The sequence below is a fragment of the Equus przewalskii genome, chromosome 31 (assembly GCF_037783145.1).
Source record: "Equus przewalskii isolate Varuska chromosome 31, EquPr2, whole genome shotgun sequence".
NCBI lineage: Eukaryota > Metazoa > Chordata > Mammalia > Perissodactyla > Equidae > Equus > Equus przewalskii.
Window position 1 is genome coordinate 23,093,975 of NC_091861.1, and position 288,358 is coordinate 23,382,332.

Sequence of the window (288,358 nt, forward strand, 5' to 3'; positions counted from 1 at the left end):
GAGCTCAGAAATAACCCCATATAAGCATATAGACAGTCACCTGATCTTCAGCAAGGGTGTCAAGAATACAAAATGGAGAAAGGACAATCTTTTTAACAAAAGTGTTGGGACTAGATATCCACATTGAAAAGACTGAAATTGGACCTCTATCTTATATCGTATACAAAGATCAATTCAAAATAGATTAAGGACTTAAATGAAAGTTCTAAAACTGTAAAACTCCTAGAAGAAAACATAAAGAAGAATATTCTTCACATTCGTTTTGAAAATGGCTTCTTGCACAGGCATCAAACAGGCAACGAAAGCTAAAATAGACAAATAGGACTACATTAAACTAAAAAGCTTCTGCACAGCACAGCAGACAACAATCCAAATAGTGAAAAGCAATCTATGTAGTGGGAGAAAATCTTCACAAACCATTTATTTGAGAAGAAATTCATGTCAGAAATATATAAGAGATTCCTATAACTCAACAGCAAAAAGCAAAAAAAAACAGCAAAAGCAAATAACCAGAGTAAAAATGGGCAAAGGACTTGAACAGACAAATGGTTAACAAGTATATGAAAAGGTACTCAAATTCTGGAGATTGCTTTACAAGGTAGTAGCTATAGTTAAGGACATTGTGTTGCATCCTCAAAAATTTGTTGACGAGTAGATCTCATGTTAAGTGTTCTTACTACACACACAAAATAAATAATGAAAAGGACACAAAGAAACTTTTGGAGGTGATGAATACATGTATTACCTTGATTGCGGTGATGGTATCATGGGTGTATACCCATGTCCAAACACGTCAAATTGTGTACATTAACTGTGCCGTTTTTTATATATCAATTAAACCTCAATAAGCCTGTCAAAAAAGGGAAAGTATAATTGGTGAACAAGGTGAGCATTTGCCTTATCACTGCTTGTGTCTTTACCAAAAAGTTAAACTCTACAAATTCCACAAATACTCATGAAGCGTCCTAATTGAAGCTCTACTTTTAAAAAAAATGCAAATTGTTTTGCCCTCAGAGATCAAAGGCAACTGTCTTTGCATTTCCAATGTTAGGTAAGGATTTTATTACGTATAGACTTCCATTTTTTTCCTTGTTCATCTGCCTAGTTTAGTGACTATATCATTCAGAAATAAAACCGTGCCCATAATTTTCTCCTGAAAAAATTTCAATGTTTGAAGAAGAACTTTCTTAGGGATTTTTCTTTCTCTTCCTTCACCCTCTTGCCTATATAACAGCAAACACACATATGCGCGCACACACACACAGATACACTCACACACATACACTTCAAATCATTATTCCCTTTGGGAATAAATATCCCTAGATAAAAAAGGAGTCACATACTTTTTCTCGTCTCCATTATTTTCACTCCCACTGCCATAATGGGCAAAAAAAAACCACATGTCTTGATTATGCTGATCTGTAGTTCTGCCCTTTATCTTTCTTCCCTTCTATGTATATAAAATATTCATAAAAAATGTCATGGACTCATTGATTGATTATAAGATTGGAAGGATATAAACAACAAAGAAAAATGTCCAAGAGAAAGCAAGGTACTAGAACAAGAAAAATAAGAGGACTCAAAACTAAAAGATAATGTGAAATGGCAATGAAGAAAGAAGCTGGCTTTCATAGTTGGGCCGGGTAAGCACGTAACTGTACAGATGACAGGATCGTCCATCTCACACTGTTTCACTGTGTCATTTCTATTCTTCATAAAGACAAAATTCTTGGCCCTACTCTACTAAGCCTAAATTGTCAGAGATGTCATGGAAGTTAGATATAACTGTGAATCTGTTCTTTTTCCCATGCCCAGGGGAACAAAGTTCCTAATAAGATGAGATTCTGATGTCATTTTCTTTTGATTATACCTCAAAAAAAGATCAGATTTTGAAGATGCTCACTTCAATGGACTGAGCTAGAAATGAGATGCTGTGAAGTCCGTAGGGAAATGACCTTTGATAACTTCTCTAAAATGACTTTGAACACAAAGTTGCCTAAAACTCAAAAGAGGAATGAAGGGTTCATGTTGTTATTTAATTGCAAAATCACATTCTTAGCGGATTATACACAATTAGTGGTTTATAATATAAAAGAAAGTGATATTTTTAAGTTCAAGAATTCCATTTCAGGCAAGCAAAACCTAGATAGGGGCTGCAACACAATGATAGAGTATTTCAGAATTTTCCTTACTTTTAATGTAGAATCATCAATTAATTTTACTAATACTTATAAAAAAGGAGAAGAATATAATGCTTTTTTTAGTAATATGGTCAATCATTCTAAAGATATTAAATATTCCATTTTTTACTAATTAACATTTCAAAGGATACATTTACATATCCAATTTTTACATGTCAGATTCTAATTGTGGCTGTGCCTCTTAAAACAAAAATTAATCATACATAATAGTTTCTAATGTTATCTTTTATTGAATAACTCTGATATATTTTTATTCTAATGAGAAGGTAAAAATATTTATTTGGAAAATTGATTTAATATACATCATTTACAAATAGACATGAATTAGAGCCAGACAGCTTTTAATACAAATAATAAATAAAACTAAAGACATGGCAAAAATACATAATGTAATTTTAACATTGAGGCACACATCTTGCTGTGATAATTTTAAGAAATTATTTAGATTATGACTTTAAAGCTTGTTGGTCTTTTAGGCTTTTATGGATAGCTTTGGAACTACCTGCAATATACTTTAATTTATCCCAAAGTCATCAAAGGAGGAAAAAAGGCAATACATGAGATGCATATGAGAAATCGATTCACAAAAAAACCCCAAGACTATTCCCTCTAATATGTTTCTCTCTTTGCCCCATATGAGTCTATGACAAAAAAAAAAAAATTACAAACACTTTTATTTTATCTTTAACCTGTAAGGCAGACTGAAATATTTACAATTTTGTTGTATTATATACAAATTAGATAGAGAGAGATAAAGAAATATACCACTCAATATTCTTTAAACGATCCTAAAGTTCATATGGAACCACAAAACTCCCAGAATAGCCAAAGAGATCTTGAGAAAGAAGAACAAAGGTGGAGGCATCACACATCCTGATTGCAAAATAAATTACAAAGTAGTTAAAACAATAAGGTAATGACATAAAGACAGATATACAGACCAATAGAAAATAATAGAAAGACAAGAAATAAACTCACACATATATAGTCAACTGATCTTTGCAAGGGTGCCATGAATAAATAATGGGAAAGGACAGTCTCTTCAATGAATAGTGTTGGAAAACTTGGATATTCACATGCAAAAGAATGAAATTGGACCCCTATGCTACACCTTACACAAAGATCATCTCAAAAGAGATTAAGAACTTCAACATAAGTTCGCTGTAAAACTCCAGAAGAAAACATAGCAGAAAAGGTTCTTGACATTGGTCTTGGCAATGGTTTCTTGGATATGATGCCAAAAGCACAGGAAACAAACAAAAACTAAAGCAGACAAGTGGGACTACATTAAATTAAAAAGCTTCTGCACAGCAAAGGAAACAATCAAAAGAGTGAAGAGTCAATCAATGGAATGGGAGAAAATATTTGCAAAGCATTTATCTGATAAAGGGTTAATATAAAAAATATATAAGAAACTTCTACACCTCAACAGCAAAAACAAAAGAATACTCAATTAAAACGTGCACGAAGTTGAACAGGCATTTCTCCAAAAAAGATATACAAAATCCCAACAGGTCTATGAAAAAGTTCTGGACATCACTAACCATCAAGGTAATGCAAATCAAAACCACCCTGAGATATCATCTTACATCTGTTAGTGTGGCTACTATCAAAAAGTTAAAAAAATAACAAGTGTTGGCAAGCATGTAGAGAAATTGGAACTCTTGTACACTGTTTGGGAACATAAAATGGTGCAGCCACTTTGGAATACCATATGGAGATTCCTCAAAAAATTAAAAACAGAACCAGCGAATGATCCAACAACTCCACTTCTGGGTATATATCCAAAATAATTGAAATGAGGATCTCGAAGAGATATCCGCAATCCGTATTCACTGAAGCATTATTTACAATAGCTAAGATATGGAAACAACCCAAATGTCCATTGAGAGATGAATGGATAAAGAAAATGTGGTGTATACCTATATATATATATATTTAAATATATATATATATACACAATGGAATATTATTCAGCCTTAAAAAAAGAAATGAAATGCTGCCATTTGCAAAAACATAGATGAACCTGGAGGACATTATGGTAAGTGAAATAAGCTCGTCTCAGAAGGACAAATACTGTATCTTTCCACTTATAGATACCTAACATAGTCAAACTCATAGAAGCAGAAAATAGAATGATAGTTACCAGGACCTGGACTATGGGAAAAAGAGGAAGTTATTGTTCAATGGGTATAAAGATTCAGTTATGCAAGATGAATAATTTCTAGAGATCTCCTGTATAACATGTTGCCTATAGTAAACAATACAGTATTATGCACTCCAAAATTTGCTAGGAGCGTAGATCTCATCTTAAGTCTTCTTATCATAAAGACAAACAAAAAACAAAAATCACACAAGGTAACTTCGGAGAGTGTTGGATATGCCTTTTCTCTCTCTTGTTGTGACAGACTTTCGTGTTTGTCTAAACTCATCAAATTGTATGCATTAAGTATGTGCAGTTCTTTTTATATCAAACTTCAAAAAGCTGTTAAAAATTAAAAAGTTGTGTATTTAAAAATCACAAAATGTATAGAATATACTATATTGAATTTTAAGTCAGACTAATTTACATGAAAGTTTACTATCCATTTCAACACGCTGGGGCCATTTTAACACAATCATAATGGTGAGTAAGGGTTTGAATGTCAATTTCACTAGTTCCTATCTGCAAGTAACTGAAACTCTCAGGGCTTCAGTTTTGTTATCTGTCAAATGTGTGATTGATAATACTTTAGTCAGAAGAACGCCATTAAAGAGAAATAAGATACAAATATGCAAGAGATACTCAAGAACTCAGGACCTTCTCCTAGCCTATAAATACTGTCCAATGAACGTTAACTATTATTTTATTCTTTTTTTTTTAAATGAGGAAGATTGGCCATGAGCTAACATGCATGCCAATGTCCCTCTATTTTCTATGTGGGACCCTGCCAAAGCATGGCTTGATGAGCAGTGTGTAGGTCCATGCCTGGGATCCGAACTCAAGAACCCCAGGCTGCCAAAGTGGAGCATGCAAACCCAACCACTACACTACCAAGCTGGCTCCTATCTTATTCTTTGAAAAAGCATTTATCTACCCTGTCCTACTTATTCACCTTTGATTCTCAGCACTCAGATGAATCCTGGCAAACATTAAATATTCAATAATTATTTATGGACACACGAAAAATAACTTGAGTTATATAAAGCATCTTTTATATATATTTCTGAAAAATAGCATTTCTAAATTATAATTTGTATCTCGTGGAAAGAAGGAAAATTGTAACCTAAAGTAATTTCTCGTTTTGAAAGCACTCAAATAAAATAGGCAATATTTCATACTAAAGGAAGAAAAACCTTACTGAATTTGGTAGCTTGAAACATGATGTCATTGTTTTGGTTATAGAGTCATCATTCTGGAGCATGTTTTTGAAGTCAAGTAACTTCTGAATATTTATATTTATTACATCATTCAATCCTCTGCTTGTTCAAATCAACTTGATAAGATAGGTACCATTATATACTTATTTTACCCAAAGGGAAATTAATAAGGTTAAGATATTCTCCCAAGGTCACTCAGCTGATATATGTCATGTTGAATCTTTAATGTTTGGGTGTTGCATGAGTATGTATGTGAGCGTGTGTGTATGCATGTGTGTGTATAGAACGATTGTAGTTTGTATGTGTATACTGGAATTTAATAACCTTAGACAATTGAAAATGTAGATTATTTTAAGCTTCCAATTTAAACTCGCAAATCATATTTTATTTCCCTTGTGATTTAATTAATATTCAACAGAACAAGTTAAAACACTAAATTCCCCTAAACAATAATTTTCTATTTACAAATTTAGCTAATTAAATTACCATAACATTTTATTTTAAATTTCTGCAGTTAACACTATATTCTTAAACACTTTCAATTCCTCATGGGATACTCTTAAGATTTATCAAGCAAGCTACTTCTAAGCATTTAAAGAAATCTTATAAATGTGAGTCAAAATAATAAACATAGTAAATTAAGTTCTCTTACACGTTGCAGTGTCATTTACAAAACAACAAATTTAATTAGTCTATGCAACCTGGGCTCACATACTTAGTCCTTAATTGCCTCTTTCAAATTGAAATCATGCCTAATATTCTGGGTTCTCTCATATTTCATATTCTCTTAAAGATTAATCTTCAATAATAAACACAATAAATACACTAAAATAAAGCAACTTCTTTCTAGCCTGGAAACACCTTAATACCGTGGGTTGAAATATTTCATCGTCTATTTCTGAAACGTATTTATTTCTAAAATGTCTGGAGTTATAAAGTCGTCCACCGACCTCATGAGATAGTTTTGCCATTTCTAGTGTTCTGAGCTTACTGGGTCAAAAAATACATAGGCAAAATACAGATCAGGCATATATTACAGATTGAAAACTGGGACCAGTGCACCACAGACTGTCACACTAATTTACCTGAAAAACTATGAAACTATCCAGTTTATTATGGTCACTCTCTGTTCTGTCTGTCACATCAACAAAGAACTTGGAGCAAACATCTTTGACTTAGGATTTAGTTTCACAACCTGGTGCACCATATAGCTTCTGAATAATTTTTAAATTTCAAATTAGTTGATTGTTTTCATAACTCTTTCCAATTTAACACCTAATTTGGATACATGGAACTCTGCACATCACTCCGTGCTGACCCACGTCCACACCCACGAGTACGTACACACACCCATGTAGGTACGCATGCACATAAAATGCAATTAACATATTTTCTGCATGATTAAGTTAACCACCTTCTGCAGTCACTTACTAGGTTGTAATAGTTGTAATAATCTCTTTTTCATTTGAGAATTTTATCTGTTCTATATTGTGTCATTTGTCTCATTGGCAGTGAGTTTATATTTATAAAATTTCGATACATAGAGGTACACAAGAAGCAGAGTAGCAAATAACAAGATTAGTAAAATATTTAGGAAATGGCTATTACCTATTGAAATCACTATGTTGAAATGATCTGGGTCAACACTGTGTGTATGACTGTATAAAATTAATCAATGTAGTGACAGGTGATCTTTGTTTCACAGCATGCTGTTACATATTGCTGTCGTTTACACTAATTCTCCTCATAATCCATAGATTGCCTTGTATCTGTTTCCTTCAGGAAGATTTTTCCAGTCCAAATGTGGCATATATATCCCTCTGGTATCTTTTCTGTTAATCCTATTTTAACGACCCATACTCTGCATTGATCCAGTCTTCTTGGCTAGCTCTGCTAATATTCTACAGGCTACTTGAAGACACTTAGCGACTGGCCACTACTGCATTGTAGAAACCAGTATGAAGACTGAAATATAATAAACGAGAAAATTAAATGTAATTGTTACACAAAGTGTACTTGCATACTTCACGTGATTTAAACAATTATCAAACACTTTATATCTGAACCCGTAGAAATGTACCTATAGTAGGAAACAGGTAACTTTTGCTAATAAATGAGGTTTTTGAATACACATATTAGCCCCTCCTGATCCCAGTAATTATATGGATCCTAACAATAAATTAGCTAATACCTATTCATATTTCAGATCAATGTAATAACATGCTAATTATCTACCTGAAAATACTGATACCACAGTCTTTGGAATGTGCTACAGGAAGCCTTGCCAAAGTTAATGGTGGGAACATGGATAGTGTTATAAAAATAGATTCCCACATCTGTAATTTTCCTGTGGTCTCTTTACTAAAACTGACCTGCCTGAGAATTGAGCTATATATGTCTACAGGTTCTCCCTTCCCACACCCTCCTCTCTAAAATCTACTTAAAAGAGCAATACATCCTCTTGCTGTCCTGAATTTTATTCTGATGTATTACTTCTGGCTGTAAAAGTACCTGGGATGCAAAAGAAAGTGTCAATTAGAATTATTGGCTCTTGTGGGAGCTTCTTTTATGATTTATTATATCATAAAACATTTTTGCTTTTTTTATACACATTTCTGTTGAGTTAATGAGGCTTTAGAAGCAGAGGATTTGGGTGCTTGTTGACATATTTTAAATTCAAATATGTTGTAGATAAGTTGGTAAAAGTGATTTTTCCTTTTCCATCTTTCAACAATTATGTCAAATAATGCATGGTTTCTCAGGAAGAGACTTCTAAAAACAAATCAAAGAAAATATCAAAAGATGAAAATGATTAACCAGTGTTTAAAAATAAGTAATGTTTTTAAACTTTCTCACTACTCATCATTAGCATGAGCAAGTATCTGGAAAGGAAAGTTCTGGGGGAAAAAAAGCTAAATTTGTTTAGGATGCTAAATCTCTTAAATGTCACTGGAACACTTCCCAAGACAGACAAAATTTTCAGGATACATTGAATGAAAAAGAAATGTGGTTTCTTTCAGATAAATTGCTAATAATTCAATGAAATATGTAACATAATTTTATAAAAATAATTTCATGAACTATTTGTTCCAATGATGGTCAATTTCTCATTTTATTTATTTTTTCTTATATGTTGTATTTTCTACTTACTATAGTAGCTGTTAGTTCATTTGATTCTAGCAGTGTATAAATTAAATACAAAGGAAATGATAGTGAAAATTAAAAAACTAAATGGGTTTATTCTCATTTTATTCATATTCTTGTTTATTTATTACTTAGATCTCAAAGTAAGACTTCTGCATACCTATACATACATATAACTTGGAAATAATATCCTCTTTTCTATCATACATCTCATTTCATGAATTACTTATAATTTTAACGCATATTAGACTACTTTATTGCAGCTTAGATAATGAGGAACTATTGTATCACCTATTTTATACTTTACTATAAACATGGAAAATTAATTATATTACCTGTAAATGGTGTTGGTCATGACTTTACTGATTTTAGTAATCTACCTTAAAACTTGTATTTCATAATTTATATATATTTTGTTTTAAAAATATTTCTTAGGTGTACATTAATAAGTTATTTGAATTGAAAAATGAAAATAAACATTTTCTAGAGGACTAATCTAAATTGACTGATCAATTTGACAATGAAGTCTGATTTTGCTAAATAGTCAAGTCAGAGAAAACTTCAGTAAATTAGAAAATAGATATAAAATTTAATTTTAAAGTATTGACAAGAGCCATTTAAAACATATGAGAGAAAAACGCTTTTCACTTGAAAACTGTAATAGCATATGAGTAATATTATATTTTTTATTTTCCCAAAATTGTTAGTAACCCCAATAAAATAAAGACTCTACACGAAAGTGGAATACGTATAACTACTAGTCATATGGTATGACTTGCTAAAGCTTTCGGTAAAATTTCAAGAAATTGAAAAAGTAGATGCATCTAACGATAGAGAAACAAATTCTGTTTCATATCAGATGGTTTCTGTTCCTTAGATTTCAACAAAATCGATAAAGGACTTAACCTAGTAAGTGACAGATCATTAATTATATTTTGTGATGATGGATTATTATTTAAGTTTTGGCTTATAACATGAAATGAGTTCAAACAATTGTGTTCTAAAGACGTATTAAAACTCCTTCCATTTCCATCTGCTACTTTACGTGAGCAAGATTTCTCAGAAGTTGCACTTATGAAAATAAACACTAGCTCTAAGAAAAGCAGTAATCCTCAGGGATATAAGAACTATTTGAAACAAGCAAAATAAAATAGCTTCATTCATCTCAAAAAAATGTTTCCAATGGAATTTTAATTTTTGACTTTTAAATTGCTCTTCAGTGTATTCACTTGATTAATTGCATATTAAAAGAGTTGCAATGAAAATTTTTTTTTAAATAATTAGAGTGTTTGGAGTCACAATATTTTCGTTGGTGAGAAATATGACACAGTGATCAATAAAAGATTTGCAAGCTAGAAGTAGAAAATATTAAGATAAAAATTAAAGTAATAAATGGTAATACAGTTTCAGAGAAATAACAATCATGTAAAATCTCTGGCTATTAAAGAAGACTTGTTTTTGTATATCTTAAATAAATTATGTGGGTATCAAATTGTTAGGTTATTTTGATTCCCTGGAACAGTAATATGATGATTCTATTTTAAAAGGTCAACATCTGAATACTACACTGGAAATTACTCCTTCGTATCAATAAAAATTTATGATGAAAGACTTTACATGTCAACTCAAAGTATAAGGGAGTGTCTAGTTTTTAAAAGTTAACTTTAAGGGATTTAGAGGCAAAAAAAACCGTTTAAAAGTCTCTGGTCTCACAACTACCACTTCAGCTTCTTCATTTAGAAAACCACAGATGCAGAGCTGCAGGCCCGTGTTGCAGCAGGGACAATTAAATGTCACCACGAAGACAGCTAGACTAGATTGAGAAGTGGGGGTCACGTGGTAGATTTTTAAAGGTTACGACAGGCACATATGAGACCTAGTGCTTCAAGAATAAATATTAATGATTCATTTGATTTATCCAGTATAGAAAGAGTCTTCTGTAAATTTTCTAGATCATCAATGAAGAAATAGCAATCAAGAAAAACAATGAATCTTTATGTTTAGGACTCCCTTGGAGCATTGCTTCAACTGAAACACTTTTTTGAGCAAATGTTTACTGAGTTCCTATTAGATGGCCAAACACTGGATAGGCACTAGAAATGCAAATAGAAAAAATAAAAGATGCCTTTTTTTTTTCTGAGGAAGATTGGCCCTGAGCTAACATCCATGCCCATCTTCCTCTACTTTATATATGGGCCACCTGCCACAGTATGGCTCCATAAGTAGTGCATAGGTCCATGCCCAGGATCTGAACCAACGAATCCCAGGCTGCCAAAGTGGGGTGTGTTAACTTAACTTCTATGCCACCAGGCCAGCCCCAAGGATGACTTCTTTTATAAAATATCCTTTCTGGGGAAAAATACTTGTGCATGGGGATAAAGGATTGGGGACAGATTGTAAATCATGTAAATATAAACATGTAACCATAGTTGGCCTAATTTAAACATGGATTTGCATTCAAAGAAAAGTCAATCTAAAATCCAAGAATAATTGAAATAATGTCATATTTTTCTGATTACCAGTAGAAAAGAGTCAACAGGAAAAGAGAGTTTCTGCCTCCCATATCTCATGCTGTTGCACAATGATGCAGGACATCAACTCTAACAATCTGTAATTAGGTAATAATTATGACACCAGATAATCCACAGGGGTGGAAGCTAAGACTTGGTTTTTACTTCTCACCCACTTGCTGTTTAATAACCTTGAAGAACTCATGAGTTGGTGAACTGGGAGTTCAGAAGATGCAAATCAGAGTTGGTAACACTTGAGCTGAGTCCAAAGAACGAATAGATGAAAGAAAGGGTTGAATTTAAGTATTTCCAAGTAAAAAGAAAAGCTGACAAAGGAAAGTAGCTGTATAACACTGTGGAGCATGCCAAGTCAATGTTAGTGATGATCAAGTGAAAGGTTGTAGAAGGAAATGCAGCTCAAAAGGCACCAAGATATCCAGGTGTCAGTTCTCTTTTATACCCAGCTGAACTCTCTAGGGTTTATATTGCTGCCAATGGAAAGATTCCAGTGAAATAGAAAAAAAAGGCAGGGGTTGGATACTTTTCAATTGTGAGAAAGGTTTATGTAGTTGATTTGGCCATATGGATGTGAGGGGAGGAAGACTTCAGACAACTAATTGTAGCTGGTGTAGCTCCTATGTAGGATTTTGACTCTATTCACTTAGCTCCATATTCACTGTCATAACCCTTGTCCATTCCATTATTAGCTCTCACTAGGACTGCCACAGTATACTGCTACTTGGTTTTTACCTTCTAATCTTTCCCATCTTTCCTTTTTCTCAGTCCTCACCAATAAAATGCCACATAGTAGTCAGTATTGTGATTGTTGTTGTTTTAATTTAAATTAGGTCATACCAGTCCATTGATAAAAACTTTCAAATGTTCTCAATTAACTTTTCCTACAAGTTATATGCCAATCTTTTAACATAGTCTGTAGGTAGAATGATCATATAATTCCTTGTGTAAGTTTTTGAGGGTGAAAGTGGGGACTATTAATAATTACACCAAAGCAATAGTTATGACCTCATTTGGGGCATGCTGGAATGAAGGACTACCCTCTCTGCAATGTCCAAGCAATCTGTCTCCTGCCTATCTAGCCAACCTCATCACGTTTCAGTCTCCAACCTGTTCTGTCCAATTCATCTGCGATGGTCTCCTCACTGTTCACTATAAGTATTTGTATTTGTTCAATGCAAATGGTGCTATAATTGCTCTTCCTTTTGCTCTTCACCATCCTATCCAAAGTTGCTCCTGCTTTCCAAGTTACTGTCTACCATATTATATTATTGTTTTTACATATTATTTTTTACTCTCTTACTTTTGTTTTTGAAACTGTTTACTTTTACATTATTTGTCTTCTTTCACAAAAATGAGGCTATTTAAAAGAATATACTTTGTCTGACTTATTCCTTACTCTATCCCTAGAACCTAGACCAATATCTGGCACATTTAAGGCATTTAAAAGTTGTTAAGTACATGAATGACTCAATGCATGCAACATTTCAGAAACCATTTCAGTAGAATAGCCAAGATCTTATCAGATATTGAAACAGCAATTGGTATTAGGGATCAAAATATGAAATAAATATAGGAAATATTGCAATAGTAAAAGAAAGAGGATTTTAGATTGATACACTGTGGGTAGCACATTGCTTTTAAAACATCCTACTGACATTTTTGGGGAAATAATCCTTTGTTTACTATTATCTAGTGTATTGTAGGATTTTAGTGTATCTAGCTTTTGTCTACTAAAATCCAACAACACTTCTGTCTTTGTGACAACACAATGTGTTCTCCCATTTTTTTAAATACTCCTTAGAGAGGTGGTAAAGGTTGAAAATGATTGATTAAAAAAAAGAAGCTTAATGACCTTCAGATTTATGGCATGAAGATGGGTGGAAGCTAGTGAAAACCTAAGAGAAGAGCATTGGAAGAGGATGGATAGATCTTCCATGAGATTGTAAATAATTAAAAATAATTAAGGTTTTATATGTGCCTGAAATGTACAAGCAGTGGTTATTTTAAGTAGGTCCTTGACTAAGCTAGAAATATAGATTTGAATATTGGCCCTGTTGCAACATGTGTGAGCAGATGACCTTCTCCAGTGAAGAACAGGGACAGGAAAAGGGCAGTGGGCTGAAGATAGCACTCCAAGGGTTTCCTACACCCATGAAGCAAGGCAGAGAAATTCACAGAAAAGTCTGAAAAGGAACAGTCAAACTTGGGGAGAAATCTATGGGATTAATCACTGGGAAACCAAGCTTCCTTTTGCCAGTAAAAAGTCATTTCAGTGCTTTCAGAATTAGTTTTGAATTACAAAATAATGAAAACAAGACTTATCTGATCTTTGATCCTTTCTTCTATGAATCTGAATATTGAATTATGACTTAATAACTTAGTGTCATATGACTGTCTCTGTTAAAGAATGAAGTAGGTAAAATCATGTTTGAATAAATTCAAGTTAGATGATTTGATTTCCTAAATGGAAATTCAGTGTGTAATGTTTAAAGAATACCAAAAATATAAGCTTATAAGGATGTAATATACAATGTCTTCAGAAGATTGTTATCTGGAAGTATTCACTGTAACGTAATTCGTGGGTTATAATTTAAAAATCTATTTCAGTACTGATCATTTTATTTCTATAAAAGTTTCTTGAAATAATTTATCACTACAGAATATTTGTGTCCATACTTATTACGCTTCTGAAATGGAAATATGACTCATTGATGGTAGCATTTTATTTTGAAGAAAGAAAAAGAGCCTTTAATATGGAACAGGCTGAAACATTGGACATAAGGCAATGCGGGACAGTGATCCTGGCAAGTGGCGGAATGAACCAGTTGAAACCTATGTTTTCCCCAGCCTACTGCTTGGAGACAGTTTTGAGGCCCCAGCAGAGGAAGAGAGTACTCTGGTGGAGCAGGCATCTCCTTGAGTTGAGGAGAGGACTTTGGGAGAAAGGAGAGAGCGAGGCAGCTTGAGTTGGCAGGGCAGACAACCAGAGAGAGGAGAGCCACACTGAGCAACAGCTTGAAAATCTGCAAAGGGTCCTCCAGGAGTTATTACCCTCAACACCTTTTCCACCATTAAGTTGTCAGAGGTAGTCAGGCTGTGGTGGAGGGTTAAATAACAAAGGCTTTACTGCTTACAGACAGGATGAAGTAAAGTAGATCCTGCATCTTACTGAGCTGAAACTGAATACAGTGCTGTAATAAGACTTAGAATCATCCTTTTAAGGGACAAGATTACCCATAAAGCCTAAATCAGGACTAACTACACAAAAAGGGTTTAGTTGACCCGGCTATAATGTAAACTATTGTGAAAGGAAAGGTTACGTAAATAATTACAGAAATATTTTATGCAGAGCGATGCTAAAATAAAATCAATGTGGCTGTTTTCAACAGGAAGCCCGCTCATCATTACTGGGTGAAGCATGACTCCTCCAAGTAGGAAATATTCATTGGAGGACAAATTTTAACTCAATTAGCTGAGTGGTTGTTTTATGACCAGATCGATAAATTCAAATCTCCCATTCAAATCAATTAAAATATAATTCGGGTGCTGGTGAATATATGCATTTCTGATGCATTTGCTTCATTTAAAGGAGCACGCAATTCTGGAAAGATCAAGGAATAAATAAAATATCTTTGTTGTCTTGGAAAGAAGTGACATATATATGATTTAATCAAACCTAAGAAATAAATTAAAGATTCTGAAGCTGATAGAAGCATAAAGTTCTGTATCTGTTCAGAAACTCCAAGCCAGTCGCGCCCATCCCCTCTCCCCATCTGAATTTAATGCTGGGAGGGCACTTTGGAAGAATATCTAAGTGGGATCTCATCAGGAAGCACTTCAAAGTGCTTTTGAATGTTCAAATATAAATGTACTTTGATGACCTTCCTTTTATCGAGCCCACTGTTAAAATGCTTTCCTAATACTTCCTTCTCCCCAAAGCCTGGGCTGCTTAATCACATGATCTCTTTGCATAACCTTTGATCCTACAAGGTGATTACAACCAAATCTGAAAAGAAGATACAAGGCATTGAAGCAAATTTGACCTTGGGAAAATTATAAACTAAATAAAAATTGTCTTCAAATGCCCCCTCCTCTGAATATCACTTTCAGTTTTTATTTATCAATTTTCCTACTCATGGTATCTCTTACTTCTTTGTGTCTTTTGCAACCCTATTATAGCTGTCTACACAGATTGTCTGATGTAGAAAATGTGAAATTGGTAAGAGCACAGAACTTTTAGATCATCCATACTCGAATTCCTACTTCACCATATTAGTGGGGCTACTGTGAACTAGTTTCTCTCTGAACTTCAACTCACTTATGTGCAAAGTTGGAAAAAGATCTGTGATGCCACATAGAATTTAGATGGAATGAACTGAGAAAGCACATAGATCGTTTCTTTATATAAAATATGCTATAGGGGCCAGCCCAGTGGCACAGCATTTAAGTTAGCACGTTCCGCTTCTGCCGTCCAGGGTTCGCAGGTTTGGATCCTGGGTGCGGACAAGGCACCACTTGGCACTCCATACTGTGGCAGGTGTCCCACATAGAAAGTAGAGGAAGACGGGCACGGATGTTAGCTCAGGGCCAGTCTTCCGCAGCAAAAAGAGGAGGATTGGCAGGAGTTAGCTCAGAGCTGATCTTCCTCAAAAAAAAAAGCTATAAATTCATATATTATTACATTTAAGGTCTTGAAATTTTTTCACTGAAGTCATTAATGGTTTCTTTAAATAACCGCTTTTTGCTTTGTTTTGTTTTATATTTTGTGAATAATCCAGTTTGGAAAACATGTAGGCTAACTTGACTTAAAAGTATTCAGTTTATGGGGACTGGCCCAGTGTCATAGTGGTTAGGTTCACTGCTCCAGTTCGGCAACTCAGGGTTCACGGCTTCGGATCCCAGATGTAGACCTAGCACTGCTCATCAAGCCATGCTGTGGCAGTGTCCCACATAAAATCCATTCATCAAGCCACATTGTGGTGGCGTCCCACATGAAATAGAGGAAGATTGACACAAATGTTAGCTCAGTGACAATCTTACTCAAGCAAAAAGAAAAAGATTAGCAAAAGATGTCAGCTCAGGGCCAATCATCCTTACCAAAAAAAAAAAAAAAAAAAAAATCAGTTTATGTTAAATTAACTTGACCTACTGCACACCAGAAGGACCAGTTAGGTAACATATTACAATTAGAAAATGAGCAAACTTAGAGTTAAAGGGATAACTAAGGCAGAATTATTTCAAGAATTGTCAGCCGACTCCCTGTGGAGTCTTTTTCATGGGAAATTTTCTCAAAATATTCCTCCTTTCTGTTCCTAGTGGAAAATGAAGTACAATCTCAATGATTTTTGTGTTTGCAGATAACTAAGGTGTACTTCCTAGGAACCAAATGAGTAACTAAACCAAAATTTGGTATTTGTAAATTAATATTGATTTATCCATAATTTCCGGGTAATGTCTATTCAGTATTCTAATAAATAGTATCCGTTCCAAATATTGGCTGGCTAAGCTACAGAGCTCCGACTGTGGAAAGCACAAGTTCCACTGTGGGTACCCTTTTTGGGAAGAGCGATTTGTCATTGTTATTCGTGGTGTTAGTTATAAAATGGTTATGGCATTCAATTGTGGAGAGTTTTGCTTTCCATGTACTAGTTGCTGTTAGTTTTGTTTAATTATCATTCCTATACTTTGTTGTAGATTTTTGGCTAGCCCTACATGTCATGTGACATTTGTAGCAGATTGTTTGACTTATAATTTCCTAATTAACAAGATCAAAAAGATTCTTTTAATATGAATAAACGAGTAGGACACACACAAAAATCTTAATCCTTGAGCTATTTTCCAATGGAAATATGGATAAATCATATAGGTGAGCCAAAGGGAACACCCAAACTGAGTAGGGTTAAACTGAACATTTCAGAAAAAAAATGCAGTTCTCAAATTTACAACACATAAAAGAAGGAATATATCTGTTAAGATTCTTTGGTGGCAGGAACTGGAAACAAGTGGATAATTTAAAGGAAAAAGAAATTTACTAAAGGATATAATGTATCCTTTCATAGAACTGAAAGTGCATATAATTGAAACAAATACTTAACAGCTGGACAGAGCCATGCCAGGAACCCAGGCATCTGCCACTGTTGACACACTTCTGGGTACAGCCTAAGGAATGACTTAGCTATAGCCATTTTGTTATGTTGTGTCTAATAACTTCAAGTCTATTTAGCTAGATTTCATCTCCAGTAGATATTAGAAGTATTAATTCTTAGAGAAATTACATTATCTATCAGTGAATTACAAGTATGCATTGTATGCATACCACTCTATCAGTCTTTTTGATCTTCCTAGTACTGTATTGTTTTTGGATAGAAATCTATTTCATTATTTAAAACAAAGTCTTTAAATATAGCCTGGTGTTATGGCTAAACTCCAGAGTTTCTAAAATTAGATCAAAATGCAAAGCTTCTTGAAAGCATAACTTAAAGTCTTAATGCCTCCTATTTTCAAATGGCGCACTCTAATTTTATTTTAAGTTTTTTTCTGGAGATAGTTCATTTTATGCTGTATATGAGGATGAAGGAGACGGCTTGATATATATTATCTCTAGATTGTGAATCATTTTTAGAAGGAAAAAGAATAGTTTATTTTCTACATTTTAGAAGAGCATATTAGAAAAAAAATATGGCAATGGCCTCTTTGGGGGAAAGTTATTTTCTTTCAGAGAGCACTGTAAAGGCCCCAGGCAAGTGCTTTAATTAACACCGATTCCATCTATCATTTGAGTTGCCCCAAACTCAATTATCCACTTGAATAGTTCCAAACTTCCAGAATAAATCTTTGAACAAGACGGCGGAATTATCACAAGTGAGAAAAGCAGAGTCATGGCTTAGCCCCCTCAACAGGGTTATCTACTTTGTTATCACAGCTTTTGTGTAAACAATAAATGCATTTTTCTTTACATAAGTGTATGATATTATGGTTATAATCCTGAAATATATTTTGCTATACAGATTATTAGCTCACATTTATGTGGATGCTTTCCATTTTGAATAAACCTTATTTGGAATAATTCTTATTTAAGGACTAATTCTCATTTAAGAATTTATCTGTTAGACAAGAATGACATTAATCACTTTACAATAAATAATTTCCGTTAATAGCCGTGGATTTCATTAGAAATTTTGTCGTAATATAAAGAGTACAAATATTGCTAATTGATGAATTATGCATAACGCTGTAATTTATGGTGATTAAGAGAAAAGCTTAGATGTTAGAGCTTCATTTTGATCCCACTTTTAATACCTCTAAAATGGACACCTTGCTTAAACAATCCAAGTTTGGTTTCTTAAAAAAAAAGTTTAGCTGAAAGGGTTAAACAGACTTATGTCAATAAAAGGCTTAACATAGCACCTTGTACATAGTAAATATTTAAGGATTTGGGGATATATTTATGGTAGGCCATAATTAATAAAAATTTATTTCTAACTATCTAATCATGCAAAAATGATTGAAGGCATTTTTTTCTCATTTCATCAACATACCAGTATTTTCCTAAATTCCTTTTTCATTGAACACACATCTTGCTTTATAGTCGAGTTCACTTTCACATCGACACACAAAAGGTTAAATTGATCCATTTTATATGTACTTAACTGTTTGAAAGATAACATATAATGTAAGTATCTTGTAAGTGTCAAAATTCCTAATTCTGAAACAGAGATGGGAATTGATGATCCCCTAATTTCAATCGGTTTGGGTTTTCACATTCTAGATTATTTTAGGTGAAATATAACCATGTTAATTTACTTTTGTACTAAAGTAAATCTACGTTTTAAAATAAAAATATAAAACAAAAATGTTGTTGTGTGGAACAACACAAATCTGTCTCTAGCCAATGAGATGCTCAAATATGAAGGATTGTTTGTTATCGTTTGACGTCCTTAGAGACTTTGAAGACAGATGGGTCTTCTCACCTACTTCAGGCAGCAGAGGAGAGAACAGAAGGAGCACTTTTGTTTGGTTTATTTTGGTTGTTAGCCCTTCCCTCCGTCTTCTCATCCTCCCACACTTCCCTCCTTCCCACCTCCCTCCATTACTTCAGGCCTTCCCACATGCCATCTTTTCTTAATGTCATGGGGTTAATTTCTGAGGAGTCATTTGGCCTCTGTGATTCTCTCTTATCCATAAGTCAGAGTTATTAAAACAAAAACCAATCCAACATCAGATGTATAAACAGGAAGATGCAATCCCAATCAGCAGGCACCATGTTAAAAGCAGAAGCCATGTAAGATTTTAGAATTGTATACATTTGTCTTCCAAGTGTTGAAAAACTGTGGAAGGAGTAACAAGTTTCTGTAATTAGTGCATCATTCCTGAATAGTCAATGATTAAACAAATGATAAAATGTTAAATAGCATCAGACAACCAGCATAATATAGAGGAAAGGATAGGTAGAGAGCAGAGAAGCAGGAAATCAACAAAGAGGATATAGAAAGAACAGATCCCAATATCCAAAATCTGTCAAATGGTTGCAACAAATATCTAGTGAGAAGGGGGCTAGCCTGGGGTGCAGTGTGTACATTATTTGTATTATGTCATGGTTAAGAGTGGGAATGTTATTTTTAAACTCAACATGCATTCTCTGTATTTTTGGCAATAGTACGCCAATTTTCCTCTGAAGGATTGCTCACTGTCTCACTTTATATCCATATACTTGGGATGATGGGCTTCATCTCTGATTTTAGAGTTAATCAATTCAACTCAGGCTGGCCCAAGCTGACAATCACATCTTACTGACAATGACAACAGATAGGAGATGGTCATCGGCCTCTATCTTAGCAAGCAAAGGGAGTGTTTTTATGTGATTGTTCAGAAGGAGACACAGAGACATGTTCTGTATCTTGTGCTGGGTACCATCAAAATAAGGTTGATGTGAAACTGGAGTTTGCTGGGAGCCTGAAACCGAAGGCAATGAAAAACAGATCCTAGGATGGAAAGAAAGCCAAGCCATGTAACGTTTGAGCTTCAGAATCAAGTACAAGACCTAGTACAAGAACTCCTCTGATTTTTCATTTAATTAAGTCAATATATTCCCTTATATACTTCAAAGACTTTGAGATGTCTGTTCAAAGCAAAAGAGTACTCAATGGCACATAGATGTGCAGTTGTAAACATACATGTGCGTGTGTTTGCACACACACACACATAATAAATTTGGGGATATTTTCCCAATGTAATGATTTTTTCCAAATAATATTAAACATTAAATTATTTCATAATCTAATGAAAGTTATTAAACAAAAAATATCAGAAAGCTACTTATTAAAAAAATGAAGAGCTTTCTATCTTCAGCGTGGGTGTTTTAAAGATCTCAGAGATCTATAAATACCTATGGAATATGGAAAAGAAATGCTTAGGAATTCTAAAATAATTCTGACTGTTGCACACTACTTTTCTGATGATAATAAATAACAACGTGTCTCATTCATTATCCTACCTGCCCAAGACACCACTCATTTACACTTAGATTTTCACCTTTAGTCTTTAAAAATAGCCCTAATTATTTGAGATAATCAATTACCCTACGTTTTTCTTTGCTGGTTGAATGTTAATAGTCACAGTATTGGTTTATGCAAAGTATAACAGGTGAAATGAGTATTAAATTTTGCCATTAAAGTCAGCAACAGGCACAAAAAAGTTCTCTATTTCAAAATATAATATGAACGCACAGAGAAGACTGGCACTGTTCATCTTGCTCAGATCATTTGTACTATCAAGAAGAACTTGACACAGAATGATTATAAAAGATACCTCATACCTGCATTATACTTTGGGCAAGAAAATATAAATCGTCTTGTCCCCCACTGATTTCTCTTTTATGATAATTCCCCCAAATCCTCCGCTGGACCCTGTATGAAGCTCCTGCTGGAGATTTCCATATAAATGGTAGAGCAGTTATGCTGTTTAACTCCATTTCAAAATTTAATTCATTTCATTAAAAGGAATACTTAAAATAGTTACCTTCATTTAAAGAAACATTAGGGGCCAACCCCGTGGCCGAGTGGTTAAGTTTGTCCACTCCACCTAGCCAGCCTAAGGTTTCGCTGGTTTGAATCCTGGGTGCAGACCTAGTGCTGCCCATCAAGCCATGCTGAGGTGACGTCCCACACAGCAGAGCCGGAATGACCTACAACCGCAATATACAACTGTGCACTCAGGGTCTTTGGGGAGAAGAAGAAAAAACGAAGATGGGCAACAGATGATAGCTCAGGTGCGAATCTTTAAAAGAAATTAAAAATATTACTCCAAACATATATAACGAAGGGACACAATTTTACAAAAAGCAATCTTATACTTTTTTCCAGAACAAGATACCATTGTCATAAAGACTCGAAAATATATAAGATGATCAGAAAATTATGTCCGTATGGCAAGATGGTTGGTGACTCATGGCCCATAATATCACTCATTTTGCAGGCCTAAGCAGCTAGCGAAATGTGCAAATATAATTAGCCACACGCCTCATCTGCGAAAGGGTGTCTTTAAAACGAATCTGGTTCATGGAGAATACCAGGTTCATTAACTCTTTGGGGCCATTAGGGTGCCATTTAAAAGGCATTTGTTCTCTGTGACATAATTTTCCAAATCATACTCTAGTGGCTTGTCTTGGGTATTCATTTACTCTCAGACACCTAGAGATAGACAGGAAAAAAAAAGAAGAAAAGAAGGAAGGAAGGAAAGATCTTAACACACATGTTATACCTCTTTCTGCAATAAAACATGTTCTCAGTTTACTATTTCCAGTTTTCTCTAATAAATCTATATTACTTTTTGTTTAGAAACATGTACAAATTATTTGTAAATACACTAATAAATAACTGTAAAATATTTTGGATTGTTTTCCCAGTCACCATAATTAAGGTAAAGCAGATAGTATATCTTTTGGAATATAGATTTCAAATATCTATAAAGGATTATTTTGTATCTGTCTACCTATCATCTATCTATTTATCCATCTACCTATCTATTGCTTATCATCTGTCTATCTATCTATCTATCTATCTATCTATCTGGTGTATGTATCTATTTATATGAGAAACAAAATCAATTCACAAGGATCTTTGTATTTTTCAATGTTAGCTAAAATTCAGATATTGAGCCTATGTATATTATGGAGAAGATATGTACCTCAAATATATAGAAAAATTTCATTGCAGTTATACAGCTCTTTGTCAGAGATTTCTGAATTCTTAGCTATTTAAAGGTAAAGATAACTTAAAAAATATTATATTCACTTGTCATTAATACTGATTTTTCTGATTATAAAAAATAAAGTACAGCCATTTCAAAAATTGGGAGAAAACACAAATTGTATTTTGAAAAACATATTTGTGTATTTTTCATGTAGGCAAAAAAGAATTTTATTATTTTTGTTTACTTATAAAGTGGAAATCTTAATGGGTTTTGGTATATATATATACTTATTTATTTTCAAATTGTCTATGCTTTTATTTTTACAACCATAAACCTGATATTCCAGCTAAAATTATTATTACTTTTTTTCTATTGAAAAACATAAATGGGACATAGGCCAAAGTTCCTAACAAGTACTCTCTAAATATTGTCTGGATAAATGTCTAGGCAGTAAAAATAAGGCAAATCAATTGTTAATTCACATTATGTACTATTTTAAAATTACCTAGCTGGTTTTTTTTCTGCTTTTTCCCCCAAATCTCGCCAGTATATAGTTGTATATTTTAGTTGTGGTCCTTCTAGTTGTAAACCTAGCTATTTTTAAATGATTAGCTTCTAAAATTTCCTTGTATAGTTTCAAATTCCATAAAACTGTTTGAACTTATATAAAACAAATCTACACTGTGATAGCGTATTTTGAAAGGAATATTATCATCTTTTCGTTGATGATATAAGCAGACATGAAATAAATGATAGTATAGTTAGTGAATGCTTAGCTTTTTGAATATTGTTTCTAGAGGATTCTTTTTTGCCTCCATTTTTTTAAACTGAGATAATTAACATATAACAATCGTGTAAGTTTAAGGTCTACAATACGTTGATTTGATATAATTTGATACATTTTGATGCAATATGATTCTGACCGTAGAAGTAGCGAGCACGTCTATCACCTCACATAATTATCATTTCTTTTATGTAGTGAGAACATTTAAGTCTACTCTCTCAGCAGTTTTGAAGTATATAATACAGTATTACGGACTATAATCACTGTGCTGTGCCTTAGGTCTCTGGAGTACTCATCTTCTAACGGCATGTTTGTACCTTTTGAACAACATCTCCCCGATTGCTCTATCCCTCAGCCCCTGGTAACCACCATTCTACTTTCTGTTTCCATGAATTTGGCTTTTTTAGATTCCAATATAATTGAGATCATACACTATTTGATTTTCTCTATCTGACTTATCTCACTTAGCATATTGCTCTCAAGGCCCATCAATGTCCTTGCAAGTGGTAGGATTTTCTTCATTCTCACGGCTGAGTAATACTCCGTTGTGTATTTCTATCCTTTGTGATCCCAATGCCACTTAATTATACTCCTTGATATAGGAACTACACAAAAATATTTAGGTGTAATGGGTGTGTGTGTGTGTTTGTGTGCTGGAGAGGGTCAATGTCCCACTTGCCGTTAATTTCTGCCACTTTTGCTGTTTTGTTTTGTTTTTAGGAATTGTTTTTGTGATTTTGTTATACAGACTCAGGAATGGTGTCACCTAATACATATGGATGGCAGGCTATGAGGCACCGATTTCATTTGAAATGTTAATTATATCATCACACTTTAAGCCTACTGATCATTTTATTGCTGTTTTAAAATTTCCTTATTTTAAAAAAAATCTAGCTTTCTGCTTTCTGATCTAAATAATGCTTAAATAACATTTTTTTAATGATATGCCACCTTGAAGCAATACTAAATATGCAAGCTTAAATATCCCATCTTTCAACAATACTGAATATGCAGCTTTAATTTTTTGGCAGTTCACGTTTTTATCTTTAATTCCGTCCTTTTAATTGTAAAAAGAAAAACTGATATGCAAATACAGTTCTAAAGAGAGAGTTTGTATTTTTGAAACTCATAAACTCTTTCTTTTTAATTACTCTCATGACTACAATACTGACTATACACACACACACACACACACACACACACACACACACACAAACTTATATAATCAATTTCTAAGACAGCATCAATTTACTATGGGGATAGCTTCATGTAAGTTTTATTTTACTTACTAAACATTTTCATAGTGGTGACATACAACAAACAGAATATAAACTATGTTCAAAACTTATCTGCTCTGTTGTACAATACTCTGTTAAAGATTCAAAGAAATATTTTCTTTACATGAACATCCCAACAAGACACCTCAAGAAGTATGTGAGGGGATGTGTGTGTGTGTGCTTGTGTGTGTGTGTACATGTGTGAGTGTGTGTGTGGTGGCAGGGTGGCAGAAAGGAAGAGAGAAAGCCCTGTGTTAAAATGGAATTTTGAATATTGTTTTCTTATATACGATTTACTGTGGCATGTAATGAAAATTATTCTCTTTACATCAATAGGGTTGATACATTTTAAGATATTAAGCAATGTAGGTTAGAAGAGGTGGTGGTTTTTCCCTGTGGCAGATTTGATCAGTGTATTAAATCCACCGCTAAGTTGCTTACAGGGCTTAGTTTAAATCTAAGTGTAGAGAGTTAGCTAGTTGAAAATAATTTTTTTGTTTTTTTTTTTGTCTTTTGGGGTTTTTGAGGAAGATTAGCCCTGAGCTAACATCTGTGCCCATCATCTGTGCGCATCTTCCGTCCCCATCTTCCTCTACTTTATATGTGGGACACCCACCACAGCATGGCTTGCCAAGCAGTGCCATGTCCACACCCGGGATCCGAACCAGCAAACCCTCCGCCTCTGAAGTTGAACATGTGAAATTAACCCCTGCACCACCAGGCTGGCTCCTGAAAATATTTTTAATAACACAAAAGCAGATTCATCCATTATAGCTCACTTCTATGTGTTTCCTTCTCATTTTTTGTCCTGTAGCATCTGGGCAAATAAATCAGCTTCTTTCTTTCCTTCCTTGTTTCTTCCTTTCTTAATTATAATTTTTGAAATTAATCCCTTATTTTTAAGATCATAACAACATTTTAGCTCCGATTCTGACTATGTCCTCAGTTTCTACTGATTTTTAGATTAAAGAATGTTAAAGCTTACGGGGAAATTAGAATTTATTTAGTGCTAGTGCCATTTCTATAAATTTTTATAAATATGGAAGAAATCTCATTGTGGTACCTGAACAAGCTAATCGCAGGCTAGGAAGGAGGTCGCTGGTCTCCTCATTCTGTCCTCATTTTATTTTATTGTATATTATTTGTTTAAACACACTCATCTCCTGTTGACAATATCATTCTTTATATTCTTGACAATTTAAATTACTACTATGGTCAATAGATATAAATTAGTACAGATGATGGCACCTGCTGAAACAGTAAAAAAAGAGAGTAAATCACAAAACATAAATGATATAAGATTGTCTTAAAATATTTTAAATTATAAAATATTCTCAAAGCAAGACACTTACAATTCTGAAGTTGCACAAATATGAAAATTTTGTAAAAAACAGGTTAGGCGTGCTTTGTTCTTCAGTATTTGCCCTATATCATTCTGTGTCTTGGTAACTTATTAATGAAATATATATATTTGTATATATGTATTTGTATATATATACACATAGCCCTTCCTATATACATATATATATGTATATATATATATATACCCCTTCAAAGGAAAATTGCCTCAGTGAACACAAATTGATGACATCCTCCCATTTCTCAAAATCAGCCAATCAAAAAAGAATACACCCCAATGAGCACACTTCTGCAAATAATGTCAGTGTGCTTCTACCCATGAAAGTCCACCACTTACTGATCTTCTTACTTACCAAAAACACTGTGAAAATCAGCAGCTTGCACTAGTAGAAATATTGTGATGGGGCTGCATATAACTATAGATACAGTAAGTATGTGATTTATTATATAAATTCAGCTTTATCTTTTCGTATCAGATTCTGAGCTGTGGTCTCATCATCCTTTGACAATTCTGGAAGTGGTACTGAGATTACACAAAGACTCCCAAGTTTAGATACTTGAAAGTACTCATCAGACTCCACACGATATACTCACAGAAGACTTTTATGTAAGGCAGAGGATATGGGGGCGCAAGATAAAGAGAGTCCAGAAAAGCACTGGGGTCCTAGAAAGAGCCCGTGAGCAAGCTCCCCAGGGTCCTCAGTAACATATAGACTGTCCTCTTTTCAAATTGAACCCCCAAGATCTATCTGTGGAATCTTAGTTTTAAGGAGAGATCAAGGCAGAATTTTCCAGCAAAGTTTTTACACCTCTTTGGTCATGTAACCAAGCCAGGCTGTATCGCCAGCTATGTCATTTGCAAACCACCAATAAAGAAATTGAGCCTGTGGATTATTTGTGGAACTTTGACTTTAAGCAACACATCATGGATCCCACTACCCTTACCTTGGGCGAGAGTGAGAAAAAGCCCCACAAAACGGACATCTAGAAATACCCAGAGTTCTTCCAGGCCAGATATAAATCAATTCTATCCTCTATACATTGTATGAATGACCCATGGTTGGATGAAAGCTTTCTCATCCCAAGATTTGCATTCACTAAGTTTCTTGAGCCTAAATTCTATCTTTACTTCCACTTTGCCACTGGCTGATTTGGATTCAGCAATGATCTGAGCTTTAGTAGATTAATTTAGCTCTTGCTGAGTTTGGTTTGCTTAGTATAGTACTTTTAACAAAATATGTCTTTGTATCGAGTCTTTAGACCTATGTTATTGTGTAAGATAGTTAGGCATAGATGTTTGTATAAAGTGATTAGACCTTTTGGTTTTAAGGTGCACCATATGGTAAATAATTTGACTTGGGTCTTAGAATAAGGTAATCAGGTCCAGGTTTTTGTACTAAGTAATTTGGTTTTGGTTTGAAGGTATAATATTTAGGAAATAATTAGACTTGAGTCTTCATAATAAGGTCAGTAGACATTTTGTTTTGGAAGTATAAAATTTAGTAAATATCATGACATTAACTTGCTTATTCTCTTGCTACGTATTTTGCTATTGCTATTGCTTATCTGTATGACTGGTTGGCAAATTTATTGTAATGGGATAAATAATAAATATTTTAGGTTTCATTGGCTACATAGATCACTATTGCATATTCTTCTTTTGTAGTGTTTACAAACACTTATAAATGTAAAAATCTTCATTAGCTCAGGGACCATTTTAAAGGCCATATGACCTATTGGTCTCATTATAACCTATTAGGCCATAGGTTGATGACTACTGTATGTATGAAGACATTTTTCCTGTGTTTTTGTTTTGTTCTTGGTTGTCTTGTTTAATTTGAATTCATGAAGGACTGTTCCATAGGGAGAATCAGGGGGCATAAGACCAAAGAATCTCCAATCCAGCCTCTGTGAGCTACTTGTTGGAGATCTGTCAGACTGATGACCAATTTGGAAGACCACAATAAACCAAATTATCGTGGGTCCCACAACACCTTTCTGAGCACACTTGCTGTATCGTTAATTTGTAAAATCAGGAAATTCTCATCACAAGCAAATTCCCATAGGAAATAGTCAATTTTTGGCCAAGACTGTCAGAACTACATTCATCTATATGTCACATACATTTTTAAGTTATCAATTTGGTCATAATTTTCCCCTTTGCTGAGTTAATCTTGTTCATCTCACCAAAGTCTAGGGTTTGATAGAGAACATCATCACCCTAATTCTATAATCCACTTCTCCCAAGCTATCATTACTACAACAAATTTAAAAAATGATACAAAGCTATGGGATACATTACTCTTGTCAATAATAATACATTTTTGTAAGCAAAGAATAAATTAAGAAAAATACCCTTGCACTAGAAGAATTATCAAAATGTAAGAATCTATCTGCCACAAAAAGAACCAGAGAAAGTACTTGTACAGCTCCAGTAAAATTGACTACAACTTTTGTGAGACTCCTGGATTCTTCTTTCATAGGAATGAATTAAACTCTTCATGTCAATCTAAGACCAAGGCAAATCATTTTGTGGGGCTATAAGTTAGACAATTCCAAAAAGTATTAACTCCTTCAAATACTCAGTGGAATATGTTTCCTTACAAAATTCCAAAGGGATGGAACACTTTCTGGTGAAATAAATAGTAACTATTGAAACAGACAATGAAAGATGTTAATTCTGTCAGCAAGAGTTGGAGAATTTGAGATAGTCATCAACAATTTGTCACTCACTGTGGCTGATGTATTAAATAATAATATGCTAACACTAGCTGCACAATGATCCAGTCTAGCATCCTTATTTCAGTATAGATAAGAAAATAGACATATAATTGGGGAAGTTGGCTATATACAAACTATCCAATATATAATAGCTTGTGCATCATTGGAACATGACTTCTGTTAGAGGAAAATTATGCCACATGCATCAATTGGATGCATGCATCCTTTTTTTCATAGATAGTGATTTATTGTTTTACAGCAATTACTTTTTGTCAATACAGAATATGAGTTTGAATTTCAAGGATATGTGTAATGGTATTTACTCAAATTTCTTATCCAGATATTCTAAATTCACTCAATATTTTTATCAAGGATTGAAGTCCTAAATGCGTCAATTCTTGATCATTGTATCTAATAACAGAAGGTTCATTAATATGATTATTATCTATTTCTGTATATAAACCTAACTTTAGTACTTACTTTGAAAATATAGACTATATAAAATAATTTAAAATTTTTTTCATTGGGGAAGATTAGCCCTGAGCTAACATCCATGCTTATCTTCCTCTACTGTATATGTGGGATGCCTACCAGCATGGCTTAATAAGCAGTGCAAAAGTCCGCACCTAGGATCTGAATTGGCAAACCCCAGGCCACTGAAGCAGAGAGTGAAAACTTAACAGCTATGCCACTGGGCCGGCCCCATGCTATTCTTTTTAATGGTGAGATAGTTATCTTTTCCTTGCATGAAAGAAATAACATATATATAAAACTCTAACTTTAAATTTAAAACTTAAGTAGACCACAATGTGATCTTAATCTTAGAATTTGTGACATCATTTTAGGGTTTAACTTTTATAACTTAAATATTCTTATAAATTTATGTTGGTTTTAGAATTTTAGTTTAGGCACTTTATAATTATTTGGAACATTAAGTTTTTAACGTCTATGTATAAGTTTTAATTGTTATGCTGAGTAGCATTATATTTTTATTATTTCAAAATTGGAATTAGAGTATGTAAAATGATTGTAAATGAGAACTCTTGCTTAAAGAATATTCCATTAAGTTTTTCACTCTAGAGGAAGTAAATGTATGTAAGGATGACTTATAAACTTTCCTTTATGATTTCTCATTTCAAGTAGAATTGATGATGTCCTAATACCAAGAACTTTAAACTCATGCACACATGTTTTTAAAGGGATAAAGAAATATCCATATTGTTACAAAAAATCAAACTGGAAATGTGCACTGATATTTTCTGAAATATGCATCATTTAATACAATACAGGACTCTACCTTTATAAGAGTTTATGGGGGGCCAGCCTGATGATGTAGTAATTAAATCCACACGTTCTGCTTTGGTGTCCCTGGGTGTTCAGGTTCAGATCCCAGGCACAGACTTATACACCACTCATCAGCCATGCTGTGGCAGCGACCCACATACAAAATAGAGGAAGACTGGCACAGATGTTAGTTCAGGGACAATCTTCCTCACCAAATAAAAGTGGTTATGGGACAAGAATTTCAGAATGGTGATGTGAGGAGGTCAGTGGACCTTCTCCCCAGTGAAACAGTCATTTAACTGGTGATATTAAACAACAAAATACCAGCCATTTAAAGTCTGTGGAAACTTTCCTAAGGGCACATAGTATATGGGGAAATATTTATCCAGGAGAATCTACTAACTCTCAGTCAGAATAATGAGAGCCTGTGGCATGGGAGCCATGATCTGCTTCCCACCTCAACTCCCAGCTCGATGTGATGGAAGCTCTGCTCTAGGAGGGTATGCCAAGAAGATGGGTTCCCACTCACCACGGTCCCCAGGTTAGGGCTACATTCCCATCCCAGGAGAAGCAGGTCATCTGCATTCTCACTCTCCCTTAGCTCTTGAGTTTTTGAAGCCAAAATCCAGGCAGATGTGGTGGAGACCACTAGGCTTCCCTTTCACAGCACAAGCACATATAGGAAATCTGAGTCAATTTATAACAATTATGAAGACTGAATTAGTAATTATAATAAGCTTTTATTAAAAAAAGCCCAGGTCCAGAAGCCTTCATAGGTAAGTTCTACTGTTTAAAAGAGAATTCATAGCAATCATTCACATACCTCTCTAACACACAGAATACGTAGGAATACTCCCCAGCTCATTCTTTGAGGCCAATATTACCCCAGGACAAAAATCAGCTGACACAAGATAAGAGGACTATAGACCAATATCTCTTATGAATATGGACACAGTAACATCCTCAGTAACATACTAGCAAATGTAGTCTATCAACATGTAAAAAGGATTATACATCATGACTGAGTAGAATTTATACCGGACATGCAAGATTGTTTAAACATCAGAAAATCAATTCATGTAATATATTGATAGAATACAGTATAAAAAACACATGATTGATCATCTGTCTATAGATGTAGAAATAGCATTTGACAAAGTCCAACCTGCTCTCATGAAAAGAAAAATAAAACACTCAAAAATACTAGAAGTAGAGGAAACATCCTCAACCTGATAGACGGCATCCAAGAAAACCCCCAGCTAGAATCATCATTAATGGTGAATGATGTCTCTCTCTTAAGATCAGGAACAATGCATAGATGCCTACTCTTACCACATTCATTCAGCATTCATTGGAGGATCTTTCTAGAACAAACAGCTGAGAAAAACATATAAGGCAAATTCAGAAGAAAAAAGCTATCTCTATTCACAGAAGACATGATCTTCTATATACAAAATTCTAAGGAATACACTAAAAAACTATCAGGACTGGTAGACCAGTTCAGCGAAGTTATTGGATAAAAATCAATAAAATCAACTATATTTCTATAAGTTAGCAATGAATACTCCATAAATGAAATTTAAATAACTCACAATATCACAAAGAGTGAAATACTAAGATGAAACAACACATGAAGTATAAAAGTTGTACACTGAGAACCAAAAAGAATTGTTAAAAAAATTAAAGAAGATCAAAAAAAACGAAAAGGAAAGACATGTATCAGAAGGCAATATTGTGAGGATGACATTACTCTTCAAAATGATTTACAGATTCAACTCATCCTCTATCAAATCTCAGTTGGCTTTTTTTTTTCCAGAAATGCATGACACCACGAAGAATAGAAAATAATTTTAAAAAGGAAACACGAAGTTGGAGGAATCACACTTTCTGATTTCAAAATATACTACATAGCCACAATAATCAAGACAAGGCAGACTTTGTATAACTATAGACATGTAGCTCAATGGAAAAACATGAGAGTCCATAAGTAACACCTTATACTTGAGGTCAATTAACTTTTTATAGAGGTGCCAACACAATCCAACTGGGAAAGAACAGTCTTTTCAAAAAATGATGCTGGTACTATTGCATTTCCATGTGCAAAGAGTGAAAATGGACCTCTACCCCAAACCATACTCAAGAATTAAATCAAAATGGATCATAGAACTATTTGCAAAAGCTAAAACCATAAGACCCTTAGAAGAAAACCTAGGAGTAAGTCTTTGTCATCTTGGATCTTGGGTTAGGCAATGGTTCTTTAGATATAACACCAATAGTGCAAGCAACAACAAAAAATATATATATTGGAATACACACTTAAAAATGTTTGTGCTGCAAATAACATCAATAACATAAGAAGAGATCCCACAGAATGAAAGAAAAGAGTGTGCAATTCATATGTACAATAAGAGATTGTTATCCAGAATATATAAATGACATTTACAACTCAGTAATAGAAAGACAAATAACAAATTACAAAATGGTAAAGTGCATAATTAAACATTTCTCAAAATAAGATATATAAATGACTAATAACTGCAAGAAAATATGGTCAGCATCATTAGTCATTAGGGAAATGGAAATCAAAACAATAATGGGATACCACTTCATATCCACCAGGATGGTTACAGTAAAAAGGACAGACAATAACAAGTGTTGGTTAGAATGTGGAGTATTTATAACCCTCATATATCGCTGGTGGCGATGTAAAATGGTGCCGTCATTTGTAGAACAATTTGGTAGTTTCTTAAACGGTTAAATATAGATTTACCACATGACTCAGCAACTCCCAACTTAAAGATATAACCAAGAGAAATGAACACCAATACCTATTCAAGACTTGAACAAATGTCCATAAAAGCATTGTTTATATTAGGAAAACAAGTGGAAACTCCAAATACCTATCAAATGATGAATGGATAAATTATGCTATGTCCACACAATGAAATGTTATGAATTACTGATACATGCTACAGCATGGATGAACTTTGAAAAGATTGTGAAGGAAACTAGTCATAAAAGAACACATAGTGTATGATTCTATGTACATGACTTGTCTAGAATAGGCAAATCTACAGAGATGGAACGTAGATCGGTGGTTATCAGCTGGAACATACTGTTTATATACAGTTTCTTTTGCCTTTGGTTTTACCCACTCCACTCATTTCCACAGCTACATAGATTAGCATCTTTTTCCTCCACACCTTCTGTGAGATTGTTTCATACATTATAATATGTTTACATTGCTTTATCATATTCTACACTCAATCCTGGAACCTCCTAACCTCCTAAATGGGTTTTTAAAAAACTGCAGATATTAAGGCTTATTCTTTGTCCTGTAAAATTCTACAGATTTTGATGAATGCTTAATATCGTGTACTCACGTTTCAGTGTCATACAAAATAGCTTCACCTCCATAAAAAAAATCCTCTGTGATTCACTTATTCAAACCTTTACACTTGCTCTCCAGAATCTCTGACAACTGGTCTATCTACGGACTCTCCATAGCTTTGTTTGTATGTATTTTGTATTACCTCTCAAATACTAGAGAAAGTAAATATTCTCTAAATTTTCTGCTTTGACATTTACTGGCAAATGTATCAATCAGCCCCAAAATGTTCATTCCATAGATACTTTAATATCATATATAATTAATAGTATTGCTAATAATTTTAATCATTTATACTAAATTAACACATTCCTTGGGAGATAGAAAAATATCCAAATAAATACAAAAAGAAACATCATTTAAATTGTGTTTTTAAACCTTGCTCCAGGCTCAGAAGTGTTTATCTGAATTCTTATAAATGCTTAATGGAGAAATTATCAGCAGCCTTTATTCAAATCTTCTAGAGAGTAGCATGAGGGAATAATTTGCAACTAACCTTAGGAAGCCAACATAATATTGATACCAAACCTTGACAAGGACTTAACAAGAATAGAAATGAAAAATATGTTTTCTGAAAAATTATGTCTCATGGACAATCTTGTCAATTAGTATTTATTCCTTTAATGCACTAGTAATTTTGCTTCAAAAATTAATTCAACTAATTCATGACATTAACAAAAAAGAAAGAGAAAATATCAACATCATACGAGAAGAAACAAGAACTTGACAAGATTCAATGTGTTCCTAAAAATTAAAAATTCTTTAGAAAACAAGTCATAGATGTTAACTACCCTAATTTGATAAATTATGGAATGTAGTGATAAACCTAATAATTATGATGAATCATTGAAAGTGTCTCCTGAGATGAGGAATGAGACCCGGACTCCTGTTATCGCTAATTATATTTAACACTGATTAGAATTCTTAGTTCATGTAAAGAGACAAGAAATATTAAGAGCAAAGAACTGGAATGGAAAAAGTAGAAGTGTTATTATTTGCAGACAATATGATTAGCGTACATAGAAAATCAAAAAATAATCTACAATACTCGTTCAGTATTAATAAGTAAACTTAGTAAGGTCACTGGATACAATGCCAATAATGAAAATTAGCCATAATTGTACAAAAGAAAAAATTGGAAAATAAATTTAAATGGATTCTGATTATAACTGCATCAAATCCCAGATAATATATAGGAATAAATACAACAAAAATGTGCAAACACTTTATTCAAAAAGCTATAAAACATCATTTGACTTTATTAAAGAAAATCTAAATGGATGCTCAGCTTGAAGATTCAATATTTTGAGGATGATAATTTTCCCCATATTCCTCAACACAATCTCGAACAAAATTCTACCAGCGTGTTCTGTGGTTATGTGGTAAGAGTGTGTATCCATGAGCAAAATTATTCTAATCTATATGAAAATGTAAAGAGTAAAAAATTTTAAAGGGATTCTTGAGAAAGACAAACAGAGCTAGAGGAGGTATATTATCATTTACCAAGATTATAATAAAACTATAGGAATTCTAGTATGATATGAACACTAGTGTAGACATATAGATCACTTGAACCAAACCCAGAAACAGACTCACCCGTATCAGATCACTTGATTTATGAAAATTTGGATACCATATCGGGAAAGTAGGGTCTTTTAATAAATTGTAGTAGCTAAATTTTCATGCACCAGAAAATATAGATCCGGACTTTCTATCTGACTCATATTCAAAATGTATTCCAAATTGATTATATATATATTTTGAAATACATACATATATGGCAAAATAGTGATGCTTTCAGAAGTAATCATTGGAAACTATTTTTACAAACAGGTAGGCATTTAAAAAAATCAAAATACATAAAAATTGTTTACTATAAATAAAAATGTTTATAAATTAGACCACATTAAAATTAAGAACTTTTATTATCCAGAGATACCATTAAGTAAGCAAGCCAGAGAGTTGAAGCAGGTATTTGGAACTCTCATACCTCACATGGTGCTCCGATACAGAAGATGTAGCACACTCTTACTTACCAATATGGCAGGCAACCCAATAGCAAAATGTCTTCAAAAATGAGGATATCCAAAAGGTATATGTATGTATATTTATATGTATTTTTTCTATTTTATTAGTTATCAGGCAAAGGAAAAATGAAAATTGATTACACCCATCCAAAGAGCTAAGTGAAAAGAATGACAACCAAGTAGTGATGAAGATATTGAGCAAACGTACCTCTTGCCACTGCTGTAGTGCATACAGACTGGTTATACACTGTTTGGAAAATTCTTTAGCAGTATTAACTGAAGTTCAATATACCTACAGCCTACCACTCAGAAATTACTCTATTTCTCTATCTATTTCTAACTGAGGTGAGTGCATATGTTCACTGATTCTAGATATATATCTAACAGAAATGTGTATATATAATCACCACACGTCATATTCAAGAATGCTCATAGCAGCACTATTCATAATAGCCTAAAACAGCAAAACACCAATTCTTATCAACAGTAGAAGGGATAAATAAAACTGCTGTGTATGTAGACTATTGTACATCAGATATAATTGAAAACCAGAAACTGTAACTACATATAACAATATGAATGAATCTAACAAATAATGTGGAACCAAAGAACGCAAACCCGAAATAATCCAAAATTATTACTCCATTTATAAAAACTTTGAATGCAGAGAAAACTAATCTTTGTCATAGAATTTAGGGTAGTGTATTACTCTAGGGGTATACTGACAAGAAATGGAGGATACTTGTCAGATATTGGGGGGTGCTGTCCATTTATCTGTGAGCTAATTAATGGACATGATAATTTTGTGAAAATTCATTAAGCCCAACACTTATGTTTTATTCCTGTCTCTGTATACATGTTATATTTCAATAAAAATGGTTTCTTAAACATGAAATTTAAGCTCTTTGTCAGTGACTACAAATAGCCTGGTAAATCAAAACCAAAATACAAAATGGACTTTATGTAGACAGAGCCTAAAGGGATAATATTTTATGGGTGCATATTTTAAATTGGCGATTCAAAAAAGACATGAGATGAATCTTTGTAGCTAATAATAAATCCCTAATTACTCCTGCCTTTGCCAATAATTTTAGAAATAAAATAAACTCTCTTTTGCAGACTAAATGGACAAAACTTCTCTATTCTTTCTTTTTTTTTTTTTTTTTCGTTTTGAGGAAGATTAGCCCTGAGCTAACATCTGCTGCCAATACTCTCCTTTTGGCTGATGAAGACTGGCCCTGAGCTAACACCCATGCCCATCTTCCTCTACTTTATACATGGGTCGCCTGCCACAGCATGGCTTGAGCAGCGGTGCCTAGGTCCATGCCAGGTATCCTAACCGGTGAACCCCAGGCCGCCAAAACAGAGCACGTGAACTTAACCACCGAGCCACCAGGCCAGCCCCTATTATTTCTTAAACAGGAAAAACATGGAGTAAGTGATTTGGGAATGATTAGTACTATATTTTTGGTCATAAAATAAGCTAAAAGTAATTTTCCCATAATTCTTAGTTTCCAGAACATATAAAAGCTTTGAAAGAAGTTGCATGCATAGATTATATAATATTCGATGTTTTTAAAAAAATCTAATTACACAATACTTAGACCCCCACATTGTCTATGGATTATGGTTTTTTTCTGCTTACAATTACCTATCATTATTGCATAATTCTTTGGGAAATTTAACATCAAATGGTTTATTAATTTATCAATATTTTATGTACACTTTCTCCTTATAAAATTATTTAAATTTTATTTTATTTAGAATTGTATTTTAATATTAGGTTTCAAAATAATGTAGAAATTCAGCATAAGGGAAAAAACATAAAATTGCACATGTAAATAAAGTCATTAATATAATTAATCATGCCATTTTTTCATCATTACCAGTTGTGATCTTTCAATTTATATGGAGACTTTTTTAATATCCCTAGATTTGTAACATCAACTTGAAATTTCATCTTTTTTTTTGGTAGTTGACTTTGGTGACTTGTAACTTGGTAATCTCCTACCAATTCCAGACTAGTATTAATCAGCATTAATTTACTTCTTTTTCTAACCTAAAATATGACATATGATCTCCTACGGGGGTGAGATAAGTTTCTTCTTCAGCGTTTGAAATCATCCCTTCTTTGATCTTATGAAGAAAGACTAACAATGGTCTTTAATGTTATATCACTTTGATCCTGATAACGTTTTATGTGGAGCTCCACTTCGAAGATGCAATGAGAATGATTTATAGACTCCAATTTATAATTTATACTACACATCCTTTAAGTGTGAGTGTAAATAATCTATGCAATTGTGGAGATAAGTTTGTTTTCTGGTGCTGCAAGGAACATTCTAGTATCATTAAAAATGACCCATGTATATGGAACTTTATATTATTCTACGTCTAAATCCTTTTTTCTTCATTTTTCAAAATTGCATTTGAAATATTAGGTATTGAGTCCACTGTTAGTTCTGTCTGAACAAAACAGACAAGTATTTCAAATCGTAGCATTGGAACACATCAAACTATTGAAGATTGATGATTTAAACCATTTTGCTTGTTCTATGTGGGGATTTTTTCACAATGGTTTCTGCCTCTTATCACTTGCAGCTATATTTCCTAGAGTTCTACAAAATATCATGTGGTGCCAACGAAGAGAAAACTGAAAAATTTAATTTATGTCTGCCAGGAATGTTATTGTCAGAATCAGTGAAAAGAATATCAGGAATAAAAAAGATGGGAGAAGAGAAATTACTATGACCTACCCATGCTTAAAGAAAATAAAAAGCAAAATATCTCTCCGGTTGAAATAAGGAAGAGAACCTTTGACTCAGAGTGTGTTCAACAAGAAAATAAAGTCCTCACCCCACCACTGAGTAGTTCAATCCACATAGTATTCACCCACTTTCTCACTCCATAATTCAACAGCCATTAACAGCCGTTACTTCTTTTTTTTTCTAGCTTTGTTGAGATATAATTGACATATAACATTGTGTAAGTTTAAGTTGTATAACGTTATGATTTGATATACATATTATGAAACAATTACCACAATAAGGTTAGTTAACATGTTCATCACCTTATACAGTTCTTTTTTTTTGGGGGGGGGGTGCTTAAGATCTACTGCCAGCGATTTTTAAGTATACAATACAATTGTTAACTATGGTCACCATGCTGTACATTAAATCCCCAGAACTTATCATCTTATAGCTAGAAGTTTGTACCCAACATCTCTCTATTTTCCCCACTTTCCAACTCCTGGCAACCACCAATCTACTCTTTCTATGATTTTAACATTTTTAGATTCAACATACAAGTGATATCATACAGTATGTGTTTCTTCCTGTCTATCTCACTTAGCCAGAGGCCCTCAAAGACTCATCTACATTACCACAAATGGCAGGATTTCCTTCTTTTTATGGCCATGTAATATTCCATTGTACATATGTACCACATCTTCTTCATCCACTCATCTGTCAATGGACACTGAGGTTGTGTCCATGTGTTGTACAGTCATTACTCCTAAGAAAACAAAATGATGAACATCATTGGGAAAACTGATGATCCAAGTTATATTCTAGTAAGTGTAGTCTTCTCATGGAAGTAATGCAAATAGGGACAGATAGGGGAATAACTTAGTAGAAGACTATGAAAGATAATACTATTTCACATTACAGATTGAGTATATCATGAAAAACCCAGAACCCAGTGCTGAGACACTTGATGAAAGTGCTACCAACAATAACTTGGAAGACATTAGTAATTAGCTTACAGTCTGGGGAGAAGAGGTCAAAGATGAAGTTTTTGATTGCACTTGGTTGCTTTTTGATGCATCTGTCAAAATATTATAAGAAATAAGTGAGTTCAGGAAAATAACAGCTGGTTTAAAGCCGTGAATGACAAGGAATATGATCTAACTCAGTGATCATAATATCAGAGGAGATCGCTCTTTCTTAATTCTAAGTGGTAAAATATAAAATTGACTGAGGCTAATTAAAAGTCAGCTTCGTGGCAAATATTTTATTGAGGTTATATCCATATGCTCATTGATAAAACCTCTGATTAAGATTTCTTAGAATATCAGAACACTTAAAATGAGTCAATAATATACATAGTTCAATTGGGCCAAAGGACTCAAAAAAGAGAATGGAAGTGGCCCACTTACTGAAGTCTGATTTGTAAATCAGGAGAGACAGGCTTGGGGAGCAGGAAAATAAATATAGCAAGTGTGGGAATTGCACGCAAAAATGAATGTGGCTATGGCTTATAATAATATTGAGATGATAGGAAGAAAACAAGAAAATAAGAAATAGTATTTCAAAAGCAGTAGTGTAAAAGTATAGAATGAGTTATATTACCAAAAAATCCACAGTTCTGGACTAAAAGAGATTTTGACTCTCAAAGTATTAAATCTACTTTGCGGGCTTCTATTGGTTATGCTGGGAAGTTGGTGGAGAATGATGCTTATAACCCCAGAGAGGATGTATTAACCCATGCCTGCTTCAGAACTGGCCAAAATATCATGCAAAGGTACTATCCCTCCCACCAGGCATATGGAGCTCAGGCAGCTGCAGAGCACAGAGAAAAATAGATAAGGGAGTTCTTCTCGAGACTTACAGTGAGGAATCAATTGTTTTGATTGTCTTGTCTTCAACCTGTTGGTGAAAGAGGCATTTCCACTCTAGAGTTATGGAAATGGCCAAATACATGACACATAACACTGGACAGATGAGCTCCACAGCAGTTAATTAGCCACATATACTCACGGCCGCGGGGAGGGGGACACCATGCCATGTAGGGTCCTATGGATTTTGAATTTAGGAACAAAGGGAGAAAGCAGGGCCTCTGGGAGGTAGGTTTTGTCGTAAGAAGAGGATGAGTTGCTTCCTGGTTCCCACAGGAAGATATGAAGGGTGTGTTTGAAGAATTTTGCAGGCTGGCAGGGAACTGAAGCTTGCCCACAGAAATAAGTAGGCACTGTATCTGGCGAGGCATTTGGCTATAGGATCTTATTCACAGGAAAAGGGAAGGGGAGATTGTAGTTAGGCCGCAGGCCCTCCAAGCTTCTGATGTCATGGCAGCACATAATATTGAATCTTAATTTCAGGCTTTGCACCATGTTAATCAAGGGGCATTCTATACACAACTCCTCCGAGACCCTCTTCCATCCCCAGAAAGAAACTGGCCTACTTGCTGTTACTATAGAAAGTTTGTATTTTCTAGAATGTTTCAATAAATGAAATGATACAATATGTTCTCCCTTTATCTGCCTTTTTCACTCAGTATAATTATTGAATTCAACATAATTATGCTGAGATTCATGGCTGATTTATATGGTGTCTGTTTAAATTTTTAACACAAACTGATTTTCAGTATTTGCTACATTTCACACTCAGACCAATAGCTTATAAGATTTCTAGTTGTACTATATCATTCACGACTTTTGGTATGGTGAATCATTTTCATTTTTGACATTTTAATGGGTCTGATGATGTCTAAAAGTGGTTTTCATTTGCTATTCCCTAATTATTAAGGATTGTTTTTTTCTCCTCATCATAGATCATGTTTTCCTGTATCTTTGCACGACTCCAAACAGTGTGTCTAACACTAGACACTGTGAATTTTACCTTCCTCAGTGATGGGTAATTTTTTATTTGTACAATATTCTTGAACATTGTTCCAGGATGTCATTAAATCTTGAAAATTTTTCTTTCTGATCTTGCTTTAATACTGTGTTAAGCAGGAACAGAAGAGCATTGAGTTAGGGTTAATTTCTCCCTACTCCTGAGGCAAGGCTTTCTGAATATTCTACCCGATGCCCCATGAAGGATGAGATTTTCCAATATTGTTGATGATATCAGACAAGTTTTCTGGCACTTTGTGAGCCCCACAAGTTGCTTTCCTTTAATTCACTCAGTGGTTCTTTCCACATCCTTGAGTAGTTTCCTCCCAAGCAGGCACTGGTCACTGCTCAGCTGAATTCTTGAAGGGACTCCAGGAAGACATCTGACGCTCTCCTGTGCAGGAATCTTCTATCTGATATTCTTTCCTGCAAATTCTGGCCACCATACTCAGCCTGGATTCCTATCTCTATCTCCTCTAGGAAGGGAAACTGTCTAGCTCTGTTTGAGTTCCAGATGCCTGATCCTCAAACCACAGCTTGGAAATGTCCACAGGCAGTAAACTGGGGGAAATAATAGGATTTACTTTGTTTTTTTCTCATTTCTCAGCAATCACGGTTCTTCATTGTTTGATATCCAGCATTTGGAGAGCCATTGTTTCATGCATTTTCTCACTGTTTTAGTTGTTTGAGACAGAACTGTAAGTCTTGCCCTATTACTGCATCTTGGCCACAGGTATATGTCGTGGTTATTTTATTAATTTTTTGTGTGTGTGAGGAAGATTGGCCCTGAGCCAATATTGCTGCCAAGCCTCTTTTTTTATTTTTTTTGCTTGAGGAAGTTTGTCATTGAGCTAACATCTGTGCCAATCCTGCTCTATTTTATGTGGGATGCCACCACAGTGTGGCTTGATGAGTGGTGCTAGGTCCACGCCAGGGATCTGAACTTGCGAACCCTAGTCGCTGAAGTGAAGCACGGGAACTTAACCACTACACCACCAGTCCGGGCCTCTGTCATGGTTATTTTTTAATTACAATATAAACCAGCCTCTCCTGGCTACTATATGAAAGGTTATATTAGTATCATTATGCTTGAAAATTAGATATAGGACAGAGGTTAAAGTCATACAGAAACCACTAAGTTTTGGCTTTAATTTCACACTCCTACAGCTAGGATCAAGAGGCCAGGACCCTACTTCTGTCACCCAGATTTAGGAAACAGTTTCTGCCTCCCTTAACAGTCCAGCCACAGTCATTACCTTCTTGGAACAAGAGGTTGGTAATTAGACACTAAGACAAAGAATCCAGCTTCTGCTAACACTCATTTTTGTCAAGGCAACCTTATCTGCCATGGTATTCCGGAAAAATGGATCTGCCTAACTTCCAACTTATAAATGTAATACCTACTTTACATTCACAACTCTAGCTTTAAGGCTGTCTAAAACATGTGATATTTAGCCTTTCCAACCTTTGAAATCCGAGGTAAAAGAAAGGTTGTGGGTGTCAATCAACATATCCATCACACTCCTTGTCTTTGGCTACTCAGATCCATTCCTAGCCTTCTGTGCATAATAAATGTCCATCAGTACTATAAGGTGAAGTCAAAGAGGACGACACCCAGGACACCATCAGTCAAGGTGTCCATCTCAAAGTGATATCCATTCTCTGCTTGTTTGGTTACAATTCTGTGGATAAAAATTCATGTCAACTATCAAAAATGGATATATAAAGCATTAAGGAAAAGAAGAGCAAAGCCTATATCCATAATAAGGCACAGAAGAAAATATTCCTAGTCACCATACTAGGGGAAAGTCATAAGGAAATGTAAATATAACTACATCTGCATGTAGTTATAGATATAAATACTGTATCTATAGATGTAAATACTATAGATATAAATATAGATGTATTTGAAAGAAAGGGAGAACATACTTAGTTCCTAAAGTCTGCATTTCAGTTCACAGGGCTGTAGTTGATCTTTATAATATTCTTCTTTCACCACACATTCCATGTTGCCTTTTCCTTTAGCCAGCATCTCAGCACCCAAAATTTATAACTCAGTACTTTGAGCTATCAGTGTTTCTGCTTTTTTATTTATCACAGGTTACGAAGGAGTTGAGAAATTAACCTGAGGATCCCATGTTTTCAAAACACACCCCTCTCTATCTCTTTCTTGATATTTAGGATTAGGCATATCACACAGTATAGTAAACATCTTCTTGTCTTGTTGATTCAGTGGCATTGGGGTCCAAAATACCATAGTGATTACATGGAAACAGTGTTTTGTTGTCTGGGCGACTTACATCTCTAAACCAAAAGAGTACAAATTTCTGGCGATGAAAACAAATATTTGATAGTGGATCATTACGAATACCACTTACAAATCTTGAACACCAGAACACAGTATCAAATATTGCCTAGGGAAGGCACATTCATACCCAGCATAATCACTTATTCCAGTACATACAAATAAATGCTTGCCTCTGCCACGTCCTATAGGACAATATGCTTATACCTTGTAGCAATGTCATTACTAAATCTTCAAAAGGTCACTTCAACTTTACAGGGAACAGTTTATTCTAGCTGAGAAAACCATGTTAAGACAAACAAATTCCCGAGACATGAGCCACTCCATCATCAATATTAATTTTGCTGTTGTTATTATTGTAAAATGAATTGTTTATTCAAGGGCAATATTGTGTGTGACATAATAGTGAACAAGATATTCAGTAAATCCACAATTGATTTTGCTAAGAGAAGCACTGTGGCCAAGGGGACACATCCCTATCCAGCCTAATTTTCATGCAAGTGAAAAGAAAGTGTTGTCTATTTTGAAAAGAAGGGAGTCAAACATAATCACACTTCTACTGGGTGATTTCCCACGCCTCCAGGGAAATGGTGTTAAAACAGGAAATAACAGTGATCTCTGCATTTGGGACACTATGTCCCGTCAATGACAGTGATCAATTTAGCCTCAGTGAGGTGAAGTCCATGCTGTTTGATCCAGAGATGATCTCCATCCCAGCTGCCTTGTGAGCCTATTGATCAGATTTTATGGTACTTAGTGAAAGAAGCTGACTGGGATGGGTGAACTTGACCTTTTGATTATTGAGCATCTCTTCTGCAGTAAACACTTTTTTGTGAGCATTGACATAGGAAACAAACATTCTCTCACTTGATCCTGATTCTGAAATGTCTATACACATCATTTCTCTCCAGATCCTCTTATGAAGAACCCATCAGCCATTTTTCTTTTCCTGAAGAAAATTAGTCCTGAGCTAACATCTGTTGCCAATCTTCCTCTTTTTTTTTTGCTTGAGGAAGATTAGCCCTGAGCTAACATCTGTGTCAATCTTCCTCTACTTTATATGTGGTCACTGGGTCACTGTCACAACATGGCTGATGAGTGGTGTAGGTCCATGCCCGGGATCTAAACTTGTGCACCTGGGCCACCAAAGTGGAGTGTGCTGAATTTAACCACCAGGCCATGGGGCCAGCCCCCCACTAGCCAATTTTGTGTGTGTGTGTGTGTGAGGAAGATTGGTCCTGACCTAATATTGGTTGCCAATCTTCCTCTTTTTTATATGGGATGCCGCCACAGTGTGGCTTGACAGTGGTGCTGGATCTGCGCCTGGGATCCGAACCTGCGAACCCCAGGCTGCAGAAGAAGAAATGTGCAAACTTAACCACTAGATCACCAGGACGGCCCCCTACCAGGCGTTTTTTTAATCACCCTTACCTTCTTGCCATGTGGCGAGCCATTGCCCATAAATCATTGCAGATTTGTCCCTTTGGTACTTCTTTCTTTAGGAAAAACATACTTGGAGATATACTGCACAAAGTCATGTCCACTTGAGGGATTGATCTTCTCCACTAGCTCTTAGGTCCATCCTTGAGTGTGTAGGTAAAATGGAGTAGCATTTCACTTCTAGCAGGAGCCAGTCAATGAGCCAAAACAAACTGTAAATCAAGCTTACATTTGATTTCCTGAGTCGACTGCTCACTATAATCTCTCCATGGGTCCATAGCTGTGTAGAAAATATTAGCGGCTTGAGGACATATCGTCACTCCTTCCCCATTTATACCATTGCTCCTGTTAAAGGGATCCTGCTGCTCAAGGACAGGAAGCTGAGGCTATTTTTCACAAGAAGAATGATTCTTAGCACGGCTTTGTTCCATAAACTAGAGGTCCATGATGTGCTTCTCTGATTGAAGATTTCTGCAGGCTCCAACTAGAATCCTGATCCAACAGAGAAACATGAATCCTCCTCCAGATCTGCCGGGTCAGCAGCAGCATTCACACGACAGCATGAACAACAGCCAGGACAGCAGCGAAACTTTCTCTTATTCTGCATTACTTAGTTCATGGGTTAGAGCCAACTAGTTGGCCAAACATTGTTCGTGACCTCTAAAATTTAAATAGATCCAGTAAGCATCATGTCCGCTATTAGCTAAGAAAAACAATTGTTGTCATAAATAAACCCAAAATCTCAAAGAGAAAAAAAAGCCAGAATTAGAGAAGAAACGAACACTGTTAATAATCACAACTTATACGATTGCATACCTAAAAATATCTAATCAACTAAATTAATCATTATTAGAATTAGAAAGAGGTAACAGGATAGCTGGATATACATTAGTACGCCTATATACGTTTTATTTTAAAAAGTAACGAATAGTTTTTATTTCCTAATTGATTCTGAAATTTATATGGAAATGCAATGGTCTAACCATAGTCGAAATACTGCTGAAGAAGAAGAAGATTTACTGCCAGATATTAAGACTTACAGAAAAATGTATGGTATTACTGCAGGTGTTGACGACATGACAAATGGAGTGGAAAGACCTACGTGTATGCAGAGCTTGATATGGACATTGTGGCCTAACAGCCAGTGAGAGAAGGACAGATTTTTTAACAATTGGTGCTAGGAAATCTGGCTATTCATACAAGGAAAAAAAATGAAATTTGACCTGTCGATCACATGATTAAAAGGGACTCAATGCCAGGTAGATTGAAGACCTAAATGTGACGTCAAAAATCTAAAGCCTTTAGAAGATAATATAAGAGATTATCTTTATGACCTTGAGGAAGACAATGATTTCTAAGACAAAACGCAAAAGAAATAACCCAAGGAAAACATTGACATATTCTCTACACATTAGGAACTCACAAAATTTGTGGAAAGGTGAGCTGAAGAATATAGCGACTGTATAGAATAAAGAAAGAAATTTACAAAGCAATGAGATTTTTAAAAGGCAAGTGAATAGACAGGAAATTTATAAAAGATGAACTCCAATAGGCCAATAAATATGTGAGAAGGCATTCAGTCTCTTCAGTAATGAGGCAAAAGCAAATCAAAGCCACACTGTGACGCCACTGCATCACAGATTGGTTGGCCAACATTAATCTGCCAGTAACAGAGATGGCAAGGACGTGGATCTATGAGAAGACTCGTATTCTGCTGGACGTCATGCAAATCAGACAAAAATTTTGCAGAACAGGTTGGCATATTCTGCTAAGCTTCACTATATGCATATCGCACAGTTGATCAATTCTGCTTCCAGCTGTAGACCCCAGAAAAAGGAGGGCAAATCTAACCCGGAAAACATGCATTGGAATATTCATAGCATCCTCATTTAGAATTGCTAGAAATTGGACACAACCCAAATGTTCACCAACAGTAGAATAAATGAATAAATTGTGGCATAATCACAACAAAACATACAGAGCAATAAAAATTGATGAACCACAGCTATAGGTCATTCGGAAGAATCACGAACACATAAAGAAAGAGGAAAAAAACCCATAAAGCAAATAAACAACAAGGAAAAACACATACAAGACAGAAAGAAGGCTGAGAGATGTTGACAGATAAATATAGATCTTGTGAACTCCTAAGGAGTTTTGCCCTTTGTCACTTTTTATCTGTCAGGTTATTGAATGTAAGAAGTCATAAGGACTGCATCATTATAATCTGAAGACAGTAGGACTTAGAGATTGTTATCCAAACTGAAATCTAATGAGCAGGTTTATTTCTGCTGCATAAACCTTCCCAGCAATGAAGGGACAAAACATTTTATCAAGCCAAGTAAATAATAAATTTTTATTAAGCGTATAAGGAAAAGTGGGAGAAAATGAGCCTACACTGTCATGTCACTGTGAGAGGATGCTTAGTTTTAATATTTCTGCTACGGAGGATATGATTGAAAGCAAACGTTTTTACCTTTTCATTCTCATCATTTTTGTTTCTCTCAAATCCGGAAAGGCTCACACTCAGAGACATTTCCAAGATAAACGAGCTACTAAATGAATAATGCTTTGTGGCATTATTACAAATGCTGATGTCATGTCTTCCCTCAGCCCATTTTTAGCAGAATAAAGTCGCCTGAAGCTCCTGCTGAACAGACAGAAGTCGATGTGGTTTTAACTCATAAATCCATTTTCTGTGGCGCGGGTGAATAAAGTCAGGGTGAGTGGCCGAGAGAAGAGTACTTAATCCACAGGCCAGCCTGAAATTTACGGGGAGGCCTGCTGAGAAAAGCTAACCTGAGCCTAACAACCTCCTTTCTTGGGGAATATCCATAGCAAGAAGGACTTAAGGCACTGTGAGAAAACATCGGAGAGAGCTAAAGGCATGGCCGGCTCTAACGCGGATGTTAATCTTTCTGACTTTTTAGGTTCTTGGTGATGCTTTTCTAATGTTATCTGTATCACTTTTAACCCCGTGCTGTGAGAAATACACCTCAGCCTGATGTATGCTTTTGGCTTTGTGCTTCCACTTCATGGAGATCTTATCTTCTAGCATTCTAAAGAAGATTCAAAATGGTTCACTGAAATTTCTATAATTTTCAGACTTTCTCAGTTTTCTTCTCTTCCTCTATTCTATTATACATTGTTTATCATAAGTCCATGATTTCTTTATCTTGCTGGAGCAACTTGTCTCACAAACGTGGTACCCTTTAATTGGTCGTATCACTTTTTTGCTTTGGGGACCTGCAACTCAATAGTGAGATATTTAGTCATTGGTGAGGAACAAAAGTTTAAAGAAACATATGGAAATATTTCAAAGCCTCAGCACTCTTGGGGGTAATATGAAATATTAATTTATGACTAAATCAAAATAAGAGATGTAGGAATTTTGAGTAAAGTGAAGCTAGGGTGTGGACAATACATATGCAGAAGAGAATGAGGTGGCAGTGTTCATTGTAAAAGTCTAGGTATAACGTCAGAGGAGGAGTGAGGGTGCGTGGGATGCCTGCTTTTCAAAAATTCTGGGGAAAATTTCAACTTCCTTCCAGTTTCTTTGAAGCCTGTTTGTATGCTATCTATGGTTTTCCATGATGTCCAGCCATAGTGATATAATCTCATGTCTCTTATTCTGTACATTAATGATAAGTAAAATTTCTTTTCTTTCTTTCCTCTTTTTGGAGATTATTCTTTCAAATCTTATGTACTCCCAAGAAATTCTTAGATGCACTCCAAAGAAGGATGCTGCCTTGGTAGTGAATAGCCTTTTGAAGGATGGACTGCAAAAATCCTGTTACAGCTTCTTACAGTGACATCTTTTTCGTATTTTTGCAGGGCAAGTTTCACCCTGAGCTAATATCTGTTCATAATCTTCTTCTTTATTTTTCCGCCCCAAATCCCCAGGGTGTGGTTGTATATCCTACCTGTAAGTCCTTCTAGTTCTTCTATGTGAGCCACCACCACAGCATGGCAACTGACAGACAGGTGGTGTGGTTTCACGACCAGGAAATGAACTTGGGTCACTGAAACAGTGAGAGCACCGAACTTTAACCACTTGGCCATTTGGGCTGGCTCTCCAGTAACATCTTAACCTAAATACTGAAAAAGTAATGGCAATACAATACAATAGAATGTGGAGAAAGTATTAAATTTTATAAAAATTGCAATTTAATCTTGGTTGAGAATTGCCTCATTCTTTTTCATCAATAAAATGGACTTTGTTTTGCTCCTTAGGTAAAATTTATTTTGTGTCTCTTAGGTCTTTTACAGCATCAAGCAGTGAGTATACGAAATCCTGAATAAAAGCTTTTAAATTCAACTATTTTGCCCCATCTTTACCATAAATTAAAGCTAATTCCTCTTCTTCAAATATATTTCTGTTTCTAATACCATATTTTTATTTTTAAATTAGGGATCTCATATTATTTTTGAACATTTTAACTCCCCAGTAATTAATTTTTCCCTTCTAAATGAAAAAAAAAATGGAATAGACTTCCAAATTTTAACTATAGTGTAGAAAGCTGGACAGAATGTCACTCTCATCCTATTTAAAAAAATGAGATAATCTACAAAATTATAGCTTTTCTTGAACTCATCAGACATCTAAGATTGTAGGGATAAAAATTAGCATGAAATATAAGAAACAGGAATTTCCAAGAAGATCTGTGATACAATTCTCTTAACACATACAAGAGAATGAGAAGAATGTGCTAAAGTGTTTAACAAAGTGCTAAAGTCTGATGGTAGGCTAGGAGCAGAGCCAAGACCCTCGGAAATTCAGACCCCAGGAGAGTTCACACCTACTTAAAGTTCTTCTCTATAGATCTCCAGCTTGCACAATCAAGAAAGATTGGGGGTGAGGCGGGAGAAATGAGAAAACCATCGGTATTGTAGGCTTGGAAAAGAGCAGAGATTGTCAATGTGGGAAAGACACCAAGCCCCATCCAATCTTTCTCCTTTTCAGAACAAAAGACTTGCATCACTGAAGAAATAGCAACAAACGACTTTGCCCCCAGGGCACACATGAAGACCTGCTTCAGAAAGGTTTCCTAACACTGGGGAGGGCAGGCCATTTTAGATAGCCCCATGCCGATAATCCAGAGTCACAGACCTGTCTCAGAAGGAAGATGGCCTTCGATATCCCTCACCCCCCACCAGCAGGTTAGCAAGCCCTGAGTAACATGAATTGTCATCTATCACTGGGAGGAGAGCAGGGAAATTCCAGAAGAGAGGCCCTCTTCAAGAGGAGAACGAGAAAACCCATGGCTTATGGTAGATGAGGAACCTTAAGTAAAACTCCCCAGCACACCAGCCCTTACCCTCAGCATTAGTTATACCTAGAGGAACTTGCAGCTATTGGGCCATTGACGGTAACCATGACAATAAAACCCAAACCCAGCTTACGCCCTGACTGGATTCACCCAATACCTACACTCAAGTCTAGCAGAAGAGAAACAACCATCTCCAGACATAACTAATATTTATTTCAGATCCAAGTGTCTTATACATCATTACTCATCAAGGAAATATGAACTAAAACTAGAATATAATTCTAATATACAGCCACTAATACAAGAAACAGTGAAAAGAAAGTTTGAGAATAACAATGACAATGATGCAAAGCAAAACAGCTTTGTCAGAAGCTGGTAGGAATGTAAATTGACATAATCAGCTTACAGAGTTATTTGAAAGAATCTACTAAAGCTGAACTACGACTCAGCAATTATATGGTCTAGAGAATTATGTACATACTTATACCAAAAGACGTATATGAGAATGTTCATAGCAGTATTATTAATAAAAATGCAAACTCAAAACAAAAATATCTTTCTATAGTATGACAGATAAATGTATTATCGTCATACAATAAGTACTAAACACCAATAAGAAGGGATGAATGACAGCTACATGCATCTTCAAGGATGAGTTTCACAAACATAATATTATCTGAAAGAAGTCAATGACAAAAGTATATACAGTAATATCTCATTCATATTAATATCAAAAGAAGATAAAATTAGTTCTTGATGACGGAAGGCAAGCTAGTATTTTGTCCTGGATGAAGATTATTGGCTGTGATGGGACATTATAGTTTATGGGTCGCTGTTAATATTCTGTATTTTGTTCTGTGTTTCAGTTACATGAGTTTATTAAACTTTGACAGTTCGTCCAGCTGTATTCTTATGAATTGTGAATATTATATATATATAAACAAAGTATTTAATTCATTAAAGAGATCTGACCATTCTTCCCTACAAGAAAACAGAATAAAGGAATTCTGAAAATATCCAGGTGTAGGAAGATCAGGGTAGGGTGGAGTGAGGGACACCGGGGGACCTGTGTCCTGGCAAGCAGGAGAACTTCGTCATTGACATTGTTAAAAGTGTCACTTCATCACGACAAGTGAAAGCAGACTGAATTTTAACCAGCGCATTATCATTGTTAAGTCTCTACAAACAACGCGCTTATTGCCTATTCCCAGGACAAACCATTCCTATGGCCCTCCCCCTTAATATACCACCTCTTTGAACAAAAAGCAAGCAGGAATCACAATTTCAAAGTCAGACAAAATGCTATGCTAAGCAATAAGCTAATAATTCATATTGAGATGTGTTTTGAGTGGATTAAAAGAGCAATTCATCAAAGTATGTAATGATCATGAAAATAGACATCCTTTGAAATACCTAACTCAAAAGTCACAGTGGAAAATTATGTTTATTTAACAAACAAACATTTGTTAAAGACTTACTTTGTTTTAAGCTCTCTTCTAGGCCCTTTGAAGCTATTGGTCAATAAAAGGTAAAATTCTCTGTGCTCGTGCATCTTTCATTCCTATTGGGTAGAACCACCAAATTAATCAATTCAGCAACAGTTGTGCTTCGAAATTTTCACTCACCACTTTCAAAAGCTGATAGATAAATGAGACAGATAAAAAGTAAGATATACAAGACCTGAATTATGCAATTAACAAGCTTAGATTATATGATTAATTTTATACGATAACACCGAAATCCATTCTTTTATAGTATTACATGAAATGTTCACAACACAGTCCCTATGTGTCAGTTTACCATGAAAGCCACAATTATTGACCTACTAACAAAAGAAAGATCATGATCACATAGATAATATTTTTCTACTTCACTGCAATAAATGTTGAAATCAAGAATGCAAGTATAGGCAAAGACATTCACTGTGTCTGAAAACAACATATAGTTTAGTAGCTTTTAGATGAAAGATAAAAGCCTTGTCTCTTACCCTCCTCTTTGGAGCATTGGCTGTAGAGGGCGGCCACGGTTGTCCAATGAAGATCTCACCTTCCTCCCTGGGAGGGATATTCTCAGCTTTCCTACTCTTCTTGTGCCTTTGGAAGACTGATATCTTGCATGCTGTCAAGGCCTCAGGAGCTTCAGGGCATCTCTGTCATTGTTCTCCCTGCTCTTGCTTCAAATCAGCCTCTGCCAATGCCTTGCAATCAGAAAGAGCCCTTGCACCTGGGGACATCTCACTTAGGTCTTCTGTCCCCAGCTCCTGCAAGTGGTAAAGGTCCTTGGGAAATAAGAGTACACAAGCACAGTAGGGAGTTGTGACAAGCTCCTCACAATTCTAGCCATCAAGTTAGCCCAATGACAACGATTTGTTAAAAATTCGTCTAGGTTCCCCATACCTCTCAGAATAGCAGGTTCCTTTTCAACCTGCTGCTTGGACGGTATTGAAATCAACTGAGGGTGTTTTCTTCCTTAAAGATGTCTCATCACTTTCTGGAAGTTTATTTACATTTCTTTGCATTCTCAGCTCTCTGATGGGTTTTAAAAAATCCTGTGATTTTGTGGCTCATTTGGCTTGCTCTCGTATTTTAAGGAAGAAAAATGGTTGACGGATACTTTCTATACCTAGATGTCAGCATTCTATTTTGATTTTAAACTAACGACTGCAAATTACATGACTATATCACTTCAAGTTAATAGCTGTATTGCAAGCAGAGGATATTATCTAAATTCTGAAACCAGTCATTGTCTGTAATTTTTTAAGCATGGAAGTATTTTCGCACCTGGGTTCCACTTAGAGATTGCATCCAGTTATTTCCACCACTCTGTTATATCCACTCATCCATTACATTCCTGCAAACATAATTCCACTGGGTGTCGGTCTTCCTGCATGCCTCCATGCATTATGGCAATGCTTATGCCCCACTTCAACAAAGTGGCTTCTATCCTCCTACTAATCCTTTCCCCATGTCCCTCTTTCTGTTGCATGTAAACTTATTGTCTTCTACATTTCACCTCATTCTAGAGTATTTTCCTCTTCTTGCCTCTTACATTAACTTGGACATACCTCTCCCTCCTAAGTAACCATAGTCTTTGCAGTTTTTAAAGTAAAGATGGCTTACTGTGCTATTTCCTATGAGTAATGTCACATATGGTGGTGCATCGCCATTTTTCTTGCTCAAAATGACTTCCTTCCCAAAGACAACATTTCTGTTTTTAGAAGAATTGCCCCTTTGGTGTTTATACCTTCCCACTATGCACATCTCCACATTCTCTCATACCAGTTTATGTTCTCCATCTTTGTTAGAGTTATGATCTGAGTAACTTCAGTGAATATGTGGACTTTTCACAAAAGGGATCACATAACAACCCCCTGATTCCTCTAACCTGGTGATTTTCACCTCCACTTCATTAATCCCATTTCATAACCATAAGCTGAATCTTGAACAGCTCTAATGTTAGATTTCCAATAATACTCTTTTTAGCTCCAATTCCCATATATTCCTGCCTCAATGAATCTGTTGCCTTCCCATTCCACCCCTATTAATTCTCAATTAATTATTTTCTATGTTTACTATCCCCCTCTTATAACCTGGAGAGGCCTTGTAATAAGATTTTTGATGTCTTTCTCAAAACTCCCCCTGTTCAACACTTCTATATTCTTTTCTTTACGTTGCTTTACATTTCCTTGTATGAAAAGCCTTATCTTGAACTAGGTACACCCTCATATTTCAATCGCCTTCCAGAAACTGATAAAACACATCACACTATAGAAAGTTGTTTATACATATCTTCTTTTATTACAAAATTTGCACTTGACCCTAGCGTAGTTTTGAATTCAATATACTCATGGTAACTTGATTATCAGTTCAAAATGCATTTCTTTTAGTGATACATCGTAGGACCAAATAGAGTAACATAAAATGTAATGTTCAGCTACAAAGTTTTTTTAATCAATTTTTTATGTTTAATGTATCTATTTACTGTACAGTAATTATATTCAATGCAATGGATATATCAAGAAATATTATATGAAACTATTTTTGGCCTTGATATCAGGTGTTACATTTTTAATGAAATGTTTTCCAGCCATTATTTTTATCTCGATCTTATGTTCCTCACTTTCAGGAAGAAGTATTTATAAAGATTGGAAAGGTTTATTCTTGAAATAATGAAGAGCAAAACACCCTGAAGTTTGCTATATGAAAAGCAAACAGAAATATCAAAAGAAGTAAAAATAACTGAATTTTAACTTTCAGAGCTTATTTTAAAACCTAATTTGAAAATGACAGCACTATGGAATACCTAGTAAAAATAACTGAATTTTAACTTTCAGAGCTTATTTTAAAACCTAATTTGAAAATGACAGCACTATGGAATACCTACCATGCATTAGAAGTCAAACATTGTCAACAAGCTAAATTTTGTACCACTTTATGAAATAAGTGGTACATAATTCCTGATCTGCATATTTGAATTGCTTATATTTTATGTTTAAGTAGTAAGTTGCCTAAGATGTTTGAATTAAGAAATATTGATGCATTTTTGGAATGACAAACCCTGACTATAGCTGGATTTCTGGGATTGATAAAGAGCTGCTATCTCAGAACTTATTGCTGGGAATGAAATGAGAGTGCACAGCAAAATTGTCTTCAATCAATCATTTAAAAGAAAGGCAAGTGTTTATAAGCAAAACCTTTCAGAATAAAAGGACAGTTAGATGTGGTAATAAGTGAGAAAGACAGTTGAGCTTATAGGACATTACTTTTCACAATGTCTAATGATTTTAGCTTTTAATGATGTAGGTCAGCAGTCCGGGAAGTGCGTTACACATTTGGCGGAGTCTATAATTTTAGAATGCTTGACGGTCGTTAAAGATGCTTGTGACACAGGTAAAGGAATTCTGGATTAAAAAAAGCTATCCACAGGAATTTGAATTGTACCTTTGGTAGACACCACCCAATCTTTGCACACCACCACAATTTCCAACCAATGGCCGCTAAAAGCAAACGCATTTGCACAAAAGAAGTTATATATGTGTTTTTCAAAAAGGATTAAAACTTGTTAGAAGCCAGAGGAACGGAGGGCCAAAGATGACTGGGGAAAATCTGTGACCTGTAACTTTACCAACGCACCATACCATTTTGAAGTTTGGGATAGACAATCTATGAGATTTCTCTTAGCCTTCAAGTATTTTTACCAGATTTTCTAGAAGTGGTCATAAAGGCATTACAGTAAAAATTTAAAGATATATTTTCTTTCGTGTCTGCTGGAGTAAGCAAGCACATCCATTATTAGTTAGCGTAGCTGCATTATTGCAGCCATTATATCCTTATGTATGAGGATATTCCTTTGCATTCTCCACTTTGAATTAGTTGTTTATTGCAAGGTAACAAATGTTCTAAAATGTAGTCACTTCAAACAGCAAACATTCATTATCTTACAATTTTTGTGGGTTAGGAATCCAGGGGCAGCTTAGTTGGGATCTCTGGCTAAGGGTGTCTGACAAGACTACCATCAATGTATCACCTGCCACTGGAGTTATCTTAGCGCTCAATAAGGGATGGACCTGCTTCCAAACTGACTCATGTGGTTGTTGATAGGATTCGGTTCCTCTGGGTTATTGCACTGAGGGCCTCTGCTCCTTGCTGGCTGTTGGACAGAGGCTGGACTCTGTTCTTTGCCACGTGGACCTCATGAAAGATGGTAAAATGACGTAAATACCAGGAAGAAGGCATCATGGGGAGCCGTTTCTGAAGCCGCTTACCTGGAGCACCTTATTCAGGTCTGTAACACAACTGAGGGGAAGAAAGCAAGAAGCATTTATTTGTTATAATTGCTCAAAGTACTGCTTTCTTCATGGAATAAAAGCCCAAAATCTATTCAAGAAAAAAGAAAAAATCAGTAAATAACAAACATGTAAAACAGTCAAAAAGTATAATTTAAGCTTCAAAGGAGTTTCTCCTTAATGATGCTCTGAGAATCTCACTAAAACTTTCACTATTAACAGCCTGTGGTCCCGCGTCTGAGTTGTCCACATGAGATATTTAAATTCTGCTGATTATGGCAACATTGTGCCCAAGTAATTTGAGACAATGTTTGAAAAGCATCTATCAATTCTCTTTAATTCAGGAATGCATCATATACTCTTTGCATCACTTATAGTACCTTATATTTTATACACATTGAATAAACATTCATTGTGAAAAAGACTACCAAGCATTTACCTGTGCCTCAGGCATTCGAAGTTGGTAGAATACATGACCACTAATTTCAGAATTTACAGATTAATTAAGGAGAAAAGAAGCATGTAATTGACAAAAATGCAAAGTATCAATGTGACATAAAAATAGGTGCCAATATACAATAAATTAAATATCTTTAATAATGTGAAGGAGGACTTAGTCTTGAGATAGAGTAAATCAGGATTCAGGAAAAATAATAGCATAAGGTGAGCAGGGGATATTATGCACTTAATTATTTACTTGTATCAAATAGATAAAGATAATTGTTTGACAGGATTTACTTGAATATTCAACTAAAATAATGCAACTTTTTGTTTTAAATACTTAGAGCCAAAGATCCTCAGTAAGAAATGACAAGCAAAGAAGCACAAAATACAAATACATACATGCATACTTTTATGCATAGATATATATAGAGACACATGCATAAATGAATAAATGAATATATTATTAGTGAAATTAGAGAATAGCAAAAACTTGAAATATTCTCTCTCACTTTACCAATTTGGTAAGCCAAGATAAAATAAAAATCCAGGAAAAATGCAAGTATTTTGGCAAGTTTAAAAACAATACATGGGCACATGCAATTTTTTTCTTTACTCGCTTCTATTTTTCCAATTTTAGCAATGCCTGTGCCTCACTTTTATTTAGAGAAAAGTAGTATTATTTTTAAATGCAACAAAAATAAGTAATAAATAAGATAAACAAAAGGAGATACCCGTACTTCTTTTCACGAGCTGCTTGAGAAAATCTCCCAGGCAATATATTGCTCTCACGCTATAAACTGAGAAATGCTTTTTATAGCATACTTGGTCACTCAGGATTTTTCTTTCATATGCATGTGTCTTTTGTACATAGTCTTATACTTGATTGGATTTCATGGCATACATTCAATTTAGCTTAATTTTACACCATCTTCACTTCTATAGGTAGACACTGATGGTGAAAGCAAAGTTCTTATCACAGAAAACTTCTATCCTGTGAAAAAGGTTAAAATATTCTGTATATTTCTCTTCATATTTTCAAGCTGTTAGCTAGTCACAATGACTCATATCAGCCAGAAAGGGCAAACTTCAGCTATGATTTACTATCTTCTGATTTCTGACAGGATTTGTTTATCCACAAAAGGGCTGGTCTTTACATATGCAGTACGCATACACCGACTGTCTCACTGTGTCTCCTGAAATGCTAACCTCATCAAGGAAGTGTGGATGCTTCCATCTCTCTGTCAGGATAAAGACTTCTCTTTGCTCCCTCTGGTCCTGCACTTGCCTTTGCTTTTGCAAACATCATCTGTGTCTTTTCTTTCTACTACAGAAAATTCATTTAACATAACATCATTTTCATGCTTAAATCCAATATTGAAACAGATATAAAGCAAAGAAGAATAGTCCATATTTTAGAATAACTGCATCCTGCATCCTGATTCCATCAGTCACTAGTAATGTAACTTTAGATAAGTGTTTGGAAACTCCTTTTTAATGGTGGCCAACTTAAAATGGTCCAAGAGTTTGATCATATTGAAGAACTGGGATAGAACGAATTACCGATCAAAACGGCAAAGCAATCGGCAATTTTTCACAACCAAATAAGAGACCAATGTAGTGACTTAATTACTAAGAGCAACTCTACAAATGTCTTAATTAAATATTAATATTTAAGAGGAGAAAAGGAAAACCCAACCAACTTCAGACAATGGTGATAACGAAAGCTATTCAACCAAATTATGGGAATTCAACCTATTTGCTATTCAAATGTGCATTAGAAGTTATAGTTAAGTGCCTTTTTAAATCATTCATTTGCTTGTGGACCACGTTTTAGAGTATGAAGTCGGAACTTTCAGCGTGAGTTAATAATAATAGATGCCAACTGACTTTAGTAACTCTAATAACCAAAAAGCCTTCACTTTATAGAAATTAAAACCTGTGAAGTTTTGCATAATTCGCGCATGAAAAACAAACAATAAGAGGCCTTGCATTTTTGAATTAGCTTTTAACAAAGCCCGGACTTTCCATTAGTCTTATTATGTGCTATGCAGCATATGCTGGTAAATGTAGTTTTAAAAAGTTAGGAAATTTATGTTTACAAGCCAAATCTCTTTATATGCAGTAAAGTCATCATGTGTGAGGTTCAAGTCTGTTTTCTTTTACCAATATTTAGTGAAATAAATCATTTCTTAAATCCTCTATCATATTCCCTCAAAGTGCGTTCCATGGAACACCAGATTTTTCCTGAATCCAGACAGTAGGAAAAATGATTATCTAATTTGTTTAATCTGGAAAATGCTGGCTTTAAAATGATTACAGCACACCTGAAATCTACTTAATGTTATAAACCAATGTTACCCCAAAAGTTACATTTTTAAAAATATATCTTATAAGTCTCCAATAAGATAGCGAAATGCATAGCATTTTCCAAATATATTTGATCATATAGCCCTGTTTTCAAAGAGACTACTGTGAATCTGGAGTAGCACTATCCAACAACATTTCTTCAGTGATTGAAATCTGCCTTATCTGTGCTGTCCAAAACGCAAAAGGATAGCTGCTCATCAGAAATGGCTATTGAATACTTGAAATGTAAGTAGTGTGACTGAGGAACCGAATTTTAATGTTTCTTAGTTTTAATCAAATTTTAAATAGCCAGCCTCAGATCTGTATTCTCACAACACACTTAAATTATGCTGCTCTATCATTATGTTTTACAAGTAACTTGGTTGGTTGGCAAGGACCCCCAGGGCACCTCAAGTAGCAATGTGGTGATTGTAAATATTCCCAAGGACCAGGACTAGAGAACAGCACTACGGATTGTACTAATGGTGAAACCAGCCAGAGGGGAGGTCTGCGAGTAGAAAAGGTGTAGAGGTCAGCAATGGAAGTTGGATGAGGCCACAGGCAACTACAAATTCTGAATTGTATCATCTATTCCAGCTCTCTCTTAAGCACCTCTCATTTACTCATCCTCTCTCAGGTCACAAGAAAGGGAGAACAGGAACGAATAAGCCAAGATGAATTGTTAGTTCATGTTGCAGAGCTGCTTTTCAGAGACAAGCCTAGACTTGTACAGTAACAGACGTAGAATCAAAATGTTTTTTAATCACACGCCACTAAATTACCACTTTGCTTATGATGATATATACAAACTCGTATATGATTATGAGGACTGACTTACCTTACAATTTTATCATTCCTGTTGATTATTATTCAAGGCTAAATGACAATATAAAGTTTTTGACAATGCAAATATTAGCACTTGGGTCAATAGCATCAAAGTGATACAGACAGCAGTGCAGACCTGTTGGACAGGACACCAGTTGGCTTACATTCACATGCCCTGGAAAATGCTCTAAACTGAGTTGAGCAAGAGAAAACAATGAGTAGAATAAATGAAATAAAGCCTTAGAAAAAGGAAATTTGAAGTTATATGAATACCATAGTGTATGTATTTAAATCATTTCCAAAAAATTTAAAAATTTTGCGTCTCAGGAATTATCTCATTTGATCTTGTAAAAACCCTAACAGTCATTTATGGAAACACAGCCCTGATGATGATAATGATAATAACGACAATGAGATGATGATGATAGTGTTAGCTCTGTTGTTCTGTCTCCTTTTTTAAATTGGTTGTTTAATTGCTTTACTGTTTTGATGTAAGTATTTAATACAATAAATTTTCTCAAAATACTTCTTTATCTGTATCCAACAGATTCTCATAGTTTATACTTGCATCATAATTCTTTTTTAAAAGTTCTGTAAATTTGTTTCGCATTTCTCCATTTACCCAAAAGTTTTACGTTTATTGATACTTTTCTTTTTCATTTCTTTATTTCCTGGAAGGCAGATCTTATATTTTTATGATTCTCTTGCTTTCATGCTTATATTATTAGTGTTTTCTCTCCCTTCCCCCATGTTTAGAGAATAAAGTTATTGTTTGTATTTTGGAATTTATTAATATTTTCTTTGTTGCCTGTTGTATACCAATTTTCATAATTGGAACATATTCTTCTGGAAATAAAGTATACTCTTTATTTGGTGGTTATAAAATTTAACACACATCTCTGTAAGATCTACCTTATTTCTTTTGATTGTTTGTTTCATAATCAGCCTTACTGTAGTTTTTTGTTTGGTTTGGTCCAAATAATCTAAGTGTGAGAGAGGGTTGCTAAACTCTCTTATTACCAGAGTATGTATCTTTCTCTTTCTCTTTTAGGACTTTTCAGACTCAGCTTTACAAAAGTCACCACTTCGTTATTTGGTGCATAAATATTAAAACTCTTTGTATTTTATATCCATAGTTATTAATTAATTATTGTAAGTAATATTTAAAATTATAAAGTTGTTCTTCTTTATCACCTTTAATTTTCTTTGGTTGGAATTTGATCTTCTTTAATATCAACAATATATTAACCTTAATTTTTAAAAATATTTGCAACTGCCCAGTTTAAATTTAGCCATCCTTTATTTTATCCTTTATAAATCAGTTTGATCCTGAGGTTCTCTTGATATAGAGTTGGATTTATTCTTTGTGAGTCAAATTATTAGCTTTAAATATGAGTTAAGCCCATATTCAGTTATTGAGGTAATCAACATATTTAGTCTAATTTCTGAATTTTTAATGTATTTATCAATGTTTTCACAGATTCTTAGTGAAGATTAAATAATAAGACAAAGGTTTTGACAATGCAAATATTAGCACTTTATTGTGGGTAAGTTTGTGTTATGTTTGTTATGTGTAATTTTTCAACCATATTGTCTACTTTCTTTTTTCATTTTGATGTATTTTGGTATATATGAAGGTTTATGAAAAATTTATTTTCTAGTGCTTACTATGATACTAATTTCTTTTTGAATATCCTAGCTCCTTCTTTCTTTAGATGCTGTTTAGATATTCCCTGTTAAGAACAGTACTGAAATTATTGTTCCCCCCTCCCTTCTTTCTCACACAACATGGAATCTCTTCTCTAGTATTATCTTACTGTGGAACTTTCTAATGTCGGGGACACTTATGTAAACTTTATCTTCTTCTCCAACATTTTGTTCATTTATATTATTTCTTTACTGTCAAGGCAAAAATCATATATGCTATTTTGTCAGGTTCGTTCACACCTTCAAATATTAGTTCTGGATATAAAATATTCATTCTCACTCTCAGACATCATGACAAATGTTTCCGACTCATTTTGTAGCAAGCTGACACTTGTTCCTTAGTAGATATTATTGGAAGATCTCAAGTGAAAAATATTCCCTGAGTCCATTGATGTCCATACTATTTCCCCGTGGCCTTTAAACTTGAAGTTAATGTAGCTGGATGAAATTTAACTCACATGTTCTTTCTTGATTATCTTAAGGTATTGAGTATTGTATAAATGTTGCTGTTGAGAAGACTAGTGGCATTCTAATTGTTTTCCTTATATGCGACTTGGAATTTTTGTCTGTGTGCACAAAGTATTTTTTCCTATCTTTAAACGCATTAAGTTAATATAAATCCCAGGTACACAATATTTCAATGTGTTTTTTTTTCAAATATTTTTCTTGGGAGCAATGACAGAGGTAAGGTAGGATGGATGATATTGCAATTTTCAGTAAAATATCTACTTCTTTTCTTTTCTTTTTTTGTCTTTGGGAACCCAGTAATATGGACATCATGTATTTGAGGCATTATTTACCTATCTAATACAGGGGTCAGGAAACTTCTCCCTGAGGGCCACATCCAGACCTGAGTCTGGCCTGAGAGTTGATAATATTTTCTTTTTACATTTTTTAAAGGTTGTAAAAACAAATAAGATTGTGTAACAAACACCATATGTGACCCACAAAATCTAAAGTATTAATTTTGTGCCTCTTTACATAAAAAACTTTTTTCAATCTATGATCTAGTACATCCAATATTTTCTTACATATTAGCTTCTTTTTCCATTTTCTTTTTCTTTTTTCCTTACTGGTGTCTTTTCACTCCCATGATCCTTGTGAAGGTGATATTTAATTCCACTTTAAAAAACAATTTCTGAATTCTGTTTGGTCTTATTTCTCATTCTGCTTCTTTCTAGATGTATTATTTTTGAACTTATTTCCCTCACTGTTCTTTGATGCTAAATAAATTGTCTATTGTAAGGTTTCAATTAAAGTATTAGGTTAAAATTGTCAAACACTTGGTAATTTTATTGTCCTTTACACTTTACTCACTTTATTTTCACCTTTTTATTTCTTGTAGTAACTGTGTATGTCATTTAAGTGTAATCTTCACTTATATCTCTTCTTAAAAAGATGGATTTTTCTGGCATAAAGGAGTAGGTTTATTTTTGTCTAACTGGACTGGGCTGTGGTCACTTTTCTCTGTGAGCCATTTCTGCATCTTTCCATCTTAATCAGATGTTCTATTTTGTTCTTCAGTCTTTTCTGGTATCTGTTTTCTCCGCTCATCCCTCCCATCAGATCCTCTTCTTTCCCTTAACCTAGTGTTACTGATGCTCAAATAAATTCACACCCATTCACTCTTCTTCAGAGAAAGCCACTGCCCTTCTGGGAACATGTATTCACTAGACATCTTTTTATCCTCAAGGACTTAAACCATAATGGTACCATTTAGTTCTTTTGAGTTCTACTAAATTTTTGCATTTATAATCAAATTAGAACCTCAGAGTCAGACTTGTTCATTCAAGTTTTCCCTAAGGATGGGGATCGTCCCTTTGTGAAGTGTGTATTTGCTGACAACTTTTGGTCTCTGCTACCATTAGTGTCAGCTGCCATCTTTATCTCCCATCACTCCACTCAAGGGGATCCTGCGCTTGCTTTGATGATTGGTGATAGGCATTAGGAGCTTGTGTTGTAATGTTTTATTCAAAATAGAAGTTTTGTATGTGTGCTATCTGTGTTCAACTGAATTATCCCCACCCCCACCCCCGAAAATCTCCACATCCAAATCCTGAGAAACCAATACATATGGTACCTTATATGGCAAAAAGTACTGTGGTGATTATACTAAGGACACTGAGATGTGGAGATTGTCATGGATTTCCTGGGTGGGCTGATATAGTCACAAGGGTTCTTATAAGGAGAAGATAGTGTGGCCACAGAAGCAGTGACTGGAGAGATGGACCCAAGAGGAAGCCAGAAGCCACCCAAAGCTGAGACAGGCAAAGGATGGCTTCTAGCCTAGAACCTCCGGAAGGAACCAACATTGCTGACACTTTGGTTTTAGCCCAGTGAAACTGATTTTGGACCTCCGCCTTCCAGAACTATAAGAACTGTATTATGTAAGCCAGCGTTTTACTGTCCTTGTGGGTCTATATGATTTTGGGGCCAGAGTGTTCTGGTAGGTTCAGTAAGTAGCAATCAACAAGAAAGATTAACTATGAATCGATAAGAAAGATACAGCCAGGAAATCTCTGTTTTCGAAATTAAAAAAAAAATACCTTTACTAATTCTTCAATTATTTTCTTCTCTGTATGTGTTTTCCTCTTCTGGGACTCATCTATATTTTGGTACTTCTATTGATCTATTCTAGAATTTTTATTCAATATCCTGCATCTTAATATCTTCTTACCAAATTCTGCTTCTCGTGTGATGAAATATCTCTATCTATGATAACATTCTGGCCATGAGTAACTGAAAAAGTCAGATAAATTATAAAAAGAAAAAAATCCATTTTCAGACATAAAAGAGCTGTGAATGCAAACAGTACTAGAGGAACCAAGATCCCACAAAATCTTTGGCCAGGGTTCGTTTGACACCTTAGGGAGAGGAAGGACAGGGAGGAGACAGTTTTCTACGTGATAACACTGAGGAGTCGGTATTTGGAGATTCTCTAGATGGAAGAGAAAATGCCTGAGAGCTACTATCCACATGGTTTTCACAGCAACTCACCCAACTTACTGTCTTTTCTTACAGGGCAGGCCAACAAAAGTGGGATGACAAATGAAAAGTTTGAAGAGGTTTCCTCCAACAGACCGCTAAGCATCTCCCACACCATTGCACCAGACTGCATGCACCCACCGGGGTTCAGATCAGCCTTTATGCTAGACAGAAGATGTTATCTTTTATTTGCTGTTGTCATTAATTGTGGAATTCTTTTTACTATGTATTTCTTGCTTTGGGAAGCATATTTCCATTTCTCATATTTTGGTATGGCACATTATAGGAATTACAAGCACTGTAGGCAGATTGTCATACATTTGGGAGAATGCAGGTAAGAAATTCCTTTAACATTTGAGCTTATCCGGGAAAAGAGACAGAGAGAGAGAGAGAGATGTTGCATTGTCTAATTTTCTATTGTTCCCATGTTAAAAGGCAAAATCACTCCTTAAATTCTTTTTTATTTTGCAAGAGAATGCTACCATAAAGAATAAAAATGATAAGCAGAGAACTCAGGAAAAAGGAATTAAGCTAGCCAAGATGGGTGGGCATTAGAGATATGTGTTCAGAATTCTCCTCAATTGATTCCCTGACTCTCAGTGAGCAGACAAATTGTTCTTAAAAATAATTGTATAATCTCTTTAATAAGGGAAAATAAAGAAAATAAATGCTTTTCTTTTTTTAAGCATACATTTATTTTCCTAGAATGTCGCATGTGGCGCGTTAAAATATTAGATTTTATGTTACCAGCACAGCCTCAGCAACATTTCAAACATGTGGCAATGCATTTTAATTCTTACGTGCCAGTTTACAACGATGTCAGCATCTGCTGTGTGTAAACAGTATGAATTGTATCAGGTAAGTGTGTAGCTGTTTATTGTTCTCTGGGGAAGAACAGAGGGTGGTATGCAGTTGTGTAAAAAATATTATGTGACTTTTTTTTTTTGGTGTTGGAGATTGGTCCTAAGCTAACATCTGTTGCCAATATCCCTCGTTTTGCTTTAGGAAGATTGTTGCTGAGGTAACATCTGTGCCAATCTTCCTCGATTTTGTATGTGGGACACTGCCACAGCATGGCTTGATGACCAGTGTGTAGGTCTGCTCCTGAGATCCTAACTTGTGAACCCCAGGCCACCAAAGTAGAGTGTGTGAACTTAACCACTATGCCATCAGGCGAGCCCCTACATGACTTTTTTAATTTTGAAAAAATGTCATTGGTAATTCCACATTGTAGTATGCAGGAATCTAGAACACGCACACTAGCAAAATAAAAAACAATTATGCCAAGAGAAAATTAGATTAGCTAATAGTCTAGCATTTCCTTGTATAAAACAATGTGTATAGAAAATCTGTATATTTACAATGCTAATTTTTTGCTATAGATTTGGCTGCCTACAATATATTTGATTTCCTAGGACAATAAGACCTGAAGGAATTTCCTGTGGTCATCACAACCATTCTTCTGACTTACAGAACGTCTGCAACCACCCAAACAAAACAATTAATCACACAGCTTGATTCTCATCTCACCTGAGGACTAGCCTGAAAAATAACTGCTATAAGCCTCAAAAGAACAACCCCATAGATGGCTGAACCCCAAAATCCCACAGTATCTATTCATAGGTCCTCAGTTGCTGAGCTTCTGCTTTTTTTGTTTTTTTAAGATTAGCACCTGAGTTAACATCTGTTGCCAACCTTCCTTCTTTTTTCTTCTTCTCCCCAAAGGCCCCAGTACATAGTTGTATATTCTAGTTGTAGGTCCTTCTGGTTTGTGCTATGTGGGGCGCCACCTCAGCATGGCCTGATGAGCGGTACTAGGTCTGTGCCCAGGATACAAACCGGTGAAACCCTGGGCCACCAAAGTGGAGTGCATAAACCTAACCACTTGGCCACAGGGCCAGCCCCAGCTGAGCCTCTTCTGACATTATAATATTCCACAGTTGTTTGTGAATATTTCATTTAGATAGTATCCTTCTAAAGCCATAGATTTTTTTTACAGCATCACTAGATTTGGAAATAATAATAATGACCGTGAGATAACTATTAAGTGAGAAAGATAGCTTGAGAACTAGGGTTGTAGTTAATAAGTTGTTGGACATTCCTATGACTTCCGGTCACTGAGCAGAACAACTCTGTCTGGGGCTGGCAAGAGAAGTCAAGGAAGAGGGCGTCGAGAGCAGAGTTGTGGTACCTGGGCGTCCAGGACTCTGAGTCCAGGAAATACATCCCTCCTACCCCAGCCCACTCCTGCCTCCCTGCCTCAGCTTCTCTCTCATCTCCCGCAAACATATAACATATTTTTTATTACAAAAAAAAGAGGATACGAAAAAATCCAATCTCACACTCTGTTGCAATTAAATCAAATTATATATGGTTTTCACGTCAAAAGTTAAAGGAGAAAGCGCCATAGATTTTTAACAGCATAAACTATTTAGATTTCTTTCCCTTGAAGATTTGGTGCTTGAACTAGCTGCCCTTGCCTTTATCCCAGCTATCCCGAATTTCTGAGGTTCAGCAACTTGAGGATTCAGATATCTCCACAGTTTAATGTTTGAGAAATATAAAGTAGAAAAAGAAAGAAGAATTGGCGATTTTGTCTTGCTGATTGTCATAACCTTTTTCCTACCTGTCAGACAGCGCCTGGGGCAAGCCTCGAGATAAAATAGCCCATATTTTATCTTCATGCTGGAGATTTCGTCTCCGTATCTTGTCCCGCCAGCAGTTTTTTCTCGATTTCTTCAACTTTCTTACTTTATTTTTTTTTCCTGTTTTAGTTAAAAGTATTTACATAGTCATTTCTAAAATGATTCTGTAAGTATGTCAACAAAATAACTGAGTTTGGGGAGGTAAAATAATCCAAAGTCTTTATAAGATAATGCTTTTTGCTGCTAACATAATTTTAAAGGATGTAATTTGACCTTCGCAAAACACAATGTAAGCAAAGCTTGGTGACAGGAGTTAGTAAAATGATGTTCAAAGAAAGAGTGGGAGACAATTTTGCACAGGGATCTGTGACTAGAAGAAATAGTCTCTAAGCCGGGAGACTAAAATTGACCCCTGTCTTGAACAGTCCTAGTCTCATTTCTCCTGCCGGCGACAACAATTTCCCTTATGAGGTCTTTTAGAGTTTTAAGCAGAAAGTCGCTTTTCTGGGCAGAGGAAATCAACGTATAAACAGAAGACAGTTCAAAAGAAATCATGTTTGCTTTTTTCTTGGAAGGATGGAAGACAGTTATTTTCACTGATATAAAAGTCTGCTTCGTATATACTATCTACACTACTGGGAGAGAAAGAAACTTCGGAGAGCACACCAATACTGGGAACACAACAATTTTAGCATCTTTTCATGAAATATGATTATTTTTCTTAGCCCTTTAACTGTCTATTACTGTTTACAAGCATATATACATGTGTGCGTACACACAGACATATATGTATGCACATGTGTGCACATACATACACATACACACACAAGGGAACCCTCATGGGCTAAATAATACAGATGACACAAAGCCATTATAAGATATTTTCCATTCCTGTTAATAGTTTAGATTTTGACAGGCAGGGAGGAATTGTACACACAAATATCTGTAAAATAGTATAAAAATGAATATCAGAAATACTGAGGTTGTTATCCTTGTATAATTTGAGAACATTTTCTAGAATTAAAAAAACCTGAATTTGCAGATGAAAATATGCTATGGATAAAACACTATGGTGTTATGGGTTGAACAGTGTCATCAAATTTATATGTGGAAGTTCTAAAGCTTAGTACCTCAGAATATGACTGCACTTGGAGTTTAGATATTTATAGAGGTAACTAAGGCTAAATGAGGTCAGTGGGGTGGGCCCTAATACAATATGACTGGTGCCTTCATAAGAAGACACAGGTCCTCACAGAGGGAAGACCCTGTGAGACATTGGGAAAAGATGGCAGCCTACACCTGAGGAGTGAGGTCTTCAGAAGAAACCTGGCTACACCTTCATCTTCAATTTCTAGCTGCCAAAAGTGTGAGGAAATAAATTTCTATTGTTTAAGTCACTCAGTCTGTGGTACTTAGTTATGGCAACTCTAGGAAAACAGTAAATGTAGAACATTAGATAAAACGAGTGAAAGAAAAAGATGGCGTTGGCGCATATAAATGACACATTTTCCTTGTTTATATTCAAGGACAAAAGATGCATTTTAAAAACTTAGCCCAGTAAAAATACCATTAAAATAGAAACATTAGACTGCACTCAAACGTCCCTTTTTTAGCTTCTTTTATTACGCTATCCAGAAAGTAATAAAAACAATCGGGTTTTTTTTTTTTCCATTTTGAGGAGGAAGCATTTTCTACAGAGGAATTTTTATTTCTACAGAGGAAAATTTATCACCTCCTAAGATGTACGCATATATGCTTATTTATGTTTTTATCTGAACACACACACGCACATTTCAGGAGAGGGCCTTGTTTAATTTCTATCATATATTAATCATAGAGATTTGCTGGATGCTCATTCGACCTGTTAGGTGGAAAGGCAAAGAGCCTGTTACTTGCATATGCTCACCCATCTTCCCCGGATATGGCAAAATTAAGAGCTGTTTGGTCTTTGGTGAAATGAATATGCACATTCCATACCCCTCCAAAGAAGTTGGCAAGCCTACAAATCTTTCCTTAGGATTTTGCCCTGGTCCTTAGGGACTCTGGGGCCCAGGAATTTAATAATTTGAATTTCAGTTGGCCCCTCTCAGACCCCATGCCCACTTCTCTCAGTTCCTGCCCGGAAAACGCTGCAGTTGTTCTTTGGGTGGTGTTGTTGTTAACAAACAGATGTGTTCCTTCTAAATAACTGCAGGAAAGAAAAAGCAAAAGTAGGGAAAACGTGGACAAATAACCCAAACATTATTAGACACGACTAAAATTACAAAGGAAAGCATAATTGAAGGTAAATTCTTCTGAATTAGTGCTACTATATTAATATAATATGATGTATACAATATTTAATATATCTAGTGTTACGTAGTGTGATAATCTGATTTCCAGACTATACAGAGGAATATTCCTAAAAATGCATATACGTTAGTGTACTTCCTGCTTAAAATTCCTCAGGGACTCCAGTTGGTCTTTTTAAAGTCCACATTTGTAACATTGCTTGTTACAATGACCTCTCTAGCAACTGCTTCGTTGAAAATCCATGTTCTATCCTCACTTAAATTTTGACCTTGAGACTGTGAAGTTGCTTTTCCCCCTATTTGGAATTTCCAAAGTGCTTAGAATAGTATTGTACAATAGCACACTTCCATTGATGAAGTCTTACACTAAAGCCGAGGCTGTGGGATGAAAAGAAGGGGATAAATCTGAGTTTCCCAAAGCTGGGCACTGTTTTCAGGTACAAATTTCAGCAGAGTAATGCTATATCAGCATATCATTGCCCTGGGCCATACCTTGCTTGGCATTTTTCAGTAAGAGAGTTCAAATGTTTCAAAGACACCTAATACTTGTAAAATAGAGATGACAAATGTGGGCAGTTGCTGTCCAGACACTTGTGCACAGCAGTGTAAAATTTGGGGTAATCGAATCAGGAAACATAGTCTTAAAGCAGTTTCCTCGGACCCACATTCATGATGCAAGCAATACATTCCTGAATTCAACAATGTGTTGGTGCATGATCTGGGGGCTCCTGCGTAGTTAGCTGAACTATAGTTATCATGTTAGTGATTTGCTGCAGCCTCAGAGACCAAAGATGGGGTGGCATGCTCTGAAGGGAGGCGATCCCAACAGTTGAAACAATGAAAACTATAACAAGCGACACAAAACAGAACACATTTTGCTTAAATCAAGGAGCATTTCATATGAAACCACAATTCTAGCTTCCTACAGTAGTAAGATTTTAAAGTGCTTATGAGTATGAATACAAATAAAACATGTACATCTTATGTCTAATTTTATTTCTGTCTTCAGAATTAAACAGCAGTAACTGGAGAAGGGTGTGTGAATACCCAATTTTGCAGGAGTTCAGGCTATTTGCTGAGGTTAGGTGAAGAATTAGGATGAGACTAGATTTTACAGCATTTTATTCATGGATATCAGTATCTTTGACACTAGATGCAGCACATTTCAAGAGTAAATTCCCCGAGGAAGGCTTTACCTTGTTTTCTTGCCAAACTAAAGGTGGCTATGCTCTAAATAATTCCAAATGTGCCAAGATTTTAAAAGAGCACGGTTTTCAGCCATGCAGTGAAAGAGCCTGAGGCAGCAGAATTCAGTACAATTCTATTTCCACAGTATTCTGGTGTTACCTTGAATTAAACCATTTAACCAGCAGAATTTATTGAAAAATTTGTTCACATTGCATTTTTCTATGTGTCTATTTCTAATTTGGTTTGCTTTGTTTCCAAGGAAAAAAAACACCATGCATTAACACTACAGAGGGAAGATTAGCCTAAGAGCGTATAAGAATCTCTCAAAATTTAAGAGTACATGTATGGTGGAGCTCCATGGAAACTGGAAAATCGTTATCTCTCTCTCTCTTCTGCCTGGGGCCACATGGGCTGGATGCTCTGCGTCTCATTGCTTCATTTGATTCTCTCCAAAGACGACACTCCACTCACTCATGGGCTTTCAGATGACTAGTAATATTTCTCTCCTAGATGGTAGCCTTGGTTCTGTGGTCTACCTGCTCTTCTAGTTCCTCACAGCTAAACAACTAGGTTTCTAGATCCCAACTCCAAAATCTTATTTCAGGGAATCCAATTGGCCTGCTTTGGCTCAAGGTTCCACCGGGTTTAATCAGTGTGGGACAGAGTCCACAATCATCTGGACCGCGGGGCAGCCCACCCCTGAGCTCTCATAAGGCAAGGGCTAAGCTTGGAGGCATGGATAGAAAGCACATGCTAGGTCAAAGTTTTCTCTGAAGTCTTCTCCACTAAAATTCTAATTTACCTTCATTGAATCTAGGTAAATTCTGTGAATGAAGCTTTCCTTGAAGAGTTGATAATATTCTATGTTAACTATTTGTTGCTTGTCATTATTAGTTGCAGTATGTGGCAGAAACTTGATACAGTTCTATTACTTGCAACAGGATCTGATTACAATTTATTTATTCAGTTTGCAAACATTTATTAATCATTTACTATTTACAACACAATGAGTGAGGCAGAATAAACCATGAATAGACAAATGAGCAAGATTCAGTAGAGGTAGAGAGCAAAGTTTGGGCTGAAAAGTTAAATCAAGAGAGATGAAGCCAGAATATAGACTGGAGATGCTGCTCTTCCTGTTAGCTTCCCATTATTATTAACTTAAATATTAGCTTAAATATTAGCTTAAACCTTATTCTTAAAATATATGCAACTCTATATAAATGTTTACGTCTATTGCAAGTTTCCATCTCTTGCTAAAACTCGTGGATTGCCAAAAGAGGGTGTAAATATATCTACTATTCAGTTATATTTTAGCTTGATATCAATGATTTTTTAAAAGTAAAATATCTGGGGGTTAGCCCAGTGGCATAGCAGTTCAGTTCACGTGCTCTGCTTCGGTGGCCTGGATTCTCTGGTTTGGATTCTGGGCGTGGACCTATGCACCACTTATCAAGCCATGCTGTGATGGCATCCCACATACAAAGTAGAGGAAGATGGGCACATATCTTCCTCTGTGCCCATATTTCTCTCAGCACAGCAAAGGGCTCAGGGACAATCTTCCTCAGCAAAAAGAGAAGGATTGGTGGTGGATGTTACCTCAGGGCTAATCTTCCTCAAAAAATAAAAATAAAACAAAAAAATAAAATATCTGGGCAACAAACATCAAGATAAAAATAATGCTCTTTAATTAAATTCTTTCCTCTCCTATTTACCCAGATAACCTCGAATGAGTTACTATAACATATTAGTCCTCATTGCTCAATCCAAAAATACATAGAATAAGAAATTCAATCTAATTGAGAAAATTATAACACATTTAATACATTAGTTATATTTGAAAGACACGTTAAGTTGAATTTAAAATCACCACCAATGGAGCCACAATTTGGATTTTACTAGTGATAAAATCTTAGATAATGTACGCTTTTGAATATCTTTTCAAATTTTATTCTGAGTTTATATTTGGTCCTTATTTTGACCAACATGACAATCAAAGTTTTTTTCTTTAATATAGAATTCTTTTAAAAAATCATATATTGAAAAATTCATAATTTTCCAAATTGCTGTTCTTCCTTAGAAAAAAAGTTTTAAATTTCATAAAAACCATTGCAGTCTGCTTAAAAGAGATTATGTGAGGTGTAGTATGTGGCCTCCTTTAAGAAGAATAATCTATATAGGCTAGGGTTGTATAGATTCTATTGTAGTTGGAATATCAATATAGATATGAAAGTTAACTGAACATTAAGCTATATATTCCCCAAATTATTATGATATCTTGAAATACCATAAAGTTTGATATTAACTTGTATACATTTCCTAAGATTCAGACATCAAGATCCACTAGCAATGGACATGTCAACTGAGAGATATGTTTGTCTTCAATCCACGTATTAATTGCCCATTGCAAATATCCTTAGGAGAAAAAAGAGAGAATTATTTTAACTCAGTGGAGAAAACAAGTTCTATTTAAAGTATGGTAATGATTGCCCATGATTAAGAGAATTAGATTTAAAATCTGTCAGATATGAATTTTTCAATATCCATCTTGGCTCATAAAGATCTCTAACACATTACAGGTTACTGACATTAAATTATCATTTTAAAGATTTACATTTGAAAAGTCAACAATATGCAATCTTAAAATAGCAGCTTCTGCTAGAGTTTAAGATGATGTGATATAAGCCATAGAAATGTTAAGCTATGGAAATATTGCATCTCTGTGAAAAATACCATTTAAAACACACGCACACATGGGATAAAGCTGAAAATGTGATACAGAGTAAGAAGAGCTTCAAAATCAACTGACATTTTAAGATAAGTTTTATTATACATACAATTTAGATGATAGAGCATGCACAGAATAAAAATAATGTTTTTGAATTTATCTGATTTTCAACTTAGGGAAAAGGTTCAGACAATCATTCCCTACATAAAATCCAGTTCGAAAGAATGGAAATTTTTTAACGGAAAATAAGATACAAAAAACTTTCTCATGTCTATGTGTGTTGCTAATTAATGATCCTCCATTACAAAGTCATGGGTTGAGTCTGTTGTTTATTAGTGAGGTTGTGCTGTCTTGTGCTCTGCACTCCCTCACTCTCAGGCAATCATGTGTTAGTGACCCTTTTGGCCAAGGAAAAAATTGTATTGGTTGTTCTGAAAAAGAGCAGAATTTCAAAGAAAAATAACCCATGCCCTTATAACTCAAAATGAAAAGAAAACTGGCCAGAATTTAATCAGTCACAGAGTTCAAAGGCTTTCTTTTCCTATAATTGAACTTACTTTAATTATTTTCTTTAATAGATTCGAGGGAATATGTGAGTACTTCCTGATAATGCTGCATTGAAAGATTTGCAAGAAGGGAAAAACTCTACACAGAAAGTAAAAGTGTTATAATAGAGGGTCATGGAGTTTATAATCTATTGTGGCAGTTTCCATAGTGATTTCACAGTGAGAAGTACTGTGTGCCACTCAGTATAAACTCTATTATATATAAAGAGACACACCTGTAATAAAACTAGATCATTTTAATGGATCTCAGGCTGACATAGCTCTTTCGTTTTATTTAAGTTTCATGCTCTTTGTATAGAACATTCACAACCAGAATCTCACTGACTGATGCTAGAATATTGTTCTTTAATTCCTTATCACTTTATGAATACATCCAGAGATTTAGAGATATGAAATTTGAACTTATTAGTATCAGTCCTCATGCTCCTTATGCTGTATCTGGCATGACTTTCATCTGGAATAATGCCTCTACCACAGTAGGTGCTTCACAAATACTCGTACAAAAGATCACAAATGTATGCATTTACTTAATTAAAAATGTATCTGTTTTGTACCTTTTTCATCCTTAATTCAGGACTAGTGCAAGAGTGAGGGGGTTCTTTGATATGATCACAAGTCTGAACGTTGGGTTGTCTCTATATGGCCATATTTCAAACCTTATATGTGAAAGTCAAGATACTTGTCTGGATTCTAATTCCTGCAGCAATGTTTCATCTTCTGTTTCATCTTCATCATCTGAGAGCATCATCTTCAGCATCTGAGAGGAGGTTCAAGAGGAAGAGATAATTATGGCTGTTTATTATTGTATTGTAATTTTATATGTTTTCTCATTTAAATTTTGTAACTCTGAAAGGTAATTATGATTATTAGCAGTAAGACCCCCCTTCTGGATTGTAATCATCTCTCCACTTCCACCAGAACAGCATAAAGTAAGGACACTAAAATGTATACTAAGGCATTGGTATTCATCAGTTGAATCTGTGTGGCCAATGAGATCCATTTATAAAGCAAACATTTATTAAACACTGAGCTGAGATATGAATGATAAGGCTGCAGTCTCATATATTTTGTGGAAGAGAGCATTTCACTCAGAGGGAACAGATAATGGACCTAAGGAGAGAAAAGGCTGGGTGTGTTTGAAGGGCAGCAAACAATTATCTGGATCTACTGGACAAAAACGAGCAGGGATGAAAAGCAGTATGGAGACAGGCGGGGGCCACATCATGAATGGCCTTCATGATGAGAAACTACTATTAATTCACTGTATTTATGATGGATGTCACTGGATAGTTATAATTGTATCTGGAGTTGGAGGAGGGGGTGGTGATGGTAAAACAGAAACAAAATAGAGCTAGCGAACCTCCTGAAATATTCCAGACTAAAAGATAATGCCTAGAACAGTATTGGACATATTAAGAAGTGGTCAGATTTGGAGATGCTTGGAATATATGACAAAAGACTTGCTGATGGGCTGGATGTGGGTTGTGCAAGAAAGAGGAGAATCAACGATGACTTCTTGGATTTGGACCTGTGATCAATTCAAACTCTGAAAGGTTTCACTAGGACTCATTCTAGTCCCACCACATGCTAATGGCTCAAGAATTCTACAAAGGTATCTTTATAACTGTATCTTTCATAAAAGTTTGCACTGCATATGTGTAATGTGTATATTTAGCCACTGGATACTATTACCAGCTTTGGAGATGGGACCCTATGTAAGTGGTGGTGAGGAATAACAAACTTATGTAAGAATTCAGGGGGCCGGCCCTGTGGCGGAGTGTTTAAGTTTGCGCGCTCTGCTTTGGAGGCACAGGGTTTCACTGGTTCAGATCCTGGGCACGGACATGGCACCGCTCATCAGGCCATGTTGAGGTGGCATCCCACATGCCACGACTAGAAGGACCTACAGCTAAAATATACAACTATGTACTGGGGGGATTTGGAGAGAAAAAGCAATTTAAAAAAAATGAAAAGAAGAAGATTGGCAACAGTTGTTAGCTCAGGTGCCAATCTTTAAAAAAAAAAAAAAAGAATTCAGAAAGATGTCACTAGATAACCTTCTCAAACTTGCAAAATAGGAAGGTTCTGCACACAATGTGATCACCAACTGAAGGCAATGTCAAAAAAATAAACAAATATTGATAATAAAAATATTGATTGCTCTAGTTTTCAATCATCAATTTGTCTATACTGCATACCTTAAGTCATTGGTTAGATTATAGCTCTCGTTGGTTGCTTTTTTCTTTTTTTGGTTTTACACTTTACTGGAAAACCCTAACACTTAACATGAAATTGTTGGGAAAGTGGTAATCTGTTTTCTGTTTAGTGCTATGCCATATAATTCTGAATATTTAAGTCAGTCCTGGACTTATAACTTAGGAAATGATTTCTGATTGAAGACTATAGTTTACTGACATTTCAAATCCTTCAAAAAATGACGTTGGATGCATTGTTATAATTTTTAAATTAGCCATGTAACAAAAAAAAGATTCCCTTTTCAATCCTGATGTTTATTTTTATTCATATCTTCTCTCTTCTTCCCAACTTTTTTCCTTGATCAAAAATGTACTTTCACTGATGTGGAAGCTATTACACATAATGTCGGAATAAAGTTAAAAGGATACACAGAAGGTGGAGGCAGTTAACGCAGACAAATCTCTTGCAAATATTTGCTATAAAATTAACATGAGAAACCTGGTAATGGCAGAAGAATGTAATGAGAGAGGCTGGTTGTTTCTTTTTCCATTTCTTGGATTGTGTTTTGGCTTTGATTAGGTTGGATGATTTTAGAGCATATTTGTATGCTCATTTTCATTTTGCGCTAGATTATCCAGAAACGAGTAGAAATGAATGAAAATGGTGAGCGGAGGTAAAATTTAGAATAACTATGAATGGACTGGAATTTGAAGAGAGAGGTATACTTCTTCATTTATAAAGGCAGAAAAGGAGAACATAAGTATAAATGAAAGCTCTTTGCGAATTTGGTGGCGACAAAACCAAAAAGTTTGAACTGAAATTTAAGAACAGACTAGCAGCTGAGATAGAGGAACGGGAGGAGCGTCAGCCGTTTAAAGAGAGAGAAACCAGAAATGTGAGATTTGTAGAGCCCGGCAGGTTAGTGGAAGTGATGAGAGTAACTTTCAATAAAACACTTACTCATTTACATGATTTTGTTCTATATAAACACACAAATGGGAAGGGATGTACTTGGTTATATGCATTATTGACATTTTGGGGGTAAAATGATGGCTTCCACTTTTGGTCATAATGCAGTCGGCATTATTGGACTTGCATTCCCACTACGGTACATATAATTGGAGTTCCAAAAAGTAAGAGAGAGAAACAGCAGAGCCAAAACAATTGAAAAAATGATGACAGAAATTGTTGCAAATTTGGTTAAACCGTCAATGTAGAGATTTAAGAAATGCAATAAATCCTAGACATAATAAAGGAAAGAAAAGGAAAATATAGGCTCATCATGGTAAAATTATTAAAAATCCATGGTAGGGGCCAGCCCGGTGATGTAGTGGTTAAATTCATGTGCTCTGCTTCAGCAGCCTGGGGTTTGCAGGTTTGGATCTAGGCCACGGACCTAGCACTGCTCATCAAGTCATGCTGTGGCTGCATCCCACATAAAATAGAGGAAGATTGGCACGGATGTTAGCTCAGCGACAATCTTCTGCAAGCAAAAAAAGGGTGATTGACAATAGACATTAGCTCAGGGCCAATCTTCCTCACCAAAAAAAAAAAAAAAAAAATCCATGGTAAAGAGGCAGTATTAATGTAACAGAGAAAAAGACATTATATGCACGTGATACAAATGACATTTGCATGATATAACTCTGCAAATGACATCTGACTACTCATCAGAAATAGTAGAGTTTAGAAAACATTGAAATGAGATCCTTAAATTGCTGAAAAGAAAAAGTAACTCTCAACAAGATTTCTATATTTAATACAAATATTCATCAAAGAAGGCAAAACAAAGATGCTTTCTGCTTAAGAAAAAGTGAGAGCATATTCGCCAGTAAACCTGGTCTAAATTGAAATGTTGCATTGAGTTTCAGGCTGTCAGGAAATTACATCCAATGTACATTCAAGAATGAACAGCAACACAAGCAGTAAATATATGGTTAAATAGGTTTCTGATTTTTCTTCTTTTAATTTCTTTAGAAATAAGAAGAAGTAGATTAAAATATTTATGAAGTACAACTTTTATGATAGATGCTAGAATCTAAACAATCATTAGCTGTGAAGACTCATCTGTAGACGGTTTATATACAATGTAATGTGTTAAATTGGTCAGAAGTCATGGCAAAATTTGAAAATGTAGAGGGTTGCTCAAGTAATCAGTCTTAAAAAGAACTTGAATACAGACATCCATAATTTTGGAGATTTGCAATTTTTTTGTGGTTACTAATTTCTACTTTATAACTATTTGTGTCGATGGTTGACTTAAGTTAAGGAAAGCTGTGTGCCTGAATCACCCCTGTGGATGTAGAGGTTTCAATTATTTAAGGCAGGAGGTAGAGTACACCACAAGACTAAGATCCTGAAACCAATGTTTTCATGAACAAGGAGGGGAGGTTTTAACGAAGAAACCCCTCACTGATTGCCCACAAAATGGGAAAAATTTCATATATTCAACTACCTTGAGCCACAAAGGAGCAGGGAATTTTGCAAGAGGAAGTTGAAATGGTAAGTAAGCTGGGCATATGGTTCTGAAGTACCTGTGGTGTGAGACGCACATTAGTGAATTGTAGTGCCTTCACAAAAACATATTATATATATATTATATATAGTATATTATATTTATATTATATATTATATAATATGTAATATATATGATATATATATTATGTTCACAGATATGCATATTTTTGTATATATATTTTATTCTGGGATGAATGGATAGGTTAGAATTCAGGCTCTGCTTTATTCCCTATAAATGGACATTATATTTAAGGTTCACCTGCAGTATGAGGAAATAGTAGATTTAAAATGCATATGGATTATGACAGAACACCAAACAGAAAGTTAAAGGGGATGATTGAGAACCATTTAGACATCGCTTAAAATTGACAAGTGTTGAGAAGGTTGATCACGCAAAAAAAATCTATGAAGGGATATTTTTGCATACAACTATTCTCTTTTATTATGAATCCCGCCCTCTGGAGGGGCAATGGCGGGAAACAAACTACACAGAGTACTTTATGTGTACCTGGAGCTTGTGGTATATTTAATAGGTTCTGAGGCATTCTTGAGAAGTCTGAAAGCTGGAAGGTATGGCAATAGGCTTGATGTGACAGGATAGAAATACATTTACTGATGCATAGAAAAGTAATTACAGTCCTTTTGTTACCAATTTCACCTGACTCTGGTGGGACTCTGACGGACATCTTGAGGAGCTCTGAGGAGGGACCCAGAGGTGGGGCCAGGGGCCACGGTAACACTTTCTGCTCAAAGTGTGGGAATCACGGGAGTAATCAGTGTAAAACACACGGAAAGAATATCTGCTGTATGTGTACGTTCTGAACAAGAGAGTTTTTTCCGGAGATAATGGGATGCTAACAGAGAAGACTGGCGTGATGTGGACGGACACACGCAATCGAGATGGAGAGCGGTTAAGGCTGCTGAAGGAGCGAAACTGCATGTGCCACAAGTTTCTCATGTGATGTTGCATCAAGAGATTCTTATAGGAACCTTGCAATGAGCCGATGCGAGAAATAGTTGTATTTATCAAGCAGGTCTAGAAAGAAGGTATCTTATGATTGTTCCATTCAAGCAAGAAATTTGGCTCCAATCTCAAAAGTGTCAGTAAATCCCTCTAGCCAGAAGACTGGGAGGGGCGGAAGGAGAAGAGAATAGGAAAAAAGAGAAAAAGTCATCCACACTCCCTTCCAGGAAGGCGTCAGTCCCACTGATTAGAGATTCTAGCTGGAGGAGGAAAGAGGAAAGTGGTGCTTCTGAACGAAGAGTGAAGTTTTAATTAACATACTGAAGAGGTCATGTAAGTTGCTGAAACGAAGCTGGGCTTGATGAATGAAATGATCATAGACCTATCTACTTAATCCAAGTTACCAGGGGAGCCTCGGGCTTTGCCAGAGTTTTCATTTAGTTACAAGAAAAATAAATTCCTCGTCATATAAATGTTAAACAGAAAGTGTGGGAGAGAAATATAACTTGTATTTTTATTATATCCCACATATTGTCCCTGTTCAAAATACAAATTTTATAACTTTTATGCATTTTTCCCATAATTTCCAGATATCCAGAGGCATTCATTGAATATATTGGAAGTCTCCCACAATTTATTACATTCAAGATTCAATACACAGGGCTGGCCCCGTGGCTCAGTGGTTAAGTTCACGCATTCCACTTTGGCAGCCCAGAGTTTTGCAAATTCGGATCCTGGGCACGGACCTAGCACTGCTCATCAAGCCATGCTGAGGTGGCGTCCCACATAGCACAACTAGAAGGATGTAAAACTAGGGTACACAACTATGTACCGGGGATCTTTGGGGACAAAGGGAAAAAGGAAAGAGTGGCAACAGATGTTAGCTGAGGACCAATCTTAAAAAACAAAAAAGATTTAATATACAGTTATGGATTGTTATTTTTCAGAAAGATACCTTTCTTGGGTTTAAACAGGTGTTGTAGTGAAAATGGAAAATGTTCAGGTTTCATAGCCAATAACATTAGGATGAATTAGCTAAGCCACAGTTTACTCATATGCAAATAGAATGAAAATAATTACCTTGTAGGACTGCTATGGAGTTTGCAAGTAATTAATCCAAAGAAATTAATACACCTTGATGATTTAATATATACAGTTGTCATTCTATTGCTGTAATTGCCATCACAATCAACATTCTCTAACTCATTACCTTGAATTGCTTAGTTAAGACATATGGATAACATAATATAAAAAGACCTTCAATTTTGCTTGATGTTCAAGTTTTGCGTGATTAATGAAACCTTAATTAGACTAATTAATCAAAATAAGAAAATCTTGGAACATGAGAATGTAGTTTATTACATATTAAATGATTATATAAATTGCATAACATGATGTATTTTTAAAAGCATGAATTCACTAAATCAGGTTTATTTTTATCAATAATATACAAGTTTTCATAAAAGATAAATATAAGGGTGAACAATATATTTTTAAATTATTTTATTGAGGTAAAATTCACATATCATATAGTCACCATGTTTTTGTGGTGGTCAAAATCATTTATAAATTGTGAAATTTCAGTTGCACAATAATATTTGTCAGACACCATAAGAGTGTGCCCCTTCACCTCTTGTGCCCACCCTCCACCTCCCTCCCCCTGGTAACCACTAAATTGTTCTCTTTGTCCATAAGTTTGTTTATATTCCACATATGAGTGAAACCATATGTTGTTTGTCTTTCTCTGTCTGGCTTATTTCACTTAAGATAATGCCCTCAAGGTCCATCCATGTGGTTGCAAATGTGATGATTCTGTCTTTCTTTTTTGTGGCTGAATAGTATTCCGTTGTATATATATACCATATCTTCTTTATCCATTCATCAGTTGATGGGCACTTGGGTTGCCTCCATGTCTTGGCTATTGTGAATAATGCTGTAATGAACATAGAGGGGCATAAGTTTCTCTGTATTGTTGATTTCAAGTTGTTTGGATAGATACTCAGTAGTGGGATAACTGGGTCATATGTTATTTTTGTTTTTAAAGTTTTGAGAAATCTCCACACTATTTTCCATGGTGGCTGCACCAGTTTACATTCCCACCAGCAGGGGATAAGGGTTCTGTTTTCACCACAACCTCTCCAACATTTGTTGGTTGTTGTCTTTGTAATAATAGCCATTCTAATAGGCATAAGATGATATTTAAGTGTAGTTTTGATTTGCATTTCCCTGATGATTAGTCATGTTGAGCATTTTTCATGTGTCTATTGGCCATCTGTATATCTTCTTTGGAAAAATGTCTCTTCATACCCTCTGCCTACTTTTTGATTGGTTGATTTTTTGTGGTTCATTTGTGTGAGCTCTTTATGCATTATGGAGATTAACCCCTCATTGAATATATGATTTGCAAATATTTTCTCCCATTTGGTGGGTTGTTTTTTCATTTTGATCTTGGTTTTCTTTGCCTTCCAGAAGCTCTTTAGTCTGATGAAGTCTCACTTGTTTACTTTTGCTTTTGTTTCCCTTGTCTGAGTAAACATGGTATTCAAAAATATCCTTTCAAATCTGATGTCAAAGAGTATACTGCCTATATTTTCTTCCAAAAGTTTTATGGTTTCCAGCCTTACCTTCAAGTCTTTGGTCCATTTTGAGTCTATTTTTGTATATGGAGAGAGATGATAGTCTACATTCATTCTTTTGCATGGGGCTGTCCAGCTTTCCCAATACCATTTATTGAAGAGGTTTTCCTTTCTCCATTGTATGTTTGTGGCTCCTTTGTCGAAGATTAGCTGTCCATAGATGTGTGGTTTTATTTATGGGCTTTCAATTCTGTTCCATTGATCTGTGTACCTGTTCTTGTACCAGTACTGTGCTATTTTGATTACTAAATCATTGTAATATATTTTGAAGTCAGGGACTGTGATGCCTCCAGCTTTGTTCTTTTTTTCTCAGGATTACTTTGGCTATTTGGGGTCTTCTGTTGCCCCATATGAATTTTAAGATAGTTTGTTCTATTTCTGTGAAGAATGTCATTGGGATTCTGATTGGGATTGCATTGAATATGTAGATTGCTTTACGTAGTATGGACATTTTAACTATGTTTATTCTTTCAATCCATGTACTTGGAATATCTTTCCATTTCTTCATGTCATTATCAATTACCTTCAGTAATGTCTTATAGTTTTCCTTGTATAGATCTTTCACCTCCCCAGATAAATTTATTCCTAGTATTTTATTCTTTTTGCTGAGATTGTATTCTTCAGTTCTCGTTCTGTTAGCTTGTTATTAGAGTGTAGAAATGCCACTGATTTTTGTAACTTGGCTTTGTACCCTGCAACTTTGCTGTTGTTGTTGATTATTTATAACAGTTTTCTGATGAATTCTTTAGGGTTTTCTATACATAAAACCATATTGTCTGAAAACAGCAAGAGTTTCACTTCTTCAGTACCTATTTGGATTCCTTTTATTTCTTTTTCTTGCCTAATTGCTCTGGCCAATACCTCCAGTACTATGTTGAATAAGAGAGGTGAGAGTTGGAACTCTTATCTTGTTCCTGTTCTCAGGGGGATGGCTTTCAGCATTTCCCCATTATGTATGATGTTGGCTATGGGTTGTCATATATGGCCTTTATCATGTTAAGGTACTTTCCTTATATACACATTTTATTGACACTTTTTATCAAGAAGGGATGTTGCATCTTGTCAAATGTTTCTCTGTGTCTATGGAGATGGTGATGTGGTTTTCATTCCTCATTTGGTTAATGTGGCCTATCACGTTGATTGATTTGCAGATATTCACCATCCCTGTGTCCCAGGTATGAATCCCACTTGATCATGGTATATTTTTGCTGTATTCAGTTTGCTAATATTTTGTTGAGAATTTTTACATCTATGTTCATCAGCGATATTGGCCTGTAATTTTCCTTCTTTGTGCTGTCCTTGTCTGGCTTTGGTATCGGGGCGATGTTGTCCTTATAGAATGTGTTAGAAATTTTTCCATCTTCCTCAGTTTTTTGGAATAGTTTGAGAAGAATCTTCTTTGAGTGTTTGGTAGCATTCTCCAGAGAAGCTGTCTGGTCCTGGAATTTTATTTTTCAGGGGACTTTTGATTATTGTTTCAATCTCTTTACTTGTGATTGGTCTATGTAGATTCTCTATTTCTTCTTGATTCAGTTTCGGGAGGTTGTAAGAGTCTCAGAATTTATCCATTTCTTCTAGTTTCTCCAGTTTGTTGGCATATAGTTTTGCATAATATTATTTTATAATCTTTTGTATTTCTGTGATAACCACTGAAATTTCTTCTCTTTCATTTCTAATTTTATTTATTTGAGCCTTCTCTCTTTTTTTCTTATTGTGTAAGGGTTTATCAATTTTGTCTATCTTCTCAAAGAACCAGCTCCTTGTTTAATTGATCCTTTCTACAGTCTTTTTTGTTTCAATTTCATTTATTTCTGCTCTAATTTTTATTATTTCCCTCCTTTTGCAGAGTTTGGGCTTTGTTTGTTCTTCTTTTTCTAATTGTTAGGCATAATTTAAAACTGTTTATTTGAGCTTTTTCTTGTTTGTTAATGAATTAACCTCTTAGAACTGCTTTTGCTGCATCCCATATAAGCTGGTATGATGTTTTCTCATTCTTGTTTGTCTCAAATTTTTTTTTTTTATTTTTCCCTTTATTTCGTTGATGACCCATTCGTTGTTCAGTAGCCTGTTGTTTTGTTTCCACATTTTTGTTCCTTTCCAAGGTCTTTTCTTGTAGTTGATTCATAGCATTATGGTCAGAAAAGGTGATAGATAAGATTTCCATCTTCTTAAATTTATTGAGGTTTGCCTTGTTTCCCAATATATGGTCTATCCTTGAGAAAGTTCTGTGTGCACTTGAGAAGAATATGTATTCTGCTGTTTTGGGATGATATGCTCTCTATATCTCTCTTAAGTCCATCTGGTCTAGTTTTTCATTTAATTCCACTATCTCCTTGTTGACTTTTTGTCTGTATGACAAGTGGGGTGTTGAGGTCCCCTACTATTATTGTGTTGTTGGTAATATCTCCTTTTAGGTTTGTTAATAGTTGCTTTATGTATCTTGGTGCTCCTGTGTTGGGTGCACATATGTTTAAAGTGTTATGTCTTATTTATGGAGTGTCCCTTTTATCATTATATTCTGCCCCTCTATGTCTCTCTTTACCTGTTTTATCTTGAAGTCTACTTTGTCTGATAACAGTATGGCAACACCTGCTTTCTTTTGTTTGTGATTAGCTTGGTGTATCATCTTCCATCCTGTCACTCTGAGCCAGTGTTTGTCTTTAGAGCTGAGATGTGCTTCCTGGAGGCAGCATATTGTTGGGTCTTGTTCTTTAATCCATCCTGCCACTCTGTGTCTTTTGATTGGAGAATTCAATTCATTTATATTTAGAGTGATTATTGATATATGAGGGCTTAATACTGCTATCTTATTGCACATTTTCTGGTTCTTCTGCATTTCCTTTGTTTCTCCTCCCATGTGTTTCAGACTACCAATTTGATTATGTAATTTTCTATGTTGGTTTTCTTCATTTTCTCCTTATTTATCATACATGTCTCTCTTCTAATTATTTGTTTAGTGGTTACCATTAGGTTCATATAAAAAATCTCGTAGATGAGATAGTACATTTTCTGATTGCTTCTGATTTCCTTAGAATATGCTGATTCCATCCCTTTCCTCTTGGCCTTCTAATTTATTTTGGTCATATCTTATTCTATCTTGTGTTGTGAGGTTCTGGTTAAAATGATGAGTATTTTTATTTTAGAGTTTTCCTTTTCTTTGTCCTTGATGAAAAAGTTAAGTGTTTACCAACTTGATCTGATAGAGAAGTGCCATTTTCCACTTATTGCCTACCTATTCATCTCCTTGCTCAGGGCTTTGTAGCCCCTTTCATATTTTTTTTTTTTTTTTCATTTCAGGTATGAGGGCTTTCTTGAGGATTTCTTGTGGGGGGGGGGAGGGTTTTGTGATGATGAACTTTCTTAGCTTTTGTTTATCTGGGAAAGTTTTTTTTCTCCGTCATATCTAAAGGAGTTTTTTGCTAGATAGAGTATTTGGCTGAAAGTTTTTGTCTTTCAGGATTTTGAATATATCATTCCACTCTCTCCTCACCTGTAAATTTTCTGCTGAGAAATCCGCTGAAAGCCTTATGGGGGGTTCCTTGGTAAGTTATTTTCTTCTGCCTTGCTGCCCTTAATATTTTTCTTTGTCATTGACTTTTGCTGGCTTTACTACCATATGCCTTACCATAGATCTTTTTACATGGATATAATTATGAGTTTTACTAGCTTCTTTTACTTGTTTTTCCAGCTGCTGCTCCAGGTTTGGGAAGTTCTCCACTATTATTTCTTTGAACAAGATTTCTGCTCTATTCTCCTTCTCTTCCCCCTCTGGAATACCTGTAATCCTTATGATGCATTTCCTAATTGAATCAGATATTTCTCTGACAGCTTCTTCATTACTTTTTGTCTTAGTTCTCTCTTCTCCTCTCTCTGAAGCATTTCTGTACTTTTGTCCTCTAAATTGCTAATTCTGTCCTCTGTATTTTCAGTTCTGTTGTTTAGATTCCACATTTTTCTTTATCTGACCCATTGTGTTTTTCATCTCCAATAATTCTGATTGGTTCTTCTTTATGATTTCATTCTCCTTTTTGAAAAATCTCCTGAATTCATTACTTTGTCTTTCTGTGTTTTTTTGTAACTCATTGAGATTTTTTATGATAGCTAGTTTGAATTATTTGTCATTTGGGTTGTGGATTTCTGTGTCTTCAGGGTTTGTTTCTGGGCACTTGTAATTTTCCTTCTTGTCTGCAGTTTAATATACTTCCACATACTGCTTAATGGTGTGGATTTTTGCCTCTGCATGGCATTATTATCTGGTTGCAGCTGCCAGGTGCCTCCACTAGGTATGGATCAGCTGTTGTGTATTCTGGTCCCAGCATGATCTGGGGCACACCAGCTCTAACCACTGACTGCTTAACTCTCTGTGAGATGCTCTGACCGATGGTGGATCTGGAGCACCAGGCAGGGGGAGGGGCCCTCTCTTTCACCTGTGCTTCCCCCAACCTGGGCTTCTTTCTTTGTGTGGAGCTCCGGGTGATTGCAGGTATAGTCACCATTTTAAAGTGAATCATTCTATGGCTTTTAATTCACCCACAGTACAACCACCACCCCATCTACTGGTAAAACATTTCTAAAATAGCTTTATTTATTTGAAAGAGACAGTAGTCTATTTTCAATGCCATTATTTTAGAATTCAAGTAACAAAGAGAAAAATATGTTAAAATCATCATGGATTAATATATGTTTTATAAATATTTAATTCTATTGATTATCGTCAACATTTCTCATTAATATGTGGTGGTAAAAATATTAAATTACAAAGAAAAACATTATATATGCAATCATTCTATTTAAGAATGTATATTTTATCATGGAAAGTATTTAAACATCATATAAAAATGAATTTAGAAGTTTCATGTGCATGTCGTATCAATATTATAGAAATATTAACGTTTATTTCAAATTTAAAATAAAATCCAATCGTAATTATATTTACACTAAAATACTGCATATAAAGTTTTGTGTCTAATGCATTTTGATCTCTATGACTTTTTATTCCCAGAGCAATGTGTGATTACATTTGCAGTACGTGTCCTCTTGCAGGATCTGGGCTTTGGCTAAGAACAATTGAGCTGGGGGAATGTACCCAGGACAAGTTTGCTTTTTGCAGGATAGAGCAGTTAGATGATGACTCGTGTGCCACTGACTTTAGAAGCTGGAAGAAAGGGGTTATAAAATAGAAACAAAGTGGAACCAAGAGGCTTGTGTTGCTGATAGATTTCTTTGCTTTCTTTGTTTTCATGTTTTCTGGCACTGGGTACACGATCATATTGTTAGTTTGTTATTATTGTGTGCTTTGTTTCATTCTTGTTGTTGTTGAGTGTGATGGAAAGATTATGGAAGAAGAGAGAAAGGAAAATAACCACCTAGGGAAAAAAATAGGGGGCCTGGATACCAAGAATGTTCTATTTCTAGTTTGAAATGAACTAAGGCAACTGGAGGGGTAGGCAAAACTGCCTAAATTCCAGGTATTCTATAATAAACATGCATTACATAAATTTCTATATAATTTAAGAAATGAGTTATAATTTGGAGAATGGGTAAAATTAAAACAGGACCTGAAGATGAGCCCCTCTTGCTGTGCAAAAGGACCTTAAAATAGGGCATCCTCCACAGAAAAAAAATTCATTAAAAAAAGTCAGGACTCTGAGCCAAAACATTGCATAGCATACACTTTTAGATTGTAGTTTATTAAATATAGGAATGCATTCTAAAATTAAGGACAGCTATGTAGAAAACTTGCTATAAATAGTTGAAAATCATTCTAATAACTTACAATGTTAACTGCTGAATAAAGGGAATTTTTAAATTTAATCTATGTTTGCACACTTAACATACCTCCTAAGAATAATAATTGCAATTGTTAAGTTACTTAAACAAAACTGAAGATAACTTTAATTTATCATAATCAACCCAAGTGTTACTGCTGTTCAGGCTTTACTATGTAACTGATCATTATGCATTTTTCATTCTCCATGTTCATTTATGTATTCTGTAGAATATGAAAATGCACTATTTGGGTAGCTGGGTTTTCCTTAGACACACCAGCTTCATAATGCAGCAAGATTAAACTCTCCAAATATAGCAAATTCCATTTATTCAATTGCCAGGCTAAATGACCCACAATGACAGAGAGGTATTCTCACTTCAAATTCACCAAATTTCTTGTGATTAAACATTTTTTAAAATGGTATTGAATTAATCATGATTTTTAAAATTATGGAGATACATTTATTTTGCTTATATGAATAAAATCGCAAGTAATATTTTTAGAAAATTGCTTTTATCATTTGATTATATGGCCATGGTAAATTTCCAAGGGGATGTTTATAAACCTTCCTTGCTCATTTTTAATAATTTTTGGTATTTTACTTGTTGTTTATTTTATTTATTTATTTATTTATTTATTTATTTATTGAGGAAGATTAGCCCTGAGCTAACATCTGCTGCCAATCCTCCTCTTTTTGCTGAGAAAGACTGGCCCTGAGCTAACATCCATGCCCATCTTCCTCTACTTTATATGTGGGACACCTACCACAGCATGGCATGCCCAGTGGTGCCATGTCCACATCCAGGATCCAAACCAGCGAACCCCAGGCCACTGAGAAGCAGAATGTGCGCTTAACCACTGTGCCACCGGGCCGACCCCTACTTATTGTTTATAATACTTCACTTAATTTTACTTAAATGGTTCCATATGTATTATTTCATCTATCAAATGCACATATATACACATCCATATGACTCCCACACACCAACACACTCAGCTAACATTTTCCATGAGTGTTATCTTTCTTACAATTAAAATTTTTATTAACATATATTTTCAATTTAATTGTTATGATTGATCCATAAACAGCAATAGATTTCTAAAATATTGGATTGAGAATCTTGGCTTTTATAGCTTTATAAAAAATTATAACTTTTTGGCTTCTCAATTTTCTAAAATATAATCTGATGTTATTTGAGAGGATATTGCATTAGCTAAAGTGGCTATTATAAAGTTGTAAAATAATATTTTTAACAATAATCCTAAATTTTTCCTTGTTTAATTGGCGATGCCTTTAGTTGTTCACCATTTTCTATTGTATACATTGTGTTGATTTCAAGTAAGTGTACATTGTGACATTTAGGATATTTCTAGTTCTAGTTTACTTCAAGTGTTTACAATAAATAAAATTTTGATGCTATAAATGTTTGTTTGACAATTTATTGCTAGGAGTATTTGCTTATTATTTAACTTGCAAACATATTCAATTATATTAATGCATAGTCTAATATAGAGCCATCTCCCAACTTTTACAATACAATTAAGTTGATCAAGGCAAATCATTCTTTTTGAAATAATGCTGAATAATTTTTTATTAATTCTTTTTAGGAATTTCATATCTCTATTTGGAATGAAGACAGTCTATGTTTTTATGTTTGAATATTGTAGTCAGGTGACATCTGTAAAATAAATGTTGAGGCTTTTAATATTTTGTTATGCTTTAAAATGGTTTAACGGTACAAGTGAATTTTAATTCTTTCTCATTTGAGTTCCAAATAGGAAGATGGTGCCAAAGAGGTTAGAGAGGATCAAATTATTAACATTATTATTGGTAAAAGTGGACATAAGAGTGCTGAGTAGGCCCGAGGGAAGCAATTTCTGAGTGAGCGTCAGAGTGGATGAGAAAAATAGAGCAAAAGAGGTTGTACTGTCCATGCCCTCTGATGCCCTTTCCAGTTTCACCAATCAACTAAGTTTCTCTCCTCTTCCCAGGGAGAGGAATGAGAAGGAGAAAGCAACTTTTTTTCTCCCAAATAATTCTAAAGAGGTAAGTATTCTTTCTTCGATGCAAAAAAGGAATGCAGGGCATGTGAGAGGTGAATGCTGGCCCTCCTAAATGTCATTTCCTCACTCAAGAAATAACTGCTGGTATCTATTAAGGCAGCAGAAAAAAGTGATGAGCAAGACAGACAAAAGTTCTTTTGTTCTCCTTATTTTCATTCCAGTGTGTATCTGTGTGGGTGGATAGGGTAAAGTACATATTTAATAAGTAAATTGTATAGCACTGTAGGTGGTAATTAGTTTTCTGGAAAAAAGAATTAAGTGAGATAAGTAGGGAGTGCCAGATGGGTGTGGAGGTTGACAGTTTTGAGCGTTTTGGGAAGACCTTAGTGAGATGTGACTTTTGAGCCATGAGGCTCAGGGGAAGACCTAGGCCGACAGAAAAGTGAGTGCAGAGACCCTGAGGAGGAAGCATGGGTGATGTTTTCCAAGAAAAGGAAGGCGGTCGGTCAGAATAACTACCTTCAAGTTTGGATAAAAATCATTTGTAACACTGTCTGGGTCTAGACTTTTGTATGGTGGTAAATTCTGCATAAATCTTTTCTATTTATTTTCATCTAAACAGCTTGTTCAGGTTTCCTAAATCTTTATGAGTCATCCTTGCAATTTATATATATATATTTTTTTAAAGATTTTATTTTTTCCTTTTTCTCCCCAAAGCCCCCCGGTACATAGTTGTATATTCTTCGATGTGGGTCCTTCTAGTTGTGGCATGTGGGACGCTGCCTCAGCGTGGTTTCATGAGCAGTGTCATGTCCGCGCCCAGGATTCGAACCAACGAAACACTGGGCCGCCTGCAGCGGAGCGCGCGAACTTAACCGCTCGGCCACGGGGCCAGCCCCTGCAATTTATATTTTGACAGGAAATATGCCATCAATTTGAGATACTAATTGGGATAGATTTCAGCTCTTGTCTTTAAATTCCATTTATCTACTTTTAGTGTTTACAGCCCTGTTGTTTTCCTTTTAATTTTTCATGTGATTCTCCCACCTCATGTCTTTGCATTTAATTTTTTTTCAACATAGTTCATTAAATGGGTTGTCAAGACACTTCAGTAAAAATTTTTAAAAAGTAAAAAAAAAAAAAGGAAAATCAAAGCTCCTGCCACAGGGATCCCATGCTTGGTGTAAAAGATAGAAAATAAAAATGAGGTGAAGAAGTAAAATATGTAGCATGAGAAAATGACAATGTATATGAAGAAAATAGCTTGAAAGTGTAAAAAAAACTGTCGAGGATAGCTTGCAGTATTAAATAGTGTGGTCAGGGAAGACCTCAGTGTAAAACAACACAGTAGACTGTGTGAATATTTGCTGAACTTTTTCTTAGTGGTTATTTTAGCACAAAAATTGGAATCTGGGATTAGGCCAATACTGATACTCTCTATTTGTTTTAGTTGAGTAACTGTTCTCATAGAAACAGTTCGTTAGTAACTTTTCTTTAAAATGAGAAGTGATACTTTATTTCTCATATTTTGCCAACTATAACTTTGTCTTAATAAGATGGCTTAATAACATAATACTAATTAATTATAAGAGAGTACAGTAAACATAATGCACTATTAATAAATTACAGAGAAAAATAAGAAATGTGTTATGAGTTGTCAAATGCACATTTATCAAAACAATTACAGATAATGACAAGTGAACAGTGGGAACAAGCAAGGCTTAAAATATTTCAGATGAGAAACTAAATGTAAAATGCTGTGCAATTAAACAAAAACCTCTGCAGACATTGCATTTTCTCTGCATAGCTCTGTTGAACTTACCCTAATTCCCAAGAGAGTCATCTTAGCTATTTTTAAAAGTTTCTTCTATAAACACAGACCTGAAACATTGTTGCTAATGTTATGTCTATGCTGATATTTGTACATTTGCTACATCTTTTAGTTAGATACACTGAATAACGTTTAATGATATGAAAATGGTGCAGAGAGGCAGTTTATCCTCCTGAAACCTGCATTGAACATCAAGTAATCAGAGGACTAAGACACTTCTTTTAAAGAAAGAGGAATCTAGCATGTTAAATTGAATGAAGCTGCCAAAAATTCTATCAGAGAAAACAAATGTTTGGAGTTTTCAAAAACCACAACAGAATGCAGGCATTGTGAGATAGCAACTCAACTCTGAAAATGTTACTAATCGAATGCATCAAATAGTTATTTAGATAAGGGACGTCAGACTTATTGTGGTGATCATTCCAATATATACGAATATCGAATTGTTATGTTTACACCAGAAACTAATGTAATGTTATATGTCAATTATATCTCAATAAAAAAAGAAAATTGATATCTGAATGATTTCCTCAAATTTCTAGGAAATGTATAAAATAAGGCATGCATTTCCCTGGGCATTATGTTACGTAAAAGGTGAATTTCCTAATTATATTTCAAACAAATGCAAATCATAGGTAAAATATTTACTTAGAAACACTTTATTTTAATAAGATAAATTTTTAAAACCAATGAATTTAATATAACAATCAATATATTTAAGCATTTGTTCATTTTTTTAGGGGAAAAATATCCCCATTGTCCAATATCTGCAGACTTTTCCCAGAGAGATGCTTAAGAATGTGGAAATTAATAAAAGAAACCTTAACTAAATTGCAGTAGAGAAGAACGGTAAGGAGAGCTCATATCACACATCATCAAATACTCTGAACAGGAAGAGAGGTACCTTGCATCTTGGGCAGGAAGTGAAACTACTACTGAAGGAAGATTTCTCTTTCAGTCAGGCAACAGCCCAGCCAATGAGAAACCCTGGGGCTCAGCCAATGAGAAGTTGTTGCTGTCCTGAACTGTCATTTTCCTCCCAAAAGAGTTTTGTTTAGAACAGCCCCTCCCTACTCCCCTTTCCTCTATGAAAGCAGTTCCCTTCCTACATGTTCCCAATTGGCCTATGGTTTGCCATAGCACGGACATCCAGAATTTTAATTATTTTGGCTATTGCTGAATAAGCTCATTTTGAGGGTAAAAATAACAGGCAAATTTGCCTTTTAAGTTGACAGGAAATATAGTGATTAATTTAATGTTAGGTGATTTTTAATTTTACATTCACAGACATTTTTCAATTAAACTTTGTATTTTAACGTAATTGTGGATTCACATTCAGTTGAAAAAAACTTTGCAGAAACAAATCCTGTGTATCCTTTACCCCGTTTTCCTCAATAGTAGCTTCTTCAAACACAGTAACACAATATCACAACCAGGATGCTTAGACTAATGCAGTAAAGATAGAGGACATCCGTCTCCATCACCTCCAGGAGCCCTCCTGTTGCCCTTTTATAACCACATCTGCTTCCGTCCCACCCAGTACTCCCTCCCTTAACCCCTGGCAACCACTAATCTGTTCTCCATTTCCTAATTAGGCTGTTTCGAGAATGTTATATAAATGGAATCATAGACTATGTAGCTTTTGGGGATCGGAATTTTTTCACTTAACATAATTCTCTGGAACTTAATGCAGGTTGTGGTGTATATGAAGCCTTTTTATTGCTGAGTGATATTCCATGCTAAGTACCAAAGTTGCTTGAGCGATTTACATGTTGAGAATATTTGGGTTGTTTCCAGTTTGGGGCTATTTCAAATGAAGCTTCTGTAAATATTTGTGTAAGTTTTCTGTGAATTTAGGTCTTTGTTGCTATATGATAAATGCCCAGGATCTCAATTACTAGGTCGACTGTTAGTTACAGGTTTGGCTTTTTCAGAAACTGTCAGTGTTTCCAAGTGCACCTGTGCCGTTTTACGTTCCCGCCAGCAGTGTTTAAGTGACACCAGCAGTTGGTGGTGTCACCTTTTTTTTAGCTATTATGATAAGTGCATAGTGGTATCTGATGGTGATTTTAAATTACATTCCCCTACTACCTAATGATATTGAAGATCTTTTCATGTACTTCTCATCTGTATATCTTCTTTGAAATGTTGCTCTGTGTCTTTTGCCCATGTTGTGATTGAATTGTGTGCTTTTAAAAAAAATTTGGCTTTGAATTGTGAGAATTCTTTATATCTTCTATATACCAGCCCTTTGCTGGATATGATGCATGCAGATATTTTCTCCCAATCTGTAGCTTGTCTATACATCCTTGTACCAGATTCGTTCACAGAGAGAAAAAAAAAACATTTCAGTGAAGTCTAATGTATCAGATCTTCCTTGTATGGATTGGGCTTTGGTATCAAACCTAAGAACTGTTTACCTAGCCCTAAATTTTCTCTTATATTTTGCTAAAAAGTTTCAAAGTTTGCCGTTTAATTTTGTGATCTATTATGAGTTAATTGTTGTGCCAGATGTGGTTCAGGCTTATGGTGAAGCTCATTTTTTTGTTGTTTTTAATTTTTTTGCCTATGGATGACCAATTGCTCCACTCCCTTTTCAAAATGTCGGAAAAACTCTCTTTCCTCGGGCATATTTTTGTAGGTCTATATCTGAGTTCCCTGTCAGTTCCTTTAACCTATGTGTGTGCCCTTCTAACATCACCAGTCTTGATTTGTAGCTATCCGGTAAGTCTTGATAAAAGGCAAAGTGATTCCTTACACTCCTTTTTTATCAAATTTATTTTAGGTATTCTAGTTCCTTAGTCTTTATATTAAAAAACATTAGTATAATCTTGTCTATGTCTATAAAAAATCTTTTTGGGATTTTGACAGATTCTAAGTGATGATTTATTTTACAGACATGTTGATAGATACCTGTGTATGCATCGTGTATATCATATACATACACATACACTGTAATTTTCCAAAAGTGAGTGAAAAATCATTCCAATTATATGTTTAAAGAAACTATGATTCTAAGGTGATACAAGATCATATAGCTGGACATCAACAGAATTGAGACTGAACTCTACATCTGTCTATGTCAAAGTCCATGTCCTGAATTTCTATAGTAGCCTATCTAAAATATATTCTACACCATCTCCCTGAGATGGACTTGATCTCATATGTGGTTGGCTAAATAATGCCCCCCACCCAAAGATGTTCATGTCTTAGTCCCCATAACCCACGAATATGTTCGTTCATATGTTGAAGGGAACTTTACATATGTGGTGAAGTTAAGGATCTTGAGAAGGGGGTATTATCCTGTTTTATCTGAGTGGGTCCAATGTAATCATAAGGGTCACAAGGGAGGCAGGAGGCTCAGTGTCAGGGAGAGAATATATAAGCTCTAAGGCCCAAGTCTTCTTTTCACAGAGAAGATGCTACCCTGAAGGCTTTGAAGATAGAAGAAGCCACTAGCCAAAGAATGTAGGTGACCCCTGGAAGCTGAAAAAGGCCACAATTCTCCCCTGGAGGCTTCAGAAGGATTACCACCACACTATGATACCACAGGGCTATAGTCTTCTATAAAAGGTTTTTATCAATCCCCTATATTCTAAAGATTAAATTGATTAGATTAAATTGTCACTATTCTGGGGCTGGCCCTGTGGCCGAGTGGTTAAGTTCGCATGCTGCGCTACAGGCGGCCCAGTGTTTCGTTGGTTCGAATCCTGGGAGCGGACATGGCACTGCTCATCAAACCATGCTGAGGCAGCATCCCACAGGCCACAACTAGAAGGATCCACAACAAAGGATATACAACTATGTACTGGGGGCTTTGGGGAGAAAAAAGGAAAAAATAAAATCTTTAAAAAAAAAAATTGTCACTATTCCTCGAACTTTTTCTCATTGAAATCTGCTTACATTTATCCTTAACCTTAACCTCACATACATTCCCATCTCTGTTTCATAATCATTCATTGAAGTCTCAGTTCAATATTTAATTCACTATGATGTATTAATTTAGTTTTTATTGATTTTTATCACTCCTTCCCTCTGCTCCAATAATAAGTGCTATTATCCATTTTGCTTAAGCACCTATTACATATGGTCTTCTTTCAAAGTCTTGTGTGAACTTCTTGCATCCCACTCTCAACTACTTTATATAAAATAACCTGCAAATATTTGAGAGACAAGCAGCAGTCTGGTTCATATTTTAGATTTTAAGAGCTTCAGCAATGCCTCCAAAGAAAGCATGACTATTGCAAAGAACAGAAACCACTCAAATTATTTTGAGTAAAGGGGGATAATTATGTAAATAAATACTTGTTTAAATAAAATCCAATCAAGAAGAGGAAAAAAGAATAGAGTAAGGACAAAAAGGAACTAAACTGAACATTAGAATATCAGGAACCAAGATTTTTTTTCAACAATGACCACATGACCTGTCATCTTATTTCCCTCTGTCGTGGGAAATCTCTCTAGGGCCTTTGCCTTGCTGTCACATTACCATATAGACTGTTCTAAACCTAATTTTAAAAGACATTTTAATACCTGTTTATCTAATTGTAGGTTCTGTGTCTTTTAGGTCAAATTTTCAAAAGATTAAGCATCTGATTGGCCAATGATTTAAGTGTCTACAGTAAGGTACCACCCTTGGTTCAACTGGCTTTTCATATGAATGTGGATGGGGCTGACTCATAACATATTGTGAGCTTTTACATGAGTGTGAATAGCATGAATAGTAAAGCTTAACTAGAAGAGGAAGGTACGAATGCATGGAATTTGACAAATGTCTACTCCAAAAGCACAAAGCCAAATGAAATAAAAATAGTACCAGCGCTCAAAAGATACTGTCATTTCTACTTTAATGATTTGTGTAGTCTGTACATTGGATTTCAAGTTAAGATATTAAATAGATGAAAATGTTCATTCATGTTATCTTGCCCTGTTAGGCACCATGAGAAATTATATACGTAAAGTCACTGTATTTAAGCCAGAATTCAGCAGTATAATCAGGGGAGTTATATGAGTTTATGAGAAGAGTAATTGTACTTTTATTTGCTTTTTAGGTTTATTGGTTTAATTCCTATTTTTATTAGCTTTATTGGTCCCTATTTACCTAGCTATTTTATATTACTGTCTTACCAATAAGCAATTAGATGAATAGAAATGAACACCTTATTCATAGGCATCCTTATAAGTAAAATGTAACAAAAATCTATGAAAGGTTTTACATGCATTTATTTCATTCAACTACCTCTATTTGTTAGCTATATATTGGATCATTGGGAACACTTTTTAGGCTTGTAAAAATTATGTGCAATCCAAGTAACAGCTTTTAAAAATACACTGGCACATTTTTCACATAAAGCAATGGATGAAAGAGTCAATTTCAGTTACAGAAATTCATAAAAAATAAAATATTGAAGGTTTTTCTGAAGTACCACACTGAAAATTTTTATTTCAAATTGTGATGTATATCTTATTATCATTCATTTATTATAATTTCGGCAAACTCAATAAAACATCACTAAAGTTCTACTAAGTAAATATCAAAGTGAATTATAACTTATTTAAATATCAAAGTCTTGGTATTGAGTAAACCCAAGAATGCAAATCCTGGTTGCCTGTGACTATCTTGCTACCTCACCCTTAGGTTCCCACGCACGTCCTTCTTTGTGCTTAAATATTAGTGTTCATCAGGGGCCTATCAGTCCGTGCACTGTTCCTACTTGAATTCCCCTAAGCCACAATAACAACTATTACTTTTATAAATCTAAGATCTATACCTTGAGTCTAAATTTCTCTGTTGAGATCTTGAACCATATCTAAAGAACCAAAACTTCTTATGATACACATACACATAGTTATATATATATATATATATATATAAAATATAGAGAGAGAGTATCTATATATAAGGAGTAGTTAGCTCTGAAAGTAAGGTATTAAAATTGAACATATAATATTTTCCCTTACTTCTGCTTACATTATAAGCAGAATGGCGCTATAGGTTTCCTGCCAGACACTTCCTTTAACTTTCTCCAAAGTGAGTTATTTGATGCACCACCACATCTAGCTTCAAGACTGAGAGTTTATTTCCTCGTGACTTGGGAGTTCTGCTTGCTGTCCCCTCTCAGCCATCACCTCTCCTTGGAAAATGCCTCCTCTGAGAAGAGGCATTTCGTCAAATGTCACTTCTTCTTCCTGGAAAGCACATACCTACTAACTGTTTGATGTGGGAATATAAATACCAGCCTCCTTACTGGAAATGGGGCCATTCTAAAGGGATTCCTGAGCTTTAGAGCTCCCTGTGGGGTCAGCATAGGCTTTGGGTGGGACTGCGTCCAACTTCTCCCTCTGCCCAGTCCTGGTCCAAGCTCATCCTGCAATGGGATGAAAAAGCAAACACTAAGAGCGGATTTTGCAGGTGGATCACCTACTGACTTGCTGGCAAGGAGGACCCCATCACAGATAGAGGGGAATAGATAGTACCTGGCACAAGGAAGCATTGCAATGGTAAAATTTTCAGCTGTGGTGAGGTGAGATGGAATTCCAGTGGAAGGGAGGGTGATATTAGGTACAAGGTACCAGGCTTTTGGAAAATATAGGGGGGAACGAGTAAGTATACAGATAAAAGAATTACATGTTTCTTGCTGAGTGTAACTAATGCATTTGAACAAAGATGAAGAAAGGCTGAGCAAGTCCCTATTAAAGGCCACATTGCTTGAAGACAATGCGAAGGCATCCCCTTGGCGGGGCAATGTAAGCCTTCTCCCAGTGTCTGCTCGTACCTTCCTTCCTAGTCACTACTCCAATGACTAGGGTTCAGTCCCAACATAACCTCACTGTGGACATGCTCAACCAGATATAGGAATAAATAAACTATAGCTCAAAATGCCTGCAGAATCTAGCCAACTTGTACTGGCAGGAGTGTGAGAATATTCATCAAATTGCATCAAGTGGGCAGAAAATAAAGTTAGATAAGAGACACATATAATGAGAATGAACATCAAGTTAAGTTTCTGGATCAGAGTTATAAATTTGGGAGTCATTCAATTATCAGTAGAGTTTAAAGTAAGAAAGAATGCGATCCCATAGCCAGTGCTTATAGCTACTAGTGTGAAGTATTATCGAGAAGCAATAGGATTCTTGCAAAACAATATTAAAATTCTATTATCAACCATAAAATCACAGAGATTAATACTTGGATATGGGGAAATTATTAGAATTAAAAGAAGAAGTGAATACCTCTCTCAGATACAAAAATTGATAATTCTTTTCACTGTTTAGTCTCTCATTGAAAACTAGGAATGAAATGCACGAACTTTCAAAGTCATTTTGTGGATAGTGTTTGTATGTGGCAAACATACCTATGCATGTCTTCTTGTGTCTCTGTGTGTTTGAATTTTGTGCAACTGACATATATACTTTATAGAATATATTATGCTTTCTTCTTTTTGGTTTGGTTATCTTTTGTGTGTATATGAGGAACATTGTCACTGAGCTAACATCTGTGTCAATCTTCCTCTATTTTGTGTGGGATGCCACCACAGCATAGCTTGACGAACAATACGAGATCTTTGCTCAGGATCCAAACTTGAGAACTCCAGGCTGCTGACAAGGAGCATATGAACTTAAGCAATATACACACCAGGCTAGCCCCTGTGCTTTCTTCTTCTTAAACTGAGAGAGAGAGCATTAGAGGAAAAAAAGCAGAACCACTGTTTCTACATAATTGCTTACTGAGCAAACCTTGCAAAATAGATTAATTTATGTTCATGAAAAAAATGTACAGTGAATGCAGTGCTCATAGTTTCACGCATTATTTCAGGACAGCTATTTCCTTCTTTATCTTCCTTTTCTTTCAGTGTAATACAGACTGCTACTGTGGCTAAGGGTGAGAATTTTAGCGTTGGACTGTCTGAGTTCAAGTCAAAATTCGTCTACCTGGAAATGTGAGCCTTAAGAAAATAAGTCAAGCTCTATGTGTTTCAGTTTCCATGTCTCTAAAATGAAAATAATCATATAACCTATGCTGTGAATTTTGGAATGATTAAATGGAATAAAATCTATAAGTTAAATAGCATAGGAGCTGGCACATATTAAGGATTCAATAAGTGCTAAAAATTATTAGCAATTACAGAGGAAATTCTTTCATTCCTCTGATAAAGATGTTTTATATGATTGGCCTAGAGTCATCAATACCAGCTAACTCTGGTATGTAGCAATTATAGAAGCTAATTATTTTATTCTAGTAAACCTTATTTGTTAGAGCTAGTTATCACTGAACAAACTAACATACCTCCTCTTATCTGCCACGTAGGCATCTAATTAAAAAGCACACGAATAGGAACTTAAAAAAATAGAGCATAAGAATTAACTTTAGTTGTCAGGGTACTTTAAACTTTGTCATCCATAGCACATTAAATCAGAATGGTTATAGCAAAATAAACCAAGTGAAATAATTAATAAACAGTTTTTTAATCATCTTTGATTGTGGCTCTGCATATCAATATGGCAGTCATCCAGACTATATAATGTTGATGACTTTTTTTAGTATTTAATGTTAAGACATTTGTAGGATATTATTTAAAATAGTATCTTTAATAGCGTAAGTTCAATTGCCTCATTTAATTAACATTTATTATTTCTAAGGCATCTTGCTAGGAGGATGTAAAGAAATATTCATTGAACACTATAACTTAACAGTACAAAACATTTCTAACTTTGTTGTTGGTGTGATTACTTGATACCATAAGAAAACAAGGAATACCACAGTGTCAGTTCTTCTGTTTGCTTGAGTTACTATGGTTTATTACAAACCTAGTTCAAAATATATAATTAGTGATGTTGAGTATCTTTTCATGTGCCTGTTGGCCATCTGTATCTCTTCTTTGGAAAACTGTCTCTTCAGATCTTTTGCCCATTTTTTATTTGGGTTGTTTGTTTTCTTGTTGTTGAGATGTACAAGTTCTTTATATATTTTGCATATTAACCCCTTATTGGATATGTGATTTGTAAATATCTCCTCCCACTTGTTAGATTGTGTTTTCGTTTTGTTGATGGCTTCCTTTGCCATACAGAAGCTTTTTAGTTTGATGTAGTCCCATTTGTTTGTTTTTTCTTTTGTTTCCTTTTCCTGGAGAGACATAATATTCGAAAAGATACTGCTAAGACCAATGTCAAGGATCATGCAGCCTATATTTTCTTCTAGAAGTGTTAAGATTTCAGGTCTTACATTCAACTGTATAATCCATTTTGAGTTAATTTTTGTTTATGGTGTAAGATAATGGTCTGCTTTCATTTTTTTGCCTGGGGCTGTGCAGTACTTTCACCACCATTTATTGAAGAGACTTTCCTTTCTCCATTGTATCTTCTTGGCTCTTTTGTCAGAAATTAGCTGTCCATAGATGTGTGGATTTATTTCTGGGCTCTCGATTCTGTTCCATTGATCTGTGTGTCTGTTTTTGTGCCAGTTCCATGCTGTTTTGATTACTATGACATTGTAGTATATTTTGAAATAGGGGAGTGTGGTATCTCCAGCTTTGTTATTTATTTATTTATTTGTTTGTGAGGAAGATTCACCCTGAGCTAACATCTGTGCCAATCTTCCTCTATTTTTCGTATGTCGATGCCCGCACAGCATGGCTGATGAGTGAAGTTGGTCTGCACCCAAGATCCAAACCCAAAAACCTGGGGCACTGAAACAGAACACAGGGAACCTTAACCACTCAGTTGTAGGGCCAATCCCCTAGCTTCGTACTTTTTTCTCAGGATTGCTTTGTCTATTTGGGGTCTTTTGTTGTTCCACATAAATTTTAGGATTCTTTGTTCTATTTTCATGAAAAATGTCATGCTGACTTTGATAAGGATTGCATTGAATCTGCAGATTGCCTTGGGAATTATGGACAGTTTACATGATGTAATCTACACAGAAATCTAAATCTAATGATATACACCTGAAATTTATATACTGTTACAAACCAATGTTACCTCAATCTAATAAAGTATATGTATACAGTATATATATAAAGTTGTTTGTATGACTATCATTATGGGAAAATTTTTCTTTAAGAATCAGTTTGCTTAATTTTCTCTGAAAATCAGAAAGCAAAATTTTGTTTTTTCTCTTTGTTTGAGAAGATTTATGTCTTGAGTCTGAGAATGAAAGAAAAATCTAATTTTAAAAATTAAAAATTATGTAGTTATTTTAGTAGAATTTGGGTCAAAGAATGCTTTATAATAAATGCCTACTATAATTACTATTATTAAGTTTGTGTAGATTAACGATTCTGTAAAAAGTTTCAAATTTTAGTCAAACAGTATTTTTGATGTGTCTTTTGATCCAAATTTTATTGTAAAGTAAAGAAAATAAATCTGTTAAACTGATTGTCTACTTTGGACAAATGTAATTATGAGTAATTTTTCAATAAAAGCAAACATAAAAGGCAGCATTTAGTCATATACTATATAACTGTTAAATATCCATGGAAAAGAATGAACAATATCAAATTCAAACAGAAGCATAGATGTAAAATACAATGTGTAAAATCCAGGGAGAATGTAGTAATTAAAACAAAATCAATTTCCAGCTTATAAATTTGAATAGTGAAATAAAATTATGCTAATCTAATGTATTTGCTTTATTGTGTTTTTCAGTTCATTATGCTGTATGCATAAATATGAGATGGTTATTTTCCCTTTGATAATACTTCTTAAGTTATTTGCTTTAAATTGCTTTGCTTCCATTAAGGATTTCGAAAGCTTTTGGAAAGATCTTGCTTTCAAATGAGCTTTCACCGCCCCTTATATTTTACTTTTATTTAGTTTTGTTTACATCATGTAAATGGTATTACCAATTATTTTGCTCACTTGTATTATGAGACTATAGTACATAAGTATCTCATTGCCTCCCATTTTCCTTCTAGAACTCTATGCTTAATATCAAAAGTCTAGGATACTGTCTCTGACAGTAAATACCTCTGCATTTTCCAGTGACTCAGGTCGTTGCTGCCCAAATTCTCTGACCCAAATTAACTTCGTCTTTATGCTGCTTATTACACCTTTCTTTTTCTCTTCGTATTAACCATTTTGTAGTCTTTCACTATTACATAATCATTTCTATTTCCTTCATGAGAATGTGTCATTTTACTGAGTGGTTCGTGGTTGTGAAAGATTAGACAGAGAATATAAAGTGATGCAGATGTTAAGGACTGATGGCATAAAATGTATTTCTTTTATCGAGATTTTTCTTCTCTCTAGTTTTATTTTTGAATTTCCAATGTGGAGTACCATTACACTCTGGTTATGTTGTATTATATTGTTTCATCGATGTTCGGCATAACACAAAGTACACACGTCTGCAAAGGCTTGCAAATTAATAGCAAAAAGTTAAACAATTTAAATTATTTACAAGCATTAATAAAGGAGAAAATAAATTCTACTAAAAAGACTTCATCAATTATTATAGGAACTTTTTACCTAAATGGATTTTTTTTTTTAAAGATTTTATTTTTTTCCTTTTTCTCCCCAAAGCCCCCCGGTATACAGTTGCATATTCTTCGTTGTGGGTCCTTCTAGTTGTGGCATGTGGGACGCTGCCTCAGCGTGGTTTGACGAGCAGTGCCATGTCCACGCCCAGGATTCGAACCAACGAAACACTGGGCCGCCTGCAGCGGAGCGCACGAACTTAACCACTCGGCCACGGGGCCAGCCCCCCTAAATGGATATTTTTGATAACTTTATTTTCTTTTTTCCTTTATCTTTATTTCAGTGAGACCAAAAAGGCACTTACATCTTCCCTTCCTTCCTTCTTTTCTGTTTTTCCTTTCCCCTCCCTTCCTTCGACCTTTTCTTCCCCTCCTCCTCCCTACTTGCTTCGATTCCTTCTGTCCTCCCCTCCCAGCCTCTTTCTTCCTTTCTTTCTACCTGTCTTTCCCTTTCTTTGTCTCGTTTTTACTTACACATTTCCTTCTTTCTTGCCTTTTCATTTCTTACAATAAACATGTAGAGTATTACGGTATAATATTCATCATGGATGCAAATGCCTGCAGGGGCCAGGAAGTTAACTTAAATGAGTAAAGCAAGCAAGATGTCAGAAAAACGTTTGTCAAAACAAGGTGAGTAACAACTAGAATTGGTTCTTTGGTCCTTAGTGTCAGACATTTAAAAGGGAGTGGTTGGTAGAGGGCGTGCTATACGCTAAAAATGAGAAACAATACTAATGAACTATTGTCACTCCGGTTGGCCACATCTGTCTGCCAACTTAAAACAGTAATCCAGAAATCCAGTTTTTGTAGTGGTAGAATTTTTTGTTCATAAACTTTACCATTTGTTAAGGTTAGAAAAGGTTTCAACATATTTAAACTACTCTGTAGACTTGAAATTTACAGGCGAAATGATTCATGTCTGCAGGAATGACTGGCCACATTGCAAGTTGGGCTGTGGTATAATGAAAAGAAAAAGAGATTCATGGACAGACCTGTGCCTGAATCATGGCTTCACCACCAGCTTAGTGCATTCCTTAGGATAAGTTATTTATTTTCTAGGATTTTCAGTTTTTACATCCAAATAAATTTCAGAGACCGTGTAAGGATCAAAGTAGGTGACTTATGAAAATGAAAAATGAACGGGGCTTTACACGTATGTGATCAAAATTGTGAGCATTTTTCTTTGAGGAGTAAGTATAGAAAGAAAACTAAGACATCATACACATTTAAAATGTCACAATTTAATAAAGGAAGTAGACTTGTAAACAAAGTGATATGTTGTATGATGAATTGCAAAAGGAAAGCCTGAATAAATCACAGAAATGTGAATAAAGTGATACTGGAATCCAGAGGAGGGAGCAAAATACCTTCAAGAAAAGAACAGTAAGCAATTATATATTACTTTGAAATTTCGGTTCTAAAAGATGTATCTGATCCTTACTTACACCCTGAACTTACAGAAAACAGTCATCTTTAAAAATAATGTACCATTGATTGGTCAACAATCATTGAGTGATTCACTTTGCCACTTGCAAAAGAAAATGTCCTCACAGCTGAAGTATTTAGCTTATCATTCAAATTACCCAGCTTGCCTTGAGTTGTATAGACCACAGTATAAAGATGATGCATCCTTTAACTTTTCTCATAAGTATGTCGTATTGATGAACTGACATCTTACAAATATTATAATTTACACATATCAAATATGTATGTTACACATATCAAATATGTATGTTAAGTACTTTAAACTTATGTGTATATATTTATGTATATTAAAATGAGTTTTAAATTTGTTAAAAATTTTACCAAAAAAGATATGATAGCTAATAAGAATATGAAAATATTCTCAATGTCATGGGTCATTAGTGACATACAAATTAAACCCACAGTGTATCATTAATGCTCATTAGAATGGCTATAATAAAAAAAATACGCAAAAGCAAGCAGTTGGTGAGAAGATATAGAAACTTGAAACTTCATATATTGCTGGAAAACATTTTGGCAATTTCTTAAAGTTAAGCATAAACTTACCATCTGACCTAGCAATTCCACTCCTGTGTATCTACCCAATGGAATTAAAAACATATGTTCACACAATGACTTGTACCTAAACGTTGAGAGCAGTATTATTATGTCAGCAAAAATTGTGAAACAATCCAAATGGCCATCCCCTGGTGACTAGATTAAAAAGAAAAAGTGAGTACTGTATCCATACAATGGAATACTACTCAATAATTCTCAGCAAATGCTACTGAACAAACTTTCGAAATAAGCAACAACATGAATGAAGCTCAAAAAAAGAAAAAAATGCTAAGTGAAAGAAGCCAGGCGAAAGAAATCTATGTTGTTGACTATTATTTGATTCCATTTATATGAAATATCCAGTAAAAACAAATTTATACAGGCAAAAATCAGATCAGCGGGTGTCTGGGGCTTGGTGTGGGAATCAACAGCGAAGAAATATGAGGTGACATTATCAGGTGCTGGAAAAGTTTTTAAAAGAGACTGTAGTGTTGGTTGCACAGATCTATAAATTTACTAAAAAGAATTCATTGAATGTTCACTTATCATAGGTGAATTGTATAATATGTAAATCAAATCTCAATAAAGTTATAAAAACATAAGTACCAGTAAATATGTATTTGTGGCTGATATTTCACGGGAAATAATAATGCAAGAAAATAGTTTACTATTCCCATGGCAGTTCTCAGTGAGAGTTGCCGAACTATCTAGATGTGTCTTGGAAGCTTGAAAATCAAAACTGTGTTTCACAACTAGGGTGTAATATTGTCATTTAGTAAGCTTGAATTTGGCTATTACATCTCCCCAAATTAATAAAATAATCTCACAAAGGAAAATTTTATATCCTTTAAAATGCACTGATGGACATTCGTGTAGAATATTCTGTCATGACAACTAATCCAAAATCTAATCCCATTTTACAATTAAGTACAAGCCATGGGCTATGCAGCTTCAATGTGACTACCATGTGAGTTTAGCTTGGTCACAGTAATGATTTCACAATGTATACATATATCAAAACATCATGTTGTACTCCTTAAACATATATAATTTCTGTTTGTCAAGAATATGTCAATAAAAGCCAGAAAAAACAGAAAAGCTTATACAATGTTTTGTTTAGAATTTTGCCAACAGTTGTTCACCCTTAAAAATAAATAAATATCATCGATTGGTTCAAATGTTCTTTGTGCCTAACCAATATAACAGGACAGCATTGGTCAGTTTTTGTAGCTTTTACTTTCACGGTGATTCAGTTTATAGGAATAAGTATCTGACTTCATCATGTCCTCGAGGGCAGACTTTACCAGTCTTATACAAGCTGATATACAAATTGTCTAATTACAAATTAATTTTCCTTTTAGTCTATAGTGGCCTTTGTATTTTCAAAGTTGTGTGTATGGGTAGGCTATGCTATTCATGAATTTTATTACAGATGGTAAATAGGGTATTACAAATATTTGTTAAAAGAAGGGCAATTGAGTCTGATAGAGTTGATAACTACTGATCTTGCTGGATGAACTCTATTAAAATTGGGATTTTTTCCAAAACCATATATGCAAACTATAATCCGAGAAAAGTTGAGTGGGCCTCATATAATTTGAATTGTAAGAACTCTTTTGTCCAACTTCCCTGACTGTAAACGTGTTAACGTGTCTTCGTGTACATGTGTGCATAAAAGTGTGAGTGAGTATGCGTGTGTGTAGAAATTCTCTGAAGCTACACACCAGGAGAAGAGGATAAAAGTGTGGATAGTTGCTCATTTTGTTATTTTTGACTTGCGGTAAGGGACAGCTTATGTGGGGGAGGCAACTTCTGAAGTATTAAATAAAATGAAGGAAATACATTTGGAATTTAGGGTCATTTTATATTCCTCATTATATCAAAGAAATACATTTCATCACTAAGAAATTTAAAATGAAGTTACCTAGAGATAGAAAAATATGTAATCTATCTCTTGTCACCAGCTGTTTTCAAACTATAGTATTTTTAAATGACCACAATGCTTTCTAATTTGCCAATTTCAAGTATACCCTTTACCAGAATAAAACTGAACGTATGGATGCAATAATATTATGTCTGTCATCACAGTTTCTACTCTAAAATAAAAATGCTTTGAGAAGCATAGTTTCTACATCTTGCCAATATAGTTAATGAAATTAGAGTATGCAAAACCTGGTTTACTAACAGACAGAAGGGAAGTTTAGCAGTTGATGTTCGAAAGCATTAATATAAATGAGGAAAAATTCTCCAAAGTCACTGAAAAAATTATGCCAGTTTGATAGAGATCAAAAATCTCTAAAGAAATAAGAAATTATCATACCTATATGCTGTCATAAAACTGATGAAATAACAAAGTTGAAATTTCAATATTGCATAAAAAGTTGAATTAGGGATTTGAAAAATATGATTATTTTGAAGCATTTCAATTTTATCTGGAAAGAGAACATTTAAATATAACATTTAAATAGGATAAATGTTTTTATCTAATTTGATACAGTATTAATTAATTGGCCTTCAGTTTCGAAGTAAGATTATTTATGGAATTATGTATTAAATGTTTGAAACAGTTGGAAAGTTTACAAAAGTGAAAGCATAATGCTATTTTATTTGTAATATTGTAGGTCCTTATCTTTATCTTTCTATAAATCCACTCATGTCAAAATACTACTACAAAATTTAAGCACTTTGAAACCTATATATTTGTTATCAGAAATGCTATTATTTCAAATGGATCTCTTTCAAGGTAGATAAAGAGCGATTTTGTAAATCCAAAAATTTTTAAGCTTTAGAGTTCACTTCTATTGAGCTTATAGTTCCCAAAATAGAGTGACTGTGTGTACCAATATTTTTCCTTACTAAAATATTTCACATGAATAAAATAAAAATGAATTTAGTCTTAAAATAACTAAGCATACTATCAAAGTTATTATCATGTGATATAACATCTCCTCTCATTTGGTTTGTAAAGGCTATCCAAAATTTTCTTATCTATGCCAATGATGAAACTGTGACGTTATCAGTGGTTATGGAATAAAGACCTTAACTTTGAATTAAAAACTCTCAATAAAATTGAATTTTTAAAATATTTTATTCTACATTATAAATCAGTAAATTCTTGTAATAACTGGGAAGAGCTATTTGTCTTACCTATATATGAATTCTGTGACAGTCAAACCTTTTGCAAAATTTGATTGCTTCCAGTTATTACATTCCTTATCAATGATGAGATGGCTCATGCATTTTTGCCATGCTTTTATGAATTTCATAATATTTGTCTTTTGATTTTGAATTGAAATAACACAAGTATTTTAGGACATAATTTAGAAAACTTTTAACTCAGATATTAAGGCTTTTTATACCCGTTGCCATATTTTCTCCAAAAAAGCATTACGGATTAACATTATAATCAAGAGTTGCTTGTTTTTCCACTTTGAACAATGCTAAGTGTTGGAAAAATACAAAGAATAAAAGAAATAAACACCTGACACGTTTCTAATTAAAATTAAAAAGGGAATGGGGCCGGCTCCGTGGCCGAGTGGTTAAGTTCGTGGCACCGCTCGTCAGGCCATGTTGAGGCAGCGTCCCACATCCCACAACTAGAAGGACCTGCAACTAAGATATACAACTATGTACGGGGCAGGTTGGGGAGATAAAGCAGAAAAAAAAAAAAAAGATTGGCAACAGTTGTTAGCCCAGGTGCCAATCTTTCAGAAAAAAAAAAAGAGGGAAGAAGAAGTGATGAAGAGGAGAAAAAGAGTGACAAGAGGAAGAAAGTATAATAAATAAATCTGGCATTCTAAAAATTACTCAAGTTAAATGACCAAGAAAAATTACACAAGATTCTTACAATCATAACTTTATAAGTTTTGGGTAGTTTATTTAATGTGTGACATTTCCTCTAGATTGTAGCTTCATGAGGTGCAAAATATTTCTTACCATGTTTTAAAGTGTTTTCCAATAGCCTACCACCATGCCTGGTACACTAGGCATTCAATAAATACATGTTGTGTAGATAAGTAAATACATTTGTTCACAAATTTTATATAAAATAATATTATATATTGTTTGTCATGTGGTTTTGTTTTAAAGTCTTAAAATGTCCATGTCATCTTCAATAAATATCAGGCCACTTGCCCTGTCCTTATAGCTATGTCTTTCAAAGAGTTTTAATTAGATATAGCATTGTTACAACAATGGAGACACACAGAAAGCATGAAAAATCATTTTCGGTGGTAAGAAAGATATTTAAAGAAGTATAAAGCAGAAATGTGACATCCTCAACATTACAGTACAAGGGAGCAAGTTTCACTTATGTTGTACAAACAAAAAATAAAGGAATTAATTAATTCCAATGAAGTAATTCTACTGGTTATAGCACTTACAGGCAAAAGAAAATACCATAATTACAATCCCCATGGGCTCTGTACTATTTTGCCTATTATTTCCTTATTTACTGTCATCACAACCCTGAGGCTTAGCTATTATATTGTTACAGATGAGAAAACTGAGTCTCAGAAATCTGAGGCACTAGGAATTTGAAGTGGCAGCACTCCAAACCAGGTTTGATTTAAACAGGGAAGATAGGGAGCTTCAAGTCATTAAAATATACTTCTGCTGGTAATTAGTTAAAATAGCAAAATATCTGGTAGAAACTGACACATGATCTTATCCTACACACACACACACACACATCTAGATATTGCTTTCCTTCACGCTAATATGTGCAACCACAATGACATACACTAGTGGTCTTTCTCCTTTACTGTGCATCAGAATCACCTAGTGGTCATTAAAGCATCGATTGCCAGGTAGCAGATCCAGAGTTTCTTATTCAATAGTTGGAATGGGCTTAGGGATTTTCATTTATAACAAGTTCCTAGCTGATTCTGGTGGGCCACACTATGAAAACCAGTAATCCACACTATATGCCTACACAAGATTCTCTTTTAGTATGCACTAACATAGAAGGGAGCTCAATTATCTTGGAGGAACAAACTTCGTCTTTGCGTTCCATACAAGCGAATGGGTAGAGTGTTTGCCACTGTGGGGAATATGGGAAAGCATTGCAGTGTGAGTGGGAACTGAGGCAGAGTTGAAATCATTGATTCCCTAGAGAATTTAATACTTTCTGGATTCTCCAAGACTTTTTGAGACAGTTGAAGATTATAGAGTAATTCTTGCATGCATTTCTCTTCCAAAATAGTGAGTTGCATTTTTCCAAATTAGACGTGGTGGTGGGAGAGCAGAAAAGGGCTGAGGTAATCAATTCAAGGTGATTTGGCCTTTCAGTTACTTTTTTTAAGAGGCAGGACAGGATGGATCCGAGAAGTTTATTTGTAGCATTCAATAACTAACTGCTTAAGTTTAGGGTGAAACAGGAGAGCTAAAAAATGCACATCTGAGGCATTCCAGGCCTTCACAGAATTTAAAGCGTTTCTGCTTCAGAGGCTAAGGGCAAGTCTGAGATGAATACAGATCTGTAAAGGCACAGAAAGCTGAGAAGAGACTAAAAACTCGTCCGTGACCCCCAAAAAGTGGCAGCTGGACTGTAAGGTTAGAGGGAGAGAGGGAAGAAAATCATAAGCTGGGGGCTTTGCCTTAAAGCACAGAGATCTTGCGGTTCATGCAGGAAGGAAAAGTTCTGATTCTTCCTCCAAATTAAAGATGTTTAGCAAATGAAATCAAATTGAAGTCGCATAAAAAGCCTCAATCCGACTCAGACACACGTCTTATTTACTCATCACCTCACTTCAGTAATCTATCAAAAGAAGGGGCACGCTCTTTTCTGAAGGCAAACAGAGAAAGAAAGAGATAGAAGAAATGTTTAGAAAAATAAAAGAATTGGAGCATATTAGAAAATGAAATTAGCCACCCACAAATCCAAGAAGCTTATTTCTTTTACACACTTATACAATACAGCCTGATATCTGAAGTCAAAGCCAGAAAGTTAGGACATATCCCAAATATATTCTGTCACTCATATAGAAGATATATGTGATGTATAATATATGTTTTTACATATAAATGCATAAAATAATGTGTAAATATTATATAAATTATATAATACATATATAAATATTACACATATAATCTTGAATACATAAATATTATATAATATATTATTATATGTAAATATTACAAATAATATATAAATATATTTATACATATATATTATATATATTTAATGTACATATATTTGTAAAATAAAATATAAAATATTTCCAAGCTGTATATTATCTCAGCAATACTCAATATTTAGTCAATTAAATAAATTGAGACAGATTGACTAACATTGTAAATATGGATCCTCAGAGATGAAAATCAAAGTTCAGTTGTCATGCATTTTTTTTTTTGAGGAAGATTAGACTGGAACTAACATCTTCTTACACCATGCACAAAAATCAACTCAAAATGGATTGAAGCCTTGAATGTAAGACCAGAAACCATGAGACTTCTAGAAGAAAACATAGGCAGTACGCTCTATGACATTGGTCTGAGCAGCATATTTTCAAGTCCCATGTCTGACCAGGCAAGGGAAACAAAAGAAAAAATGAACAAATGGGACTACATCAAACTAAAAAGCTTCTGCACAGCAAAGGAAACCATCAACAAAACGAAAAGACAACCTAACAATTGGGAGAAGAGATTTGCAAACCACATATCAGGTAAGGGGTTAATATCCAAAATATACAAAGAACTCATACAGCTCAACAACAAAAAAACCAACAATCCAATTAGAAAATGGGCAAAAGATCTGAACAGAGATTTCTCCAAAGAAGCTATACAGATGGCCAACAGGCATATGAAAAGATGCTCAACATCATTAGCTATCAGGGAAATGCAAATCAAAACTACAATGAGGTATCACCTCACTCCGGTCAGAATGGCTACAATTAACAAGACAGGAAACAACAAATGTTGGAGAGGGCGTGGAGAGAAGGGAACACTTGTTCACTGCTGGTGGCAGTGCAAACTGGTGCAGCCACTATGGAAAGCAGTTTGGAGTATCCTCAGAAAATTAAGGGTAGATCTGCCATATGATCCAGCTATTCCACTGCTGGGTATTTATCCAAAGAACTTGAAAACACAAAGACATAAAGATACATGCACCCCTATGTTCATTGCGGCATTATACACAATAGCCAAGACTTGGAAGCAACCTAGGTGCCCGTCAAGGGACGAATGGATAAAGAAGATGTGGTATTTATACACGATGGACTACTACTCAGCCATAAGAAATGATGAAATCCAGCCATTTGTGACAACGTGGATGGAGCTTGAGGGTATTATGCTGAGTGAAATAAGTCAGAGGGAGAAAGTCAAATACTATATGATCTCACTCATAAGTAGAAGATAAAAATGACAAAAGAAAAAAATACATAGCATTGAAGATTGGACTGGTGGTTACCATTGGGGAAAGGGGGAGGGGGGAGGGCAAAAGGGGTGATTAGGGTCACATGTGAGGGGATGCACTATAATTAGTGTTCGGGTGGTGAACATGATGCAATGTATCCAGAATTTGAAATATGATGTACATCCGAAAAAAATAAAAATTAAAAAAAAAATAAAACATCAAAAAAATAAAGACTGAAAAGCTTGGGAAAAGCTTTTGGTAGGCGAGACTATTGGTATCAACCAAAAAGAGATGACGTAGAAAGAGGAAGAGGTTAGTAGGTGGGCATCATTTTAAATTTGGGAAAATAATTTTAAAATATATATGGGATATTTATCCAGTCTTTCTTTTATGAAAGAATAACTAAAACAACAAATTAAGTATGAGATAATATTAGAAAAAAACAGATATAAGTCATGAAAACTTGCTCTAATTGGCTGAAGAAGAAGATTTAGGTCAAAGACTATATCAGACTTCAGAATCAATTGCTGCTCAATTTCCTAGAGGGAAACTTACAAAGCTGAGCCTATAGCGTTGGGGTGGGGATGGGGGGAGAATTGAAAGATGGAATAAAGGAGGAAAATAATCCTAAGCTGAAAGTTTTAATTCTAGTTTAAAGATATTGAGTAAGAATACAAAATAAGGATCTAGGTAAGATATTAAGTTGTAAATGTCAATCATACTTCCGAGAGAATTTCGGATTGAACATAGATATTAAGTAAACACACTAGTTTTACAATGTGTTGACAGATTATCTGACACTCCTTTCTTTGAAAAGTGGAGCTTAATTTTTCTTCATTTAAGGTAGGCAGGGCGTATTGACTCATTCTAGCAAATATCGTGCTGCAGAAGTGATACTTGACGACTTCATGGCTTAGGCATATAAATGATAGCCTCCAGCTGGCTCTTGCTCTCTGGGATCACCAGCTCTAGTGCATCATTCACCATGAGCGAAGGCAGGCACCATGCCATTAGGACACTCAGCAAGGCATGGAGAGTACCAGGTGGGGAGGAACTGAGGCCTCCCATCCAAAGGAATACCAACTTGAGAGGTATGTGAGTGACTCTTCTTCCAAACAGGTCCTTCAGCCCCACTCAAGCCTTCAGATGACTGCAAGCCTGGTTGAGAGCTTGACTGCAAGTGAACAACAGACCTTGCTCCATAAACATCCAGCAAAGCCACCTCTGATTTCTTGACTCATAGAAACTGTGATGAAGGTAAATGTTCATTGTTTGAGGCCATGAAACTTTGGGGTAATGTGTTTATCCAGCAACAAGTAACTAACGCAATAAACCATTGATAAATAGGTGAAAGATGAAGACACCTGTACATAAAACTGTTTATTGATGGAACATGGATGAAACAGAACGAAGACATTTTTCAATGCATTGAATTCTGGGTAAAGCCTATAGAATATATCGGACAGTTAGTGGCACAGAAGCTCATGATGCTGACTGAGGAGATACATTCCGTAACAGAAGTAGACAAACCAAGAGGAAGTAGAGTCCTGATAGGCCAAAAAATAGTTGTGAGTGTCAAAGTCTTGATCAAGTAATATTGAAGTTAAACATTGCTCATGAGCTGGATAAACCATAAAATGTCATCAGGGAAAGGAATTTCAATAGAGTGATAAGGTGGAAATCAACTCACTGCAGGCCATAAGAGAGAAAGGGGAGTCAGAAATTGGAGACAATCAGTGCAGACCCAGTATGCCGAGATGCTCGGTATGAAGAAGCTCCCTAGGAAGGCTCTTATGGAGTAGTAACGAAGAGCTGAAGGGCGTAAATGTCAAGTAGACAGTTGGTAACGCGACTCTGAATCTCAGGGAGAGTTCTGACTGGAGATATTCAGTTCATTGTAGCATTGTATATTGTGATAGACAAGTCATAAGAAGAGTGGGATCTCTTAAGGTAAAAATAGAGCAAAATATTTAACTTTCACATATGATTTTCTTCTTCCTAATAGAAAGAATACCTGGGGATACTGCTTTCTTTATCAGTTAAAAGAACATGAAGTACAGAGAGGATAAATGGTCTGTTCCAGGCCGCACCATAGGTCAGGGATAAAGTTGGGATAAGAATCGATGTTGAATATTGTGCATCAAGAACTTCATTATGGGGACGATTACATATTTTTTGTATACCAATAATCCCCAGATAGTGACAAAAAATGATCAAAACAAACAAAACGTCCAAAAAAATATGCTTGCCATTTCAAAAATCAAAGGAATACCTAAGTTTACTCTTTGCCTTCCACAATGTGACATTCGCTCCTCAGAAATGTTAGTTTGACTCTAGTAAATGTTAGGGTTTAAAAGTTTAATGGACTTTCCAAAGCACATTAAACTTTAAAATTCCATTAACTATTTGCACTAGACATATCAATATAAATTCTGACAGGTATTTGCATCCATTTTAAGATTTCTTCTAGATATAAAATATCATTCCAACCGTGAAACAATAAAATTGTAGATTCTAGCAAAAATATTATTTACTCATATTGAATTAACAGAGTAGACATTGCAACAATATTTAAAAATATATCCGAATAATAGCAATAAAATACATTCGATTTTCTTAACCATCGTATTCACTAGAATATTTGTTTTCAAGGTAATGATATTCAGAGTGTTTTAATAGAAGCTTCAAAGAGATAAAATACATACATGGATGAGATGTTACTTCAGCAAGCTAATGTCGTTCTTGCTTAGAGTTTAAAATGTTATAATACCATTTTTTGATATGTAGGTGACTTCCAGAATCACTGTTATGCAATTTGATTTAAATAGAAAGATACTAAAACTGCAAAGAGCTGGCTGTCCCCAAACGAGCCCAGCAATGACAGGTTGCCTATTTGGTGACCTGCAGGACCTGATTCTCCACGTCTCTCGGCTTCCTTCCTCCCCTCTCTCCTTCCCTGCCAGAGGGGCTAACATTTGCGAAGCTTAAGATTTCCAATGCATTGGTGACTTATTTTATTAGACAATTTCCTATAAGTACCCACCAGCTAAATCCAAGCTCCCTGGGGGCCTGTAGTCTGTTTATAATATTCTGAAATGATCATGTTCTCACTTTCTGTAACTTTCCCTAAAAAAGGTAAGAAAACAGAGTTTGGAGGATCTTTCTCCTGGAGAACAGATTCACATCTATGTCATGCACAGGGTTCAATTCCTAGTACTCCTCTCTGTGAGATGATGAGAATTCCACGTCTAGTGCCTTCTTTTTTTCTAATGATTTGCTTTGCAATATTTTCAATGAAGTCTGTTCCTTACTGAAATTCTTTATTACATCCTGGAAATTTTCCCAAACTCTATTGAAAGAAATTACCTGAAAAGAAAAGAAGTCAAGTAGTAGTTTATCTTATAACCTTCAAAGGTCAACAAATTGTTGTTCTTGTTTGTTTTTAAGAAACCACTCACCTTGCACATTAAGACATAATTTTTCTTTTAACTGCATGCATCTCTCACTGTGAAAAATTAAAATGCTCAGGTATATGTTTATAAATATTGCCTGTTAATGTATTGAAGCCTTGCAAATGTATCTGTAAACATTTCATTTTTTTCTATACCAATATTTGAAGACTATTCACTTTAATAAATTTGGATGTATTTCTAACAAATATTAAAATGTAATAAAATGAAATAATCACAGAGTTTACAATCTTGGAATACAATAATATTTGAGACTTAAATTTCAAATACTTTCAATGATGATTATTATTTTAAGTAAAATTTGATTCATTTAAAGAGATTATACATAGAAATCACTTGCAAATATATTTATTAAATATAATATTTAAACCATGCTCTTGGGAGCCATACTATCGACAATTCAACTTCTGGCTTTCATATAGTTTAACTTTGATCAATAGACTTCACCCCTATTTATCCATAAAATGAGAAAAATAGTTATCTATTTACAGCTTTGTTACAAAACTTAAATTTCATTATTTCTAAATAACTTGGCACCTTTCCTGGCATGTACTAATTGATCTAATTAATAGAAACACTAATTAATTGTCAAATAATAAGTACTGTCTTTAAAGCTTGAGTATGATGAATGAAGACCTAATCCCTTTGACAGAATTATTGCTTGTAATATCGTTCTAATTAGGTTCCCTAAAAACAAAGTTAAGTATGAAAAATTATTTTAATATTATTAGTTTTGTTAATACAAACATTGCTTAATAAAAAGAAAACGTAATCCAAAGAGAGATAACTCCTGTTGACATTTCCAAGCTAATATATTACTTATATTTCAAATAGGTAATACATGTACATGGTAAAAATTTGAATTAAAAAACAAAGGAATACTTAGTATCAATCTCTATCAATAAAGATATTCCATGTCATCAGTCTATCAATACAGATGTATTATATATCTACATGTGCACACAAAAAAACTAGATATGTAAATATTATGCAAATAAACATATATTTTACTCACATAAGATATTATTTTATGTATAGATATATATTTTATCTATATGTGTATTATCTAATTATAATTATAGACATTCACAAAAGCAGTCTCAAGCTGTACGCTCTGCTCTGCACCTTGTATTTCCAATGTTACATTTTGAGAATAATTTAACTGTTCATATTAAGCTAACTTTTTTTTGTTTGTAGCTTTTTGAAGTATAATCTACATGTAATAACACGCACATACTTAAAGTACACAGTTTAATGAGTGTTGACTAATGTAGTTAAGATAATGAACACATCTATCACCATAAAAAGTTCTTTTATGCCATTTGTGTCCTAGAAATAGATTTAACATTGAAATTCAATCAGTGTAACTCATTATATAAATAGACTGCAGAGTAAAAATTATATTATCATGTAATTGAGGCAAAAAATAAGCATTTGTCAAGTTCTATATCCATTCATGATAAAAACTGTTTAAAAAAACAGAATCAGAGGAAAATTTCATAATCTGTTTAAACTTATCTATAAAAATCCTGCGACTAAAATCACTCTTAATTGTGAAAAGCAGGATAGGTTGCCCCTAAAATTGGGGAAAATGTCCCAGATATCTTCTTTTACTGCTGCTATTTATCAACCTGCTGGTAGACTTAGCCAGTGAAATAATGTGAGAAAAGAAATGAAAGGCATACAGATCAGAAAAGAAGAAAACTGTCTCTAATCACAGGTACCATGATTGTCTAAGTAGAAAATCACAAAGGAATTACATACAAGTGCTCAGAAATAGATTAAATATACAAAAATCAATGAATTACTACATGCTTGCTATTAACAATTGCAATTCAAAATTAAGAAAAGTGATGTCTTTAAAACAGTACCAAATCGAATGTGTGCAAAATGCAAATGTAGAGAGCTACCAAAACTAACGAAATAAACTTTGAAAGGCCAAAATAAGTCAAAATAGGCTGAAATAAATGGAGACGTACACCCTATTCATGGGTTGGAAGACTCAATGATGGTCTAGTTCCTCACAAAGTTTATCTATGTATTCAAAATAATTCCAATTGATGTCCTTGGAAGGCTTCATTGTGGATACGAACTGTTTCTAAAATTTGTACAGAAAGGGAAAGGAACCAGAATAGCCAGCATGTCTGTCAAAGAAGAACAAAGGCGGAAGATCCACAGGACTTGATTTTGAGACCTATTGTAAAGCTACTGTATTGAAGACAATGCGGGAGTTAAAGTTACCATTTTGGTAATGAGACAGAGGGAAGGAGTAACCTCCCAGCTTTAGTGAAGTGATCACTGTGAACTTCACCAGTAACTCCTGTTACCATCATGCACCCCCTTAATATGATGCGCGAGAAGGGTGAATCACCTCCCCTAAAAGGCATTGCTTCAATCCAAGTATGAGAATAAATCAGACAACTCCAAACTAGGAGACATTCTGCAAAACATCCCACCAGACTCTTTAAATGTGCCACGGTCCTGGAAGACAAGGAAAGACTGATAAATTGCCCCAGATCAGAGAATACCGAGGAGATAGTTAATCTAACTGCAGTGAGGGATCCCAAAGAGTATTCTGGAGCAGAAAAGGAATATTCCTGGAAAGAAAGCTTCTATAATCCTAATGATATCTGTACTTTGATAACACTACTATACCAAGGTCTACATTTTAGATTTGATAAATACTTGTCTAAATAATTTATCTAGATGATTTTTTTAAAAATTTGCATTTATCTTTTATTATGCACCACAATTCTGTTTCTACTATTATTATTTTTCTTTTCTTTTCTTTCCTTCTTTCTTTCTTTTGTTTTTTGGTGAGGAAGATTTGCCCTGAGCTAACATCTGTTGCCAATCTTCCTCATTTTGCTTGAGGAAGATTGTCACTCAGCTAACATCTGCACCAATCTACCTCCATTTTATGTGGCATGCTGCCACAGTGTGGCTTGATGAGTGGTGCTAGGTCTGTGCCCAGGATCCGAACTCATGAACCTTGGGCCACGCAAGTGGAGCACGCAAACTGCAACCATCACACCAGCGGGCCAGCCCCTGTTTTTCTTTTTTATTATGAATTTCATATTCTCTTAGAAAGGAGCTTGAAAGTAAGATATCGTCTAATATAGCTTTGTCTTAATGTTTGTATCTTTAAATCATTTTTAATGTCCTATCTATTTACATGTATTTTATTTCAATGGAAAATCAATGGTAAAAATCAACATTTATTTTATAATATTTCCTTTTCATATCTGTTTGAAATGTTACTTGCAATATAAATAAATTATCAATATATACAGGACCATTTTTGAATTTTATTTTTATTTACTACTCTCTCTAATAATTAGTGAGGTACTTTAATTGTGTTTTAAAATGTCTAACAAATATCTTGATAAATTTTCCCCTCGTTTTGTTTTTTTAGCAAAATCACTTTTGTTACTCTTGCTCATCTAATTGCTTTGGTATAACTTAAATTTAATTTATGTATTAGCCCCCCAAAATGTATTTGAACATGAGATTAACTTAAAGATTCAGATTAATTTTGGAAAGGTTGAAATTTCTGACGGGTCTATATAGTGTTTTCATATTATCTCCCCAAAAATAATATAGTTATCAATTTCCTTTGTTCTTTAAGGTTATTTATTATATGTTTATATTTTTCTTCTAATGGTCTTTGCAAATCAAAAATAATGTTTTTATGTTGAAAGGAGACTTTTCATAAATGTTCTAATTGGTTAATATAATTACATAAGAAGTTATTGACTTTTATATAGTAATCAGGCTCCTGACTAAACTCCTTATAATATAAAATTGTGTTTCAACTGATACGCTGGGGTTTTCCAGATAGTGAAACTTATCATCTGTAAATTATGATGGAGCTTGAAAACTAAGCAGCACTTAATAGACACTATTTTGAAAACTTTGTAAGTGTTAGCATATATTATATAGGTTTGTAATTTGTTTTTCTTCTCTCATTGCACTGTTTTATGTGCCTTAAAATAATGTTGAATAGCAGTGATGACATCGTATTTTTTTGACATCAGTGCATAGCTCCATCGCCTGTCCATCATTTTTAGGAATTCTATCATAGGTTTTCTCTATTTAGTGTATATGTCAACATTTGAAATTGAAACATGATATTTGTTAATTTATCATATCACCTACCCAGTTTGAAATGTACTTAAGTGAGTTTCTTATAGAAAATGAAATTGGAAATAAAAAATAAATATTTTGACTAAAGAGATTAAATTTATGACACTGTTTCTTGACCATGTGCTGATGATCAACATACCTGGCTTCTGTAAAATTATTGAATTTTATGATGGTAAATAAATTTCTATAATCAGCAAAGTTTATGTGTGTGTCTCTATATATATATCTTCAATTTAAATGGACATTTTTGATGCCCAAATATAAGTGATATTTTTCCTTTTTACAGATCAAGGAAAGTTAATTTGATAAAATAAAATTAAAGGCATAGTGACATTGAGTACAGTTTCTCTTTATTTCTAGAAAATGCCAAATTTTGTGCTAAATGCAGTGAAAATACTTCTAAAGTCCTAATTTCTTCTCTCAACATGGTTACCAACAAAGAATTACAATACATGCAACGAATACTATTTTGTGGTTAATTTTCAGAGTTGAAAGTCAAGTATAACAAATGCTCTGCTAGCATTTTCTTTTCTGACACTGCAGAAGATACATCTTCCCCAAGCGTCTAACATCCTGGGCTATATGACTGAAGCACACACTCTTGTCCAAACATTTAGGATTTAGGTTGTAGACACTATAGGCACTACTTGATTTGTGAAGCCCCTCCTTAAATTCTTAATGACTTTCCCTGTAGGAAGATCTTAGTGTAGAAACCTCTATCCTTGGATGTATGATATCTTTAAGCTACGTTCTCCTGAATTAGACACTTTTTCTTCTTTAAGTATTTGGTGAAGAGCCAGTTCAAGCCTTTTGGTTATAGTTTTGTTTGGCTGATTCTGGCTTTCTTTGGATTTAAGAAACCACAGAAAGTCAAGAATAAAAATGAAAAAAATGTCTTGGAAGCATTAGATGGAGTCTTTCTCCGCACATAGGTCTTCTCCGGAAGGAGAGTCAAGATACATAATGAATGATGTTTCTGCAGTTGCTGTCAAAAGTTAGACGTGAAAGGCTAATTGCTCTCTATAAACCTCTACTTTCCAACAATTGTTGTATACAGTCGAGTAGAAAAGAAGTAGAAACTGTGAAACAAAGCTAGAATGCAATATGTATAATTCTCAAATACTTTATTTTGTGTAAATTTTGTAAGATTTTAGAGGTTACTTTGAGAATCATTACCAAATAATTTTGTGCATCTCATTTTAATGTTATTGTCATGATTAATCCATGTATCATGGCAGTTTTATTTACGTTGACTCTTTTTAAAATTTGAAGTAAAGTTAATTTATTTATTAATTAAAAGGTCTCATGTGAAAAGATATTTCATGTATTTTGTTAATTTAATGTTTTTCCTAGCTGAAGAAAGCTATTGACTTTTATTATCTAATTTGGTAATGACAGAGCCCATTTGTAAAATTAAACTGCATAAACCAGGACCTCTCCCGTAGAAGACTGAACAACGTAATTGATTTCAGTCAAGTTGGAGAACATCAAGCTATTTTATTGGCATGCAAGCTGAGACAGGGCAGAGGAGTTCCTGCGTTCCAGGGCCTCAGTTGTTTTGAAGTCTAGGGTTAGATGGTGATTGTTTTATAATTTTCTACCTTCCCTTAATATACTTTGGTAATTCCAAGGGTGATAATTAAATAGACAATATAATTTTCACACTGATAAAGGAGATGACTAGAATGAGGGAAAAACTTACTGCAAATGAAGACAAATATAATGAAGCAGCATAAAATGGGACCAATGGAACTCATGAAATAAGATGGTTGAAATATGTCATGATATATCAACAATCACTATAAATATGGAATTCCCGTGAAGCTACAGATTACACGCTTTGATATAAAAGCAAAGATATCAGACCGCATGGACTTTAATTAAAAAAGTGTTCTTAAGAATAAAGAAATGTACAATATTAAGAAGTTTAATTCATCCTGTGTCTTCAGGAGATTAATTTATAAAAACTCAATTGCATCTTGATATACCAGCAGCAGACAGTAAGACAATGCACATTAAGATACAATAAAGCAATAAAAAAATGTAATTTTAACAGATTTCTTGGCTTTCTTTCAAATATTCTATTTCTTAACTAGTAAAATGAAATATTATGCATTGACACTGCACTGTGAAAAACAACTAAAATTATCACTCTTTCCTTCTCAACTTCTGTCAACATTTACCAGATCACTTTTTTTCTACATACTTTGCTATTTTTGTACAAATCTATAAAGGTTAAATGTTATCTTTATTATTTTATGATTCATGTTAATAAACATTAGTTTGTGATCATAAATATTGAAACTTATCATATATGCATTATAAATAAGCAGAATAATTGGGATATCCAGTGAATTTCCTTCCTAGCTAATATCTTCATTCTTTGAGTTTTCTTCACTTTATCATTTTCCTTGGAGATTTATTGCAATGTAGCCACAACTTCATTGACCTGGTTTTCTGATTATACTGTTTATACTACTTTAATAGCTTTTTAAAGCACAAAAATATTCCCATATTCCTATACACAAGGCCCTTCACATTTCTACTGCCTACCTCTCTCACTTCATCCTAACCCTCCTTCATTGTACTCCCATGTAGTAAACAGGGCTACTTCAGTTATTTGAACAATCTATACTCTTTAATAACTCCTTTACAACTTGGTTTTATCACATCCTCTTTCCTCTTCCTTAGAGAAAATCAAATAATGGCCCAACGATACACAGTAAGAACTAGGGCCCAGAGCTAGAAACCAGTAGTGTGGGTCACTAAATTCTTGAATCACATTATTAAAAAAAGGACTCACTTTTAGTCTTTAAAAGATATTTTATGACAGAATAACTGTAAAATATGTGTGGAGAAAAAAAGGTTAACAGCTGGTTCTTTGGTCATTTCTCTATCTTCAATGCCATCTTAGGACATGACTCTTGGTCAATCTCTCTGACAATATTAACTAAAGGAATTGTTATGAATTTTCAGATTGGTGTTAAGTGAGATTCTGGCCAAGGACTACTTACAGGAATATGCACCTGTGTCCTATTGTCAAGATCCAGTAATGGGCATCCAGGCTGAAGGAGAGGCAACCAATCCAGAGAAGGGACCCAGGCCATTGTGCCCAAGGGCTATGGAATATACAAGATATCCTAGTGGGAAGAACCCAGCACTGATGGCTTCCAAGAGCTGAGGTTGTCCACACACGCTCAAACCTCTCTTTCATGCCCATGCATATCATCAGGCCATCAAAATTCTGCCTGGAAGTCACAGAATGTCTATGAGGCTGTTGCTGTGTACGCTATTTTGTTTTCTGCCCTGTATCCTTTCTTATAGCTAAGTAAACTTGGTGTCGTTTGAAACTTCTGTATGAAGCTCATTTCGCTTAATTGTCAGTCTGTTCCTAGTACAGAGTTGATGCTGCTATATGCTGGCAATATATTAAAAACTGCACAACCCAAATCTCACTAAAACAACTCCATTCAAGTTTCCCTCAACTTAACTCTGCATAATTTTGTCCTTATATGACCTGATACAAGTTGCAACGACTATTTCTCTAGGTTACACTGATGTCTGCCCTAAGTTCCCCAGTACAATAGCCACCAAATAGAATATGATGTACCCAAAAGAATTCAAACTTTGATATCTTTTGAACTTATATCACACTCTTAAATGTTTAATAAATACTTCTAAATGATTTTCTAGTTGTGTCCTCACCTGCTTATGGTGTAGCCATAATACTGGGAGACTTTTGTTGGAAATTTAATCAGAGCAAACGGTTGTCCTTTATTTTCCCCCATATATAGAAGATTAAATTACATCTATGCTGAAATTTTGATAAATGCTGTATAGTTAGGTGTTTATTTTACCAGTGATGTCTGAAGAGTACATTTCATTAATTTTCCATGTAGTCAATTTATGTGGGTCTGTTGTATAAACTGGCATTTTGTTCTTTTATGCATATTCATCAAAGAAAATATATTTGAAGAATAAAGCCCTATGCAGCCAACTCTTTTTAATGTAAGAAAGTGATCACCATAAAATTTAAAATAGTGGTTACCTCTGTGGCAGTGGCAGAGAGATACAATAATAGGGAGCAGTCAGAAAACTTCAAAGAAATGCTACTGCTCTGGTTCTCGATTAAGGTGACTAGGTCATGGCTGAATTATTATGCTTAATAGTGTTCATATGTGATTTTGATGATATAATTGCCTTTGAGAAGTGTGACTGGGAAAGTCCTTGGAACAAGATAATAGTCTACGCTCATTAAGTGTAAAATAACAGGAAAATTACCATGTATCTTAAGCAAAAACTTCTTTTGACTCATTGTTTTAAGAAGGCTAATTCAAATCATTCGGTGAAGAAAATTCCCCCAAATGTAAATATGATCTGTTCTTTGTATTTAACTTATACAGATAGACGATATATTTGTGTTTACTCCATATCTATTTCATAATCAATATTGATGTTTTATTACTGGAATTGAATTTGCAGCAATGAAACCACAAAATACCATTCCATAGTAAGGAAACAGCTTGACTTACAACTCTGGGAGATACTGTTATTCTTATCTGGCAGAGTGTGTTGTTATCTATTGCTTTGTTAGGAATTGCCCCAAGACTTAATGGCTCAAGATAACGCACAATTGTTATCTCCTAGTTTCTATGGTTGAGGAATCCAGGCATGGTCGAGCTGGGTCCTCTGCTTCAGGATCTCTCACAAGGCTGTCACCCAAGTCTTGGCACAAGATCTACAGTCTCATCTGAAGGCTCAAATGGGGAAAAGTAGCCTGGGAAACTCACCTCGTGGTTGTTGGCAGCATTCAGTTCCTTGAGGGTTGTTGGCTAGAGGCCACCCTCAGATTCTTGAAACATGATCTCTCAAATGTGACAATTCACTTCCTCAAAGCTATAAGCTGAGAAATCAATAGAGAGTCTGCTTGCAAGACAGAAGTCACAAACTTTTGTAACCTAGTCATGGAAGTGACATATAACTTTTGTCACCTTCTGTCAGTTCCAGCCCCAACTTAAGGGGACAAGATCACACAGTTTGTCAGTACTAGGAGGTGGCAGTCATTGTGGGCTATCACAAAAATGTACCTAGCACACACAGAAGGCACAGAAGATTAAATAGCTTAAGTAATTTGGGTGCTTGAAATAAAGCAGTAATAATATATTGGAAAGGTGTGGTGTGTGTGAATGTCAGAATAAGGCACGCTAACTAAATGCACATTTGTGGTTACGAGCCTACCCATAGTGAAGTCACAACTTTCCTTCATAGTAACATTTTGCACAATTAAATTTAATTTATCTGACTAATTTCCTCTCAGGCAGAGAGTCAGACACAGGAGAGACACAGTCTAAATTATAGTCATTTAAATAGTATAGGTAATTGTAGGATCCTGAACATTCATATGCTTTGATCAAATTCTATGGTTTTTAATATCAAGATGGTAAATAATCAAACCACTAATAAATGTGTTCAAATATCTCAACCTCTAATATTAACAATAGAAATTACTGTTTATCTTTACTCTATGAAAACATCAAAATGGGGTGAAATTATTCCTTATAACATTATCAATATGTGCAGCATCAATCCATCCTAAAAGTAAAAGGTGTGGATTTTAAATCAAAATAGTAACTCAGGGGCCGGCTCCGTGGCCAAGTGGTTAAGTTCGTGCACTCCGCTGCGGGGGCCCAGGGTTCGGATCCTGGGCGCAGACATGGCACCACTCGTCAGGCCACGCTGAGGCGGCGTCCCACATCCCACAACTAGAAGGACTTGCAACTAAGATATACAACTATGTATCCGGCGGGGGAGGTTTGGGAAATAAAGCAGAAAAAAAAAAAAAAAAAAAAGATTGGCAACAGTTGTTAGCCCAGGTGCCAATCCTTAAAAAAAAAAAAGAAAAAGGAAGATTGGCAACAGTTGTTAGCCTAGGTGCCAATCTTTAAGAAAATAATAATAATAATAATAATAACTCAACTGACAAGTGCATAGTAAGAAAATAACAAGTATGTGAACTTTGTAGCAATCACCAATATATCTTTAATGTATTCTCATGATGAAAACTCTGCCAAACCATTTAAATATGTAGTAAAGATGTCAAAAATACTTTGAACACAGTTAACCATTTAAACCTCATGATAATGTTACGAGACAGTTACTAACATTAATCCCACAATAAAGATGATCAATTATAGGCATAGATATGCATTAACTTGCTCAACGTTCATAAATGTTGACAAATAGCAGAGCCAGGCTTTCAACCCAGGTGGTCTGGTTCCAGAATCTGGGCTCTTAATCCAATACTGGCTTTTTTTAGAAAATACAATTTTAGTATACATAATTCCCCTGTAAAACCAACCAACAATACTACTTAATAAGAGCAACAAATAAATATTTGAGAAATTGTACAATTAAAAATCATTTTTGCATACAAAAGGTATACAGTTACAAAATTGTCAATTCCTAACACGTTTCTGTATTTAAAAAGAACGTGTGTTATTTTCTATGAACTCTAATCCCTCATTGCCCATTGGTTCTTTGAAACTGTTTCACCTTCATAACACCTGAATAGTTAGTAAGTGATGCTAAATGCATGCAGTCTAAGCCTTTTATTTTTAATTATGTAATTACATTTTATCTCACTCAGCTAAACTTCCCTGGTCATTTCAAACTTAAATCTCAGACAATAACAAGGCCATTGCCTTAACTCTCTGTCTATTTTGGTTACAGGGCCAGTAAGATTTCAGTATTATTCTAGAATATAAACAGTTTTCTTTGCTTACTCCATCTCTATGTCCCATTGCCATCTACCCATCCCTCATACTTCTTCTCTTCATTCCTCTGGCTCTCTTTTAAAATCTCCCTAAAATTTAAAATATTCCCACAAATTTGTAAAGTTTATTTTTTAATGACAATCAATTATGTAAAGCACAATCATTACTTTTACATCTTTTAAACATCATAATCTAATATTTTAATTTACAAGCCTCATCAAAGTGTATTAAAGAAATGTAAAAAGTATCTACAAAAAACATATTCCAGGGACGCAGACATTTCTTTTTATTCCCACATAAAAAAATAACCATACATTTTAACTGGAATATTTCAAACTTAAAAGGTGCTTAGCAATATATTTACAAAATAAATAGTCATAATTCATACTTGAGGATCAGTGAAATTTTTATGAATTAGAATTTTGGAAAATATTATATTTTTCATGAAATTACCTTAACCTTATTTGAGTCCTCCCTATTCCAACTAAACTTTGGGAAAAGAATATTGATTGAGATTGCAATGAATTTATAGACTCATTTAGAAAAAATTGTTAGTTTTACCAATTCTGACAAATAATATTGCCATTCAGTAAAGGAATATGTTTCTTCATTTATTCAAGTGTCTATAATGTAAATTACAGTTTTCTTCCTTTAATTGTGTTTACTTGTATGCATTCAAGATTTCTGTTGCACATACAAGTTATTATCTATAGTATTTTCTGATCCTTCATGTCAGGAGCTCACCTGTGCCGGGAGAGAGGGAGCTGAGCTGTCAGGTGTTGGTGTAGCGGATTAAAGCAACAAGCCAAAACTGGAAGAGTTAATCACTTAGTGCAATGGTATAAGCAAGAGTCTAAGTGGACCAACTTCTCTGTTCTGTTTTCCCCCGAGGGGGAATAGCCTCACTGACAAAGTGTCAGGTGGATCAGAGCAGAGGCGGGGGCCATCTCATTGATGAGGGAACCAAACAAAAGGCTCTGAAGTTTTATGGACCCTGAATAGGTGAGCCAGGGAGGGTAGGGGGAAGGACTGGGAGTGGAAAACGACTGGGTATTGAATCAGAGTTGGGAAGAGTGTCTTCACGTTTTCCCCGTTGCCCCCTCCAGTATGGTCAGAGCTGTCTGAAGAGAACCTTTGCCAAACACCTAAGATAAAGAGATCTAGAGATGAAGGTCACTGAGCTAGGAAGACAAGTATGTAAAGAGCATGACCAGCCAGGCAGACCTGAGTCCTTGACTGTAATTCCCTTCAGAGATTGCAGCTTCCCAGCCTTGCACCAAGTCTACTGTGGGGAGAGTGATTTTCTTCCTTGAGACCTGCCAGGTGGAGCTTTTGTAATTGCCTGTGATCTGGCTTGACAAATCACACATAAGATTTTACCCAGGTCTGCACTCCTCAGTTAAGTGCTGCTATATAGAAAAAGTATAGGTTTTTTATGGTGATGCAAAATTCGTCCACCTTCAAGAACTATTTCCTTTCATTGTACCATATTGGCATTTCATCTCCTAGGTTTTTTATATAGCTAACTTTGTCTCATGCAAACTAATGATACAATGCCCTGGGAATAAATAACATGGATTAGTAGCATGGTACAAGGACATTAATCTGACTGACCTTTATATGGAAAAAGGGGAAGGATTGGAAGAGCCTATAAGGGAGGAAGACATTTCCTCTACCCAGTCTGGGTTCGTCTGGCCAGAGAACGAATCAAATTCACATGAGACAGAATAGCAAGAGAAAATTAAACAAAGCTTTATAACATGTATACATGGGAGAGGCTCAGGCAAGCTAAGCAACTTGCCAAAATGGGTGAAGCCAGCACCTTAAATATCATATGCAGCTAAAGACAAAGGAGGATGTTGGGGGTGGGGTGAGTCAGTTACAGGAGGTTACCAGAAAGAGGAATAACATTATTATGCAGATTTAAGTCCTTGCATTCTGTATTGATAGGAGTTTCTAGTGATAAGGTCATCTCTCTTCTTCCTGGTAGAGAGGGAGACAACTTTACAGATGGAGATTTCCCTTACAAATGTAAATGTTTCTTAACAAAGGGTAAGCAAGTTGCACTCCTCAGAGCCTCCTTCCCTGTCCCAGTTTATTAAAAGTAACCAGCCCCAAATAATCCTCATACCAAAGAGACATATCTTGGGGTGGCCAATGCCAGTCCCCCACAAGCTCCTACTGGATGCCGTAACACTTTACCCTGTTGGAGAAGAGAAATGTAAACCGTGTATAGCACTGGCTATGGAGCTAGATTCCAAGGTATGAACCTTGGCTCTGCAACTTAAATGCTTTGTGATTTGGGGAAAGCTACTTTTTGATTCTGCTTCATCTTTAAAATGAAGATAACAAAAATATTTACTTTCTAAGAGTTTAAACAGATTAATGTATTTACTGTGCCTAGATCCTACTCATTCTGGGCCCCTCTTAATTCTACAACCTTTCTCTGGACTCCCCAAGCCCCATTCCAAATAAACTAAACTTTAGTCCTTCTGAGATCCCATGTGTTGCCTGCCATCAGCTCTCCTTGGCTGCCATGTTACATATGCTAGGACCTCCCATCTCCCTTCCATTGGAAAGCCCTGCTCATTCCAAATCTTTTCTTGCTTTTATTGCTTCAAGAAACAATCCCTGATCTTTTTCAGATGGATATTGGCACATATCTTCTGAATACCCATATTGCAATAAGCTTACTTATTTTATAGAAATTTTCACATTGTTGGTAGTTAATTGTTTTAGTTTTGTCTCTTCACTCGTCTGTGAGCTCTTTGATGGCAGAGGCCACATCTTTTAACCCAGTATCCCTGATGATAGCTAGAGTGTCTCAGTATATTCAATAGTTACTGGAGCAAAGGAAAAAGGAGACAATGGTTTTTCTTTTTGCTTTTATTGGGGTTGCATTGATTTATAACACTGTATAAATTTCAGGTACACATCATTATATTTCATCTTCTGTATAGATTACATCATGTTCACCACCAAAAGTCTAGCTGCTATCTGTCACCATATACATTTTCCCTACCCCTGCCCCATTCCCCTCTGGTAACCACCAATCTTTTCTCCATATCTATGTATTTATTTGTTTATCTCCTAGATATAAGTGAAATCATATGATATTTGTCTTTTTTGTTTTTTTGAGGAAGATTAGCCCTGAGATAACTACTGCCAATCCTCCTCTTTTTGCTGAGGAAGACTGACCCTGAGCTAACATCCATGCCCATCTTCCTCTACTTTATACGAGGGACGCCTACCACAGCATGGCATTTGCCAAGAGGTGCCATGTCCACACCTGGGATCCAAACCGGTGAACCCAGGGCTGGCAAGAAGCAGAACCTGCGAACTTAACCACTGCGCCACCGGGCTGGCCCAATATTTGTCTTTCTTTGTCTGACTCATTTTGCTTAGCATCGTATCCTCAAGATCCATCCAGGTGAGATGATGATTTTCCTATATGCCTGGTACTATGTGTCTTCTACAAATATTTCTTTACTTCTCAACACAAAGTTATAAGGCAGCATTTTTGTCTCCACCTCAAAAATGAGCAAATTAAAGTGTGAAAGAGTTAACTCCTTTTCAGAAGATCACAGACCTAGTCATTATCAAGCAGAGGCTGGTTCCTGGATCTGTCTGTTTCTAAAGTTCATGCTCTTTTCACTGCCCCTTGCCTGAGTGAAGGACGTGACTAGAGCTGCATTTCAAGCAGGATGCCTAGTGTTAGTGTGCCTTAGTCAGGAACTAGTAAGATGTAGTTTGTTTTACAGGAAGAAAAGGCTACCAAAGGCCAGGGGAAACTCTCAGGGAAAGAGTGGCAGGGAGAAGGAAAATTAACGACAAGACCAACTAAGCTGGAACCTGGAAATGATGACAGCAAACGAAGCAGAGGAACCAGTAACGGGGAGGTTTCACCAGATCACGAGGTCACATCAGGAGCTATTACATTATTTACTGCAGGCTATATAAAATTATTCTTTTTGTCTAACAAAGGGTCCAGGGAGAAGGCACACACTTACTGACACCAAGAAAGTAAAGGGAAAAAGAGCCACAGACAAAATTCTTTTTAAATTATTTTATAGAGGTCATATTGGCTTATAACACTCTGTGCATTTCAGATGTAAGTCATTACATTTTGACTTCTGTCTAGACTTCATCGTATCCACCACTAATAGTCTAGCTTTTATCCGTCACCGTACGTATGCTCCCCTTTACCCTTTTCACCTTTCCCCTCCCCCCTTCCCCGATCATAACCACCAATCTGTGATTTATTAAACTGTCAGGGTAAAATGAATTAAAAGTGCCAAGCCTTTCCATATTTTTCTACTATACAATCACAAATGACAAATACTGTAATAGTATATGTCTCTCAAGTCACTTGGTATGATGGTTAGTTTTATGTGTCACCTTGACTGGGCCATGAGTGCCCCGACCTTTGACCAAACACTATCCTGGGTGTGTCCAGGAGTGTGATTGGGGATGAGATTACCATTTGAATCAGTAGATACAGTAAAGCAAATTGCCCTCCCTGAGGTGGGTGGGCCCCACTCAACAGTGGAAGGCCTGAATGGACTGAAAAGATGAGTAAGAAAGAATTCCTCCTGCTTGACTTCAAGCTATGACATTGGTTTTTTCTTGCCTTCAGACTCCAGCTGAAACATGGGTTCTTCCTGGTCTGAAGCATGTAGGCCTTTGGACTGGAACTTCATGATGGCTCTCCTGGTCTCCAGCTGCCCCCTGCAGGTCTGGGAACTTTTTGGCTTCTATAATCACATGAGTCAATTCCTTATAATAAATCTCTATCTATCTATCATCTATCTATCTATCATCTATCTATCTATCTATCTACCTATCTGTCTATCTATCTATCTATCTACCTATCTAGATATATACACATACATACATCCTATTGGCTCAGTTTTTTTTGGAAAACCCTAACTAATACACTTTATTAACATATCATAAAAAGCCAAACAAAACAGAAAAAATTCAGAAGTGCAATGTAAGACATTATTCATGATCACTGTCATTAAGAGGCAGAAGTGCTAAATGCATTCGAAGGAAGGCAATTCAATATCCACTCTTTGTAGCTTAGAGAAATGGTCACCTTTGACTTGTCTAAAACACAATGAAATGTGATCAAATTTTTACGCACGTCAGACAACAGCTAGTCATTATTGCTTCACAAAATTTAAAAATGGAGCAGTATTATACCTATGGAATTTAAAGCTTATATATCTGAGTAGAAAATAACAGTACTCCATTTACCCAAGTGTTATGACAGTTATTTATAATCTTGATATGAGAAAAATGGAAGGAACCCAGCAAAGTGCTGTAGAATGTGTGTATACACACATACACATACGTGCACGTACACACACGTATAAATACACATATTTGAGATGGCTGAAAATTCATTTTTTTAAGACATGTTTCTAATTTGATTGAAGTTTTACCTGATGTTTTATTTTCTGATTTTATTATTTCACTAGTTGAAGATGTAAAGATTTTCAAACCTTAGAAAAATACTATATCACTTTTATATCATTTAAACAAATTGCATTCTATTATTCACAAATATTGATAGTAATATAACTCTTGAATCCATTATTATGTTTAATAAATTCAATTTACAAAATTGTGTAGTATGTTCCATGCAAATAATCTTTAACAATTTTGGATTTATCTGGAACAATATTATGCCTTAGATGTTTGGCTGTGTTTTTTTTCTTATTTTTTGCCCTAATATTTACCTTAAGATGTTTTAAAGAATTTTTTTTTTAGAATTAATTCCTATTGTTCAAAAAGAATTTTTAGCACATTGCTTGTTATTGGTTCTCACACGATATCTGTGGCTGTAAGCACAATGTACTTATTTTAACATTAGATTAACTGAATTTCTTTAGACTTTTCTTGAATCTTTATTATCTCAATCTTTAGAGATGCTAGCTATGCTACCATACATATTTTATACATATATGTGTGTGTGTGTACTATATATATATATATATATATATATATATATATACTGCTATACTTTTTTAACCTATGTAAGTTATCAGATAACAGATAAATTATGGGATCCATAGGTATCCAAAGACTGAGTATTTGAGTCAGAAAGATAAAAATACAAAATGAAGTTCGAAAACATTCTTAAGTACCTTGTTACCTAAGTATATTGTTGTTACTTTAACTACCTCTGTGACAAATAATATCCATCACTGATCTACAATATAAATAATGATAATATATGTCAATGGACTATCAACAAAATCACAGCTTCAGATACACATGTATTCTGAATACCTCAAGGATAAATATTTAGCATTATATTTATTTCTATTTCTTATTCTCTATATTATATTCTGAAATTATTTCTGAATATAATTTTAGGCTAGTTTTTAAATCATCAGTTGTGATGCATTTAATCAGACTTTGATATTCAGCAACAAAAAGTGTTGCATTTAGTTTTAAAATTAAATGAACTTTTATTTTCAAATAAACTTTTATTGTAAATAATTCTTTAACCAATTAGATGTCAAAAAACTAATTAGTATTCTAACCCTTTACAAAAGTGTCATTTTGTAAAAACTGTAATGTAGTTTGTCTTATCAAAGAAAGTCTCTGGTTCATAATGAAATCTCTAAATTAATGAAAGTCATGGAGAATATCCTGTGATGCATCTAGAAAGCTATGGACCTTGCCGAGAAATGTAATTATTATAGCACTTACACTTAATGTGTTTACAAAACAGATAAGTAATTAAACTTTCTGAATTAGAGAGCATAAAATCAGGATTTGATAGAGATAAGAATTTAGTTTGCCATTAAATGAAAATAAATATCTGTATAAACAAAATGTGTCATTTACCTTATAAATATGGATAATGTATATCAACAGATTATCAATAAAACTACATCAGACATCAAAATTCTTAGTCTGCTCAGGCTGCTATAACAAAACGTCACAGACTAGGTGGCTTATAAACAGCAGAATCTACTACTCATGGTTCTAGAAGCTGGAAGTCTGAGCTCAGGGTACCAGCATGGTAGGGTGAGGGCCCTCTTCTGGGGCGCAGACTTCTGACGTCCTCACATGGCAGGAGGGTCTCGGCAGCTCTGTGGAATCTCTTTCTTAGGAGCACCAGTCCCATTCATGGGGGCTCTACCCTCATGGCCTAAACACCTCCCACTGCCCCCTCCCCCCCCCCGATACCATCACATCAGGCATGAGGATCCCAACATATGAGTCGGGAGGGGACACAAACTTTCAGACCATAGCACAAAATAAGCCGGATATTAGAAAATCTGTTCAAAATATGGGATAAAACAGGGGCAATAGACCAGTGTTCTCCAACCTGTGTTTTACGTGAAGACTGAAAAGCACTAAAGGACTGTCTGGAGCAGAATTATGGGGCGAGGGGGTGTTCTTTTACGATAATAAGTCTGGGGATTGCTGGATGCTCTATGCCCTTCTCAGAGTTCCCCATGTTTATACATGTGTAAGATGTAGGAAAGTTCTGCAGTAAAGAATCTTATTATTTTAAAACTGGTGTGTCATAAACATATTTAATCACATAACATTTGGTTATAATATATTTGCGAATCTATTAACGTTTTCTGAACACTATTGTTGCGTAAAACACAATTTGGGAGATATAATAATATCTGCATTTGCAGTCTGATATGCTGCTGCTGTATAAATCGAAGACAGTGAACTTCTAAAAATTGTGTTTCCACCAAACGTAATTATGCCCAACAGTATTTTTAAAGCAAAAAAATGTGTGTTGGATATATAATTGTGAGCAACTATGGAGAATTTAAAAAAATTAGCAAGACTTTAAGCCTAGTATTAGGTGAATGTACTTGATAAGACTAATAGCATAATAATAATGATTAAATAATAATGCAATATTAATGGGCTATTTTTGATTAGAGAAGAAATTTATTTGGTTTAAGAACATGTATGAAAAAGACTATTGGAGAAATTGCTCCGTGCAAAGAAAAGGCATGATATATGATTATATATCTGGAAGGAATTGTCATTTGTATTGTTGACAGAAAGAATCAGTTGAATTAGAGAAACTTTATAGTCAGCCACCAAGCTTATCTCAGTAGCTAAAACACATGGAAAGGCAGACAGGATACAAGAGGAAAGACTGGATGGTCTTGAAATATTATTGAGACTACAAAGAGAGAGGGAGAAATTGCATATATTTGTAGGGAGTTTGTATAATGATAGTAACTGAGATTATATAGATAAACGTCTGATTTATGGCTGCAAGGAACTGCCTTAAGCCTGTAGGCTTGATAAGATCACCCACACTTGATTGCAGGAGCTGGAGGAGGGATAAGATATGGAAGTAAACCAAAGGATTATTTATGGTGCCTTATCTCTCTTTCCTGTCAGCTTCGTTATGTGGATAAAGCCCAACTGTGAGAGATGGGACAGTCATTTTCCTGGTGGATTTTGTAAAGTGGTTTTGGTTATTAAGGATTATGACAACCTGCTCTTTGAAAGATCCTTCTGCTATTTGCTGCCAGGCAAACCCCAGTTGAGGGGCATTCTACAAAATCCCTGACCACTACTTCTTAAAACTGTCAAGATCATGAACAACAAGACAAATCTGAGCCACTGTTACAGCCCAGAGGAACCTAAGGAGACATGATAACTAAATGGAATGGGCCATGCCGGATGGAATCCTGGAACAGGAAGAGCACATTAGGGAACAATTTATGAAATCTGAATAAAGTGTAGAGTTTAGTAATAACGTATCAATTTGGTTTATTAATTGTGACAAATGTACTCTAGTGATGTGGGATGTTAGCAATAGGGGAAAGTAGGGCAAGGCGTACAGGAATTGTGTGTACCATCTTTGTTACTTTTCTGTAAATGTAAAACTACCTGAAAATAAAGATGTTTAAAACACGTAAAAAATTTAAAAAACAGATTATGAGAATATAATGTCCATTATATATGTGTGTGTATGTGTGTACATGTGAATATAAATATAAATATATATACATGCATATATATTATGAGATATATATGGAAAGAGTAGAATGAACGACTTAAAACAGAATTTTTGAGAACCAGGATTACTTTCAAATTATTCAAAAAGTCCTATAGTGACTACACAAGATTCTCCACTTTAGTTGTTCTCACTAAGGCTACACATCCTATCTGTGGTTGTTTTTAAAAATAGTGATATCTAGGGGGCTGGCCTAGTGGTGCAGCGGTTAAGTGGGCATATTACACTTCCGTGGCCCGGGGTTCTCCATTTTGGATTCTGGGTGCAGACATGGCACTGCTTGGCAAGCCATGCTGTGGTAGGCATCCCACATATAAAGTAGAGGAAGATGGGCACGGAGGTTAGCTCAGGGCCCGTCTTCCTCAGCAAAAAGAGGAGGATCAGTGGTGGATGTTAGCTCAGAGCTAATCTTCCTCAAAAAAAAAAAAAAAATAGTGATATCTGGTCCCACCCTAAGAGATTCTGATTTAACTGTTTTGCGGTAGTACTCATTATTTCTCAAGAGTTCCACATGCTACTATTATTGAGTTATAATTGAAAACTGCTATCTAGGTCATTTGATGTAAATCTTTATACTTATTTGATGATGTATAAAAATAATTTTATTATTGGGAAACATTTCCTTAGATGATTAAATTTAAAGTCTAAAATATAAATCACTTTAATGTAACCAAATAAGTTTAATTTTAGGAACAATTAATAAATCAATCAACTTTATGTGTGAGAGAAAAACCCATGACACTATTTGCATTCAAATACTCTCCTATAGGCAGAATTCTGGGTTTGCCAATCCACTTTCTACCAGTGCCATCCAGCCCTGTCTATATTAAGGACGTGGTCTATAATCTGCACTGCCCAATAAGGTAGCTAGGAGCCATACATGGTTATTGAGCATTTAAAATATAAGTAGTGTGAATAAATAACTGAATTTTTAACTTAATTTTAAATAATTTAAATTTAAATAAACACACAAACCTAGTGGCTACTGTGTGGGATCCCATGATTCTAGGTATTTGTTCTGAAGCATCTGAAACAAGTGAGACAAGCTAAGACCAAACTGATGGTTCATATTCAAATGTGCGGATTCCTACTGGTGGCGATAATGAAATAGATATAAAAGGTAAAAATAGTGGAGAAAGAAAAGACAAAATACCCAAGGTGATGAAGGGGGGAAAACTAGGAAAGAAAGATTTTGGCACAGCTGGGGTGGCCATGCAAAGATGTGATCAAATTTCTTACTGCATTTTGAACAGGTATGCAAACAATGTAACCAACATAAAATTCAATATCTATTTTCAATGAAACTGCTCTTTAATGAAACACATACTTGTAGTCTTTGCTAAAGTAAAAGTTTCTATATTTCATTACTTACTTTATTATTTAAAAGAAGGTGCCAGAATATGTATCTTTCACTGAGAGATATGTACTTCTCATTTGCCCTTAATCTGGATTACACATCCCTCCTATGTGCTCTGACAGCTTTCTGCACTTTCCCAAGTATTAAACGACTCATCTTTTTGGATAATGCATTTTTGCATGTTCTTCCCACATCCGATTATGCGCCCTGTGAGAGCACACACTGCTTTCGTAATATTATAAAGTAAGAGCGAATTATCCATCTGTTGAATAAAATTGAATTGTTGTCATGTTGTAGGCACTGAAACTAAATGTTATATCTTGGCTAATTTTAGTTGCTTTCAAAGCCCTGGTTTGTGACTTTGTTGAGATAAGATCAGAAAACTTCAATTTTTCCTGGACATGGAATAATCCAGCTACTGTTTGGAAATCACCATTTAAAACACAGTAAAATATGTATCTGATTCTATCGCCAGGCTTGTTTTGTTTTCTTTGTGGTAGATAAGGATGTTTTGTACTGCCTTCAGAGAGCTCTGGTATTGCTCTCAGCATACACGCCTGTTGGCATTATGGTTTATAAAATGCACGCAGAAAATTGTGAATTACCTGATGTGTAAACAATTAAGATGTGTAAACAATTAAGATAGATAGAGATTAAAGTTTCTTAGAAAATTACTGTCAGCGAGGGCGTGAAGTTTTATTTTGGAGATATTCAAAATAATATATTAATATTTATGACATTTCCTCAAGCCTCACAGTCTGTTATCGTTTTGTCTCTGGGACCAAATGTTTCCTTGTTATAAATCTGTTTAAAGAAAAAAATAAATCTGTTTGACTAAGTGAAAAGATCCAAACTTTACAATGTGTAAATAATATTGAGCAGAATATGTTTCACATTGAATAGTTTTATGTCTTTAAAAATGTGTTTCACCAGTCATTCTTCCTTTCCGTGGACAATACAGAGTGATATGCACTGTGTAGATTCAAATAGCCTAGTGTAGAAATCAGAAGTGAATGAAAACTAGTGTCCCACCACCAGCTTCCAGAAGAAGAATGGTTTTGAAGCTTGGACATCACCAGATCTGTCAAAGCTATGAATGCCTTGGTAACAAAATTTATGGAGAAACTTCATTGGCCCATTTTCCTCCTGCTGTTTTTACCCCTTAAGGAATGTGTTTGCTTATGTTAACAATCTTTTTTTTTTTTTTAAGATTTTATTTTTTTCCTTTTTCTCCCCAAAGCCCCCCTGTACATGGTTGTATATTCTTCGTTGTGGGTCCTTCTAATTGTGGCATGTGGGACACTGCATCAGTGTGGTTTGACGAGCAGTGCCATGTCCGTGCCCAGGATTCGAACCAATGAAACACTGGGCCGCCTGCAGCGGAGCATGTGAACTTAACCACTCGACCACGGGGCCAGCCCCATGTTAACAATCTTTATGGCTTTATATTATTTGATAAAAATTTGTCCCTCTTGTTTTTGTTTTGTTTTAGTTTCTGAGTGTTGCAGCTTTGGCTGGGTTTAGGTATCTTTAAAAAAAACAACAAACAAGAAGGGAAACACTAGAAAGAATAAACAAATGGGACTTCATCAGACTAAAGAGCTTCTTCAAGGCAAATGAAAACAGGATTGAAACAAAAAACAACCCACTAACTGGGAAAAAATATTTGCAAGTCATATATCTGACAAAGGCTTAATATCCATAATATATAAAGAACTCTCACAACTCAACAACAAAACATCAAACAACCCAATCAAAGAATGGGCTGGAGACATGAATAGACATTTCTCCAAAGAAGATATACGGATGGCCAATAGGCACATGAAAAGATGCTCATCAGCGCTGATCATCAGGGAAATGCAAATCGAAACTCCACTAAGATATCACCTTACACCCGTTAGAATGACAAAAATATCTAAAACTAATAGTAACAAATGTTGGAGAGGTTGTGGAGACAAAGGAACCCTCATACACTGCTGCTGAGAATGCAAACTGGTGCAGCCACTATGGAAAACAGTATGGAGTTTCCTCAAAAAATTAAAAATAGAACTACCATACGATCCAGCCATCCCACTACTGGGTATTTATCCAAAGAGCTTGAAGTCAGCAATCCCAAAAGTCCTATGTACCCCAATGTTCATTGCAGCATTATTTACAATAGCCAAGACATGGAAGCAACCTAAGTGCCCATCAACAGATGAATGGATAAAGAAGATGTGGTATATATATACAATGGAATACTACTCAGCTGCAAAACAGAACAAAATCATTCCATTTGCAATAACATGGATGGACCTTGAGGGAATTATGTTAAGTGAAATAAGCCAGCAAGAGAAGGATAATCTGTGTATGACTCCACTCATATGAGGAATTTAGAATTATGGACTAAGAACAGTTTAGTGGATACCAGGGGAAAGGTGGGGTGGGAGGTGGGCACAAAGGGTGAAGTGGTGCACCTACAACACGAATGACAAACAATGTACAACTGAAATTTCACAAGATTGTAACCTATCATTAACTCAATTAAAAAAAACAACAAACAATGATAATAATGTAGGTTTACATAATATTTATCAAAAAAATAGGAAATATTCCACAGAGTATTAACAGTGATGTAGCACAAAATAAAACAAAAGAAAAAACAAAGCTCCATTGTCTAATGATTTGGGAAAATAATGAGTCAAACTATCCTATACGTTTCTTTGCTGAAAGAATGATGAAAGCATTAATAATAAAATAATGTGAACTTTGAATCATCCAAAGAGGAATTTGCTTTTCTCTGTGTATGTGTGTGTGAGAGAGAGATTATTGACCATATATGTATACATATTGGAATACATATAAAATCATCTATATCAAAAATACATAGAGCAGCTATATCCAGTATTTTTCCAATGCAGAATCTATATTTGACTACTCATATGTTTCAATTATCTACATAATATGTTACATGTGACAGGCGTTATTTCTAAACATATGCAAAGTTAAATTATTGACAAGCTCTCTTTACTACGAAAAGTGTAATCAATTTTAAAGTTTAATATATGAGCAACATAAACGATATTTCAAAACCGTTTGTGGAAAAGCAAAATCCTATACCAAAAACAATGTCTAATTGTTTAGAGTTGAAATCGTTTTTGAGAATGGGCTAGGCAGTAATCAGTTGGTGCCATATGTAATTATTTAATTGGATGCCTACCACACAAAGGAAAATTAAGTCCAAGTGCATTAAGAACTCTAATTTAAGCAATACAACTTTAAAATAGTCAAAAGAAAACAGAGGAGTATGTCTTCCTGACTATATTAATGTTTTCATAAAAAGAAAGCAAAAGTACCATTGTTTGGTTTCAATATATTAAAATTAAGAAATTTATTTTATCATGACACAGAAACTTCTCAAACTAGAGAAAATATTTGTTACACACATAAATGGCAAAGAATTGCGCAGGTTATACTAAAAACACACAAACATGAAAAAGAGACAATTCATGGGAAAAGAGGTAAAGCATAAGAGGAAATATGAATGACCAATAATCATGAAAAGCTGCCAAACCCCACTTTTAGTCAGAAAATTAAAATCACTATCATAAAATCAAAAACAACGGAAAAAACAATTTGAAATATTTCAATAGCAAGTGTTGACAAGGATTTGCTTCACAATGCTGAAAAGTGTGTAATAAGTTAAAGTTGGAAAAGAATTGGATTTACCCTTTAGAAACGAGCAAGCACAAGTCCTATGTGTAAGACCCAGCCAGCATTTACATTCGTAAGTTTTTACTCTAGAGAAAGTATTGACCATTCCAACCAGTAAACATGCATAAAAGCCTTATAAGAGGCTCATTTTTAATAGCTAAATCTGATAATAACCTTAAAGTTTAAACAAAATAGTAGAAAAATTATTTAACACTGTTCACACAATGGAATATTCCAAACACTGAAACTAAATAAACTTCAGCTTCATGTGTCAACGTGGATGTATCTTCTACGTGTAATGTTGAATGACAGAGAAATTTCAGAAGAACTGTAATTATTATTATAACATTTTATCTAGTACAAAACCTAGGAATCTACTAGATTGGGTTCCATAAGCGATAAAGTCTAAAGAGACGTAGGGGGATGCTTTTTTTAAATTCAAGATTCTGGTAATCTGGGGCAGGAGGCAGGAAGCTTGTTTTTAAAAAGAATATATAGATAAATTTAAAATATATATTTAAATAACTTTCTACTTCCTTGGTGAAAGAGGCTTTATGAGTGTTTGTGTTGTTATCTATTTTAAAACCCACCTTTATATTACATATATTCTTTATATATATGAAAAATTTTACAACTTTTTAAAGAAAAATTTCATTATTGAAAAATAGAAGGAAACTAATTCTACCCAGCCAAAGGTACAGATCAGAGAAATTAAGCATTTATTTATATACCACATCAGAAAAGCTGCAGTCTAACATGAAATATATTACTAAAGATTAAAAAAGATATTGCTAAATTTATTTCTTCCAAGGACTGATTGCTGCAACAATTGCGTGTTCTGTAGTTAATTCCAGGTTCAAGGAGACCGCAATGTTAGCTGTACATCAAAATCTATAGTACCAGTTCGGATCCTTTAAAATACTGAAGATCTTCGACAGGTTTAACTTGGAGAAGACGTAGGACCACATGAAATATCTGTGAAAATTTTCCTTGATGGCTAGATATAGATTCACCCTACAAATTTCAGAAGCATAAAATATAGAATTTGAAATATAGATGTTGCATAAAGGTAAATATTATTTGAATATAAACAAAGTATTTAAGGATGGCAATCTTATGAGGCAGTGAATTCACAGGAAACGTTTCAGCACAGAAAATGACCATCTATTTGAGATGGGAGAGAGAGGTTGTGTAATTTTTTTGTGGTTACATTCAATGAATTCAAAATTTGGTAATGACTGTACTATGAAAATATATGAAATCACATCACCACTTGAAACATTTGTTTCCTCCACTGTTTTTTAATCATTATGGACTTATTATATGTGCTCCCAGAACCTTTCTTCTTCTTAAGGGTACAAGTATTTCATGTTCTTAGAGCAAATGAAAGAAGAGACTTTGATCTTGCTTCTATCCCTGCCTCATCATTGCAATAGTGTTCCAACTTCAAATGTTAGAGAGTAGGGAATAAAGGTACATTCAATCTGTATAAAAACAAATAAGAGATTCTTCTAAGCATAATAGGAGCCATCCTCCCACATGTGCCTACATAGGAAATGCCGGGTGGATACACCATGGCCTCATCCCATCAGGCTTTCAAGAGTTCAGCAAAGTTGTTGAGAGAGAGGGAGAGACAGACAGAGAGACAGAGACAGAGAGCTCTGAGCTGTCAAGTGCTGTAGTAGCCGATTAAAACAACAAGCCAACAAGGAAATAATTAAGACTTTAGTATCTTACTGTGATAGCATAAGCAAACCAGAGACAGCACCGACTCCCCCGTTCCACTGTCCTCTACGGAAGGCACACCTGTGCCCAGTGGATGGTCAGGAGGATCAGCTCAGACCTGGGGGTCATCTCACTGTTGAGGAAGCCCCAACACAGGCTCTAGCAGTTTATGGGGCCTGGAGTCAGGGGAAGTGGAGGGTTGAGGGCTAGGAGTGGAAAAGTAGTGGGTCTTGAGTCAGAGTGCGGAAAAGTGTCTTCAAGTGATCCCTGTTCTACGGCCTCCCACTACCTCATAAGGAGGCTTGCGGGTGGAGCCTAAAGAGAAGCTTAGCTCAAAGATCTCAGAATGCAAATATGCTAAGAGCATGACCACCAGATGTACCCAAGTCCTTGACTGCACTGCCCTTCAGAGATGGCAATACACTGGCTGTGCACCGAGTCTGGGATGGGGAGAGCCGTTTCCCCTTTAGCCTGGAAGGTAAACTCTTTGTAATTGCCTAAGGTCTGACCTGAAAATTTTCACAAAGGTTTTTAACCAGGAGCCAGACTCCTCACAGGCAACTTATATAGTTAGGCTATGGATTAGGCCAGGACCAGAGGTAGGACCACACACAAAAATTTTTGATCTTATTTTGTAAAGAACATGTATCAAATCCATTCCCTGATTTAAACATTACTTGATGGTGACATTCAGCTGTTGGATTGCCATATGCTGAGAAATATCTATATGTAGTCAAACTATAACTGAAATTTGTCTGCGGATGCTGAAAAAAAAATAGAACAGAATGTTATATTGGCACAATTATAATGAAGATTTCCTAATTAGAAGTGTTCAAGGAGACATGCATAATTATATAATCTTAGATTTGGAACCCATCTGATATATCAAAGTCAATCTATTGATTTTAAACAGGCATACAAAAAAGTAGAATTCTAAAAGTTTGTCTAAGCTCACAAAATTAATAATGGCATATATGAGGCTAAAACCTAGAGCTCTTGATTCACAGTAGCATAAACTTTTGTCTATATCACATGATTCTGACGTCAAGAGTCCTATCATATACACCATTATAGAAAAACTGTGAAATAATACTCAACAACAGTAGCAGAGTATAGAGTACAGATTTTGTAGAACAATATTTTAATTTTTCATCTAGAAAAAGGTAGTAAAGAGGATAAAATATTAACATATGATACTCAGAAACAGCTGCCATATCCAATTAAGCAGATTTTTAAGAAGTTTTCACTGTTTTATTTGGTATGCATGCTTGGTTGATAGGTATCTATCGAGGGGTTGGCACTGTATTAGTCTGCTAAGTCTGGCATAGCACAATACCATAGACAGTGGCTTGAACTGGAAAAATTTATTTGCAGTCCTGGAAGCTAGAAGTCCCAGCTCAAGGTCCAGCTGAGTTGGTTTCTGGCAAAGTGCTCCTCCTGGCTTGGTGCCAGCAGCTTTCTTGTGAAGTCCTCTCATGCGTCTCCTTCGCGTGTGCCCGGGGTGGGAGGAAGCAGAGAGTGTGCTGGCTCTCTTCTTATATGGACACCAATCCCATCAGATCAAGACACCCCCCTTTTGACCTCATTTAACCTTAATTACCTCCTTAGAGGCCCTATCTACAAATACACACTGGGGGATAGAGCTTCAGCATATGAATTTGAGGGGCATAACTGAGTCCATAGCAGTCATCAACAATGAAATTAATGGATTCAGCCATTTGAAGTACTTTCCCTCCACCTAGCAACACAAAGCCATCCTAGCTCTCAAGCTCTCACAAACATATTTTGGTTTTGAAAACTTACCCTGCACTAAGAACCATACATAGAGTTGCGTTTCTACAGACACAGGTAAGAGCGAATTTGAAAGTGTAGCTACTCTTTTTATTTCTCTCTTTCTGTCTTAATTTATATCCAATCACGTCTGTCCCCACTTTCTATTTACTTGACATTTCCCCCTTTTTATTTTTACATATGGATACTGAAGTTCTTTCACTTATTCTTCCTCCTTTTCTTACCATCTTCTTACATTTAATTAAACTACATATAGCTAAACAACTTTAGATGAAAGATTGTTGTGAGCCCACCTCAGAAAATACCCTTCCTCAGGCAAGTTTTACTACGATACTGATGAAAAAGGCTGATCAACCTGCAGGAGGAGGAATGTTAACCAAAAAGCTTTGGCTCTGACGCTTGTGGCATGTGTAGAAGAGTCAACAGCTCCCAGCATTGCCGTTCTGGGTTGGTATCCCTGGTCAGGACTGTCAGGTACAAGACGGTGTGTACAAAATGAAGAAAGAGAAATCATCATTGTTGGTCAGAGTCCTGAGCTCTTAACATCTTAACACATCCTTTGCTTGCTTAAGAAATCATATAAAATGAGAAATAATAGCTTTTTATCTCATGTATTAGTTTCCCAGAGAGCCCTTGTGGTCTAGTGGTTAAGATCCAGCGCTCTCACCATGGCGGCCAGGGTCCCTGTCCTGGTCAGGGGATCTCACCACCCATCTGTGGTTGTCATCCTGTGGTGGCTGCATGTTGCTGTGATGCTGAAGGCTATGACGCCAGGATTTCAAATATCAGCAGGGTTACCCGTGGTGGACAGGTTTCACTGGATCTTCCAGACTAAGACAGCCTAGGAAGAAGGACCTGACCACCCACTTCCGAAAAAATTGGCCATGAAAACCCTGAGAATAGCAGCAGAGCACTGTCTGGTGTGGTGACAGAAGAGGATGGTGCAAAAAGACCGAGCAGGGCTCAGCTCTGCTGTACAGGGGCTGCTGGGACTCAGAATGGACTCGACGTGCTAACGACAAACTGGTTTCCTATCCACACTGTAACAAATTACCGCACGCTTATTGGCTTAAAGCAAGACAGAGTTATCATCTTACATTTCGGGAGGTCAGAAGTACGAACTATTTTCCACTGACATAAAATTAAAGGTATTAGCAGGGCTGCGTTCCTTCTGGAGCTTCAAGGGGAAAATCTGTTTTCTCGCCTCTTTCAGCTTCTAGGAGTCACCTGCCTTCTTTGACTCGTGGCCCCATTTGTCCACCTTCGAGCCCAACAACATCAGTGCGAATTCCTCTTACATTGTCCTATCTCTGGTACTCTCTCATGCCTCCCTCTATCATTTTATTTATTTTAAAGATTGGCACTAAGCCAACAACTGTTGCCAATCTTTTTTTTTTTCTTCCTGCTTTATTTCCCCAAACCCCCCCGTACATAGCTGTATATCTTAGTTGCAGGTCCTTCTAGTTGTGGGATGTGGGATGCCGCCTCAATGTGGCCTGACGAGTGGTGCCATGTCTGCGCCCAGGATCCGAACCCTGGGCTGCCGTAGTGGAGCCGTGAACTTAACCACTCAGCCATGGAGCCGGCCTCATCCCTCTACCATTTATAAGGAACCTTGTGGTTACCTTGGGCCTCTGGTCAATCTAGGATAGTTTCACCATCTCAAGGTCAGCTTATTGGTGAACTTAAAATTCCATCCCAACCTTAATTCTAATTTACTGTGTAACCTAACATATTCATATGGGCCAGAGATTAGGACATGGAAATCTGTGGGGAGATTGGAGGACATTATTCCACCAACAACAGGTGAGATTCCCTGGTGTGTTGTGTGTGTGCGTATGTGTGCATGTGTTTGCTTGGGGGGCGGTGTATAATTGTTGGGAAGCTTTGGCTTTTCTTTGGCTTTATAATGACTGCATCATCCAATAAAAGGAAGGTCCCAAACACGCAGGAATTTTTAACGTTTCTTCCATTTTCTGTATCTTCATCTCTTCAAACGTTATATGACATGTATTTAGCTCTCAATAAATATTTGTAGAATGGCTAAGTATGTGAGACATTAATAATTGGAGTACAGAAGAGGAAGCATTGCAGAGTGATAGAATTGCAAATCAAATGAAGTACGGGGCCAAAACAGCCTTATTGATTAGTGATAATTTGGACCACAATTCTATTCTGCATATCTGCAGCCATGATCAAGGCTAATCTAATTAATACACCAGAGTCAACTTCAGAACCTATGTTTGGAGATAATTTGCCACATGTGTATAGGGACAAGCAAGTATTCAGATAAAGTTATTGACATTATTTTCTTCTTGACCCAGGATGCATTTTAAGAGAGAGAGAAAAAGAAACAAAATATTATCAAATAATGTAATACCACCTATAAAAGTTCAAAAGACAAAGAAGAAAATGCCACTTATGCCCTAAATCCTCATGGAACTTTCTATATTTGCAATTTGAAGACTGAAAAAGATTTTCTTGACTCTTTACTGAACCCTCTTCTAGTAATATTAGTTTTTCCCTGATAAACTTTAAGGGGTTTCACCAAAGCCTAGATTTCTCCTTCCATTTCCTGCCCTTTCAGTGCCATTTACCAATGAGCTGTTTTGTCCATTATTCTAAAACAATACTGACTCCTGCAAATGATGCTATACTAAGGTGTTATTAAAGTGTGGCATTGAGATGTATTAAAATGGTTTTGGATTTAGGACAAGTTCCTTTTCTAAGAATTCCTTCAAGGATGTATATGCATAAATGAGGAAAAGTCATGTATTGACTGAGCTCTTTGCCCCAGAAGCAAGTATAAATTATGTTAATTAGTATAAATCTCATATAAGACTATTTTCCCCATCTTTCTTAAGAATAAATAGGCTTAGATGAAAGCTAGATGTTAGGCCTGGACTTTGTATTCCCCCACCCTTCCGCTCTAAATTGCCCTGCTCAATAATTTACCCTAGATTTTACAACTGTTGCTCATTTTAAGGGTGAACAAATATAAACTTGCCAGTGTCCGTAAGCAGAAATGGATCCACAAAGAAAGAGAGATGTGTGCTGTCCAATGACTAGTTTAATTTTGTCTGGGTTACTGTCACCTGGTGTTCACATGTTGGAAGAGTGGCTGAGGATGAGGTTCCATATGTTAGTGAAAGTAGCCAAAAATATAGAAACACAAAAAGCTCAAAGCATCACAAAATGAATGAAACAAAAGAAAGAGAGCATCTTAGAATGAGAATGAGAGACTATGCACATATGTGTTCACCATTTATTCCCCTTGACAGTTCCATCCTGAGAGAAAAATGGAGTATGACTCATTTGGGTAAGCACTTGGGGAGCACAGACTTACTAATATAGCCAAATATTTACTCTGTTCACGAAATTATAATCCTGCCAGAGTGATAGAAAGTAATAGACAATTACTTTATTCAGGAAGATAACATTATACTAGGGAGGGTAAGATACACGTACTTTTAGTAAATGTCTGCAGTCACAGACATAATGCTAGTGGAATTGAAAAGAGAAACAGGTTAAGGGCATTTGGAAATAAATCAAGGGAAGTTCGTCGGGTTACTGATTTTGATATGAAACTTGAAAGATAAATTAGTTTTTTCATATTCTTCAGCAAATGATCTTGTCCAACAGTGTAGCTAACATTTCCTTATTTAGACATTCACTGAATTTATTTTACACTATTCAGGAATGAACAAACAAGTGCAGAATTTTATAGTTTGCTTATGAAAAGTGGCTGTTTCTTGAAGCAGAAGTCAGGAATTAAAGTATACTGTATGCGTTGAGATAATTAAATCCTAGTTTTTAGCAATGCATATGTTCGTTGCTGTAATATGGTTGTGGGAGTTTAAAAAGAATATTCTAGTGTACCATGATTATATTTGTTTCTATTTTTCCATTTTTAATTTCCATTTGTAGCAACAGATGTAATTGACAATGATGGAATTTTAGGAAGGAAATTGGTAAATAATGTACTGATGCAGAGAAAGAAGGAAAGGAACAAGAAAAAATTGACTGAAATGGCTTATTTGCTTTGAGCCCATAAATATTCTAATGTTCAGATAAAAATATACCTGATATCTCCACAAGTTTGCATTTTCAGACTTGGCCTCTTCAAGACTTTGGAATTTAGAATTAAGGAAAAGATTGCATCAATATAAAAATAAATGCTGAATATATGCATGGGCATCAGATAAAGGAAAACAAAGAAGGAAGAAAATGTCAAGATAGTAGAAATGTTTTTTTGTGTGCCAAAATTTTGAAAACTATCCCTTTTCTGGTTTCTGGTCCAACATGTGCAAAGCTTGGAAATCATCAGGGCTGTCTACATGACAACAAAAAAGTTGAACACCAAAAATCAATGACTCTTTTTAGATGGATCAGAGAACTGAAGTCACATGGCAACCATTACCCTGAAAACAGGGGACACAGGAAAATACAGAGAATCATTACTTTCTGGGAGTAGAAACCACTGTTAAAGCCAGTAACTGATGAGAAAACTTAAACGGTAATTGATTAATTGCTGGAGAATTATCCTGGAGTAGTTTGAGAGAGTTTTACCTCCATAGACCTCACCAATTTCTCAGGATAAAGGTCAGAGGGAAGACTCTCATTCTTCCAACAGAGTAGGGGAAAAGTAACCATTTTGAAATATGCCAAAAATGTTCTATTCTCCTTAACAAAGTCCCACCCTCAAGTAAAATATTTTGCTAGAGCCTAACTAATGTGGGGGAAGTTAAGTTTCCCACTCCAGCCACCTTTAGCTTTCTGGTCCATGTAGGTGGGTTAAAAAAAAATGCTTAGAAGCATTTGTGAAAGTTTCAGCCCAGGAGCACAGACCCCCTAAAAGCTGAGTTCCGATCAGCTTACAGAATGCCTGTCCCCTCTCACACTTTACCACATCACTAAGGCTTCCATGCAATAAAGGATTATTACAACAGAAAGAACTTGAAGGCTCAGATTCTAGAAAGGAGTCACTAGGGAAACCTAAAGACAATAGGTGAGACAAAAACAAGGAAACTAGGGGAAATTTTAGCCTCCAACAGTTACAGCTACAAACAGTAAACACAGTCTGACTCATAATCAAATAAACATAGAACCTCACAATAAAGACCTATTTACTTCCATTGCTTTTTCTCAATACATCATATCCTGCTTTCAGCAAAACATTACAATGTAAGCTATCAGGAAAAAATAAACCAACCACATCAGAAGAGACAATGGAAGCATCATAGTCACATATAGAAGAGATTTTGGAATTATCACACCAGAAATTTAAAATAATTATGATTAATTTGCTAAAGACTCCAATGGAAAAAAGTGGAAAACATGTAATATCAGATGGGTAATGAGGGCAGAGAGAGATGGAAACTCAAAGAAAGGGTCTCAAGGAAATACTAGAAATCAAAAACACAGCAAGAGAAACGTAGAATGCCTTTGATGAGCTCATCAGTAGATGGACACGGCTAAGGAAAGCATCAGTGAGCATGAAGATACAGCAATAGAAAGTTCCCAACTGAAAAGCAAAAAGCAAAAAGACAGAACAGAGTATTCAAAAACTGTGGGACAATTACAAAAGGTCTAATATGTGCATACTGAGAATACCAAAAGAAAGAGAGAAAGGAACAGAAGGAGTATTTGAAGCAATACTGGCTAAGAGTTTTTCAAAGTCAATGACAGACACCAAACCACACATCCAGGAAGCTCAGATAAATCAGGATAAACATCAAAAAACCTTTACCTAGAAATTTCATATTCAAACTGCAGAAAACCAAAAACAAAGAAAATAATGAAAAAACCCAGAGCGGGAGAAAAATACCCTAGGAAAGAGATTTAAGGATAAGAATTATATCAGACTTCTCTTCAGAAATCATGGAAGCAAGAAGAGTATGGAGTGAAATATTTAAAGTACAGAAAGAAAAATAAAACTAGAATTGTATATTGCATATCTTGAACAGTTATCCTTCAAAGTGAAGAAGAAATAAAGACTCTCCGAGACAAATAAAAACTGAGAGCATTCGTCACCAGTAGACCTGTCTTGCAAGAAATGTTAAAAATAAATTCCCAGAAAAAAATGATAAAGGCCAGAACCTTGGATTTATGTAAAGAAATGAAGGTAAAAGAAAATATTTCATTTTCTTATTGTTGATTGATTTAACAGATAACTGGTTGATCAAGATAATAATAACAACGATATATTAGATTATCACAGATTATGGATAACTAAAGTGAAAGACAATAATTTTATAAGAGGTAGAAAAGAAGAATTAGGAACACTCTGTCTTACGGTATCTGCACTACACATAAGCAGTATAGCGTTAACTGAAAATGGATTTAGATTAGCCGTAGGTCTATATTGCAAACATTACAGCAACAGCCAATTTAAAAAAAAGATAATTGATATATAAAGAGAGAAGAGAAAATAGGATCATACAAAAACAATTAAAATCAAAGAAGGTATAAAAAGTGGAATCAGAAAAAAGCAAGGAACTAGGGTAACAAATAAGAGAAGGTTACAAATATGGTAGATGTTAATACAATTATATCAGTAATCACTTTAAATGCAAGTGGTCTAAATACGCCAATTAAAAGACAGAGACTATCAGAATGGGTAAAAGCAAGACCTAACTATGTTTTCTATGAGAAACACTCTTTAAATATAAAGACACAGATAGTTTAAAAGTAAAAGATGGAGAAAAATATACCGTGCTAACATTGATCAAAGAAAGCTGGAGTAACCACATTAATTTGAATCAAAGCAGGCTTCAGCGCAAGGAATGTTATCAGGGATAAAGAGAGGCATTGCACAATGATAAAGGGGTCAATTCTACACAAAGGCAACAATCCTGAATATCTATCTACCTAATAATAAAGTGTCAAAATATGAGAGGCAAAAACTGATCGATCAGCAAGGAGAAATAGATAAATCCACTATTATAGTTGGAGAATTCAACGCCCTTTTACAAGAAATTGTCAGATCCAGCAGGCAAAAAATCACTAAAGATAGAGTTGAAATAAATATCACCATCAATTCTCTATGATCTCTTCACAGTAAGAGCTGTTCAACACCAAAAGTAAAGCATAATGGAAACTATGGACTTCAGTTAATGATAGTACATCAGTATTGGTTCACCAAATCTAATACATGTACCGCACTACTGAACGGTGCTAAAAATAGGGAAAATTGTGAGGGGGGAGAGGTAGTATATGGTAACTTTCTGTAACTTAAACTGCTTTAAAAATTGTCTATTCATTTTTTAAAAATTACATATTTAGTTTGCCAAGAGTAACATAGCTGTTGAAAGCCTACAAGCTCATATTGCCAGTTTAGAAATTATTAGAAGCTAGAAATTTTCAACACATCATATATTAAAATTATTATAATCAGAGTTTTGAGTTGGTTAGATGATATCAAAAATGGAAGAGTTCTATGCATCTACGTCCATTACAGGAGAGCAGATGACTGTGGAACTAGGCTGGTTGGCCCTTGGACTGGAGTGTATTGGCCTCTAAGTAGCCAGAGGAGGAGCTCTGAGAGTTTGCATAGTGAATATACATTTTTTCTGTGTTGTCCTGTTTGATAATCCTTGTTTGATCCTTGCGATTTTATTTATTTATGTATTTGAGGAAGATTAGTCCTGAGCTAACATCCGCTGCCAATCCTCCTCTTTTTGCTGAGGAAGAGTGGCCCTGAGCTAACATCCGTGCCCATGTTCCTCTATTTAATATGTGGGACACCTGCCACAGCATGGCTTGATAAGCAGTGCAAAGGTCTGCACCTGGGATCCGAACCAGCGAACCCCGGGCCACTAAAACCAAGCACATGAACTTGACCGTTATGCCACTGGTCCAGCCCCTTCTTGCATTTTATTTTTATCTATGCTAATAAATTTAGTCAGAATGCAGTTATGTAGGGGGACTTTGCCACATCCTGTTCTTATTACCAATGTGTTGATTTTATAATATTTACTCTAAGGAAGCAGTATAATTTCCACCACTTTCCAATTACTGAGGATATTTCAACGTAGTTCCCTGTAATGACAAACCATATATCCTTGAGGGCCAAATCACTCCATTTAATTATAAGCTCGTAATAGGTAAAATCATTGTCATTTAGTTTTACACTTCCAAATGTAGCACAATATCTACAAAGTAAATTATGGTGCATAAATGTTTTTAAATTGAAGTTAAAAATAAGAAAAAATAATTAACATAAAAGTGAGTAATAAATATAACTATTCAGAATTAATGATTAATTCTTTGCTAGAGTGTGCAGAGGAATACATCACTTCCTACAAGGGAAGATTAAATTTTGCTATGTAAATTAGTTACGCAAAGCTTGAGATTTGAAAAATATATTTACTATTAGTTAGTTGAAAAATTCCTGTACTGGATTTTTCTTCTCTGTTCTAGAGGGTCTTAGGCTAGACTCCTGCGTGGGAAAGGGAATATGAGACAGTCATTGCAGATGGCAAAGTGTTATCACCAAACAACTACTTTGGGAAATTTTTTAAGGCCAAAATAAGAGACAGTAAGTATATAACTGTGCCAAAACTATCTCACCAACAGAGATCAAAGTAACTAGATAAGCATCGTACAGATGCTCCTGGCCCTGAAGTTATAATTTCCAACTGATTCTCTCTGCTTTGCTCTGGTATAATCTGACACAGAGAGGCTCCCTGGAATCATTTGAAAACAAATTTCGTTACTATCTCATTAATCCATGCATAATTCTCCAAAAGGAAAAGAACAAAATTGTTCATTTGAACTTTATCATCAGGACTTCAGAAATGCTGGATGGAGGAAACGTGGGAACTCTGTGCTATTTTGCAACTTCTTGCAAGTGTAAAATTATTTCAAAATAAAAGTGAAAAAAATAATGAGGGGGTGTCTAAAGTGCTAAAATGTTCTTAAATGCTCCAATTATAACAGCTAACATGAAAAGGAGAGCTTTGTTTAATATGTACATAAATAACATGTTTGAAGTGACAGTTTTCTGAGGAGAAATACTTTTCTTCTGTCAGGTTGCAATATACATGTTTTCAATACATGTAATTTTATTTCATGTCAAATCATGTCTTGTGTTTTGTTCAAGTATAGCCATGGGTGTGTGTGTGTATGCGTGTTTAGATTATGATGATGCCCGTCTTTGAATTACAATCACTCAGAGATAATCTGCTATTTTAATTTCCTCATACTACAAGTCAAGTTCTTGGTTTTTCTTTAACTTATTTATTTTTAACAAATTTCTATTTTGAAGTGAATAACTCTCCATCATATTCTAAAACAAAATTATTTGTCAGCAAATTGAGATTCCTCCACAAATCTCACCAACGATATTGGAAATGCATCCTAGAACATTGCAAATGAAAAATTATAAGAATTGTGAAAATCTGTCAATTTATTAAAATTAATATTTTCATAAGTACCCCCAATACATTGCTCATATAGAGACCAAATACTGGGAAGCATAGCTCCCTTAATCAAATATGCTGCACCACAAACACTACTAACTTGATTCAAGTCATAGTTTAACAGTGATTTGATTGGTCATAGCACTTTGCTCTCTGGATGACAAGCAGTGCCTATTTCTTATTTTATTTCTCAAAGTCACAAATGAAATGCCTGGCCACGGACAAGTAAATATCAGTACCATTCAGTGACTGAGACATTTCATGTGTGAAAGGGGCATATGCAATTTCCTCAGAATAGTTCTATCAACAGTGATACAATGATTGCCTTTATGATAAAAGTGAAGATTTTAGTAAGCATGGATAGCTTTCAAGCATCATATTTACTTGCTTTCAAACTGTCCATGAGTCCTTTATCTTGAGAAGGATATTTTTGCTGTATTTCTTTATTTTGACACTCAGTTACCCTGGTTTACTTGAATCTGATAAACTACAAGAAAGAATCTCCACTCTTAAATAGCTTCTTTTGTGATTTATTATACTTAATTCTGTTCAGAAATTCCTAGATTCCCAATAAATTTTCCTTTACAACTACAAATCACCTTAAATATACTTAACTTTTAACTTGTACTCTCATATTACTCTTTAGGGAGGCTCAATATTTTGAATTTGAGATACCTTAATTTCTTATATCATCAGGTCTCATCGTTTTTACTCACAGATATCTCATGGTGCAATCTAAAAAATCCAAGTCAGTAATTTACCCACTTTATGCCATATGGACATAAATTAGCAATATTTTATCCCCTTAAAAGGAAAAATAAAACTTCTCATAGATAGCAAAATGAAACGAAGCTAGTGTTAGAGAAATGATGCTTCAAGAATTTATTATTCCTCATTTGAAAATTGATTAAATATGTGATTATATGTCATTTATTTTTTTAAATTGTGTGCATTAGTGTAGATACTTTTTTGAGGATCCAAGTGAAATTTATACAAAATAGTGGGATTAGAGTGATAGTTGCATGTTGTTTCTTGTGTTTTCACCTATTTGATAAAGACATAGTTTTAATTATTCCTTAAAGGAATGGTATTTTTAAGTTTTAGTAAGAAAGTATATTCATAAGAAGATATCTTGATACATATGTCAGAAAAATATAGAATCCATAATTGCTTCTAATGTACAAAGGGAAATCAAGTTTATATTAATGATGCATTTCTAGGAAATGAGTTACCAAATGATAGGTATTTTTGATGGTTTAATGATCTCTCAAGAAGAAAAATGGTAAACTATCATAAACAATGACAATACAAGCTGCTGACGTGGTGCAAGTTTTCTTGCTTCCAGTGAGTTTGCCCTTTATACTTGACAACTCAAATTCAATGCACACTTTTCCTGGGATGTTGATGAATCACCATGAAAAACAGACATAAAGGTCTTTAAAAAAAATTTTTAAAAAGAGAGGGACTTCCCCCACTTATATAAAAATAAAATTCTCAATTTATTCTTATTCATTCAGTGGTGGACTAGATGACAGTGAATAGGAATCTGTCTGACAGGTGACTTGGTAGCAAGCTGGTGTTGCTCCTCAGACACCCCCTAATAATGCCTAGACATTGAATATTTTCTTTAGCTCCTTTTTAAGTTTATAAAGTAGGCTCTCTTTAGAAGATTGCCTCTAGTAGGGTTATATGTTCTGTGGGGGAGCAGAATTTGCTACCCCAAAATGTGTCTCTTTGACTTGATTAGTTTTAAGAACAAAAGACTCAGGAAGAAACTTTGACCTTCCCCTTAACTGCCTTAAAGAATTTAAGATAAAAGGCCTGTTCCAGGAAGAAGCTCTCACCTTAGATGACCATAGTATAGTATGAACTAGGTGTGGTAGACAAGGAGGAACCTAGCAAAGCCTGTTGTCTCAAAGTCCCCTCCATGTCTCATTGTCTTTGCAAGGCATGACAAACATTTGTTTACCAAACATTAGATTTCCCATCTCCATGTGTACTGCCTTCCTCCCCTTTGAAGTCCCAAACCACTACCCCCAACATCCTCCTTTGTCTTTAGCTAAAGATGGTATTTAAGGTGGTGGTTTCTGCCATTTTGGGGAGTTACTTTTCCTGAGTTTCTCCCACACATACATGTTGTTAAGCTTGTTTGATTTTCTCCTGTTATTCTGTCTCATGTCAATTTAATTCTTACACCAGCCAGAAGAGCCCAGAGGGTAGAGGGATAGTTTTTCCTCCCCTACAGTTTATATGTTGACCCTTTTTAACCTTTTGTCTAATTCCTTCATACCTTTAAAATGGTTAATCTTTGCTTCTCAAGGAAAGAAGAGCTCCAAATAAAATGCTTCCTTTTAGGTGAGTGTGAAGTGCCCTGTAGAAATAGCAACTGGCAGAAATCAATATATGTCAAAAAACCTATGTGGCCTCATATTGAAAAAAGCGAGTCTGAAAATATCAGTTGCTGCTGAGAACGTGGAACAAAGGAAATGGCTGCAGGCTGGTGGGAGTGCAAATCTGCCAAAACAATTTTAATATCAATTTGGCAATATCACACAAAATTAAGGATACATATAGCTTACTCCCCACCAATTCTACCCCAGTTATTTACCCTGGGGAAACTCTCACACTGTGTCCAATGAGGCACAAGGCAATGTTTAATGGAGCTTTGTTTTTTAACGTCAAAACTTAAAATGACCTAAATCTCCAGTGAAATTAATGAAATAGAGCCAGACATCAGCAAAAATGAACCTCACAAACATAATCCTGAGAATTCAACAGGTGTGAATAAAAATACATACTATGCAAATATCATTTTTAAATGTGTAACACATTTCCATATATTTTTAAAGTATCTGTGATATTAGTAAAAAATATGAAAACCATTAAATATATAATTTAATTTTATTGAAATGAAAATATTGTAAGGATGACATTTAATTTCCCTCTCTCCCTCATTCCCTCTTTTCTCTACCTCTCTTCCCTCTCTTCCTTTTCCCATTATGGAAAATATATGCTAAGAAGCATGGACTTTAGAGAAACACAAATTTATACTCAATAGCAACTCAAAAAACTTCATAAATGTGCAGTATTGGGCTAATTGCATGACCTCAACAATCTAGAATTTCTTCATCTATTTCTTGAAATGTATTGTGAAGCTAAATGAGAAAATAAATGTAAAGGTGCTAATATATTGTCAACCTAAGAGTAGACACTTCTTTTTCAGATATATCTATTTTTATTCTATAGAAACAATGTTGGTGTTACTGTACAAAAATGTAATTATGCAAACTCTAGAAATCATACATAAATATTTAATTTAAATGCATTAATTTAAAGATTGATAAGTTGAATTTTCCTGCTTTAAAACAGCTACTCATTGGAAAAACTTGGATATATAACTGTCCTAATTCAATCTATTTATTTATTTTTTGCTGAGGAAGATTCGCCTTGAGCTAATGTCTGTTGCCAATCCTCCTCTTTTTGTTTGAGGAAGATTTGCCTTGAGCTGACATCTGTGTCCATCTTCCTCTATTTTGTATGTGGGACACCACCACAGCATGGCTACCGACGAGTGGTGTACATCCACACCCAGGAACCGAACCTGGGCCATGGAAGCAGGGCACACCAAACTTAACCAGTAGGGCACTGGGCTGATCCCTCAAAGTATTTTTTAATCTGAACTTTATTTAACCTCTTTTATATCTCTCATATTCTTGCAAACAGAGAATTTAGTTTTGTATTTTTCAATTACAATTTAAAGAAAATTTCTTCTGTATGATTTCCTTGTTGAGTGAATATTGATTAAAAATAAAAGAGAAAATAAGTTAAAAACCTACCCCTTTTTTCATAGCTTTTGAAAGATTTATTAGAAGTTATTATCTCACATATTCTTCCAGTCAGGCACTCAGATAATTTGAGCAGGTTTCTACTCAGTTTGCTCCTTCGTTAAATGCTACAGGAGATACAAAACTGAATAAATCAACTCCTAGCCTCAAAAAGCTTATGCTCTATTTATGCAATTAACATACCTAGGAATTAGTATCACAAATTATGCTCTCAGATTATGGGAAATCATGACTAGTGGGTCATGGTCATTTTGCACATAAAACCATGATTATTATAGCCAAGCTCACAATCCTCGTAGAACATTGCAAATGATGCTTTTCCATTAACTCTAAATGTAAGTTCCATTCAGGGATCTTTGTTTGTTCTGTTACTGCTTTGTCTGCGGTGCATGCAAAAGTGTCTACTAGAGAGTGAATGAATGAATGAATTTTTCTATTTTGGTGCCAGAATTACGTATATCATTTGGTGCTTTATAGTGTATTTTGCTAACAGAAGCACAGAATTTTTTTTCTTGTCAAAAGACTGCTGACTATTCCTTTATAATCTTTCAAATAAACTTCATAATCTTTGCCAATTGTCCAAAAGTTTACTTTTTCTTTTTTTCTTTTTTTGCTTAGGAAGATTTACCCTGAGCTAACATCTGTGACAGTTTTCTTCTATTTTGTATGTGGGTCACTGCCGCAGCATGCCCACCAATGAGTGGTGTAGGTCTGTGCCTAGGAACTGAACCTGGGCTGCCTAGTGGAGCATGCCGAACTTAACCACTAGGCCATGGGGCTGGCCCCCCAAAAGTTTACATTTTGATTTCAAATGAAATTGTACTACATTTTCAAATTAATTTGAAGCCACTATGTGCTGTTTCAAGTGTATGTCTTAGCTCATTAAGTACCCAAAACAACCCTGTGAAATATGTACTGTTATTTTTTCCCTGTGTTATAGATGAGAACATTAAGACTCATGAAACTAAAATAACTTCCCTCTTAGGGTAGGTTGAGTCTCGAATTTGAACCATGCAGCTCTTCAAAGTTTGTGTTCATAGCAGTTACACTATCTTTCATACAAGATAACGATACATCGCTCTGTAAAATTACTACAAACACGTGTTCTGTACATTTTTAAGTTTATTTCTTAAAGGAAAGGAATCATCTTGCCCCTTGTGGTGGGAAGAATCCTAAAAATGAACCCAAGATTTCATATCCTAATTCCTGGAAACTGCAGTGGGTATAATGAGATATCAGCCCAGTGATTGTATAATGCTTGATGTCTCAGCTGACCTTAAAATAGAGAGATCATCCAGGTAGGCTAAATGTAATCATAGGAGTCTCGTTGACAGCAGAGTTTTCTCTGGCTGGTAGCAGAACAAAAAGTCAAAGAGATCTGAAGCTAGAGAAAGAATCACACACGGATGCTAGTTTGATGATGGAGGAGGCCAGGTGCAAAGTGATGTGGCTGTCCTCTAGGGGCAGAGAGTGGCCTGTGTGACAGCATGGAATGGCTGCAAAATACTGGATTCTGCCACCACCAAGTAAACCTAGAAGCACCTCAAGCCCTAGGTGGGAATCTTATGATGTGCTGAACAGAGGACTCAGTCATGGTGTGCCAGACTCTGACCTACCCATCTGTGAAATAGTAAATGAATGATTTTTCATGCACGACGTTTGTCGTAATTTGTTATAGCAATAGCAGAACACCGATACATATTCACTTCACCTTAGTGGGCATTATTAGAATAAATGAAAACCGGAGAAGAGGCACCAGCCTTGCGTATTGGTTCTAACAATTGTGTCTGAAGTCAATTCTCTTGCATTTCCAACTGTGGACATTGACTGTGCATATTTAACATCTATACTGCCCTTTCAGTCTCTTATTTATTGCTTAGTAACTGCAGAACAATATTAAAAAATAGCAGTATTGAGAGACTTCACTGTTTTTCCTGCGAATAGTAGCAATTCTGTCACTTCATCATAATGTTAAGTATCTGAGGGATGTACTTTATTAATGAAATCATGATATTTTTTCCTACTTTATCAAGATTTCAATCAAAATTGCTTACTAAAAATTATTAAATGCATTTCAATATTTATTGAAATATTCAAATGGTCTTCCTTCTTTTAGCTGTTAAATTGAATTATGTTGATGGTTTTCATAAGGTTGAAACACGTCTTCCTTTAATGAAACGACCATTATCACAACATACTATTTTCCACTCTGTCACTGTATTTGGCATACTTAATATCTTATTAAGTATCTGTGCATCTATATTTGCCTAATGAAATGTACTGTTTTCTTTGTGAGAGCAATATAATATAAATATTATAAATATTTCATATCTACAGAAAGAATTTTAAAACATCTTCTATGTTTTGGAACAACGGGAATTAGAACTTCTTTCTTTTCTCTTTTAAAATATCAGCTTCTTTTCAATTAAAACCTATTCAAATTAAATAATTCTTGTGATTTAACACAGTAATTTTTTCTAAAATTTACATATTTTATTCAATTTCTTTCAAATTTGCTGACAAAAGTTTGTTTTAGTATAGGGGCTGGCCTCGTGGCCGAGTGGTTTAGTCCGCGCGCTCCGCTGCCGGCGGCCCAGTGTTTCGTTGGTTCGAATCCTGGGCGTGGACATGGCACTGCTCATCAAACCACGCTGAGGCAGCATCCCACATGCCACAACTAGAAGGACCCACAACGAAGAATATACAACTATGTACCGGGGGGCTTTGGGGAGAAAAAGGAAAAAATAAAATCTTTAAAAAAAAATAAAAAGTTTGTTTTAGTATAAAATTTACTTATGTTTAATTAGCTCTGAATCTCTCAGAATACTCTTTTTTATTTCTAATGCTTAAGATTTAGAGTCAGTTATATTTAGCATATGTCCTATTCATATTTGCATTTTATTAGACTTAAACACAGTCTTCCTTTTTTAAATTTGTTTCTCATTTGATTACTGTATTTTTCTTCGTTTTTTCCATTCACTGTCTTTGAATTGCTTTTGGTTATATTCTAGCTTCTTAATTTGAAAATTGAATTCATTAATTTTTAGACCTGCTTGCTTACTAATATATGTATTTAAGGCTGTGAATTCTCCTCTAGCAGTGCTTTGATCCCATCATTAGGTTCTGACAGGGGTGTCTTCATATAATCGTTCAAGTTATGCTCTCCACAGTAACGTACCGTCTAGGCTCATGCTAGTCACATCTTAGACATTTGCTTATGTATTTGAGACTGTTTGAGGAAACACAGTTTTTGGTCTCCTTGCAGAGTCCCGGAGCAGAAGAAGAAAACCCCCTAAATAAACCCACACTAGCACAAATAACTGATAATGGGCACCCAGACCTAGCTGCAGCCACTTCTTGTCCTTACTCCTTTCCGGGCATCCTCTGTGATGCTCTCTGGGCATCTTATGAGGTTTCTTTTCTCCAGTCGACTTCTTTCTCAGAAGGCTAGACTCTCACCATTGATTCCCCTGGGCAGAAACTGATCAAGCAGGTGGCTGTGCTGAACAGCACCAACTTCCCCCGATTCGCAACCAGGGCTCAGGCCGCCGATTTTCAAAGTGTGCATTATTTATTATTTTTATTTTTAAGGAATGCCCCTTTGGGTGAATTTAAGCAATGTGCTACTCACTGACTCCTAGAATCAGGGGTTCGTCTACGTCTTCCCTACTCTTTTCTTTCCTTTTCGAGCTGACACTCTTAAGAGTCACCTAACATGGGTGAAATGAGGACACTCCTTGGGTTTTGCTTTTCCCAAGCTCAGGAATGCAGTAACATTGCATGACATAGAGTAACATAAAAAACATTACCCTGAGGCATGAGCACCGTTTCTTTTTTTTTTTTTTTTTAAAGATTTTATTTTTTCCTTTTTCTCCCCAAAGCCCCCTGGTACATAGTTGTGTATTCTTCATTGTGGGTTCTTCTAGTTGTGGCATGTGGGACGCTGCCTCAGCATGGTCTGATGAGCAGTGCCATGTCCGCGCCCAGGATTCGAACCAACGAAACACTGGGCCGCCTGCAGCGGAGCGCGTGAACTTAACCACTCGGCCACGGGGCCAGCCCCAGCACCGTTTCTTATTTTTCATAAAGACATCTTTTGGGCCAGTAGGATTCCTAGGTTTTTAAATATAAATGATTTAAGTCTATAATTTAAACTTTGAAATCTAAAAGTAAACTATTACATGAAAAAATTGGGTGTTTTCTTTTGATTGTCATTCTGGTATGTATTTTTAGTTTAGAATGGTTTTATTTGTATTATCATACATTTTCCTTTTTGTTGTAAATGTCATTGACTTTTTAAACTTATCCTTTCTATGGAGGAACAAGTAAATGGACATGTGTGTGATGACAGTAGTTCCTTGGCTACTGGAAAGAAGGAATCAGAGGTGGATGTGGGACCAGGCATTTTTTTTTTTTTTTTTTTTTTGCATGTATGGGAAACTTGCTTTCTGGATTTAAGGCTTCATCTGCTGAAGAGCTCACACATTACCAAGGATCGCTGCTTCATATTTCCAACAAGCCCCCACACTCTGACAGTTTCCTCTGGCAAACTCTCCAGCCATCTCTCCTAGGGTTTCAGTCTTCAAACAAATGCTGAAGTCAACCACACCATGCTGAGAACCAGGGACTAGAGCGGGAGTTACACAGCAATTTCAAATTTTGGAATCTTCTTTGAAGATCCATACTCCATTTCTTTTTCCAGATTCTTTAGCCCCAGATAATACAAATACTGAAAAATTCTGCTGTGGAATCTGGATTTTTCTGTCATCCTGATTTTCACCTGTATGTCTTTCAAGATGTTCAACATTTTTATCCTTTTATATTAATCTGATTCCTCCTTTGTGTCTTAGATTAATTTCTCATTGTTTTGTTCCATTTTTCCATGTGTTTTGTTCCAACACATTTCCTGATTTGCATTGTATTATGTAAATATTCTTATTTTATATTCTTTCAATTGTTTCAATTGGATTTGATGAAGGAAGAAAAAGAAACATTTTCATTTATACATCATGAACTAGATTTCTGTCCTTCACTCGTAAGACATTTTAATGGAAAAGAAAATATTATAAGTATACACGAAATTATGTATGTTTAACTATGATTATGCAAGTTATTCTGACAGGTGTCAAAGGAATTTACGACAGTTTTAAACGTCCTAAAAATAGAAACATAGCTGTTAAAGTTAATTTGAAATGTTTTATCATCAGCAACATGACACCCAGAGTGAAAGAGCTATCTAAAGGGTCAGAAGGGTGAATAATTGTGTGGCAGAGTAATGCACCCATACTCTCATGTAGAAATTACCCCATGTGTTGTTTTTCCAGGTCCACTGAAACAGACTCCTCACTATACTCTCATCCACTGACAGTCCTTGAATTTTTGTTCTGTTTCTATGTTTCTGTTCATTGGTTGGTTGGTTGGTTCTTGGTTCATCAACCCAAAGGAATTTAAAAAGGATTTTGTTAGTGTGTGTGATTCAAGCACTCAAATAAGACATCTCTTGATCATTGTGTAGCCCTCCTGAAGACAATGTCACAAAAGGCACTGCTTTCCAAGCGGTATACTCCTGAGGGATGAGCATATTGGTGGAAGTAACATGTCATCTCGTATAGGGAAGGTTATTTATATGGACACGAAGTGTCAAGATCTTTCTTGGAAGAGACAATTGGACCTGATGTTGTAAGGACTTTTGTTAGCATTCTCATAGAGCCACTTTGTAAATGGTGGATGGGAGTCACTTCTCTGCTATGCACCATGTTGTGCAAGAGCCTCAACCACAACCTGAGCTGTCTTTTTCAGACATCCGTAAAGCCCATAGGACTAATGTGCAATGCTCATAAGCGTGAAGCTGCCTCTCAAGGTGCCCTATATTCTTCTTTCTGCCCTCCTTGTTTAAGGTGGTCTTTAACTGTATTTCCTTAATCTAAGAAATTATTTCTTTAAATGTGGACTTTCATTCTCACTCCATGAAGCATCTTTGCCACAATAGAATATTTCATGAATGCTTCAACTCAGGAAACATGATTACTGAGAACAAAGCCCAGACGTCATTAAAGAGTGCTATAGTCTGACTGGAATCATTGTCCACTCTTCGGCTGTTCCTGGACATGACCACCACATAACTACATTCAGCACCTCTCTCCACTCACCTGACGTGACCTACTGGCCGTTGTGACATAGTTGGACATTTCTTCCTCCTTAACAAACTTTTCCCACTTGACTTCCATGGTGGGTCTTCCTTTTCCTCACTGTTCTCTCTCTTTCTTTTTTGCTTATTCTGGACATATCCCTAAACTTTTAGCCTTGGAATGTTCCAGAGCTCTCTGTCCTTATATTTCCTCTTTTTTCTATCTATAGTTGTCCCTTTGACAATTTGTAGTCTTGTGACTTTAAATATTATGCTGATCACTCCCAAATTTTTATCTTAAATACTAGCCTCTTCTCTGATCTCCAAAGTGTATATCTAAATGCCTACGGGATATTTCTCCTTGTATATTCAATAGGCATTGCAAATTCAATAGATTTCATCTTTTTCTGAAACTTGCTCTATCCTCATTACTCCTAGTTAGTTGAAGACTCTATTCTTTAATTTATTCTAACTGAACACATTGAAGTCATCTTTGATTCTTTGTTTTTCTGTCAATTTTCAGCTAGTTTATATGCAAATCCTGTTGCCTCTAGCTTCTAAAATCATGTCACTGTCTTGCTCCAACTCTTTCAGTGGTACCTCATCTCTTTTAAAGAACTGATGATGACTACAAGGCCCTACATGATGTATAACCCCACTCTCTACTTCCTCTGGGCCTGAACCCATGATATTTTCCCCCTCACTCACTTCTCTGTAGTCACACTGGGGTACTCTCTGAGTTTTCTGTGTTCTATGCATTCCTCTCTCCTTGGTCTTTGCTACTTATTTCTCCCTCTGCCTGGAGTATTCCTGCTATAGCTAATCCATGGTTCACTCTATTATTTCCTTCTAGTGTTGTCCAAATGCCACTTTTTAATCAAGTTCACCTTGATCATCCCAATTTAAATCACAACCCCAATACTCTTCACCTTCTGGAAATATTTGTGATAACCTTATTTGTTATAAATTTTCCTTATTACCTTCACTTTCTAATACACTGTATCACATAATTTTTTAAGATTCATTTCTTTCTACATTAAAAAATACTCCTATGCATAAGAAAAATATTTTTTCATTGGTATATCTCAATGCTTAGAGCACTGTATTTATTAAGTGAAAGAATGAAGGAAATAATGAATGAATAAATAGGCACATGCTAATAGCTATGTGTATCTAATAGCTATTCAGTGCCTACTTTTATTTTCCTTTCTTCATAGATTTATTCACGTGGAATATCCACTCAATCTTTTTTTTCCCTTGCTAAATTTTAGCCATAAATCAAGTATAAATATGTATCACAAGTGCAATTTTTTGTTTAACTTTTTTAGCGTTAAGTAATACTGGACTTAAGTGCACAACAATGAATTTTTGATTAATTGATGATGTGATGAAGAATTTTTGACGTGATGCATTCACAACCCAAAAAGCAGACCACAATATTACAATTCTAGAGTGGGCTAGGAGTGTAGTGACAGTGCTCCAGAAATCTCTCTCAAGTTCTTGTTCCATCATTATTTCTTCAAGAAAATCAATATTTTGACTTCTGACATTATAAATTAATTTTCCTGTTTTAGGACTTTATAAAATTGAAATTCTTCCTTTTATATCTGATTACTTTGTATCTCTCCAGATTATGTTTGTGAGATTTATCAATGTTGTTGCATGTAATGATAATTGTCCTTCTGGTTGCTCTATAGCAATTTATTATAAACAGTGGCCGTTCTAATTGTTCATGGACCTTTAAGTTGTTTCTTATTTTTGGGTGTTATAAATAATGCTACCATGAATATTTTGTTCATGGCTCTTTGGTAAAAGTATGTATATGCCCAGGAGGGAAATAACTGAGTCACAGTGAAGGTACATATTCTGCTTTGGTAGACACTAGAAAACATGAACCCATGTGGTTGTAGCAATTTACACTCCCAACAGCAATGTCTGAGAGTTATTTTTAGTAACAGTAAATATTTGTCAAACATAGCTTTATCAGTTTGCTGTAATTGATGGTGCCATTTGCTTTATTTATTTATTACTTTCTATTAATTGTTTCTATTCTTGGGGGGGCAGATTATAGTTGTATCTCATTGTATTTCCAAGAAAACAAATTATATTGAAAAAAATCCCCATAAATTTAGTACATACCTGGATGTTTTTCTCAGAGGTTCTGCTCATATATTTACCTGGATTGCTGGCTGTTTTAGATTGATCTCTGTAGGTTCTTCACACGTTTTCTCATATAAAATAAATATTTATGTCTTCATTTTATACATATATATCTTATTCTATATATAAATACGTAAGTATCAAATATGAAAGTTTTTGATATATATCAATATACTTGCTGATATATATAAATATACAACCTTTCTATCTATGTGTATAGAGATAGAGATAGTGACTATCTTATTTGTACTTTAAGGAACAGACATATCCTTAATCATAGGGAAGTCTAATTCATCCATCTTTTTCTCTTTTCTGACTAGTGCTCTCCATGTCCAGTTTATGAAATCTTTCCTACGCCAGAGTCATGAGTGAATCTTGCATCTACAACACATGATAAACAAAAATCAATTCCCAGTGAATCATAGAATAAATATAAATGGCAACATAAGGCTTCCAAAAGATAAGCACCAGAATATTTTAAACTATACTGAATATTATATCATATATAATATGTTGCATGTAACATATATTGTATGTAATACATAATATGTAATATATATGATGCATGACATACAATGCATCCATCACTACAAATAATTTTAAAACATTTTCATCACCCCAAAAAGAACCTTGTTCCCATTTGCAGTCACAACTCATTTCCCCACAAATCCCCAAACTCAGGCTCACTCCCCATTCCCTCCCCCTCAGGCGCTGGCAACCATGAATCTTTCTTTTTCTATGAATTTGCCTATTCTGGACATTTCACATAAGTGGAATCATATGATGAGTGGTCTTTTGTGACTGGCTTCTTTCACTTAGCGTGATGATTTCAAGGTTGTACCATGTATTAGTACTTGATTCCTCTTTGATTATTCATTTCTAAAATTTTTAATTTTGTCTTTGTAAATTTTTGAGGCTCTATATATTTTGTGTATACCAATCTCATATTGATACATCTTCCTTATGAATTACCCAACAATAAAATTCTTTATCTTTAGTATTGATCTTCTTATCTTACAGCTTACTTTTATACATTAATAAAACCACATCTTTCTTTTATTTACCATGTTTGTCTTAGTCTTGTGTGTTTGTGTGTACGTTATACATATATTAACATTTTTTACTTTCTACTTTTTGATATTCTATTGAAGGATGTCTCTCTTAAGTGGTCTAATTTGAATTTCATTTGCTATTCTCTTTTTAGTCCTTTGATGATGTTTTTTTTCTTTTTCTTTTTTTTTGGTGAGGAAGATTGGCCCTGAGCTAACATCTGTTGCCAATATTCCTCTTTTTGCTTGAGGAAGATTGCCACTGCGCTAACATCTGTGCCAATATTCTTCTTCTACTTTGCATGTGAGATGCCACCACAGAATGACTTGATGAGTGGTGTGTCGGTCCATACCTGGGATCCAAACCAGAAAACCCCAGGCCACCAAAGCAGGGCATGCAAACTCAATCACTATGCCACTGGGCCATCCTCCCACCATGATCACTTTTAAAGCTATTTTCACTGAATTCATTTATGTTTAATATAATCTTGTCTACATTTTCCTGTTACTTTTTCTTTACGTCCCTTCTGTTTTTGTTCCAATGTGTCTTATTTATTGTCTCTTTATTAATTATTTTGTTGAAATATTTACTTTCAACTTGTTATTAATATTTCCTCAGTGCTTGCCTCAGTAATGAGAATGGATGCCTTACTTGCAGTCAACAATAAATATGTACTTTTACTACTTCCAGGAAAATGCGAGGAATTTGCATTCTAACATAGTATTTTCTAATGCTTTTCATTCACTCGTGTATTGGTGTAATTTATTTAACATCATTTACCATAGTTTACTTTAGAATCTCTTTTACTGCAGGCATCTGTCCAAAATATCTGTTTTTATTTGCTAAACAAATAAAAAAAGTATTTTCACCAGCTACAGAATTCTAGGATGACAATTATTTTATTTTAGCTGTAAAAGTTATCATTTTGTTTTCATGCGTACATGGTTTCGCTTGAGAAAACAACAGTTAATCTTAACTGCTCCTTTAAAAGGAATGCGTATTTTTTCTATGTGGTAGTTATTACTTTTTTATTTGTCTCCGATTTTTGGCAGTTTGCTAGGGTGTGCTCAATGTGGTTTTCTTTGTATTTCTCAAGCTTGGGCTTTATGGATCCTTGTGAATGTCTAGATTTGTCCTTTTCAGCAGTTTTGAAAAATTCTCTGCCCAGGTCTCTCCTTCTATAACTTAGATTACATATATCCTGCACTTTTCCATCATGTTCTATAACATTCTTACATGTATTTCTGCATTTACAATCATGTTTTCCTATTGATGCTTTAATCTGGGTATTTTGTACTGACACACAACTTCTACCTTACTAATGCTCTTCTCTGTTGTGTCTACTCTGTTCCTTAAGTCCATCTCTATAATACCTAAGCTTAGTAAGTGTTATAATTAGTAATTTTTCAATTCTAGGATGTCCTTTACTAATAGATTCAAATTCTCTGGGGAAATTCTCTATTTCTGTCTACTTTGCTTAATATGTTAATCACAGTTATTATCATAACTGTGATTGATACCTCCCTGTCAGTATCACTTATGAGTCAACTTAAGCTATCTTTTTTAATATGGTTTTATGCTATTTGGTACTCTTTCTTGGCCAAATTCCTAACCAGACATTGTGTATGATAGCTCGTACAGGCTTTGGATATTTGAATAGAGAGGATTCAATATTTTTGTAACAAAGCCATAAGCTCTAAGATGCCGCTTTCGTTTGGTCATCCATGCCCCTGCCACAAAAGAGAAACCACGGGTCTGAGTACAAGGCTCATTTCATTGCACTTGTCTTTCCTCTGAGATCTTGACACACTCTATCATAGTTTATTTGGTAGGTTTCCAATGTTTTAAATTGTTCTTTTTGCATTATACATTTTCCACAGTTGTCTTAGATGCAAAAATAAGCTTAAAAAAGGAAAATTAAAAACCTACTACCTAGTCACTTTTCCAAATACAGCAGCTGAAATCACACTCTTTTTAAATTTTTTCCTAATCTCATTTGAATTTCATTTTAATCACCTCCATATTCTAAAGAACATCTACGTGTCAAAGAGTTTTCATACTTTTATTAATCTCAAAATCATTTTAAGTTCTCAAGTAATACAGGGACACTTCTTAGAAACTCATCTCTTTCTTATTTTATGTTTCATCTTTGTCAGTATCATACCTAGAAGCCTTCTATAATGGTTAAGAACATGGGATTTTGAGTCAGTTCAAACAATGCATCAAACTGGGCATACAGTGTAGGCTATACAATGACCATACAAATAATTATACCTACTTCTCTGCTTTATTAGAGAAGTATGAAATAATGTGCATAAATCCCTCAGTACTTTCCCTCAGATATAAAGTCTCAGTAAATGGTAGCTACCATTATCACCATTTTCATGACGACAATGATTGTGGTCACTATGTGAATCATCCTTATTGTATATCAACTTTACACAGATGAAGATTTTTGTCTTTGGAAATACTTACCCTGCATCCACCTCAATTTACTTATTTGTAAAATAGGATGAGCAATACAGCCATCGCGGGAATTTAGTGTGTGTCCCCCACCAGTCCTCTTCACCCCTTCTTCTGGTTGTGTTATTCGTTTCCTTGAGTAATTGATGCACTTTGTCTGCAAACCTACAGCGCCTCACATAGAAAGAGGACCACTGTACCCATTTACTTAGAAATCTTTTAATAGTAAACAATGCAGTATGTATTAAAATTTACGGTTTTTATTAAAAATTTACCATATCAAGTATGCCCACTCAAAAATCAAGTTATTTACTACTTTTTTTAAAATTTAAGAGCATATCTAACATATAATAGAACCTAAATACAGCAAACCATGATATCAGTTTTGTGCTAAGAATTGATGAAACAGTGGATGTTTAACTCAAAACTCATAGGCACATGCAAGCCTGGATGCTTATCTGAGGTATATCAGATTTCTGTAGGAATTATGATCATCTTGACAGCCACTTCCCTCCCCTGACATCTTGCTATTTCAGGAGAAGTCACAGAGTGCATTTTCTTAGAGCCAATTTAACTTGAAAGGACAAAGTTCTAAAGTATAAAATTTAGGAAATAAATCGATTTGAATAAAATATTAATCAAGGGATTTCTTTGAAGTAAAATATTTTGTAGAAGCAGATGCAAAATTTCTTTGATCTTTCACGTACAATACAAAACAAGCATTTGCATTTACAGCAATAAAATGCTGCACCCATACTCGACAGAATGGCTTGGAAATCAGAAGAAACTTCAAAGTTTTTTTCCGTGAGGAAGGTTGGCCCTGAGCTAACTTCTGTTGCCAATCTTCCTCTATTTTATGTGGGATGCTGCCACAACATGGCTTGATGGGGGGTGTGTAGGTCTGTGCCTGGGATCTGAACCTGTGAACCCCGGGCCACTGAAGCAGAGCACACAAATTCAACCACTACGCCACCAGGATGGTCCCCCAATGAAAGCTTTTTTAGATCTAAATCTTAAGTGCTAATTCTAGGTTCATGTTAATAGGCATTTTCCATTACAATTTTATTAATCTAAAATAGACATATTTCTAATACAAATATTCTATAATAAGAAGCAAAAATGACACTGCCTGCTATTCAATTATTGAAGTTATAACTATGAGAGGATATTTTGATTTTGTTTGTTTTTATTTATAACAATATTTTTAGAGTTTCATAGCTTTGCCCTGGGCTTGTCTTTGTCACATATATTTGCCTCAGTTGTCTAATAATTCATAGGCATACTGCCGCTGTAGGTGTGAACTTTGAATTTCCAGAGGAAAATAATGAAATAAGAGAACATTAGTGGGAGTAGATTAGTGGCTGCACATAAATATGACTTTTGCATTTTACATTCACACCAGTATATTCTACTTCAAGTTTCTTTAATATTTTCCCACATTTCAGCTTGGTGGAAATCATTTGTTTTTCTTACGTTCAGTTAGTGGATTTCTTTTATGGGATAAAAGAGCTTTTTATTTCGTTTCATTTTTTCTTGAGATATGAATGACATTGTATAAGTTTAAAGTGTCCAATGTGTTGATTTGACACAATTATATATTGCAATATGATTACCACCATAACAGTAGCCAACAACTCTCTTGTTTCACATAATTATCATTTCTTTTTTGTAATGAGAACATTTGAGATCTAGTCTCGTAGCAACTTTGAAGTATGTAACGCAGCATTGTTGACTATAGTCACTATGCTGTGCCTTAGATCTCTTACTCACTTTCTAACCACAAATTTGTTCCCTTTGACCAACATCTTCCTAATTCGCACACATCCTGGTCCCTCCGGTAACCACCATTCTACCCTCTGTTTCTATGAGTTCAGGTTTTTTATATTCTGCATAGAAGAGATATAGTACAGTATTTGTCTTTCTCTAACTTATCTCAATTAAAATAATGCCCTCAAAGTCTATCCATATTGTCACAAATGGCAGAATTTCCTTCTTTTTTGTGGCTGAATAGTATTCCATTGTGTGTGTGTGTGTGTGTGTATATATATATATATATATATATATATATATATATATAAAACATCTTCTTTATCTATTCATCTATTGACTGACACTTAAGTGGCTTCCATGTCTAAGCTATTGTGAATAATTCTGCAATAAACACAGAAGTGCAGCTATTTTTTTGATGCCCTGTTTTCATTTCCTTTGGATATATCCACACAGAAGTGGTAGTTCTATTTTTACTTTTTTGAGAAACCTCCATGCTGTTTGCCATAGTGGCTGAACCAATTCACATTCCCACCAACAGTGCACAAGGGTTCCTTTTCTCCACATCTTTGCTAACATTTGTTATCGCTCATCTTTTTGATGGTAGCCATTCTAACAGGTTTGAGGAGATATCTCACTGTGGTTTTGACTTGCATTTCCCTGATGATTGGTGATGTTGAGCATCTTTCCTTGCACCTGCTGGTCATTTGAATGTCTTCTTTGGAAAATACCTCTTCAATTCCTCTGCCATTTGTTAATCAGATTGTTTGTTTTTTTGTTATTGAGTTGTATGAATTCTTTAAAAATTTTGGATAGTAATTCTTCATCCAACATCGTTTGCAAATATTTTCCCCCTTCTGTAGATTGCTTTTTCATTTCATTGTTTGTTTTCATTTGTTGTGCAGAAGATTTTAATTTAATGTAGTTATAATTTTTTATTTTTGCTTTTGTTGTCTGTGCTTTTGGCGCCAAATCCAAAGATCATTGCCAAGACTAATATCAAGGAGATTTTCCCCAAGTTTTCTTCTAGAAGTTTTATAGTTTCAAGTCTTATGTTTAAGTCTTTGATCTATTTGAGTTAATTTTTGTGAGGGGTGTGAGAAAGGAGTCCAGTTTCATTTTTCCCATGTGGTTATCCAGCTTTCCCAACACTATTTATTGAAGAGATATCCTTTCTCCATTGTATATTCTTGGCTCCTTTGTCATAAATTAATTGATTGTATATGTGCTGGTTTATTTCTGGGCTCTCTATTCTGTTGCATTGATCTATGTCTCTGCTTTCACACCAATATCATACTGTTTTGATTACTATAGCTTTGTTCTTCTTTCTCAAGATTGCTTGGGCTTTTTGGGGTCTTTTGTGATTCCACACAAATTTTAGTATTGTTTATTCTATTTCTGTAACAAATATTTTTTAATTTTTATAGGAATTTCATTGAATTTGTAGACAGCTTTGGTTAGCATAGACATTTTAACACTGTAAATTCTTCCAATCTATGAGCATGGATATTTTTCCACTTACACGTGTCTTCAATTTCATCAATATCTTACAGTTTTCAGTACAGGTCTTCCAGCTCCTGGGTTAAATCTATCCTTAGGTATTTTATTCTTTTTGATGCAACTGCAAATGTGATTGCTTCTGAATTTCTCTTTCTGGTAGTTTGTTATTACAGTATAGAGGCACAACTGATTTTATATATTGATTTTGAATCCTGCAACTCTACTGAATTCGTTTATTAACAGTTTTTTGGTGGAGTCTTTAGGCTTTCTATAAGTAATGTAATTTCACCTGCAAGTAAAGACATCTTCTCTCCCTTTCTTCCTTGGGAGAGGTCGCATCCTGCTAGTTCAGCCTCACCCTGTGCCATCTTGGGAGAGAGGCTGTGCTTGCAAATGTGTCATACTCAATTTTTTTTTTTTTCCTCTCATGAAGTGCTGGAATCTCTCCTCAGAAAATCTGGACTTCTATAAATGCTCTCTCATCTGTGGATGTCTTCCCAGGCCAGTGATCCCCAGGTGCTCCCCAATCACGGTGGAGAGGAGCTGAGGCTAGTTTGCAGGCTTTTACTCGTTCTACAGCTCATACCTCAGCCTGACTGCCTAGTACCTGATGCCTGGATGGTTGAGAATCCTCCCAGGTCCCTCGGCCTATGGTGCTAGATTCCACAACTCCCACAGGGACACTTCCATTCATGGATGGATGCCAAATTTTAGTTGTTAAAAGGGGGAACAAAAAGGAAAATGTCTTGGGGCTGGCCTGGTGTGCAGCAGTTAAGTTCTCATGTTCTTCTTCCATGGTTTGGGGTTCGCCTGTTCAGATCCTGGGCATGGACCTACGCACCACTTGCTAAGCCGTGCTGTGACAGGCGTCGCACATGAAATAGAAGAAGATGGGCATGGATGCTAGCTGAGGGCCAGTCTTCCTGAGCAAAAAGAGGAGGATTGGTGGCTGATGTTAGCTCAGGGCTAATCTTCCTCAAGAAAAAAAGAAGGAAAGAAAAATACAGCAGCTCAGGACTTGAGCTGCTCACTATGAGCTTTTAGAAAAAAATGTTCCTTGACCTATATACCTTCCATCTGCTTCCCCGATGAGTTTATGTCTGAATTTCTGGAACTCTCAGTGGTACATAAACAGGCATTCAGGATTTAAGTTATTCTTAAGATATGAAACATAGCTAGAATGAAATTTCTGTTAATGCATTGACAAAATGACTGAGATGTCTGTGAGTAAAATATTGAAGGCACATAACTATTTAATATGTTATTAGAGTTAAGTTTCTGCTTGAAAATTTTTAAAAATGTACGTTCATTTCAAATACCTGAATAAAAATGTATTCAATCAGATTTAGACCTGGTAATATATGCTGTTTTGCTCTGTTTTATGTGGAATAACATTAAGAAATGACCTTTTTTCCTGAACTGGCTGAAAAAACTGGTTCTTTGGATATTAAAACACGAAGAATATACTACACTCCCAGGCACTGTATTCTTAATTGTCTTCTTGGTCTGTCATAGCTTGTCGTTGCTGCAAATTACCCATAAGATGATATCAAGTGGCCTTCTCAGTAAAAAATAGTAAACGTAATCGCTTGACTTTTCTCAGAGTTTTCTGTAATTTCTGAAGTTTATTTTTAAGTGTAATCATGAGATTTAACTGATTGCTTGTAGGAAGTTTCTGTGGAAAGTGCTCCTGAGAATCCAAACTAAGTAAAATGCTATATCAGGATTGTAAGGGAGGGCAGGACAGAGAATTTCTCCCTGATACTGACCAAGTCCGCATTCCGTGTGTGTTTTGTTTTGTTTTGTTTTTATATTATGAGTAAAACCCATAGTTCATTAGCAGTAAAAATATTACTCGTTTAATATTTTTAAAATTTGTAACTAATGAAGAATTTGCATTTTTATATATAGAACAAACAAATGACTTTGGTGAAAGTTTTACAGGCCAGATCATCTGATAAGATGCTAATATCCAGCTTCACTGGGTCTGTTGCACCAACTTTTATGACACCCCCCAGCTGGGACTCATTCTAAACTATAAAAACCTGAAAATCCAAATGACAAAAATGATCAAATGGCTTTATAGAAAAACTCATTCAAAAAAATGTTAAAAGCTAAGTTTGAGTAGAGTGGATACATTATAACATTTTATTTAGGGGAAATATATTTACACTTTGAAAAAGGAATGGGAGACTTTGGCATTAAATGTCTCTAAGATGTTCAATCAAGAAGGCATGTTGAGCTTAAGACATTCTCTGCCACCCTTCCCCAAAACCAGAAGTTCTGCATAAATTGTAACAATCAAAAGTAATCAGGTGGGATTCTCCAGCTGCTAAAATTAGAAGGGACCCTGAAGCCACACCGTGCCTCTCTTTGCTTTTATTGTCTCTTCTAGCAGAGTGACATCTATCTAGCAGGCAAGCAATAAATATTTGGGGATAAGCAAATTAATAAAGAGACTCTGTTTCCCTATTGTTCAAATGGGGGGTGAGGTGAGAAACAGAACTAAATGGAACCTCAATTATTTTTCTGCTCTATATTCCTAAAAATTCTATACGTGATTACACAATTTCCATAGGCAAAAATAAAGTATGTTTATCAATTTGTTAATACTCTTTTATGTGCTTGTTTTAAGATTTAACATAAAGTGTGAGGAAAGTGGGTATTTAAGTAAATCCCACTCAAGTTTTTATTCTCTTAGCTTATGTCCCTTACAAAATCTTAATCAAAATCTGTCAACCTTCAGGTAAAGGGAATTTTATTCCTCATTTCATCCTTTGAATCTTAATGCCTCGTCATATTCCAGCATTAATTGCTTTATCTCCAAACTAATGAGCTAATTTGCATTTTTTACACAGAGTACTTGCTGTCAAAATATCCATATGAAACTGAAATTTAGTCAATCATCCATATATGTGTCCTCGTGCTTGCAAACATCTGGCTATTTAGAAACTGCAGGATGTTTGAATTAGCATTTTAGCATTCGTCTGGAGTCTAGTTCACAAACTTTTGGGGTCAAAGGACTGTTTGGCAATAGATGATAGCTATCAACCCAGTCACTGGGGGAAATTGCTTATTCCCACCCTCACAAGATTTTGCATGCAATTTCAGAGACTTAGATCATTTGAAGCCTGTCCATAATCTCAAGGCTAATTATCTCTGATCTTGAAGCTTACTGCTATACAGTCAGTATTTTAGGTTGGATTACATGGATGTCAGGAAAATTTCACTCCCATATTGTCTTGTACTCCAATCTTTGCAAGTATCTATAAACTGTTAGATATTTAAGAATATTTTTTGTGTCATTATTTGCTTAATTTCTACCTCTTCCACTGGTATACCCTCTGAGGTCAATTATTCTTAATTTTGCTCATTAATTTACCATCAGCACCTAAGAGTTTTCCTAGTCCAGTAGATACTCATGGCTGCACTAACCGAGTAGTTTATGAGTGATCAATTATCCATGTTTGAGGATATTAGACAATATTTTCACTGCAGGAACAATTTTTCTTTTCTTCTCTCTGTGTTTCTCTCGGTCTCTCTCTAGATTTCTCTTTTTAAACCCACGCTTTCAAACCAAGGCTTTCAAAGTACCCCAAGAGAAAGGCAGCAATCATTTATACTCTCTCTTTAGACTATGAAGAAGAAACAAAGTATAGATTTTAGAGGACATGGATTTTCCCAAAGAGGCTGAGATTTAGGCATTCAGAGGCATCTGTTGCATCTTCTCCATATATTAGATTATCTTTACCTACATAGATATTGTCTGTTTGGGTTACCAAGGTGACAGGAAAGCATCCTGATCCAAATTCAGGTTAAGTATTTCTTTGCATTTGAAACAACGTATTACTCCTTCCTTCTTGATCTATTTCCTGGATCTCACATCCTCCTGTCTCACTGGTAGCTCCTTTGCTGCCTCCTCCTCTTGTCCATAATGGTTAATAGTAAAGGACATCAAAACTCAGTTCTTATTTTTTTCTCTCTTCTTTATCTGTGCTTACTCCTTCGTTAATGTCCTCCTGCCTAAGAGCTTTAAATGATGCCTGCATGAGAACAGATCAAAGTGTATATGTCTCTCTCCCTCTCTTTCCCAAACTCCAAACTCATATATATATATAACTGAATAATTAAGATATCAAATGTAGCATGTTTAAGATTAAATTTCTGATTTTTCTCTTAGTCTCCCTTAGTCTCATCCTTTCCTCTCTCGGTTGATGACACTCCATCAGGCCAAAAATACTGGAATCCTATGGGACACTTCTTCTCATTCATACCCCATACCTTAAACCCCACATTCAATCCATTGTGAAAAAAATATTTGTTCTACTTTCATAATATATCCAATATCTGAGTACTTTTCATTGCCTCTGCTGCTAACGCTTGGTCCACACTCTATAATCTCTAATTTGGATTGCTGAAATGAGCAGTTCCTGCTTCAATACTTAAAGTTTGCTCTTAATACTGAGGATGGAGTCATTTTTTTTTTAAAGAGAAATAACATGATGCCATTCCATTTCTCTAATCCTGCATAACTTAGTGTAAATGTCAAAATTCTAAACAATAGCTAAATGCCCACATGAGCTGGCCTCCCACCCCTTTCTGAATGTTTCTCCTTTTATTTTTTCCTTGGTTTATTCCACTTTAGTCACTATGGTCTCCATGCTGTTTCTCAAAGATTCTAGGCGTCCTTCTGACATATGGTCTTTCTTCATCTACTCATAATATACCTCTACCCCTCGGTTATCTCCCAGAGTTTTCCCTCAACTCTCACATTCTCGACAACTTCCCTATTTAAAAATCTCAAGTATTTACTCATATATTCTACCAAAATACTCCTTATCCTCTTTGTCCTACTTCGTTTCCTCCTTTTCCCTCATAGCACCATCACTTTCTAGCATACTAGAAAGAGCATACTCACAATATTTAGTGCAGTACATAATCTTCTCACATGAGTACAGTTTGAGAATATGTTCCGGATCCCTGATAAATTACTTCAAGGAATTTTGGCATCTGGGATGGTACCCAAGAAGGCAATGAAATCAATGTGTACATAGTTGTGCAGACAACCAAGCATCAACCCAAATTAAAAGATGGTTTGATTTCACTGGAAAAAAATGTAATGACTCAGTTATGAGGATAATCACAAAAGTGTTTCTAGATTGGACTGTAAAATGGTAACATAGCAAGGAAAAAAGAGCATAGTGATTTTTTTAAAAAAATTGTGCTAGACGGGAAAGAAGACTAAGAGTAACAGAATATTAAGGTTTTAATTACCATGTTAACTTTACCAAGCTAAACTGAGTATTGGAAAGATGCTTGCAACTGTCCATTTTTATATAGTTATTCCTCAGATATCCATATGCTTAAGGAAACAATATTTATTCTCTAAATGATTCAGTGCATTTGTTATCCCGAAAAGGAAGCTGTAGATGTAAGATATGACACGCAGGAAAATGAAGAATTTAAAAAAGGACTATCAAGCTAAAGGAAAAACCTTTCTTTGTCTTTGAAGTGGAAGAAATGGTTGGATAGTCAGCTATTTGGTGAGTGACCACTATTATCCTATTTATGAATAAATCACCATTTATTGTATAAAACTCCCAATATTTACAAAAAAGGCCCTGTTTTCCTCTAAGAAATTGATGGTAGAGGAAGAATAATAAAACACACATGCACGCACGCACATGCACACACGCACACACACGAGATTTTACTACCAATGATATTAACTTATTTTTACTTAAAAAAAGGGAAAATTATTGCTACCCAGAATTGTCTTAAAAATTAATTTAAAAATAATCCTCCAGCTTCTGGAGAAAACTTACAAGTTCAACAAAGAAAACAGAAATTTTGTTTTTAAAGGTGAAATTATTGGTTGATTTGAAGAATTTATGTAATTATTATTTAGTATAACAAAGAATGCAAAACATAGCATCTTCTAAAGTAACATAAAAATTCCTTTAGAGTTTTGTACCAGCTTTGTCAAATCTAAATCTCGAGGGGTGATGAAGGCACAATCTTTTTTTGTCTAAGAGGCTTCACAAGTGGGCTGTGTGTGTAAAGGAGGGTACACAGAGTCTTTCAACATTTCCTTGATTATCAATTTCTCTTCCCCTTGCTAGTGCTCTATGCACTCAGTGGTAAAATATGGCTTGTTATGGGTTGCGCTGTTTCATCCAGAGAGATAGGTAGAAATCCTAACCCCTGGCACTATGAATGTAGCCTATTTAGAAAAAATCTTTGAAGAAATAATTGAGATATAAGTCAAGATGAGTCCATGAGGGTAGATCCTTAATCCAATATGACTAGTTTCTTTATAAGAAGAGGAGAAGAGGCAAATAAACAGATGGAAAACACAGGGAAGAAGACAATGTGACAACAGAGGCAGAATTTGGAGTGGTATATCGACAAGTCAATGAACATCAAGGATTGCTGGCAACACCAAAATCTAAGAGAAAGGCGTGGAACCGATAGTCCCCTAGAGCTTTCTGAGAGTGCATGTCTCTGCTAATACTTTGATTTCAGACATCTAGGCTCCAGAAGTTCAAGAGAGTTTCTGTTGTTTCGAGCCACCAAGTTTGTGGTAATTTGTTACAGCACCCATAAGGAAGTAATACAACCTTCCAGATAGAAAAGGATCATGTTTCATTCAAGATTATATGCAAGCTTATGGATCTCCTTGTTAAAACCTTTAAATTATAGAGTACCCTTGGGCCCACGAAGTAGACTTTTCACCAAAATCTGTATGTTTGCACTGTGGACTCTGAAGCTTTGTTTTACCAGTTGACACGTCATTGAGTCAATCTCATAGGAGACAAATTCATATTAAACAAGCAAAAAGGATATTGACTGATAAGTCAAATGCAATTTATTAATCAACAATAAGTATATATAACCACAAAGGAAACAGAAACATTTATGTTTAGGACATTCAACTGGGTAGAAAGTTCAATTTGAAAATCTGAGTATTTTCTAAAGAGTATCAGAATGTAGATTCAGATTTGAATTACGATGAGTAGTGTATTCATGTTGAATCCATTTTCGAATTTAGTGACATATCTGGCAAAGGGCTAGAAGATTTGTTTCCATTTATTCAGAGAATTATGATAGGAAGTTCCTAATATTGATTCCTGATTTATAGATGCCTAAAGGCCACTACCCTTCAGTCAAGGACAATATATTTTTCATACATCTGCACATACACAGACCCCCCACACACATAGTTTATTTTAATTCTCCATGTTTAAACAAAGTAGGATATCTCTACCTAAGTTTAAGTTGTTTGTCAGTGATAAACTATGTGTACATTTTCAGAACCTATGGTTTGTGCCACTAAAAGATTGACAAGACACAATGAAGAGATCTTTGGAGAATAATTTTCACAAAAGAAGAAATAACAGAGGGTAGAATGTCTGCAGTGAATAAGTAACAAGGTTATCAAACTCTCTTCCCCAGTGCACTGAGAAAATGGGACATAATTGTCAGAAACAACAATTCAGAACTCAAGAAATTGACCAAAAGCATATAACAAATTGAGAATATTTATTCAAGAAAAAAATACTGAACTTTAGTAAAATAGTGGAAGTCTGTGGTGCTTTAGGCTGGTGCTACTTCTAACCCCCACCCCAGCAATTCCATGCATGAGTTCTGTGATGGTGAGGCAAGTAAGGAAAAACACATCCTCCGTGACAGAGGGGGCTGACTTTATATGGAGAGGTTTAAAAAAAAAAAACTAACAATGCATGACTCAATGTATTGTCTAAAACAATAGATGTCTCATTATGAACAATTAAGGAAGGCCAATTCCACGGCCAGCCTAAGGTCATAATACTGGTTGAGCCAAGCAGTCGACAAACCAGAAACTGAACAAGGAGAACCGTGGAACAAGACAGCCATACTGGACTTTAATAAGTTTCTTTAGTAATCCGGAATGCTGCACTCATGGCCAAGGATATGAACACACTCAAGACAGACTAGACAACTAGTGAGGGCTTAAGCTATCAACACACCTTTGCTGAGCACAGGACCTCACAAAGGGAGAAAATAAAAGCTAGGGCAGATATAAACTGCCTGAAATTTGAATGTCTGACTTATACACACAAGTCTAATGGCAAAGACAAGAAACCTTACTCAGTTGAAGTGTTTAAGCACAAACTCTGACTCATTGGTAGACCCCTAAGCTATGCTGAGCCAAGGTGACTCAGACTTAAAAAATATAAGGAAAAATATGCATAGACATCACTGGCCACACATTACCAGTGTGTGAGATCACCAGGGAGATAGACCATACAGAATTCTATCACCAGGGAGATAGACCATACAGATAGCTAAACAAATACATAAACAAAAAAGCAACAACTCCTAGTGAGAGGTAATCAGCATCCAGAGTTCCTATAATATAATACTGAAAATGTCAAATTTTAATAAAAGATTATGAGACATGCCAAGATACAGAGAAGAATCATACAAACCCAAGGGAAAAGCATTCAACAAATACTGTTTATGAACAATATGTTTGATGAAATATTGTTATGAATATTTACCTAGATATTGAATTTAGCCAACACAGACTTTACAGCAACTATAAATATGTTAAAAAAAACTATCAGAAACCATGTTTGAAGAATTAAAGGAAAATTTGACAGTAATGACTCATTGAATAGAAAATATCTGTAAAGTGATAAAAATTATATTTCTTGAAAAGAACCAATTGGAAATTCTGAAGTTTAATGTACAATAACTGGAATTAAAAAAAAAATCACTACAGTGGCTCAACAGCCGATTTGAACTGGGAGAAGAAAAAGTCAGTGACCTTGAAGATAGATCAATAAATATTGTCCAATTTGAGAAAAAGAAAGGAAAAAAATGAATAGACCCTCAGAGCTCTATGGATCGTCATTGAACACACCAACATATGCATACCACCAATATTAGAAGGAAAGAGGAGAGAGAAAGGAGCAGAAAAAATGTTGGAAGATATAATGGCCCAAAGTTTTATGAATTAGATAAAAATATTGATCTACACATCCAAGGAACTCAACACATTCCAGGTAGGATAAACACAAAGAGATTCATATCTAAATTTGTTATAATCAAACTCTTGAAAGACAAAGACAAAGGCACAATCTTCAAAAGAACAAGAGAAAAATGACTGATACAAACAAGAGATGTTTGCCTGTGAGATATAAGAAGTGACTCAAAGAGGGCATGAGAAAACTTTCTGGGGGAGATGCAAACATTCTATATCTTGTGTGGGGTCTTTGTTGTACGAGAATATACATTTGTCAAAACCAATAGAAAAACATATTTAAAATCTCAACATTTCATGTATATAAATATTATCTCAATGAAAAGAATATGGAAGTGGTAAGAAAAACATATTTGGTAGATGTTACATGTTAGCTAGCTGAATATGTTCCATACATCATAATCCACAATACAGAAACTTCCTAAATGTTTGGGGAATAAATCTAGAGGATAAAAATATGGTAAAATGAGTTTTTTAATTTGGTAATATAGTTGTAATACAGCATGCATAACAATCTCAGAATTATATTTATATAAGGTGATTTTTGAAAGAATGTGCTAATATAGGACTACACAAGATGAATGATCTGATGTCTGGATCTGGCCAAGTGTGCTCATTGTCACTATTTCCTCAGACGTCAATCTACTTTGCAGCTTCTCTCCAAGTCCTGTTTGCTTGACTAGTATATGTGAATGTGTAGACAGTATTAAACTCATTCTACTGTGCTTAGAACTCACTCTCTTAAGATATTGTGGATATCCCCTTTGCTTCCTCATTGGCAGCCAAGTTTATGCTTTTATTTTGGCTTGCCTTTGTATTTCCCTCTTGCAGTGTCCCTCAGACACTGTATATGGTCAGATTCCTACACAAGAATCACCACATAACTTTTTCTGATGTAAAAGTGACTGATCTTTTCATATCCTATCTAAGTTTTATGATGTAAAATTAGTGTATTTTAGGCACTCACAACTAAAATATACAACTATGTACTGGGGGGCTTTGGGGAGAAGAAGAAAAAAGATTGGCAACAGATTGGCTCAGGTGCCAATCTTTAAGAAAAAATAGTGTATTTTGATTGTCAATTAAGTCCAATCAAGGTATTGACCAAACCTTAACATTTTAGACAAAAAATATACACTGGAACGTTCACCCAGCATGTACACCATAAAATTTTCACAATGTAGATCACTTTTAGTGCTTATTAACAACTTTACCAAAAATTCTCCAACTTGCAATTTTCAAAAGCTTTTTCCAATGAAACCCCATCAACAATGGATAGGGGTTATACCAGGAACCAGATTCCTTCGAAACCAAGTAAGGATATTGTATTCAGGTAGAAGTACAAATGAAGGAAACACTATTTAGCTAGAGAAAAACCAAGAAACAAACAAATAAATGAAAATCATGGATCTATAAGGAGAATAGAGACATGTCTGTGGGGTAGCATATGTAAAATCTATCTATTGATGAAGTAGCTGATGGCATCTATTAGATTAATTTTGTATTTCTAGAATTTTCTGGGGTTTTTCTCATTATTTGTTCTTTCTTTGATGGTACATAAAAATATAGATTTCCCTCTGCACTGATCAAAGACTGTACAGAATATAAAGTTTGAAAACAATGCCCCATTGGAACAGCCATATTTTTAAAGGATAGCTTTTGATGTGATTAATAATTTCTCTCTTATATAAGCTTAAGTTTGTACATGGTATACTGTAGCTTTCATTAAATCGTTGTTTTTGAAGATTGGCATCTGTTCTAACCATCTGCTGCTAATCTTTTTTTTCTTCTTGTTCTCCCCAAAGCACCCCCGTTACATAGTTGTGTATTCTAGTTGTGAGTGCCTCTGGTTGTGCTATATGGGACACCACTGCAGTATGACCTGATGAGCTGTGCCATGTCCATGACCAGGATCTGAACCAGCAAAACCCTCGGCTGCTGAAGTGGAGCACGTGAACTTAACCATTTGGCCATGAGGCGGCCCCTCAATAAATTATTTTTAATCAACATGGTTTTAATCAGAACATTTGTTGATGAATCTGTGAGTGGGTGTAGGAAAAGAAACAAGTAAAAGTGGTATAATCAGAAAAACGGAAAATGTTAGCACATCTTCAGTCTAAATCTCATGATGTATTTTCTTTGGTTTATTTTTCTTTCTTAACATGGGAGTCTAAAAATATTTTAACTTTAGAAGAACAAATGTAGTAATCCCTTTATTTATATTGTGATGAAATATCAATAAAATTGCTTTACTTATATACTTTATAGAACTATATCTAATATTCCTTAAGTAGGATATGGGGCATGAAACACTAGGAAAAATAAATAGAAAAATACATATAAAGTGTAGATTTATTCCAGCAACCCCACTTACATAGGTGAGAATTATTGATATTTTATACATATCTATGATGGTACATATTATCTATCTGTCTATCTGTCTGTCTATCTATCTATCTATCTATCTTATCTAGCCATCCACTGACCTATATACCTAAATATCTACTTATCATGTTTAAATAATTATATTTTTATACATATATTGTTCTTATCCATTTAATATTCCTTAAACTCTTCTATGTCGATATGGAAATAGGCATCCAGTGCATTGCCATTAACCAATTTAATGATATCTTTCTTACCATAAAAAATAAAACTTCATGATTATGTACTAAAAATATATATAACAGATTTACCATTTTGCCTGAACTGATAGCTTTGACTCCATGCACATACACTGGGCCAGAACTAGAGTTGTACAGTTATTTACAGCACAAAGTCACCACATCTAACAGGCACCACTCAGGTTAGAGACGTTGCTGATTGCCCTATTTATAATGATGATAATTTTCCAAGTGATAGAAATAAACTGTCTTAGGGAATTGGTGAGTTGTTTTCTTTTTAAAATTTTATGTGTTTTTAATTTTCATGAGGTTTTCTAGGGGACTAGCAATGTCCGTCCGACATCTTATGTGCTTAGACTCCTGCATAAAAATCACCACTTAAATACTTCTTATGTAAAAGTAGCTGATCCTTTCAAATCTTTCTGAGTTCTAGGATGTAAAAGTAGTGTACCTTGATCTTTCGAATCTTCTCTATACTAACTTAGGGAAATTATGTAAGCCGTGAACTGTGACTACTTACGTCTTCGTTAATGCCCCAGCAGTGGTAGAGTAAGGGAAACAGGACTTAGCTACATTTTCATGATGCTATGCAAGGATACCATGATATAAGAATCAGAAGCCTTATCAGAGTTTTGTAGAATAAAAAAGTTAGCAGAAATGCTTTTTTTGGTATTGTCTCAGTGATAATTTCTTTTGAGTTGAATTATTTTCAAGTGGGCAAAATGTTAAAATATAAAAGGAGTGAATACTGATTTTATTTTCTTAAGTTTTTGTCCTTAAAAAGTGATATAGTATCATCTGTGATCTACATTTTAATGAAGATAACATTTGGTAAATTTAAAAGTCATTTTAATATTTTAAAATATTTCTCCTGGTTTTATCTTTCATCGTTCAATAGCTGAACCTTCTTTAAAAATAGTAATATGGATAAATATTAGAGTTACTAGAGTTATTAAACAATAGGTCTTAAATATCAAGGTTAAAGAACTGGGAAGCTTATTGGATGTTGCAAACATCAGTCTACATAGTTAGAAAACAAATACATCTTACTAATGTCCAATTGTAGTCCCAACCAAAAATCCAATTTTGCACTTTCGGGAGGGGGAGAATTAAATTAAAACTAAAAGTCCTTCTTTAAGTGATATTTGCCTTCCAAACCAACAACTCAAAGATACTCTGTATTGATTTATTTGGTATTTTTGTTGCTCTTTTGGACATAACTTATATGCAGTAATGCAGAATACCTTTCATATTTATATGAAAAATTTTCTCCTCTACAATATGTTGAAAAATGAGTCATTTGCCTACTAGCACACTAGAACTATACTTACACATTTTTTACTCAGACTCCATGACTAAATTTGCGCTCTGCTCCTTCTTCCCACATAGAGTCTTGACCAAATTTTGAGAACACAAAAAATGAAAACAATCTCCCCTTCATAGATTTAAAGATTGCTAAATTTCCTCAGTGAATAAAGCTCTTGAATCCTTTTAAAAACATCTGCTGAAAGGAGGCTTTTCAAACTCGTGGAAAGTGAAAACGAATGGGCAGCAAGTTGAGCTGTCTTGGGCAGAGGAGAAGCACGCACTGTGCGTTTTCCACTGATGATCGATAACTGAATGATAAACGCATTATATGCAACTTTTTTCAAAATCTATAACACACACATAATATTTTTCTTTTGTAGTAAAATAGCCAACTTCGTTGAGAAACTACTACACTCTCAACTTTATGAGGTCAGTACGCTTTTTTCACCATAAGGCATAAAGACATTAAGTAGATTACCCAAGGTAAATTAGGCTTAAGAATGCATCTGTGTGACAAACACAGTATTGTGTCAACTGCTGTGTTATACTGTCTTTTAATTCAGCATGATGGTGCCACATGTCCAAAATCAATGTTCTGAAGACATTGCAAAAAATATAGAACACATACAATAGGATTTCTACATGTTATCATAGCATCTGCATTAATGCAGTCAATGTTTTTAAATGTATTATTAGAATTAATAATAACTGAATGCTAGTTAAGTATTTGCTAATATTCATTAAACCTTGTTCCTATGATCCGATTAAACAACAGAATCTAGCAAATGTATGCATACCAATTAGGTTTCTGAACTAAGAACGAGTCCAACCAATTTCTAATCCAATCCTAGCTAATCAAGAAAAACACTTTAAAAATATATTTCAAGTTATTTGGGCTTTATCTAAATAAATTCACATTTAAAAACTTGAGAATTTTGAGTTACGGCACAACCATGTACATATTTTTAAAGTTCTTTTTAATGACTGCTATTTGCAAAACTGTCTTAGACTCAGTTGTATTTGTAAACTTGGGCTTACCTCTCTAAAATGTTCTTACATGTATTTTCCCTATTCTTTCTCCTACGAAACCAACAACATTTACTGAGCAGCAGTTCTGTGTCAGGCATTATGGTAGGGGCTGGAGATTCCAGTAGGGAATGAAAGAGACTGCTCTCGTGGCAGGCGTGAAGTCTGCAATGCACAAATCTAATAAGTGAAATATTCAGCATGATTGATGGTGATAAATACTATGGAAAAGAATGAGGCAGATCGTAAGATGAGGAAGTCTGTGTGTGTGTGTGCAGGTGTATGTATGTGTGAGCATGGTGTTGGTGTTACAATTTTAAATACAATGGTAGAAAGGCCTTACCAAGAATGCTGTATTTTACTTATTGCAAATACAGAACTTTATATCTTCTTAAGACATGAGAAGTAATTTTCCACGCTGTTTTAAGTCTTTAAAACCATAAATGTATTGCTGGAACTGTGGGCTAACACAATTTATTTACACTGTTTCACATTTTGAGACTTTCAGGTTCTCACGTTTTTACTATTAGAAATCACATCGGGATTATTGCATCTTCTCTACTTTTTTTTTTTTTTTAATGAGGAAGATTGGCCCTGAGCTAACATCTTTGCCAATTTTCCTCCACATTATGTGGGATGCCACCACAGCATGGCTTGACAAGTGGTGCTAGGTCCACACCCAGGATCCGAACCTGCTAACCCTGGGCCGCCAAAGCAGAGGACGTGAACTTAACCACTAAGTCACCAGCTGGCCCCTTCTCTACTTTTTAAGTAGTGACAGTTTCTTAGAAAATAAATTATTAGGTCAAAAACTTGAAAAAATTTCAAACTTATTGAAATGAATCCCCATATTGATCTTCAAAAGAGTTGTCCCATTCACAATTAATTTTATTTGCAAAGTACAAATTTTATTTCACAGATTCTTCAACTACATTTAGTACAATGATTTTCATAGTTAGAAAATATTAAAATATTGCCTATTTAGCATATGTTTTTCTAATAGAAAGTTTGAACGTTTTTCCACATATTTTCTTACTGAAATTCTAATTTTGAAATTTGTTAAACCCTTTCTATCTTTAGGTAAATATCGTTTTCAGCTTTTATATATTTAGATTAAAAGCATTTGCTATTTTAAATACACTAATCTTATTGTAAATCCAGAAAATTTTTCTCTTAAAAGGGAGAGAGGGCAATTTTTACTTATATAGCACTTCAATTTTGGAAAGTCTTATGGTTTTTTCCACCATTTGGAAACATAGAAAAACTGTCGTCTTCAGGTTCTCTTAGGGAATCAGGTGTTCCTCTCCTGGGAATTTCTCTGTTTTAACACTGTTGTTGTCTACATTTAATTTCTCTGGGTGTGTGAAATGAGGTGGGAGTCTAGTGATTTTTCTTCCTATAATTGGTAAACAGACCACATAGCACCATTTTGTGGATGTATGAGTGTTTCAGCCAAGAAATCTAATTTCATTTTTGACTCTGACCTTCCTAATGCACATCACTAAAATATGACGCTATAATGATTAGGAGATGGGCTCAGAACATAATCACTAAAAGTCTTTGTTCGCAGATCCTGCAATTTCGAGCAGTCTTAGTAATTTGCCCCCTCATCGACTTTCTTTTTTTTTTTTTTTTTAGATTTTATCTTTTCCTTTTTTCTCCCCAAAGCCCCCCGGTACATAGTTGTATATTCTTCGTTGTGGGTCCTTCTAGTTGTGGCATGTGGGACGCCGCCTCAGCGTGGTCCCATGAGCAGTGCCATGTCCGTGCCCAGGATTCGAACCAACGAAACTCTGGGCCGCCTGCAGCGGAGCGCGCGAACTTAACCACTCGGCCACGGGGCCAGCCCCCTCAACGACTTTCTTATTTCTCATCTGATCACTGAGTTCTTTTTGACAATACTTCTTGATTTCAGTTTCATGCCTAGATTTGTCTTATGCCTCAATGTATTCATTAATTTCCTTATGAAGTCTTATTTTTCAATGTGTTTGCTATCTAATTGAAATGATAAATTTTCATTCTGCAACTCATAGATGTACATATCCAAATTTAATACTCCCTGAAGGATTTTAATTCACTAATTTAGTTGATTTGTTTTCCTAAAAATATTGGATTTTAAGGGGCTGGCCTGGTGGTGTCATGCTTAAGATCTCATGCTCCACTTCGGCGGCTGGGGATTTGCAGGTTTGGATCCTGGGAGCTGACCTAGCACCTCTCATCAAGCCACGCTGTGGCAGCATCCCACATAAAAAAAAAGTAGAGGAGTATTAGAAGAGATGTTAGTTAAGTGACAATCTTTCTCAAGCAAAAAGAGGAAGATTGGCAAAAGATGATAGCTCAGGGCCAATCTTCCTCACACACACAGACAAATATGTATATATATATTAGATTTTATAATACCCTATTATTATTCATCATTCCTATATCTTTATATAATAAGTTGTGAGCATGAAGTACAACTCAAGTCAATCTAACTACATCTTCACAATTAGCTTCACGAGTAGCTTATGGTCAAAAAATTTCCCAAATATATTGATGATAAAAATATCCTCTCTCAATTAAAGGGATTTATACGCAGATCAAGAATGAACATGGTCTCTAAAAACTTTGCAACAACTGTATTAAATTATAATCACAATATAAGATGAGTTACACTGTGAATGTCATAATTTCTTAATCAGCTTTTTTCTCAAACATGAGTAAGCTTTAAACTGCAATTGACCTGTGATTAACTCACATCCAGTTGTCTTTAATCTGCTCTATTATCTGAATCTTTATCAATTTATCCTTAGCAGATATCACCTACAACGTTTGGCTTCTATCTAGTATTGTGTAAGAGAATCTAAGTAGTAACCAAATTAGTATTCATCCTCCACAACGTTGTTTGTCTAAGGTTGAGGATGTGAGTTGAGAGATACCTCTGGAAAAAATTAGAAGATTGAAACCTAAAATTTTCTTCTTAAATCTTTCTCAATATGAAGATTTATTTTCCAAAAAAAGGAAAAAATAACTTCTTGTGTTAAATTCTCATTTATTGCCACCTTAATATAAGTTAACACGATGAGGTCATCTGCCAGCCGAGATCAGGATTAGAATGAACAGTAGCTGAACTTGGTAAATCAGAAGAAACGAAAAATGAGGACACATTGCAGCAAAGACAAAACATTTCCTTTCAAAACAGCAAGGCTCAGCGAGCAATTAATGAAGATTGACAGGACAAAGGTGGTCCCCCTGAAATAAGTGTGATTATGACAGGGTCATAAAGTGTAGGTATCTCTAATGGAACTTTAAGGGAAAACTTACTGCTTAATTTAATAATGGAGCTTTATTGTTAGCTGAGATGTCTTCTAAAATGTGATGCCTGCAGACTTCAAATCACCTTAGTTCAAAACTGTCTCTCTGTCTTGAGCTGTCTCTTTCTGTGTGACAAAGAAGGAAGCTAATTGAGTTTGAGGATCATACAAACTCATTTTCCAAAACAGTTTTAAAATATCTTTAATTTAAAATATCTTTCGTCCATTTTCATAAACATAGTTAAGAAAGTTTAAAACAATTCTTAAGTGTGTCGGTGAGCAATGGTAGATGAAAAATAAGTCAGAGAGGTCGGCCTGGTGGTGTAGCAGTTAAGTACACACGTTCTGCTTCGGAGGCCTGGGGTTCGCTAGCTCGGATCCCAGGTGCGGACATGGCACCGCTTGGCAAGTCATGCTGTGGCAGGCATCCCACATATAAAGTAGAGGAAGATGGGCACGAATGTCAGCTCAGGGTCAGTCTTCCTCAGAAAAAAAGAGGAGGAATGGCAGCAGTTATCTCAGGGCTAATCTTCCTCAAAAAGAAAGAAAAAGAAGTCAGGAATGGCATTCTTTTCCTTTCAATTTCATTATGAGTTCTTTTGTATAGCTGTTTCTAAGTTGCAGAGGGAACTATGTACCTTACTTCTATGCCTAAAGTGTCTTAGCCTACATTTTTATAAAGCGTAGAAGCAGTGGTGAAGATCAATAGTGAAAGAGATCAATTTGGGCACAAATGAGAAAAGGTTTTTTAAGTTGCAATAGAGAATAAGTTTCCACTATCCTAAATTGATATGTATATATCAGTGAAGATCTGATCTTTTCCTGAACTTGTCATTCTAAAAGGCAAGAGAGCTTAGTCAGTGAAAGTACATGGACTTAGATCCTGACAGCTCTGCTAGCAAACCTCAACTCTACTGCTTGATGGTTTGTGTTCCCAGTCAATTGCTAGAAATTTTTGAGACCACTTTACCCATTTGTCAAATGGAAATATTGATGCCTCCTGGACAGAGTATTAATGTGGAATCATGCTAACATGATATAGTTAGCAGACTGTCGATGCTAAGTCGATGAGAGGAATTAATGTTATTAAATATTGCTTCAATATATAAAGGCAGTGAATTCTTTTTGTTTTCATGGGAGGAGTTACCCTGAGCTAACATCTGTTGTGAATCTTCCTCTTTTTTTTTTTCTTCCCAAAGCCCCAGTGCGGGGCTGTATATCCTAGTTGTGAGTCCTACTCGTTCTTCTATGAGAGCCGCTGCCTCAGCATGGCTACTGACAGATGGGTGATGTGGTTCTGCAACCAGGAAACAAACCTGGGTTGCTAAAGTGGTGAAAGCACCGAACTTTAACCACTAGACCATCAGGACTGGCTCAAAGGCAGTCAATTCTGTTAAGGAAAAGTGTGGTTGATGGCGTTCAAAAACGTTTCTGTTTTTTTTTCACTCATATTTAAATTCGTCATCACTAAGATAATATTCTAAGTCATTATCCCTATTTTAAAAGTGTCTAGGGGCTGGCCCAGTTGTGTAGTGACTAAGTTCATGCACCCTGGTTTGGATCCTAGGCATGGACCTGGCACCGCTCATCATGCCATGCTGTGGTGACATCCCACATACAAAATAGAGGAAGATTACCAGAGACATTAGCTCAGGGACAATCTTCCTCATCAAAAAAAACAAAAAATAAAAAATAAATAAATAAAATTGTGCAGATAATTCAAATGGATAAAACCATTAAACTGACAGCATTTTCTATAAGGCACTATACTATGTACCGAAAGAATATCAATATATAAACTGATATTTCATGCTGAGATAAGGTAATATAATCTAATATATGGAAATAAATAAATCACTAGGAGAAAATGAATAGACTCATCCAAATTAAACCAATTGGAAACTACAAGATGATCATTTAAGTTAGATCTTTAAAGATGAGCAAAATCCTATTTGGTTTGGAATGGCAACAACTAGACTTTTTAACATGACCAGAGCCAATGTGATAATTTTAGATGTATTCTGGATGATGTCACCTACGGACTTTAAAAATTTCTACATCCCACATTATGGGTAAATTAATATGATTTGTACTACCAATGCATATAAAAACAAATAAAAGATTCTTTTACTTCAAAATTAATTGTACCTGTGTTACAATTTGCCCATGGTATGTAGTGACTTTACGCATGTAGGCAGGGTCCTATATCATATCAATTCAGATACATACATACAGAAAGAGAGAGATTAATAAAGTGTATATAATGGTTGTGTGTGTTTCTGTGTTTCTGTACCAGTATTAGTACCATGAATCACCTGTGAAACTCATGGGCGTTCTCTGCTACTTTATGTCACATATATATGCCATTTTGTCTAAAGGCTTTTTTTTTTCTTAACTTCTCCCAATAAACAAGAACCTTTGCAAACCAAGAGCCATCAAAATGACCAGAGGGTCAGAGAACATAACACATAACAGGTCATGTGGTGCAACTGTGATTTTCCTTTACAAGTAGCAATTGAAATGTCATATTCCAATGACAAGAAGCTCTTTTGACAACAGAGGAGAATGGTATAACAGTAAACGATTTCTATGATAGTGATTTTGGCAAGAATGTGAAACAGTACCTTTCTTCAATTTTAGCTTACAATAAAATATGGTTTGACTTTTGATAATAAAGCAAACTACCCAGCAATAGTTGCTAAGGCATTGGGAACACAGTTCTTAGACTTACACTCAGCTGTAATAATTTTCTTTTTCATACAACTGGTTGTGATAAACTGCGAGATCCAGTGGTGGTTAAGTCTAAACAAGCCGATATTTGATGAAATTTGATACACAACAGTTGATACACAACATAAGAGTAATATTTCAAATGGCTATTTAATTACTAGGCAGTTAAAAGTGATTAAAATTATGTGTTAATGGTAGAATTATCTTAAAAATTTGTTAGGTAGTACATTTACATATACACATTCATACAGGCATAATGATTTAATTCATTAACAGATTTTTTAAGAATATGTACTTTTGCCAAAGAGCGTTCATTAATGTAAAATCTGAATTGTCATAATGGAAATACATCTTGTAATTAAGAAAAAGAAAAGCAAACACAGCTGAGAGTAGCAATTCTCATAGCCTTTCAAAAAAAGAGAGGGGGAGATAAATTTGTGATAATAAACAAGTAACGAATTGGTACAAAAACTGAAAACAGTCCAGAGGTGTGGTTGTGTATGGCAACTGAAAGTCATCTTCTTTCACGTCAGCTGATAGCTGTGTAAATAAAGTACGGTCTTGAGCTGCATAACGACGCTTCACTCAACGACAGACCACATGTATGATGGCGGTCCCAGAAGATTAGTACCATGTAGTCTAGGTGTGCAGTAGGCTCTACCATCTAGGTTTGTGTAAGTGTACTCTATGATGTTCACACAATGATGAAATTGTCTAATGACACATTTCTGAAACGTATCCCATCGTTATGTGGCGCGTGGCTGTACTGTGTTTGTTACCAACGCTGAAGAACAGGAGGCCACTTTCTTAAAAGCCCCAAACTCTCTTTCAATCTCATTTGAATATTACTCCTCTGAAGCTTATTATTTACTTCACTTTTTAAACAGCTAGTGTGTATGTATGTGTCTGTGTGTGTGTGTGTGTGAGAAAGAGAGAGAGAGATTAATTGTGGTAGATAGTATTGTCAGTATCATCCTAATTCACCTATTTCAGTTTCTGTGTCCTATACTATGTGTGATACCTATACCTTGGTGTTGCTTCCACTAGAGACTGGATTTACATCCCTTTTTTGACCTTGAATCCACTTACGTGATTTGCTTTATCCACTGGAACGTTAGCCCATGTAACACAAGCACGTCTGTTAAGTGGGCTTTCTCTTTAGTGCTTCTGCTCTTTCCACGAGAATAAAAACTTGGGTAGACTACTTCTTCAAGAACAGGAATCATAAGGAATCAACTTGAATCAACAGAAAGACTAAGATATATCCCCCAAATACAAGCCAAACAAGAGATATGTGTACAAGATAGATAAACGTTGATTTTTTAAATTTCCAGGCTACAGAGTTTTGTTATGACATATTATTGTGGCTATAGCTAACTGATGTGTGAGCAAATTTAATGCATATGCACACAAAAATATCTTCAAAAAGTACGAATTATTTTCATTTATGTTACTTTTCAAATAGCTTTATTGAGATTTAAGTCATTTAACACACAATTCATCCAATTAAAGTGTATAATTCCATGGATTTTAGTATCTTAATAGAATTGTGTACCCATCACCACAACCAATATTTGAGTATTTTCATCATGCCCAAAATAAAGCCTATATACATTAGCAGTTAATCCTCATTTCTTCCACTTCCCTCAGCCCCCTTGGTCATAAGAAACCATTAATCTACTTTCATTGCAGCAGCAACTCTGCAATACTTTCTAAGAGATACTTTTCAAGATTACTTTTGTATGTTATCTGATTTCTCTTGCCCCTTTTGTGACTCTTTACTGAAACATAATTCAGATACTTTATAATTCAGATGTGTAAAATATAAAATTTAATGACCTTTAGCATATCACAGAGTTGTGTAACCATTACCATAATCTAATCTTAGAACATTTTCATCACTCCAAAAAGAAACCATATTCCTAAATTAGCAGTCACTATAAAATTGCCTGTTCTGGACATTTTATAAAACTACAGTCATACCACATGTGGTATTTTGTGACTGTTTTCTTTCATTTGGCATAATGTTTTCAAGGTTCATCCCTGTTACTACAGGCATCCATATTTCATTGCTTTTTATTGCCCAATAAGGTATTCCATTGTTCTCAACAGTTGATGGACAATTTGGTTTGTTTGAACTTTTTGCTATTATGAATAATGCTGCTATAAACATTAGTCTATACAGGTTTTCGTGTGAGCATATGTTTTCTTTTCTTTTAGGTTTATACCTAGGGGTGGAATTGCTGGGTCATATGGCCAGTCTATGTTTCACCTTTTGAAAAACTATCAGACTGTCAAAGCTGCTTCATCATTTTATATTCTCATCAACATTGTATGAAGGTTCAAATTCCCCACATCTTGGCCAGCACTTGTTTGGTTTGTCTTTCTACTTGCAGCCGTCCTACTGAGTGTAAAGTGGTATCTTGATATGGTTTTGATTTGCCTTTTTCTAAGGGCTACTGATGTTTAATTGAACATTTTCTCATGTATTTATTAGCCATTTGTATATCTTCTTATAGAAATCTCTACTCAGATCTTGTGCTGATTTTTTATTTGGGTTATTTATCTTTTTATTATTGAGTTGTAGGAGTTTCTATATAATCTGGAAACAGGGTCCTTACCAGATATATGCTTTGCCAATCATTTCACCCATTCTCTGAGTTGCTTTTCACTTTCTTGATGGTGTCACTTGAAGAATGCTTTTAATTTTGGCAAAGTCCAGCATCTGTTCTTTTCTTTCTCAGTTTGTGCTTTTGATGTCACCTATAAAAGCCCTTTTCCTACCCGAGTTCATGAAGAGATACTTCTAATAGTCTTCTAAGACTTGTAGTCTTAGCTCTTACATGTTCTCATACTTTTATATCTTTGTTCTTCTGGCAATATGACAATGTACTCATTAAGAAAACTTTATAAATAAGTCCTAACATATAGAGATATAATTTCCCCCACTTTATGTTCAAAGTTTTCTCTGCTATTGTTAGTTGATTATTTCTCTTCTATGCAATTTTTTAAATTACATTGACAAAAAAATCTGATAAGACTTTTGAGATTGCAAGATAGCTTATAGGTAAATTTGTGAGAAATTGGCATCTTAAGATTATTTAGCTTTTTTAATCAATGATAATAGGCTATGGATCTATGGACTTTTTATCACTTTTGATTTTTGTAAACAATGATTGCACATTCGATGCTAGATTCTTGCACATCTTTTAAAATATTTACTCATGTATAATGTATACTTTTGATGCTATCATAAATGGCATTTGTAGTTTTAGAATATTTTATAATTGTTTGTTACTAAAATGTAGTTTTTTGTATTGTACATGTAGTCACAAAGTTACTAAATTCACTTACTTATTCTAATAATTTCCCTGTAGGTTCCTTTGTATTTTTTGTATACACAATCATCTCAATTGAAAATAATGGCATGTATTTCTTCCTTTATAAGCAACATCCATTTTATTTTTTTCTAGACTAATTCTGTGAGCTAAATCCTCCAGCACAATGATGAACGGAAATGGTGATAGTGACCTTTCTTGTTTCCAATTTCAATACGTATTTCACAATTCTGTGGAGATTGGCAGAAAATCTTAAGTAATTAAATTCCATTCTCTTCTAAATGAGCATTGAGCTTTTCAAATACCTATGATATTGAGAATATCTGTGATTTTTTTAGCTCGTTCCCTTAATGTGGTGAATTGTATTTTGTGGCTATAAAACACAAAAACAAATATACTCTCCTAGCATAAATGTCATTTGATTATGAGATACCCCCCTTTCTATATAATGCTTGATTGAGTGTGTTAACTGTTTCAAGATATTTGCATCTCAGTTTATGAGAGTCAGTGAGCAATTATCTTTTCCTGTAATGTACGTGCCTGACCTACCTGAAGCATCTATTTGCTGTTTCTTATAATAGGGAAGGATGTGAGAGGAGAAGATGTTTAAAACATATTTTAGGGTAGGAGCAGATGAGAAGTTCATTTGTGGGTTTATTAAGTGAAAGATTCTCTTTTGTTTGTTTGTTTTGTTTTGCTTTTTGTGAGGAAGATTGTCGCTGAACTAACATCTGTGCCCATCTTCCTCTATTTTTTTGATGTGGGATGCTGCCACAGCATGGCTTGAGGAGAAGTTCTAGGTCTGCGCTGGGATGGGACCCCATGAAGCCCCGGGCTGCTGAAGCAGACAGCATGAACTTAACCACTATGCCACTAGGCTGGCCCCAAGTCAAAGATTCTAATTACTCATCCAAGGCAAGATGTCAGGAAAGAAACTGGATATATAGATCTGAAGTTTGGACGTGGTCTGAGCATCAGTGTTTGAAACTGGGACTACGTGGGGGTTGTAGGCTTTCATGATATTTAAAGCCAGGAGGCTCAGTTCACTCACAACATAGGTAAAGAAAAGAAGAAGTCTAAGGACATATCTCAGAGGGGGAACCATAAAAGGAAGAGCCAGTATGATAGGGGAAAACCAAGTGCAGAGGAAGACCTGAAACGAAGGAGAAAAAGTGGCAGGTGCTGCCAAAAGGCCCACGTAGCCAAGGACTGTGAATTGACCTATGAACTGGCAGCATCCAGATCAGCAAGAATTTTGAAGCAAATTGTTGAAGTGTAGTTATAAAGACTAGAATAGAAAATCTAATTCAATTTTGTCCAAGAGATGTTAGAAATAGAGAAACTGAAGTAATTTAGAATAGAAATGTTTTTGAGGAGTTTTGCTGTAAAGGTAAGGAGAGAAATAGCGAGATAGATGAAAGAGGATCTAGAGATAACCAAAGGCTTTGTTTTATTTTATGATTATAGTTCATATAACACATCTTTATTTGTAGGCCAATCAATGAGTTTACAAAAAGAGAAAATGGCAAGATTAGTGACAGAAGGGGGTCAATTAATGGTGTGATGTCTCTGAGTGCTCAAGAGTAGATGGGATCCAAGGAATGAGGTGATTAAAAAGTCAATTTGATAATAGTATTCAACTCATTTCTAAATTCTGCATTAACTAAGCCAGGTTCGATATCATACTCTAAATTCAAGCAAAGGTGGCCACAAGAAATCTCTCTGTAATTTCCATTTCTGCTGAGGACATTGATCATACTGTGTCTCAATGTTTTCTTTATGCTACTGCAATTAAAATATTTATCTCAGAATTTATTATCAGAAGAAATGTGGTCACCTTTGAGAAATTTTTTCCCCTTTTCCTTGCAACTCCTTGTTTACAAAAAGAAAAGGTATAGGTATAAGTTGCTATAGTATAATTGTAATATATTTTCCCTTAATACTATTTTCTCCTTTTACTTTTTTATAATCTCCTACATGTATATATATTTTTTATTTCCTTTTTTAATAGATTAGACAGGAAGATATTTTTGAAAGAAATGGAAGCAGCATGATTAAATAGCACACTGAGCTAGAATTCTATTGAATAATTTTATCAAATCAGGCAGCAAACTAAGAGTAACTCAAAATTTTTCGCTGTCAAGAAATCCTTTTATTATTCTCTCACATAAACCTCATATTTATAAATATTGTGCTTTGTAACTATACACTTGAGGAAACTATTATTTATTTCTGTGTTCACTATGACAATCAAAGCCTACCCAGTCATTACTGTCATAGGGTTTACAGTCACATAGGTCTGGCCATGGAATGTTCTTGAGACAGTGATGGGGTATTTAGACACGTAAGGGATCATATAGCAGACTCGTGTATACTACACTGACTTGAAGAAGAGAAGGCTTCCAAGAAGAGTGATGATTAACTTAAGTTTTGAAGAATGAGTGTAGGAGAACATGAAGAAATAAGAGGAAATGAGTGCAAGTTGCAAGGAGAATATCTTTATATTCCCTCAAAACAAGTATTTTACAATTAAAGTCATTTTAACCAAATCATTCATATTATAAGTAAAAACAAAAAGGAATCCCAAAATTGATTTTATGACATCTTAAATATATATGATTTCACTTGAGTCATGGGAAAATGTGTAGAGATTGCAAGCAATGAACTGTGTTCGAAAACAACGCAGGCGCTGCATGGGAAGAGGATGGTGGGATTTGGCAAATGTGTCTAAATACATAAAAATCAAAACTTTTAAAATATAGTGCCAGTAATTTAAAACAAAAATTCCATAGCTGTTTATGTGGCTGTTCATAAAGGATATTGAATCTGTGTTTAGCTACATAATCCCACATCATTGATAGTAGTTATTTTCCTTGAAAAATTCCATACAGTTTTACTCAGAGATTCCTAAAACATTTTAAAATAAAAACTACTTTATCTTGTTTAAATAAAAGTAAATATTTTTAAATGTTTAGTCTCATGCAACACTCCTGCTCTGTTTTATTTATTGTAATTATCTGATGAGTATCCAATAATGCAGACCCAGGTAAAATGCCAGATATGCGAAGAATGTGGAAATGAATAAGAGACAATTGCTGTTAAGGAACTTTATAAAGCCATCGTTTGTGTGTGAGTGTGTGTGTGCGTGTGAGTGTGCGAGCAAACACATGGGGAGAGCTCTCAGGTATACAGTGTGTTCATTAATTCTTCTAAGTTAGGCTATGATATCCACATCACTTTGAGTCTTCACGGAGCAAAAGATTACAGCAGGCTGTAGAGAAATTCAGAAGAGACTTCCTAAAAGAAAGATAATTTGAGATTGATCTTGATTTGATGCTGACAAGTAACAACCGGGTTGGGAGTTGGCGCAGAACATTCTGGTGTTTGGACTCATGTGATTAAGTCGCAGAGGTAGGATTGAGCAGCTGTCTTCAGTAAGCAGAGTCTATTTTCCTAGTAATTAAATCCTGTGGATTGTTAACTTTGTTATCCCTCTTCCAAATATACTGTATCATTTCTATACTTCTATTCACTCACTAATTCCACAAGCCTTTATTGATCTTGTGTTATATTCCTATAAGGGCAGCACAATCCGAGAAGACAAAGGTAAAGAAACAGAATTTAGTAGGAAAAAAAGGACTCATTAACAATGTATTGATGTATTGTGTGATAATTACCATATGATAACAATATTGCAAGTTGAATGGCAGCATAATTAGAGAAATAAGGAGGATGCTACTGGAAAATACATCCTGAGTTTTGGTTTTGAAATTGAGTACCACCTTATATATAGAAGAGCAGCTCTCTGTTAACTACAATAGTGTGCTGGAAAGCACACTGAACTGGGATTCACAAATCCACCATTCAAATCCTAGCTTATTTATTACTTAAATAAATGAACTCAGGCAACTGAACAGACTGAAAGTTGAAGAAGTCCAAGGAGAATTTCTGCTTTATGAAATCAGCAACTGGAATCCTAGCACTGTGTGGTTAACAAAGCCATACTTTACACGATCTAGGTCTATTTACCCCCTCACAGAATCCCTGAGGGCGTAGTAAATATCATCCAGAAATCTGTACTATCTTTAATTGCATCACACGTGACATTTGTGGTTTCAAAGATAGTACAGAGCCTTATTTTTAATACTTATAGTTTTAAATTGTATGAGAAAATCAATAGAACTATTTTCATGACAGTTCAAATTTTGTAGCTCTGGACATCGAATTGTAAGGTTATTTTAGTAATTCTTTTAATACAAATTAATACTAAAAAAGCATTTATTTTTATGTCCAATGCTATGATATTATATCAAAATTTTTGGTTGTTTTCTAGAGCTCCACTATCAATGCAACTAGAACTTTAAAACTTTTTTTAAAAGTTTGTATCTGATAATAGTCTACAAAATAATCGGAGTCTAACATTCCTCGATTAATTTTGTATTTCAAGTTTGTGTCCTAGGGTGTCATTTTGTATTAAAATTCTTTCCACCTTTAGATCTATTATGAGCCCATGAAATCTATATTTTATTTAAGAACAAATGGCTATATTGAAAAATTACATCTTTTATGTTTGAAAACCCGTAGAATATAAATTTTTTGTTTCCAAGCTATCAGTTATGTATATCTTAATCTTCATCATTCAAATTTTTGCAAGTTATTTTCCTGTTGCACTTTAGAACAATTCATTAACAGTGACTCTGAAATGAATGGGCAGAGGTAGAAAGTAACCTATAGAGTTTCGGTATTTGTAGATACACAAAAAATCTTAATTACAACTATATCTCAAATCACCAACTTATGCAAAATGTAACCTATGCATTGTCAATCTTTAATTTTCCTTAGTAACATAATTATGAATTATAAAAACTGGTATTAAAGAGAATTTCATTTCTAGTTATCTTCTTACTTCACTGTTAAATAAATTCTCCTGATTAGCTCTCCATAAATTGGTAGACTATTTTACTGTTTTCAGTACTTTTCTCTAAAAGAGATAACATTCTGACTGCTTCTGACTTTCAAAGTTTTCCAGCTGTTAAAAACAAAAAATTTTTTTACCTCTCTCTGTTTCTGCATGTATGTCCCTAGAGATCCCTAGCAGCATTTGATTATTTCAGTCCCCAACCAAAAGGTGACATGAAGTACATTTGTGTTGTTATTTCTCTTTTTCACCCATGGGGCATGGAAAGAGCAATACAAATCCCATTCCTTACCTTATTCAATTGTGAGAATCAAATGAAATAATATTTGAAAGTGCTTTGAAAACTATAAAGCAGAGTGAAAATATAAGGCATTGTTATTGGCATTAGAAGAAGGACATTTGTCAGTCTTTATTATTTTTCCCTTCATCCTGAAAAGTCGTTACTTCAAACTGTAGTCTCATCACCTCTGATTTCTATTCATCATGGAAAACGCGCCTTGGATGGAGAGTAAGTTTCAGAAAAACAACCACAATCAGTGGGCTCCTCTATTTTCAGTTTAAAGATGCAGTGTTTATAAAAGTTTTGCATATTGCAATAGAGAAAATTGAATAGAAATTTAATGCACTTTACTCAATTTGATTCAGTGATCAATTTGATTTAGCAGTCCCCAAAGAACGTGTGTATGCGTCTTACCTGGGTGTTTGCTGTAATACAGAATCCTGGGGCCCCTAGTAGGTTTGCTGAATCAAACTCTCAGGAGATAGGGCCAAATAACATATGTGTCTTAAGGTCTCTAGGTGATTTATTTAAGATAATTTGAGAACTTTTGTGCTGGGGAAGTTAGTATTGGATAGTATGAGAATAGCAAGCATTTGGAACAAGCCTAGATTTTAAATGAACTGTAGCTGTATTCTGATCAAACACATTTTTTTAAAGGAAATATATATTGAAGTAAGTTTTGTGATTTCAAGATGAAGAAATTCAAAATATTTTGCGTGAAAACAGATTTCAACATATTAAACTAACTAAAGGAGTTACAACAACTTCCCAGATTTTACTATGACAATTTCTTATTTGAAACCTAGTCACTGGTCTACCAAATAATATTTGAAGGTCATATTTTAAGGATTGCCTAAATAGCAGGGAATACAGAATGGTTAAATAGTAAAACCTGGGGGTACTACAGACAGAGGGATATTTAATATCATTGTAGTAGTGTTGTATAGAATGATAGAAACTCATCCTGGAAAATATTCTTTCCCATACAAGAGAGAGCAAAATTAATCTGTATGGCTCCTACCCGTCCCCATCCATTGCAAAGACATTTAACTATAGAATTCAGAGCTGAGATGTTGTAGAAAACAGGTGAGAGAACTTGAAATTGGGGTTATTACTTGTTGATTGATCCTAGTTAGAGTGATAGGGTATAAGAAATGTGTTGCACATATTATACCTTATACAAATGTGAGAGCCTCTGAAAGGATGTTCCTTCTGTACCTGGTGTGGGACTCAAAGAATACAGAGCCAGCAGGTGAGAAGGGAAAATAGACACAAAAGGTGAAAGATTAAGGATGCACAGGGACAATCTGGAAGCAAAAACAGACTGAAATACACATCTGTCTCTCACCATCTTCAACTCCAGTGGTACAGGTGACACATAAATCAGAACCCTTTATCACAGTTGTCCACGTGCTTGGCCCATGATTTTGGAGAAGCCGAAGAAGGACACATGGTGGGAATTATTGTGAGTACGGCTGCTACCCCACGCCAAAAGTTTAGCCAGCGGATGAGTGACAAAGCATGAGAACCACAATAGCATCTGGCCTTCGCCAATCTTCAGAATTTAAAAATGCTACTACTTCCTTTCCACATGCCAAATCTCATGCAAACTTCTTTTTGGCCTCTTCTAACAGAGCTGTGTGAGGAAGGGAATTCTGTGAAATGCGGTTCTAGCTTAGCTAACTTGAGAAAGTACAAAGCCATCAGAGTCCATCCTTGCCAACCTCGCACCAACACCCACCACTTTTACCATAACTTAATGTTCAAATAAAGAAAACAGAAAATTCTGCCTCTGCTTAACATGACACAACTTGACTACATATAACCAAAGACGCAGTAACCCACTCCTCAAAAAGGATAAAAATTCCTGCTCTTCTCTTTAGGTAGTATTCAGACATTCATTCCTCTGCTAACTGAGTTGCACTCTCCGTTTTCATAGTTTACACTTAGCTTCTAGATATAAAATTACCTAAAATCTACAGTTTTAAATTAACTGGTAAAAGGAAAGAAAAGAAAAGAAATATTCTGATCAGAATAAAGAAGAAATACTCATAATAATTATGGTCCTCATTTCTGCAACTGGTCACAGTCATAGTGATATTTATATTATTCTTTTACTACTCAATATATATTCCTTTGGCCCTCAGCAAGTCCTCAGTGGTCATAAGGACTTGCTTGGTGGGCTGACCTAACGCTTTATTCCTAATGTGTCTGGGCCATTATCTGTCCTCCTGGTATTGGATTATTGTAATTTTCCATTTTCTCTAATCTCAGGGCATGGTATTATTTAGAGACAACCTATGGATCTTCTGAATTCCAGACATGCATCTCATCTCTGATGTGTAGTAGCAGCCTAGTTTCCCTTTAATCAGGGTAAGTCACTCTGTCCCAGATAGTAGTTAACATTTTGCCTGTTGATTCACTAGCAAGGGACAGTCAAGACACGGCAAGATGGTGTCTTGTCTTCAAGTCTAATGGAACTCTTGCTGGATCACCTGATGGAACCTTTTCCCTTTTGGGAACTAAGATCTTTAGACAAACAGACTTGAGATGATGAGATCAATAAGGGTAGTGGTGAAAAGATGTACTCCAATTTCTACTCCTTGACACATGGACATACGAATCCTGGCTCTAAGAAAAACATCATGTATATTGGTGCTTATTTTGATTATCTTAGAGGACATTACCTTGCGTCAGCCAGGGTTTGCCAGTCTGCTGCTGTATAATATGAGAAAAGCTGTTCCGTGCTTTTATCAGGACAGCCACTTTATGGTATGGGAATATAATAAGCCCAGTCAATTCCATAATTGTAAATCTCTTTGCCATGCCTCACTTGCTGAGAGGTTACTTACTTGGTCAGAATTTATACTGTGCATAATATTAAGGCATCGAATATGTTTCGTAAGTGTGCAGATTTTGGTTTCAACAGAAGGATTGGGTCAGAGAAGGCAAATCTATAACCAGAGAGGGTGCCTATTCCAGGGAGAACAATCGTCTGTCCCTTCTGTGATAGAACTGGTCTACCGTTATCAACCTGCCCCTAGGAAGCTGACTGATGCTATCAGGGAATAGAAGGATATGGAAACTCAGTGTTGTTTTCTGATACTGGGAGGTTGAGCACAGAGCAGTGGTTGTAGGTGGGTAGGCCTTGGTCATTAGAAGTCATTTTGCTTGGTCCATATATAACAACCATCTCTGCCATGCTGGCCAATTTGTACAGGAAAAGGGATAGCTGGAGAATGTCTGACTGTCAACCACAGAATGATTTACCTTGTTTGATGGTTACTCCTTCTTGAGCATTTACATGGAATGCAAATAGCTTTATATTCTCTGTCCCTTCTGAATGACATATGCACATACCTCTTTGCCAGGCCTCCTTGTTACCAGGTTTCCTCCAAGTCCCTGCCAAACCATTAGATCCATACCTCTGGCCATCTCTCCTTTCAGGCAAAATGAACAACCGGATGTATTGCTCAAAATCCTGTTCTCTGAGAGGGATAAGCTGGTGCCCTTCAGTATGGAGCTTCACACATGCCTGGTTCAGGATTCAGAGAGCTGATGGAGAGGATCTGGCCCTTCTGGAGAAGCTGCAGGACAGCTGCTCCCCACAGCAACAAGGAGAGCTGGCAGATCAGCAATAATGCGTAAGTCAAGAGCACTTGGCATGACATTGACCTTTAGAGCATAGAAATGGATGCTTTCCATCTCTGCTTTCCAAATCTCACAGAAATTTCTCTTGGGGACAAAACTGATTTGTAAACATTCAGTGAGGAGAATTTTGTGAAACACAGTTCAGCTTAGCCAATTGACAAGCAGAAAGCCATCACATAAGGCAGTGATTCTATGGATGGGGAGACAGAGCACATTTGAAAAATGTGAATAACGTGAGAGTGATGGTAAGGAAAGTAGCTGTCAATTGTGATTTTTGTTCATGCCATTGGGTGAATGGTGGTATCATGAACTGAAAGAGATGCTAAAGAGGAGAGACATGCCTGTCTTACCTCTGACAATTAAGTTTCCATTACAACTTAAAAGTCCAATTCTTCCCATTGAAATCGGGAATATTTTCATTGCAGCACCCCTACCATCCTCTCTATTGTAAGAGGACAGCCCTGCAGAGCTTTGGAAAGGTACAGTCTTCCTGTGACTAATTAATTCTTAATGTCTTGGTCAAAGGAACGTCCTAGGGGCCCACCCACTGTGGTAAGAAGGTGGCTGAGCAATTTGCTTATAATTGATTTATTCCAAATATTTCATCTCCTTGAGTATTCAGACTACTTCCTCTAGACAGGACGTCAAGAGTACTGGTTTCCTATTCCTGTGTAACAATATTGCCACAAACTTAGTGGCTTAAAATAATACACATTTATTATTTCCCAGTTTCTGTGCGACAGGAATCTTGGCATGGATGGGTTGATTTCTTCACTTAGAGTTTCACAAGCTTGTGGGCTGCAACCTAAACTGAAGTTCAGCTGGGAAAGGATCCACTTCCAAGATCCCTGAGGTTGGCGGATTTCAGTTCCTTGCAGTTGGAGGAATGAGAGAGTCGGTTCCTTACTTGCTGTTGGCCAGAGGATGCCCTCAGCTCCTAGAGGAGGCTCACATTTCTTTTTCACATGGGGTTCCCAAAAAGAGACACATACTTATTCAAAGCCAGCAAGAGAGAGACATAGACAGACACAGAGAGACTCTCTAGCAAGAGGGACATAAAATTCTCACATAAGATAATGAAATCACATACACATAATCATATACATCCTGTCCTCCTTGACATAGTCTATTAGTGAGAAATAAGTGACAGCTGTCACCTACACTCAAGGAGTGGAGATCACAGAAGGGTGTGAACAAGAGGAATTCGTGATCATGAAGACACCTTGAGAGTCCTTCTGCCACACCAAGGTGTTGCCATCATTTCAACTTGATTCACTGCAGGCCAACCCAGAACTACTAATAACACTCTTAGCTGCTGAAACCAAAATGCCAAATTCCTGGTCCTGAATAAGTGTTTCCATATCAGTGAATTCAGCTCAATAAAACCTTTTATTTTACATACTACAATTCCGTACCCTGAGACTCTACTCCCATTTGTATGTACTCCAGACTTTTCTTATTACGGTTAGGTGCAGTCTTGTAGAGTTATCTACATAAACGTATAAACATGTAAGGCTACATAGAAACAAAGGAAGCTATTTGTTCTACAGACTGTCTTCCCCTGGAGCAGACCATTGACTGATATCCAACTCTGGTTGATATCGAGGGCTAAGGACAACGAAGGAGGGCGGAGTTGGATTTTGAAGAAACTGGCATCGGCACATGAAGGTTTCTGTCCTGAGTTTAACCCTTGAGAAGTTTTTATTTATTTGTTTTAATTAATTAATTAAATAATTAATTAGCTTACTTTTAATGAGTGTCAGAGATAGCTGAAACTTAAATGATGTACAGAGGATGGTTTCCTTTTCCAGGAGGGGGGGTCAGTGAAATTTGTTGATTGAAATTCCTCAGTCACGTCCCTCTCATCAGAGGACTCCATTCCTTCCCCACCACTGTTGTCACGTGACTTGACAATTTTGAGATGTAATTCTGCAATTCTCAAATTCAGGTTTTAGGCTTTCCTATCAGTTATTTATTTATTTATTTTTTTAAATAAAAGAAATGTAAATATTCTCTCAAATGCCACAGAGGTTTTCTGATGTTTCTTTCAGGCTCTTATTTGCGCATTCAGGGACTACAATTTTTCATTTTATCTCTAAGACTGTTAGAAGAAGCCACTGACACCTGCTTTTATAATCCCTGTGTTTCTGTAGTCACTAAGTATGGGCACCATTTTGTCTACCAAGGCCACGCCTTCCATCTGCATTTTAACCTAGAATGTCACAGACAACAAGTTTAGAAATGCTAATAAAGCTCACAGATTCCTGGAGTTTTATTCACAGCCAGTAAGGAGATGTTCTATGTAAACCACAAATACGTAATCCCATTTTGAGAGGCTGTTTCTCGATCTTGGTATCAAAGTTTGCATTATCATGGTCCCTACAGAAAAAAAACACATGCTCAAATGAAAAATTTGAAGAGAGTTTAAGAATGAGACAATTCACATAGCTGTGAGGGAGACTTATGGACACCAAAAGAACTTTTGGAACACCAGCGCTAATATCAGAGAGGAACCATTACCAGCCTGTGATGGTTAACTGTAGGTGTCAATTTGGCTGGGCTACAGGATGCCTGGATAGCTGGGAAAACATTATTTCTGAGTGTGTCTGTGAGGCTATTTCTGAAAGAGATTAGCGTTTGTGTAAAATTCACCCTCATCCATGGAAGTGGGCCTCATCCAATCTGTCGAGGGCCCGAACAGCACAAAGATGAGGAAGAAGAGCCAATTTACTCTCCAATTGAGCTGAAATGTCCATCATCGCCTGCCCTCAGACATCAGTGCTTCTGGTCTCGAGCTCTTAGACTCAGGCTGGGACTTACATCATCAGCTCCCCTGGTTCTTATGTCTTCAGACTTGGACTGAATTATACCACTGGATTATCAGCTTCTCCAGCTTGCAGATGGTAGATTGTGGGAGTTGGCCTTCAAATTGTGTGAGCCAATTCTTATAATAAATCTATCTCTCTCTATATAAAACTGATATATACCCAGATATGGATCTACTGCTACCTATCTATCTATCTATCTATCTATCTATCTCCCACTGATCCTGTTTCTCTCAAAAACTCTGACTAATACACAGCCCTAAGTCTAAAGCAGAGGTTCTCAAAGGGAAAAGGTTTTGCTGCTAGGAGACATGTGGCATCTGGAGCCACCTTTGATGGTACAACTGGGGGGCTGTTGTTGTTATGTAATGTGTAGAGGCCAGGTATGCTGCTACACATGCCACAATGCACAGAGCAGCCTCCAAATGTCAATAATGCCAAGTTTGAGATAGCAGGACCTAAAAAGTGAAAAAGTAGAAGAGACTGATTTGAGGAGGTGGAGAGAGTAACTCTAGAGAGCCATGCCTGAAAAGATGCAATCGCTCCAAAAGATGCTTCTAACAGAGTCAGAATCTGGGGAACACAATCCCTATGTCATTTCTCTCCTGCTTTTCTACACCCTCCCTGTGCTTCCAATGGAGTGAATTCAGTTGTAGATCACATATCAGATAATGGAAGAGCTGCCTTGACACTGAACAGAGAATTCAGCTTCAAGGGCCAGCCTCATGGCTTAGTGGTTGAGTTTTGTGCACTCTGCTTTGGCAGCACAGGTTTGGTTCCCCAACGTGGATGCCCACCACTTGTTGGCAGCCATGCTGTGGCAGCAACCTACATACAAAATAGAGGAAGATTGGCACAGACGTTAGCACAGGGCGAATCTTTCTCAAGCAAAAAGAGGAAAATTGGCAACAGATGTTAGCTCAAGGCAAAACTTCCTCAGCAAAAAAAAAAAAAAAAAAAGAATTCATATTCTTAGGACACAGAGAAGAGAGAAGTCAGGTAAAGAGGGAATCTGGAGGGGCAAATGGGAGATACCTGCTTGATTTATATGACTTGAGAGTATACATACCTTTCTAGGAAAGGACTGTAAATAGAAAAATAATTCTAGGATAGGACATTGAGGAACAACATATTAATGACATGGAGAGGAGAATAACTTTACAAAATATCAAAGAATAAAGCAAGGAGATAGGAGGAATACGAATGACTTTCTTTAATGCTGACACCACAACTACATGTGTAGTTCAAATGGGGGCTGATGGATTTCTTTTACTTTTCATTTTTTAGAGTTTGGCTGTATATATCCAATAAGCCTTCAACATTTTGCCTTGTTCAGATATTTGGTCTCCTATAAATCAGTAGCTTTCACACTGTGTTCACTAGACAGCAAAGCACTTTATATGGAACACTCAAAACACGGTCGCTCCCAAAACAAATCAAAACAAAATCAACAAGCTCCATTTTGTTGAATTTGTAAGATTTCTATGAGAAGAAATATCTTAAAGCTAAATTTTAAAAATAGAATATCAATCTTATTTTCTTTATTTTTCACTCCTTGGCTAAGAGTTTTAAATCCATAGAGAGACATCGTATGAATGACACCTAAGTACAGCACTTATGGCTTTTGAATTTAATCTCCTTGGAAGCAGCAAATATGCCGTAAATATATGAAGAAAGAAAAGAGCTGTTTGCAAAACAAATTTTCATTCTCTATGCACACCTTGAGAGTAGTAAAGCAACTATCAAATGTAAAAATTTAAGGACATTTAGATCATTTTAAAAATCGTTGTGACAATAACAAACACATATTTTCGATATCCCTGAGAAATTAAAGGCACTATTTCAAAAGCAACTTTATTAACGTTTTAGTAGTATTGGTTTCATATTATGTGCATACAGTTTGCATTTGCTTATGACATTGAGCAATTTTAGTGAAATCGTCTCATTTATATGCATGTCCACCGTTTACTTGCAAATGTGAACTGAGGAATCTTGTAGCCATCTGAACTCTGTATTCAGGGAAAAATAACATCTGTTTAAAAGAAAAACAGGAAAACTTTCACAGCTGTTTCAAGGAATTTAAGATTATATTGTCTCATGGTATTTTGCAGAGTCAACAGTTAAAATGTACGTGAGCGAATGTGGGATATTTTGTATATATTCTTAATGTTATAAGAGGAGAGAGAGAGAGACTGAAAAAGAGATATAAGAAGGGTACTCATAAAAAAAGGAAGACTATTATGTTTGTTTGCAGATTCTGGTGTGTTATTAATAAAGTATGATAATTAGGAAGAACTGAGACATAAAAAGAGTCCTGAGATTTCTAGAATTAACTAATTACTATAAATTAGTTGGCTAAGACCTCAGAGGTACATAGAAATCTTCAATGATATTAATTCACCAAGGAATTTATACTGAGAACTCAAGCCGCCTATATGGAGCATGACTCTAGTATATTTTCCAAGAAATTCTTGTCCAGGAGGATTAGACTGTAAACTGGTAAATAACTTTATTGTTCATATTCACAACTTCCTAAAATCAGTTTATCTGACCATAGTCATTGTACAACGCCATTTTATATAAGGAACTTGAGCATCTGCGGATTTGGGTATCTGCCAGGGTTCTGGAACCAATCCCCTGTGGCCACTGAGGGACGACTGCATAGCCTGTTCCACCTTGCCCGTTTCATTGACCCAACTACAGAAAGAGTATTCCCAATGGCCCAACACCACCGAGAATAGCCAACAAGAAATATAGAGCAAGGAGATGGTCTTTTACTACTCACGCCAATGAACTGAGACTGATTTGTATTCCACCTTGGGCAGAAGAGGTACAGGGACCCCCTGATCTGCAGGGGATAAGCTCCAAGACCCCCAGTGGATGCCTGAAACCATGGATAGTACTGAATCCTGTATATACTATGTTTTTTCCTATATATACTGACCTATGATAGAGATTAGTTTATAAATTAGGCACAATGAGATTAATAACAATACCTAGCAATGGAAAGAGAACAACTATAACAATATGCTGTAGTAAAAGTTATATGAACGTGGTCTTTTTCTCGAGATACCTTATTGTACTGTACTCACTCTTCTTCTTGTGATGATGTGAGATGATATAATGCCTATGTGATGAGATGAAGCGAGGTGAATCACATAGCCTTTGTGACTCAGCATTGCTATTGTACTAGCAGCTCAGGCTACTATTGAGCTTCTGACCCTACGTTAGAAGGAGGATCATTGAGCCACGACGATGTTGACGGTTGAATGTCAAGAGCAGAGGATGTCTGCTGTTGACCTCAGGTAACTGAAACCACAGAAAGCAAAACTGCAGATAAGGGGGGACTACTATACTATTAATAATTTCTGCTGGACTTGGTGATAAATTTTTTACAGTCTTTTCTATTTACACTATTGTCACCAACGAGAGCACTGCTCTGATCACACAAACAATTAGTCAGTAACTACCCCTGGTAGAGTGCTGGAATAAAAGTAGCCTCATTTGGCGCTTGTATCTGAGTTGGAATTCCCAGCTTTGGTGATTTATAAAATTAGGGTCACTGCGTAAAGATAAATCTTGGAATATCGTTCATAAAGGTCGTGAAGTCTTAGTCTGAGGCAAGCAGGACCAGGTGTCCTGGCTGCAAAGAAAATAGTATTAGTGGAGGTGCATGGAGATTCAGGGAGAAGGAGTTGTTCATGACACGAGGTTGGAGCCAAGGCTTTGTGTTAGCTGGGTTGCATATTTGGATCTATATTAGTATTTTCCACGTTGCAAATATTGACCTTTCACCCCATAAAGGTTGTTGAATTCAAATTTATAATTGTGTAGGGGTTGATTGATAGATTGTAATAATTGGTCCTTTCTCTGGGAGAGAGGGACACTAACAAATTCACAGGCTGATTTCCATAAGGTCATGTACCTATGTATGTACAAATGGAGAAACACTGATTATAATTCCTTATGATCTCTACTAATGAAACCAGAATTACTTAGAGGCTTTTAACATGGGGTCTTGTGATGGATGACATGTTTAGCAGTCAGTAAAATTAGAGCAGTGGCTGCTGTTTGGGAGAATCTAAGAGTGATGTTGCCAGCCCTGGTGGTCTAGTGGTTAAGATCAGGTGCCTTCACTGCTGTGACCTGCATTCATGTCCCTCTCAGGGAACCACACCAGGCTGTCAGTTGTCATCCTGTGACTGCTGCATGTTGCTGAAATCTCTGCCACTGTTATTTCAAATATGAGAATGGTCACCCATGGTGGACAGGTTTCAGCAGAGCTTCCAGTCTAGACAGACTAGGAAGAAGAACCTGGCTGCCCACTTCTAAAGAAATGGCAGTGAAAACTCTATGAATAGTGGTGGAGCATTGTCACCATACAGCACAAAAAGGTGAGAGGATGGGGCAAAAAGAGTAGGCAGTGTTCCTTTCTCTGTGCACTGGTTTGCTAGGAGTCAGAATTGACTCAACAGCACTAACAATAACAAAGAGTGATGTTAGAGGAAGAAAAGTGATGTCAGACTGAGAATGTTCTGGAATAACAATTATAAGAAGAAGGAACAGAAAAAGAAAAAGGGCCACTGTAGATGGACAAAGACAAGGAGTCCACAGAAAATGGGAAAAAAAAATATTATAATAAGCAGATAAAAAATAAAACAAGTACTAGGCAGGGGTCTTGGTCCCATTCTCGGGCAGAAGCTGTCCACTCTGAGGTCATTCACTTGTTCTGAAGATCTTAAGTCAGCTGCCTGCTTCTGAGGACTGGCTGCTTTTGGAGGAACTCTGAGAGTTTGCAGTTTGAGGTTCCCTATTGCAGTAACCTTTTAATTGTGAGTCCTTGTAAATTGCTTCTTTAGTTTTAAAACCTGAATCCAAGGATTGACTCCCTGGAATTTCACTGCTACGTTTGTTATTAGTACCTGATACAGTCCATTTCAGTGGATTTCAACTGTAGTTTTTTCTTTTTTTCTAATGTCTCTTCAATAGCAAAATCTTCAGATCACCATCTTTTGGCCCAGAGAGTTCATGGATTTCTGAACGTTTTTCTAATTTTAATTTTAGGATGCCAGTGGTTCTTTCAACCCTTGCAGAAGATAGTGGGAGGCAAAGACAGTATAGTTTTTGATTAAATGGTGAAGACTTACACAATTCTTTTATAATGGTTCCTGGCCATGTCCCACCTTTACAGTTTTTCCAGGATTGTGTGTTGACAAGCAACACATGACTGTAAAATAACTTCAGATGCCTTTTAAAACTTTCCCTATCAGTGTTGCTTAAAGATAGTATCCAATTTGTATATGCTACCATGATTAATAGTGTCATGAGGAAATTTAGATCATGTTCACTTGAAATCCTGGGGCCATCAGGCTGCCATATTGCTAGTGCTAGAGATTATCTGAGTGGATGGTACAACTGGAGTTTTTCCACTTTCCCTTCTCAAAATCAGGGGATAAACATTGATATTTTTTAAATGAACCTTTGAATCCTTCCAGAAATTATCCTTTAAGGACTTAGATAGGATCATGACTTTGATTTAGGTTGCTTATTTGACACGATTATCTGCTAGAATATCTCTTTTTGCTCCGACCTCAATCTTTATAATGGCTGCCTCTTGGCGTTGTGTCTCAGGATGCATCTGAAAGTTCCTTAACTTGTCCAATTTTGGTGGAGGTTCCTGAAGAGGTGAGAAGTCCCTTGTGATTCCAAAGCATTCCAAATTTGAGTAATACTGCAAAAGCATGCCTGATATCAGTAGGTGTGAGTCTGCTAGAGCTGCCATGATGAAATACCACAGACTGGGGGGCTTAAATAACAGAAATTATTTTTCTCACAGTTCTGGAGGTTGGAAGTCCCAGATCAAGCTATCAGCAGGGTCACTTTGCCCTGAAGCCTCTGTCCTTGGCTTACAGATAGCTATCTTCTCTCTGTGTCCTCACATGGCTTTTTCTCCCTATGCTCGAATCCCTGGTGTCTCTTCCTCTTCTTATAAGAACACCAGTCCTATTGGATCAGAGCCCCACTATTTAACCCTAATTAAGCCCTGAAAGTCCCTATCTCCAAATATAATCACAATATGGATTAGGGTTTCATCATATGATTTGGGGGATGGGGCACAATTCAGTCCATAACATTATATTTATGTTAACTCTCTAGTCTTTAGCTGGTTGAAAAGCTCTAGTACGTGCAATAAATTCTTCTGTCTGGGGTGTCATTACTGCAAGGAGAAGACTATATTCTGAAGAACTTAAATGAACATATCTTTCTTGATAACCTTCAGCTTCAGTTTTCAGGTAGGATCCATCAATACATAATACTAAGTCAGAGTTCTCGATTAGAGTTAAACTAATTAAACTGAGCACAGTGCTGGAAGTCCCTTAACTAAGGTCAGACAGGCATAAAGCTCCTCGTCTTCCAGTTGGGGCAGCATAATGGCAGGAGTCAGGGTGCTGCTATGGTGAGTAGTAATAAGAGGGGAGAGAGAGGAACAGAACCCCTTAAGAGGTTAAGTGGTTGACTGAGAAGTACAGATTCTCAGACAGTAGTAATGTGTCTACCAAAAATATCAATGAAGAGACATCCATGAATGAGGAACCACGAGGTCAGGGGGGCGGCCTGGAACTAGTTCAGCAGAAGTGTCAGCAGGTTTCACAGGAAAGTTATAGCCCAAAGACAAGGTGTCTGAGCCTTTACGACCAGATCAAGGGGGAGGCTATAGTCAGTGATGGGTACTTGATGGTTGAATTGAAACTGAGTTAAAACTCCAAAGGATTTCTCATGCACAACTAGACAAGAAGGATTTTTGTAGTTTGGGATAGTTAGGAAAAGAGGCTATTTAATTTTTCTTTGGATTATAGAAGCCTTGCTCGTGTTTGGGGGACCAGAGGTGAGGATGTCTTCTTGAGGACTAGTCAATTCATAAAGTGGTATTGCCATCTCAGAAAAATTTGGTACCCATTGTCTGCAATATTCAGTTAAACACAGAAATCCTATCAGCTGGTGTTTTGTGAGGGATCTAGGATACGTTTGGACAGTCTTTCATCTATCAAGAGATGGTGTTTTTCCCTTTTTAAATAGGTCATGCGCTAAGTAATGGACTGTTTTGGCTAAATTGTAATGTGTCTTTTGAAACGTCAAGTCCCTTTTCTGCTAAGGCTGAGAGCAAGTAAGTGGAATGTTTTTTTTTACTGGCTTCCTTGTTCTTTGAACAACATAGAAGATTGTCTATATATTATCATTATTATTATTTAAAGGATAGTCTATTTTTTGGGAGGAAAATTGGCCCTGAGCTGATATCTGTTGCCAATCTTCCTCTTTTTTTTTCTCACAAAAACCCCAGTGCATAGTTGTATATCATAGTTGTAAGTCCTTCTAGTTCTTCTATGTGGGATGCCACCTCAGCATGGCTTGATGAGCAGTGTGTAAGTCTGTGCCCAGGATCCAAACCAGTGAGCCCCAGGCTGCCAAAGCAGAGCGTGCAAACTTAACCACTATACCACCTGGCCAGTCCCTGTCTACATATTATATCAGAACTGAATCACAAGGGAAAATTAGATCTTTTGACTTTTGACAGGGGGCCTAGGAAAATTAAGATGCTTCTGTGAGCCCCTGGATATAGACTTACATGGCCCTTTGAGAGCTGACAGTGATTCATAGAAATGTGGTTCTTGTACATGGTATGTCTGGGGCCCTCAACCTGCTGACTGTCTGCTGAATGCAGACCCAACAATCTGTTCCCCCTCACCTCCACTAACAGGCAAAGAAAGAAATTGATCAATCTGGATCAAATGCAAGTTCACAGCACAACAAAATGAAGATGGAAGAACTTCTTCACTCAGTTGTATGGGTAACCCAGAGCCAAATTTATCCGAATGAATACTGGTCCAGCAACAATTGCCAACTCTCTAGTTTGTGAGATCAGCTCTAACAACAAACTTATAGAGCCTGTGCCTATGTTGTACCCTGTAATTCTCCTTCTCTTGAGAAAGAACTCTTATAAAGAGCACTATAAAACACAGAAGCATAAAAGAAAGCTCAACAGGATAGACAGGAACTTCCTGATTCCACCAAAGATGACAAACAAATGGGAACCAATAACAAAACCCAGGTACCAAACCGATAATGAAGATCCAAAACCTCACCACAAAAAGAGTAGGGTTCAGACCTAGTGCTGAGTTACCACGTTTGCATGGACTGGGTACACTCTTAGCAGCAAGTAACCAGGAGCCTCTATGGGTACTGCCCCTGGTCAAAGATCTGCTGAGATTTCCACGTAGACACACCAGAAAGAAACAGACAGAAGCTATCTATTCAGAGCTGCCTACAGAAAGAGAGTCAGCCAAATTTTCTTCTTTTACATGTGGTTATCCAGTTTTCCCAAGATCTTAAGTAGATTTGTAGGTAGAATGTGTGACAACAACACTGAAAATAGCAAGGAGGAAAGGGAAAGAGGAGGGAATAAGTGTGAATCTTTCCTGTGATTCTCATACCCCACATCCAAGACCATCTTGGAGTCCTATACAACATTCTCAGCTTGGAAGACATCTAAAATTTGTTACTATACAGGTATTTACAAAGAAATCATTGACACTAGGTACCCTCTAAAATGTAGATCAATCTTACATTTCATGTACACCCAAATGCACTATATTACTCATTTACACATTTCCCTTTAAGGTTCAAAATAAATAAAAGAGAAGCATAGAGGAATTGAGAGTGAACGGTCTTCCTGTGTGTGTATTTTATCTACAGCCCTGATGACTTCTATAAGCTTCAGTGACCCATATGCAACTCTCTATTTGACATCTTCACCTTGTTGGCTAAAAGATTTCTCAAAGTCTACATGTCCAAAATTTAAATTTAAATTTTCCTAAAGGAATACTTCCCCCAACTTTTCCCTTCCCACTAAACAGTGCCTTCATGCACTCCACAGTCAAGCTAAAATTTAAGAATCATAATTGGTTTCTCCCTTTGCTTTCTCCTCAATATTCAGAAATATTTGGTAAGAATGACAGGAACGACAAACAACGAGAAGGGACGCCAGCCTTTCTGATGATCAAGACACTAATGCTTAACTGATGAACTACAGAGACATCTGGAATGTTCTGGGGGATAGAGGTCCATGTGATTGAGAGGAGGCACTTGGAAAGCTAAAGATAATTATTATATACTGGCTGGTGCATATGCATTTTTCTATTTTAAAAACCAACATAATTCTGGCCATAAGTAATGGATGAATATTATTGCTAAAAAGGATCTATCAGGAGTCTTTCTGGCCTTATCTGGACAATACAGCTTGAATCTCCACTTCTCTCTATCATGATGGATACCACCCTCGTCAACACCATTATTCTCCCTCAGCACTTCAAGCCATGCCCAGTTCATGTACATTGACTATGCAGTAGTAAGAGTAGTCTCCTATATTTACAAACCAGGTCATGCCATTCTCCTGGTTGGAAAGTTTCTGTGACTTTCCTTTGAAATCAGAATAAAATACCAACTTTTACCTTTGCCAACAAATTCCTACATGGCCAACCTTGTTATGTTTCAAATTTCATATTCTACCATTCCTCCCTTGGTTACTATCATTGTCACACTAATCTTATTTCTCTTTCTAGATTAAAGCAATTCATTCCTCCTTGATGACCTTTTGCCCTTCTCCATGCCCTTTAATGAGCTGGCTGTTTCTCTAACTTTCAAGTCTTACCTAAAATGTCACTGCCCTAGAGAACACACTTCTGACAAACCCATGAGTTATTTTCTATCACATTAAACTGTTTATTTCGCTCGAGACATTTATCAAAATTTGAAATTATCTTTTTAGTTTTGTATATTCATATTTATTGTCTGTTTTTCTCAAGAACATGTAGACAAATTTATGTGAGGGAAATTACATTATTTTTCACAGCTCTACGCTCGGTATAACCAGACCAATACATTTTTATTTAATAAAAGAATGATCACTTTTGTCAACAGTATGAAAAACAAATCTTCTCACAACCTCCAAAATAACCAAATTATATGATAATCGCTTATGTTTAGCAGATAGTAAAAATTGCGGCCTCCATTATTTTCACTTCCAGTAGAAATTCTAGGAAGTTTCTCTTGTAATAAAGTTGCACTTGTGAGAAACAGTTGAATAGATATTAGCAGGGATGAGTGAGATAAAAATTAGGACCCCTGAAATCTATACACAACATTGATTTTTAAATGGTGCCTAAACTACACGCAATTCTCCTTCACAGGATAATAATCCAGACGGAGTGATTGTTCATTGAATCAAAGTCTATTCATCTGTTTCAAATGCATTGACTTTAGAAATGATTTTGAACATAGTTACTGAGAGTTATGGGGAAAAAGAAAGCAAGATTTCTGTCATAATGTTCAAAGCACTCATAGCTCTACCCCTGCTCCCTACCCTCCACTGTGCTGGATTTAAGAGGAAAAGACAAAGGAGAATACCTGGTTAGAAATACACATTTTCATCATTCCACAGCAACCAAGTGAAACATTTAAAACTCAATGGTGGTTGATTTTTTTTCTGCACAGAAGAAGTTGATAAATTTTATAGATTGCTTTTTGTATTGCTTTTGAATAATTCTCCGTAGTGACATGTGGTAGAGCTGCCATATATTTAGAGCTTACTCTGGGCCACTAACTTCTCTCATTTAATCTTGACGACTACTTAATGACATCGATTAGAATGACCAGTTTACAAATGAGACCCTGAGGTATGGAAAAGTTAGGCAAGTCATTGAAGGTTACACAGCTCTGAGTTATAGTGACAGAACTTATTCCCAGGTTTGTCTGACTATCAAGCTTGTGTCTTAGCCATAAACTCTTGCCCCATATGTTTTCACCTACAGACACATGGTAACATGTCCTTTAGTATTTATTCATCAACTCCTTTTCTCTTTTCAATATTAAGCATCACTAATCATCCTATTATTTTAAAAAAGAGGTTATTATGGTTAAGTTTCACAAGCACTTACTTTTGAAAAAAAAATGTTAGAGTTGAAAATGGGCCTTCCAGATATTCTTGTTATAATAGGAGTATACATTGATAGGATCTGTATAAAAAACAATATATTTTGGAAGCCTTAAAAGATATTAGCTGCCACAGTTTATCTACTTCCAGAAATATAATCTTAAAGACAAATTAAATAGAATTTTATTACATCACTACAGTATGTATAAAAGAAGAATTACAAGAATTAAGTATAATCAGCTAATTAATAGTGAATTGGTTCAATAAATGATGGACTGTTATGCAACACGGAAACTGTGTTTTTGAAGAGTATATTTTTACACAGAAAGAAATTCACACAATATTTGATTAAATAGGAATACAAATTGAACATAGGATAAAATCCAAATTTCAGTGTTATACATGAAACTATATTTTAGAATGGAAGGAAATAGAAACACACATCTGTTAAAGACAGATTTTCTGGTCCAAAAGAAGAGTCTAAAATAATGTGTCGTTTTTGTGTTTGTTTGTTTCCTAGATGAATGAAAATCCTAGACTGATAGAATTTAAAAAATACAGAACGTTATAATGTTAATGTTGCCCTAAGTATACTGAGACTGAGAGGGGAAGATGTAGGGTGAATCATCAGCCAAAGAGAAGAGTTAAGTTACTAATTCTATATGAAGCAGATTCTAGCACCTTCCTACAGCTGCGAAGGGGGACCTGGAAGTGATGTTATTTAAGTAACATGGGGAACTTTAGAATAATCCTTTCTGTCTCTCTGGTTAAATCAAGGACAGGCACTTCCATCAGAACATTTCAGTAGTCAGAGATGGAAAGCCTGCTCCAGGTAAAGGGAAAGGCCTGTGTCCCATCCCTCTCTCACTCTTTTCCAAGCACAGACCACATGAACCAAATGGGCCAGCTGAGTGCGCTCTGACCCTTCCCATAATATCAAGCCATTTAGGGTGTGGACATCTTAATCTTACAGGGGATGACAATTTTTAAAGGTTAAACACATAGATTACATATTGTGTGTGTGTGTGTGTGTTTATCCTAACCCAGCTTTGGAGGAAAGAAGGCTGGCGCACAGGCCACATAAAGGTATGCTCTGAGGAAAGTGTTCACAGCAAGTTGAACTCTAAGAGCTAGTTTATGTATGGCAAGCTGGCTTCCTGTGGATTGGGTATTTTGAATATTTCCATGGGCCTTAGAAAGAGATGCCTGTCCTTATATGTTTGGCCTCTGGGATTTCTGGCAGCTGGGTGTACACTTTGTAATCTAGGAGTTAGAGTCCAGGAAGGGAAGTGGTTGGGGTGCGGACTTTGCAAGGTGCCTGCCAAGTTTTTAGCCAGTTTTTTAGCCACATCTCAAAACTAGGTCAAGACCACATCTATGAAATATGATATTATAGCCTCTCCAGGAAAATATGTCTCTTAAAACATAGTCAAGAATTTACCAGACATGACTGTGATTCCTGAATTCAAACTTTTATTTCAAGTTAAGCTGCATCTGTAGCTCTGTAGTTGTGGGTGTATGTGTATGTGCATGTTTGTGTGTGTGTCCGCAACCCTTCAGTCTTTAACTGCTTTAGAGGCAAATATAAAAAGGAAACAAGCTGTTTTTCAAAGAAGCTTTTGGGAATAAATAGGCTAGGCCCAGAATTGACTAGCTCAAAGCCTCTTTTAATAAGACATTCATAGATATTATAAAGATATTACCATTGGCTACCTTGTATGGTTTTTATTTTCCTTTTATACATACTTATTTCTTTGAACTTTTCTGCAATATACGTGCTTAGCTTTTACAATCATAGAAAATATCATCTAATTTAAAAGATTATTATATTCAGATATACTCTGGATAAAGAATCTACTAAATATTAGCTTCCTTATATCACATTAAAGTGTTAATGTTTTCCAAAAGACTATGCTCTTTTTTTTTGAGATTATGTGACATTTCAATCATCTTCATTATCATACTTTTTATTAAACATTTATCATTGTCATAAACTGTGTTCATATGGACAGAAATTAAAAATACTTTTTTGGAGCTTACTTTCAAAGAGTTTTGACCTTTCTTTTTTTATGGACGTTTTTATTTATCTTTTGGACTTTTCATGTGTTATTTTTTAGATGATCTCATTGTGTGATGACCTTTAAGATTTTGTTGATTATAAATCCTAGCTCATCACCATTTCATATGCTTCTTTTCCCAGGAGAAGCACGAATATAAGAAGGCAAGAGGATACAGGGGAGTAGTGAGTTTTTATTGCTCCTTCAGCGAATAGGGGAAAAAAATCTAAGATCTGTAGACGGTTGTCAAAATGAGGCTAATACAGGTCCAGCATAAAAATATTGTGATAATTGGAGAATTTGAAACACAGAATGGATTGACTCACAAAATTTTAAGCTTTCTTCTGCAAAAAACAAAAAGAGTAGAAGTTGGATGATAATGTTTCAGGAATATTTCCTGAGGAATTCTTACATTGAGAGACAAAAGTCGGATTATTTTTAAGATTCATTCTAATTATGCTATTTTGTAATTTTAAAAGTGAGAGAGGTAAAATGTTTATCCCTTGGAAATATTGATTCTTTCATTAAGAGGTAAGCAATGATTTAGCTAATTGAGCTGTTTCTTGTTGAATGTTTCTACCCTGATTATAATGGCGATGATTTGATCTGTGCAGACATTCAGAGCATTGACAATAACACATCAGTTGCTTTGATAAATGCTCATGTTTATGTCATCTTAAAATAGCACTCAGGAAACCAAATGTTAATTCTGTTTTGATCCTGACACCTGGTCCATTTTTAAGTTAATGTTGTTACTGTTTGGTGGTGGTGGTTAGTTTTTCTGGTTGTTTTCTTATATATTCAAATGACTTATTTATAAACTAAATGTTAAACATGAAGATAATGTAGTCTAATGTAATATAAATATTGTGCCAACCAGTGATTCACTGACCCACAGACATCATTTTTCTAATGATCTCAGTAACATTGGACTACTGCCCACTTACCGTATGTTTTCTATGGAGAAATCATGTTAGAGCATTATAACTTCAAATGAAGTATTCAGCTCATTGGCTTCTATCTTTATCTTTTCCTTATCCAACAGGAGTTGAAATAAACAAGAAGGATTCAAAATATGTTATATCTAACTGCCAGATACGGATTTTGGAGGTAAGCTTCCTGAGCTGTTTTTTCCAAAGCTAGATTTGATTAAGCCATAGCTTAAATTGGAGAGGAGGGGCAGAGAAACAAGCAGTCCTAAGGGCTCAAGTTGCTTCCCCTTGTTGGAAATGCAGACGTGGAGGTACAACCTTGCACTGGAGTCTTCTCATATGTGGGGCCACAACGGACCTACTACCATCACCTGTTGTCATAGCCCACTCACTAAATTTTGTTAAATCTGTTTCAAATACAGAGAATCTGTCTACCCAAAAACTTTTTGTTAGGATGCAGTTTCATGCTTGATAATAGACAAAGCTTTTTGTGGAGATTACATTTAACATCGTTGAATCTCATGGGAAATTTTCTTTTATTCAAAGATTTTAATTTGAAAAATACTATGAAACTATGAAATATCTTGACATACAAAAATTAACAATTGATGATATACTAAACCTCCAATTATCTACCAATTGGCTTAAGAAATAAACTACTATTTACACTAAACTATCCCATGTATGCTATCCTTTTACTAAAAACAAAATAAACACAAAAGTCACCTTAAGCATCATCCTAATGTCCCTTTGTCAAGGCTACAAGTATTCAGATGTTGATGTTTATCATTACCAGGCCTTTTCAAGTACACTTTATGCCAAATATATGTATTTATAAATTATATACAATATTGTTTTGCTTTTTATTAGTTTATGAAAACTTTATCAAACTGCATATATTCTTCTGTAATTTGCTTTATTCCCTCTGTTATGTTTATGAGATTCATACCTATTGATATATGTAGTAATAATTTATTTTTACTGTTTTATAGCATTTCACAGCATTAACATATCACAGATAATTGTCCATTTTTATGTTGATAGACAGCTAAACATTTCCCAACTATCTGCTTTTACAAACCATGCTAGTGTGACTGTTATATATGCATCTTTGTGCATGTGGTATACATTTTAAATATGTTTAGTATTGATAGATATTGCCAAAACTCAAGATCCAAGGCGACATTTGATATATGAGACTTTTAATATTTGCTGAATTGGTGGGTGTGAAATTGAATCTCACGATGGTTTTAATTTACATTTCCCTGTGTGATTGACATTTGCTATATGTTTAGACTTCCTGGCATCTAACTCCTTTTCCTTAGGGAATTGCTCACTTCCTGGATATTATGGGGGCAAAATTTAGCTACACTTATAGGAACTAAAATACCTGTTTGCCAGCCCCTGTGGTGCAAAGACATAGGCACATATTCTATATTCCTTTTGTCAGGTGTACTTGACTACAATACAATGACTTTGACTCTAGAGCAAGTGACTCTGGAAGAAAAGGAGGGGAAGCTCTATTTTTCTCTAGCCTAATTAGCATTAGCTGTAGTTACAAAGTCAAGTTCCTTGTACAGCCACTGGTGTGGCAATGATAAAGTTTACATAAAATTCAACTCCCCAAACTGTCCTTTGTAATTCTATTTTTTTTTTTTGGTTTTACTGAGGAAGACTCTCCCTGAGCTAACATCTGTGCCAATCTTCCTCTATTTTGTACCTAAGTCACCACAATAGTGTGGCCGCCACCCAATGTTGTAGGTCCACGCCTGGGAACTGAACCCTGGCCACTGAAGCAGAGCACGGTGAACTTAAGCAGTGGCCCATGGGGCTGGACCCTTGCAGTTCTTCATGATGGGGTATAAGCACCTCATAGCACTTCCATGGCAGATACTGGGAGCTGGTTATGAGGAAGGCCTAAGAGACTGAAGAGGCATTTGCTAATTTGTATTCTCCCAACACAGACGATTGCAAGCTGTCATAGTGATGTCACCAAACATGGCATTGGCGATAAATACTAACCTTCAGCTCTGAAATGCTAAGTCCTCTCCCAGCATACACACACACACACACACACACAGTAAGATTTGGGTTACCTTTTACATTAATTCTTGCTTTGATTTTTGAATTGTTGTTTTGTGCGGAAGATGGGGAGGTGCATATTTATCTTATTCTTATTGCTTTATTCTGGCTTTTAATCATTTTTCCATTACATGTGTTTCAATATTTATCTCTTAGTCTGTGACCATTATGGTGTGTTTCGACTCACAGAAGGATTTTTTTTTTAAGTTCTTGTTTTTCTATATGTTTTATGCCATGTTCAAGAAAGACCTTCTCTCCTTAAAAGTCATGAAGATATCCTTCTATATATTCTAAAAAATTAAAAAACTCTTTTTTTTGCTTTAAAGACCTTAATCCAAATGAATTGATCTGTGTGTGTGAAGGAAAAGGAAATTTATTTTCTTTTATTTTCCATGTGGATAACAGTTGTCTCCTTCATTGAATTGTCTATCCATGTCCACTTATCTGCGATGACGTGTCTGTAATTTATCAAGTTTCCACACAAGCTTGTGTTCATTTCTGAGCTCCCCATTTTATTCTGTTAGGTCATTTATTACATCTGCTCCACGACTGGATGGTGTTATTTTTCATAATGTTGATAATAAGTGTTGAAATCCGCTAGGACAGTCTGCTCAGTTTTTCTTTTTCAAAATATTCTTGGATTATTTGTCACTGTGCCTTTTCGCATAAAGTTTAGACTCATTTTGTCAAATTCTACAAAAAAAGCCTATTAGGAATTTGTCCAGAATTACAAGGAAGCTTTTAGATGGATTTGGAAAGAATGAACATTTTTCTGTGTCACTGTATCCATAGACATTATGCATCTTCTCATTTTGAGGAGTCTTCTTTAATGTATTTAATAAAATAGTATCTTTTTCCTCCAGAAAGGTAATGTAAATACACGCCTCAGCAAATTGGAGGCTTTGCTGTTGTTTTCAACAATACACTTTAATATATTCCATTTTTCAAACTGTCTCTTACTTGCACAAATCAAGCAATCCCGCTAAACTTAGTAATAGAATCATACATTTACAGATTTGGAGGGCTTTTCGGGTAGACAATCATATCACAAATAATGATGAAATTGTTCCTTTTTAGGTCCTAATTAGATCCAAGGATTTTTCTTGACTCACTGCATTTGATAGGATCTTCAGCAAAGTGTTGGAAAAAAATAGTGATTCTTTCTCTGTTCCTGGCTTTCTTTAAAAGAAATATTCCTATGTTTCTCTACTATGATTGATGTCTGCTGTAGGTTTGTGTATTTATTTTGTTGATACGTGCATTAGTTTTCAATTGCCACGTAACAAATGACCATAAACTCAGGGGCCTAAAACAACACATATTTATCTCACAATTTCTGTCGATCAGGAGTCTGACATGTTTTAGCTGGGTCCTCTGCTCAGGGTCTCTCAGGGCTAAAATTAAAGTATGAGCTGGCCATGTCCTCACCTCCAGATTCCCCTGGAGAAGGGTCATCCATGCTCCTTCAGGTTGTTGGCAGAATTCAGCTCCTTATGGTTGTGGACCTGAAGACCCTATTTTCTTGCTTTATATACAGGGCACTTGGCAGAGTGCCAGGCACAGAAACAAGGCGGTCCTTGGTTTTTAGGTGTGTTAGAGGAATTAGGAAGATAATAATAAGATGAATAGTGATATTAGAGGGTGATGTTTATAGGTCAAGGAATAACCAGTTTTAGAAGAAATCATGGAGAATATATAGAAGACAGAAAATAAATAAGTTTCTAAGAGTGAGTTCTTAAAGGCAGATATTTCAGCATCATGTTAAATAAGTGGCCATATTTTCATAATATTTGTATATAAATCTACTTAATAGTTTTCTTTAATGAACCAATTTTTACTTAAATGAATTATATATATATGAAATTTCTTTACATGTGTACAAATATATGCATATGTTTATGTTTATATATATACATGTTTATCTGCACATCACCTAAAATTATTGTACACAACCAGTGACCCTACCAGTGACGTCTCTCTGACACATTGTGAAATGCTGATGATGGTTATTAGTGACAACCAAACCTGCAGTCCATCACAGTCGCCATGCAGACAAGCTTCAATCCCACACTAGAGAACTTGTTCTGATGGCAGCCACCCGTGCAGTTCCACAGGACTTTCTCAACTGGAGGTTGTCATAATCGGAAGCATGCTCTAGAATGACTGATCTTGAAAGGCTATATCAAAAAAGCAACTGGATAACCAGAATCCTGGCAGACATGCAGAAAAGAAGCTGTTATAATGGACCGTCTGATTTTAAGTCTCCACTAACCTGGGTGCTTTTACGACACAGATTTAAGTTGATTTGTTGATTATATGGTCAGCAAAAACTGTTGGCTTAGGTTTGGTTTTTTTTACTTTAGGACAGGAAATTTAAGAGTGGACGATTGTGCCGTTCGTACAGTATCCACTGTAGACTTAACACATGACCTAGGGGGCAAGTGAGTGGCCAAAATAGATGCTTGTGTCTTGCAAACCCTCACTTTAGGAAGACAATTTTCTGTGAATTTTCTTTGAGGAAAAGGCAAATGTACCTATTCTTCCTGTCAAGGAATCATTTCCTAAAGCACAGTTAAATGTCATTTAAAATTTTTAAAAAGTTCTTTAAGGAAAATCTTTTTGATTGGAAAGACAATCTAGGAGAGTAAACAATTTACAGTAAAAAGTAATTTATAAAATGACTGGCAATGATTTTTGAGACATACAATATTATATAAAGGAAGTAGAGGTTTACAGAGTAGCTTAAAAACAGACTTGAATAATCATATTTCTGGACTTAAAAATGCAACAATTCTAAAGATATCATTTACCCTTAATTAAGATACAAATTTGATGCAATTCCAATAAGAATCCTAAAAGGAAACTTCTGTTACAATTGTAGCAATTCATGTGAATGTTTTATACTAGATATTTTAAGCTATTTTAAAGCTGGCATTGTTAAAACCACATGTTACTGGCAATATGACAAAAATACAAGTTTCAGTAATGAAACAAGAAGTTACGTGTAATAATTTATTTGATCATAAAGTGGCATGTAAAAAAAGGTAGAAATAAGTAGAAGATTAAGTACCTGATATTGACAGAAGAGACTAAGCTTTGGGTAAAATATCCTATTTATACATCATTCCACAAGCCAAAATAAATTTCAATATGTGAAATATTATATGTAAAAAAAGAAACCATAAGAATATTAGAAGTGTATCAGGGTGAATACTCTTGTAACATAAGAGTACAGGGCTTTATAAAGACAGAAACAATATGAAACAATATTGATATAAGCAAATGTGATTGATAGATAAATAAACAAAAATCTTCGAACACAGGTCAGCCCTGACAGTCTAGTGGTTAAAGTTTGGTGTGCTCCACTTTGATGTCCCAGGTTCGGTTCCCGGGCATGGACCTACACCACTCACCTGTCCGTAGCCATGCAGTGGCAGTGGCTCACATAGAACAACTAGAAGTTACATGTAATAATTTAATAGTTTAAGTCCTAGAAGGACTTAAAACTATGATATACAACTATGTACTGGGGCTTCAGGGAGGGAAAAAAAATCTTCGAACATAAATGTATGACACACAAAAACTCAGGAAGACCATCTGTGACTTATATCACAGGTAAATAGAAATAAAATTGATAGATATGGGGCAAATCTACAGCAATTAAGAAGGCATCTCTGTCAGAAAGCACTGAGTCAAATCCTAGCCACAAAGCTTTGACTTCAAGTACCTTAATTTCTCTGTGCTTCATTTTTCTCACCTAAAAATTAAAGATTTATAATATCTACCTAACAAGATGCTTTTGAATATCAGATGCATTTAAAGATGACATCACAGAGCATAGCATGAACGTACTCAATAAATGCTAGCTATTAAAACAATTTTTAAAAAAATTTTAAGTGGACAAAAGATGTGAATTGGCAATTCTACAAAACGAAAAAAAAATAGAAAAGAAACAACCAAATATCTCAATGTATCGCATAGAAAAATGTTTTAAGGAAAATATTATTTTTCACCTAAAATAAATACTAATACTTAGTTTTAGTGAGTTTATGAGGGCATATAGAATGGTAGAAAGGACAAGACAAGAAAATGTGAGGGAATTTTGGCATTTGCCATGGCAGCTGTTGTTTTTCTTGCCCAGTTTTCATTTATCCTTCTTTGGGTAGCATTGTGCTGCTTTGTGCAATTGTCCTCAAAATATGTAGCCTGTTTGTAAATCGAGCAAGATCAGAGAACCAGAGTTCAAAGCATGAGTGAGAGATGCCATAGTTTATCATCCGAATTCCTGGATAAGCTTCCCCCCAAAATTATCCCTAGCCTTGGATGCTTTACTTTTGTGAGTGAATGTTGCTTAAATCAGGTGGATCGGATTTTTTGTCTCTTGTTTCTAAAAGAATCATAAAAGATTTAGAACTTAATACTTGAAGTTAAGGTGGAGTAATTAAAGACTAAAATGTGGAAATGAGGAACTGAGAGAATAAACATCCACTAGGCAGGGGTAAGAAGTTAGTGATTCTTGTAATGCAGGCATACAAAGGCTGAACCACATTCCATTTTACCTCGTGACTCAGGTAAGATTCTTCTGAGTTTGCACCAATGGAAAACATGGTAGAAAAAACTTTGATCACTTTCAATGATGTCACAAAATTAAAACATGAGCTCAGATTGAAACTGGTTCTGTGGAAGCAGAAAATAAGGAAGATTTGGCAGATACAAACTCTCCTGTCTTTTGCTTTCAATCCATAAACTGGAACCCTTGGGGAGTGAAAGAACTGGAGTATCATTGTATCCCAACTAAAAATGATGGAAGCCAAAGCAAAGCTCAAGTAAAGGATAAGGAAAGTATAAGACAAAATATAAGAGACAAGATAGTTTCTGGAGGAACCCTGGTCTCCCAGGCCTGTCCCAAATGCTTACTGTTATAAACTTCTGAATGATAAATGTGACAAAATTCTTCCTGAAAATGCTGCTACTGGGCTGCAGCCTGAATCTAGAAGCAGATTACAGGGATCTGCCCATCCTAGGTCAGTGTTTCAAACTGTGCTAAAGCAGAGAGCAAGTTGGAGGCCTTTAAGCTGAAATTTGGAGGGTGTACATGGCACTAAGACTTAATTTTAAGACTTAGGAATTCCAAAGCTAGATTACCCCAAACAAGGCAAAGCAAAAGCAAGCTCTGAGTCAATAAAATCTCTTGTTTTACCCATTAGAACAAGAAAGAAGCCAGAAGCAAATTTATCAAAAGCCAGTAATGTGTTTTGGGAATGGTTTCCAAAGTGGTGTGGTCTCCTGAATAGATAGCTTTCCCAAAGCCTGTGTCATAAATGCCCTTAGACCTGGACAAGAAAAGTGATGCCCAGGATCTGGTTTTGAAGACTCCATTTACGACAAAAACTGTATCACAAGGACAGTTTATTGGTCGGTTTCATAAGTAAGTTTCCTCTCTAGCCCCACAGTTTTATAACCTGACCAGAGAGGACTAATGGGAGATCGACAGGATCGGGGAGGGGGCTGAATGGGGGCCTCAGGGTAGAAGAGAAGCAGTAATGAGTTTGTTGTGTGCTGTGAAAAGATATCATAGCTTCTGCAGAGGGAAAATAGAACAAGAATTGCTGCTTTTGTCTCAAGTAGACAACCCTAATTCACCCAAAATATTTGGGCACTTGGGGGGCATTTAGAATCACCTGGGAATCCTGAGTGTAATCATTGAAGAACAGAGGAGAGACCCTGGCTTGAGGCTTTAAGATCCCCTCGTCGGGCTGAGGAGTTGCAAGTGGGAGCAGTGGGGCATTTTAAGTAGATCTATTTATCAAATCAGATTTTATACTTTACCACCTCATTTCTTTATAAGGCTACACGAGAATGTACTTATATGATGTAAAATCAGAAAGAAATACAAGACTGAATATTCTTAAATACTTCTATTTTAGTTATTACCCATCCCCTTTTCTTTCTAATGAATCTTACTTGTTTTTATTTTGTTTTAACATTTTATTCTTCTCTTCCAAAACAGTCTACATAGAATTGAAATGTACAAACTCTGAGTATACGCTAGACTTTGGAAATTTTCCTAGATTTGCCACTACCAGGCTCTGTGGTCTATACTAATATCATTAAAAGTCTCTAGATGTCAGTTTCATCACCTGTAAAATGAAGGATTTGTACTGGGTTATACAGTCATGTGTCGTAGACACTTTCTGAGAAATGCATCGTTAGGCAATTTTGTGGTTGTGCAACCATCATAGAGTGAACTTACACAAACCTAGACGATATAGTCTACTACACAACTGGGCTAAATGGTACAAATCTTATGGGACCACCATTGCATATGCAGTCTGCTTTTGACCAAAACATCGTTCTGCGGAGCATGACTGTTCCTTATAATATATGGAACATTTATAACAGGATGCTTTAAGGAGGAGATGCTAGAGAATGTGGCAGAGAAGAATAATGCTATGTTTCTTAGTCTAGTAAACATTTGTAAGGCAATCAGTAAAACAAAAAATAAAATTCTGATTATCCAAATAATTGGATATAGTATTCATTCTACTAGTGGATCATGGGATAATGAGTTATCAAAAGTGATAATAGGGAGCCAGCCCCAGCAGTACAGTGGTTAAGTTTGCACACTCTGCTTTGGCAGCCAGGGGTTCACTGGTTCAAATCCTGGGTGCGGACCTACACACCACTTATCAAGCAACACTATGGCAGGCGTCCCACACATAAAATAGAGGAAGATGGGCATAGACGTTAGCTCAGGGCCTATCTTCCTCAGCAAAAATAGCAAGAAGAGGAGGATTGGCAGGACATGTTCACTCAGGCCTAATCTTCGTCAAAAAAAACCCCAGAAAAACATTATGTGGTATGTTTTAGGTTAATTTAGGTTATTATGGATTGTCTAATTTCTACAAATCATAATTTAATATTTCATCAACAAAATTGCACAATTTTCAATTCAAAATGTAAAACTGAAACCATAAATGATAAAGAGTTACAAGGTGAACCTTATTCCTAGGCCACCATCATGTGCTAAGTACTCTTAAATTTGGCTATAATTTTCAGAAAATATTTCATGGAAATGGGTGTTTAGGAAGACAAGAGAAAATAGTTGCAATACATTTCACTTATAATATTAATTCATAGAGTAAAATATGTTTGTGAGATGCATTTGAGCAATTTATTAGATACATCCTTCCCCATTTCTACCAGGATTATTCCCTGAAGAACCCTAAAACAGAATTAGAGCTCTTGAAACTTCAGTATTTAAATAATAAGATCTCATAGTCTCATAATGTATTTTCAATATCTATTACATTTTTTCCATTACATTTTAATAGAATTGTGATTTCTCAAGTGTAATATTGTTTAAGTTAAGTATTCAAAATAATACTTAGCTCAATAGTCGAACTCCTTTTATTGACTCTCTTGCTCATGCATGTTATAACATCAGTGACAATGTTGAGTACCCAAATGCGATACTATCCAAAACACTTGTTTTTAAAGAATCAAACACAAATTAACTGTTAGAGATAAAACCTATATTTGACCCTATTAAATGTCTTTTAAAACTTTGTACAATAGCAATATAAATAATGGACACACGAATACCGTAGATATCAGTACCAGTGGATTTAGGCATAATTGTAAACTTTTCCTTTTATATCAAGACTCAGTATGAATCTTCCTTTTCAAATGGACAGTTTTCCATTCTGGAGTTTGTCACTGTTGAATCACTTGTGTTTTAACTTCCATGAAAGTTAAATAGAGGTTCATTGAAGAACATCGAAAATCAAACTCAAAATGATGATTTTCCTCTTCTTCTTTTTCTTAGAAAACACTTTCCAATCACATGAGCTTTCTGGGCATATATTCAGAACTTTGAACATAGACAAAGCTATTGATGAGCTGTCATTTAGAAAGGACCCAGATTCTAGGATTTTAGGAAAGGATTTAGAAAGAGTGTGTTCAAGTTCTCAAACACGTTAATCAGAAATATCCTGCAGTATTCTAAAAATGGAGTAGAAGAAAATTGGCCAAAATACTGTTTTTGTTTCTCTAAATGATTGCCACATAGTAATCCATTTTCTGATGTAACTTCTAAAATGTATAATTAAAGAATATTTTGAATGATCACTACACACATTTTCAAAGCAGAAAATCAGATGCCTATAAATAATTACCTAAGATAGTAACAGAATGAATTCTGAAACCAAGGTATTCCTTCAAAGAGAGCTTATGGAAAATATATTTTCCTTTCATTTGGAAAATGAGGTAAGGATCTTAAGTTTTCAAAACAATGGTAGCAAAGTGAAGCATAAAAATTTAAACAGATGCTCAAAGAAATAATGCAGAGAAAATCATATGTATTAAGGAGGGAGAATTTGAGATATTTTCATTTATTCATTTAGCATGAAAAAATAAAAGGGTTTTACTTTTTTTTTTTTTAAAGATTTTATTTTTTTTCCTTTTTCTCCCCAGAGCCCCCAGGTACATAGTTGTATATTCTTCGTTGTGAGTCCTTCTAGTTGTGGCATGTGGGACGCTGCCTCAGCGTGGTTTGATGAGCAGTGCCATGTCTGCGCCCAGGATTCGAACCAATGAAACACTGGGCCGCCTGCAGCGGAGCGAGCGAACTTAACCACTCGGCCACGGGGCCAGCCCCAAAAGGGTTTTACTTTTAAAGGCCTCACTTCTCTTTCCCATGAGCATCATTCTCTGGATGTTTGAAATGTAGGAAAGAAAAACATACAGCTTTTGAATAATTCTTAAATCATTATTTGCTCTGAAGTATTTATACACTGCATCAAACTGATTAAAATATAATGAATTTTATAATACTAATGCATTATTTTAATCTTTCCTCCTGATACTTGATATTCAAAATCACCTCAACGATAAATCTCAATTTGTGTGAGATAATTCATTATGTAATAATATAAATAATAGTTATATAAATAACAATATAAATATTACATACATTTATACAAATTTATATAAATATAAATAATAATATAGCATTGTCGTATCCAGGGGGCAATGAAAGAAAATTTGTCATGGTATTTATTCAATTGCCGCAGTATTGGCTAAGCAATATAGAGACAAATAGTTCAAAAGGTTTTCCCACCAGCTACAGGTGTTTTGCTTGTCTCAAAAAATAGCTTCTGGAAGAAGAGCTTGATGAGAAAGTCTTCTAGTCATGCATTTAAATTGCTTTTTAAATTCCATAAGACACTTTCATAATAGAATAGGCCATTATCCATATTTTAAGTTTTAGTGATTACAATGTGGCTTCCATCTTTATGCTCCATACACTACATGAGAAAAGATAAATATTAAAGGGGTCAATGTATTAACCCGTTTCAACTCACGTGGATTTCCTCTTTAAAGAATCTGCACTGTACAGCTGGTTTCCAGTGACCCTTGGTAGAGCCTTCATGAAGACTGTGATTAGCTAGATCAATGGAATAGTTTTCAAATGTATTTTTATTTTATGGACACAGATTAAGACTCCAGTAAGTTTCATTCACGATTTGGTCAAGCTTAAGAAAATATTCAGTATGTTTCAAGGCACAGCCAGCCACTACTTAAGAAAGTATTCATATATTTCATTTGCTTTATTTTGCAATTGACCTATGTGGTTATATGACAGTTTTAATTGACGGCTTTAGTCACTTAATTTTTAAATGTGGCCATAGGTGGGTAACAGATGAACAGTCTTAAATGAGTGTTAATAAACAAACACCTGTTAGTAAGCTCCTGGCACCGATTGCTCACTGGTGCCGGACTGGCTTAATTCTCATTCATGCCAACCAGTGTGAATGGTAAATTTGAGAGTGAATGTATGCAACGGTTAAATTTTCTTAGTGAATCTGTCACTAATTTTAATCACATAGTGAACTAATCTGCTCTTAAAGAGATCTCAGGTAGACAAAGCAGGTAGGATCATTTCAATCATTTCAATCATTTCATTTTGTGTCACAAACAGACATATTCATAAAAAGTTAGAGCAACATATGAAAATTTAAAAACCAAAATGCTGGCATTCATTTATCTCTTTATTCTTAAGATGAACTTTGGCCTAAAGTGACAAATCTATTACATTCAAATTTGAATCAAGATCAAATAACTTAAGTGCTCTCTATTCTTTCAATGTTGATGATATGTCAAGAGTAGATTATAAGAAATTCTTCTTGGCCACCAAAATGTATATAAATATAAGAAATATATGAAAATATACAGTATAGAAGTTCATTTCTCCTCAATAAAGTATCATAAAATCTTAATTTCACCCAAATAATGATGTTTAGGTTTGCAAAAGGCAATTTAGACATGTTAGGATTATCTTCAGAGATGAAGAATATCTTGAATATTCATAAGCTCAGTCAAAATTATTTTCTTTGATTCTCTTCATCTGCTTGGACTATATAGCCATGCTAGTTTGTTCCACATTAAAATCTTCTGGTCACATATGACCTTTGCTTTCCTTAAAGCTATCTAATAGCTTTGAGTTGAGTCTAGCTCTGAATCGTACTTCTGATCTCTTTCCTCCAACCTACCATCATTAAAATAAATTCTGGTTTTGCCTATCTTTTCACAAGACAATTTTTTGTGCATGTGTGAGGAAGATTGACCCTGAGCTAACATCTATTGCCTATCTTTCTTTTTTTTGCTTGAGGCAGATTGTTGCTGAGCTAACATCTGTGCCAATCTTCCTCTATTTTATGCGGGATGCCTCCATAGCACGGCTTGAAGAGCAGTGCTAGGCCCATGCCCGGGATCTGAACCTGTGAACCCTGGGCCACTGAAGTGGAGCACACGCACTTAACCACCAAGCAACCAGGCCAGCCCTAAGATGACTTTAACACCTATAACCTGTTAGCTACTTTCTGTTTTTCATTCCTTCAGTGTATATTACATACATTTAAAAAATGTTGTGTAGGGGCCAGCCCCGTGGCCGAGTGGTTAAGTTCACATACTCCAGCTTTGGCGGCCCAGGGTTTCACTGGTTCGAATCCTGGGCGTGGACATGGCACCACTCATCAGGCCATGCTGAGGCGGCATCCCACATGCCACAACTAGAAGGACTCACAACTAAAAATACACAACTATGTACCGGGGGGCTTTGGGGAGAAAAAGGAAAAATAAAATCTTTAAAAAAATGTTGTGGATGCTCGTAACAGTTAGCATTTGCTGTGTATCAAACCACCCCTAAAACCTAGTAGCTTAAAAGTATCATTTAGTTACGATTCCATGGATTGGTTGAGCAATTTTTCTGGTCTAGATCTGCTGAGTTGAGAATTTTGGAGTCTCCTCTTCATCTGTTGTCAGTGAGTGGGTAGGTCAGCTGGAAGCTATAAGATTTAGGATGACCTGACTCATAAGAGAGGCATTGAATAGACCATCCTAGGCTGCATCTCATGGCTTCAGTCACAGGATTCAAAACCAACTGAGAAAGCCATTCCTCTTGTGAAAACAGTTTTCAAGTTTCTGTTTCTGTCAGTTTTGCAAGTATCCTTATGGCGCTTGGATAAAGCCAGATACCCAGTCACATGGCAAACCCAGATGAGAAGGATAGAGCAAAGATGTTAACTCTTGATGGAAGAGAAAGAATTTGTGACCATTTTGCAATCTGTCATCTCTTCCCTGATTGAAAACACTCAGTGTCTCCTCAATGCCACAGAAAGCTATACCATTTTTATCATGGTAGACAAGGATGTTTTGCTTCCAGGCCCTACACTCAGCCATGTCACACCTATTCATTAACTTTATTGCTGATCTCTGCTTGTGTTTTATCTGTTAAAGAGGATTTACACCTTCATGCAGTTCTTACTGTGCCATTAACACACTACCCACACCTACTTTTTTCTAAATGACTAATTTTTTTGTTTTAAACAGTAGACCACTTTCTCCAAATAATCTTCTCTAAAGTCCCACAGATGTTTCCGGTAAAAATGGTTAACTTTACTTTGCAAATCTTTATAGTTAAAACACTCTATAGTATGAGAGTTATTTATTTGCTTTGATATTTTTTTTCACTGCCACAACTCAAAATCCAGATTACCAACTACATAGGATAAGGATGTTAAAATTATCTCTTTCTACTCAGAACCTAGGATGGTGCCTCTGATATTGAGTGTTGTTGAACTGGATGTACTCAGGCATTATTCATCTCTTGTGTGTTACAATCACAGATGCTTCTACAGTACCTAAGTTTTATTTCAGTCCTTTTCCTCTTCACCTCCTACGTTGTTTTTCTCACATTTTATTCCATCTTGTATTATGAGTTTGTGGTTAAAAATGACAAGATTATCCTTGTTTTTGGTGATTTCCTTCCCTTTGTCTTTAATGCTATACTTGAGTATTTGCTATCCTGCTCCAATTCTATCTATTTTACTCCTTACTCCGTGCTTTGTGACCCCTTGCTCCCTTTTTCTTCTTTCAGGTATGAGGTCTTTCTTGAGGATTTCTTATGGGGGGGTTCTCATGGCTATGAACTCCCTTAGCTTATGTTTGTCTTGGAAAGTTTTTATTACTCCATCATATCAGAAGGATATTTTTGCTGAATAGACTATTCTTGGCTAAAGGTTTTTGTCTTTCAATAATTTGAATATGTCATTCCATTCTATCCTAGCCTGTAAGTTTCTGCAGAGAAATCTGTTGAAAGCCTCATGGGGATTTCTTTGTATGTTATTTTCTTCTGCCTTGCTGCCCTTAGTATTGTTTCTTTATCATTCAGTTTTATCAGTTTCACTACTATGTGCCTTGCAGTAGGTCTTTTTACATTGACATATTTAGGAGATCTGGCAGCCTCTTCCACATGGATTTCCTTCCCTAGGTTTGGGAAGTTTTCTGCTATTATTTATTTGAACAAGCTTTCTATTCCATTCTCCTTCTCTTCTACTTCATGAATAACTATAGTTCTTATGTTACATTTCCTAATTGAGGCAGATATTTCTCAGAGGCTTTCTTCATTTCCTTTTAGACTTAGTTCTCTCTCCTCCTCTATCTGGAGCATTTCAACATGTCTATCTTTGATTATGCTGATACATTCTTCTATGGTGTCCACTGGAGTACTCAGGGAATCCATATTTTGTTTTATTTCTTCCATTGTGTCTTTAATCTCTAATATTTCTGATTTATTTTTATTTATAGTTTCAATCTCTTTTGTGAAGTAGCTCCTGAACTCATTGAATGGTTTCTCTACATTCTCTTTTACCTCATTGAGTTTTTTGATGATAGCTGTTTTGAATTCTTTGTCATTTAGATTACATATTTCTCTGTCCTCCAGACTGATTTCTGGGTACTTGTCATTTTCCCTTTGGTCTGGAGATCTAATATAATGTTTGATATTCCTAGAGGGAGTTGCTCTGGTTTTCCACATCCTGGTGTTATTTGGTCACAGTTACCACCTATCGCCACTGGGTGGTGGTCAAGAGCCACGTATCCCGAGCCCTTTGCCTTCAGTCAAAATCCCAGGGGCTGGAGGTGGGCTGAGCAGGCGGGGGAAGGGTCTCTTTTTTCTGCTCTTGGGGTTTTCTCCCTCTGCTCTCCTGGGGTGTTGGCTTGATAAAGTCACCCCTCACAAAAGCTTTCACCCCAGTAGAAGGCTTCCCTCTAGGCTGCAAGAGCCATTGGATGTCCTTGATGTTTGCATGTATGAACATCCCCTCCCCCATTCCTTCCCTCTCAGAGGCCTCCCACAGTTCCAGATTGTAGTCTTTAAGGGGAGGAAGCAAAGATTTCTCTTACCCAGTTCCACCTCTTCTAAGGGGGGCTCCAGTTTCTCTGCCTTCTGTCATATGGCTGCATGGGTCTCTCTGACGTTTTTTGTGTTGAGTTTGGATGTCCTCTGTTGGATTATGGATTTTTTGTTGTTGTGTATCAGAGGGGAAAGATTCTGAGACACCTCACCCCACCATAATCCTGACATCCCCAAAGTTTTATTTCAAACCAATGGAGCTATATATGTTATATACATGTTTTATTTGTGTAACTTTTTTCTCTTATAACAGGGTAAACTCTTTCAAGGGAAAATGGATATTTTTACTTTTGTGTGTGGCTTAATGTAGTTTGGATGCAAAAGAGTACTCTAATAAGAGGTTTTAAATTGAATGCAAAAATTTCCCTCTTTTGAATTAAAATTATACATTAAGTATCAATTTTAATTTTTGTATCAGACAACATCAATTTTATTTGGTCTTTAAAACTGTAAAAAAAATTTTTTTCCCCATTACAAATATTTGACTTTAGCTCTATCCAATTTATACAACTCTGGAGTTAAGCCACTTCTAAAAGACTTAAGCATTTTTTTTTTAAAGAGATAAATATGTGGTAGAAGACATTTATCCTCTATTTATTTTACAATTTCTGGTGCATCATAGTCCAATTATAAGATTGACAAAACATCTCAACTGTAGTCTAGACATTTTAAATAAATGCTAGTTTTGGTGAAACTGTTTTATTTAAAGTCCTTGATCCCATTTATTTAGCTAAAGCTTCTGAAGAATTTAGTTGCTCAGACCAACAACTTGTGAGTGAAAAAAACAGGAATGTGGTTTGGTTGAGTGAACCTTGGGCTGCAAACTAACATAAAGCTTAACAAGAAAGCTCTGATGGCTTAGCCACACTTTCTGTACATTTTCTCAACTATGGTCATTGTCTCTTTTCTGCCCTTATAATATTTTGACTTCTCAATCCTTTTCTTGTGGGGGATTATATTATTTACTTTGTATCAGTAAATTATAAATTATAGGTCAGTAAATGATAGTTCAGCTTAAGTAGATGTACTTCTCCACCCTTCTATCAAATTTTCAGCAGTGAAAAGATAGTGACAATCAATATATTACTCAATATGTGTTACTCAGTGCTTGTTTAATTCTTAGTTTCAACCCACGGTGAAAAGGTCAACCCCTAACACATAAAAATAATATGAACTCTTGTCATTCAAAATATTATAATCAAATGAGCCATATCCATGGAGATCAATATTATTTTGTCATGTAAACAGCTTCATCCTGGAGCTGGTTGCACTTAGTTGCCTCTATGAGAAGCATCTTAATTATGAATCAAAACTTGCAAGTCCAAGAATCTATATAAACTGTATTCAATCCCAATCTCATTTAAAATCATATTTTTTGCTCCACAGTTTCTTCATACAGATGACATGAATTTCTCATTTGTAACTGAAGCAAACCTCACACACCTATGGTGTTGTGTGGATGCTGGTAAGACAATGATTCTCTATTTTTTCAAGTGCCCCCAGAGTCTCCAGAAGGAGTTTTTGCAAGTTACCTAGTCTATCCTAATCTATATTTAAATCAAAGTAGTACAAATATTCACAAAATATTTTGTTAAAAATCTTCCTGCATTCTCAACCTTTCTTAAAGAAGATTCTGTATTCTTGAGATGCTCCTTCAACTAGGCAATGAATATATATCATTTTTGTTATGTGCTGTTTTGGAAGTTACACCAATTCAAATATACTCTTTAAAGTTGATGAAAATCTGTCCTAAGATTCCCCAGCCTTGGAGAATGTCCATTTCTGAGAAATATTTTCCAGGAGATCCAAAGTGAATTTTGTAACTATCACATGATGCATGTCTTAAGAAAAATATTCCTAAAACTCAGTCTTCAAATGGGTTAAGATACATCTAGCTATTTGCATCTAATGTGAGAAATCTGCTTTTACTTATATGACCATAAGTTTTATTTTTGATTATTGTCAAAATTGGGAGTTTAAGTGTAAAAAGGAGTAAGAAAATCCTCAAATTACCTGAGGAGATGAGATTACCCTGTAAAAACACACAGGGTTTCCTTATTTTTTAAGGCTGAATAATAGTCCATATATGTAACACATTTTCTTTATCCATTCACCTGTTGGTAGACATTTAGGTTATTTTAGTATCTTGGCTATTGTGAAGAATGCTGTGATGAACATGGGAGTGTTGGTTTCTCTTTGAGATCCTGATTACCCTGCCACTTAAGGCAACTTCGGTGAAGCTGGAAGACATTATGCTAAATGACATAAGCCAGTCGCAGAAGGACAAATATTTCATGATTTCACTTATGGGATAATCTAAAATAGTCAAACTTATAGAAGCAAAGAATAGAACAGTGGTTATCAGGGGCTGTGGGGAGTTGAAAATGGAAAGCTGCTGTTAAATTGATATAAAGTTCAGTTAAACAAGATGAATAAATTCTAGAGATCTACCGTACAACTTTGTGCCTATAGTTTACCTTCTTTATGATTTTGTCTTTTCTAATGTCATATCGTTGGAATCACACAGTATGTAGGTTTTTCAGACTGGCTTCACTCAATTAACAATATACCTTTAAGCTTCCTCCATATCTTTTCATATCTTGATAGCTCATGTCTTTTTATTGCTGAGTAATATACCACTGTATGTGTTTACCACAGTCTGTTTATCCATTCGTCTATTGAAATTCATCTTGGCTTCTTCCAATTTTTGGTGATTATGAATAAAGCTCCCAAAGAATTTGTGTGCAGGTTTTTGTGGGGACATAAGTTTTCAACTCATTTGGGTGAATGCTTAGAAGAATGACTGCTGGATTATATGGTAGTCCTATGTTTAGCTTCGTAAGAAACTGTCAAACTGTCTTCCAAAGTAGATGTGTAATTTTGTATTCTCATCAGCAATGATTGTCGAGAGTTCCTGTTACTCCATATCCTCACCAGCATTTGTTCTTGTCAGTGTTTTGGATTTTAGTCATTGTTACAGGTGAGTAGCATTATCACATTGTTTTAATTTTCAATTCCCCATGATATAAGATATTGAGCATATTTTCATTGTTGAGAAGTCTTACTTTCCATCTTTATGTCTTCTTTGGTGAAAGTGTTCACATCTTTTGCCTATTTTAAATTTTTTTATTGTTGAATTTTAAGATCTTTGTATATTTTCATTACCAGTCATTTATCAAATGTGTTTTGCAAAGATTTTTCTACCAGTCTGTCTTTACTTTTTATTTTCTTAAAAGTGTCCTTTGCAGAGTAAAAGTTTTTAATTTTAATAAAGTCCAACTTATCAACTCTTTCTTTTATGGATCATGCTCTTGGTGTTTGATCTAAAAAGTCACCACCAAATCCAAAGTTACTTATTTCTCCTATGTTATCTTCTAGAAGTTTTATAATTTTACATTTTACATTTAGATCTGTGGTCCTTTTTAATTTTTTTTGTGCTAAAATATGTGTAACTTAAAATTTGCAATTTTAGCCATTTTAAGTGTACTACTTGATGGCATTGATTAAATTTACAATGTAGCTCAACTATCACTACTATTTCCAAACATTTTACCCTAAACATTCTAAAAAAAACTCTATACCCATAAAGAATTAACTCCCCATTTCTCCTGCTCCCAGTCCTAAATTTTCTCTAATCTGCTTCATATCTCTATGCATTTGCCTATTTTATATATTTCATATAAGTGGAATCATAAAATATTTGTCCTTTTGTGTCTAGCTTATCTCACTTAGCATAATGTTTTCAAGGTCCATCAATGTTGTCACATGCATCAGAACAAACTTCATTTCTTTTTAAAGATGAATAATATTCCATTGTATGTTACACATTTTGCTCTTTCCTTCCTCTAACGGAAACACAATGGTGTCCACCAAAAATGCTTCAATGAACATTTTTGTTCAAGTTTCAGTTTAAGTTCCTGTTTTCTATTTTTTGGGGTATATGATCCAGAAATGGTAATTCCATTTTAGCTTTTTGAGGAAGCAACAAACTGTTTTCCACAATGTCTACACCATCTTAGATTTTCACCAGCAATTTAAAATCGTTCTAATTTCTGCACATCGTCACTAACATTTAGTATTTTCCTTCCTTTGATTATAATCATCCTATTAGAAGCGAAGTGGTATCTCGTGATTTTGATTTGCATTTCCCCGATGGCTAATGGCGTTGAACATCTTTTACAGTGCAAGTTGGCCATCTGTGTATCTTCTTCAGAGAAATGTATATTTAAGTCCTTTGCCCAGTGTTTAATTGGATTGTCTTTTTAGTTTTTGTATTGGATGAGTTCTTTATATTTTCTGGATATCTAACCCATCAGATACATGATTTGAAAATATTTTCTCCAATTCTATAGGCTGCCTTTTCACTTTCTTGATAATGTTAAGAAGTGCACAATTTAATTTTAATGAAGTCAAATTTATCTATGTTTTCTTATTGCTCATTATTTTATGTTCTACCTAAGAATTCATTGCCATATCCAAAGTCAAGAAGATTCACTCTGATGTTTTCTTCCAAGAGTTTTATGGTTTTTAGCTGTAATATTAAGGTCATTGATTGATTTTGATTTTGAGTTGATTTCTATATATGATGTGAGGTAGCAGTACGACTTCATTCTTTTGCATGTGAATATCCAATTGTCCCTCACTTTTTTAAAAGAGACTATCCCTTCACCATTGAATGGACTTGGCACATTTGACAAAAATTAATTGGCCATAGATGTGTGGGTTTATTTCTGGATTCTCAATTCTCTACATTCTCATTTCTCTACATGTCTATTGCTAAACGAGTACCACACTATCTTGATCACTGTAGCTTTGTAGTAAGTTTTGAATCTTTCATCTTTGTTTTCGTTCTTCAACATTGTTTTAGCTATTCAGAGCCCCTTAAAATTCCATGTGTATTTGAGGAGCAATTTTTTCATTTCTGCAAATGGTTTTTTGAATTTTAGGATGATCTGTGTTAAAACTGTGGATTGCTTTGATTAGTACTATCATCTTATCAGTATTATTCCTATCCATGAACATGAATTGTTTTCAATTTATTTAGGTTTTCTTTAATTAGTTTTAGAAATGTTTTGTAGTTTTGAATGTGCAAGTCTTTCACATCTTTAGGTAAATTTATTTCTAAGTATTTTATTCTTTTTGGTGCTATTGTAAATGAGATTGCTTTCTTATTTTCATTTTCAAAGTGTTCATTGCTGGTATACAGAAACTCAGCTGATACATGGGTATTTATCTTATAGCCTGCAATTTTGCTGAATTCATTTATTAGCTCTAGTAGTTTTCTTGTGGATTCATTGGATTTATCTCTATATAGGATTTTTTTCATCTGCAAATAGATAGTTTTATTTCTTCCTTTCCAATTTGGATGTCTTTTATTTCTTTTTGTTGTCTAATTACTCTGACTAGAACTTCCAGTACAATATTGAATAGCTATGATGAAAGCAGGCATCTTGTTCCTAATCTTAGGGGGACACTTGGAGTCTTTCACCATTGAATACAATGCTGGCTGTGGGCTTTTCATAAAAGCTCTTTATCCTCTTGAGGAAGGTTCCGTCTCTTCCTATGTCTGAATGTTTTTATCACAAGTGGATGTGGATTTTTTCAAATTCTTATTCTGCATCAATTTATGCAGAGATAATCATGTGCCCCCCCCGTCTGTGCTGTGAATGTGGTATATTACATTGATTGATTTTATTAGGTTGAACTTCCCTTTCATTCACTTGGTCATGGTGTATAATCCTTTTCAGAGGCTGTTGAATTTGGTTTCATCGTATTTTGTTGAAGATTATTTCATCTATCTTCATAAGGGATATTGGTCTATAACGTTGTTTCCTTATGATTTCTTTAACTGGCTTTGGTTCAAGGGTCATGGTATCCTCATAGAATGAATTAGGAGGTGTTCCCTTTTTTGAAAATTTGAGTGTTAATTATTTAAATATTTCATAGAATTCTTCAACAAAGCCATCTCATTTAGACTTTTCCTTGTTGGAAGATTTTTGGTTACTGATGCACTCTTTTTACTTGTTATAGATCTGTTAAGATTTTCTATTTCCTCTTAAATAAGTTTGGATAATTTGTGTTTATCTAGGAATTTGTTTATTTCATCTAAGTTGTCTAAGTTTTTGGTGTACAATTCTTCATCAAATTTACTAATAATCCTTTATTATTTCTATAACATTGCTAGTAATCTCCCACTTTCATTTCTGATTATAGTTATTTGAGGTTTCTCTTTTTTCCTTTGTCAATCTAGCTAAAGGTTTGTTAATTTTGTTGATCTTTTCAAAGAAACAACTTTTTGTTTTGTTGATTCCATTGCTTTTTATTCATTATTATATTTATCTTCATTCTAATCTTCATTATTTCCTTTCTACTGCTGGCTTCAAGTTTATTTTGTTTTTTTCTTCTATTTCCTCAAGGTTATTGATTTTATATATTTCTTCTTTTTTGATGAAGGTATTTACAGCTGTAAGTCCTTCTTTAAGCACTACCTTCATTTCATGTCATAGTTGTAATATGTTATATTTTAATTTTCATTTGTCTATAAATATAATTTATTTTCTTTGTAATTTCTTCTTTGACTCATTGGTTCTTTAAGAGTGTGTTGTTTAATTTCCACAAATGTGTGGATTTTTCAGTTTTCATTCTATTATTGATTTCTAGCTTTATTCCATTGTGGTTAGAAAGATAGTAAATATGATTTCAATCTTTTAAAATTTATTGAGACTCATTTTCTGGCCTAACGTATTGTCCATGTGCACTTGAAAAGAATGAATACTCTGCTGTTGTGGTGTTGAGTGTTTTATATTTGTTTATTATATCTACTTGGTTTATAGTGCTGTTCTCATTCTTTACAGATTTTCTGTCTAGATATTCCATCCATTATTGAAAGTGGCACATGGAAATGTCCAACTATTATTGTAGCATTGGATATTTCTCTCTTCAATTCTGCCTATGTTTTCTTCATATATTTTGAACTCTGTTGCTTGTGCATATATATTTATAAATGTTATATCTTCTTGGTGAATTAATCCTATATCAGTGAATGATGCAATTTTTTCTCCTATAACAGTTTTTAACTTAAAATCTATTTTGTCTGATATCAATATAGCCACTACTTTTCTCGTTTGGTTACTATTAGAATGAAATCTCATTTTCCAATCTTTCACTTTCTAATTAATTTTGCGTTTGGATCAAATGTGTGTCCCTTTTAAGATAGCATATAGTTGGACAATTTTTCAAAATCCATTCTGCCCATCTCTGTCTTTTTATTGGAGAATTTTATCCATTTATATTAATGTAATTACTGATCAAGATCGACTTCTGCCATCTTGCTATTTTATATTTCTTATACTTTTTTTGATTTTTATTCTTCCATTGCTGTCTTTTTTTGTGTTTACTTGAATGTTTTTGTAGTGAACTGTTTGGATTCCCTTTTCACATCCTTTTTTGTATATTTTTCAGAAAGTTTCTTTATGGTTACCGTGATGATTATGTTTAACACCACAAATTTACAAAATCTTGTTTGAATTGGTACTGACTTAACTTCAATAACATACACAAGCTCTGTTTCTGAATAGCTTCACATCTGTATACAGATGGACTGTATACAGTGAACATCAAGTCTCAAGTCACTCAGCTAAAGACAACTGGGTCATCTCCAGACCGCAGGTCTTTTCAAACTATATACATTCAAAGGCATTGTCCATGATGACTTATACATAAGTCCAACTATCTAGGTAGAACTTACTCTTATAACTTAGTGGATGATTTAACTTATAGTCTCTTTACAGATTTCATGAACTCCAATTATTATTATTATTAGTTTGGAGAAGAAATCTTAGCTTTCTTCATGTATATGTTTTACACTTCATTTTATGTTCACTTTAAATTAGTTCTGATGAAATACCACATTTAAGGATATAATGTATTAATCCATGAATCTTAAAATGTCATAAAATCATTAAGTAATTTTTCCTGATATGGTGACAATAAAACCAATATCTCATGAAAAACAATACATTTTGATTAAATAATGTGAATATGGCCAAGTCTTTACAATGTAGGAAAAAAAGAAGTTTCTATACTGTACTTTTAGTTTCTTTAAGAAATATTTCCTGAAATCAAAAAGAGGAAGATATTAAAAAATAAAAGCTTTTTGGTCTGTGCAAACAAACTAAATGTTAGTATGCAATAGAATTTAAAGGTAGGATAAATATTCAGCATCTACTGTATTCAACTCATGTTAGAACTGTTTAGCATTCCTCCTGTCCATCATTGCTAGAGTGGTTGGCCAGTGCTTGAACATGTATGGCCAAAGTCAGTTGGCAAGAGCAAGACACTGTCAGTTAAATGCATTTTTTAGTGACTTTTCCATCATGTTTTCACATCAAACATGTCTTTTTTTAGCTCTCTTTTTACATTTTTATGAATTTGAGTGATTTGTATGAAGTCAAAAGTACATTGCATTTCTAGAAAGAACTTTCATTTCCTTTATTAAATTTGTTTTGTGTATGCCACACACACACATATCACCGCTACCACCACCACCACCAAAACCAGAAATCCAAATAATTCTTTTTTATATTTGAGCTTTTATAATTTAAACTTTTCTATTATATATCAGACATTTGTTAGTTATCTATGAAATACTTCAAAAAATTCTATTCTTTTCCATTTTCAAGGGTTTTACTAAACCCAATTTTGAATAAAATTATTGAGTCAAATCTTTTGACTATTTATAATTGTAAAACAAACGTAGATAGCATGTTCTATCTACTTTTAATATAACTGTTGTCTAAACATATTCCTCCAAAACAAGATCCTTAAGTATGTATCAATATAATGTTCATTTGAGAAATAACTATAATAAGAAAATAAAAAATGTTTCGGTAGTAATCTATTTCATTACTATACCAAGATGTACCTAAGTCTAATAATTTCCCATACAATGTTATTATCATGGACTATCTCATTGAAAATATTATATGATGCCACTCTGAATCATTTAAGATACAATATCACAAAATAGTTAAAAATTACAAAAATATTAAAAAAATTAAAGCTATAGCCCTACAAGATTTTTTGAAATGAAACTGATGAAAAGAGCTGAAGATTTTGATTTAAAAAACAAACAAAAAAATGTAGCTACTCCCATACGATTATATCACTACATAATTGCAAAGCAAATTCCTGATTTTATATACTTAAGAGATGTTTTAGCAGTTTAATAAGTGAACATCCATGTTTTATATTTTTGATTCTACAATCTCAACCTCATAAAGTTGTATTGTTAAATTATATAAGGCAGTTATATTTCTAATTCAGATTTAAAATCCACTGTGGTTAGTACACTTCAATGACAGTAATGGAAACCAACAAAAATAAGCTTAAAAATAAAGGCGTACAGGATTTCTATAAGAACTCTAAAGGCAAAAGTATAGTTGTACCTACAAAAGGAACTGGAACCAGAAGAGGGAAAAGGATCTTTTTCAGACTTTTGCCTTTATTTTTTTCATCTTCAAATGACTTAGTCTTTTCTATTGGCACACTTTTTCTTCTATGTAGTTCAGAAAATGTGGCATGGCTTTCCCTGTCTCCTGGATCAGCCTAGATTCCTACTTGCAGGAAGGAAGGAAATGTACTGAAAAGAGATTGGATTCTCTGTGGAAGCTTTGGGAATTCTAACAGGAGACTCAGAAAACAAGCAGGAACAAACAGATATACAAAATAATAGCAGAGCTGAGTTGATCAACTGAGTTGATTTGGTGACGTTATTGCCACTACTGACGTTTAATATTGGATTTTGTACCTTGCAATCTGACACCACCAGAGTTAGACACTGGATATTGCTGCATAACTTTGCTATCTTGCTTCTGGTAATGGGTGTGACAACCCTATCGTTACAATAATCCTTAGTTCCAGGTTCAAAAACATCACATATGTATATCTCTTACTGCTTGAGCATCATGTACATAATAGGTGCATCTGAGCTTCTCATGGGTATGCTCTACTAAGAATACACAGATTTTCCCACCTTTAAGAATGTAAGGTGAGCTCTTTTTCCCACAGAGGCTTACAATTTATGGAAATATCTAATCAAGTAATAGGGCACAGAAATCCTCATAGACAAAGTGGCGCCATATTTGTCTGTGTTACCATGTTCACATGATAAACGTCAACATTAATGGAGAAAGTGTAAGTTGCCTAGTTCCTATGCCTGATTTTTTAAGGGAAGAGTGTCTGATCAGGCTACATTTGATCAGGTAGACATTCCTGTCACGTCTAATTGACTGAGGCCACAGTACAGGGACAGGAAGCATAAATTTGGGCAGGCCTTCCTCTGTGTTAGTTTCTTGTGGCTGCTGTAATAAATTATCACAAATATGGTGGCTTAAAAAAACAGAGATTTATTCTGTCATGGTTCTGGAGGCCAGAAGTTTGATATTAGTTTTACTGTGTTGAAATCAGGATGTTGGCTGGGCACACTCCTTCTATAGACTTTGGGGAAGATTTTGTTCCTTGCCTCTTCTGGTTTCTGGTGGCTGCTGGCATTTCTTAACTTGTGTTCATATTATTCCAGTCTCTGCCTCTCTGGTCATATTGCCTTGTCTTTTTCATCTGCACATGTCAAATTTCCTACTTCCTCCCTTTTAGAAGGGTACATGTGATTGCATTTAGGGCCCATACATAATCCAGGATAAGATTATATCAAAAGCCCTGATTTACTCACATCTGTAAAGTCTTTTTTTGTGCCATATAAAGTAATAAGCAAAACTTCCAGGGATTGGGGCACAAATATCATTTGGAGGGGGGATGGCATTCATTAGACAACTACAGTATGTCCCTTGGCCCTGAAAGATTCATGTCTACACTGTATGCAAAATATATTCAACCCATCCCAAAGTGTCCAAAAGTCAACCCTTTAGAGCATTAACTCAAAGTCCAAAATCTAGTCTAAATATCAGCACAAACAACCCAAATGTCATCACCTAAATCAGCTATGGGTAAGTCTCTGTGTATGGTCTATTCCTGGGGCAAAATTTGTCTCCTTTTGTGGACCTGAGAAACTAGAAAACCAGTTATCTCCTTCCAAAATACAATTGTGGGACAGACATAGGATAACAGTGATAGATTTTCTGATTCCCAAATGGAAAAAATGGAAGAAAGAAAGAAGTCATGGAGCTCAAGCTATTTCAAACTCCAGCAGGGAAAATTCCATTAGGTTTCCAAGCCTGGAAATTATCCTCCGTGGCTTGATGTTCCGCCTTCTGGGCTCACGGAGAATAGGAGGACCAGTGTTAGAAGGAGAAGTTGTTATGATTTGGAAGAAATCTCAAAACATATATAACCCCAAAAGGAAATGCTGGCAAACTTTAAAAATATCTTTAAAAATATGCTGGACATTCTCAAGTTGTCTTAGGGAAAATGCCAATACAGCATAGAACGAGTAGAATGTATTTCAAATCCAGATCTAGTCAGTAATTCATACATATGAGTAGTTCAGAAAACAGCCCTGTATTGTGACTTAAATGTTTTGTGCAAATTAGCACTGCTTTTGTAACAGTAAATTTAATAGATATATTTAAAATTTGCAGTAAAGTATATTATTTTCTTAACTACCTCTTCAGTCGAGAATTTTTGAATATGTCTCCTTGAAGAAGAAAGAAAAATAAGGTTTACTATAAAGGGAAAATATTTCCCCAAATCATGACTTTCTTGAAAATTCATCGCAGCTTCTGTTTGAGTCTTTTTATAACAAATATTCTTACCTCTCTATTTAAAATCCATTGACGTATATGTACGATTTAAAGTGACAAACAGTCTTCTACAAATGAAAAGAAGTTAAGCCACCAAACAATGTGTCAAACTCTACTTTCTTTGTAACTGCATTTGCAAGACTTCCTGGTTAATGATTTGAAAAAAAATGTTCCACTGCCCCATTTGACGCTGGGTGAAATGAAGCAACATTGTCATACTTCATTGCATTTAGGCCCCAAAACATGTCAAATTCTTTTGAGATAAACTGCAAACCACTGACTGATCTTTTTTTTTCCTAGCAAACCTTATTTCGGAAGCAATTTCCTGATATCTCTTACTCTCGTCGTAGAAGGAAGAGACTACTTTTTTATAACAAAATAATTCTGAGAGCATAGATATGAAGCTACCTTTTTCTAACATATTACATACTTGTTTTTGTTTGTATGTTTTGTTTATTTTTTGTAATATCTAATAATATTATGAGCTACCATTCATTTAGCACTCTTGTGTATCAGGGCCTATGCTGGATATTTGATTTTCACAATTATAAGGAAAGTAATATCTCTCTTTTTCTGTTGAAGAAATTGAAGCTGAGAAAGCTAATTTTCAAAAAGCCATACTGTGGTTAATGGCAAACTAAAAATAATGTTTCTCTGACTGCCAGATCTATGATCATCCCACCATAGCCCGTGACCTTTGTGACAATGGATCAACAAGAAAAGAAACTTTGTCGAGTCACATTTTCACTTCCATTTCTTATCCATGAGGAGTATATCTTACTAGAAACAGACGTGAAAACATCATCAACGACAGTCCTGCGGCTCTTGGTCATTATCCACCAGCCAGATCACACCCCTGTCTGTGACCGTGAAACGAATCCAACTCCCTGACAAGGCACTGGTGTGAAGCCGAATGAGAAAAATCTCTTTAAGGATTAAAAGACTTCAGTGTAGACTGACCTGGAACATTTTTGTACTGGAACAGATAACACCTCAGTTGATTAACTGCACTGTTCCCAAATGTCACGGGCTTCTAGCTATTATTTGCAACTTCTATAGCTCTCTGCAGTCCTTTTGATGTGTATTTTTATGACTGGGGACAATGCTCCCTTGTTCTGTCCCTTGTGGGCGTTACGCATCACACCTAAGAGGCTAACGGTGTACTGCTTACGCATATGGGAACTCATAGATTTTTGACAGTTTACAAGGTTGTTCTGTTTCAGCTAAGTCTGGGGCAGAGGCATTCTTACTCATGTACATGGTTAGGGAGCACAAGTCCCCACCTTGGTCGCTGAATTAAGCAGAGGTGGTAGCTCTTTGGTGTCCCCACCTCCCTGAGGTAGTTTTCAACACTCACACATTCCGACTTTTCTTTTCTCTTTGTTAGATTTCCCTTAGGTTGGCTTTTCTTTTTCAGTGAGGAAGATTGGCTCTGAGCTAACATCTGTGCCAGTCTTCCTCTATTCTGCATGTGGGACATTGCCACAGCATGGCTTGATGAGTGGTGTGTGGGTCCACACCCGAGATGTGAACCTGCTAACCCTAGACCACCAAAGCAGAGCTGTGCAGACTAAACCACTATACCACCAGGCTGGTCCCATAGGTTGGTTTTTAAAAGTTAGTCCTTTCTCACTGTTTAGGAGATTGTTCCACGCATGTAACAAATCTAATTATGTTAGTTTACATAAAAGACAGACATATACAAAGGAAAACAGCCTATTGGAAATATAGATAGTTGACTGGTCAAATTTTATAGAAAAATATTCAATATAATGCCAAGTTTAACAATAAAGTATTTTTGTTAGATTTTTACTATATGCAACCATAGTATTTATTTCACAGGGTTATTAGAGATTTAAATGACATAACTTTTAAAAACCACCATATCTAAAAGAAGCACCATAATAGATATTGCTTTATATCCATGATTGTGTTAGGAATTATGTCAATGTTACAGAATCTAAAACTACATAGGGGCATTCTTATGGCAAGAAACAACAGGCATTGCATGGATAATGACAGTCTCTTAAGAAACCCCTTAACCTTTTAAATAACTTTTTTTGTTGCTTACAGAAATCAACAGAAAATCAGTAAGCTTTTCAATAAGTAAAAAGTCATGTTTTCCAAATTAAGATAGTCCATTCTTGAAATGCCTATCTTCTTTGACTTCCATTTCTGAATCTATTGGCAGCAAATCAAATTGGAGACTTGCCAAATGGATTGTCATCTGTTCTCTGGAAATATCTCCTATTTTCCATCAAATCACGCAGTCAGTCACTGTGGAACAGAGCAGGTACATGATCCCCATCAAGACAGGTAGTTTCTCCTATTCCAATGGTTTGTTCAAATTTGCTATTAATGAAACAGTTGAACTTGAAAAAAAAATAGTGTCAAAAATGCCCTGATTTTGATAATAACACAAGTGCCTGGCTGAAAATTTAAAATATTATATATGTGAAATTAATTAAAAATATCTGTTATCATGATAGCCAGTTTTGACATTTTCATGCACTTCTTCCTGGATATATTTTAATGCATATTTAAATAAAATATTCTCTAGTCAAACTCCAACTATAAGATAATTCAAAATGGTGTATTAAGTATAAGTCTAATTTTGTAAAAAGTGGGTATATTTGTAAAGACCGTCTGCCTCCTCCTCTGCAATCAGATGGTGTCCTTGGCTATAGAATGAAGAAAATGTAAAATATGTCAAATTTGGTAGCACTTTTAATATTAAACTTTGAGCCCTTAAGCTGTTGACTTTTAAGAAGAAGCTTTATCCAAATAATATAATCAAAGTACCTGTTAATGGAGAAGCGACCCAACATTACTGATGAACAAATAAGAGAATTAGAACTTTCTGTATAGCATACTAGGTAGAAGCGTGAGATCTTAAAGCTGAGCTGCAAATCTTAGTTCCTCTCTCATTTGCTAAACTGTCATGGCTAAATTGCTTGGCTTCGCTGAGCCTCAGTTTCCCCATTGTAAAATGGGGTAATCATTGTGCCTAACTCAGTGGACTTTTATAAGGCGTCCAAGTTAATCTCTCTGTACTCAGTAAAGGTTAGCTCTCATTATTATTAATCATCATTCAGATATTTGGATGCTGTCAGATGAGTTATTTATTCAAAATAAATAAATCAGGCAATTTTTCTCAGCCAATAACTGCAAATTGACTGGAAAGTTTGAAATTAGAAAAATGGAAAACACAAAAATACAGACCAAAGGGGCCGGCCTGGTGGCATAGCAGTTAAGTTCACATGCTCTGCTTTGGCGGCCCAGGGTTCGCTGTTTCAGATCCTGAGTGGGGACCTATGCACCACTTATCAAGCCGTGCTTTGGCAGGTGTCCCACATATAAAATAGAGGATGATGGGCAGAGATGTTAGCTCAGGGCTAATCTTCCTCAGCAAAAAACCCAAAAAAACCCAGACCAAATAACCAAAAAACCTTCCATTACTCATGATAGACATTTATCCTTAGATTTTTTTCATTTAGAGTTTTCACATTTTTGGGGAAAGGATGTTATATTTCCATATAATATGGCATCCTAAATCATATCTTATAGCAAATTAAATGTATTGAGTATTATATGCCTAGAAATTATTTTTGTGTTTTAAAATGTGCTTTTTGTTTTCAAACAATAATAAAAAACTAGGAAAATTTAAATATATTGAGATTTTAATAAATTTTATATCATTCAGAACACAGTATTTTTATTAATGTTTATTTGGTATAAATTGAAAATGGTTTGTCACATTGTTCTTGCTTCTATTTTATTTTCAAAATTAGAAACATCAGCAATAAGCTCATCAATTTCCTTTCTGTAAATAAAATAATCATTATATTTACTTTCTCTGTTCTCTCAATTTTAATGATATCCATCTTAAAGCTATTTTGAAGTAAAAATGCATAACAGTTTCCTGTTAGCTCTTTATAGGATCGCTTTGACCGTGATATTGCTGCAAATATAATAACAGTTATTTTGCCTCTGCTGAAAATTCAATTCAGTGGATTCATGAATATAAATCAGTTATTTAGTGCTTGCTTAGCAGGTAGTAAATTCATACATATCTGTTTATATGTTGGTTTGCAAACTTCAAGTCCATATCTTATTACATTTTTCAGATCATCCCATCTCTATTTACATCATAGAGTTCTAGTTTGAAAATTTAGTCATTTATTTTGGTCGTACATGATCTAATCACATGCTTATGAAGGGAAGCTGTTCAACCGCTTCCAATTTGTTTTTTTCTTTGATGGTGCAAAAGGCAATATCAAATTGATTTTTATGGTCAGCATTATAGCTGCCGTCAGTGTCCCCGGCTTGTGCAATGAACACTTGCTTTCAGAACTCAGCAAAACGTGATGATATTGTTATTAATGGATGTGCAGATCCCGTTGCTAGGTCTGGTGTATTTTCAGCGGAATCTGTTATTGGTTCATTTATTTCTCTTAGTTAGCAACTTGTTTTCTCCTTTTATCTGTTTCCTATTTTTGCTTACATCTTCGTTTGCGATGTTATCTCTGGGCTTTATATTTTAAAATGTCCATCATCTGTCTTCTAGCAGAAATACCAGATAAATGAGTTTCTACTTTATATCAAATAGAACAAGATACAAACCCACTTAATTGGAAATGTTTTGATTTTTTATCATTTATCAAAAAGACCTCTTTTCCTAATATCTCCAAAGGCTTTGGTGATTGTTAGTAAAAACAACATACTTTCCTTTCAGAGTATACACCATCATATGATTACCTCATGAATCCATTTGAGAAAAATAAAATATCATGTCTTTCCTTAATTTTAAAGTCAAAATAAAATTAATATCCTGATTGAAAACAAACTAAGGCAAGGAAACAAACTATGGTTTGTTTTCAAGCCACGTTTTTATTTGTCTAGACTTTTATATTATTGAAAATGATTATGAGGTACTTATGGTCTTTTTCTAGTTAAATACATTAGCTAAATTGAAGATTCCAACTCTACTACTGCAATCTAAGATAGGAGACTAAACACGAGACAGCTTTATATGGCTTCCCTCACTCACAGTACAAAATTCAAGGTCCTAAATATGGTAGATGTTCAGTAAATATCTTTAATAGATTATAACACCACTTTAACTATAAACTCCCAATTTAGAAGGTGTGTACCTTGAAGATTGTAATTGAAAGGAACATATTTACACTGACATGTCAGGAGACTAATTATATGGTATTTACTTTTTGTCTTCACATGCAAATAACACTAAAGAAATATTTCAATGCTTCTGCTGCTCTATATTTTATTATTTTTATTTTTTTGAGTGGGATTAGCCCTGAGCTAACATCTGTGCCCATCTTCCCCTCCTTTATATGTGGGACGCCTGCCACAGCACGGCTTGATAAGTGGTGCGTAGGTCCATGCCTGGGATCCGAACCAGTGCACCCTAGGCCACAGAAGCAGAGTACACAAACTTGACCACTGCCACTGTGCCACCAGGCCGGCCCCTATTCTTAGTCTTTTTTTTTTTTTTTAATATATATATTTTTTTTTTAATTTTAAGAATTACATAATCAAGTCATCATATTGGTCTCTGATTTCAACATTATTTTGATAAATTTGAAAGAAAATCTCAACAATAAACTGTAAAGGTTTTTTAAGGTTCAAATGAGGGGATGAAAACTTAGCACAAAAACAAGACACCCATCGCCAATGAGATAAGGCAATATATGGCATGAGAGGAAAGAAAATTGGCCTGGCATTCAAAAGTTCTGGGTTTTAGGAATCTGCATTAATTTAGGGATGCATTTCAGAGATGTAGATAATATCTCCTCAGCTATGAAATGAAGAGAGTAGATTATTATTGTCCAAACTCATTCAAGGTCTCCATGTCTACAGAGGAAACTTGCTTTGGCAAGGGCCTAACTCCCATGAGGAGCGGGATAATTGACTTGGTTGCTTTTGCGTTTAGCAGAGTGCCTGACACATAGTAAGTACTCAGTGACTATGTTATGAGCAAATAAGTCAGCTGAATAGGAGGTAGCAATATAACGCTCCTAAAAAGAAAGCTTAATAACACTGGGATGATGTAAAACTACATCCTAAGAGATGATTCCTCTACTCTGTGTTTTCCATTCTTCCATGACAATCTAACCATTTGGACTAATGCACTTTAAAAGATCTAGTGAAAATAGAGGTCAAAGAAGATAATCAGACAAATCCGAGTTTCTTTTCAAATCACGCTTTTAATTAGTTATGTGTCCATATTATGGGAGATCAAAATGAAGATAAACAGAACATACGTTTCATTTAATATTTAAAGATAAATTTGAAAATTCCATAGACTTGAGTTTAAAGATACCAGCTGTGTCATCATGGGCCAGTTAAAGCCAACCTATCAAGAACGTAGGCATGGGCCAATCATTTATGTGTAATGAGTGAATGTCGTATTTTCAAAATGGAAATAATAATACCTATTTCATAGATATATTTTAACGTTTAATGAAGAAATATAAATGGCTTAGCACTATATCTACCATATAAAATGTCCTTAATTATTTTTTTAAAACACATGAGACTTTTGATACAGAGGACAATGGTGAAACATGAATTAATCTATTTGATTCTAGAATTTTATTTCAAAAAATGTGAAATATCAAGTGTTTGGTTAAAGTTAACATATATACTTCAATTCTTCCTCACTTTTTTGTCTTAAAATTTATTTATATTGTGATCTAGGAATAGGACTCAAATACGTTTCCTTTCTTTTCCCACAATGTAGTCACTGAAATTCTTGTAGATTCTTACATTTTCTACTGTCATGTTCTACTTCTCTTCTATCAAACTTGCTTTTTGTACTGATGAGATTGCACCATCCTTGACAAAGTTCCAACTTTGTATTTGCCATTTGAGACTAAGTTCAAATGCCATCCCTTTTTGAAGACTTTCTTGACTCCACCAAGAGAGTTGGTAATTGTGAACTAAATATCCCTTTTGATTACAAATTTAAAAGCATCTCTTTTAGCAATTATTGCCTTCTAATGCTTATTTTCATGTCTATTTCTCTTACTAAGCTGGGAGCTTACTGAGGAAGGAGCTGAGCATGGCTTTACCTACCACAACCATGGATCTATCAGCAAGGCTGACACAGACAGCAAAAAATACCTACTGAAGAGCTGAAAAACAATAAATGAATGAATCACAGTTTATTAGTGCTTGATTTTATTGTATTCTCTTTGGGTTTATCTTGTTTAGTGCTCTCTGTGTTTCCTGTACCTGGATGTCTGTTTCCTTCTTTAGGTTAAGAAAGTTTTTAGTTATTATTTCTTCAGATAGATTCTCTGCTACTTTGTCTGTCTCTTCTCCTTCTGGGACACCTATAATATGGATGTTAGTGCACTTGATGCTGTCCCACAGGTCCCTGAGACTGTCCTTGTTCTTTTTAACTCTTATTTTTTTCTTTTATCTGTTCAGTTTGGGTGATTTCCTCTAGTCTTTCATCCAACACACTGATCCATTCTTCTGTATCATCTTCTCTGCTTTTTAGTCCCTCTAGTGAATTTTTCATTTCCAGTATTGTATTTTTCATTTATGATTGATTTTTTTTTATATTTTCCAGTTCTTTGTTGAAGTTCTCAGTGAGTTCATCCAATCTTCTCCCAAGATCAGTGAGCATCCTTATGATTTTTGTTTGAACTCTTTCTCTGGTAGATTATTTCTTTTTCATTTAGGTCTTTTTCTGGCATTTTGTCCTGTTCATTTACTTGAAATGTATTTCTTTGCCTCCTTATTTTGCCTCTTTCTCTGTGCTTATATCTAGATATTAGGTGGACCAGCTATGTCTCCTGATCTTGAGAGGGGGCCTTATGCAAGAGCTGCCTTATGAAGCCCAGCAGTGTTCTTCCCTCTTGTCACTAATTCCAAATGTTCCAGGAGTGACCCCTGTGTCCTTGTGTCCTTCTGCTGTGTCCTTCTGTTGTGGCAGGATTTCTCTTGCTGCAGACATCCAAGGAGGATAGGCTCTGCCCCTGGCCAGCTGGTTGTAATGCTCAGATGTGTGTGGCTGCTATGGAGCTTTCAATCACTTTATTAGGTTTGAGGAGCCCCAGCACAGTTGGTTGCAAGGTCTAATAGCACATTCCTGTTGCAGTTTTTCTGTTAAGTAAGTAGGCCCCCAGAGTGGCTGGTTGCTAGGCTCAGAGGCTTATACTTGCTCTAGGTCTCTGACCTGCAAGGCTGTTGTCAGCTCTCTCAGGATTGCAGCTGGGTGGGGCTTGCCCCAGGCATGGAGCACCCAATTGTTCCAGGCTTTGGAAGGTGGGGCTGATCCCCTTTGTGGCTGTTTGAGAAGCATGAGTCTTTTGTAACTGACAAGTCCCAGCATCCACAGGCCCACACCCCCTATCAATATAGTCCTGCCCCTTGAGCATGCCCTGTCCACAGATGTGGACCCACTTCCCTGGCTGCAGAGGTTCCAGGCACCATGCCTATATGGGCTCATAAATTCCCCAAAGGCTTGCTGCTGGGTGGGGCCAGTCCCTAGGGCAGGTTTCCTGCCTTTGCTGAGCTGAGCAGGATTAAATCGGTGCTCTAGTGGGGGGGACAGATCCTGGGCTAACGGGCCAGTGGAAGAACTCCAATGCTGTCTTCCAGCATCTGTGTCAGCACTCCTGAACTAGGTCACAATAATTAATGGCTGTTACTGATGTCTCAGTCCCTTGGGAGTTGGTCCCAGCCTGGGGAGGTCTCACCTCTCACCAAGATGCACCCAGAGACTATCGAGGCCAGATCTTTTCACCAAAGTACTGTACACCTTTCTTTCTGGTGATTTTAAGTTGCTTTCCAAAATGGGTGAATTTGTGTGTGGGCCCTTTAAGAACAGTTTTTTTTCCCTTATGTCCAATAGCTTTTCTGTGGGTATTCCCCATTGTCATTAGCAGCCAGCAAAGCCAGATATTATGATATTCATCTCCATTGTGCTGAGTCTAAAAGCAGCTTATAGTGATAACATTCCTCCATTAAGATTCCACATGCCTCCTGGGAAGGCTACATGCCTTAGGATTGCTCCTGCCCAGCTGTGAAGCACCATGGCTTGTGAAGGTGGCTTTTTTGCTCTCCAGAAATGAATGTCTGCCTCTTCCACCTCAGTCAGCACTCTCGCTTGCAGTGTGGGTTCATTTTATCCAGTTTTCAGTTCTCTCTCAAGGGTAATCGTTCCAGGAGTAGTTGTAAGTTTGTTCTGTCTATGGGAGGAGGGGAGTCAGAGTCTGCCTACACCACCATCTTGACACTGGATCTCAACAGTTTTTTTTTAAAGGAAAGTGTTCTATTGGTTTTATAGTGGTATATATGAATATAGACAGACAGACAGACAGACAGGTACATAGATATATAGATTCACTCTCTTCTTGTCTGCATTGAGGTAATATGACTTTGTCTTGAAGCAGCTTGGCCTTTGTAACTCAAGTTTAGGAACTATGTCTTAAATTGAAAAGCAAGTTTAGTATTTAATTTGTTTCAAACAATATTGCAAACAATAATTAAAAAGCTGAAAACTATTAACGTGTGAGAATGAAAAATCTTGTTGAGAAAGCAGCTTGCATTACTTTTAAAATATTACTTTAAATCTTTTAGCTTTGAATGTTTTGACTGATGATGAGAACACATGTCAGCATCTTTCTGGTTAAATTAAGGTAGAGTGTACTTGATATAGGTGTACCAATAATGGCCAACTTTTATGGGGATGAGTACTATATATTTTGGGATGCGTACGGTATATATGTCTTGTTGGATAATAACAAGAAAATTATTCAAAGTAAAGTTTGACAAATCAAGATGTACTGTATTTATTTAAACAGCATAAAAAGAAACATGGCATCATTCATAGTATAATAAAATTCTATATTTTAATATAAATCTCCCTCACACGTGATTTCAGAACATGTAGAACTTTCAAGTGGTTGAAGTGTCCTCATTTCTAGAAAGCCTTTGTAAATCTCACCATTTTAGAGAGCAGCCCATGCTCTTTGTGGATCTCCCTTCTTCACTTTATTGGAAGTAATTTCATCTGTATTTGTTGCAACCCTTCCATATAGAAGTCAGTATTAACCAAATAAACAAATATCCTTAATGAAAATGTTATTGAACGAGGGTACCTGTTCAGTGGAAGGAATAAAAATAAGAATATGAAGGATAAAATGGAAGTTTGCTATTGAAAATGCCTTTAAGAAATATTTCAGGAATAACTCCATAAATCATGACGTTTTGAACAAATCTTCAGGTTGCAAATTGTCTTGATATTCTGTGACGATGTGTCCTTGCCTAGGATCAAACTGAAGGATTATTTTGCTGGAGGGCTCAAAAACACTACAGAGATATTTAATAGCACAGCAGTTTTGACAGAAGGAAATGAATAATTTTCTTTTAGACTTCGAATTTAAACTTTTGTTATTTCCCCCTGAAAAGGCCTTTGTAAAATATGCGTAGTATCTTAAGGGATTACTTTATGTACATTTATTATGCATGCCCAATTCTTAGACATTGGAATTGTCTTTTGTACTTCAATGCATTTAAATGCAAAAATATACAATAAAATGCATAGAGCATGAAATGATTTTCTGTATTTAGAATGTTGGGACCATTCTCTTGTTCAATATAATAAAAGCCTTTTCTCTCAGAAAAAGAGAGTATTACTGCAATAATTTATCTGACATTCAAGTATGAACTGACTGTTGTGATTAGTATCAGGAGTATAAGAAAATCAATATACTTAGCATTTAATCTATTAACAGTTGCTTCTACAATGACCCGTATCTTCCTCCTTGTTCTTATCCTTGTCTTTTTCCTCCTCTTCATCTTCTTCCTCCTCCTTTTTCTCCCTCAACCAGATCTAGATACAATTTGGTTAACAAATACACAAATCTTAAAATTTAATAGTACAGTTTAATATATTTTACAAAATGAATACACATATATAACCAACACAAAAATCTAGACATAAAATACTTCTACCATGCCCCAAATTTCCCTCATGTCCTTCGGATGCCATATCCACAAACTTGGTCCAATAGATTATATTTGCATATTTCAGAATTTCATAGGGATGGAATTTTACAGTGTGTACAATTTTGTGGCTTCTTTTCACTTAGCCCAATGGTTTTGAGATTCATCCGTGGTTTAATATCATTTTTATTGCTGAGTCATATTTCATTATGTGGATACACCCCAGTTTGTGTATCTATCCACTTGTTGATGGACATTTGGGGTGTTCCAGTTTTCACTTTTTCTGAAAAATCTTCTAAGAGATTGTGAGTGGATAAAAAACTGCTGAACTGTCTTACAAAAGTGGTGGTATCATATTACATTTCCTATAGCAGTGGTGAAATGTTCTGATTTCTCCTTATTCTCATAAACAATTGATTTTGTCACTCTTTTCAAATTTTAACCATTCTAATGGCTGTATAACACTATCGTATTGGGATTTGAGTTTAATTTCCTGGATAATGAACTATATTGAGTTTCTTTTCATGTGTTTATTTGAAGTTCATATATTTTACTTATCTTCTTTTGTGAAATGTCTATTTTAGTCCATTTTGAATATTTTTAGTTGGATTTTTTTCTGTCCTATTATTTTTTTATATGTCCAAGGAGGGCTGAACTTGCAACTCTAATAGTTCATTTGTCCACCTATCCTTTCAGTTCTATTAGAATTTGCTTCAAGTGTTTTGAATCTCTGTCATAAAGTGAAAACATATTGAGAATTGCTATCTCTTTTTGAAAATTTGACCCTTAGTTGTCATGAAACATCCCTTGTTATGGGTTGAATTGAGTACTTCCAAGAAGATATTGAAGTCTAAATCCCCTGTATCTCACAATGTGACTTTATTTGGAAATGTCTTTACAGAGGTAATCATATTACAAGGAGGTAATCAGGGCACGTCCTAATCCAATCTGACTATTGTCCTTTCAAAAAGGAGAAATTTTTACATAGAAAGAGAGACATAGAGAAGGAAGATGATATAGAGGCATAAGGGGAATGCCATTTGAAGATGGTAATTATGCTGTCACAAGCTGAGGGTGCCAAAAATTGCTAGCAAACTACCAGGAATTAGGAGAGAGTCATGGAACAGACCCTCCCTCTCAGCCCACCGAAGGAACTAATCCTGCTGACAGCTCGATTTTGGACGTCTAGCCTAGAACTGTGAATCAATGAATTTCTATTGCTTAAACCACCTAGTTTGTGGTACTTTATTAGGCAGCCCCAGGAAACTAATTCCCCTCTATCTCTGGCGACATTCTTTGCCATGAATTCTATTTTCTCTTATATTCATATAGTCACTCCAGCTTATTTAGGATTATTTTTGCATAGTATGTATTTGCCCACTCTTTTACTTTTAACCTGTTTCTTTATATTTAAAGTATTTTTTATAGATAACATATGGATGTGTTCTCCTTACTTAAGGTGACTGCAATTCTCTGACTTTGAGTATTAAAACAATTTACATTTAATCAAATTTCAATAAGATTGGAATTCAGCCTACCATCTTGCTTTTCTTTCTCTATCTGTCTGATCTGTTCTCTATTCCTCTTTTTCTTCTTTTCTATCTTATTTTGGATAATTTTTCTTTTATTTTTATTTCATGTTGTCTCCATTATTGGATTATTAGTGCTCTCTCTCTCTCGATTTTGACTAGAGTCAAGTATATACATTTTTAATTTTCACACTCTATCTTCAAATAATATTATAGCACTCTACATATAATGCAATAAATGCAAGTCTTACCATGTCCTTGACTCCCTTCATTTTCTGTACTCCAAATACACTGACCTTGTTTGGTCCCTGGAATTTGCCAGGCTTCCTCCTATACAAGCGTATTTGCATATCTTGTACCTTCTGCCTGCGTACCTCTCCTCTGTGCACAAACCTGATTAACTCATGGATTAAATATGTTTAGTGACACTATTAAACAGAATAGTTCAATTAGAGATGATGATGATACATGTCTAGTTGTTATTGTTTCCATTCTTTGGAATTATATTAACTTGCCAAAAGGAAAGCACGCAAATACTAATGCTTTCTTGAAGGAGGGATCTAAACTCTTCCACTTCCTATGGAATAGGAACATATTTTAAAAGACTGTAGTGATATCGTTAACTATTCCACCAAAAGTTTGAGGGCAACTTTAATGAATAGCTTCTGAATTAGTTAGATTCCCTGGTATTTATCTTCCAACTATATTCCAAGAATTTGCATCTTTCTTTCTTTTTTAAAAAAGTTTTCTCAGGTAGCATCTAAATGATATTAATTTCCAACATGGCTGATCACTCTCTAGATTGTCTATGTTCTTTTTCCTTTTATTACCATACAGACTATATAAGTAAGTGGTTTCTCCCCTTAACCTACCATTTCTTTTCATTAGGTAAGGCTTTAATGGAAGATGAAAAAATACTTAAAGAAACTACATTTCCCAAAGTACATTGTTTTTCTTTAATTTTCATATATAATGGGCCATTAGAAATTGGCATATCCTAAGAAGATATGTAGTATTAAACTATCTAATTGGAAATGTGCAATATACTATTATTTTCCTTAATTGTTTACTTTGGTTAAATGTGTAATGTATTCTCACATGTATCAAAATCTTTCTCCCTATAAATATCTTCAAAATGTTATACTTTGAAAATGAAAAAAAGGAGTTTGACAGACTCCCACTTATTTTTTCTTCCTCCTTCTTCCCTCCCCTTCTTCATTTATAGTTAAACCCTTTCAGAGTTTAGTAGGTTACATGGATACCAAAAATGGCACTACATATCAACAGCAGCTAAATGGGGTCAAATGACTAATTCATGGCCAACGGGATTTGAAAGGATTTGAAATATGTAACTTCTCAACCATGCCCTTAAAATAATTAGATGTCTGCTTCTTTTACTTTCTTTATGCTCCCCATGGGCTGGGACCTAGCACAAGAGAGTCAAAACTTACTGTGCACAATCAGCGGCTGATTGTGTGAAAATACAGAGGGGCCCGTGGATAACATTATGGCGCTAAGCCACCTACTTCCCCTGATCTCCTCGTCTGTGTCTGGATTGGTACATAAGAGGACAGTCCCGTGACTGCACTATGTACTTTTGGTTATTTTTATTATTACAGTCTGTCCTATTCTCTCCTACAAACATTTATCCTTTATTTGAATGTTCTTTTGTAAAAGGATGGAAATCTAAATGTCAAGGACACTTGAAATTTCAAGCACAGAATGAAAACATCTTTTGTACAAACAAATAACATTTTTACCTTCCTTAGTTTGCCATTTTAGTACATATTTTGGCAAAACCTTCCTGCTGGAACTGCTAAGGACTACAGGTAAAAGGTATTAGTATAGTTCAGTATTCATTTTTATGGAAAATTACTTGTTTAATGATTATTGTAAAATTTTTTACTCTTTTGACATAACTTTTTTCTTAGTGAGAACAAAGTGGAGTGTACTTTGCAGCATTTTTGTTATTTTACTTTTGTGCTTCTGACTACACTTGTAAGCTAGAACTGTCAGAATGAAGTATGAATTGGATTTGGTTGTCCTGAAAGCTGTTTTATAAAAATAAAAGGCATGAAATTTTATTTCATTTGTAGGCAGAGAATTTGTAATTTAATTTATACATTTAAGAATCACCACTCATATGATTTAAACACATTTGTAAGTAGATTTTACTTCAAATATATATTTATATTTTGTCAAGAGACAAAATTATATATAATCATGTAAATATATATCTAAATTTTTCCTCCGTATATGTTGATCAATGTGAATATTTTGTAAAAATAAAAGTTCAAAAGATAATATAGTTTCAATATAATCATATTGCTCTTAACAATGTCATATATTTGAAGGAATCTGAAATCTGTAAGTAGCCTCATTGTCTTCTATTATTTTGTGAATTAGTGAGAGCTTTTATTGTAAAATGGTAAAATCATGATATACATTTAATTGTGAAATAAAGTAATTATTTCATTACCTCTTTAACTTAACTTTTTTTTGAGGAAGATTAGCCTTGAGCTAACATCCACTGTCAATCCTCCTTGTTTTGCTGAGGAAGACTGGCCCTGAGCTAACATTCATGCCCATCTTCCTCTATTTTATATGTGGGATGCCTGCCACAGCATGGCTCAACAAGCGGTGCTAGGTCGTGCCTGGGATCCAAATTGGCGAGCACAGGTCCACCAAAGCAGAGTGTGACAACTTAATAGCTATGCCACCAGGCCAGCCCCAACTTGTAGCTTCCCTTTTTCACCATGATCTTATAGCATGCCTCTGAAGACAGTTACATCCACCAGAAGCTATTCAACTAATTCAATGTTGGTTTTATCAGCCCCTACTTAATATATTTTCTCTCAAGGATTAATAAAAGCATTCTCATTCTTCAGAGAGTGAAAAAGTCTGGGTCTCTGATAATGATTTATATTTAATGGAGGACAAAAACACAGCTTTAGAAAAATATAGCAATCAATGTGGAAGTTAATTTCTAATAAGAGAATAAGTATAAATGTCAACAGCTCATCTGACTTGATATAAGCAAGTGGGTAAAGAGTATCTAGTCATTTTTCTTTTCAGGTTTTTTCAGTTAGAAAATATTGTCTGCATATATCATCAAGAGGAAAGCTAAATGAGCACATCAAGTATGAAAGTCGCAATCCTTTTACTGTGCTGTTAATATGGGGGGGTTTTGTATTTTTTTCTCATATTTATATACGAATTAATTTTTCAAGTTTTTAAAAAAATTGAATTAATTCATATGAAAACATTTAGTAAACTGTAAAGCATGTAATATATAATTTTGTGATGATTGATTCAAATGCTTACTCTCTCTTCTCCTGATTCCTGTATGTTCTATTGTATGTAGACATGAAAAAACCATTGTAAAGTTGAAAAATCATGAAGTCAAACCGTTGCTAAGTCGGGAACTGTTCATAGTTGTATGCCCACTCAGCTCCAATAAAATGTCGGATTAATTAAATTTTAGATTTTCCTGGATAAACATCCATAATAGAAAAATCTCTTCAGGAGGTTCTCCCCTTTATTTCTCTTGTACCAAACTCCAAATTCTGGCATCATTTTTTGTTGTTGAGGAAGATTAGCCCTGAGCTAACATCTGCTGCCAATCCTCCTCTTTTTGCTGAGGAAGACTGGCCCTGAGCTAACATCTGCACCCATCTTCATCTACTTTATATGTGGGATGCCTGCCACAGCATGGCTTGACAAGCAGTGCATAGGTCTGCACCTGGGATCTGAACCAATGAACCCCAGGCCACCAAAGCAGAACATGCGAACTTAACCACTGCACCACTGGGCCAGCCCCAGCGTCATTTTTAATTCCTTGCATTCTGAGTCCCCGAATTCCCACTTCATGAACAAAATGTTTCCTACATCTGAACCAATTGCCTCAACATTCCCCATATTTCATGCCTTAATAAAAATGTGGCCCACCTATGAGGTGACAATATCTTCCCCAGTTCTTTTAGATATAAAATTCTTATTCTTACTGATCTTTTATTTGAACTGAAGTAAATTTGGTAGCTTTTTATGTATCAATTCTACTTCCAGATAATAACTATCTCACTATTTCAAAGTTTACTCTTCTTTTTAGTTCATTCTAACTACCTATTGCACGCTCTCCCTCTCCTCATTGCTATATTCTATAAGTCAAGTAAACACACCTTTTCATTCACTGATGTGTGGCTCTTGATTCATAGTCTCTCTCGGTGATGCAATTTTTGCTTGTATCCTGGATTAATTCAATGTCCATGCTGACCAATCACATAACGACCTGTCCTCTCAGATCTCTAGTCAAAGAGCCTGTGATTAGATTCAAAGATTCTAAGAACCTCTTCTTCTCTCTTTATCAGCTACCATTTCCCTGGTCACACACTAGCATTTATTATCATTCAATTCTGCTTAATCTCTGGTGTCTCTATGTCAGACGTCTCACTGTCTGAGGAGATCCTTCTATCAATCTTGCTTCCATGCTCAATTACTCCCATGACAACGTACTTTGCAAGTTAGTGCATTTTTCTTGTCCATTAGGCCTCTCTGATCTCATTCAGGTAAGAATCCATGATTTACCTGAATGCATCATTTGACAATCTACTCAGTTTCCTCTTGCCTTTATTCTTTTACTATCCCTGCAAGGCAAAACCCCAATCCTATGTACCTCATTTTCTCTATTCTATTTTCCACTTTACCTACTCTTAACCAAAAATCTGTGGTTTTTATTCGCTTCAGTCTCAGCTGATGATCTCCTTATCCAGTTAAAATTAAAGAAAATAAGGTCAAAGAAGAAGCATTAGAACTAATCCCTTTAAATTTTTTACTACCAAATAAACAAGCTACAAATAAATTGCATCAATCTTTCTTTCTTTTCTCTTAAGTGAATTCCACTGGGGAAGATGACAGTACCATTTCCTTGTCATCTTTAATTTTTTCTGCTGGCTTCTCTCTCTACTCTTCCATTATTTGTTGGGGTTCTTCAGTAATCTCTTCTGTGTATATTCTCTTCTCAATTTATACGTCATCTTTAGGTGATTGTATGGACTCCTATGACTCTAGTGATCTCTAGTCTTTGTCACCCTTCTCATCCTCAGATGTACATGTCTGACGTGCCACTAAATATCTCAACTTGGATGGCTCTTGGGTAGCTCATATTTCCAGATTCATAGATGATATTAACATCTCTTTCCCAAATTTGTTTACTCATTAGTCCTCCCTATCTTGATGCACAGTACCACTAACCATAATTATGCAAAAAGGGAAAAGAAAAGGCAGCCACATTTTTCAAAATCTAATCCCTTTCTAAATCTAAATAGTCAATCAGTCTCTAAATTTGATCAGTCCTACTCCACATATATCTCTCTTGCCTCTCTCATTCTCTCTCTATTCCCACTGTCACTGCTGTAGTCCACACCAGAACCATCCCTCCCTGGACTACTGAAGTAAGTTTCTTTCTGGTCTCTCAGCTCAATTATTAACAAATGGTAACAATTTTACACTGCAACTAAAGGGTTATCATTTTCAAATTCAAAATATATTTCTGAACATGCTTACTTAAACATGTTTTGCTTCATCTTTTCTTTAGTGTAGTATCCAGAATCTTTCTATGCTCCATAAGACCTTGCATGATGTTCTACATTTCTTGATGCCCAGTCTAAACTGTAGCCACAATCCTTCAAGCTATTTTAGCCCAGCAATACACTTACTTTTTGAAGATTATGCTCTGTCTTGCTTTAGAGGCTCTACAGTACCACTTTTCGTCTTTCTTCCCTCCTCCATTATGTTATCTAATTCCTGGTTGTCTTTCATGGCTCATCTAAAATTCTGCTGCCCCAGACTAGGCTCAGGCATTCATTTGGTTGCTCCACAGCTCACTGAATTTCTCTCTGTTATGTTGATCATGCTTAAGTTATTTGTTTTCTTCCAGATGGCGAATACCTTATTGGGTAGGAATGTGCTTGTCTTATTCACTTCACTGTCTGTGGCATCTGTTACTGTAAAATATTGTTGAATGGTGCATCTCTTGATATAAAGTTTACTTGTGATTTTATTTGTTCGTTTACATTTTACTGTTTTGTGGTAAGTTTTGTGTGTGTGTGTGTGTGTGTAGTCTAGTGTATGCATGTATTATTTTATTTTCCTTTTACCCTTATATTAGAGTTGTAGCAAATAGTGGTCAAACTTATTTCCCTGGGTGAGGCCAAGTATACCCTTCTTCTTCTAATCATTTTCCCATTATTTACATTCATGGCAAAAACATTTAAACTATCCATTTGAACTATTTGTTACTTAAAGTAAATTCTTAGTAGGAACTTCTCATCTTTCTACATTTGTGTTGACTTGAACATACCAGGTACTAAATGGATTTTTTTAAATGATTCAATAATTAGGATTACACATCTTCACTGTTTTGCTAAATTGCATTTCCTCTGTCTCTGTAGGCCTACTTTATAACGCCAGTTATATATATACACTGATATTGAGAAAATAAAGTGTTGAAGTAAACTCTAAGTGGCATGATGTGTATTTAATTGCATGTGATAGCAAAATTTGATGATCTTTAATTTCATCTAGAGATTGTCCTGATGATATGTGTGTGGTCAAGACAGTATATCTGACCTCATGTCAGGGGCAACAGCCATATTAATAAAATCCTATGAATCAAATAGACCAAATATTCCTCACCTATTTGGTTAAGTCAACTTTGAATAGATATAACTAAAAATTGATTTTTCCTCCTATAAATACCTTTTAGGATAATCTATAGAATCCTTTAAATATTATCTATTTTTTAATAAAAAGAATAATAGTATGCATTCTCATAGCATTACTAACTTCTTAAACTTTCAATTGTTATTTTAAATTGATTAAATGATTTCCTTAAATGATTGAGTAACAAATCCAGAACAAATGCGTGGTTTCAATTCTCCTCATTTTTTAGGTGAAAGTGACTGAGGTTAAAAATTATAACTTAAGCAATTTTCTAACAGTTTTAAATGAAATAGGTTTTATGAATTTACGGTATGAAGTTTTTCAAGTATATTAAAATGCTACATCTTAATGTAAAATTTAAAATATAACCTGTTGTCATAGACATGCAGGACATATAGAACAAAATACCGTGTGAGTTTAGCCATTGAACTACCAACAAATAAAAAACGGACCGCATTGCTGGTTTACTGTCCTAACTTAATAATTTAGCTCATCTTTAAGTCGGTAGACTATTGGAAACTGTTTTGTCATACAATAACATCTGACCTTGTTCAGCCGTAGGCAATAAGACGCTTCCAGATTTGGAGTCATCCTTGTCCAGTCACTGAATTTTCTCTGATCAAAGCACCCATTAGTTAGTGGAATATGAAATTTTTGAATTCATTGAAACTCAATATCTGATAAATTTGAGACAAGAATTGAGAACTTCTTGCCATGAAGCCAAATTCTTGTACACACTTCCACATTGTTTTACTGGTCCACAGAAGTAGATTTCAGCCTTTGTTTCTTGATTTTTAAAATTTTCCTTAAGACAATCCATTTATGTAGGGACCTGCTCTAAATCACTTTTTATCTGGTCATAACTTTTCTACCTACAGTCTGCATATTCTTCTCCTGTTTGTGAATATGTTCAAAAGTATTAGGACTATCTAGAATGATGATCATGCCTCTGGGTTAATTCTGAATGTAAGTACTTCCTAAAGCCCTTGTGGCCAATTCTGGTAAATTCTACACCATTTCTCTTTCCCTATAAACCCATAACTAGTTGATGTCTCCTAGCCTTCCTTGTGGGTAACCATGGCCAGATAATACAGCTCTAGTCAATAGATATGGACATATGTGATGTACATTGTGTCCTGGCTGGGTACATAGAAATCCCAGTGTAGTGATCCTCTCTCTTTTTCACATCCATTAGGTAGATGTCAACACAAACAATGACTTTGGACTTTAAATAAGAAATATCTAGACCGCCATCTTGTTAAGCTATTGTGATTTCAAGGGTCTGTTACATAGCTAGTGCTATCATAAAGAATATGTCCACCTACCAGTTAAGTTCCTTCCTTTAAATCTTTTGCCTGACCTCACCTTCTTTTCCTCATTTTTCTTCTTTTGGTGGTAGAGGGAGGGCACCATCATTTGGTGTGCTGCCAAACATTACTTACATCAGCTTTGTCTTGGCCTTGTTTAGGCCTAGATTAATCCCCTTTGCCTCACGAATAAGCAGGTAAATTCTCATCATCCCTTGAAGCCGAGCCTGCACAAGATATGGTTGGAATGCAATGTAATATATTTCTTTTCAGAGAATCTCAATAATTAATCACCCACATAAAAAACTTTGGACTGTGATTAAAGAATAGAACGAGGCTAGTGAGTTTTAGTTTGTGATTAGCAATGGTTAACATAGTTTCATGAGTTACTATGTGCTAGGCATTGTTTTAAACACTTTGCCTGTCAACTTATTTATTCCTTAAGAATTGTTGAAAATATAAAACTATTTGGAGGTACAGAAGCACTATAAAAATATCTTAAAATGAAAACATCAGTCTTCTAAAGGCCTGGGACTTCAAAAAAGAATTGCAGGCTCTTCTATTTGTTTTCGATATTCAACCACAGTCCACAAAAATGCTGTAGGAACTTCCATCACAAGAGACTTTTTGAAAAAATGAATAAAGGTCGGCCTGGTGGTGTAGCAGTTAAATTCGCAGACTCTGCTTCAGCGTCCCGGGGTTCACCAGTTCAGATCCCAGGTGCAAACCTCCACACCGCTTATCAAGCCAGGCTGTGGCAGGAGTCCCACATATAAAATATAGGAAGATGGGCACGGATGTTAGCTCAGGGCAAATCTTCCTCAAAAATAAATAAATGAATAAATAAAATAAATAAAACAAAAAAATGAATAAATAGGCTCCTGAATATTATCCAATATCATCAAATAGTACATTGTTTTGCATGCTTCTGCTCATGCTCACTTGCTCTCTCTTTCACACACGCACACACATACACACAAACACATGCACATACACATTCTCATATTTTCCAGAAAGTTAAATTTTCGTTCTTTTAAAAAAAAAAGCAAAGTAAATTTTCTGTTTTGAAATAACTTTAGATCTGTAGAAAAAATTCAGAGACAATACAGAGAGTTCTCAAATACCTCTCTCACATTTTCCTTAATGTTAGTAGTGTACATTACTATGTACATTTGTTAAAACCAGGAAACCAACACTGGAACATTACTATTAGTTAAACTCTACAGTTTACTTGCATTTTTCCAGCTTTAACATTAAAGTGTTTTCCTTTTCTCTCCTAGGATCCAACCCGGAATACCACATTATATTCGGTCATCTCGTATCTCAAGTCTCCACTGCTCTGTTACAGTTTACCAATCTTCCCGGATTCTTCAAGATTCTACAGCTTTCAGGCATCCTGGCCAGTTTCCTTTTAGACTATCCCTAAAGCTGGATTTTTCGTATGTTTTCCTCATGATTAGACTCCATTTAGGGGGTTTGGAGAAGAATATCAAATTTCCTTTTATCATTGTCATGCCAGAGGTTTTCTGCAATTAATATGATTTGTCATTGGTGATGATCACCCTAACCACTTGTTTAAAGTATTTTTGTAGCTTTCTCCACTGTAAAGATGCTATTTTTCCTTTTATACTCTGTTCTGTGAAAGGAGTCCACATCATACTGAAGAGGTGGGTACGTGGATGAATTAAGCTCCCTCTCTTGGCGGGAAGAGTACCTACCTATATCATTTGACATTCTTCCATAAGGAAATTTTGTGTCTTCTCCTTTAAGTTTTATATTTTGCCCAGTGACAAATATTGGATTTTTTTTAAGTTGGCTTAAATTTGATACTTAAACAACACACATCAAATTTTATAGCTATAAGGAAATATAAAAAGTGTAAAAATTGTAATGATTAAGATATCACAGTTGAATAACATATACTTAAAAATGTTTACTACATAAGAGGAAGACAAGCAGTTCACTTTTCTAAAGGGAATTAGCAAAAAACTAACCACATAATTTGCATCTTTCTTTGCACATGTGGTAAGAGAAAATGCTTATAAGCCTATTTCATTTACTTGAATATTTTAGTGTGTAATGAATTATGAATAGTAATATAGCCATGACTTCCTTATAATAAGAAGAAATATAATATTAACTATTAATAGTATATATAATTAAGATAGAGTCATTTCCTCATTAGATTATTATAGTTAAATATGTATAATTTGAATAACAACAGATATCTTATTAGGAAATAAATGCAAAAAGACATTTTTAGTATCATTTATAGTTGTTCAAAATAATGAAGAAAAATAAATGCTTTCTAGTGAAATTTGATATGAGCTATACCAGTCAAAGCAACAATAAGAAAAACACAAGTAATTAAAATATACATTGGCATATATTTCAGAGAAAAAGATATCACTTCTAAATCGTCAGCCTAACATTCTTAATAGGGCAATAAATTTTAAATCTAGACTACTTTAGGTAATATTGAAATGCAGATTTGATCTTTAGAGGTCTCTGAAGTAAAAACAAGAGATGATAAATCTCTCAATGCAGTTTGTTTTGACAATAAATTTTGGAGTCATTTTTGAAAAAGGCTATTTGTATTCTGTTATGCTGTGTGTGTATATTTAGATTATGAATGTAAATATACACATATATTTTGATCTATATTTTAATTGTAATTTAAAGACATGTTTTTGAGGATAAATGCATCTGATATACCCATTTAAGTTGTATGCGGAATTAATTTAATTTTACCATATATCCTTTAAATAATGAAGTTATCAATGTTAAGAAATTGGATAACATTGGCAAAAACGTTACCATCAACTAGAAGTTTAAAATCTCAGAAGAGTTTGATTGCAAATATATTTTAGGTTTTTTTTTTTTATCAAAGTAACATATACATAAGATTCAAAAACCAAACAATACAAAAGAGTTTGTAATGAGACTAGACCAATACCTCGTGTCTCCCCATTCTAAGCTCACACTCCAGATGTATCTACTTTTAACATCTTTTGTTTTAGATTCTCCTGATGAATTTCTTAATGTATCTACGTAACATGCCTTTTGTTACTCATTCATTCATTTATACATTTTAGAAAATTCCTTTAGTTGTCTGGGTATGGTAGAGGATTCCTAAATCCTTCTTCCTCAATAATATAATAACGTTACAAATCTTCAACAATCATCTTTGCATATGAAAAGAATGTTCATAAAACTTTATTTCTTGTCACAGCATGTGTAGACTCTTACTTTTTGTTTGTTTATGTGATGGATGTATCTCTTATAACTGACTATTGACTCCAGGAAGGTATGGATGATGCTGGTTTGCTAATTTTTTTCTCCCAGGGTCTAGCATAGTCTTGGGAAAAAGAGATCTAAAGATATATTTGCAAATGAACATATGAAAAGAAAGGAAAGAAAATAAATTTGATTAATATAATAGTTACAAATAAAACAAACCAACCAACAAAGAGAAAATCACTAGTTAGTCTAAACAAATGAAGAAAAAGAGACAGAGATGGAGAAAAGATAAAATTAGTAATGTGAAATGTGAACAAATAATTACAAAATAACCAATAAGAGTTAGAAAATTAATATAATTATAAGAATGTTTTGTACATTCCTATGTTAATATATTTAGAAACTTAAAGTAAATAATTTCATAAATATATGTTGCAAAAATGATTTAAAATATATGTCATCTAAGGAGACAAATCACAAAAGGAATTTTTAAAATGTCAATATATTGTAACCTGTTTACTCTTCTCCTTTCCCAAATAACAAAATGATAAAATCTTACACCTGGATCAGTCTATAGGCGAATACTTATAACCCCTCAATGGATGCATGACAATACTATTTAAATTATTAAAGCTAGATGAAAAAGCACAGTGTCCCAATTTTTTACAGGACTGTATTCACATGCAAACTTACCATTGAAAAGAGAGTTATAGATAAAGCTCGTATTTAAATATTGATTCAATAATCCAAAATATTGGCAAATAACATGTAGCAGTATGTTACGTTACTAACACAGCATGAGTACATCTGTATACTTTTAGGGATGTGAGCAGTTTGATATTAAAAAGACTATTATTTACATTCCCTGTATTAATAGGTTTAAAAGGTTAAATAATGTCAAAATGTTTCTAATAACCTTTTCAAATTTAGAATAATTTTAGATTTACAGAAAAGCTGTGAAGATAGTACAGTGTTCCCATATTCCTCACTTCCACTTTTCTCTATCAAATCATCTTACGTTAGCATGGTACACTTATCACAGCTAATAAACGATTTAATTAATGAATGAATCCAAATCAGGAGGAATGTTTCAAGTCAGTAAAAACTAGAAGGCAGTGCGTGTGTGTGTGTGTGAGAGAGATCCTTCATTATGCTCACAGCATTCTAATGCTAAAAAGAGCCATCTACAAATAAAATAATTAGAAATCAATTTTAGACCCCAATTTGTCTCAAATAGTTTTACCTTGGGAAATCACTCAAAATTTCAGAGCGCTTTCTATCATGCACACACAGACAAACACAAGTCGATAAAGTAGAGAATGTGTTACGTGTAAAGTGTTTAATTAAAGCCACAGATCAGAAAAAGCTTCTGGGTAATACTGATCTGCCACTTCTCCCTTTGGTATGGTCGAGTGAGCGCTGATGATTGACATATAAGTTAGATACACCTTTTGCCTTTCTTGGTTTATTTATAACATCACCACCTGGAATGAACTATAGAGTGGAAAATACGGAAAATCATTCTGTTGCTGCCCCGTGAGCTTGAGCCTGAGATGCTAAAACAGCACAGATATGCAATGTTTACTAACTTTCTCTAGTTATCGTCATCCCAAAGAGTTGATTATACCTGGAATGAAGAGTAAAATAAGGAGCAAATATGCCTTGTATCTGTTCGTTGGATCAGAATGTCTATAAATATAAATTTATAATAATTTACAGAAATTGAACATATTTATAACCTAGTATGCCAGTCATTTATTGGCAATGATATTTTAATTTTCCTTTGCAAATATTCAATTTGTGTTAACAGGTGCAACTCATCCTTCAATTCTCAGGTTAATCCATATTCCCTCTGTGAAGGCATTTCATCTTTTCCTGGGCAAATATGACTGCTTAGTTTTAAGGTAAATTTAATGTGCCTGCATTATCGTTTTTACACTAACTTGTAGCTACTTTTTTTTGAGGGGGATGAGGGATGCATATGTTCTTACTAGGTTTTGAACTACTGTGGCAGGAGCAGTGAATATCCAGCATTTAGTAGAAACTGAATAATATACTAGGCTTTAAATTTACAGATACCGATTGAGAGAATGAATGAGAAATGGAATGATGGTGTGACATTTATAGATGATAGAGATAAAAGCAAAATGCTACATAGGGTATTATAGGAAAATTTGTGAAACATTATATGTGATAGAGTTATGGAGAGTAAGCAAATTTATCTATATAAGAGTGTAGACTTTATTTGAAATACTCTTTTAATTTATGCACAACGTTACTTAATGCACCTTCTATCCTTTTATCTTCCCCTGCTTTCTGACTCCTTTTCTCCCCAATTCATGAAAACGTATTAACACTAAATAGTTAAGAATTGCCTAAAGCCTTGTACATTTCATTGGCACAGACGGATGCTCTTGGAGTGTTACATTAAGGTGATTTGACTTGAAAGTTCTTGTCAGCCCTTAAATCAGGATATAATGTCTAGAGACCTTGGGGACAAAGAGTTTAAATGGGCTTTTAAAAAGCTGAAGAAAAAAGCACATACACACAAGACACACACATAGTCATTTCTCTTGACCTTAGAAAAATCTTTGGAGGTTGCATAGCGAAGTGTATTATAATATGAACAACGGTTAAAAGGGTACTTATGACCCAAGGGACTTCTTTTGTAAAGGGGATTCCATTGTCTGTTCTGTATTAATTACCCTTTGATTTACTTGCTACATAGATGTGCTTTTTATTCTGTTGAATTTCTATGCTTGAAATTGAACACTTCTTACAAAATTTGGGCTTCAAATATATTTGGGTTAAAATAAAACTGTTTTAAAAGAAGAAATTGATTGTGCAAAGAATGTTAATGAGCACAGACTATAGCCGTATATTTAACCAGATATTTGACCAGTGTAGTTAAATTTAAGTCTTTGTTTGCCAGACCGCCACCTATTGGATTTATACTAAATAGGATTTCATTTTCTATACTTAGTCATGGAACTGCCAACCATCTATCAATATTGCTTTGTTCTTTGAGAATGCCTTTGTTCTCTATTTTCTTGGGTTCGTTAGAAAATAGAGCTTGAAACAAAGCTTACTGCTGACGCTTTATTTATTGTGAGATATAATCTAGGAGAAAGGGAAAAAGGAAGTAAAACAGAGAAAGCTGAGAAGCACACACAAAATGATAGGTTTCTGAGCTGATAATTGTTGAGGCAGGCTGGTTCTGAGACTGTAGCTGATAACCATGATCTACTTTCTCTATCACATATCACAGCATCCCCTCATCTTTAACCAGTAACTTGGCTGGTTTGAGTTGTTTGATGATGGGGTGACCAAGAACTTCAACCCTGAGTGGTCTTCCCTTTGTTGATTACAGTTACTGCAAATGTCCACTGACCGTTATTACTGAGCATGACATACCAAGTGATAGCCCCAGGGAATCCCCTGGGCTCTTGACATATTACCCTTGTCTCATTTTGTATTTAAAAGCTTAGATCCACATTGCATTCAAGATGATTACACCAGCCAATGATGTAACTCCTTTTACCTATTGATAACTGGAGCCCAAAGTGGCCAAATGGTAGTTGCAACTTCCAGGTAGTGTTCTCTCATTGTGTCTCTTGTCAGAAAAGTTCACTTCTAGGAAACAGGACTCCTAATCCTCTACAACCTCATATTGTGAGGATGAGAATCACAGGTAGGGAAGTGAGTCAGTGGATGACACGTCCTCTCTCATATTCTCTCCTGGATGCTACTGGGCACATAGCACCTTATATCAGCTGTTAGCAGTTCAATGCACATTCTAAACTCTAGATGGCCCAAACCTCATATAGTGATATTCCAAAGGTGATATCTTAGCTGAGTCTTCACTAGGCTGTTCCATCATTCTATCAGGGAGGCTGCTTCTGGGAAAAATGAGTGAATCCTGTGTCATGAACCAACTGTCATACTTTACTATTCCATTACTATAGTTAAAGAGTTTGGGTCAGAGTAAACATAGATAGTCTGTCCTCTTACACTTACTTTAGCCCAGCCTCCCATAAAGCTTTTGAAGGTGAAACTAATCCCCAAAATGGGTTTGTTCCATGATCTCCTCACACTTTTGTTCCTTTTTGTTCCAACAGAAGGATTATCTTTCAAAGCTCTCAGAATAGCTCACTTATTTACCAAAAAAATTTGCACCGTTCCATTTTTGCAAGACTTTGCTATACATCCGTGATATTTATAGTTTTGGGATTAGATTTTAAAATTCAATAAATATTTATTTTTTGCTTATCCTGGAAATAAATTTGACATTTTGTTTTTATTCTTGTTTTTGCTCTTCCCAAAGCGATTAACATGACTTCTGTTTTCTACACTGATCCTCACTCACATACTACATTACACCTGCTTAGATCAGCTAAGAATTTGAGTTTAATACTCTATTAAAAGTACTACCCATCCCAATATTTTTAGAATCAAAGCCTTAAATTAGAAGTGATGCAGTAGTGATAACAGACTATTTGAGGGGAGGGCAATGAATATTTCTCTTTCCTAGTACTTTTAAATAAAACATCATTTTGGCTACAAGTAAATTCCAACCTTTAGATTTCTATAATTCAAAACTTTTTACAGATGCAATCTGAATTAAATAAGCTAATATGTTTTGTATCATGCATAACTAAGAGATTTCTAAACTACAAATGGATAAGGAAATAGCCTGTGCCCTACAATGCATTTCCCTACGTATTAGACAAAGTAACTAAGAACTTAGTTTCATAAATATTAAGGATTGCTGACCGCATATTAGTAACTATGGGGAATATTATGCTTGTCTTCCTGGAACTTACATTTTAAATAGGACAATACCAGAAATCACTCAATATTTATTGAATAACTTTGAGCTCCTCTCCTAAGATTTAAGAAGCTTGAGTATTTAATCAAAAGAAATATTTGGGAAACTTCTGGGAAGAATATTTTCGTAAGAAATGAATTTAGAAATCTGTTGATAATATAAGACTTAGTAATTTTATTAATTTAGAAGAAATAGCTTTGAAGCAACCGGTGTTGTTTCTAAAAGTGTCATAGGAGTGTTTAAGAATTATGCACATTTGTGGTGAAATAACAAATAATGATTTTCTGTATTATTTAAGTAGGTACATATACTTTAATGAAACTGGAATAAATGTAGGAGAAATATTTCTTAGTCAATTGTCATTTTCATCAAAAACTTCCTGGTACTTCATATTTAACTTAGAAGCAATTGAGGATGCTCATTGTGGAAAAGGAAACGTTATAGTGAAGATTCTAATAAAAAACACAAAATAATCACATAAATATGTAATCCAAACACTTACAAGCTACAGAAAAATGAGATTAAATTAAAGGTCAAAAGTGTTCATTCTGAACCTATACTTTTTTGAAGCATTGTTTTCATTAAGAAAAGGAAGTCAATTTACCCATTTGCTGTGGCAATGCAACTGGGACTAAGAAGGTTTAATCCCAGCCTTTGGTGTATCTGCACAATTAATAGAGACTTAGGTAAAACTCTGTTGACAGGAACATCCTAACTATGTGCAGTAAATCAATGGTATCGATTTCAATTATGGCTGGTTTCTGCCTTGAGATTAGGGCCTTAGAGATAGAGCCCAAGCTAACCATTAAATATTATTTCATGACTCCTTGCTCACTCTTATTTCTCATATGATTCCCATCGTACAATTGCATCTCCACTGATTCCTTATAAAATTTTGTTATCTTGCTTATTTCCATTGAACATAGGAAGAGGGTATCTCAAGACATGCTGGTCTCCTTTAAAGAAGGTTTACATGAAAAAAAATCAGGGGCAGAGGAAAATATTCCATAGCATCTGCCTTCCCTGAATATTCCTAAAATACGTGATTCAAGGTATGCTTCAGGAAGCTTGGGACAAGTGAACTTTCTTTGTATGATTTCAAGATTGTTCTATTATAAATTGGCCTGAGTCAATTTTGTATACAAGCCATGCATGGCATAACAACATCTTAGTCAAGGACAGACTGCATATATGACAGTGGTCCCCTAAGATTAGTACCATGTAGCCTAAGTGTGTAGTAGGCTACACCATCTAGGTTTGTGTAAGTACACTCTATGATGTTCGCTCAATGATGCCGTCGCCTAACAACACATGCCTCAGAATGTATGCCCTGTCATTAAGCAGCCCATGACTGTAGAACAGGAGTGGCCTGTGTTTAGAGTTACACTTCTCCACAGTCTCTTCCAGATACGAATGAATGAAAGTTGAAGATCAGATCCTTCCGCCATGCTAACATTTATTAAGCACACATTAATTTTTCTAGCAAGGGTGTAAAATACTACACACATTCTGTTCTGCGGGCTTGATTAAAAACAACTTACTGTGTTCTTTTAGATCTCATTTTTATAACTCATATGGTTATTTAGCAAGCTACTAATTTCATAATCGCATATCTATTCATTATGCTAAGTGTATTAGTAAATCTTCTAACAATCAAATAAAAACACAATTAAAGCACATGAAGTATGAGCTTTCTGCTCAGAATGTTGACAGACATTCCAGAAATATAGACGGACCGAAGACATACATAGTGGCACATAATATATTCACAACAAAGACATATTTGTGTAATTGAATATTTGATCACTTGTGATTCACTCAGAACAGAGTACAGATGGAAACCTGTTCTTCTTCCTTTTATTGGATGTACATGAGGGAAAACAGTCGGGGGCATGAAACATTGACATTAGTAAGCAGATTTCAAACACAGGATCGAATGCATTAGGAAAATGTATATATCTAGGGATGCTGAGTTTGGAAAACAGCTCCTTCCATTTCTCCTTTCAGAATGAGGGCATGATTAAACCGGTCAGTTAAAATTAAGAGCACATGACTCAAGTGGAACTGGAACTAAAGTATTCATTTGAGGACTTTGAGGTAAAGAGAAGTTCTGTAAGGGAGTCACAGCTAGTTCCTTCTTGGAAAGTGTACTTTTCTCTGTATTTCTATCAGAGGCCAAAGCAGAACTCACAGTAAAGGGAGCAGGGGAACTGACATTGTGGAGAAACAAACATGAAATACTGGATTTCTTTCTATGGATTAGTCCAGTCCATCAGTTTAATGAGCAATCAGGAATTTAGATTCCAAACACTTTTAAGGAATACACAAATTCACATGACTATAACAGCCAACGTTCTGTATCATTCCAGAAAGTAAGCATGCTTCTTATCTCCATGAGTCATAGCAGGAGGAGGAAGAGAAGAAAGTCCTCAACAAGGCAATAATATTGACTCATTTCTATATATAAATAAATATAAATATATATAAAGCATATAACATATATATGTGTACATATACACACACCCATATGTGTCTATGTGTGTACATACATATGTATATATTTTTGGGGTGTGTGTGTGTATATATTATGTATATACATGTCATTTTTTCTGAAAACTGAAGATGTATTGAAGAAATATTGCAAGGAGACTCCAGGGTTCTGGTGACATTCCCCGACCTTGCCAATGGCTATATATTTTACATCAAGCAAGACATTTAGACTCCACGGGCCCCAATTTCCATTTCAGTAAGACTGCAGGAGAGGAAGGCATGGGTCATAAGGTCACTCAGGTTCTAGTATTTTTTGACTCCTTATCTTCAATTTAAAACTAAAATTTTCTTTTCAAACTTTGTGTTCTCTGCAGATTATCATTACCGGCCAAAACGGTGAGAAAAATAAAACTTGGAAGGCTGGAACTCCTTGATAGCTTTGAAAGTGTTTGCTTCCTGAAGAGTTGCATTTCCAGAAACATGCAGTGGGAAACTATTGTGCTTTGGGTCCTGCCTTCAAGCAAGATAACACTTCGCTACTCAAAGGAGGTAGGAAACCAAATTATGAAAGTATGTGATTTTTCTTATCAAATTCTGTTCATATCCTCAATGACAAATGTAATTTTTATATAATAATACTTTAAGTAACGGTCGCTTCTTATGACTCCAGTGTGTGTGTGTGTGTGTGTCTTGTTTTTACGTGTATGAACTCGCAATTTATGAAGTTATGTTTACTAAAAATTATCATTAATGTTTTGGATCATTAAGGAGTAAAGAAATGAAAAATTCACTAATAAAGAAAAATGTGCCCGATTTGGCCTATAACTGCAGTTTATTCTTGACATATGTTGCCTTCTACGTAACATTTTAAAGGGGTTCGTGGCGGTCGTCTACAGAGACCCTTAGTTTTACGGAATGGTGAATTGAAGGGGACGGGCAGTGAAAGATCTGCCAGTGTCACTTCTTCCCTTGTCCTCTGTCACTAACATGATGTCAGCCGTTCTTTTACCCTTGACTTGTGCATGTGTGTGAGGAATGGAACTGGAAAGACTAGAGGATTTATAATACCTTATTCTAGATTATAGCACTATACATACTGTACGTTCAAGGTGTAGTTGCTTGGCATGCTGAAATTACTCCCCTACCCAGATAGCATATTTTTGCTTAAAGATACAACCTAAGCAGGATATGATCCTCTCATAGGAAATGAAATGCAAGTGGAAATTCAACGGACATTTAAGGATCAAGTAACTGCTATTCCAAACGCACTCCTGCATTCATACTATTCTTGTGGTTAAAGAAGTGGTTTGGGAACAGCTCAAATGCCCATCAGTATAAGGTTGATTGATACATTAGGAAACATGCAGTCATAATTCTAGTCATCTTAGGATAGTTTTTATCAGATTAATCATATTGCTAAAAACACAAAGCCATCTTACTAACCTGCAAAAAAGACTATAGAGTTTAAGAATTTTCAAGTGTCAGGAATTTAAGGGAGGCATCTTAGAGAGGAAAAATTCTCAAAAAAGTAAATGCCAAAATCCATATACAAATCCATGCGCTTTACTGTATAATTCTTAAGCTGCACCTGTGTATGCTGAGAATCCAAGACACTCGGAACCCAAAATTTCTGGGAGACTCAGGAACTAAACAGACATTTCCATCGCTAAATAGCGGGGAGAAGGAGATTTGAGTTCAGGCTCCACCAATGTTTAGGAGTCTCAGGTCTTGGTAAACATCCTAGGCAATCAGTGTGATTCAAGGCCCATCATATCCTGCAAGGGCTGATTATAGACACCTGACCAAACAAAGCCCAAAACCAAGTCTCAAAACCGTGAAGCACTCTGCCATCTGCCGGCCACAGAGAACAACTCTGACAGAGAAAAAGAGTGTCATGCAGAGACTCTGCATTTTTCATTCAAAGTATCTGTCATCCAATCAAACATTATGAGGCAAAAAAAAAAAAAAAAGGCCAAAGAAGTATGTATTAAAAACAGAGAAAAATTGGAAAATAGAAACAGCTCAACAGGTGGATCTACATATTGAAATCACCAAATAGGAACTTTAAAATAACTATGAAAAATACATTCAAGGATGTCTGCTGTCACCATATCCATTCAACTGTACTAGAGTATCTAGTCAGTAAAATAAGATGAGCAAAAGATATAGATATGAGAAGTAAGAACCTGTCATTATTTGCAAATGATATGATTGAACACGTAGAAAATTTAATTGTCTATAAACAAAACAGTAGAATTAATAAGTGGATTTATCAATGCCACTGTAAATATATATTTTAGATAGTAAATATAAAAAAATCTAGGGGCCGGCCCAGTGGTCAAATGGTCAAGTTCGCATGCTCCACTTCTGGGCCCAGGCTTTTGCCGGTTCGGATCCTGGGTGCGGACATGGCACCACTCATCCAGCCATGCTGAGGTGACGTCCCACATGCCACAACTAGAAGGATCCACAACTAAAAATATACAACTATGTACTGGGGGGCTTTGGAGAGAAAAAGAAAAAATAAAATCTTAACAAAAAAATCTATTTTTGTGTAGTAGTAACCACACTTTGGTAATTAATTGGAAAATATGCCATTTAAAATAACTCTGATATTACCAGATACCAAGGGATAAATCTAACAAAAAGTGGGCAAGACCTTGACACTGAACACTGCCAAATATTATTGGGATTAGTTAAGGAAGAACTGAGTAAAAAGATAATTTACTTAATAGCATCATGCTGTGGCAGCTGCAGATTGCTGTGATGCTGAAAGTTATGCCACTGGTATTTCAAATACCAGCAGGGTCACACAGGATGGACAGGTTCCAGTTCAGCTTCTAGCCTAAGACAGACTAGGAAGAAGGACCCAGCCGCCCACTTTGGGCCATGAAAACTAGACATAGCAATTGAGTATTGTCTGATGTAGGTTTAGAAGGTGCGAGGATGTCGCAAAAAGGCTGGGCAGGGTTCTGCTCTGCAGTACACAGGGTCACTAGGAATCAGAATTCACTCCCTGGCACTCACAACAATAAAGTAAATGGAGAGCTGAACTATTTTCATTGATTGGAAGACTCAATGCTGTTAACATGTTAATATTCTCTATTGAAATATTGATTCAATAGATTTCTTTTCTAAATACCAGCAGGCTTTTGGAGAAATTTGACAAACACACACACACACACACACACACACACACACACACAGGACATAGAACAATTAGGATAATATTGAGAAAGAACAGATTTGGTGGACCTGCATTACAGAAATGCGGCAGTGATGCAATGATAGACAAATGGACTAATTAGACAATAGAGTCCAAAACATTCCCACACAAGCACCAGATGACCAACATAAATGCCACCCAATTCAGTAGAAAAAAAGATGATCTTTATGTTAAATGGTACTGGAATAATGGGGTATATCTACAAAACGATAACCACAGGAAAATATTTCATGACATTAAAAATTACACAAAGCACCAGTCATAAAAAATTGCATCATTTCACTTCATCAAAAATAACCGTCTCTGTTCATTCAAAGTTAGAAATTAGAAGAGAATAAGCCATACATTGCTAGAACCCATTTCCAACACAACTACATCCAGAATATACATAAAATTCCACACAACAGTAAGAAAAGTATAGAAGTGTACTTCTACAGAAGTATAGAAGATCCATTGTCAAGGGGCAAAATTATAGAGCGGGCACTTTTAAGATGTTCAGATGATCAATAAGCAAGTGAGATGTTCAACATTATTTGTTCTTAGGAAAATGAAAATTAGGACCACAAAGGTAACACATTGCAGATGCACTAAAATAGCGAAAATTGGTAAGACTTAAAAATATCATTGTTGATGAGGATGTGGAGCAACTGGGATTTCATACATGTTGGAGAGTTTTTAAATTGGCACAACCACTTTGGAAAAACGTTCAGTGGTTTACAATAAAGCTAATCTAGCTCTTATCCTATCACTCAGCAAGCTAACACTTAGGTCTCTGCTCAAAAAGATAAGTGCAAATATGCACCAAAATGTGTTCAAAAATGTTTACAGCATAAAGTCAATAATTGAAAGCAACTCAAAAATCTGCCATCAGTGGAATGGATAAATAAATTGCATTGTTGTATAAAACAAATTATGCATTGCTAGAAAAATTTTTAAAAAGTCCTGCTACATGTAACAACATGAATAAATCTCACAGACATATTGAAGGACGCTAGAGATAAAATGACATGTCCTGTATAACTTTATTCATTTGTCATTCAAAAACAAGCAAAATTATTCCAAAGACATAGCAGCCAAAAAAGGAGTTATTTTGAGATTATGGATAATTACTGGGAAGGGGAATCCTTTGGAGATTACAATATTCTATACTGTAATCTAAATGTTGTTCTACAGGTGAACACATACGTAAAAATTCATTGAGCTGCATCTCTAAGGCCAGTGCCTTTCAGTTTTGAATTAGGGATGCTGTATGTCAATAAAAATTCACCAAAAGCAGTGTTTGACTACTAAATATGAGACCCATACCCTAAGGCTATATGTATTATAAAATAATGTCAACATATGACAATAGGTCAGATTTTGACACTTGCCGTTTTGGTAGAAAATACATTGTATTGTTATATTTATTTTCAATAATAAAAATCAGAAATTATAACAATTCCAATGAATATTTTCAATTTTCTAAGGCAATTTCACTCTTTTCCCATTACCGGAATCAGCATTATTGATAATTAACAAGAAAGCATTGCGTGTTCATTTCCCTCAGAGAAATCATTATCAACATTACCATGCTATTAAAGAATACGGTTTTTATTAGTTTTGAATCTGACTGTGCACGCTGCCTGAAATGGTCAGAAAACAGAGATAAGTACTATTGGCAACCATCTGTGTTCAAAAGAGCTCACACATTTAACTAGAGCTATTTTCTAGGATATGCCACCCCACTGATTGATTGTATATTTATGATATGCAGATAAAACGAGGCATAAATAAAAACTTGTTTTATTTTGTGAAATAACGTTAGGCTACTTTGAGACACCATTTGTTAAAATCTTGTAGGAAATTAAAAGAAGGGAAAATAAACTGAGGTGCGTCATTTAAAATATTGGTTGGCTTTCAATGGCTTAGCAGTTTCCTTCAATAAAATATCTTATTTCTTTTTCATTAATATTTCAATTTGGGGGGTAATTTTCAGTGCTTGAATTATTGCAGGTCTAATCCCTGCGTAGTCAGGGAGTGACCGCTACATTAAGGAAAAATATATCTATGGGGCTGGGCTTCAGGTGTTACTTTCCATGTCATGTCTTGAGAAGGCATTGCTTTTCTCAATATTCATACATAAATTTTTTATGATGTTGTAGAAGCTATAGCTACTGTGTCATTAGAGATCAGAGAAATAGTCTTTATAATGCATTTGGAAAGACAGCCACATGAAGATCATCTTATTCTTTGCAAATATCAATGCTTGATATTTTGCCATAAATCCATTGAAAATTTAATCCTTTCCTGAAAATATTACCTTTCACTCTCTGTTTCTGATTGTCAATGTATAACACAATGATTTTCCTGATTATACCAAAGGACAGTTTATGATTTATACAATTAATTGTTTATTGCATTGGCAATGTGATTGTTGAAAAAAGAATAAAGAGATCCATGCTGAAAGTTTTGCGAGTACGTAGATTAGAGAACTGAACTCTTTTATTACGACAATGACTTTTTTACCAACTGCCTTTTTTTTTTTAGTACAGAACTTGATCATATGTTGGGTCAAAATGAAGCAAACATTTGAATTGCATCAATTCCCAAAATATCTGGTTCTGTTCAGTGGACCTTATATTTATGCAAATAATGAGACTGAAATAAACACAGCAGAGTAAGTAGATGGGAATTGTCTTAATAATTCAGGTCAAAATTCTTATTTATAATATTGACTGCACTTGGAACTGGAAAATATTCTTGCCTATTGTTATTTTTTAGTAAATCTATACTTTATTATGTGCATACATTTCATTCATTGTGAACCATGGTACATATTGTCTTGTGTTTTGAAAATTCTCCTGAATAAAACTACATAATGATATTGTTGAGAAATAGTTTGGTGAATTGTGGTTATGATTCTTAGAATTGGAGAAATAAAACTAAATTATATCCATATTGTCACAAAAAGAGAAGGGGCATCCATATGTACCTGTATCTGTAGCTAAACGTACTAAAACATTGGCATTTTCTGGAAAAATTTTTAGTCTGTATGGATAATTACAAAAATCAAGTATTTGAGATGTTAGATTCCTCAAGTATTTGTCCTTCCAATTCCTAGTGTTCATTGTTGTATGTCACATATTATTCAGAAGAACATATTAAGAGTTAACATTATACCAAAGAGAAATTGACATGTACCAATTTCCTACATGTATAACTCATGGGAGTGAAATCCTGGGGCAATTTCAAACATAGTCCTCCTGGGTCAGGGAGCCAATATGAAGATTCTTCCAGTTGTTTTTTATGTCAATTTCCACTATACATTTATGATCTGAAGAAATAAATTCAGAATGGTACCCTGAATTTTGAAGTCCACTTATCAGATAAATCCAGGCTAGAACTTCATTTATCAATTTTCCTCTCTCTGTTATAATTGTCACCTCTCTTTCTGTTCATGTAGTACAGTGGAGTTTTAGTCTCGAGGGATTTTTTTTTTTTTTTTCGTTTAACTAAGGCCTGGTAGACCTCTAGAAGTCTGGCTATTCTATTTCCAACAAATGACCTCAGACCCCTGTTGAGAAGACAAGAGGGAAATATACTGTTGTGGTGGTTACAGAGTCTTCCCTCAATGAGACATGGCTTCTCATTTGTTCAACTGGTCTATGACCCATTCATGTCAGGAAATGATTCCCCAGTGAAATTATTCAAGTCAGTCACTGATCATCAGACCTAGGGATTTTTACCTAGACCATTCAAGTAGGATTTTTTAGGCCCCCATTTATTTCAGTCTTTAGTGCATTATGATCAACTAGCCACTGACAAAAATGTTTGCAGATGAAAACACTCTGTTTGCTGAGCCAGCCCCATTTTCCATTATGGTAAACATGTCTACCTCGTCTCCAGTGTTTAAGATTTGCTCCTTTCCCTCTGTCACTTCAGGAACTTATTCTATTTGAAATAGGGAACCCACTTGAATAGCGGCATCTCTCTTAATTATCCCCTGCTTGCAGTGGGCAGACATTGCAAAACTTTTCGAAGATATCATCCACACACGCTATCCACCCCCCAATGCATTTCTCAATGCCTTTTTGGAGAGAGTGTTTTCTGTGCAATCCAAGTGAAAATGCTCCTTTGGATGTTAAGCAAATTTGCACACACATCAATAGTCTTATCCCCACAAGCTTTGTGATTCCTTGCCACATATTACATGGTGTTGCGTTCTTTCAAACTTGTTTAATATGGGCCATATTTGAATGCACGCTTTAGTCAAAAAGTCAAATTAATTGTGAGAGCCTCTTCCAGTTATGCAACTAACACTCTGAATCCAGAATCCTGAATCTACATATGTAAATAAACCCATTTTGAAAAGTTGAACTTGATTGAATGTTATGCTCCTTCCCAGATCTAACAGCCTTAAAATCTATTCTTGCATATATTCCCATGATTTTGACAACTTAACTTGTTAAAATCATACCAGATTTTTGATGTGTGTGCTGTTCCCCAATGAAGACTTTGTACTTGCACCCCATCCAATGAGATCTACATGGATGTCAATTTCATCATGGGTGTCACAGCAATGAGAGATGCTAGAGGTAGGTTTTGAGGAGAGATGTTTACAAGACAACTGTCCAAGTAGGATCATTAGAGAGACTTAAATAAAAGGCAGCTAACTCCAGAACCAGAAGGGGGATTGCTTCTCCTGATAAAGAGGTTCAAGGGAGCTAGGGTTCAAGGCACATAGATTCATCAGAATCCCCCATATCATCTCACTGCTATCAAAACCCTAATTTGTTGATTATAGGACTGGCAAGGCTGTGAATTGTAATTCAGCAACCATAGGCTCATAATGTGTGTCTAATATTCTGAAATATTTGTATTGTGACTGATAAGAGCTAAGAGAGTATTTCAGGGAAGTCATAGAAGCTCTCTCATTCTCTGATCATGACTTAAATGGAAATTGAAATTCATGAGATTGTTCTTT